This window comes from Mirounga angustirostris, unplaced genomic scaffold, assembly GCF_029215605.1.
Source record: "Mirounga angustirostris isolate CCGP_5_RB_7025 unplaced genomic scaffold, mMirAng1.0.hap1 SCAF_15, whole genome shotgun sequence".
Taxonomy (NCBI): Eukaryota; Metazoa; Chordata; class Mammalia; order Carnivora; family Phocidae; genus Mirounga; species Mirounga angustirostris.
In genome coordinates this window covers 89,109,525-89,371,198 of record NW_026991723.1, presented here as the reverse complement: position 1 = coordinate 89,371,198, position 261,674 = coordinate 89,109,525, and the positions used below count along the sequence as shown (strand labels likewise).

At 50.7% G+C, this 261,674-nt stretch overlaps 2 protein-coding genes across 5 annotated transcripts; one reads left to right on the top strand and one right to left on the bottom strand.

Moving 5' to 3' along the window:
* Window positions 1–83,633: 83,633 nt before the first annotated feature.
* On the top strand, window positions 83,634–224,633 carry RAPGEF1 (Rap guanine nucleotide exchange factor 1). 4 transcript variants are annotated; one of them, XM_045883395.3, is made up of 27 exons: window positions 83,634–83,817; window positions 151,658–151,797; window positions 152,383–152,496; window positions 157,152–157,330; window positions 161,416–161,572; window positions 173,252–173,340; window positions 174,025–174,177; window positions 174,651–174,774; window positions 175,213–175,396; window positions 176,483–176,989; window positions 182,188–182,387; window positions 184,558–184,713; window positions 198,579–198,851; window positions 199,714–199,806; window positions 201,668–201,753; window positions 204,684–204,795; window positions 206,475–206,550; window positions 208,768–208,852; window positions 210,482–210,574; window positions 211,443–211,628; window positions 212,348–212,432; window positions 212,573–212,667; window positions 214,002–214,080; window positions 214,173–214,274; window positions 215,481–215,578; window positions 216,387–216,515; window positions 216,804–224,633. In XM_045883395.3, exons 1-27 carry the CDS (start codon window positions 83,757–83,759, stop codon window positions 216,952–216,954), a joined length of 3,807 nt encoding a protein of 1,268 aa, XP_045739351.2. In that variant the 5' UTR covers window positions 83,634–83,756; the 3' UTR covers window positions 216,955–224,633. The 4 variants fall into 4 exon arrangements, with proteins under 4 accessions (XP_045739351.2, XP_045739356.2, XP_045739359.2 ...); XM_045883400.3 differs by lacking the exon at window positions 152,383–152,496 and having other exon boundaries at window positions 184,555–184,713; XM_045883403.3 differs by lacking the exons at window positions 184,558–184,713; window positions 198,579–198,851; window positions 199,714–199,806 and having other exon boundaries at window positions 83,638–83,817.
* Window positions 224,634–236,872: 12,239 nt separating this feature from the next.
* On the bottom strand, window positions 236,873–257,221 carry PRRT1B (proline rich transmembrane protein 1B). The gene is made up of 4 exons (XM_045881887.1): window positions 257,212–257,221; window positions 239,717–240,162; window positions 238,729–238,872; window positions 236,873–237,626 (listed from the first exon to the last, which is right to left on the bottom strand). Exons 1-4 carry the CDS (start codon window positions 257,219–257,221, stop codon window positions 237,477–237,479), a joined length of 750 nt encoding a protein of 249 aa, XP_045737843.1. The 3' UTR covers window positions 236,873–237,476.
* Window positions 257,222–261,674: the final 4,453 nt, after the last annotated feature.

Below are 261,674 nucleotides of genomic sequence, written 5' to 3'. Positions count from 1 at the left end.
AAGTCACTGAGATTTAAGGTGGTGGTTGTTTTTTTTAGTAACTGCTAGTTTTATTTACCCCAAACACCATCTAAATACACTGGAAACAGGCTGTAGATAGTAAGTATTGGATCAATGGCAGAGGTTACTGTTTCTACTGCTACTGTATTTATTAGCTTGAGTCCAAATCCTCTCCACTTGGCAAAGAAGAGGACCACCTAAAATGTCACCTCAGCCTTGCAGTCTCGCTCCGCTGGGAAGAGCCACCCTATCAGACAGGCCCTTGACCGTTCGCTATGGAAGTGTGCACGTCCCCATCCCTTCCTGTCCCCTCCCTCAGTTCGTCAGAGCACCCCTGGCCTTGGACGTGAGCTGTGTATCTTGTCATTCGCACCCCCCCACGAGAGTGTCAGGAGGGCGAGGACTGGGTCTGTCTCGGGCACTGCTCTGTCCCCTGGCATAGCGTGGGCGCTCGGTAATCTCTGCCAGACACTGACGAGAGGAAGAAAGCCAGGCCCAGGAGTCTGCTCTGCTCCTAAACAAGTGACCCTGGGCCAGTCACTTGATCCCTCCGAGTCTGGATTCTTCCTCGGGGAATTGAGCCAGTGAGTTTGGCCTTGCAGGTACAGAAGTCTTGCGAGTGACCGCACCAGATGGGTATTGTGCGCCTACTGGGTGTACCTACTGGGTACAAGGGATAGTTTACATGTCAATTGGGAGAGGGCCAGACGGTGCAGGCGGCCTTGTCAGTGAATCCCTTGCAGGCATGAGCGCGGATGCTGTGGTGAAGTCGTCCATGCGGGGCCTGTTCCGTCTCCTGCCATGCCTTTGTGACTCCCGCCCGTCTCTCCTTATCATTAAAGAAAAGCCTCAGAGAAGAATCCAGAAGTAGGACGGCAGTGCCAGGGGATAGCCTGCCCCCTGCAGACACGGCAGAGCAGCCTCAGCTGGGCATGGAGACCATCTCTTAAGCACAAGAGATTGAAGACACATTTAGAAAGTGCAAGTGTTCGGAAGAGAATATCTGAATCCCAGGCCACCACCCCACTTCCCAATCCTATCTGCATTTCTGTGACTGTGCCATCCCTCCCTGCCTTGATTAGAACAGGGTCCCTTTTTTTGCCATGGCCTTTTGATATTTGACTTTGCACTCAATGCCCCTAAAGCTAATAGGCGCTGGCCTTTCATTTCCAAAGGGTAGTTGGTCAAATTAATGATCGCCAAAAGGCCATAGTTAATTTGCTGTCCTTCCAGTTTCTTTCCATTAGTTTGCAAACCACCAAAGTTTAAGAAAACTCCTGAGCATAAAAGAGTAGGGATCTAATTAGGAAGCAGGCAGGTAATTCTAAACTTTTTCAAAAACTTAGGGGCTATAGCCAAGGGAGGGCTGGGAAACCGTGCCAGCAAGAGAAAACCAGTTCACTGCGTGGCCAAGTCCTAGCCATGGGTCTGATGCACAGAGGCCTGGACAACCTTCAAGTGGTTGAGCGTGCAACGCCGTGTAACTTGTCCTTGGTGAGGGATCACAGCCTGGACCATCTGCCCAGGCTCCAGGGTACCTTGCTCAGTCTACAGGGGAAAAGGGCTGAAGGCCCTGGGGAACAAGAGCAGTCCTCCAGGCTGCCTCCTTCCTCAGAATATTAATACCGATGACCTGAAGCAAGTGGGGTGAGGTTAAAGTAGTTTGCACTTGTCCGAAGTGAACCGCACCTCACTGCATAAAGGCTATGGGTCTTCACGAGCCTCAGCCTGATGACAACTCTGTGCCCCGAGGCCGCCAGGCGCACATCAGTGATGCCGTCCTACCACGAGCCATGGTTGTGACTGGCACCTGCCCCCTGGGAGCACATGATTTACAAGAATCCAGACCCCATGGTGGTGTTACCCCATCTTGGGATTAAATAAAACCTCGCCTTGCCTTTGGGAAACTCCCCTTGCCCCCTCATCAGTCCACGTGCTTCCATTAGATTGGCTCCATCACTCACCCCTTTCCACCCCTCACTCCAGAGGAAGGAAATCCCAGTCTCAGTCCCAGACCCCACTCCACACACATGCGCATGCGCGCAAAAACACACACACTTGCCGTGATTGGTTCAGGGATAGCATGCTATCTACCCAAGCCACAGACACACTATTATGTCTTCCTGGGGAGCTAAGAGGAAAGTGGCCACTAATTTCCACTGAGCTTGAGCGGAGGGAATTGAGATAAGAGTTGGAGTAGCCTCCCTCTGCAGGAACCTAACTCACCCCTGCATGGCTCCAGCCAGGGTGGAGAAGGGGAACATGCCTTTTCTTGCAACGTCTGTTGTCAGTGCTTAACATCACACCAGTGAGCAGAGAAAAAAACATTTAAAGGGCCCCAATCCATCTTCTGGATCAGGCAGCGACGGATGAATTTGGAACCGAAAGGCCATCAGTTGGCAGCTGGATGAAGGAGGCACTGTGTTGGATACCTCTGAGGTATTACCAAGGATCGTCCATTCCTATCCTGGATTCGATGGCTGGGGATGAGAAACAGTTTGATTTTCAAACCCGGCAAGTTATGGCTCTTTTACATTTCCTTTCAATTTACTTAACAACTGAAAAGCTTCCTTTTTAACCCGTCCTTCCCTCGTGCATTTTACTGTCAGCAGCCAGAAGAAACGAAGCGGCTTCTTCAGCCCTGTGCCTGTGAGTCTCCTTCAGAGCATATTTGAGTCCCCTGGGCAGATTTCCAGGTTTGTGCGTTATCCCAGGCCCAGCACTTGAGCTTCCCAGCACTACATACACAGCAGGGCTCCCCTTTCTCCTCCTGCCAGTGGCCTTCCCCTCGCTCCTGAGTCCCTCCGGGGGCCCCCTCGAGCCCCCTCTGGCTTCTGCCACATGGCCCCCAGCCCACTGTCTCCCAGAACAGGCCACTTTGGGGCACCACGATCTCAATTGTCACTTACTGCCACTCAACAACCCCTCCAATTTAGTGGTACATCCCCCCATTTTGAGTGTGGGCTGAACTTAGTGACCTGCTGCTAATGAAGACATGGAAAGGTGGAGAAACCCAGCAGGTGCCACCCTAACCATCAGCAAGGTCACCAGAACCAGCTGTGGTGTAGCTGGGCTCTGACAGGATGGAAATGGCACTCCACCTCTGTGGGGTTCTTCCCCAAAATCTATACCCCCATCTGATCCTGGGGAAACACTCAACAGACCCAAATTGAAGGGCATTCTACAAAATACTTGACCTCTACTCTTCAGAAAGTGTCAAGGTCGTGAAAAACAAGGGAGGACAGAGAAGCTGTCCCAGATGGAAGGAGACCAAGGACACAAGGCCGTATCCTGGATGGGGTCCTGGAACAGAAAACCAACGTTGGCAGGAAAAGAGGAGAAATCCTAATAACATCTGAGGGTTAACAACAGTACATCAACGTTAATTTCGTACTTTTGATGAACGTGGTTATTGCAAGACATTAATATCGGGGAGCTGGGTGGAGGGTACATGGGAACTCCGTCTACTGTCTTTGCAACTCTTCTGTAAATCTAAAACTATTTCTAAATAAGGTGCGGGGGCGCCTGGGTGGCTCAGTCAGTGAGGCATCCGGCTCTTGGTTTCGGCTCAGGTCATGATTTCATGGTGGTAGTTCCACGCTCAGCACAGAGTCGGCAAGTCCTTTTAAAAATAAATCAATAAAAAGGTGTGTGTGTGTGAATTGAGTGGCTCAAAATCACAACCACCACATCACTCACTGATTTCCAGTGGGGGCAGGCTCAGCTGGGAAGACTCCACCACATGGAGCTGGGTCCCGAGTATTAGCATCCCAAGAAAACCAGGTAGACACCGTATCATCTTCTACACCCTAGCCTCAGAAATTACGTAGCATCACTGTTAGTCATCCAGTCACTAACAGCCCAGAGTCAAGGGAGGGGACCCAGACCCCCACTCTCATTAAGAGGGGTGTCAAGAATGTGTGACCTTGTTTGAAAACCGGGACGGGCCCACCCTTCTCTTTTCATCCTCATGCTGTGGGATATGGAACTCCCATCTTGGAACATGAAGTGGTCTTGGGAATAGAGGCCACACATGCAGAACAAGATAGAACAGACTCGGTGTCTGATGGCCCCACAGAGCTCCATGCCGGCCCTGTCTGCCCACCTCCAGGCTCAGATGAACGAGAGGAGGAAAGTCTGTTGTGTAAGTCGCTGCTCCCTTGTCTCCGTCCCTCCTGGCCCAACCCCCTCCTGACTAACACACCCTTCTTCCTGGCATTCTTGGCCCTTACCACACTGGACATGTATCTATTCCTGTAAGTATTTGATCAGAGTCTAACTCTGCTACCTACCCCAGGAGGTTCTAAGCACATAGTAGGTGTATGTTACGAACCTAAGCTTTTTTTTTTATGGCTTGTTTCATGGTTAACTGGGGGTTATAGGAGTAATAGAAAATCCTTCCCATGCTGTGGAGCCCAGGGTCCAGACTGAGGACCTCGCAGAGTCTTAGGTGCAGTGAGACTGAAATACTAGGGTGCTGAGGGCGCACTGGACTGCACATTACTTGGATCAGTCAGGGTAGGTTTTGGTTTTCTGTCTAGATAAAGGTTAGCATTTTTACACTGTGTAGCGTGAATAGCACCATGACTGAAATGTCACAATTTACATGACTCGTTCCATGTCCTTTTAACACTCTGTCATGTTACATTTTGCCCCTTCCAGGGTGGTTCACACTCCCTGATTGTCAGTCTCCCCAGCGCTGCACTCAGGGTAGTGTGTTCTGACCTGAGCCCTCGCTTTGATTCGAACTGACTGTATTCTGACTTCAGGACATGCCAGAGTCCCCTATCTGCCTTCCCCATAGCCGCACTTCCATTCTTCCTTCTAACCGAGCTCCCCATTTGAACCTGAGACAAAGACTTCCTGTCCCAGCTCCTTTACAATTAGGAGTGGCCATTGAGATGTGACTCTAGTTATGTACAACTGCTGAGAAGTATTCCTGAGGAGGTGGTGAGAGAAGGGAGCTCATTTCTGCCCCTTCCTTCCTTCCTTCCTTCCTTCCAAGTGCAGCCCCGAGCCAATCCTGCCCTCCAGGATTGAAGTGTGGGCATGATGGCTGGCACACACGCAGCCATCATGGACCATGAGGTAGAAGCCACATCCTGAGGATGGCAGAGCAGCAAGATGGCTGTCTGGCAACTCTGACGTCCATCCCTGGTCGTCTTTTGGGTGGGAGACAAGTAGGCTACCTTGATGAAGCCACCATTGTTCTGGCTCTTGTGTCACAGCTGAATTTGATCCCAATTGATATAAGGATATCTGATGGAAGTTGGCTTTTTTAAACAGTCCTCTGTATGAGCTTGTTTTCCTGTGTCTCTTTCTTACCTTCCCGAGGAGCTAATTGAGAGTTCCAGTTAATTGCCATTGTTTTGTTCTTGTATGTGGTGTTTGTTGTATGCCCGTGTTGAGAGGTCTCCTCCTCTGGTGTGTTGTTGGCTGCCGTCCCCAAGATCATTAACGCCCTGATTCCATCAGCCTCTTTTGAGACCTGCACAATTCCGGTGTCTGCTGGTGTTTAACTCTACTAAAGGTTATTGAATCCATCTTTAGTCAAAAAAGCGATTTGATGAGCATGTTTCTGCCTCATGAAGAGAAAGTGGCTGCACGCGTGTGCTCTGAGCTGCAGTCAGCCCCGTAGCTGCCCATCTCTTCCTCGCCGATTTAATTTCTCGGCTAGCGTTGGGCAAATAGAGCAAGCTGGCTTTTTCATGTGCTCCTCCCAGGCCCCCCCGCGCCCCGGCCCCTCATGCATTTTTCATCTTGGCTCCCCACTCCCTCTGCCCTGCGAACAGTATTGATCGGCTGATTAAGCCATCAAGGCACAGCAAACACCAGGGCCCCACTCCTTCCTCCCCTGCCCTGTGTACCTCTCTCACACGTTACAACAGGCAGATGCTTCTGCAGCCCACCCACCCATGACATCTGCATCCCCCGCCCTTATTTTGTGGTGTTGGGATAATCAGCAGATGAACTTACCAGAAACCAGGTCCTCGGCACCTGTCATGTAAATAGAATATTTTGAGGCTTTATTTTTAAACCAAGCCTCTGAAGATCCCCTTGTGGGGTCCTCTTTAAAACAAAATTCAGCATTATCTATTGCTGTGTAACAAATTGCCCCAAAATTTAGTGGCTGAAGAAAAAACCTGGAATATATCGGAATATGTCACATTTTCTGTGGGTCAGGGATTCAGGAGCATCTTTGCTAAGTGGTTCTGCCTCCGAGTCCCTGGAAGTTTCCATCAAAATGGCAGATGCAGTCACTGGAAGGCTTGACTGGGGCTGGGAGATACGTCTCCACCCTCACCCACGCGGCTGTCAGCAGGAGGCCCCAGTTCCTCCCCAGTGGGCACCTCCACTGAGCTTCTAGAATGTCCTGCTGGCATGGCAGCAGGCCTCCCCTGGGGCGAGGGATCCGAGAGAACAAGCAGGACCCCACAGTGACCTGGTGTCACCTAGTGTGCCTGACACCTGCCAGTCACCTCCACCTTCAAACACACAGCTCTGGGCGTCTGCCTGACCCTCCTGGGCTCCCCCTCTCCCGGCCTGGTTGCTCCTTCCCCGCCTTGAGCCGCGGGTGCATCCTGCCCTCTGCCTTCCCCAGCCCACGGCAGTGCCTGGTAGCACAATCCGGTGTTCCCCAGATACTGAAAGGCAGGGACCGTCATCCGTGCGTCCCCCACACCTCCTCTGGGGCTGGCCTCTGGTGGGTCCATACTGACTGAAGGAGGCCTTCCTCTGGCCTCCGTGGGCACCCTGTAAAATCTACATGTGTATTCATCTGCTCCTAGTAGAGCAGGAGACAGAAACTGGTGCTGGTGTGGAGGGATCTGGACACCAGGACGAAGAGCTTATTCCTGAGTATGCTCCCCAACTCCCTGGAGGGGCCCGAAGGGGGGCCCAGTGTCTGCCTGGATTCAGGATGGAATAGGGAGGCAAGAGGTGCCGGCAGGGTTGGTCTTGGTGGGTTTCTATGGCTCCACACCCCGGGGACGGCCCAGCACAGCTCCCCGCTTCCCTCTCTGGGGACTTCCCTCTCTGAGACTCTTCTGCAAGTCCATGCTAAGGCAGGCAGCTCCTTTTCTGGACATAGAGGCGCAGAGAGGGCTGGGACTGCACTTAGGCACACTCACTGCGCTTTGCTGGGCAGCCCAGCATATTCTGGATCGCCCACATTTTCCTAAAGGGAAACACAGAAGCAGAAGAGCCTCACCATCGATTTGCCCATAATTAGTAGCTGTTTCCCAGGTTCTCAGGGGAGCCACCCCCTCCTCCCCCGAGGCGGTTCCCCACAAACCCCCTGATGGCTCCCCATCACTGCATTTCTGTATGGAGCTCACTCTCCCGCAAGTGCAGCCCCGAGCCAATCCTGCCCTCCAGCTCCCTGAGGAACCTGCGCAAGCAAGATCTTTTATGGCCAATTTCAAGGGGTTAATGGAGGACGGAGTGGAATTTACTTACAGCACCGACTCCACTAAATGCTTTCACCAGGCATTTTGCGGCAAAGTTCTTTGATTTCCCGCCCCCCGCCCCGCTCCGTGTCCTTTCCCACCATTACTAAATACCAAGAGATATTCTGGTCCGAGTTCCCACTCCCCCAAGCCCTGATTCACGCAGTTGTATGTGCTGGGGAGTATGAGACTTGTCACCCTGCCACCGTGAACTCAGATGGGCGGGTGACACCGCAGGAGTACCAGGAAAGAAGCTGGCATTTGAGCTCAGAACAACTTGGCTCTGCAGACATCACCAGTGCCCCTAACTTCAAACCCTCGGAAGCCACCCATGTGACCAATGACGTCACCTCCCATTTAAACCACTTCTTTCTCTGATCTTTTTCTTACCTCAATGTATGTGTGTTTCTAACTGCCTGGCAGGCTCCCAGGCTGAGTCTCCGCCTTTTTTAAGGGCAGATGCCCCTAAGCACCCCCGGCCCAGACAGGACTTTTTACCTGGTCTTTGGACATCTCACCTTGTTTGGGGCTCTGGTTTTTCATTTCCACCCAATTTCAAATTCACCTCCTCGTCTTCCAACCTGACATTTGAGTTGGGATAGGCTTCGTAATAGTAATGATAACATAGTCATAGTAGTAATAACGCAGTAACAGGATACTCCCGGGGGTCCTGCCGCGTGCCTGGCACCGTGAGAAGCCCCCACTGCAGGTGGGTCTCTGGAAGCAGGTGCTGACACGGGATGCAAGATGTTTATTAGCCAGCAACACCCGTGAACAGGGGAGGGTGGAAGCAGGATTGGGCAGAGGGGTGGGGGACCCGTGATGCAGGCCAGCCCCGCGCGGGAGCTCAGGGTGAGCACCCTCTGTCCAAGTGTCCCACATTGGTCCATGCCCCACATCTCAGTCTCTGGATGCCAACTCTCCTCGAAGGACATGGACTGGCTGAGGTGGGTCTCCACAGCCCAGGCCCACCCTGGAGGAGCTGAGAGCTGGAGCCCTTCTGCTGACCGCCCTCCTGCAGCCGGGTAGCAGGTCCTTCCTGAAGGGGATGGGGACAGAGCCTCTCCATGTCCATGGCAAGCCTTTCATCTCCACAGTCCAGCTTGCACCTCACAGCAGTGCCCTGAGGTGCTTTTGCAAATAAAAGAGCAGGCTTAGAGAATTTAAGTCACTCGCCCGAGGTCACACGGCTCAAGTGCTGTTGCACATCTTCCTGGCTGCAAGGTTCAAGTTCACAGCTACCACCACGCTGCCTCTCAGGCCGAATAGTGGGATTTTAAAGATGAAATGGAGATGAGTGGCCCTCCCTTATCCTAAGGAGCAGACACTATGCTCTGCTAACTTCCTGGCTCCCTTCTGGGAGAGTTTTATAGTTCTGAGTTTCCGTTTCCGCAAAGCAGGTCACGCCAGCCGGTGATACCACCTTCCTTCCCATGTCACGTCTTCATTCTACAGTGAAGCCTGAGATGCTTGGCTCCTCTGCTGCTCCCGTCGATTCTGGGAGCTTCGGGTGTCCCTCCAGTTCCCCTTTTCCTGTAGAAGATGCTGGGGTCTGTTTAGGCTGTTGCCACTAGGAGCACTAGCTATCTGAAAGCTAGAGAGGTGTGACCATGGCCAGCACCCCTGGGAAGACACTGGACACCTATACCTGCAAAGTTTTATACAGATCAGCTGCTCGAGGTAGTAAGTTCCCTGTCTGGAGAGGCAAACAAGCACAGGCTAGAAAGAGCGATACCTAGATTTTGAGCAGAGTCAACAAACACATTAGATAAAAGTTAGCTGATTGCCAGCTGTTCTTGTTTTGTTATCCCTACCGCCAGCCGGCCGTAGCTTGTGACAATACTTTGGTGTTGGTTTACAGCAAAGCGCTCACCTTGTTAGCCCAGCCCCATGTTTGGTTTCCAGGCTGAAATGGAATGTCCTTCAGAGGGAAGGAAAGGAGTGTGTTTGTCCTTGGCAAAATCAGCATCATTTTACCCAGGGATGTGGGATGATGCTCACAGGGCTGGCTCCATCCCGAACCACCTCCAGAGGAGCCCGGCTTTCAAAACATGTGGATGTTTTGGTTTTTTCACGAAGAGAAAGGGGGGGGAAATAAGAAGTGAAATACCAGATCTCTGTTTTGTCCACCGGATAATCAGTTGTCATAAGAGCCAGAATTTTTCATGAAGCTATTGTGAATGTTTTTCCCCTTTCAAGGCCGGTGTTCTTAACAAAACTGCCTTCTGTTTCTCAGCTGCGCAGGGTTGGGGGGTCTCCCTGAGGCCGTGGAGGAGGAAAAGATACAGAGACACGGGGGCCTGACCACTCCCAGGGAGGTTTCATCACTGGGAAGCACCATTCATGGGGAACTATAAGCAGGCAGCAGGCGCCCCAAAGCTGTGCCAGGCCTTCCTCCCCAAGCTCAGCTCTGGCCTGGGTCGGCGCAGGACACAGGGCTCGGCCGACACCAGCTTAAGGCCTGCCTGCCCCCTGGGGCCTGCAAGCTACTGAACAGGCCAGAACCTTGGACTCCTTCCTCCCTCCCACCCAGTCCTGGCATGTCCTCCACCCCCACCCTGGTACCCACAGCCCTCCCTGAATCCGGGTCCTTCTGGCCTGCAGCCCAGCAGGGTCGGCCGGCTTTCCCTCTGCATCTCTAGGGAAACCTTCCCCTTGCCCACAGTCTCACGGCCCACAGACAGATACAAGACCAGTGCTCTAACCACTGAGCTATGGAGCCTACCCTCCCACAGACAAAGAACTTGCCTCAGGTCACAAGCTACAAAGTAGAGAAGGTGGGGTTCCACCACAGGGCCATGTGCCCCCAAAGCTATGCTGCTTCTGGCGTGGGGCCTTCTTCAGGATGCATCTGGTCCAGTGGGGTCACAAGGCCCCCAGAGAGGAACAGATAGCAGCCCTCAAGGAGGGCTTCCTGGAGGTGATGGCATTTGAAATGAGCCTGGAAGGACAGATGGGGTTTGAGCAAGAGAGCTGGGGGATATGAGCATCCGTGGGAAACCCGCAGGCTGGTCCAGGAAGTTGTGAAGAGAGCGGCCAGGGCTGAGTGCCCTGCCCTTCATGCCTGGCACACCCCCCACCTCCCAGCAGAGGCCAGGGTGTCTAGGATGGAGAGGAGGCAGGGTAGCAAAGAAGCCCTGTGTCTTCTTTGAGGCGCCCCTCAGAGTAGGGAGGCCATCCGAACTGGGGCCCTGGGCCCCAAGGGTCTCCTCCAGCTCCGGGGCTCTGTGGCAGGCAACCTGGCATCATCGACAAATCTGTGAGATGTGGGGGAGGGTCTGCAGCCTGCATCGAAGGGATCCACGGCCCAGAAGTTTCCACAGCCCTGGGGTGAGAGAAGGGTCCAGACACTAGATGGGCTGTGACTAAGGGGAGAAGGGTTCTATACTTCGAGCCGCTGAAGGTCGGGAATCTCACCACCGCACATTCTCGCTTCTTCAGAAGCTCTGGGAGGGGAGCCGCCCCCAGCCAGACGATGGCTTTTCCAGCCTTTCTGGGGTTCCTTCCCCTCTTTCCGGAGGGGCCTCGGCCGTGATCAATGATGGGCCTCTCAGGCCTGACACAGCCTCTCTTCTGATAAAGTTTGCAGCTAAAAATAGCTTCGGTTTTCCTGCCTCTCCCCCCAGAGACGGAGTTGCTCTCCAGAGCTTCCTCCCAGAGGCCCGTGGCTGTGCCGACCTTCCTGTCAACGGTGACACCTTCTGTCTGCCCCCCAGGACCCCTGCACATCTTTAGGTGGCCAAAGGCTGCTCATGCCTGTGAGGGGGACAGTGAGGTGGTGGCCAGCAGGAGCCCAGGGGGAGAGGTGAGCTGCCAGGCCCAGGGGCCTGGGGAGCTGGGAGCTGCACCCAGGGCCCAGGCAGAGGACCCACAGCTCACCTCCCCAGTGGGACGAGAACTCACAATGTAGAAGAATGGACAACAAACAAAATACCCAAGATGGGAGATCCTTGTCACACAAGGACTAGAGTGTTAAGAGCAGGTCCTGAGGCATCTGGGTGGCTTAGTCGGTTAAGCGTCCAACTCTTGGTTTCGGCTCAGGTCATGATCTCATCAGTCATGGGATTGAGCCCTGCGTCGGGCTCCACGCTCAGCGGGAATTCTGCTTGAAAGATTCTCTCCCTCTACCCCTCCCCCCACTCTCTCTCTCTCCAATAAATTAATAAATCTTTAAAAAAAAAAAAAAAGCAGGTCCTGATTCCTCCCCTCCCCATGACGGTGCTGTGTGTCCTCACCCTCGCCTGCCTCACAGTGGGCACAGTCCACTTCTCCGCCCTTTGTTTTTTGTTTTTGTTTTTTTTAAGATTTTATTTTTTTATTTATTCATTTGAGAGAGCGAGAATGAGAGAGAGAGAGAGCACATGAGAGAGGGGAGGGTCAGAGGGAGAAGCAGACTCCCTGCTGAGCAGGGAGCCCGATGCGGGACTCGATCCCGGGACTCCAGGATCATGACCTGAGCCGAAGGCAGTCACTTAACCAACTGAGCCACCCAGGCGCCCAACTTCTCTGCCCTTTGATTCGGGCGTGGCCACGGGACTGGCTTGGGCTGGGGGATGTTAGAGGACCCTGAGCACCGGCTTGAAGTGTGTTTGCACAGCGGGGCTTGCCTTCTGCACTCAGGTGATCCACCTTGAAAGGAGCTGCCCCAGAACACAGATCAGACCTGGATCTACCCAGCAGTCAGGCCCAGCCAGATGAACAGGAGCACTCGGCCGCTGAGCCAGCCCCATCAGACCTCCTGGAATAGATTCCTCACTGTGCCACTTACCACCTATCTGTCAGCTTGGGGGAGCTACTTGGACATCCTGTACCTCACCTGTAATACGGGCCTAATCAGCATCTCCCAAATTACCTAAGGTAACCAAACTCCAAAATATTCATGCCATAATACAATAGAAATGTATTTCTCATTCACGTTCTGGTTATCTACTGATTTTTTTTTTTTTAAGCTACTTTGAAAACCAACTTAAAACAACAACCGTTTTATTAAATCTCACAATTTTGTAGATGAGGGATTCAGGCAGAGCTTGGCTGGATGATCTTGTGTTCCGTGTGGCTTTGGCTGAGACCATTCACGGTATTCAGCTGGTGGCTGAACTTGTCTGGAGGATTCAAGACGGCTTTACTCGCCAGCCTGGTGCCTTGGCATAGCTGCCCGGAGGGCCGGCCTCTGCTCGCCCTCTCCCTCTCGGAGGTCTCTGGGCCTCTCTTTGTGCTCACAGGGTCTCTCCTTGTAGTTGTATGGCCTGTCTCTGTGGTCTCTCCAGCAGGGTGGACACTCTGCACAGGACAGCTCAGTCCCAAGAGATGGGAAGTTTAGTGGGCCCAGAAATGGACAGTGTCATTTCCACCGTATTCTATTGGTCGAAGCAGTAACAAGGCCATTGGAGGGGAGGGAATTTAGACCCCTCCTTTCAGAGGGAGAAGTCACAGATTTTGTGACCCATCTTTAATCTACCACACACATGAAAAGTACAGTCAGCACCCCAGAGGGGCTCTGCTCCACACGGTGACTCAGAGACCCAGGCGAACAGGCACTCTGACGTTTTCTGCGTGTCGCTTCCAAGCTTGTCCTGGTGTCGGCATCCAGCTGGCAGATACTGGGAAAGAGAAAGCAAGCATTCCCACAGGGCGGTCTGTGAGCCAGGCCTGGAAGAGGCGTTTATCACTTGCACACACATTCTGTGGCCAGAACTCAGCGCATGGTCTCACCAGACTGCAAGGCAGACTGGGAAATGTGTCTGGCCACAAGCCGGGAGGAAAGGGAGACAGGCTCGGCCCGTCCACCCATTTCCCCTCTTGAGGTATGTGAGGAGTAAATGGCTCAGTACGTGGAAAGGATGGCTGGCACGCCATCAGCAGCCCTGCGTAGCCCTCCTCCCCTCTTCCGAGTGCATCTGGATGTGTTCAGGCATGCATCACACATCTGCATCACTTCACGGTTTGCTTGAACGTGTTGGTACCTGCCAACACCCCAGCATCTTCAAAGGGAAGCATGTCCCTGTGGGTGGACAGCCATGGGTGTCCATACCGAGTATCTCATGGCTCCCGCCTTGGCCACAGCTGAGGGGACCAAGAGTGGCCAGGCCCTCGCTGGTCACTGGCCCACAGAGGGCCCTGGTGTAAGAAGCTTTGCCTGGATAGGCTGGACCAACCCGACAGACATGAGCTGAAAAGAAGCAGAGAGAAAGTCATGAGGTGGAGTGTGGGGTGCGAAGGGCCAGGAGTGGCTAGAGTGATGCGGAACCAGAAACTGTGAGGAAGCAGAGACTGAGAGCTACAGAGGAAAGCTCTAGAGAAGAAGGTAAAGAGGTGGGTTGGTAGCAGGAGTTTTGACAAGATGCAGAGTGAGAAGCGGAGACAAAAGACAGCTGAGGCGTGCTCATGGCAGCTCCAGAAACACGAAGACCTGGCTCTGTCTCTGCGAAGCCGTCTTACATCCTGCCCTGGGCACAAGCCCCACAAGATGTCTTGGTCAGGGGTCAGCAAACTTCCTGTAAAGAGCTGGATTGTCGGTATTTACAGCTCTGCACATTTCTGTCGAAATTGCTCAACTCTGCCATTGTCGTGCAAAAGCAACGATATGCAAACAAATGAACATGGCTGTGTACCAATAAAACTATATGGACACAGGGCGCCTGGGTGGCTCAGTTGGTTAGGCGACTGCCTTCGGCTCAGGTCATGATCCTGGAGTCCCGGGATCGAGTCCCGCATCAGGCTCCCTGCTCGGCGGGGAGTCTGCCTCTCCCTCTGACCCTCCCCCCTCTCATGCTCTCTATCTCATTCTCTCTCTCAAATAAATAAATAAAATCTTTAAAAAAAAAAAACTATATGGACACAAATTTTCATTTCATAAAATTTTCACATATCCAGAAATAGTTTTAATCTTTTGGTTTTTTTTTTTTTTTTTTTTTTTTACTGTATTTAAAAATGTAAAAGCATTCTTAGCTCATGGACGGTACAAAAACAGGCATTTGGTGAAATTTAGCCCATGGGCCATAGTTTTCTGACTCCTGCTCTTAGTTCATAAGAGCTGAAGGGTGCCATTTTGTTTGGTCACCAGCACCCAAACCCCCTTTCTGGGTCAGCAGACAGCTTCCCCTAATGAGGCAGAGCCCACCTTCTACTGTCAGAGCTGAACACACAGAGGTGCCCCAGACCCAACCCTACCCATCTGCCCCGACCTCCATCAGAGGCGAGTGGTGAGAAGGAGAGACCTTGCAGGATGGGTCCCGGGGACGGGCAGTGACCTTCCAAAGATGGGTCCTGGTGACGTGCAGTGACCTTCCAAAGATGGGTCCCAGGGACGGGCAGTGACCTTCCAAAGATGGGTCCTGGTGACGGGCAGTGACCTTCCAAAGCAGGCGTGGCAGTGCCTGTGAGTCACCCACAGCATCTCACCCCAGTGGCACTGGTGACCTTGTCAATGAACTGGTCCTGCTGGCTTCAGTTCTCCGGGCTCCGAGCCAGGTCCTCAGGCCCTATCCGGTGAGGCTGTGAGCCCCAGCGCCCTTGTGATGAATCCAGTAGATGAATCTACTTAAATCAGCTAGCAGCTACTCCCTTTGCTGACGAATAAGAACCCCAGTGGTTGTGGGAATTTCTCATCATGGTTTTCTCTGGTGAGGTCCCAGGACGGTAAAATGTGCTGTAAAGATCTTTTCTAACAAGTTATTTTTTAGAAGTTATCACATCAACATTACATGTTCATTTTTTTTTTAGTATTTTATTTATTTATTTATTTGACAGAGAGAGACCTAGCGAGAGCAGGAACACAAGCAGGGGGAGTGGGAGAGGGAGAAGCAGGCTTCCCGCAGAGCAGGGAGCCCGACTTGGGGCTCGATCCCAGGACCCTGGGATCATGACCTGAGCCGAAGGCAGACGCTTAACGACTGAGCCACCCAGGCGCCCCTACATGTTCATTATTTTAGAAGGGAAGAAATAAAAAATGCCACAGAGGAGAAATAAAAACTCCTCATGATCACAACACATGGAAAGAAGCACAATTAGTCTTTGATGCAAACCCTTGCAGATAGAGATCCAGATTTTCCTCTTCACTCGCCGGCATCTTGGAAGAGTCGTGAATTGCTAGTAAGCATCAAGAATTGCTAGTAAGCATGCGTTTCCATCTCTTTATAAATAACTGCCTGATGCGCCATCAGATCCATGTATCTGATGTGTCCACCAGTCCCCCACTAGTGGGCACGTGGGCTGTTTCTAGGTTTCATTGCTAGAGATAATGCTTGGATAGGAGAATGCCGTGGACTGCCGTGCGCCCCTCCCTCCCAATTCAGATGGTGACATCCTAACCCCCAGGACCTCAGAATGTGCCAATTTGGAGATGGGCCTCTAAAGAGGTAATTAAGGTAAAATGAAGCCATATGGATGGGCCCTCATCCAATATGACAGGTGTCCTTATAAGGAGGATATGGGGACACACGTGACACAGACTGATGGGAGACCGTGGGAGGCCACGGCAAGAAAGTGGCCGTCTGCAAGCCAAGGAAAGAGGCCTCAGAAGATACCAACCCTGCCTCCACCTTGATCTCAGAGACTGTGAGAAAATAAATTTCTGTTGTTAAAGCCACATAGACTGTGTGCTTTGTGATGGAACCCTAGGAAACAGATACACTGTCCTTTTAACTCAGCCTTTGAGTACCTTTCCTGAGGCTAGAATCACAAAACAGCAATTACGAAATCAAAGGGTATACATGTTTTAAAGACTTTGTATTTTGAAATCATGATAGACTCACGGGAAGTAGCACAAAGGATACAGAGCCTGTGGGGACATCTTACGGAACTAGAGTACAGGATCCAAACCAGGAAATTGGCGTTGATGTGAAGCTGTTGCATGGTCCACAAGCTCCATTCGATCTAGTGGTCCTGTATACTCTTCCATAGATTGATGCCCCAGCCTTTCATCTTTGTATGCCATTGCAAATGTTATTTTCTGTTTCATTTCCTTTTCCTGTGTTCCTGTAAGAAGGAAACTGAATGATTGGTCTTGCTTCTGCCATCTTGCTAAATTTGCTTATTAATCCTGGTAGTTCGCTGTAGATTCTACTGGAATCTTAACGTATGTGATGATACTGTCTATAACTAATGGCAGTTGCTCTCCCTTCGATCCTTATACTTCTTTCCTTGCTTATCGCATTGGTGAGGAATCCAGGATGACATGGTATGAAAACGATGATGGTGGGAAATCTCGTTCACTTCTGGTCTTGGCTGGGGGAGGGGAGGCTCTATAACCGGCTCTCAAGTGTGATGTCTGCTGTAGATTTCCATATCTATATTTTGTCAAGTGATGGATGCTCCCCCCTGCTCTAGTTTCTCAGAGCTTCCTTTTTCATGGATGGTACTGAGATTCATCAAATAATTTTTCTGCATCGATGGAGATTATTTTTCTTCTGGTTTTTATTATGATTGGTTTTTGAATGTTAAGCCAGCCTTGCATTCCTGAAACAAATCCCACTTGGTTGTAACATTGTTTTATTTGACTTGCTAACATTTTGTCAAGTATTTTAATGTCTGTTTTCACGAGGACAGTTGATCCATAGTGTTCCTTTGTTGTGATGTCCTTATCGGGATTTACCACGAAGGTTATGATAGCCTAATAAAAATGACTTGGGAAGTAACTCTTCTTTCTGTATTCTCCGGAAGATCTTGTGTAATATTGGGGGGTTATTTCTTTTTTAAATGTTTAGTAGAATTCACCGGTAAAGCCATCTGAAAATTTCTTTGTCAGATAGTTTTAATTTTGGATTCAATTTCTTTAATAGATAAGGTTTTTTTTTCTTACAGCAGTTTTGATAAGATTTGTTTTTAAAGTATTTTTTTCTACTACATTTAATTTTCAAATTTATCAGCATAAAGCTGTTCCTGATATCTTCTCCAAGGCAGCATAAACGTTAAACCTCCATATTATTATGGTACACTTCTGTGTGATTACCAATATTACTCCATAACACCTCCATCATAGCACTCAATGACTTACATCGGCATGTTGTGTGCATGTGTCTGTTTTGGTCACACACACACACATGCCCTTCCCGCATCCCTGAGCAGTCGCCAGATGGAGCTCATTGCCCAGAGAGACACATCACAGACAGTGCTGAGCCGGGGCCACAGTGGGCAGCTGCCCCCCAAGATCCCAAAGCGACCAAAATGACTGACTGCTACTGAGTGTCTCAGATCTCTTTGAAATGAAGCTTCCAGATGCAGTATGCACTGAAATGTCTATGGGTTCCCCAAGTCCACCCAGCCAGAGAAAGTCATTGATAGATTAGTTTGAATGAAGATTAATCAATAATTTATGCTGATGTTTCTCCTCATGCAGCAGGGAGACCCATTTTGAGGGGATTTGACAGGGTCAGGCACACCTCGGTTTAATTAAACCTGATACAGAAAATTAAAAGGGAAAAAAAAGTGCCCACCAACCCTCTGGCGATTGGTTACACAAGATGGACTCAATCTACAATCGATGAAGAGGGATTGAGGAGCAGATGGGGATGTGGCAGGAAAGTCCAGATTCAGCAGATGCTTCTGCGTGGCCGCCCTGATGGAGCACAGCAAATGTAAATACACTTATTGGCATCTCATAACGTGGCCTTTAGGAGGCAGTCCCTTTGCACGAGATGATGGATGGTTCTGCTGGCCGGAGTGTACGCCATATCTGGAAATCAGCACTGCTTAGGCCTCTCTTAGAGGAGCCAGAATGCCAAAACTCACATCCCCAGAGTGGCCATCGAAAGGAGCAAGTAGAAATTAATGAGCATCGGTCTTCCCGACAAACAGGAGATAGTCTCGGGACCTGGTGGAGAATCAGCATCAGGGTGAGCCTCTTGGTGGGACCCTCCATGTTTTCTGCCCGCCCCCCCCAAGGTTCTCAGCAGGATCTCCCTCCTTTTTGTTGTATTCTGTTAGAGAGATCCCAGCCAAATCTCATCCGAACACTTGGGATCTTTCTGAGCTAATGGAACTGCTCTGACAGTTTTCATTCATAGCCTCCCTGTCCTCTGGATGTGGGTGTAAATCTTTGAGGAGTTAGGCCTAGGGTAAACTCAAGTAACTGTCCAATTCAGAATGGTATCTTTGCCCCGGGCCACTGAGACTTGCTGAGTCAGGCTAGTCACCTAATGTCCCCTCCCAGAGGACTTCTCACCCAGGGGATCCTCAATCCCACCCAACAAGTCTGCTGGAGGTGGCCAGATATGTCTGAGCCAGACATGGATAAGCCCCAGGTGACAAGTGAGTAGCACACAGACCTCTCTCCGCACTGCTGTGTCCATGGCAGACATTGCTAATCGATCCCTGCATGTTCTCCTGGTGCTAGGAAGTAGGAAGCCCAAAGCTCAGCCTTCCCTGCCCATGCAAAGTAGCCGAAGTTCTCGTTCCAAACTGGACAGGGAGGGGCAAAAGGTGAAAAGAGACAGAGGAGAGGTAGGAGGTGAGCATGTGTATCCCCATGCCTCCTCTCCAGACTTTGGCCCGGAGGGATGCTGCTTTGGATAGGTCAAAAGGAAAGTTGGGAGCAGGAAGCTTTCTGTTCAGATTCACATTTGGAACTCTGGAAGGAGATCACCTCCCAGGCAGCACCCCGCCAATCCAGAAACCCAGTCAGGGGAAACTCAACAGCATGGTGAAGGGTCCAGTGAGCTTTCTCAGACACCTAAAGCTCCCCCAAGGCCTGAATGGGCTGCAGAGGCCCCCACATGCCTGGAGGCAGTGGAGAGTCTGTGGGACACGCTGACAAAGGGGATGAGGACCCTGCAGCGGAGGCTGTGCTGGTTGGTAGAGACCAGGGGTCACATGGAGGACATGGGGGAGACACAGAGGGGAAGGAGGGCTGAGCCAGCCAAAGAGCATCCCAGGGCCCAGGCAAGGAGGACCCACTGGGATGTTACCTACAGCCACACCAACAGTAGGGTCTCAGTCCTGGAGCCTCCTGGGCAGCCACGGCCAGCAGACAGCGGCCAGGATGAGGCCACCATGTGCCTGCAGACACCCTTCCCCTCAGCCACCACGCATCACCTGCACTGCAAGCTGCCATGTTGGGGAGGAGCAGGGGGGAAGGGAATGGCCTGGGAATGGGAAAGATCCTTTGCCCAAAGCAGCTATTTAATAGTTGGATCAGATTGGGTTTAGGAGACTGGAATTCCATCTCATCCATGCCATGCCAGCCAGACATTATTCCCTGGCATGTCGACCCCTGAGCTGAGTGACCCAAGGGTTGAACATCTGGAGCAGCTTCTCCCCCACTCAGGCCCGCCAGGCCCCCACAGCCGCCTGCAACCTGTCTCATCCACCACTGGCTTCTTCACCTTGGCTTTTTTTTTTATGTGGCAACGTAGACATAAGATTCACCATTTTAACGATTTTTAAGTATGCACTTCAGTGGTACTACGTACCTTCACACTGTTGTGCAAGCTCACCCCCATCTGTCCCCAGAACTCTTCATCTCCCCAAACTGGAGCTCAGCCCCCAGTGTGCACTGACGCCCCAGCCCCTGGCACCCACCGCCCTCCTTTCTCTCTCTGGGAACATGATGTTCTGGGTGCTTCACATCAGAGGAGTCATACAGCATTTGCCCTTTGGTGTCTGGCTCAGCTTACTTACCTAATGTCCTCCAGGCTCATCCCTGTTGCAGCCCACATCAGGATCTCAGAATCGCCTTCCTTGTTAAGGCTGAATTTTGAAGACTGAATCCATTGTACGGGTACACCACCTTTTGTTTATCCATCATGTTTATCCACTCACCGATGGACGCTCGGGTCGTTTCCACCTCTTGGCTGCTGTGAATAGTGCCGCTGTGAACATGGGTGCACAGATACCTAGCTGTCCAAATCCTTGCTTTCGACACTTTGCGGTAAACACCCAAAAGTAAGGTTGCTGGGTCCAATGGCAAGTCTGTGTCTCCTTTTCGAGGAGCCGTCGTGCTGTGTTCCTCAGCGGCTGCACCATCCTCCGTGCTCACCAGCAAAGCACAAGGGCTCCAACGTCTCCACGTCCTCACCGACACTGGTTACTTTCTGGTTTTTTGATGATAACCCTCCTAGTGGGTGTGAGGTGCCTACTGTCACTTTTAAATCTGTGAGCCCCGTTTCCTTTCGCAAACCCTTCCGTGTTCTTCCTGCTATGAGCCAGAGTTGCATTCTGGAACCTGACCGATCCAGGAGGGGAGACTGCACGTGCGTCAGAGCCACAGGGCCGTGGGGAGTCCGCAGGAGTGGGCACTGTCCTGGCACGTGTAGCCCCGGCTGTGTGCAGGGCCCCGGGGGGGGGGGGCAAGGGAAGGGGCCATGCGCTTGCGCAGAGGATGCCCCTGCTGCAAAGGAACACAAGACTGTTTGGAGGATCAGCTGTGTGCCAGGAAAGTAACTCAGCCCGTATTTGGTGAACACTGGGTTCTTGCCAGGCACTGGGTTATAAGGGTGCTAATTTAGAACTGGTCTGTGGTATAGGAGGTGACCCACCCACGAGACACTGTCCTGCCTGTACTTCCTTCTTGTTGTTGTTGTTTTTAAAGATATTATTAATTTGAGAGAAAGAGAGAGCACAAGCAGGGGGAGAGGGAGAGGGAGAAGAAGACTCCCTGCTGAACAGGGAGCCCGACTCAGTGCTCGATCCCAGGACCCCAGGATCATGACCTGAGCTGAAGGCAGGTGCCTAACGGACTGAGCCATCCAAGCACCCATGCCCTTCCTTGTTATTAGAGCCTACATCCCGAACTAGAGGCTAAAAATGCCCAAATATCTGCCTCCCAAAACTTCCTTACATGTAGGCATGGGCAGGTGGCCCAGTTCTGTCATTTGGGACCTGGGGTCTGTTGGGGGCCTCTGGGAAAGTTTTGAATCCCTAACAGGAATAGTAGGGAGCATTTTTTTCTCCTTCCCTACAGACCTTATTGTGGAAAGATGTGATGTTTGGAGCTGCAGCAGCTATCTTGTCACCATGAGGTAAAGTCCTGTCCTCATGCTGGGAAAGTGGGAAAATAGGAAGATGCTAGGTCCTTGCTGCTATCACTGAGCTCCTGAACCAATGTCAATTCTCTAATTGTGTGAGAACAATAAGCCCCTATTGTTAAAGCCACTTCTCACTGAATATTCTATTACTTGTGGCCCAGGGCATTCTATCTGATACAAAGAGGCTGACTAAAACAAAGAGTCATATATACAAATGAAAAATTCTAGCTGAGCTGCATCCACTGAAGGAGCCGTACATGGTGCATTTAATAGGAAGTGAAGACCCTGTCAGAGAGGTCAGGATAGCCTCCCCAAGGAAGTGACCACTGAACAGAGGTCCAGATGAAAACCAGTAGATTTTAGGCAAAAGGAGCAGCCTATGCAGAGGAATCATGGGAAGTCCCTAGGCATGCATTGGGGTCACTTAGGGAGCTTTTAACAGTTACAACATCCCCCCCCATTCAAATTAACTGAATTTCCAGGGTTGGGAATCCAAATGCACAGCAGGCTTGAGAACCGTAGACTAAGGGGTGGGGATGGCTGGCCTGCAGGGTGTGCACGAGGGAGCGACGGAGGAGGCTGGGGGTGGGGACAGCTAAAAGCATCACAGACTGTGCTCCACCACATGACGGATTCCTGAGGGGCCAGAGCACAGCCAGGGAGCCTGGCACAAGAGAAGGTGATCTCGGAGTCACAGCGACGCTCGCTGATCTTCACCCAGCCGGCCACTCCCTGGCATGGGACCCACTGAATTTCACATTCCCGATCTGCTCATTGGGGACCACAACATCCCGTCCAACCCGGAGCAACTGGAACCTGGGGACGGTGGCCTGCATCAGGGAGCCAAGCAGGTAGTGGTTCCTGGAGGTTCCCTTTCGGGGTCTTGGGACTCTGTCCCCAGTGGGGCTTTGGACCCAGCTGTGCCCTGGAAGGAGGAGGTCACAGCAGCCATGAGACTGGGCAGCCCTGTCCCTATTGTCCCTTGTGCTGCTGTGTTTCGCGCTGAAGTGAGTTGAACGGTGACCCCCAAAAGATGTGGCCACCCAGAACCTCAGAACCAACCTTATTTGGAACAAGGGTCTTTGCAGATGTAATTAAGATAAGGCTCTCGAGATCACCTTGAATTAGGGCGGGCCCTAAATCCGAGGACATGTGTCCTTATAAAAAGAGAGGAGCCACAGATACGGAAACACAAGGACAGAACACCAAGCGAGGACAGAGGAAGAGACCAGAGCAATGCGTCTACAAACCGAGGGATGCCTCGGATTGCCTAGCCTCCAGAAGCTAGGAGAGAGGCACAGATCGGATTCTCCCTCAGAGCCTCCAGAAGGAACCCCTCCGCCGACACTGGGGACCCTGGCCTCCTGAACTGTGAGAGAAGACGTTTCTGTTGTCCTCAGCCATGCAGCTTGTGGTCATTTGTCAGGACAGCCCTGGACCCTCCTCCACCAACCTCCCGGGTCCCTCTCCCCTCCTCTGCCCTGCCGTCCCCCCCACCCATCAGTGTTGGGGCCTGGACAGAGCGAAGCAGAGCATCCTGGTTGAGCCAGACCGCCAGCTTGCCTGGCACCGGGATGGTGGCCCGGGCAAGGAGGGGCCGGCTCGTCAGCTCCACGGGAAGCTTGTGATGCTGTGGCTGAGACCGCCCCCACCCAAGGTGACCTTCTCACGACAAACCCGGCGCTGGAATCAATTATTCAGTGGAGCATCTTAGAAGGTGCTCCAAACATACGGGCCTGGGCTTTTTGTGGTCACCCTCCCCCCCCCGCCTTTAAAGACATTTGTCAAATCCGCGCCTGGCAGCGAAACAGAGAGCCGGGGCATCAGGGAGGGGCAGGGAGCTCGGCGCCCGTGGGGCCCTGCCAGCTCGCCAGCAAAGGGCTCTCAGCGGCGGCCCCACGGCGGGCCTTGGAAGCTCGTGTCTCCTCGCGGACAGAGCTGTCGCCGGCCGCCGGGGCCTTTGATTCCGCCCTGACAGGGCGCTGACAGATTGATCTGGCGCCCGTACATAATTCATGAGCCCCCGAGCAGCTGTGAATTCTGAGCAGGCCTTTTCCGCGGTGCAGACAGAGCCGGCCGGAGAGCAGGGCTGGGGAGTGGGGCGCAGGGGGTGGGGTCGCCATAGGAGGAGCTTCATCAGGAGGTGAAGAGCTAAAGGGATGCTCTGGGGCTGGGGGAAAGCAGTCCCCTCGGACGTGACAGCCACCTGTCCATGATCTGCCGTCTCAGGAGCAAGGGCTTCGGGGCACATGCCCCATGCTCCCCTCTGTGGTGGCCTGAGCACACCCATCCGGGTGGCCTACAGGGTAGGGGCTGCAGCGCCTGAGGGGCCCACCGTCCTGCAGACACAACTAGCTGGGTGACCTTGGGCAGGTCACTCAGCCTGCCCGGGCCAAGCCCCGTCCCCGTGGAGGCACGGTGATAACATGCTGTAGGCAAAAGGCGCTGTCCCCCCGCATCAGAGCGTGTGGGGTGGTCACTGTTAGAGGCGAATCTTCTAGCACATCGTGCCGGTCTTCCACTGGCCTCCCTGGGGGTGATGGCCCCACTTCCCGGAGCGTGGCTACAGGCGGGCCCTCAGAACCTGGTTCACACTTGGACTGGATATACAGAGCAGGATCCCAACAAAACAGGAAGAAAGCCAGCAGCAGGTGGAGAAAGGCTTTTCAAACGCAGTTTCTCAGAACCCGGGGATATGGGCTCCCAAGAACCACCTAGGGCTTTAACAGGGCAGCACCTGGGCCTCCCCGGGGACTCCAGCTCGGGGGTGCAGGCGGCCAGGAGTCCATCAGTCCTCCGGATCCTCACCCAGAAGAGGCCCTGGGACCGCTGCAGAGTATTTTCCAGTTGGAGCATGGCTTGAGGTGTTTTTGCAAAACAATTAGGTTGTCCTTGTTTTCCCAATATTTCTGTTTGGTTGAGGACATTGATTCCCCCCCCCCATAGTATTTATTGTTGATGGATTTTTTTTTGTCCAATTGCAAAAGTAATACTTATGTAGATGTTTGTTCTCTTTTTTTCATGCTTTTCTGTAACTTTTTTAGCGTGGAAAAAAAGCAATATATATCTCATGCCAAAAGACATGGAAAATAGAGAAGCAGGAAGAGATCAAAATCTCCCACAATCCCTCCCTCCAGAGATGATGGCCACACTGTGCGTGTTGGTCTGGGCCTTCCCAGGACTCTGCCGATGTGAACACAGAGACATCCTATTTTATTGTAATTTTTTTATTGTGCTAAAATATACATTAACACAAAGTTTACCACTCTAGCCGTTTTTAAGTACCCAGTTCGGTGGCATGAAGTACATTCCATCACCGTCATCCGTCTCCAGAACCTTGTAATGTTCCCCAGACTGAAACTCTGTCCCCATTAAGCCCTGATCCCCATTTGTCTCCCCCACCCCCACTCCCCGGTCCCTGACAACCACCATTCCACTTTCTGTCTCTACGACTTTGATTATTCCAGGTACCTCCCATGTGTGGGATCACACGGAATTCGTCCTCACGTAGCATAATGTCCTCCAGGTTCATCCATGGTGTGGCAGGTGACAGAATCTCCTTCCTTTTCAAGGCCGAGAGAGATACCCTGTGTGTGAACTAAAATTATCCCACGTGGTACAGAAAGCTCTGCACCCACTAGTTTTTCATACAACATTAGATTGAAAACATTCTCCCATCAGAAACTGACACATAGCTTCTTCCACTTCTCCCACCAGTTACACCCTCCCGGAAGCAGCCTTGGGTTGGGAGCAGGAAGCCTGGGGCCCCTGTGGGGGGCAGGGAGGGGTCCCTAAGACCGCCCCCAGGATCGGTGATTCGCTAGAAAGGATGACAGGAATCAACGTATAGTTGTACCTCAGCAGAAGGATATGAGGCAAAATCAGCAAAGGGAAGAGGCACTGGGACGAATCCCAGAGGAAGCCAGGCATGAGCTTCCCAGAGTCCTCTCCCAATGCAGTCACACAGGACATGCTCAGCCTTCTCCCCAGCGTGTTGAGACAACACATGTGAGGTGCTGTCTGCCAGGGAAGCTCTTCATCACAGGCTGGTCACCTAGGCACCCTCTGCCTGACACATGCCAAACATCCAGACTCCTTGAAGGAAAGCAGGAGCTCGGCATAAACCACGAGGTTTGCACCAACAACAGAGAGCCATTCTTAGCAGTTAGGGAATGGTGGGAGCTCTCCCGAAATCCAGGTTCCCAGATGCCAGTCCAAAGCCCACCTTGCAGGCAGGCCTTTCAAAGGAGAGCTGTCTCAAGCCTCCTGTGTTAACTCTTTTCTGGGTGTATACCACCAAAGTCCAGGATTTTTTTTTTTAAGATTTTATTTATTTACTTGACAGAGAGCAAAAGAGCACAAGCAGGTGGGGAGGGGTAGAGGGAGAAGCAGACTCCCCACTGAGCAGGGAGCCCAATTCGGGGCTCAATCCCAGGACCCTGGGATCATGACCTGAGCTGAAGGCAGATGTTTAACTGACTGAGCCACCCAGGCACCCTAAAGTCCAGGATTTTGAAGGCCCAAGATTTAAAACAAAAATGCAAAACATCTGGTCACCATGGGCCTCTCATTCACAGGCCTGCTCAGCTGGGGCAGAACAGCCACATCTTTAAGGCAAGAGGTAGGGGCTACAATTGGTCATCGTTCTAATCTTGTAAAGTAGCTGTAGGTTTCAGAGTAGGAAGAAGTCTGATGAAGACATGCAGGACCTCCATGCTGAAAACTACAAAACATTAGAGAAATTAGCAAGGGTCTAAACAAATAGAAGAATAGACCATGTTCATGGGTTGGAAAACTATAATACAGTAAACCATGTTCTTTCCCCCTGATTAGTATCTAAACTCAGTGTAATCTCAGTCAAAATCACAGTAGGTTTATTTTTGGTGGAAACTGAGAAGCTGATATAAAATTTATATGAAAAGGCAAAGGGCCAAGGAATAGCCAAGAAGATCATAAAAACAAAGAGCAAGGCTGGCAGACTTGTGCTACCAGATATCAGACCCATGATAAAGCCACAGTAATTAGGACACCACAGGATTGGCACAAAGATAGACAAACTGACCCATGGAGCAGAGTTTCCAGAAGCAGAAGCCCCTACCCACAACACAGTCAACAGGGCCAGCCCTGGACAGTGAGGATAGAAGGGTCCTCTCAAAAACATGCCTCACAATTTATTTAAAAAAACTACATTCCAGATGGACTGCGTATCTACATGTGAAAGGCAAAGCAGTAAAACGTTTAGAGGAGACATCTTTGTGACCCCCAAAGAGACAAAGATGTTTTAAATAGGGTTCAAAATGTACTATCTGTGCATGAAGAAAATTAATAGATTGGACTAGCGTAAGCATGTCCACTCAGCAGAGATGCCTACTGAGAGAAGGAAAAGGTAATCCACAGAGTCAAAGTTATTTGCTATATAAGGACTTGTGTTCAAAACACTCCTACAAACCAGTAAGAAAAAGACAGACATCCTGGGAGAAAAATAGGCCTGAACAGCTACTTCACAGAGGGGTTAACAGCCTTCTCAAATGGCCAAGAAGCATATAACAAGAGGCTCAACATTGGCCATTGGGGAAATGCAAGGGCAAGCCACAATGTGATGCCACTACCCCACCCCCCCACCAGAACAGCCAAAATGAAAAAGGTGGAGAATACTAAGAGTTGACAAGGATGTGGAGCAACTCGAGCCCTCCTCCACTGCAGCAGGATGGGGATCACAACACCACTTTGGAAGACTGTGTGCCAATCTCTAATAACATATACATACCCAATGGCCCAGCAAGTCTGCTCCAACCAGAAATGTACAAGCACGCTCAGGAGATGACATGCACCAGCATGTTCGTCCCATCGCCGTGTATACCTACCCAGAAACCCAACGACAGGAGAATGGGTGAAGTGTGGGATTCCCAGCCAAAGGAATACTATACAGCAATGCGACGTACCCATCTGCCACTGTGGGCGGCAACATGGGTGAGTCCTCTCAAACATGATGGCGCAGGCTGGAAACCAGGCACAGGGACCACGCGCTGTGTAATTCCACTTACACAAAGTGCAACCAGAGACGTGAGGGGACTTCTGAGTGATACAATCAAAGAAATGTTCAACTTTTAATGTCTGTGGGCACAGCTCCTGGATTCCCAGGGAAGCTATACTTGAACATTTACCAAGGTCAAAATGATCTGGCACAACCTCAATGCATGGGCTCTATTTCTGCCCCGAGCACACATTGTACATCTGCTTCATTTAAAAAATAACCAAAAAGCATTCCAAACATAAAGATAAGAAAAAGGAAAGAAACCTCCCTAATCCCCATAAGGTTAAAGTCATACAGCCCTGCATGAACTAGAAACTTAAGATCGGCAACTTTCTGAAATGTCCTCTGATTTGTAACTTTTTTATATAAAGCATGTATACAACCCTGCACCAAAGTTCCTTCTCTGGAGCATCTTTTGTGAAGATTGTATATCCCAGGCAGCTGTCCCAACTTGGGCTCGAATGAAACTCTCTCACTTTCTTTTAAAGATTCTAAAAGGTTCTAATGCTTTTGTTCAATTTGGATTGACATGAGGTGCTGGTTACATGGGTGTTCAGTTTGTGAAAATTCATATGCTCATGGGCACTAACTCATATACTCCTGTATCCTCATGGGCCCTTTATTAGGTGTGATCTCCTTAAGAGTAAACAAAAATTTGGGGAAAGAAAAGGTGGGGCATGGCCCTGGTTTACCATACCCCACCAGGGCGCTTCTTCCTCATTTGGCATTGTGACCCCTAACCTGGGTGACTTCTAAGGTTCCTCTACCCTGCCCCATGAGGCCTCCAATAGAGTGTATTTGTTCTCAACTGCAACCCAGAATCATGCCAATAAGCCAGTCAATACCATGTTACCAGTGGATCCAAGTGCCATTGTTATTTGCTAAATTATAAAGGTTCTAGCAATTCAGAAAGTCTAAAATCTCCTGGGTGAGACCCAGCCCTGGCTCAGGGTCCAGGTCCAAGACCAGGAGTCCAAGAAGTACCAAGGGAAGGGATTGGGAAGCCCATGCCCATGCCTCCCCTGGGGTAGGTGCCCCAGCCCCCTTCCTGACCTGACCAGGGCCTGGTACTGTGGCCTCCACACACCAAAGCCATGGCAGCCCAATCCCACCACGGATGGGTCGGAAGCAGAACGGCACTAATCCCAGCTCTGACTCTTACTGACTGCATGAGCCTCTCTGGACCTCCATTCCCTCATCTGCAGTGTGGGACCAATAGCACTCTTTGGTGGGGTTGTTGCAGAAATTAATTGGAATCACTTAGCACAGACCCTGGCACAAGGCCAGCCCCTGGCAGGTGGCACCTGCCATTGTTACTGTCGTTAACCATCGTTGTTGTCTTTCTTACTCTTCTGTTCATTTCCACTTTAGATGTCATCATTCTGGATGAGGACTGTGCACTCCCCTTCCTTCCCTCAGACCCAGAAGGTAATACAAACTGTTAACCTACAAAATAAAACCACCAGTTACTTTACCGATAAAATGGGTTTAGTTGGGAATAGCAGAGAATTGCAGTTCGGGACATGCAAGCTATGGCAAAACCACAGGCAAGTCCAACAAAGAAAGGAGAGGAGAGTGATTTTATGGAGAAGGTAGAGGACATTGAGAGGGGCTGTCCCAAACCGAAGTCCACTGGAGAAAGGCAGGAGTTCAGGGCGAGGGTGGATCCTCACTGGCTGAGTTGCTGGGGTCGTGGATTTCTCGTTGGAGAAGCAGCGTCCGTCCTTCCCTGTTGGGTCTGTAGTCATGATTCCCTCCTGTGGCGGGGGCCTCTGCTGGGGTCTCTAAGTGATGGTTCTTCCTGTAATTGACATCTGGTGATACCGCATGAGAACTCTCCTTTCTGGCCTCCTAACTTCATTTTAGTGAGCTTTTCCTTTATTAAGTTTCACCAAACAAGGGTAGAAAACCAATTTCTCAGATGAACTAATTTTTAAGCAACCTGATCCACACAGCTAACCGGGTACAACACGCTTTTTGCTCACTCACTCCTTTCTTTCTCCAGCACACACCCAGTCCACACTCACTATTACCAGGGCCTGGGCTGCTCCTAGCACCCACAGCAGGTTGATGAGAAGCACCTCTGCAGGCTCCGCGGAGGAAAATTTATTTTTGCAGCTTTGAGATGCAGAAGCAGCCAAGGTCATGGGAGCCAAAGGCTGCTGGAGCTTGCATTTCATTTGGCTTTTATGAAAGTGGTGCACCACATTCCAAAGGCCCTCTTCATATCCACATCCCAGGGGAGTTCTTCTACAATAATATAGACCAGCTCCAAAAGGTGTTCTCTGGAAAGGTTTATTAAAAACCCCAGCAATCTCCCTGTTGTGGGCTCCATCCAAAATCCAAAATGCATAAAGCCTTGAGCATTGGGGCATCACTGCGAATGCCCAGGGGACGTACCAGCTAGGTCCTCACAGTGCCTTGGGCCCCTCTGTGAAGCCCCCAGACTGCAGCTCTAGGACCAATGAGCCTGTAAGGCCTCAGGGAAATCAAATGGACTTTTCAACTTCTAGGGCAGGAAGGCACCTACCAGCTCAGGGCCAGTAGGGCATAGTCATACGAGGCAACAGGTAGCAGGCAGGCTGTTGCTCCCCCACCCATACCCATGGCAGACATTGCTAATCGATCCCAGTGCCCTTTCCCACTGAGCCCAAGCAAGGCTTCTGAATTCTTCTTAGCGCAGGGCTCCCTGTCTGCCAGACAGACTCATGGGAGCTAACCAGTGGAATGTCTGCCATCCCCAGCTGGTGGGAAGGAACCCCGGCTCTAGCCCCAGTTCTGCCCAGTCACCATGATACCTTGAGGTGGTCGTTGAGCTCACTGGGCTCCATTTTCTGGCCTATGAGGTGGAGAGAAAAGCTCTCTCTCATTCATGCCGCTCAGTCAGCCTACAACAAAGACCCTAAGCCCCTGCCTTCCCCTCCAGCCCCTCCCTGCCCCCTACATGTCAGATGCGTGCAGAAGAAAGGCTAGTCCCATCAGTGATGCTGACCGGGAGCTTGGGAAGCTTCTCGAACACAGGCCCTCAGACCTGGCTCACTGTGAAGGGCTGGCTGTTCTGTAGATGTAAAATGACCCACCACACTCATTGGGGCTGGGAGAAATCCAGGAAGGCTTCCTGGAGGAGGAGGGAGAGACATGGCCAGGGGATGGGGGAACATGGTCAGAGGAGCATGACAGTGGCCAGTTGCTCACCTCATTACTTCTCCCACCAGGATGATGGCAAACCCCAGAAAGAAATGGTTTCAAGGGAGGGGAGAGGAGACATTGGCCATTTCATGGGAAAAGATCTGCTCCCTGGCCATGGCAGCATGGGATGCCACCCATGGGGGCATAGCCAGGCCCCCTCCCTCACTCATACTTAATGGCCACGGTGGAGTTCCCCCCACCTCCTGTCTCTCCTTCCTTCTTTCCCCTCTCCATCCCTGCTGCTTTCCCTCCTCGTCTTGTTCTGCTTGCCTGTGGGCATGGGAGATGGGGTGCAGAGACACTTTCTCACCCAGCTCTGCTCTTGTGGTCCCCTTCCAGCCCAGGCCCTGCTCAGCCTGCCCCCTCCACCTGTGGGCAGTGGCTGGCTCCCTCCCACTGGATATCAGCCCAGTGCCCCCAACGCTGCTGCCCCCAGACTAGGAACCAGGGGAGCCTGGGCTGGCTTCCAGTGCCCTCTGTCTAAAAGCATTTGGAAGCTGCCTCTGGGTCAGCGCCAGAAGCTTCCACACAGACTGGCAGTTTGGCCAGGGTCGCCGCTCCTGCTGGGAGGTCCTGGAAAATTCCAGCCCTCCCTGGCCTCAAGTGCTAGCTATCCCGAGAGGCCTCCCACCCCCACTCTCCACCCCGGCTGGCCTGTTCCCTGCTGCAGTCTCAGCTCACATTGTCCTCACTGGCCGGGCCCTCGGGAATGCCAGGGCGGCCCTGGGAGGAGGCAGCTTGGCTTATGGGGGGACCAGGGGTTGTGGAACACAGTGACCTTGCCCAAGTCCCTTGGCCTCACGGGCCTCCACTCCGTCTGGAAGCCAGTCCATCTGTGGACATGGTGAGCCAGTCCAAGGGCAAAAAATTATGTATGTTTTCAAAGGAATCAGGTTGGTAGCAGTCTGGAAATGCCTGCCGGTCCCCAAGCTGCAAACTGTATTCCCTCAGCCTTGCTGTTCGGGGAGACAAGGGCTTGAGGCTTATGAATTTGTCGAACACACGGCCAGCTCCTGGTAATGAAAATAAGAACATCGCGGTGGTGACTAAGAGGAACAGAGCTCATGCCACGTGCCGGGCACTGCGCTAAAGCCTTCCCGTGCAGAGCCCTCACGGGCCTCGGCGCACCCCTGTGGGGTGGGAGTCCGCACTCCTCCTCACCCACGTCTTACAGAGGAGGAGACTCAGAGAGGTCGAGAGACTGGTCCAAGGTCACGCAGCCCGAGAGTGGAGAGGCTGGGAGTTCGCGCCTCATCTTGAGGGGACAGCGGCTCTTCCTCTCCTGCCTCCCACCAACTCGTTCTTCACCAAAGCCCTTGCCTCACGGGCAGAGCAGCCTCAGCCTGAAAATCTCCTGCGACAAATGCCAGTCCTGAAATGTCACCATTGTCCCTCAGTTCCCTGGGCTGATGGTTTCTCTTTCACCAATGCTGCCTGCTCCCTCTGTGCCTTCGCTCTGCCCTCACAAGGGGACTGGAATTCTTTCCTAAGCCTGGAGAGGAGGCTTCGGCTGCTAGAATGTGGGTGATGGGGTGGGAACCCCCCAGGGGGAAAGTGCAGGGGAGCTGGGCGCAGAGACAAGGGAGCTAGGACTGTTTGGGATCCATTTCACGCCAGGCAGTTTCACGAACATCTCATTGTGCCCGGTAGGGATCACGACCCCAGTTTACAGATGCGGAAACTGAGTCTCCAGCAAGTAAGTGAGCCACTTGAGTTTGTGCTGTTGATGGGTGAGCCAGCCGGGTGTCTCATGGGGTCGGATGAGGGGAGGAGAGCACCTGTGGGGAAGCCCCGGGGTCCCCGGGAAGAGCTCCCGGCAGGTGTAGGCAGCCGGCGCACAGGGAGGGCTTGGTGTCCTGCAAGAAGCCCAGTCCCCCTGGTTTCTCCTGAAGGCTCTGCTGGTCGTGGGGGTGATGGCAGTGCCTCATAGAGTCACGGGGCCAGAGTGGAGCCGCTGCCGCCAGCTATGTCTGCAGCCCGATGCCTTCCAGACCTTGGCAGGGCCCCGTCAGCCCTGCCAGCTCAGGGCAACTGCTGCTTTGGACGTCTCGGGGCCAGCCAGAGAAGATTCCCCCTGCCCCCGTCCTGGGGCAAGGGTGAGTGGCCTCCCGGCCTGGAGAACACAGGACTGGCAGGATGGCTGGCCCCCTGCCTACCGAGCCCACCCTGTGCCGGCCTCTGCACCTAGGGCTCCCTGTCCCGATGTCCTCTTGCTGACTCCTCCCTGTACAAGGAACAGGTGACAACACCTGCCCAGAGAGGGTATGTCCGCTTCCTCAAGGCCACCACTAAGCCAATCAATGACGGAATGGAAATTCGAACCCAGGGCTGGATCTAGAAACCCTCCAGATGATTGAATCCCCTTGTCAGGCGTTCTGGCCACTCCACATAGCCCTGGTTCTTGTTCTGATAAGCATCCTGAACTATCTGGACTCATTCTTTCCTTTGAGCGAGGGTTCGTGAGCACCTCTATGAGCCAAGCCCCATGCCGGCGTCTGGCGATGAACCAGCGACCAAGCAAGACAACAGCTCTGCTTCCGGGCCTCCTGCGGTCAGGCGGGGCAGTCCCAGGAACTAATGTGGCAGTTCAAGCTGGGAGTCGATGAGAACCAGGACACGGGGCCTCGGGCCGGCCTGGGGGTCAGGGAAGGCCGGAAAGGAAGCCTAGGGTTGACATCTGGTCAGCGGGCATAAGAAGAGAGAGGTCAGCAGCTGGGGGGAGAGCAGGGAGAGCCCTGGGGCAGAAGGAACCGTGTGTGGTGATGGGGGCAGGGCACGGAGGAGTTGGGGAGCCACAGGCCAGGGTGGCCAGGGGCAGAGGGAGATGGAGACGGGTAGGGCCAGTCTCTGATCGATCGAGAACGGTGAGGGTCCTGAGAACAGTGGTGGGTGCTTGTCAGAGTAGGTTGGGGTGCACAACGTGACGAGGGCATTGGTTGACAACTGAGCGGTCTGCTAGGCGGTTCCCCTGCATAAATGACCCCCAAATGGTCCTCTGCCCACTTCCTTTGTGAACAGCTGTTGTCTCTGTGCCCAGGGGCCGCACCTAATAGGAGCCGACGCCTTCTCAGTAGCTCCTCTGCTCCACTGTGGGCAGGACGCAGACCCTGCATGTCTGCTGATCGCTGTAGTAGTCCACCTGAGCAAAGCACCCGGACTTCGGGGCCGCTCTGCTGACCCCCTGAGGGGTTTTGCTTGCTCTTTGCTGAAGTCTGGCCTCTGGGTGCCCGCCCCCATGAACTTCTCATCTTCACACACACCCCGTCCCTCGGAGAGGGAGGTGTCCGGCCAGCAGCAAGCATGCCCCTCTGCACCCCCTCCGGCAGCAGCCTGCGTGAAGCCTGGGGCGCTGTCCAGTGCTGCCTGTCAGCTGAGGGACAGACGCCCTCCCGGAGCCCCACCGAGAGGCTGCAAACCCACGGGGGACCAGTTCTGCCAATGCCCCAGCACCCCTGGCCCACTGGGCACTATTGGGTCATTCCAGTTATTAATGACCTGTGTCTGGCACTGTCCTTGCGGGGTGGAGTCCCCACAGGGAGACGTCCAGGCAAAGCAAGGCTCACCCCACAATGAGCCAAGGGCTAAGACTGCTGCGGGTCCTCCCTTCCTGCCTGAGCACCTTGGTGAAAAACGCCTCCCGTACATTCAGCTCATCTCCTCCATCTCCTTGTCACTTGCCACCTCCTATGACTAATTCAGACGCTATCCAGGCTCCTTGGCTGCAGGATTCTAGATTCATCCTGGAGGCAGGACCCAACCCAGAAGGGCAGTCAAGAGGCCTCTCTTCCACTGAGGGAAAACAGAACATTCACCAAAACTCGGCGTTGAGCAGATTCATACTAAGCTAGTTTGGTGTTTTCAATTGGCCAGGGGCCTAGAATCCGACTGGCAGGGATGGAGAGGACAGATGGGATCCTATATGAAGCTACTGACTCATTCAACTTCGAAAGAGAAGAAAACCTTATTAGTCAATGTTTCAAAGGACTGTGGTTTCACAGGAAGCTTCTCTGGCCCAGCCCAGCTGGGGCGGCCTCCCTCACTGGCACCCCTGGCTTTGCCTGGTCCCGCTGGAGGCCCCCGGCCCCCCCCAAGCCAGGCGCCCGCCAGCCCGTTCTCGTCCCCAGAGCTGCTGCTTCCTTTCCCAGGGGCACCGGCCGCATCCCCGCTCTGAGCTCAGAGTGACCTGTTCTGGGTTGAAATGTGGCCCCTCCAAATTCATATGTTGTCATTCTAACTCCAAGCACCTCAGAATGTCACCGTATTTGGAGACAGGGTCTCGACGAAGGTAACTGAATTATAGTGGGGTCTTTGGGGTGGGCCCTAATTCAACGTGTTGTCCTTCCAAAAAGAGGAGACTTGCACACAGAGATACGCACAATGAGAAGACAAAGGGAAGAGACACAAGGAGAAGGGGCCCATGTGCAAGCTCAGGAGAGAGGCTGCACCGGGTCCTCACTGCCCTCCGAAGGAGCCAGCCCTGCCAGCACCTGGATCTCAAGCTCTTGGCCTCCAGAACTGAGAGACAATAAATGTCTATTGGTTAGGCCACTGGGTTTGTAGTACTTTGTCACAACAGCCCCAGCAAACTCTACGTGACCTCACCCCGGAGGCTGCCGATGCCGCAGTGAGCACGGACATCTGCCCAGCCCAGCCTGCCGCTCACCAGGCCTGCTGTCCTGCCTGGCCCCCTCCGTGGCCCCCACGACCATCCACCGCTCCACGGATCTCCCTTCCGAGGAGCTGGAGCGGGTGGTCGAGGCTTGATTTTGTTCAGCCATGTCATCTTCTGAGAACGCTGGTCACAGAGTGTCAGCATCCTAGACTGAGCCCAGGGGCAGCTCAAGGCTGAATGCGTCCCCTCGCCCAACATCTGCATACCTGCTATGTCCTGGGCTTTGTGCGCACCATCGATGATCCCAGGATGCAGGTGATGTGTTCCCTGTGGTTACAGAACTATCAATAATCCTTTACACTGGTTTTCAAAGCGTGTGCTTTCAGGAGTTCGGTAAGGAAACCACAGGACGAAGCATATATAACTGCGTGGCCCACCGCTCCCTGCTCCAGGCCCCCTGGGCCAGTGATCTCATGGGAGCCTTTCAAGGATCCTTTTAGGATAGACCACATCATCCCATTTCAGGGATGAAGGGGCGTGAGCTTGCAGAGGGTGACAAAGCTGCTAAGTGACCAAGCAGGATGCTGGGACCACCAGGCACACTCTGTCTCCAGACCCAGCCCACATGCCCCGCACAGGGTTGTTCTGAGGACCAGCAGGGACCCTGTCCAGGCTGGGCGACTCCCCCCTGCCCGGGGCGGGGCTGGGGCTCTGGGGGTGTCCCTCCCAACCTCTCCCAGAGTGCTTCTGGGTTTTGCTTTATGAAAAAGTTGCGATTTTTACTGCTGCCGAGCATGTAGAACTATGGCTTCATTTTATGGTGTATGGAGCTAGTTTTATGTACTCTTGACAGTTTCAAATTCGCTTTCCTCTGAGGGTTGGGGGGTGGATATGTAGCCCTTACCTCGCTGCGACCCCACTACTCCACACTTGTGCCGAGCCTCCGATGTAGAAAGGAGACAGCCATCCTAGTCCCAAGTCCTGAGGTGAGCAGGTGGTTGCTTGCTTCTATGGGACAATGAGGGCGAAAGTACTTTGGAAGTGAGAGTCCTCAGGAAGGAGAGAGCTCAGCTTAAGGGGGCTTCCAGTCCAGGCAGACAGGGGCTGAGAGGGTGGGGAGACGATGAAGGCTTTGGGGAGGCAAGGGCCCCCCCCTTCTGACTCCAGCAAAGCTTTCTTAGGAAGCATTGCATCCAGTCTCCCCATTTAGAAGAGAGGAAAAACCGAGGTCCACTGGTCCCAGTGGAAGGTTCTGGGCCAAGTGAGGCGAGGGGGCCTCTGGGCCCCTACTCTCCCTCCTGCCACCCCCTCCCCTACCTGACATTGGGAAGCCTCCCCGCCCCTGCCCCTCACCTAGCCCCTCCTCTCACTGGGTTCCCATTTCCCATCTTGCTCACTGATCCATTCAGGTCAGAGCAGAGGCCAAGCAGAGGGGTCATCGCTAACTATAGGCTAATGACAGCAGGGACCAATCAATCTCCCCCTTAATCAGGCAATCAATGTGCACTGCAGGTGTGTCCGATCCTGGCCTGGGGGTGGGGTGGGGTGGAGCGCCAGCGGAGGGAAAGGAGGAGAGGGGAGGGGAGCCAGAAAGGAAGGGGAGGGAGGGGCAGCGCCCAGGCCCCAGCCCTGACCCCAGCACGTGGGGGCCCTGAGCTCGGGGCCCTGCCTCCTCCCCACCCCGGAGAGCCAGCTGCAAATTGAAATCACTGCTCGGGTAGGAACCAAGAGGGAAGGAAAAAAGGGGGGGAAAAGACAGCATCTTTTTAATCAAGGCTCAGAGCTATAGCCACTAATGAATTCAAGGCTGTCGGGAAGCCCAGGGCAAGTCTGGGTGGAGAGAAGCCAAACGACTTCTCCCTCCCCTGCACTCCCGCCTCGCAGCTCCCCGTCCCCAGAGGCGAGGGTTGGGGTCAGGCTGGGAGGGAGGGCTTTTAAACCTTCCCCCCAGAGGACCTCAGGTCTCTGGTCCTGCCTTTTAGAGATGGAAAGGCCGGCCAAGGTCACAGGCAGGGCAGAGGCTTTTTCATCAGCCCTCACGCCCACTACAGCTCCCATGCAGGCTCCCTCTCAGCCTTGGTTTAGGAGGGGCTGTTCTGATAAGAGATGCACATGGCCGTTTCCTGGTCCTTTCTCTGAACAGCCCTCCTGTGCCCCCACTGGAACTACCGTTCTTTACCCGATTGTGCACCAGCTTTAGATACAGTAGCACCCTGGATTCTCACAACACCTTAGTTGTTATGATTATGCCCATTTTATAGGCAAGAAAACTAAGGCTCAGTCAGGATCATGGAATCTGCCAACATTTCAGCCAAGTTGGGAGCGGGGAGACACAGCCTCTTGGCCTCCAAACTCTCTTCCGGGGAACCCCACGGTGGTTCCTGCTTCAAGGTCCTGGTTAGGGCCAGCCCCACCCTGTCCCTACCCCTCCCCACCCTCCTCCCGCTCTGGGGTGCCCTGATGCTGCCCCTATCTCTGCAATTCCTCAACCCCCATCACCCGCTGCAGCTTTTTACCGGTTACAGGTCAGCTTTGGATCCAGATCCTGTTTTCAGAGTGTGAAGGCGCCAGGTTATGGCAGGTTGGAATTTAGCCTTTTGTCCCTTACTGGCTGTGTAATGCTAAGTGAATTGTTGGCTGTCTCTGGCCATGTGTGGCATGACCCAGGCCATGTGTGGCATGACCCAGCTACTCTCCCCTCGCCCCCTGTAAGGCCCTTCCTGTGGCTCACGTGCCTTTCTCGACAGATGAGTCAACTGAGGCCCAGAGGGGTTAACTCACTTGCCCAGGTCACCCAGCAAACATGGCAGGGCACTTGAGCACATGGCTCTGCCCCAGCATGCCCCGCACCCTGCAAACCCTGAGAGCCCCCCTCCGCTCCCCCTCGCTCTTTGCCACCTCCAAAGAATCCCGACGGAGAAGCAGAATGAAAGGCTGGTCTGAGGAGGAACAGGGTAAATGATGCTGGTTAAGGAATTCATGGCCTGGGAAGCATATTCCCAGAACAGCTCGTTTTGGAAGTTCTGCTGTTAGGAGCTCTGTGTGGTGGGAACTGTGGGCGGAAACTGAGGTTCAAGGCCACACCCACGGAGGAGAAAACAGGGGCCTCATCTGCTTCTCCCGCATGGCCTGCCTTCCGGCTTGGCGCTGGGTCCCACTGCAGGTGCAGCCCCGGGCGCCAAGCTGGGCGGGACCTGGGCCCTGAAGCTCCAGGTTTCTGGAGAAACCCCACTCGGGGTGGCTTCCATCAGAGGGCGTGGGCTAGGAAAGGTGAGAGAGCCCCCCTGCAGCCGAGGCCTGGAGGGGTTGGCGGCAAAGCTCTAGAACTGCCAAGACAAGGGCCACTGGCCATATTTGAATTAAAAGTAATGAAATACATGTGAATCAAATTTAAACCCATGTCAAGTAACTGAAGTGCAAAATCCCGATCCTCCATCGCCCTTGAAGGGCTCAGTAGCCACCTGTTGGGAACCAAGGCTGCAGCCCAGGGACCTGCCGTCCGCCCCAGCAGGCAGGTACAGACGCAGAACCTCAGAAGGTTCAACTTCACAGGTGTCTTCCAGGGACATTGGGTTTTCCTTTCCGTGGGTTGGATCCTCCCGTCTGCGCCTCTGGTGCGTGGCCCAGCGCGGCCACCCACAGCATTTCCGTCCTCGCAGAATCCCGAGAGAGCAGCCACAGGGGGCTCAGCCCAGTCTGCAGATGAGCCCTGGGTCCCTTGTGCAGCTGTGCCCAGGGCATCGGGGCTGTGGGCTGGGGGTTTCCTCGGAGGGGACATGTTTCCAGGAGCCAGAGCCGGGACAATGAGAGCCAGAGAGAGGTAACATTATGTAAGTGCCTCTCTGCTGGAGCCTTCCTGTCGCCAGCAACCCTAGGCTGGAGGTTCTGTTCTATAGATAAGACTACTGAAGCTTGGAGAGAGGGTCAAGTAACTTATCTAGGATTGTGCAGCCAGTGATTGACAAACCCTCAAGATCAAGTTTCCTAAGATGACTATCCTGAGAGCAAGGCTGTCTCTCCAAGGCCAGCAGGCTGGCACCAGTGTGGGCCACCCGTGGGCTCCCCTTTCCCTACCACCAGCTCCCCTACTCCTTCATCACCCCCTCAGGAGAGAAGGGCCCCCACCGCTCCGTAAAAGTAACACCCAGATCACTGCTGGAGGTCACAGGGTCTGAGTGACTGTGGTCCCGCATGGACCCTGCCCGGGAGACAGGCCTGCTTCCTGGGGTGTGCAGGGCACAGAGTGAGGAAATGGACTGGCAGCCATGTTTCTGCTGGTCCCAGAATCATAGCTCCTTGTGCAGTGTATACTCAGGGCAGATAGACTGCAATAGCAAAGAGCCCCCAGGTCTGAGTGACTCAACAGAATGAAGGTGTCCGCTCATGTCACAGTCCAGTGGAGCTTATTGCAAAGGGGGAGACTGTGCTCCATGGAGTCATCCAGGGACCCAGGCTCCCTCCAACTAGTGGCTCCACCATCCCCCAGAGCAGGGGCCAGCAAGCTTCTATCTGTAAAGGGCTAAATAGTAAATATTTTAACATCGTAGGCCATGCAGTGGCAGCTACTCGATTCTGCCATCCCAAAACCTGTGTGGTTTTTTTTTGCTTTTTAAGCTCCTTTATTGCCCCTCACATGAAGTAGGAGCTGGGCTAAGGGCCTCACGTCCTTCGTAGATTATCTCCTGGGAGGAAGTCTGTGATAGATCATAAAAATGGAACTAAGGCTTCCCCCTCTCCCTGCATCCACATCTTTTGCCATGCAACCTGGCAGTTCTCCACACTCACCCTGAAATCTCCAAGAGGCTGTCTCTTGCCCAAAGGGATTTTAGCAAACTGATGCAAGCAGAGCTCCAAAATCTCTCATGTAATGGGGTCTGCACTCACTCTGGCACTCTGCCATTGCACTCTGAACATGCATGGGCTAGCCTGGCGGAGAATGAAAGCCACATAAGACAGAGCCAAGCCTCCCGAACCACCCCAGCTGCCAGTCCCCTGAGCCCCAGACATGAGAGTGAGCCCAGCTGAAGCCTGCGGAGCTGCAAGACCTGTGGCCCACCAGCTGACTCCAGGGGTGTGAGAAATAAGTGCTTATTGTTGCATGCCACTGAGATTTGGGGGTTATTTGTTGTGGGGCATCACTGCAGCACTAGATAACTGATACACTCTTGTTCCTTCCATTCTGAAGATGGAAAACTGAGGCTAGGAGATGTTAGGTAATTTTCTCAAGGTTCAGCATTTGGTAAGTGGCAGAGCCTGGGTTTGCCCCTGTATCTGTCTAACCATTGCTCTTGCTGCTAGAGCAAATAGCTCCATGAAAGCCAAGGCTTTTGTCTAAAGATTTAACAACTGCTTGATCCTCTCAACGATAATGGTGTCTGGCACATAGTAGGTGCCAAGATTTGTCCAGTGAGTGAACAAATTCTTTTGAGTGGGAGCAACCGAGAGGCCCTTCTTGTTCTCAGGAAACACATGAGGGCATTGACTCTTCTACAGCAGGGAGAGAAGGAAGCCATTGAACCAGCAATCAAAATCTTCCATCAACAGGAGCCTGAAATCAAGGCCAACACTAGGGATACGTTACCACTCAATCATGCACTTTGTTCTCTAGAAGGCCCAGGAAACCAGGGCAGAATCAAAGGGTAAGGAGAGAAAGGTTCTTTAAAAAGCACTGGGCTTTTGACATGATGAGAGCCCCTTTGGGAAAGAGGTAGGGAAGAGGGTGCAGGATGTAGCTCGAGGGGTAGGCTCGGATCAGGGAAGTTGCTGCTTGGTACAAGCCAGGATGTGACAAATTGAGGCCAAGGCAGTGCCCAGAGGAACATCTTGGGGGATGGTGGGGAAGAGAGTCTTGATCAGGCCCCTTCACAAGCATCCTACTTGCCCCTGTGCACCCCAGCCTTGCAACTCCAGGAGCTCCCCAGAGAGCCCCTACTCTGCCCACCATCAGCTCTGAGGGCAAGGGAAGCAACAGTTTTTTTTCACTGGCTGGGGTTTAACACACACAAACGCATACACACACACACACAGGAAAATCGATTTTCACTTATCTTATTTCCCCCATCGTGCACCCATGCTCCAATAACCTTATGAGTTCATCATGTTCCTGCTCCTGTTGTTTGTCAGCATTGATATGTCTCTAATTGAAAATAAAAATGCAGGAGTGCATAGGCATGCATGTGCACCCATCACCACACAAACACATACATGCACACACAGAAAATCATCCTCGTGGACCAGCTTGGCTCTCTGGATGGTCTGATGTTATCCAATAGCCTGACAAAGCAAAGCAGCCACCAGATAAGGCATGTCTTTGGTTCGCTGTCTCTTGAAAACTCTAGAGATCCAGCCTCAAATGTCCTTCTTTTCTCCCTTGGAGCCCATGCAATTTTCAGACTATGACAGGGTCTTTTTAAAAGCATAGAAGCTGGTGTCACCTATTGATTGGGCCCCCAGAAGAGAGACAGGGCTGGGCCACTGTATCCTTTTCTAGTTCTTTCTCTAAAAGTTTTAATCACAGGGTGACAGTGTCAGCTTGCATTATATTATGACTGTCTATCCCGGTGCTCATTGTAATGCATGCTGCATGGCATGCAGTGGGTGCTCAATAAATGTTTGTAGAAATGAATGTCATTTCTAAGTGATGAGAATGTTCTTAGAATAAGGAGGAAGATTGCAGTGCTCTCTGCTCCAGTCCATTAAAAAAAAACAAAAAAAAACAAAAACACCTTGCCGTCTCTGACTCTTCTAGTACTGGTTCTTTTGGAAGTTTCACCATAGCAAGCAGCAGAGCTGGGCTTGTTTCAGTTACGGGTCATTGCTATGAATCAGTTAGACTGGCAGTTAAGAGCTGGACTCTGAGGCCAGACAGACCTTTGCTTGAACCCTGGCTCTGGCGTATGTATGGCTTCAGGCAGGCTACTCAATCCCACTGAGCCTCCTATTATAAATGATAATAATAATATGACCTGCTTCAAAGATTTATTGTGTTCTCAGTGAGACAAAGCATGAAAAGGATCAACACAGCTCTAGCACAGCATTAGTGCTTCTTCATGGTGGTGGTGCTAATGCTGATGTCGATGTTCATGCATAGTCCAGGCTTGGCTCTGCTGAATAGAGATGAGAAAAAGCAAGAGCCATGTCCCCTGTGGGCCCACAGTTGGGTGGGGAGACAGAGAAAGCGTGTGAAGAACTAGAGAAGCATTGCTTGCTAAACTTGGCTCTAAGTTTGGTAGGAGGTTGGAGGAGTGAGAGGGAAGAGTGGGCGGAAATGGTCAAGAGAGGCTTCCTGGAGGAGAAGATATGGGGATGAGCCTTGAAGCATGTGAGGGGTGGATCAGATGATGAGCTGATGGGGAGAGGGGCAAAAGGCCTGGGGCTAAAAGGAAGGGAATGTGTGCAATGCCTGCAAAGAGCTGCTGGACAAGAGGAAGGGGTGTGAGCACAGATCATAGGTCTGGAGACATGTGGTGAGTTTGGCTTTCACCATAAAAGTGGCATCAGCAGCACAGTTTGTGTGGGAGAGGTGCCCATGCTTCCCACTGGGGGAGTTATTGCCTGGTGACTGCAATAATGTGAAAACAAAAGTCTCTCCTTCCAGTAGTCTGGCAATGGTTGTGTCTGACCAGAAGCCTTTGTTTGGTGTCACTTCACACTCTCTGCCCCATCTCCACTGCTTCTTTTCTTCCCTGGCTCAGAATCCCTGAAAGAAGATGGCCAGGATTCACTGAGCGCAGGCAGAAGTGAGACGGCTGGGCTCCCAGCCAGCAATGGTTGATTCAGCACCATGGACAGCGCCACGGGCCACCGCCGCACCTTCAGCCTCAAAAGGCCTGTGATTTTCCATGTTCCCATAAAAACCCTCCTCTCCTCTGGGTAGCAATTACTGCTCTTCTGCTGTGCCCATTCTCAGATCTCCACTCCTGCCTATTTTTTTTTTTGTACCTCATATTCTTTTTTTTTTTTTAAGATTTTATTTATTTATTTGAGACAGAGAGAATGAGAGAGAGAGAGCACATGAGAGGGGGGAGGGTCAGAGGCAGAAGCAGGCACCCTGCCGAGCAGGGAGCCCGATGCGGGACTCGATCCAGGGACTCCAGGATCATGACCTGAGCCGAAGGCAGTCGCTTAACCAACTGAGCCACCCAGGCGCCCTGTACCTCATATTCTTAAAGCCTAGTTCTATCTTCCAAGAGGTCAGCTGATACATGTGCCTCATTCATCCCATAAGCCTTTCCCAGTGTCCTGTCTGGGCCAGTCTCTGTACTGACATAACATCTAGGCTCATCTCCGATGGGAGTGGGGGCCGGTGAGGGCCTCTCTGCTATCAACTAATGTGCACTTCCCTAAGATCTCCTGAGGCCCCTGAGTACCTTCACCAGAGGCACAACTTCAAAGAAGTGAATGCTGGGCACCAGTCAGAGGACAGTTGCACCCTCCCAGTGCCCCATGAGTTATTAGTCAATGTGGAAGCAGCTGCTGTTGAGAGTGCACTGTTACTGCCCTGGCCACTAAGGTAGGCACAGCTGCATAGAAACCATATGCCCTCCCTGCAAGGTGGCATCCTGATTACCTACACTTGACAAGTGTACCCAGAAAGTTGGGTCACTCTCCCCATGCCACACAGCTAACAAGGGGCAGAGCAGGATGGGACACCAGTTTCCGGCTCCAAAGTTTGGCTCTTTCCTCTCTTCCCTCTCTATAGGAGCAACTTCAGATGGTCCTATTGAGTTGAAATGCCCATCATTCATTCTTATGGGTCAAGAAATGGCTGAATATCAGAAATATCACCTTAATTTTTTCCCATTGAGGACATCCCTCCCCCTGCCAAGTGTCTGCTTCCTCCCAGCAGCACACTTCCCCTCTGTGGGCAGGCTGGGTAGAGCTTTTCCTCCAGGGCAACTCTCTGCTCAGAGGTGGCCCCACTGAACCAGCCAGACTGCATGACCCTTGCAGCAGCTAATGAACACAGGTCACAAAGAGAAAAGCAGCTTTGTGAAATAATCCTTGATCTGGGAGCCTGCTTGGTGTGAGCACGCAGCTTCATCAGAACATTTCTGGAGGGGAATTAATCATGAAGCTCAGTGGCATCGCCGGAGGTGGGAAGGGGTGAGGAAGGTGGTAGGGTTTGGGGGTACGGAGGATATTTCATGCCAGCAATCAACGCTGGAAAAAGTTCTGTGAATATCAATGGTCCGAACACAGTCTGGAGGCTGGGCGAGGACACCAGAAAGCAGGAAAAGCCAGGCTGAGAGAGAATTGCATGAATGAGAAATCACCTATCTGCCTTTGCAGCTGGAGAAAAAAAGGATTGGTGGCATTTGTTCATTCATTCAACCTTTTGTTCAATCAGTCGGTATTCGCAGAGGTCCTCCGTGTGCTGGCAACCTGTGCTGTGGGCTGGGACTGGTACTATAGTGACAGGACAGATGTGGCCCTGCCTTCACGGACTTGCAGAGACATTCAGAATTAGGGGTTCTGCACTTATTTCCAGAGTTCCCCCCACTCTTCTGACCTCTATTGTGTAAGATCATTAATACTGAGCCTTTGTCATGTGCCAGGCACAATGCTATGCTCTCAAAAAATCCCGACGGTATGTGGGGCGCCCGGGTGGCTCAGTCGTTAAGCGTCTGCCTTCGGCTCAGGTCATGATCCCTGGGTCCTGGGATCGAGCCCCGCATCGGGCTCCCTGCTCAGCGGGAAGCCTGCTTCTCCCTCTCCCACTCCCCCTGCTTGTGTTCCTTCTCTCGCTGTGTCTCTCTCTTTCAAATAAATAAATGAAATCTTTAAAAAAAAAAAATCCTGACGGTACGTTGTGGAAATGGGTGCTATTTTCTGGTATTACAGATGGGGGATGAGGCTCAGAGGGGATACAGAATTCACCCAAAGTCCCTGAGTCAGTGGGTGGTGATCTGGGTTTCAAACCCAGGCCAGTCTGAGTTCAGAGCTCACTCTCTTAGCCACTTCTGTTTCTCTAAGGAAACAACTTTGCCCAGACTCCAGTTCCCTCGGCCTCCACATCCCCACATCCTCACCTCTCCAAGCTCAAAGCCTTGATGCAAGGTCCTCTTGGCCCTCCTTAATCTTTCGTGTCCTCTCACTTGCTGTGAGGCTGGAGGATCATTAAGCAAAGTGAAAAATTTAAAGGAAAACTGAAGGTCTTTGAAGACACCAAGAGGAAACCTCTGATGGCTAAGGACGTGGGAGTGCCTGCCCTGGCTGAACACCGTGGAGGCAGCAGGAATAGCCTGATCCAGTCCTTGCTCTCACAGACCTGAAAGTCTGACCAAAAACACAGACACCCGACAGATCATGACAACCAATAACTGCTCATTTCCAATTTTGATGGATTCTTTGCAGACCGGCTATGGGTTGAGTAGCATCCCCCAAAGTTTGTGTCTACCTGGAACCTCAGAATGCAACCTTATTGGGCATCAGCGTCTTTGAAGATGTAATTAGGGTAAGCGTCTTGAGATGAGAGCATCCTGGACCAGGGTGGGCCCTAAATCCAATGACAGTGTCTGGAGGGGACTGAGAAGGAGAGAGACACACACAGAGGAGAAGGTGATAGAGGACGGAGGCAAAGGCTGGAGGGAAGGCATTACTAGTAGCCACCAGAAGCTGGGAGAACAGTACAGAATGGATTAGCTCTGAGTCTGCAGCCCAGCCCTGCCAACACCTTGATTTCGGATTGCTGGCCTCCAGAACCGGGAGAGAATACATTTCTGTTGTTTTAAACCACCCAGTTTGCGGCAGTTTGTCATGGCAGCCTAAGGAAACTAAGACAATGTCTGAGGCTCTGTTCTGATCTAGGGAGTCAAGGACCGTCCCTTGAGGAAGTGACATTTGATCAGAGACCTGAAAGGTGTATAGGAGTTGGCGGGAGAGTGTGTTCCAGGCAGAAGGACCAACAGGTACAAAGCCCTGAGCCAGGAAGGAGGACCCGAGAAAGGACCGAGAGGGCTGGTGCTCTGGGAAGAGAGGAGGTGATGCCAGCTGTGTCTGGAGAAGTGGGCAGAGGAAACCCCAGTGGAGTGTGGACTTCTTGCTGAGAGAAGCAGGGTGCTGCTTCCGGCTGGGAGCCCAACAGACCTCAGCCCTATGGCATCCGAGCTGTGCTGGTCTCCGCCCTGCAACACAGGAGGTGCTGGGGGGATATTAGTTCATGGGTTCTGGGGGGTGTGTGTGTTTGGGGAGTGCAGTTGGCCATGAGTGCGTCTGTCGTATACATGCCGCCTCCCGGGACAGCATGTTGCACCCGCTCCCAAGCCCTTGCTTCTCCCTGCAGGCTGCTGCTTTATTTTGCCCTTCCAGACACGTTGTCTGGAAGCCCCCTCCCCATCCCTGCCTGCATCCTGGGTCCTTTGTCCATGTGAGACAACCCCCCAGGTTCCCGTCACCCGCCCCCCCGCAAATGCCTGTCTGCCACGCTCGTCATGTTAACAGGGCACTTTCTCTCCTTTGGTCACCCTCAGCCTGAACTAAAATAGCATTACCACGGAGCCATGTCTGATGTGCCCAAGGAATTCCGAGTCTCCGGTGACTTCATTAGCTCCAGCGCCTTGAGTCATTTGACCACGGTGCTTTCTGGTCCTGAGCGCCCCACCCCACCCCTGCAGAGAGGTCCTCATTAGCTGGGAAATATGAACCACTTAGTAGTTCCATTAACTTGGTGCTTCTAACATGTTCCATCTCTGCCTTTCTTCCCCCTCTGCCCCTTCACCTGTGATTCTCTGCCTCTCCACTCATTAGCCAGAGGCGCCTCCTGTCTCTCCACCCCTTCCTCCGCACAGTGTCAGGACACCAGCCCAGCCTACCTGGCTCCCCACGTCTCTGGGAGTTGCTGAAGTGGGCATCACGCGTGCTCTACACCTGTCTGTTAGCTGTGGCCACCACGGGGCATCTTGTGCCGCCCCCCCACCCCAGCTGTCCCGGCTTCTGCTTATCTACGTCCCCTGCCCACACACCTGCCTGGAAACCCCTCAGCCTTGCAGCCTCGCCTGGAAGAACAGCAGGGTTCCTGCCAAGGGGTGGGGGGGCCACTCCTGGGGACTTCCAGATCTCCCGTCCCCCAGAGCACAAGATGATCCTAGTGTCCCCTGACCCCACAGCAGCGTGGCTGGAGTGCAGCCTGCCCCAAAGGCCACCTGCACTTGAAGTTTAGCGTGATGGAACAGTGGGTCTGGGTCAAAAAGGCCCGGGTTCACAGCTTGTTTCTGCCACTTACAGGCTTGTGACCTCAGGCAAATCGCTCCACACTTGGGACCTCAGTTTTGTCATCTGTAAAATGGGGGTCCTGAATGAGTCCTCTCACTTCATTCTTCCAACAATGGGGTGGGTGCTATTATTACCCGCCGTCACAGTGGTATACGTGCGAAGTGGGGGTAGCTGTGGACATGAAGGGGGGGTAACTTTCTGACTGGCATTTGAGCTGAGCTTCTGAGGGCCTGGAAGCTTCCATCAGGTGAGAAGCATTTGTGTCCCAAGCTCACAGATCAGTTGGGTAGGGTTGGCAGGTCTGAGCATGGCGGCCTGAGTGTTCCCTCCTCTGTTATGCATTTGTTGAGTTCCTGCTGCGTCCGGAGACCAGGGCTGCAGAGGGGAAGCGCGCTCCCTGGGGTTGTGTCACACCCCCCCGCCCCGGGCTGTGCTGGCTCGGCGCAGGGCAGACCAGCCCCTGACTCATGGAAAGCTGAGGCTGTGTGCAGGAAGGAGGTAGGAGAGCCGGGACAGAGACTGAGCCGGGACTCAGCCTGGACTCACAGCTTCCCCGACACTCATTTCCTGAGAGTGGGCACCGCCCCCCTCCCAGCATCCCTGCAGCTTCCTTGCCTCTCCCTGGAGAGATGGTTGTTCTTCTTGTGTTTTGGTTGTGTCCCCGCAGATCAGGGAAGTAATGAGCAAGCTTGTCCTCCCCTCACTTAGCTCAGGGCTCTTCAAGGCCAATTAAACTGCGTGCTAATCACCTACACAGGGGAGAGCAGAACCAGGGTCGATTGAAGCAAAAATATCTCTGTGCTCCATCGTGGAGAGGGGAGCTGTCACCCCAAATCCAGCTCACACGCTCGTGCAGAAACACAGGCAGCTGAACTTCACAGGGGTCGTGGTATTGCTGCAGAGGGCAAGCAAGCATCCAGCCAGCTGGCCAGCCAGCAAATGCAGATGAGGGCTCTTCTGTACCGGGCGTGGGGGACACAGCCCCGCCTCAAGGGCTCACTTCTAGTTGGGGAGGAAGGCATCAATAAGTCAGTGAACCTCAGAAGGTGATTCGCCCCAGGGAGAAGACTAAAGAAGGGCCAGGGGGAGGTCAGGAGTGTGGGGTTTTGTGGTGTTGAGATTCTAGCAAAGTCTCGAAGGAGGCAAGGGAGTGGGCTGGTAGGCTCCACAAATGGGGTAGCTTGATACAACAGAAAATGATTCCCAGTCCAGAGGGCCAGAGCCCAAAACCAAGGTGTAGACAGGATCAGTTCGTCCAGGAGGACCTGAAGAACGATCTGATCTGGGCCTCCCTCCTGGTTTCTGGCAGCTCCAGACGCTCTGGTCTGTGGACACATCACTCCCAATGCTGCCTCCACGCCACATGGCCTTCTGTGTGTTCCTGTGTCTTTGCTTCTTCATATAAGGACACCAGTCACTGGATTTAGGGCCCACCCGGATCCAGCGTGACCTCTCCTAAGCTAATTATATCTGCAAAGGCCCTATTTCCAAATAAGATCACATCCACAAGTTCTCGGGAGTTACAACCTAAACATACACTCGGGGCAGAGGGGTGACAGTTAACCCACAGCACTTTGGTTTTCTTGAATGTGGCTTCAGCCTGAGACTGGCCTTGGGCAAGCTGGTCACCCTTCCGGTTATGAGGCACTGATGAGGATAACCAAGTCCCCGTTCCCAGCCCCCTCTCTCTGGGCCAGGCCCTGTGCGAAGCTGCCCACATGGACTCACTCAGGGGGAGGCAGAGCATGGGTGCCCCCCAGTAACCCTGTTCCTGGATCTATAGAGCTCAGCAGACCCCAGCCTCCCTCTCCCTGACCCCATGCCTGGTGCAAAGGAGGCAGGAGGTGCAGGGAAGCCGTGGTTACTGTTATTATCAGCTCTGGTTCTGTTTCATCCATATGTGTTTTAGTTCCTGGGCACCATGACGGAAGGGATCTGAATTGTTCTCCCCTGAGTCCCAGGGCCCAGAAACCTTTATTGTATTCTTAAACATTCTGGGCCCTCGGAAACATTCATTATTCCCTACAGTGCTTTCACGGGACTGCCCGGATTGTGAGCACCTTGAGAGCAGGGCCCTGATTCTAACCTCTGCGGTCTCCCAGGGGGCCCAAGACAGTGCAGGGTCCAAAGAGCTCGAGCCTATTAGCCTGAGAGCAGCACCACATGGGACAGGAGATGCCGGAGTGGGTGCTGCAGAGCTCCCCACCCCCGTCACTGCCTCTTTTATAAATGGGGTTCCTGTCTCTGCCTTGCCTCTCCTTCCCCTGGCAAAGCCAAATGAGCCCAAACCACTGGGCTGCATTGGGGTCCTCCATGTGGGAGGGAGACACATAAGGTGCACCCTGAGGACCCCCCCCCCAGGTCACAGCCTGTGGCCTGGCTGGCCACAAGGCCCTCCTGGGTGCTGACCACATGTCCCGACCACCCACCACTCCCCGCATCCAGTGCCCATCCCGTGTTTCTTGCCCCCCATGCCTGGAATGCCCTCTTCCCAGCCCCTCTGTATCTCCCAGGTAACTCCAAGTCGTGCTTTATGACTCTGTTCAGCACCCACTGGGTGGCCCAAATCCCAAAGGTTGACAACACCAAATGTTGGCAGGGAGATGGAGCAACAGGAACTTGGCTTATGTTCTCGACGGGGTGTAAGATGGAAAACCACTTGGAGGACTGACTGGCTGTTTTCTGTCAGGTTCGCCATCCACCTGCCCTCTGGCCCGTAATTCCGCTCCTGGGTCTTTACCCAAGAGAAATGAAAACATGTTCACGGAAAGACTTGCTGAGAAATGTTCATAGCAGCTTTAGTTATAGTGGACAGAAACAGGAAGCAACCCCAACTGTCCACCCGTAGGTGCATGTTTAGGCAAATTACAGTCCATCCTTCTGGTGAGATGCTGCCGAGCCATGGAATGACCTGCTTGCTGCCTCACAAAGCAGCATGGAGGACTCCAGAGATGGGCTCAGTGAGTGTCCGTGTTCGTTTAAATGAAATCCTAGAACCAGCAAAAATAGATCTAGGTGTTTAAAAATCAGAACAGCAGAGGAGCGCAGTTGGCTAGAAGGGGTATTGGGAACAGTTTCTAGCGTATTCTGGATGGTGGTTACATGGGTGAGTAAAACATATTGAAGTGAATATATAAGATCTGGGCACTTGATTGTACCTTGAATATACCTCAATTACATACGTGTGTATATGTGTCTACGTGTGCGTGCATGTACCCCGGCCTTCCCCCCCGCCAGGACCCCTTCCCCAGGTCCACCCACACTCAGCCCAGCGGAGCCAGGAGCACCTTCCTCCCAGTCCAGTCGGCATCTCTGTCCCGCATTTGCTGCAGGGCAACCACCTATCCGGTTGCTCGGCACCCCCCGGCCTTCAGGGCGCCCCTGTGGATCCTTTACTCCTGTGTGTGTCTCCCTGAGCCCAGCATCGCTCCTCATGCCTCTGGGGTATTTACAGATGTGTGCTGAACAAATGAGGAAATGATCACTGGGTCTTTGTTTATGGTTGTAGCTACAGTCTAGACCCAGGTTTGCATCCACAAACCCCACTTCTACCTCCTCTGTACATCGATCTCCATTAAACCCATATCGATCCATAAACTCAATTTCTAGTGCGTCTGTATCACTAACTCTCTCTATGAACCTCCCGAGCTCCTGGGGAGGTGTAAGCAGGGGCCCCCGCAGGCTGACAGCTCGGCCGCCTCTGCCAGTGCCTCCCCAAAAGCTTGCCCGCTCCCAGAGACCCTCTGCGGCCTCGTCCTTCTGGCCCAGCTTTCCTTTCCCAGTGTGTGCTCTGCTTCTATTCTGAAAGACTGCAGAGAGCTCAGGGAGTCCAAGGTCAGGCTCTGATCTGGACACAGCTGGGTTTGGTTTCTGGTACTGCTCTGCGACCTTGAGCAAGTCACTTCTCTCCAGCCTTGGTTTACTCATCTGTGAAATGGGATAATATTAGCGCCTGCTTCATAGGACTGTCAGGGAGACCCGGTGAGGTTTTGTGTATAAAGCACTAGCTGGGTGCTTGAGGGAACTGGGCAGCCAGGCAGCCCCTTGTGTCCCCCAGGGCTGTGCAAGGTGAGTGGGTCACCCAGCCAAAGACCGAGTGATTCCAATCCTACCATCCCTGCACCCGGGCGGCCTCCAGTGGGCCTTCTCAGCTCAAAGGGCATTTTCAGCTCAGGGGTGTCTGGCTGGCTCAGTCAGAAGAGCATGCGGCTCTTGATCTCAGGGTTGTGAGTTCGAGCCCCACGTTGGGCATGGAGATTACTTAAAATAAATAAATAATTAACATTTTTTAAATGGCATTTTCAGCTCAGACCAAATAGCCCTAGGCTAATTTAAAAATGAGATTCTTGGTGGAACCCCAAATACCAGGGAGGGGAGGCGAGGCAGGGCAGATGCCAGCCACAGAGGAGAGGGGTGAGTGGGGAGATGTTAGTCAAGGGCACACATTTCCAGTTAGGAGACAAATATAGTCTGGGAAATCCAATGTACAGCATGGTGACTATAGTTTATGATTGCCTGTATTATATACCTGGAAGTTGCTAAGAGAATAGTCTTAAACATCCTCACCAAGGAAAAGAAATGTAGCTGTGATGTGATGGAGGTGTTTACCAACTGTGTGGTGGGGAGCATTTTGCAACATAGAAGTTTCTCAGGCCACCAAGTTGTAGACCCTAAACTTACACAATGATACATGTTAATCATATTTCAATAAAGCTGAAGTGGAAAAAAACATTTTAGTACAAAAAATTAGAAGGGCATAATTTTTTTAAAGATTTATTTTATTTTATTCACTTGAGAGAGATATACAGAGAGGGAGAACATGAGCAGGGGGAGAGGCAGAAGGAGAGGGAGAAGCAGGCTCCCTGCTGAGCCAAGAGCCTAATGTGGGTCTCGATTCCAGGACCCCAGGATCATGACCTAAGCCGAAGGCAGATGCTTAACCATCTGAGCCACCCAGGTGCCCCTAGAAGGGCATAGTTTTTAATGAAAGGCAGTTATTTAAATTTTAAAAAGCAATTTACGTTTCAAAAAGAAAAGCAGATTAGAGATTACAGAAACTGCCCTGACTGCAGGAAAAAGGAAGAAATGAGAACTTTGCAAAAGCAAAAGAAGGACAGTCCCAGCTGGACTGTGTTCTGTGCTGACAGAGTGGGGAAACTGAGGCACAGAAGTGCTGACGGTGACTCCGGTCATAAGAGGGACACGGAGACGCAATGCTAGATTTCACCCCACATGCTCGAGGCAGGGACCCTGTGGGCATTAGTCCTCTCTGTCCTGTGGACCCTCCAAAGCTTCTTCACATGCAAGTCAGTTTACTCGCCTATTAATCGCACAAGAAATACATGTTCAGAAGAAATTAGGAAAACACAAAGAAAGGAGAAAAACCACTCCAAGTCCCAGCACCCCACACCGACATGGGGAAGGCACTGACCTGTGTGAGCCTCACTTTCCCCTTCTGTAAAATGAGTTTAGTAACAATATGGGCCTCGGGCCACGGCGAGCATTTCCAGGGGCTGTCCCTATAAACCACTTAGTTCAGGTCCAGTGCCTGGTAAGGACTAGATAAATGCTAGATGCTGATACTCTCCGTGGCCCGGAATCCCTATCTGGGAGGATCCTGGAGGACAGGCTCAGCGGGGCTGTGGAGGTCTCACCAAGACACCCCAGCCCTGCCCCCCTGCCCCTGGCCATCAAAGGCCCGTGACGAGCTCATCTCCTCTTGAGGGGAGGACCCTGGTGGCTCAGGGAGGAGGGAGAACAGCAGACACAGCGGGATCAATACATTATTTAATAGCAAGAATGCAGATGAGGAAAAATTAATGAAGGGGCTCCCTCTGCCCCCACTCCCCCCAGCCCCCACTCTTCCTTGACTCCACGATTGCTGACAAATTCTCCAGAAAATATCAAAACAGCCTCCGGCTGGAACCTGCCACAGCGATGCACCATTATCTATTATTGATGTAAACCTTGACAAGTTCTCTTTTTAAGGAAGGTGAACAGGGGAGAGAGCTGCTAATCTGTGTTTAAAGGGATAGATTCTCAATCCCCCCTCCCTGGGGCTGCAGCCAGAGGAGCACCTGCAAACCACAGCCCCTCCATCTGCCCCCCTACCCTAGCCGTGCGGGGAAAGGAGGATAGAGACCTGGAGAGCTAGAGGTCGGGAGGGGCTGGTGCATCTCACCAACTTGCCCCGGGGGGTGCCTCAGTTTCCCTTTGTGTGCATTTTCCAGGCCAGCAATTATGGCATGGCTTGGGGAAGGCAGGGCAGGGCGGGGAGGATGATAGGAAGCCAGAGAGCTCAGACTCGTGCCTCGGGCGGTGGAGGAGAGGCATGCCTGAGGCAGGGGGCCATCCACCTTGAAGCAATCTCTCACCACGCCAGGACCCTAAGATCCATTCTGCAAAACGGAGCGAGTTCAAAGCTGGTGATTTTAAATTATTAATACTGGAAATACCTCAGTCATCTAGAAATCACTTGATGAACAACTTGAGTCATCCAGAATATTGACAAGAAGAAAAAAAAAATGCAAGCTAAAAAATTTTCAGAAGGAGTCATTTCAAGCTTGCAAAACCCAAGCATCGAAGATCATGCACTTCACCCACAGGGGAGTCCTTGGGTCCCATGACTCTTGTTCGAGAAGGTTTCTAATCAGCACAGCCTGTTCTTTTCTCTTCCTCAGGCAGGTGTGAAATGGTGATACTTGGAGAGGGTGAAGGGGAGGTAAGACTTTGTCAAAGCACCACTGGGCAGCAGGTAGCCAGACAGGAAGGGGGGGGTGAATGGGGTGGAACGTGAAGAGGCAAGAAGTGAAGAAGCAGAGCCATCTGGGGCCATTTAGTGTGGGGGCAAGTGCCCTTGTGGGGCTTCCAGTTCGGCAACGAGTTAGACAGGAGTCTAACTTGCTTACATTTAAAGCAGTTCTAAAAAGCGCTTCAGGGAAATGGCATCTCTGAGAAATGCAAGATCACACGCTCCTTGCTGTGTTCATGGACGATCACAGTGGGCAAAGATCGAGAATCCGAGAACATAGCAGCCAGAGGGTCACATACTTGAATGTTTTCATGGGAGCAGCCGGGCCATATAAATGAGAGACACAGGAGGGGGTGCGGTCACTGTGGCAAACAGGAGACCACAGCCTGAGTCTGCAAAGGATGCTCTGGCCCCCTGGCAACAGAGGAAGTGGGTCCACTTTTCAAGAGAAGGCAGAAATAGAATTTTAAGATGAGATGACCCAGGGTTCCGATGTGAAGTTGGGGAGATCCATCCTAGGACTCGACCATAAAAGGGAAATTGGGGGGGGGCAAGTACAAAGCGGGAGAGTTATCATATCCGTTTCCTGATGCTGCTCTAACAAATTACCCCAAACCTGGGGGCTTAGAACAGCCACATTTGTTATCTCACAGTTCTGGAGGTCAGAAGTCCTAAAATCCGGTGTCAGCAGGGCTGGCTCCTTCCAGAGGCTCCGGGAGAGAATCTGTTCCTGGCCTCCTCCAGCTCCTGGAGGCCATCTGCCCACCTTGGCTCCCGGCCCCTCCCTCTGTCTTCAGAGCCATTTCCCCCATCTCTGACCTCTGCTGGGGCTCTGACCTCGCCTCCTGGCCCTCCCGCCTCCCTCTTATAAGGATCTTTGTGATTACACTGGGCCCACCCAGGTAACCCAGGGTCGTCTATAAATTCATCTCATCTGCGGTGTCCCTTTGCCATATCAAGTCACGTACTCCCAGGTCGCAGGGACCCAGACATGGGCATCTTCAGGGAGCACTGTTCTATCCCCCATAGCGGTCCACACTGCAAAGGCCATTTGTCCTCACCAAGTGGAGGGGTGGCGAGGAGATCAACAGCAGAGGGTTCTTTAGAGAGCACTGACTTCAGGTTGAGGGCAGGCAGGTCCCACTGAGAGGCTGGAAAAGCCTGTGCAGGAAGCCAATTGCTGAAGACCTCTAGGAGCAGCTCAGTAAAAGCTGGATGGGGAGCTGGTACCCCGCATCCTGCTGACCCCACCTCCGAGGTTGGAATGATAGTTCTCCAGTGTCAGGGCCAGGCCTTTATCGACTACATACCCCCTGCCAACCCTGAGGGTTCACTTCCTGGGAGAGGGGCTGGGGCCTGGAACCCGGCACTCCCTGTCCCTACACCCCCCACCCCTGGGCTGGAGACCTCATCTGAGTCTGACTCACTGGCCCCCGACAGTGCCGAGGACTCTGGGGTTGGGCAGGGGGCACGCATCTGCCCCCCAGCCCGTGCGTCAATGGTGGAGTACCATTCCCTGCTTCCTTCAAGACATATTGATCAAGTCCCACTCTGGGCCAGGCCCCACGCCATGCCCTAGGGCACAGCTGTAAGCCTGGCAGATGGGGCCCACGCCCAGGGGAGAGCTGGTGGTTTGGCAGGAGAGATGGGGATGAAGCACATAATCATTTGATTGCAGATATGAAAAAGTGCTTTGGGGACATGGACTATTTGAGAAATGAGAGGCCTCGTAGGGTGCATTTTCTGGAGAACTGAAGGTTCCTCCTTGAAGGGATGCTCTAAGGAGGTGGAGGAGGAAGGGGAGAGGGAGAAGGAGAAGTGACGTCCCCCCCCAGTACACCTGTCAGCACTGTGGTCCGACCTTTGACCTCTGATGCTCCTGGGCTGTTGCAGACTCCCTTCTTTTGGGTTCTCTCCGGTTTTGGGGTTCCACATCTCTTTCCCCTCCACCTGACCATGGGTACTGCTTCTCCCCGGGGGAGAGGGCCTGGCTCCTGGAGCAGCACCCACCCCCCTGCTTTGCTGTACATCTGGGGCTGATGCCCAGGAGGTGGGGGGGAACCTCCAGGTGAGTCCCTCCAGGCTAGGGGAGAGCAGGGGAGCCCAGGGTCCTGGAAGTTATCCCGGGCCGCACCCTTTGAAACCTGACACCCATGTCCCGTACCTGATGGTGGACAGTGGCCCTGGGCAAGCCCCACCCCATGTCTGAGCCCTGGGCTCTCCACCTGGAAAGGAGCAGAACGGATCACTGTGTCTAAGGCCCCTCGCCGCTCTGCCTTGTAGGGCTCTTCCTTGATTTCTTAAAGGGGTCTCGTGGTTCTCACACTGTCTTCCTGGACCGGATTGCTGGCACTCTGGGCTCAGAGCGGATGCCCCACAGGAATACTGGCATGAACAGCCCTCAAGCTGCCGCAGGGAGCGCAGGCCTCACCGACGTTCTCAAATGATGCTCGCAGTAAGGCTGGCACCAACCCCGTGGCTGTGGCCCAAGGCTGCAGGCACCCCGTGGGGATGCGCCATTCTGCCACTCTGTGGGGGAAGCGCGGACACTCTGTCCTTGTCCAGGGCCAGGCAAGAGCAGAGGCCGGTGGGGGAGTCCCAGGGTGTGCTCGCTGAGTTCCTACGGGGTTCTCATCCCCCTGGAGAGCGAGCTGAGTGGGGCAACCTTCAAAGCGTGCACCTGGGAACCTAACAGCTCTGTGTTCAAGTCCTACTCTCTGGCTTGCTAGCCAGCGACCTTGGGTGAGTGGCATGAGCCATAGACTCCGTTTTTCTCATCTGCATGAAGGGGGCACCCACCACCCAGGGTCACTGTGAGGCTAAATGAGATCACCACATCCGGCAGTGTGTTTGGCGTGTTGTAAGTGCTTGGTAAATAAATGGTGCTTAATGAAATGATTAAATTGACCAGTCAGTCTCCTAGTCAAGGTCGGCACTAGGAACTCACTGGCAGCCTTGGGGTAGGCCCTCTCCCTTAAGAAGAGGGAGGGGCAGCGGTCCCAAGGGTCTCTCGAGTTCCTCTGAGTTCGGTGGTCTGTGCTAGCAGGTACTCTCCCGTCCCTTCTCTTTGTGGTGCTAGATTGTGGCCTTCTGGAAGGTGGGACCATCCTGCCCCCCTGCCCAGCCAACAGTCCACCCCTGTACGGACCGGTGGGCAGAAGCAGGTGCAGCTGCAGGTGGGGAGGTGAGCGAGGCTTGGCTGGGACAGGAGAGATGGCCAGTGCCACCATAGTGAGGGCAGGTCCCAGAACAGAGGTGATTCTTGCCCCCAGGCCAGCGGTCATTCCTCTGAACGTCTGGGCCCAACGTTCAGATAAGCCAGAAAAGCTCCCTGGATTTAAGAGCTTATGGAGGGTTTAATTAGAGAACCTCATTGTTACTTTTGAAAAAAAAAAAAAAAATCCCTCTGCCTGCATTGATCGTCCTTTGAAAGATGTTTGCTCCAACAGATATTCAGGCTGAGAGGGAGGAAGAGGCCTCACAAAAGGGCCACAAAAGGACATGCTTGGGCAAGAGGCCCAGCTGCCTAGATCTGTGGTCTGGTGACCAAGCCCTGACACTTGGGAGGGGTCGGCCTCCTGGAAAGATGACTGAATTCAGAGAGGGCTGAGGGCCTCCCTGGCCGGTCCCCGGGGCCCAGCTGGCCGGCCGGCCTTCTCCTGGCTGTCATTCTGTCTGTCATCTCTCTCCAGGAGAGGCTGGGGTGGCCACGGTGACAAAGCAGACAGCCTGGGCCCTGGGCGAGAAGCCCGGGACAGTGAGCTCTGTCTGCTGCTGGGAGTCTCCTGAGCCATCACAGATGGCCCAGCGGACCTCGGCATGGTGGGAGTGCTGAACCGTGAGGCTGGGCTCCCACACAACACCACTGCACCCCAGAGTTATTGCGGCATGGGGCCAGACTGCTACTCCCAGCCCCCCGCCTGACTCCTCCCTCAACACCCCTTCCATCAACGCCACCCGGGCTGCCCTGGGGCCCCCCAAGCCCTGGGGTTGCCATTTGACCTCTCTGTGTCTCAGGAGATGGAGTCATCTGTAAAATGGGGGTTTTCGTGAAGTCATAGGGAGAGGAAGTGGGGCACCGGGGGTACCAGGTCAAAAGCGGCAACCCTCAGGCACAGGGGGACAGTGGAAGATGTGGGTGTCTCTGGGAAATCCAGGCTCTGGACAGGGCAGCATCTAAGATCTGGAAACCAGGCCACAGGCCCCTGGCCCCCTCCTTCCCTGAGAAGGAACCCTCAGCTCACTAACCCCAAATGGACCCAGTGCCCTTTTTGGTCCTGCCCCCAATCTCCTGGTAGGGCGAATTGACTCAGTCCTTATGCCTGCCCTGTCCAATCAGCCCGGAACAAAGGCTGAACTCTTGGCCGGGAACACGTCCCTGAGATGAGGAGAGTGGGGTTCCCAGAGGCTTTCCTCAAGCAGGAAGTCACTCCCAAGGAGTCCCTGACAGGTGGCCTCTGTCTCTGGTCTGTGGTCAGGAGTCTGGAAGAACAGGCACCGGGGGGGGGGGGGGGGGGGGGGGGGGGTGGAAATCTAGCCCAGTTCAGCACCTTGGACAAGACCCCCAGTTTCTGATTCGGCAAAAGGGCATCATAATACCACTTGCCTTGCTGTTTTGCCTTCCTCACAGCAAGGCCAGCAAGGGGACACCAAATGGCCAGAAGTGGGACTCACATCCTCGGACTCCTTGCCAAGAGCAGGCTATCGGCTGTCTACCCCGGGCGGGGACAGAAGCAGGCATTCACAGATGAAGGTGCTCTAAAATGCAGGTTTTCTTTATATTCAGGTATGGTGAGGCCAACAGATCAGGAGACAAGCGCTGAAAAGCTAGTTTGTAATACTCCCAGATCCCAAGAGGAGGGAGGCACACACCATGCAGGGCCAGGCGGGGAAGCGCCAGGAGGGGGCAGGAGGCAGAGAGAGTGAGGGAGAAGCACGGGCAGGAGACTTCATGGTGGTTTCTGTGGGAAAGGCAAGGCAAGGCAGGGTAAGCAGGTTTAGGATTGACTCGTTTGAATCATTTCAGCACGCTACGGGGCACAGGGGGCTATGGGGCTGCCCCTAGTTATCTGGTACCTGGCCCTGGAGCGATGAGGGCAGGCGGAGAGTGACCCAGAGCACGAGAGCTGGATATGCGAGGCTGAGGATGGGGGCTTGGGACCAGGTTTGCACAGGAAGAACATGATCACATCCTTTACTGTTCTAAGACTTGGCTAACCCTGGGAGGGGCAGTCCCCTCCAGGGTCAGCAAGACCCCGAGATGATAGCAACAACAATACAGAAAATTAAAGGGGATGATTAATACAGAAGGATGGAAGTCTGGGCAGAGAAGCCCCAGGGCCCAAGCTCCTGGGCAGCAACTGACCCCTCAGAGGGTCCCATCTGCCCTGCTGAGGAAGGATTGAGGTGCCCTGAGGAAGGATGCTGGCATGGGATAAGTCAGCCCATCCCAAGGCCCCCTCCATCAGCCCGACGTGCTCTCATTCAGCTCTGCACAGCCCTGGCCTCCGTCTCCCCCTCCAGAGTGGCCTCATCTGGTAGTACCCAGGCCAGTGGGGTGTGGAAGTTGGCGAGGGCAGCTGCCTGACATGCTTCCTGTAACCCACCGGTGACAGCATGGGCTCGGGAGTCAGACCTGGCCCTGAGACGAAGCTTCATAGCTGGGGCACCTGACGTGAATTACCTAATCTCTTTAGACCTCGGTTTCCCCATCTGCAAAATGGGATGACTGAGAGCACCGTCTTCTAGGGTTGTGCTGTGGGTGAGATGAGATGGTACTTGCAAAACTCAGCACAGGATGCAGCACAGAGGCTGTGCTCAGTAAGAGGTAGCTAATAACAGGATTATTTTAAAGGCATTTTATGATCTGCCCGCTCATCCTGCCCTCCATCCTGGACCTTCCATGGCTTCTCCATGCTCTACGCTGTCATTTACCTCCAGACCTTTGCACCTGCCATTCCCTTTGCCCAGGATGCTCTTCCCTGCTCTTCTCTCCCTGACTCCTTCCCCGGCTAACTCCCACTCTAGCTCAGATGTTCTCTCCATCAGGATGTCTTCTCTGCCCCCGACCCCTCTCCTGGGGAAGTGTCCTCCTCACAGGTACCCAGCACACCCTGTCTCCTCCAACAGGGCACTGACCACACTGGATTGTAACCTCCTGCTTTCCCTGAGAGCCAACTAGACTGAGAGTTCCTGTCTTTGTATTAATTTCCGGTGGCGGCGATAACAAGTTACTCCAGACTGGGCACCTAAAAACAACAGAATATGTATGCTTTCACGGTTCTGAAACCCAGAAGTTCAAGGTCAGTCTCACTGGGTCAAAATCAAGGTGTCAGCTGTGCTCCCTCCTCCCTCTGGGGGAGAATCTGCTCCCTGCTTCTTTGGTTTCTGGTGGCCAGCTCCGAGAGCACCCCATCACCTTCGGTCTCTCTTACAAAGACACGATGACATGTAGCGCCCACCCGGATGACCCAGGATGATCTCATCCTGGGATCCTTAACTTAATCACATTTATGAAGACCCTTTTTATGATGTCATTCAGTCATTTGCCTTATAAGATAATACAGGTCCTGGGGATCGGGATGTGGATACAGGTTATCTCTAGCTTTTCCAAAGTTCACATTGTGCCCCTTCACTTCTACCAAAAAAAAAAAACAAACCTATATTCATACCTGGTTTCATTAACTGAAAGAAATCCAAAAAGAATTTTTGCTTTTTTTTTTTTTAAGATTTTATTTATTTATTTGAGAGAGAGAATGAGAGACAGAGAGCATGAGAGGGGGGAGGGTCAGAGGGAGAAGCAGACTCCCTGCTGAGCAGGGAGCCGGATGCGGGACTCGATCCCGGGACTTCAGGATCATGACCTGAGCCGAAGGCAGTTGCTCAACCAACTGAGCCACCCAGGCGCCCAAGAATTTTTGCTTTTAAAAAAAATTTTAAAAAGGCAAAAGAGCGCTCAGCGTAGGTTTTTCGGTGAGCGGTTATTGGGGGCAGCGCACACCCAGCAGCGAGAGGGGCCCCACCAAGCTCCTTCCCTGGGAACGACACTCGGCAGCCCAGCAGCAAGCCGCCATAGCTTTGAACTGTGCCAGTGAGCATCTGGGCTTTCTCTCCATCCATATCACACATCCATTAGCAAGATATATCTTAAGGTTATCAGAAAAGCCTGAGAGATTATTTTGGGGGGTCTGGGAATTCTCACAAAATTTTCCGTATAGGGGCGCCTGGGTGGCTCAGTCGTTAAGCGTCTGCCTTCGGCTCAGGTCATGATCCCAGGATCCTGGGATCGAGCCCCGCATCGGGCTCCCTGCTCCGCGGGGAGCCTGCTTCTCCCTCTCCCACTCCCCCTGCTTGTGTTCCCTCTCTCGCTGTGTCTCTCTCTGTCAAATAAATAAATAAAATCTTTAAAAAAAAATTTTTTTTCCGTATAAACTGATGGTAATTGTTTCTTTACCTTACACCACTGAGGCTTATGAAGGGTCTCAGAGGAGCATGCCACTTGGGCACGGTGCTGGGCACACAGTGCTCACTGCGCACCTGTCACCAGACCGGGTTGAGGCCGGTCGGGCGGGGCAGCCAAGTCTCTCCCCTCGGCCAGGCTGGATGGTCAAGCATCACAGCCTCATAAAGCTGGAAAGAGCATTTGCTTCAACCCCCTCATTCTCTTCTTTTGAAGCGCAGACAGATAGACGGGCCCAGGCTGACAAGCTCGTCTGTGGCCCCGGTACCAGAGAGCGGGTTTCTGGGCCAGGGCCCCATGTCTCACAATTTTGCCGGCCAGAGGCAACACAGGCCAGTCCGTCACCCCCCACGGGCAGCAGAAAACAGGTGAGCAGAGCCTTCCCCTGCCACTCTCACTGGCCTCCCTGCAGCTGCTGGTTTCCGAACCCCATTTTTGTGACTTCGCTTTGGAATATTGACCGTATTCCCTGCTGGCCTTCCTATTTGTTACTCAGGCTTTTGTTCAGACGAGCCGTCCCTGAGGCAGCCTGGGTCACCTTCACACCCTGCCGGCCCTGCCAGAGGGTCTCCTGGCCACAGAGAAAGGCAGGGAAGAAAGGCAGGACCCTGGGGAGACCTCAGTCGATAAGGGCGTTTCTTCCGGCCCAGCGGCAGCCCAGCAGCAGCCCCGGGCTTCTGGGCAGAGGTGGGGAGGGGCCCCAACACCTTTGTGCAGCTGTGGCTCTTCAGGCCAAGGGGGAAAAGAGCTGGACCCCGCAGAGGAGCAGAGCATTGCCCTGGAAGCTTCAGTGCTGGCCAGGTGGGAGGGGCACCCCCGCCCCAGACCGGGGCCTGAAGGCTGGGCATGCCAGCCTCAAAGGCTCTGCCCTTGCTGCCCGGTGCCCTTGGGGCTCCATGGAGGCTATGAGCTCTGGAGTCAGGCGGGCCTGGAGCACAATATGGGGCAAGCTGCTCCTCCACCCCTGGTCTCAGTTACCACGTCTGTAGAATGGGGCTAATAACAGTGCTTCCTCCTAGGCTGCAGGAGGAAGGAATCAAATGATAAGGTCCTCGGCTCACCATGAGATCCACTGAGTTGTTACTACGGCAAGAATAACATCTCTGACTTCCCTGTTCGTTCCTGCAACACACTCCCCACTCTGGCCCTGAACTTCCCTCTGCTCCTGGAAGCTTCCATGCCCTCTCACTCTTCCAGGCTTATGCACGTGCCGTGGAATTCTCTCCCTGCTCCTCTTACCCAGCCTCTAGGTCTCAATGTCACCTGCTCCAGGAAGCTCTCCTGGGTTAGGCGCTCTTGCTTTCTGCCCCACCATGCGCCCTGCAGCGCCTGCGATTCCTGCATCTCAGCACTTCTCACGGTGGATGGATCGGTTGGCCATCAGTTGATTGTCTGTCTCTCCCACAAGGCTGTGAGCTTCCCACGGGTGGGAGCATCTGTCTTGCACGCCCCTGTATCTCTGGCACCAGGTGCTGGAATGAATGACATTGCGGATCACCAACGAATAAGCTTGGCAAACTGGAGCTCCATCCCAAGTGTCAGGGCTGATTATGACCAAGGAGGGGCTGACAAAAGTCCCTGGTGCCTTGGAGAGGGGGTTGGCAATGACAGCTTATTTGCTTGGAGTTTTCAGGGGAAGGTAAACTATTTCCTGGGAGAGAAGGTTGTTTCCCATGAGGTTCAAGAGGCTGCATTGCCCCCAGAGAAGGTGAGAGGTCTGAGCCCAGCAAACCGGGAGTCAAGTCCCAACTCCCTCACCTCCTCCCTCAAGGTGGATGGGCTCCCCTTTGATAAATAGTACTTGCCATGGAGGACTTTTGAGGGAATTAACTGTGATGCTCCAGTTCCTAGCACAGGGTTTGGCTTGGAGCAGGTGATCAATTTTTTAAAAGCAACAATTGTTAATTTTTTGAAAGACACTGTAAATCAAAACCATGCTTTGCATCTTCTCCTCCAACTTTTTTTAGCCGACCCCCAATATACAGGTCATAATTCCTTCCCCATGACATTATCTTCAAAATAATGTGTTCAATTTATAATTTATTGAGAGTTTCTTTCCCCCGGGACAGACATCTGCAAGTTTTGATCTAAAGAATACAATCAACAAAATTAATATTTAAATCCAGAAAACTCCAACTTTGGTGACTGATCTCAGGGATTTGAATCGACAGCAAGATTTTTAGACCTTCTAGGTTCTGCATGAGGCACTTCATTTTATATGAATCTCCTGGGCCAAGGAGGACAGGGAACTGCCCCTCCCCACTGCCCCCGGCCAGAGTGCTTGACAAGGAAAGGTGCAATTAATAATTACTCAAAGATGACAGCCTTGAGCCAGGATGGTGGTGGGCAAATGGGGAGCTCTGGTTCCCCTCCTGACAGCTGTCATCAGTGAAGAGTCCAGCCTTCTCCCCATGGAGCCCCACCGGCCTCAGAACCCTCTCTCACCCCAGGCAACCTGTCTTGATTCATCTTCCAGACCCACGAGACAGGATGCTCCATGTGGTCTGCAGTTCTGCCCGTGTTGTTCGAAGCATATCCCCAGAACGTGACCTAGAATGGTGCCTGGCCCATGGTCATGCTCAATGAATGTATGCTGAATAAATGAATGAATCGAAGTTGACTTGCAAGATGAAGCCTTATGCCAAGCCTGCCAAAAATGGTGAGTTTTGTTTTAAAGTCATCACTTCTGGGGATGCCTGGGTGGCTCAGTTGGTTGAGCGTCCAACTCTTGGTTTCAGCTCAGGTGGTGATCTCAGGGTCATGGGATCGAGCCCCGCGTTGGGCTCTGTGCTGAGTGCAGAGTCTGCTTCTCTCCCTCTGCCCCTTCTCTTGCTCTCTTGCTCTCTCTCTCTCTCTAAAATAACCAAATCTTAAAAAAAAAAAATGAAAAACCTAAACTCATCATTACTTCTAATACACATGGTATTTCATCTCTTTGGGGTTTTCCTACATGTACCTTCAAACATATTTATGAAAACTGAGGTTAAAAAAAAAAAACTCAGCAGCCAAGACGTCCTTCCGTGGATGCGTGGATAAACAGACTGTGGTCCGTCCAGCCAGTGGAGCGTGACTCTGAGCCACGGGGTCGTGAAAGTTGCGTCCACGTTACTAAGTGAAAGAAGCCAATCTGGGAAGAGTACATACGATCTGACTCCAGCCATATGACATTCTGGAAAGATAGCACTCTGCAGAGAGTGAAAAGACTCTCCTGGTTGCCAGGGGTGAGGGAGGCGGGAGGGATGAATTAGGGCAGAGAGACGACTCTGGATGATGTTATCAGGGTGGATTCATGTCACTACACATTTGTCCAGAGTCACAGAATGTACAACAGCGAGAGCGATCCCTGTTGTAGAGTATGGACTCTGGGTGATAATGACGTGTCACTGTAGGTTCGTCAGTGGTCACAAATGTACCTACTGCTCCAGAGGGGGATGTCCATGGTGGGGGAGGCATGCATGCGTGTGTGTGTGTGTGTGTGTGAGAGAGAGACGGGGTATATGGGAAATCTCTGTACTTCCTGCTCAGTTTGGCTGTGAACCTAAAACCACTCTAAAAAAAATAAATAAGTGAAGTCTGGGGTTTTTTTTAAACCCAGTTCTTACTCTTATTTTCTAGCCAAAATTGGAATGAGTGTAAGAACTCATAAGCCCCGCAGCTGTCCCCTTTCCCTCTTTTAAAATGCGTCTCCCCATTCAAAATATGAAACATTTTGGCTTCTTTCCAGCTCTGCGCGGTGGGTCTCCTCCCCCCTCACAGCACAGATATTCGTCTAAGTGTGATATGTTTGTTTACTTGTTTTTCTAACAGCTTTGTTGAGGGATAATTGACATACACATCCTTAAAGTGTTCCATTTGATACTTTCTACGCCTGTGAAAACATCGCTGCCATCAAGATAGTGAACATACCTGTTACGGGCTGAACTGTGTTCGTCCGAAAATTCCTATGTTTTAGAGTCCGAACCCCCAGGACCTGAGAATGTGACCATGTTTGGAGACAGGGTCTTTATAGAGGTGATTACATTAAAATGAGGTCACTAGGGTGGGTCCTAACCCAACACGACTGGTGTCTCCATAAGGAGAGGAGCTCAGGACATAGACACACACTGAGGGATGACTGTGCGAAGACGCAGGGAGAGGGCACCGCCTGCACGCCCAGGGGAGGGACCTCGGGAGGAACACGGCGTTTCTCAGCCGTGTCCGGAGTTGAGGCCGTGTCTCTCTCCGGCCAGGACTCACTTCTGCGTGTTGGAACCTTTGATTTCCTTACACCTCCTGTGTCCCCAAAGCACCCACCACTACGTGGCCCGCGTGGGGCAGATAATGGACACTTCTGGATTGAAGGGTTGCTGATGCGGATTGATCATCTCATTCTTTTTTTTTTTTTTAAGATTTTATTTATTTATTTGACAGAGAGAGACAGCTAGAGAGGGAACACAAGCAGGGGGAGTGGGAGAGGGAGAAGCAGGCTTCCCACCGAGCAGGGAGCCCGATGCGGGGCTTGATCCCAGGACCCTGGGATCATGACCTGAGCTGAAGACAGACGCTTAACGACTGAGCCACCCAGGCGCCCCGATCAACTCATTCTTATGCAGGGGAAGGGGAGACATCGTCAGGAAGGGCACTGCGTCCTTCGGGGACCGTGGCCTCTGAAGAAGTTCCCACAGAGAGAATGAGACTCTCCTTCAGAGCTGGGCTGGCAGAGAGTTTACTTACAGGCAAAGTGGTATTTCTCGCCACCCCACTCTCTCCCCAGTGGAATAGGGGCTATTCAAAATGTTCCTGGTGTGCGAGGGTCCAAATTCACCCTCTGTCTCATACACCTTGAGAACGGCTTAAAATGTGGAATTTATTCCAATAACTGGGTTTATCTCTGCATTCAAAGGAGAGGGTTGGAAGCATAGACCAGAAAAGGGTAATGAAAACAACGTGCATGTCTCTATGATGCTCGTTTTCCTTTTTGTCATAGGAGTGGCTCCTTCCTGTCTTGCTTGTTAATAACACATTCTCTCCTAGCAGACCCCGGTGCCCTGTCCCCGAAATGCCACATGGTCACCTCGTTGCTGTGTACTTTAAGAAATACCACAGCTCTGGGCTAGGGAAGGGATCAATAATGTCACAGGGTGATCATGTGGGCCACCCCAGAGGGAAGGGTAAGGCTGCCACTCCAGAGTGAGAAGAGACTTCATAGAGGACTTGGCAACGCCAGACCTGGATATGGGGGTGGGGAATGCCTGAGACTTAAGATTAAAAGCAACAACAACAAAATCTGCACCCAATAGGGAAGAGGTAAATTGAACTTACCAGCTAAAAATATAAATAGGCTCAAAAAACGTTTTCATAAAATATTTAAAACTAAAAGGGACTTCAGGAATTATGTAGTCTAGTGGTTTTAAACATTCGTTTGGTTAATTTTAGCATCAAACCTCTTTTTTCAGAATAAAATACACGAAGCCTATTGGAGCTACTTTGGCAGGCATGGGGTAAGAGGGCTTGAGACCACGGGACCCTGCGCCTGCTGACCCTGACCCCCAAGACCGGCAAGCACTGATGTTCTTCTATTCCCTCCCACGACAGGGAAGCAGAGGTTGGGGGAGTGAAGGGACCCCCCCCCCAGGATGCCGTGGACATCGCTGCCCTCCAGCTTGGTGATAGCAGGTACAGATGGCACCTGGGGGTGACAGCCACGTGTGGAGGAGGGGCCTGCTGCTTCCAAGTGGCCACTGAGCATTGCCCTGCGACTCTGAGGCCAGACTGCCTGAGGTAGAGTAGGGGAACCCCAGCCTGGCTCCTGCAACTTGGATGGGTTGTCTTGCCCCTCGGTTTCCTCGTCTGTCTAGGGGGAATAATGACAGTACCTATCGTGGTGGGTGATGTTATGAAGGAAGGGCTCAGTGCACTGGAGCGAAGAGCAGGACACCCAGCCCGTGCCAATCCACCTCGCTGCCCGTCCTTGCCCTCTTCGGCTTCTCGGGGGGCAGCTGTGAGGATTGTATAGGAGAGAAAGCTTTGGAAGCACCTGCCCGGTGTCCGGCACAATGTACCACAGTATCGTTAGTGTTAACACTGCTTATGTCATTACTAGAATTAAGGCTCTCCGGTGACCCACAAACTGGGTGAGGCATTATTGCCATTGTATAGGTGTGGAAACTGAGGCACAGGGGGTTGAATGATTTTCCCCAAGTCTCAAAGGTAGTGAGTGAAAGAAGCCAAGGGGCCCTTGGACTTCCTCCCCAGGACTCAGCCCGCCACAACCAGGGTCTGAGGTGGGGGAAGAGCGGGCTCCGGACAGTGAGAATGGAGATGGGCGGGGCCCTGTCCGCTCCCGTCCCTGGGCACCGCGGTGGGACCCGCCGCGCTGTCCTTCTGCGGGACCGTGCTGCCCTCTAGTGGCTGGCGCGCACGACTCTGGCCAGCAGTCGGGCGGTCCAGAGGGGTGCTGGTCCCTGCCCGTCTCGTCCCAGGGCTGTGGGCTTGTCACCCAGTGCTGCGGGGGAAGGACCAGACAAAGACCCCCGCTCGGGACCGATGTCAACCAGTGTGCAGGCTACAAGAGCTTAGATGCGGGGGAGAGGGTGTGACTAGAAATCGGGCTGGGTCAAGGAGCATCATGGACTCCTTGTTTAGGTGCCTGAGCTCAGGTGCGTGTGTGTGCGTGTGTGCATGTGCGTTTGCATGTGTGTGCCATGTCATGACAGCCTAAATAGGTGGGAAGGAAAACAGACGGAATTCCAGCACATACCATGTCCCTCGTCACCTGCCAATCGGAAGCAGCACTGCAGTGGAGTTTAGGGAAACACTGGCACTCCTTCTAGGTGTACATCTTGCAGCCGCCTGCTCATCACACGTTCCGAAAGCCAAGAGACAGGCAGGAGTGTACCTTGATACGACGACTTGGGGGACATGTTTGAAAGTAGCTATTGTCGCTCATAGGCACATACCCTAAGCCCCAGCCATCCCTCCGTGTGCACCTGGGAGGCTGGAGACACACTCACTTGTGTCCACTGAAAGACAGGCACAGGGATGTTCACGACTGCTTTCGTGGTGCTAGCCCAAAGCTGGAAGCACCCCACCGGTCTGTCAACCGCCGAATGGATGAGCAAGCTGTGGTCGTACACCTTTCATACGGTGAAGTCCTACCCAGCAGTGAAGAAGAACTACGCGCAGAGCATAAGTGAATCTCGCAGACATAACGTGGAGTGATGGAAAGACCCAAACTTTCCATTTCTATCAAGTTCAAAGCCAGGCTAAGTGAGTCTGTAGTGGTGGAGGTCAAAATAGTGACTACCCCAGGGGGCAAGAGGTTCTGGTTAGAAGAGACACAAGGGGGTCTCACGGGGGCGGGGCGGGGTTTCACTGAAAATGTTCTAGATTTTGTTCCAGACGATGGCTATGCAGCATACACAAATGGAAAATTTCATCCCGCTGTATACTTAAGATTATCCTGCTTTATTCCATGTCTGTTAAACCTTAAAAACAATCTGGAAATAAAATAAAGCCACGATATTGTGAGGGACAAGAAAGGGGGCAGGCTTGCTGGTGGTGACCGGGACGCCAAGGACAGGCGGACCTGGGGATCGCCGTGGGGCCTCGCTGAGATGATTTGTGTGCCGCCCAGGCACAGAGAAGGTCCCAAGCATGCTGGCTTTTATTTGTTGTTTTCAAAACCCCAGAGGATTCTCTGAGATGTCTTCTTTTCTCAAAATGTACTTAGCTCCTAGTTCAGAGCTGTAGGATAAAACTATGGCTCCTTTGCCTGTCCCCCCTTTTTTTTGCTTATCTGTATTTTTACATTTCTTTCTACAATGAAAGTGTTATAGTATATTTTGTAATATGAAAAAGAGCAATACAAGCTATTTTAATTAGAGGAAAAAAGCTGTGAGTGCAGATTCTAGTTTGTGGATTTTGCAGAAAGGCACATTTGGTAGCAAAGCCAGACTCTGAGAGCATTACAGTCGTGGGGGCGGGGGTGGGGGGAGGTGGCGACTTGGAGTCTTTTGTCCAGAACTGCCCTTGCCTGTTTGGTCTGTCTAGAAGGCAGCAACCTTTTTATTGATACACATGCAAAACCATAGCACGACTTCATGAATCACCATGCTATGTCATTCCTCAGGTGCTTCCTCAACCAAGTGACTTTCCCTCCCTTGGCTTTATAACAAGTTAGAAAGCTCAGAGCGGCTTCGGCGACAGTGGCTTAGATGGCCACAGGGGGGGAGTCGGGAGCTCTGTCTTCCGGTCCTGGCCTTTCCTTTGACCAGGTGGTACTCTGCGAATCCACCTCCCTTGCTTCGGCTTCCCTTTGTCTGGCCTTTCCTGCGAAGGCATTGAACTAGAGTATAAATATTTTCTCCCTGTCTTGTGCGAGCAGTAACTATTATTATACTGATTTTACATTCAAGGACACAGGTGTAAAGCATTTAAATAACTTGACCGAGACCATCCAACCCGTACGTGACAACATAGGGAGTCAGTGGCCAGAACTAAGTTCTCTGCCATCTAGCTGATGCTCCCTCTGGCACTAACTGTAGGGGTCCCCTTATTCTGCTGTTTTGGGTGTGGGAGACCGGGGGCAGGGTGGATAATTTTTCCCTTCTAGGAAACGAGGGATTCCATAGTTTATTTTTCAGAGCAGCAAATCAGAGCATAGAAAGGATTCAAGAAAGCTTCTCAGGTAAAGATGAAAGGAAATGTCATATCAAAACTAGGAATGGCTGATCTTTTTTTAAGTCTAAAGCATTGTCTTTTTGTTCTAAAAAAAAAAAAAGCAGTCTAAGTGATGAGTTGATGTATTTGCCTTTCAGGAATTTGGTAAATAAGGAAGGCATGCCTTTGTTTCTCATTCTGACATCCTGGATAGTATGTAATATAGAGGTTAAGTTTATCCAGGATTGTTACTGGCCGTACCCTTTCTTAATTTAAAGTGTGGATTAGTGAGGAGAGAAACGGATTGTTAGAGCCAGAGGTTGAACCTGTCAGGGAAAGCGTAAATTGATACACTCTTTCTAGAGAACAATATGGCAACATGTATCAACATTTCACAAATGCGTATTTCCTGACCCAGAAATGTCACTTCTGACGAAGGTATATACACAAGGATGCTCATAATAACATGGCTTGTAACGATGACAATTAGAAATGGTGTAAACTCTGACAATATGGAATTGGTCCAATGAAATATGGCACATCCACCCAGTGAAATACAGCACACCTTTTATGAACAAAGATGTGGGAACTAATAACAGTGGTTGCTCCCAGGGAGAGTGGAAAACCTACTATTCGTGGGTCTAAATACTTTAGTGATTAAAAAAAAAAGTTTTATTTTGAGATCATTGTAGATTCACATGCAGTTGTAAGAAAAAATACTAAGAGATGCCAGGTATCCTTTACCCAATGGTAACATCTTGAAAAACTATATTGTTTTGCAACATCTCAACTCCGATATTGACATTGACACAGTCAAGATACAGAACATTCCTATTGAGGCAACTATGGGTTGTTTGTTCTTTTGCTACTGTTGAGTGTGGAGAATACTGTGTATATTCTAGATACTAGTCCTGTGCGGGATATGTGGTTTGTGAATATTTCCTCTCAGTCTGTAGCTTGTCTTTTCCATCTCTTAAAAGAGCCTTTATAGCCAACGGCTTTTTTCCCTATTTCCCCTAAAAGTTTTATACTTTTACATTTTACATTTAAGTCTGATCTGTTGTAAGCTCATTTTTGTATAAGATATGAGACTTAAGGCGATGTTCATATTTTTGCCTGTGGGTGACCAGTTGCTCCAAGACCTTTGTTAAAGGGGCTCTTTCCTTCTCTGAATTCTTCCTGTGCTTTTGTCAAACATGGGTTGGGCGTACTCGTGGGGATCTGTATCTGGGTTCTTTATTCATATGTGTTATCTATCAAAAATTAATTTTAAAACTGCATTGATTATATAGCTCTATACTTATCAATATGGGGAAATGTCTATAATACATAGAGTAGAAAAAAATCTATTTAGTAGAATCTGATTTTTTGTAAAACTTTAAGAAGATGTGCATTTGTGCATATGCATGAGGCCAATTCATAGGAGAAACCCTGAAATAGCGTTTTCCAAACTGTGTTCCTGGGGGTACCTCTGAAGGGCTGTAAGGGGGAGACTGAGTTAAAACAAAGCTGAATTTGGCACCTTTACTCTGCTAATGAGCTATGATCTGTGGTAAGCAAAATGCAGCTCTTCTCGGGGACTTTTGACTATGGAATCCCCATTTGCTCCATAGGGCTCATGTGCAAAGTGTTTTCCTTTGGGAAACTGGTCTAAAAGGCTTTCTGCCAGAATATTAACAGTGGTCATCACAGAATTGCAGGATTTAAGGTGGTTTTTCCTTTTTCCTTTCTCCTTCTAACTTCTGTTCACTGAAAAAAAAATTTTTTTTTGCAAGCAACAGGTGTTCATTTTATGAATGAAAAAGGTAATAAAGATGTTTGGGCGGGGGGGGGAGGGCGGGAACAACCAAGTGCCAGAGGACTAGAATGGAGAGGCTAGAAGCAGGAAAGAAAGCGGGAATTCCTGGACAGCAGCGCCAGTTCACCGACAGGAGCGAAGGAGAAAAAGATGGGAACCGGAATTCCCACGGGCCTCAACAGTGCTGCTTGGTGATGGCGGGCTTCGTCTGCCTCACACTCCCAGCGTGTCCTTGGGAAGACCTTGCTGTGCAGACAAGAGAGGAGCAGGTGCTGCTGGGAAGAGCAGATCCTGATGCCACCCACTTGGGGGAGGGGGCGAGAGTACGAAGGCATGTGGAAGGCTGAGGGCTGTTACATCTCTGAGACTTTGTAGAATACTATTTTGATTAAGTCAGCTTGGAGAAGAGACTCCGGCTAATTATATCCACAGACAATTCTTTTTTCAATTTTTTCATTTATTTATTTATACCCTGCCTTGTTCTGGGAAGAAAAAAAAAAAAACCCCGATTAAGAATGGCTCACGGGTTTCACAAAATAAGACAAGATAGCAGAAAATTAAACACAGATGGAAGAAGAGAGGAGAGCAAGGATGGGTGCCAAGTAGAGCCAGCAACAGGCTTATTCTTGGCTCACTCCTCATTATCCGGCGGAACAAGATGACCCCATGGAATTCCTTTCATGAACTGGGGTAGCCAGGGACCACCATGCATCCAGGTCCAATCCTGCAAGACATATCACTGAGTGAATTTGTGTTTGACATTGAAACATCAAAACTGCTTCAGGTTTGCATTGGTGACTCTCAGGTTGTGGAATCGCTGTGGGGACAGAGCTGAGATTTCCCAGCACTGAGATATGTATGGCTTAGAGACCAGGGTTCTCTCAGGAGGAGAGTTTAGAGAGGGATAAAGCCAATCCTCGGAAAGTGACTTTCCTTCACACCCAATAAAATGGCTATTATTAAAAAAATAATAATAAGGGGCACCTGGGTGGCTCAGTTGGTTAAGCGACTGCCTTCGGCTCAGGTCATGATCCTGGAGTCCCAGGATCGAGTCCCGCATCGGACTCCCTGCTCAGCAGGGAGTCTGCTTCTCCCTCTGATCCTCCCCCCTCTCATGCTCTGTCTCATTCTCTCTCTCAAATAAATAAATAAAATCTTTAAAAAAAAATAAAAAAAAAATAATAATAACCAGCGTTGGCCATGATGTGGAGAAATTGGAGCCCTTGCTCACTGCAGTGGGTATGGAAAATGGTCCAGCCACTGTGGAAGACAGTATGGCAGCTCCTCAAACAAGTGCACATAGAATTTCCATGTGATTCAGGATTCCACTTCTGGGTATACAGGTCTTCCTCCCCTTACGATGGGGTCATGTGCCCACAAATGCATCATTAAGTTGAAAACACTGTAAGTCGAAAATGCATGTAATACACCTCACCTACCAAACATCATAGCTTAGCCTGGCCTGCCTTGAACGTGCTCCGAACGCTTACATGAGCCTACAGTTGGGCAAAATCATCTAACGCAGAGCCTATTTTATAGTAAAATGTTGACTATTTCATGTAATTTATTGAAAAGCATACTGAAAGTGAAAAGCAGAACGGTTGTGTGGGTACAGAATGGTGGTCCGTGTTATTGGCTGTTGACTCTCGTGGTTTCGGAGCTGCCGCTGCCCAGCATCACGATGAGCAAATATCATGCTGCATATCACTAGCCCAGGAAAAGATCAAAATTCAAAATTCACAGCATGGTTTTCTACTGAATGTGCCTTGTTTTCACAGCACAGTAAAGTCAAAAAACAGTAAGTCAAACCGTCATAAGTAGGGGACCATCTGTATACCCCAAAGAATCAGAAGCAGGGTCTTGAAGAGATATTTGTATATCCGTGTTCATAGCAGCACTATTCACAATATCCGAAAAGTGGAAGTAACCCACGTGTCCAAAGAATGGATGGATATGCAAAACGGGAGATACACACATGCACACACACTAGAATATTATTCAACCCTAAAAGGAGGGAAATTGGGGCGCCTGGGTGGCTCGGTTGTTTAAGTGTCTGACTTCAGCTCAGGTCAAGCCCACATCCGGCTCCCTGCTCAGTGGGGAGTCTGCTTCTCCCTCTTCCTCCAACCCTCCTCCCCCTACCTCACCCCCCCGCCCGCTCATGCTCTCGCTCTCTCTCTTTCCCTCTCTCAAATAAATAAATAAGTAAATTTAAAAAAAAAAAAAAAGGAGGGAAATTTCTGACACCTGCTATAATGTGGATGAATCTTGAGGACATTTTGTTGAGTGAAATAAGCCAGGCACAAAAGGACAAGTACTATATGATTTCCAGTGCTTGAAGCATGGAGTAGTTAAATTCATAGAACTAGAAAGTAGACTGCTGGGTGCCAGGGGCTGGGGGGAGGATGGGGATGGGGAGTTAGTGTTTAATGGGCATGTTTCAGCTTTGCAAGATGAAAGAGTTCTGGAGAGGGATGGTGCTGATGGCGGCCCAGCAACGTGAATAGGCTTCACGCCGTTGAACCGGGCACTTAAAAGTAGTTAAGATGGTCAATTTTACATCGTGTGGATTTACCACAATTTTTAAAATTTGAAGGAAAGAGAAGTAACTTGACTTCCAAAAGGAATCTGTGCACTGGGAAATGTGAGACCACCTGCTGTCCAGGAATGAGATGGGGAGCCTAGGGTGCCAGAGAGGGCAGGTGGTAGCTAGACCCCCTAAAACAGAGGTATCCCAGAAGATAATTTTGTGCCAGCAAGCTCCCTGCTATTTTGGCTGGCTATAGAGAATCAAGAGCTCCCTGATCCAAATAGCTCCTGCCCCAGAGACACTCCTGAAGGCCGTAATGTGTATTGGTTTACTCAACAAGTATTCACTGAGCACCTATCACGGGCCAGGCCTTGGGCACAGTGTGGATGTACCCGAGACACTCTCCCTGTGTGTCTGACATGCTTGTCCCAAAAGCAAACAAGAAATTATAAACTTGAGATAGGACCAGAAAGTACACACCATATGATTCCATTATATAACATTCCAGAAAAGGGGCGCCTGGGTGGCTCAGTCGGTTAAGTGTCCGACTCTTGGTTTCGACTCAGGTCATGATCTCAGGGTCTTGGGATCGAGCCCGGGACCAGGGTCTGCGCTCAGCTCAGATTCTGCATGTCCCTTTCCCTCTGCTCCTCCTCCGCTCTCTCTCTCTCTCCCTCTCCCTATCTCTAAAATAAATAAATAAAATCTTAAAAAATAAAACATTCCAGAAAATGCAGAGGAATCTAGGGTGACAGGAAGCAGAATCGTGGTTGCCTGGGGCTTGTGGTGGATGAACAGACCCACTGCCAAGGACACGAGGAAACTTTTGGAAGTGATGGAAATGTGAAAATGTTCTGTATCTTGACTGTTGGTGATTTCACGGGTGTGTACATCTGTCAAAACTCATCACATTGTGCACTTCAAAGGGATGCAGTTTACTGTGCACAAATTCTATTTTGTTTGATAAAATACTGTTTTAGCTGAGTGACAAGCTACAAAGTGGTGGATTTCTCAGAGGTCACATTTCAAGTGAGACCTGAGGGATGAGAAGAACCACGTCGACAAGGATGGAGGCAGGGGAGGATGGGGGGAAGAGTGTCCTCGACAAAGGGAACAGAATGTGCAAAGGTCCAGTGATAGCAGGAGAGCCCAGCACGTCAGGAGAACCCAAGTGGCTGAGGATGCCCAGAAGGTCCCGCACGTGCCTGGTGGCTTGGTGAAGGAGAGCAGAGGTTGAAGATGAGAGCAGGTGGTTCTGCTTTGTGCCAAGGGGGAGGGGGAGCCCTTCACTGGCCCCATAACTTCTGCTTACAGGCTCTCAGAGGCCAGCTGCCATGTTTGTAGGGTATCTTCCAGAAGACCCCATGCCATGAGCAACCCAAGCCACGTGGAGAAGCCCTGGAGAGTGAGATGCCCCCTGGAAACAGAGAAGTGGCTACAGGAGAAAGAGAGAGGCCAAGGAGCACCGAGGCCCCCAACACGTGCCAGAAAAACCCACCTGCAAGTGACGTCCCCAGCTCTACCCTGGCTGGTACTGCCAGGAGCAGACGTGGGCCACCCAGGAGAACTCCTCCTGGCCCATGAAAGCTGCACAGGTTTACACCACAAAGTTAGAAGGTACTTTGTTATTCAGCAATGTAGACGGTGTAGACAACAGCAAGTGGGCTCATTTTGGGAAGCAGGTGGAGGAATGGCGGGTCCACGCTCTGCTCTGAGAATAATCCCAGAGCCCGCAGAGGAGCATTCTGGGGTACGAGGGGTCAACAGCATTGCCTCGTCTTCATTCTTACCCCACTCTTTCCTTTTTTTTTTTAAAGATTTTTTTTTATTTATTTATTTGAGAGAGAGAGAGTGAGAGAGGGGAGGGTCAGAGGGAGAAGCAGACTCCCCACTGAGCAGGGAGCCCGATACAGGACTCGATCCCAGGACCCCGGGATCATGACCTGAGCTGAAGGCAGATGCTTAACGACTGAGCCACCCAGGTGCCCCCCTATTTTTTTATCCCTATTTTATCATCCCCGTTTTACAGATGGCAACATCAGTATAAGGCAGGCACTAGTGTTACCCCCATTCCACAGATGAGTAAACTGAGGTCTAGAGAGGTTAAGTGACTTGTATAAGGTTGCTTAGCAAGTAGCAGGACCAGAACTTGGACCTGGTTCTTTCTTTCTCCACAGATCTTAAACAATACTCTATTATCGCTCCAAATGCATGCCATAACCAAATATAATTTTTCCAGATCTTTCTCCACTGCCCAGGTTGTTGTGTTTCTGGGTCCTTATCAAAAATGATAGGAAATAAGAGCCTGCCCTCCAGAAATACTGGCATGAATGCACACAAGAAATACCAGCCTTGATATTTATTACAGCTTATAAGTTTTAAAAATTGGAAACAACATAAGTGCCCATCAAGAAGGGAATGATTAAATACGTTTTGATACATCCATAAAATTGAATGTTATACAACTGTTAAAAAGTATCAGATTGAGTGGGGAGCGCCTGGGTGGCTCAGTAAGTTAGGCTTCTGACTCTTGATTTCAGCTCAGGTCATGATCTCAGGGTCGTGAGCTCAAGCCCCACGTTGGGCTCCATGCTGGGTGTGGAAAAGTATCTGATAGATTCATATGTATTGGCATGAAAGGCGTTCAGTATATCTGTATGTATATAATTTAATGAAAAATGCAAGTCATGGACTGCATGGCACAGGGTAGGCTCACTGCTAGGGCACATTCCGTTCAGCTTTAACTCTGGCTCTTGTCACAATCCTACAATCCTACGCAGGTCCATGGGCAGGGGCAACACTGTGCAGCAGGCAGCCATTTCATTATCAACATATCATCACAGCAGAAAGAGAAGAAAGAGCGGAGGATCAGGTGTGGGAGATTTTTATGGGCCGGGCATGGCAGTGGAGATATATTATTCCATTGTCTGGAGTTTGGACATGAGGCTACCCCTACCTGAACGGGAGGCTGGGAGAGCTCGTGGGACTGTGTGCCCAGCAAATGAGCCCGGCGAGCATTTAGCTAGCCCCTGTCACGCACACTGAGATGTACCATGTAACCCCATTCGCGTAAAAAACCACAAATGTGTGCGTGGATGTATTTTTAAAAGGGACAAGTCTGGAAGAATATACATGAAAACTGTTACCTCTCCTGAGTGAAAGGGAGACTTCTGCTTTTATTTTATTTATCTCTGTTATTTTTTTTTAAGATTTTATTTATTTCTTCGACAGACAGAGACACAGCAAGAGAGGGAACACAAGCAGGGGGAGTGGGAGAGGGAGAAGCAGGCTTCCCGCGGAGCAGGGAGCCCGATGTGGGGCTTGATCCCAGGACCCTGGGATCATGACCTGAGCCGAAGGCAGACGTTTAACGACTGAGCCACCCAGGCGCCCCTGTCTGTGTTATTTTTTAAATGATGACACATAACTTTCTGTGATAACATTTAAAGACTCGTAAAATGATAGTACATTGCTTTTTTTTTTTTTTAAATGACTTTAAGGCAATAGAGTGTAGAATTCTAAATGTTCACTAGGGGGCAGGAGAGATGCATGTGAGTGTGTGCATGCCCGCGTGCGTGTGCCTGGGCTCTTTGCTAGTAACCGTTTACTACATTTCTTACACAATTTCCTCGTTCAACAGGCCATCTGTAACATTTACCAGATTGTCTAAGGAAATGACAGCCACCAGACCTCACCCTGGCAGGCTTCAGCTGTGGGCTCAACCGTCTCATTTTAACCTGATTCTCAAGGCTATGTGTCCTTAGAGAAATTCATCCGTTTCATACCAGCTTTTGAGCACTCAGAGCAAGAATTCTGTTAACTGGCCCGAATCCCCGCGGGTGAGAGAAAAGGCCAAAGGTACCACAAAGCCAATCTGTTACCTGCTCTGCCAGGGGTCAACCTGGGAGATGCCCCGTTTAGATTGTGGAGTGATGATCAGACATCTGTCCCCACCTTTTTGAGGATGTCTGCGGACATTTCCCCAGTTCCCTGAGCTCTGGCACCAGATCAGGATTAAACTATTTGCAGGCCTGGGGCATGAGGGAACGTGGGGCCCTCATGCTCACATGAACAAATAATGAGAAAATCTCAAGGAAAACAAAATCACTGATGCTTTTAAAGTCACTAAAGTATTTGTCTCCTCCTTTTGAATTTTCCTAGAGCTCCAAATTGACATGAATACTCCCACACCCAGACAGCATGGTGGGCACTGCCTGCTGGAACATTCTTCATAGTCAGTCTCACGGGAGAGCTGGCTGGGACCTGAGAGACCCCCAACTCCCTTGAAGCTCCTAAAGACCAGAGCCCCAGTCTTGATCATCTTTGTTTTCCTCATGAGGCCCAGTGCACGGAGGACATACACTCTACAAGGATGGCATGGCATGGCATGGCATAGGGCAGCATGGAATCAGATGGGATGAAAAGGGATGGGATAGATGGCATGGGATGGCATGGGATGGGATGACATGGCATCAGATGGGATGGGAAGGATGGTATGGCATGGGATGTGATAGATGGCATGGGATGTGATAGGGTGGCATGGCATGGGATGGCATGGGATGGGATGGCATGGCATGGCATCAGATGGGATGAGAAGGATGGTATGCATGGGGTGGGATGACATGGCATCAGATAGGATGGGAAGGACGGTATGGCATGGGATGGCATGGGATGGGAGGGGACCGAACAAAGACAGAGCACCACGTGAAATGCTGTTGGGCACATATGGGTAAACTGGGTTAGGGAGGTTGTAGCACAGTGGTGAAAACAAGAGTTGGAGCAGACTGACGACTTACTAGAAATGGGTCTTTGTGTGACCCACTCAGCCGAGGGGGGGTTAATAATCATCGTAGAAGACAGAGAACTGGACCCACAAAGGTAGACCCTAGCAGGTGTTTGTACTGTGGAAGCCCACCAGCCTGGCCATCCTGACTGGACCTGGGGTGGGCCCCTGACTGGAGCCAGGTCTGGTCCGCGGGCTGAGGAGGGAGAGGAAGGGATGAGGGTTGGGGGTGGTGTGGATGAGTGACTAGGGGAGCAGTTCAGGGGCTGCGGATGTAGGGCACTTCCTGCCCGTCATTTCCACCCATGAGACCCCCCTTCTGTGCTTTTCAGTAAATTCCTCTGTCTGCCAAGCCATGATTAGATTGGTATCTGTAACGTGTGACCAAACAGCCCTTGCTACCATCACTCTCCTGTCCTGCGCTCCACCTCTTCCCCTGACCTGCAGTCAAGATGCAGTGAAGCGATCGTCTCCGTCCTCGGCACCTCTGAGCTGATTGCCAACCATCCAAGCTGAGCCCTGGAGTCACCCCACTTGCCTGTTTTCTGCCTCAGCCTCACTGACTTCCTGTTGTCCCAGTGGCCGAAGGTAGTCTGCAATTGCCAAGACAAGAAAGTGACCCTTTCAGAAAGGGCTCCGCCTCCGCGAGGCTCTCGGGCAGCCTCCTGGCCACCTGCCTGGCCGTCCCTCCCACGGCGGAGCCGAAGAGATGCACAGTGGTCATCTGGCTTGTCCCTCCCGGAATGTTGGGAGAAGGCCCTGCGGCGCTCATGCCCAGGCTGGCCCAGCTCCTTCTCTCTGCTGGAGATGGTGTTGCAGCAAATGAGCCAGATATGGTCCCTGTACCAGCAACGTCTTTCATTTTCTTTGTCTTATGTTTTGACATCTCAAAAATCTGCTGGCCTGGGAGAGACTGCCCTCCCAGGGCTGGTCAGTTCTCAGGGGTGGGAAAGGGAGCACGCCTTTCTGCACCTCTCACACACCCAGTCAGGATTTTCCCCTGCCCTGAATCATCCCAGGGGCAGGCAGCTGGAGACCACCCCCATTTCCCAGAGCCCACTGGGATTTTTCGCACAAGTCAACCCTAAACTGTTCACTCGACCCTGCCTTGCCTTTCCTGAAGAAAGCCCAATAAAGGCTCTGGCCTAAGCTCCCCCCCCCCAACCGCCCCCCGCTGCTTCTGCCCCCTGACCACCCGGCTGCCCCACGCGGCCCTGCCTGGGGTGCTAGGCCCCTTCTCTCGGGAAACACAAGGAATACATTCTTCCAGTGGCATCGAGTCACCTCCATGAATTAAAATCCTGTGGGTACTAATGAGCCCTGAAGGAGACAGACATTAAGCAGATCTAAGAAACTAGAGAACTCCAGGGAGGCACAGGGTGTGGGAGAGAAACACGAGGTGCCACGAGCCTCTCAGCCATCTGAGACGGGGAGATGGTCACCTGCGGGCTTTGCCCCATCAGCGTGTTTCCCCCGCAGTACTGCTTTGAGCACCCATCCTTCCCCCTCTCCCAGATGCTGGGTCTATAGCATCCAGTAGGAGCTTTATTGCACTTGGAGCTGTTCCCAGGCCTGGCTAATTTCCATATTCTACCCCCTCCCCTGCAGTCACTGGCCCAGGATGGACGTGTGACCCAGGCTAGGCTAATGAGTCTGTGGGTGCCCAACTCGGCCACTGTGTGGAGAGAGACTACCCCACCGGCGAAGAGAGCCAACCCAGAGGCGTGATGCCGTGGTCTCAGAGCCTAGAGGTAGCTGTGTGGGTCCTGCCTGTTTCTCCGCTTTGCTAGCTCTGACGTCCAGCAAACTCCCTTTTGCTCCAGCCAAGCTGAGCTGGGTTTCCAATCCTGGAATCAAGCATCCTCACCAGTGTAGGGAGCTGGCCCTGCTGGGAGTGGCAAAAAGCAGTCTCCGTGGAAGTGACAGATGGAGAAGTGAAAGATGACTAGGAAGCAGCCAGGCGAAGAGGAGGAGAAAGAACGCGGCAGACAGGAAGGGCAGCGTGAGAGAAGGCCCCCAGGTGGGAAGAACTGGGCTTCGGGAATTTGTTTGCTTCATGACCCTGTGTGTCTTCTGTCATAGCTACACACACCTCTGATGAATAACCTTTGTTAAGTAAGGTCCATTCGTAAAGTAATCTATTGTTTTAAAAATCCCCCTTGCCATTGGATATGTCATGATTTATTAAATAGATTTGGTTTTACTCTCATGAACTCCTGACCGGGCCTACTTATTTATTCAGTCTAGTTTTCTACTTTGCACCTAGGATTTGGGGCCTGAAATCCTGGCCCGTCTCAGCGCAGAAGCCTAGAAGGATTGGGGCGGCTCTGGGAGTGTCGGGAGTTGGGTGTGGAGCCAAGGGCCAGTTTTGCCTGGCGATGCAGCCAAGAGAGCTGAGCGGGGCCACTCTGGCTCAGAGCAGCCATTCATCAGCTCGAACAGAGAAATGAATTTGTCAGTCTTTGGCTTCGCCTTTGACCCCCCGAAGGCCAAAACTGACAACTCTAGAAACATGGCTGCCTCCAGTGACAGAATCAGTAAGCCCACCAGAGTATGCAGGGAGATGGAAATAGGAATCTCTTACAACGTCAGTCACCCCCTCCTTCTCCCTGCACCTCTTCCAAATCCTGTCCCCATCACCAGATTATTTAATTTACCTATACCAGGGGAAACAGGAGGGAAAACTAACTGAGCTGGTGTTGTGTTCCTTCTTTGTGTTCCACCTCGGGCCAAGGACAGTGAGCTGGGGGAAGGAGATTGTCCCACCTGTGAAGATCCAATGTATTACTAACATTTGTTACTAAGATGTATACTGCATTATATGATTTAACTTTGACTCCCCAAGTTTGATTTCTTTGGAGGAAAGAATCGATCATGCACATTTTCATAGGACACAGAGCACCCAACACAATGCCTAGCCCTACTAGGATCCCTGATTCTTGAATCAATGACTTTTACTTAATTTAAAATCACCACGAGAAAAAATGTCCACACCTGAGCTCCAGACTGGATGATGCATCAGAAGTCCCTACCTGGGGATCAAATGGGTAGGGCAGGCAGGGGTCACTTATCCTAATGGTTTGGGCCCAAGCCTTGGCATGGATGGAGACTCTGAGCCTTTGGGGACACTGAGCCCTAGGCCGTGTCAGGCCCAGACCTGGCCAGGTGGCTCCTGCCCTCAGGCTGTGCTGAGTGTCAGATGGGGGAGAGCAGGGAAAGTAAGGTCAGTCCAAGGCCTGGAGCTCCTGGGATGGCAGGGAGCACCGAGTCTGGAGTGGGTCAAGCCTAGGCCTGGCCAGGTGAGCTGCTGAGACCCAGGGGATGCCGGGGGGCGGGGATTGGTCTTATGACTTGGCAGGGACTGTGCGCCAGCATGGGGCTCTGAATCCCGGGTGGGGTCAATCATAGGTCCTGGCATGGGGGCTAGAGTTTGGAAAGGGGCAGTGTGTCAGGGGGGCGTGCCAGGCTCTGGGCAAGGGAGGACACTGCACTCTGGGTTGGGGATGTCAGCCCCCCACCCTGACTTGGAGATTCCAGGCCAGCAGGGAATGCTGTATCTCTGGTAGGAGGGTCAGGTGCTGAGAGGGTGCTGAGACCTGGCTGGGGGCGTCCTTCCCAGGCTCCGGTGAGGAGATTCTGGCCTACAGAGGCCTCTGAGTCCCACATGATGGGGGCAGGGCTGTTAGTCCCAGGCCCCGGCTTGGACACTCTGGGTCGGCAGGGAGCGCTGTGCCTCCGGTGAGAAGGTCAGGTCCTGCGGGCAGGGCCACCGACTCCTGGCTGGGGTCCGTCTCAGGCCTCGGTGTGGAGTGGAGTCGAGTCCGGTGGCGGCGCAGGCCGCGTGGCTGGCAGGGCTGCTGGCGCGGCTCGGCCCCTCGCCCTGGCGTGGAGACTCCGGACCGGCAGGGGGCGCTGCGTCCCAGACCGGGGGTGGGCCCCGGCCGGCTCCGGGCCGGCAGGGGGCGCTGGGCTCGCGGCGGCGTGGCGGGCGCCCGGCAGGTGGCGCTCTGGCCGCGGCCGAGGCGGCCGAGGCGGGCGGCGGCGGCGGCGGCGGCGGCGGCGGCGGCGGCGCGGCGCTGCGGCCGGCTCGCGGGGCCCGGGGAAGCGGCGGCGGCGGCGGCGGCGGCGGCGGCGGCGGCGGCGGCGGAGCGGCGGCGGCTGGCGGCGGGAGCGGCGGCCCCGGGCGGGCGGGCGGGCGGGAGCGCCGCTGGCCGAGCGCACAGGCCGCGGCGCGCGGAGCCCGCCATGCCCGCGCGGGTCTGAGGCGCGGCGAGCCAGGGCCGAGGCGAGCGGCGGCCGCGCCGGCCTGTGGCCCCGCGGCGGCCGGGCCCGGGCCCCATGAGCGGCGGCCTCGGCCTCCGGCGCAGCCCGGAGATGTCCGGCAAGCTCGAGAAAGCAGGTGAGCGCGGCGCGGACCGCGGGCGGGGCGGGCCTGCGGGCGCGCGGGCGGCGGGGCGAGCCGCCGCCCAGGCCCGGGGCGCGCCGGCCTGCTGGCGCTCCGGGGCGGCGGGGCGCGGGGCGCGGGCTCGGTCCCGCGGGGCGGCGGGCGCGGGCGGCTGCCGTGCGCCGTGGACGGCGCGGAGCCCCCCAGGGTGTCACTTGTGCGGCGCCCCGACCGTAAGCGGAACCGGGAGGAGCCGCTCGGCCGGCTGCGGACGAGGCGGGCAGGACGTGTCTGGGCGCCCTCGGGGCTCGCTCGCTCTCCGCCCCGGCGTCGAGCCGAGCTCCGGCGGCAGGGCCCCGGGGAGCCTGTGGCCTTGGGGGCGAGGATAACCCCGTCCCTTTGTGTTCTAGACTCCGCGGAGAGCCGCGTTCCCGTTGCCGGGCTTTGAAAGCGCGTGCTGGGAAGGGAGTCCCCGCAGACTCCGTTAGGGCCGATGCCTCCGGCGGGGCCCCGGCGTCTGCAGCCGGCGGCACCCTGCGGGGCGACGCCCTGGGGCCCAGCGAGACGGGCGGGCGGGCCAGGGCTCCTGCGCAGGGGGGCGCCGTGGGTTGTCACAGCCTGGGTGCCAGCCTAGCTCGGCGCCGACCTGTGCAAGGCAGGCTTTTAGGGGCTGCAGGGGGGCAGGTGGCGTGGGTTGGGGAAGTTGCTCGCCTCCCAGGTGGAACCAGGACACTCTTCTGAGAGCGGCCTCCGGAGTGGCCTCAGAAGGCGGGGGGACTTGCAGCCTGTGGTTAAAGCACAGGAAGGAAATTTTCCGTTGCCTTTATTGAGGCTTTTCTGTACGTCCGGCGCTGTGCTGAGCACCTGCCATGTGACGCTTGGTAAATCCTTGCAGGTTCTCCGTAAGAGAGGACTTGACCCTGGATTTACAGGCTCCAGCCGGGCAGTGAGTTCCTTCAGGCCACCCAGCGGGAAGGCAGCGGGCCGAGGGACTGGGAGCCTGGCTCCGATCCTCGGGGGAGGGCCCTGGGCTTCAGGGCTGTTTCCTGGGTATTTTTCTCAGGTTTTCAGTCAGGGCCATGCCCGGTGACCACGAGCTGCTCCTCTGCCCACGTGCCAGCCCAGAAATATCTTGGGTTAACTTGGACAGCATTTCTCAGAAACTCCGAGAATAGCATCTCCGCACAGTACTGTGGGGGAAGTTGGATTATTTATTTTACGTATAACGTTCATGGGGGTTTTCTTTGATTATGAAGATACGTTCGTTGTCAAAGACGTGAAAGTTGTGGCAAAGTAAAAAGCGAGCTGAAAAGCACCTGTCATCCGGTGAGCTGCGTCCCACAGCTCAGACGGCTCCGACGAGATGAGTCTTTGTGTTCTGCGTTACCTCGAGCAGGGAGGCCTGAGGCCCGTTCACGTCGGCATGGGTTCTCCCTTGGCCCTCTCTGGGCACCTCCTCCTGCTGGGGGCTGCAGCAGATGCAAACGCCAGCAAGTGCCTGCTTCAGAGAGGCTTGTCTGAGGCTGGAAGAGCCGGGCCTGGGCACAGGCACGGGGGGCTTCATCGACGAGGCAGTGGGGGAGGCCCTTTGTGCTAGGCCCCAAGGAGAGGGTAGGGGGTCCCCGGGTGGAGTGGAGACGGGGGAGAGGGCAGACTAGAAGGGGCTGACCAGGGGCTGTGGGAAACTCCGGAGGCAAACGCGTTGGGTGGGAGGCAGCTAAGCAGGCAAGCTCTGAGGTTGGCAAGAGCAGCTGGCGCTTCGTGTGGAGCGAGCAAGAAGTCCATCCTCGCGGTATAAGGCCTTTGGCTGTGACTCACACACCGTCATCAGGGGAGATTAGGACACTCCCGGAATGAAGGGTGCATCTTCCTGGTGGTTCCTGCTGATCATTGTAGGTGGACTTCCCTTTGCGTTTCCACGAGATCTCTGTTGGAGTCTTCTGAACGGACCTCCTCCTCTTAAGTCGCCAGCAGGGTGTTTCATTCAAAGGAAAGGTCCTTGGGCGAAGCAGGGCCTCCTGTTAGCAAGTGAACAGGCTGGTAAGTTTTAGACCCTGGTACCCAGCACGCAGTCACTGTCAGCCTCTGGGGGAGATCTTGAGTCTGTTCTGCTGCTCCTCAGTGTACTTACTTACTCATTCATCAGTGCCTGGCTGTGGGAGGGGTCTTGCACCCTGCCTTCCCCTGAGAGCCTACTAGGGGACACGGAAAGGCAACCCTCAGTTCGTGCTGTCCCTGGTCATCTCTGCTCCAGGCCCCATGCAGGATCGAGACAGTTGGGGTTCCAGACAGTGGCGGAGGGTCAACTTGCTGGCTGGTGGGGGCCCGTCCAGTGAGGCTTGGTGGAGGAGGGTTGAAAGTGGAGGACCCAGGAAGAAGGCTAGGGTCGAGGCTGATGTGGATCAGGGAGCTCCCTGGGGTGAGCTTGTGGGCAGGCCTAGCAAAGAGAAGAGGCTCTTCCCTAGGAGCCAAGAGGGACCTGTTTTGAAAGACCACACTGGCAGGAGATGGGCGTAGGTGCTCCAAGGCCACTTCGGAGGAACCAGTGAACGTGGGTTCCTGCAACGCTCCGTGGGCGGGGGCCCCACCACTCCCGCTGCCGGCCTCGGTTCTGATTCCTGTTTCCCACTTGGGCTGTTGACATTTGAGTCTGCATCCCCTTCCTTGGAGAAACCATTTGTGTTTGTTTGCTTTTCCACTGGACTTTGAAATCTTCGCCCCATTCCTTCATTGATTCATTCCTCAGTCCCTCCGCTCAGCACTGATTTTGCACCAGCTCTGTCAGGCTCCGCACCAGGCCCTGGGGATGTAGCGTTGAACTCAGCAGACATCACAGTGTAGCCCAGGCACCGGCTCTCGCAGTGTGGGGAGCCCTGGGGAACTTAGGAGGGGTCCCATCAGACTTACGGTGGGGGTGGAGTCAGGGAGCCAGCCCTGTGAGGAATTGAGATTCAAGGTGAGACTCGGAGGGTAAGTCAAGTCAGCGGGGCACAGCGGAGGGATGGGGAAGAAAGTGGCTTCAGTTCTCCTCACCGTGCTCATCAGAATCTCTCTTGCTCCTTCGTGCATTCATTCCTTCGTCAAATAGTTTATCCAGCATCTCCTCAGGGCCTGGACCTGTTCTGGTCCTTGGAATACAACAAAGATCACTGCCTCCTGAGCCTGACCGCCTTCTAACTGGGGCAGACGATCAAAATAGACATCACGAGGGCGCCTGGGTGGCTCAGTTGGTTAAGCGACTGCCTTCGGCTCAGGTCATGATCCTGGAGTCCCTGGATCGAGTCCCGCATCGGGCTCCCTGCTCGGAGGGGGGTCTGCTTCTCCCTCTGACCCTCCCCCCTCTCATGTGCTCTCTCTCTCTCTCTCAAATAAATAAATAAAATCTTAAAAAAAAAAAAATAGACATCACGAAGATGTAAATTGTGCAGGTTTTTGTTGTTGTTGTTTGTTTTTTAAATTCGCTTTCCCTGGCCTGTGTTCCCAGCAGGCCCACCCGTCTAGGAGGTTTATCACTCACCGAGCCCCTGGCCAGTTCTGTAGGCTCCCCGTGACCCCGAGCTGTCACTGGGGCTGATGTGGTGGCATTCTGACCCGTGCACCACCTGAGGAACAGAATAACTTTGGGGTCTCTGACTCAAATGTGTGAAGAGGCTTTTAGTAAAAAGAAGATTGCTTGCTGACTGCATTCACGGTAACGTTCTGTCGTTACGTATTTTGTCAGAACAGAGGAAAAATTCAAGTCCTGTCACATGAGGCAGTAGACTTTTTCGGCCGAGGAAAGAGTCCTTGTAGATCAGCGGTCAGTGTATTTTGATCAATTTTAAATTTCTTTCAAATTTCACACTTCCGTTTTTCCCCACAATTAACAGTCTCTGTGGTCAAAATGAATCCAGCCAACAAATACAACATTTTTATGGCCCCCGGGAGCCCTTCATTCACTCACACATTCGACACTTACTGAGTCCCTCCTTGTTGGCAAACACTGTGACGCATCACAGGGCACAGAGTCCGCAGGAGACCGGCCCTTCCAGGGTCACAGTCCGGAATAACATCAGAATGGTCTTGGACGTTTCTGCAGTGTCCTGTGGTTTTGGGAATGCATTGAGAGCCTGCCTCATTTCACTCCTTCCTCAGGGCCGGCCCCAGAGGCAGGAGCAGGACTGGTCATGTCCATTTTGCACCTGAGGGCAACTAAGATCCGGGGAGGTTTGGCCACTTGCGCGGGGCTGCAGCTTCATTGCGGGGAAGTGGGGAACCGACCCCGGGGGTCTCCAGCCACCTTTCTGCCTTCACAGAGCACCGCTTAGGGCCTCCATGGTGCTGGACACACAGCAGCTTTCCATCTTGATTCTTTTTTTTTTTTTTTTTTAAGATTTTATTTATTTATTTGACAGAGAGAGACAGTGAGAGAGGGGACACAAGCAGGGGGAGCAGGAGAGGGAGAAGCAGGGAGCCCGATGAGGGGCTCGATCCCAGGACCCCGGGACCAAGACCCGAGCTGAAGACAGACGCTTAACGACTGAGCCACCCAGGCGCCCCTCCATCTTGCTTCTTGTTCATGTTTCTACATTTCTTTTCTGATCTTAACCAAAGTGGGGGGCGCTTCAGTTAAATGAAGGTAAGCCCAATGCAGTCTTTAGGCTGCACATGAGACTAATGATACCGCTAACATTAGCAGTCCTGTAAGGAGATGAATGGCATGAATGCAGGTGATGTTTCACAAAATTAGCCACAGCAGCCCCAAAGGTTTCCTGGTCTCCTGAGCAGCTCTGGGCAGAGGTGGTTTGAATGGGATTCCTTGTAGCCGACAGACCTGATGGGAGGCCTAGAAAGATGAGTCATGTGTGAGCTTGCAGAAAAATCATTTCCCAAATTAGCCCGGGTTGGAGAATGCCTTGAGCATGGGGCTGTGTCTTACCTCAGGCCAGCTGGATGTGTTCCCCGTTGCCATAATAAGATGACGCACTGGAAAGAGCAGTGGAGCCCGGGAAGCATCCGAGCAACTGGGCGCCGTGCTGCTGGGACAGGTGTTCCTCTACTTCGGCACCCACCTTGCCCCAGAGCCTCTTTTATGATTAAAAAAACAAACCCCACAGTTTGCGAGTTATTAAGGGATCTGTCATCTTAGTTTCTGGCTATTTGTTTCAGGCCCTTTGACTAAAAATCTGAGGCCCGCTATCATGACCTTGGGCAGCTCTTTCCCTTTTCTGGGTGTCATTTTCTCGGTCAGTGCTCTGAGGGGGCAGACTCTCAAATTAGTGCTTCCCTGTTTTGCTTGAAAGCAGCAGGTCCTTTTCTGTACGTGAGAGGGCCATTGGATAATGGGCAATGGGGAGCCACTTTGAGGACAGTGAAGCCTGTGCTCAGCTGTGGCCCCCGAGGATCCTGCTTGGGCCCTCCACCAAACAGTGTGGAAACCCACTCCCTGCATGTGCTCGGCCTGCTCTGCCAAAACCAGCTTCCTCCGGACTCCTCGTGCCTTCTCTTCCTCCAGCAGATAACGAATTCCACGGGAGGCCCCAAGTAAACACCTGGGTAGAATGGTATTGTTTAGCTCATTCAGAAACCAGAGCTTCGCTTTCCTTCCTGAAAGTTAAAAATCAACAAATAGAGTCTTGACTAGATCGTTAGCTTCTTGAGGGAGTGTGCCTGTCTGGCCCCGACCGACTGGCCATCGCTGTGCCGAGTGTGTGGAGAAGGTGCTCAGTAACTACTTGCTGGGAGAACGAATGAATTTAGTTGATACGATCATAGAGTGAACTTAGGTCTCTGATTCCAAGTCTCAGAATTATCTTTTTTTTTTAAGATTTTATTTTTAAATCATCTCTACGCCCACTGTGGGGCTCGAACTCACAACCCCAAGATCAAGAGTCACACACTCCATTGACTGAGCCAGCCCAGTGCCCCCAAAATTACCTTTAAATGGAGCTTATTCTGGGTTTTGAGTTGCCAGTTAGGTTGTTTCTTGGTGAATTAGTAGGACCAATAATCTTGACCGGGATCTGCAGATAGTTGGGGCTTTGTGTTAACCATATACGTTGATGGCTGTTTCAGTGTAGTTTCCTGAGAGTTCTCATGGTGAAGCTGAGATGAGAGTCCCAGAACACTGTACTGAGAAAGCTCTAGGACGCGGGGAGAGACTGAGCCACACTCAGCTCTGACGCTGTGACAGTCCGGCAGCTGCTGATCGTGCGGACGGTGCGGATCTGTGACTCCGCCTTTCATTTACCGACCACTGGTATATGCCGGTCCTGCTCAGCCTGCTGCCCACAACGAGGCCACGATTAGAGTCCCTTTGCCTGCTTGTTATTTTTTTCAGTTGGCCTCTGAGTGTTATTTAGGACACGCCGCCTGCACCATCAGGTCTGTTTATGGTACACGCTCCCCGAGGGGGTAGGAGAGGTGGACTGGCGGGGTTCTCCTGCACCCCCCCCCTTCTTCTTTGTCAAGGAGCTTAGGCAGAGGCTCTCATGTCATATCCTCCTCCTCTGTGGGTGAAGGTGTAGTGGAGAGGTTTACTGACTGGACTGAAAGTCTGCATCTGATAGCCACCTTTTTTTTTTTTTTTTTTTTTAAGATTTTATTTATTTATCAGAGAGAGAGAGACAGAGGCAGGCAGAGGGAGAAGCAGGCTCCTTGCTCAGCAAGGAGCCGGATGTGGGACTCGATCCCAGGACCCTGGGATCATGACCTGAGCTGAAGGGAGACGCTTAACCAACTGAGCCACCCAGGCGCCCCTGATGGCCACCTTTTTCTTCCGGGCTGTGGTTCAGAAGACCCATGATGGTTCTCTGAACCAGAGTCCTGACCTGCAATCCGGACTGCGTCTTCCTAAAATATGGTGACTGTCTCTCAACAGCTTAGACCCTCTGTTCTCAGTAGTTCCTTACAGGTGACCTTTCTCTTTTCTTCTCACTGGCTTGTTGGCCCCCACCATCATTTCACTGCAAATTAAGTTTTGTGATCAGGAAACTGTCCCACTCTTGGAGCATAGAAGACATGGAGCTGTCGAGCACAGGGTGCGTGTGGTGCTTCCCAGGCTGCGAGACTAAAGTGCAGCGTTCGGGCATCTGCTTTCTGGCCTTTCAAAAATGTGTGCCATCGGCGTGGTCTGGACAGGTGTGGCTCCCAGCCGCATGCCGTGCTGTTGAGAATGGCAGCCCGCCCGTGGCCTCCCTGAGCGCGGGCGGGTGACGGTGGCTGCCTTGGGGAGAAGGTGGGTGCGGACGTGCAACGAAGGAGAGACAGCCGAAGTCCGCTGGAATGGGATGGGTCCAGACTGCCATGTAGTTGGCCCAAAACAAGCAAACAAAAAATCAGAACTTCTGTTTGGAAACAAGGGTTGTGTTTATTTGCTGGTTATGGATAATCACATGTGCCCCTCTCCTTCATGCGACTGCTCGTGAATAAATAGAGGGCTGATTGTGCGTGGGTCATGGAACTGGCGACTCCCAGCTCCCCCTCTCAGTAATAAACGCAAATAGTAGCGGCTCACTTTCGTTGACCACTTACCACGTTACCCGTAGCAGGCTCTGTGCGCCTGTGTCACACATGGTCTCATTTACTACTTACAGAGGAGCTTCTCATTCTGCAGAGCAGGACATGGAGACACACAGCTTTTGTTTTGTGCGTCGGGTCCTGAGATCGAGAATAGCTGAGGTTTGCCTGTGGTCACATGCCGAATGGGGGCCAAGTCGGGACCTCAGCCCATAGGACTACTTCCCATTTATCTGTATTTTCATTGGCTGTGAGGACATGAATTTCTCGACTGTTGTGACTTGGGTCGAAATGAGCCTCCACGTCTCCAGGGACCCCTGTGCCACTGAGGCAGCCGCCGTGCTGGCAGGGCCGCTAGATGAGGCTGGAGGGGATGTCGGAGGAGACAGTGGTGCAGGCTCTCCTGCCCCAGTTCGCGAGGGGCCGGGAAGCCCGGCTTTATGCTGGGGGACCTGGGGCAAATGGCGTAATCTTTCCGAGCTTCTGGCTCCCCTGTTGTAACCTGATGGGGTGGACAAACCCATCTCAGAAGGCTTTCTAATGCTGGTTCCTTGTGAGCCCCGTCTGCAGTATAAAGGGGGAGTTGGATGTATTGGGTTGTTTGTTGGTTTTTAATGACAGTGATATTTCGGGACACTTGACTGTCATCACAGTAAAACTTACATAATCCTTTATAGCTTTCAAAACACTTTTGTAGACATGGGGTGTTTGTTTGTTTTTGCTGTTGTTACGGGTTTTGTTCTTTGGTTATGATAAGCTTTTGGATCACGGTGTTTTTTCTCTGTGGAAGAGGACAACAGCTCACAGTTGCTGGGTACTTCTGTGTGCCAGGCGCAGTGCGAGGAGCTTTACCTTTAGAGAGTGTATGGTTTTATTAGTTCTGTTCTTATAAAGAGTGAAATGGCAGGTATTGTGCCCATGTGACAGTTGAAGAAAGGGAGGCGGCAGGGCGAGAAGTGACTTGCTGAAGTCACCTGCTGAGTGAGAGGCAGAGCCAGTTGGGGACCGTGGGTTTCTCTCATTGCTTCTCTTCCCCTCTTCCTCTGCATGTGTTCCACGGACCCAGGGTCTAGTGCTGGTCCTCTACAGAGCCACCAGGAGGCTGGCGTGGAGCCACCCTCAGTGTCTTTTGTTTGGGGTCCCCTGGGGCTTTCCAGCCTCTCTGAGGACCGTGAAGGTGTGTCCGCGTCTGTCTGCAGGGTTTTGAAGCCGCTTCTGGTTTCTCGGAGGTGACTTAAAAAGCGAATTTGCTAAAAATACCGTACGGGAATCTGCTTTGGATGTGCACAGTGCGGAGAAGCCCTTACTTAAAATAGCTCCATCCACCCACCTCCCCACCCACCCGCCGTCCACCCATCTATGTATCAATGGCGCAGTGCTCACTGAGTGCCAGGTTGTCTGCTGGGGCAGTGAAGGGTACCGAGAAGATCAGAGGCATCTGTGCCCTTAGGGAGTTGACAGTTTGGCCACCACCTGTGTTATGTGCAGGAGACTTTTGATTTAGGCTTTCATACTTTCTTGACACTCATCCGTGTCGGAAGCAGTGTGGGCCTGGGCTGGAGGTTAGGAGACCTGCCTCCTGGGCCCTGGCTCTGCATGCAAGCACCGGATCGGTGCATCTCTGAGCCCTCAGGCTCCCCATCTTCGAAAAGAGAGGCTGGACTCCTATGGAACAGTGATGGAGGCATGGGCCTCCCAGTCCTACACCTGCAGATTTGGATCCAGCTCTCCCATAGGGTGGTTGTGGGATCTTGGATGAGTCGCTTTGCCTGTGTAAGTCTCCGTTCCGTTATCTGTAAAATGAAGAAAATCATCACCATGCCTACCTTTCGGTCTTGAGGGAGGATTAAATGAGATGATGCACATAAAGCATATTAACAGAGTCTTGACACATAAGTGCTCATAAACACTAGCTTTTGTTCTTCCCTAATATCCCCTTCTGCTCTAAAATGACAGTTTCTTTAAAAAAGGTCATATGTAAGTGAAATTCAGACCTCCATGTTCACAGAAGAAGGGGATGTCTCTGGCTTTTGAGGTATTTCCTCCCAGGGTCTCTCTCTCTTTTTTTTACATTTGAGAAAGCCAAATTCCAGGGAATAGATTTTTATAACTAAGTAATAAACCTCCAAAAAGATCATTTAAGGAGGAATAGATGGGGTTTCATTTCAGCTACACGTGGCCACAGCACATGTGGGTAGATTGAGGAAAGTCCTGATTATATTCTTTTTTTTTTTTTTTAAAGATTTTTTTATTTTTATTAGAGAGAGTACAAGCTGGGGGAGCGGCAGGGAGAGGGAGAGGGAGAAGCAGGCTCCCCGCTCAGCAGGGAGCCTGATGTGGGACTCGATCCCAGGACCCTGGAATCACGACCTGGGCCGAAGGCAGCGGCTTAATCGACTCAGCCACCCAGGCGCCCCTGTCCTGATTATATTCTTAAGTCTATGTAGAAGGAACAGGCCCATCCTCATGGGTGGCAGCTTATCTCAGGGTCAGAGCAGGGCTGATTACCTGCAGGTGTATCTTTGCTTCATCCCAAGAGACGCTGCCTCAGTTTCTCCTAGCAGGGATGACGCTCAGGATTCATTAAACCATCTTTGTTCAGCTCTGAAGGTGAAACGGTCACGGTATGGTGCGTTTGTCTTGTGACAGTTAAAATGCCACATGCCGTTCGAGGTCCTCTTGTACAAGTCACTTACAAATTGTGCCGAATGCCGCAAGCAGGTCATACCCTTATTTTTCCTCCTTGATAAATTTTTACAATGAGGATAAATTGAGAAATCCTAGTGTATTTTTCTGAGTCCTCCCTCCCCTGTGCCTCCCTGGGCATCTGTGACAGGTGAGAGGAAATGTGCGTAGTCTCTGTGCGGGTTTCTCAGCATAGCTCGCTCCGAGTACAGGGCTGTTTGCAGAGAGCCCAGAGACCAGTCAGCCCTTTTCACTTTCTTTAATCGCTGGGTCCTGGAGCTACAGAACCTCTCACTTAATTAGCATAACCACACTAATTTGTGCTCCTGCCTCAGCTTGTCAGGAGTGCCTTACAAATATTAATTCTCTGAGCTCATCAGAAAACCAAAGGCACAGGTCAAAAGCATGCTTTCCTGCATGATCCGTCCTTGTTTTTTCTGTTCATCGGGAGCTGTCTCTGTTAATTACCTTAAATGTGCAAGGTTGTAGAATGCGGTCTTTATATTTGACCAAGATAAGAATTGGGCTAGGGACCTGGCCCACATTTCAGCCCTATGTCGCAGGGAAGCCCAGAGTTCCCCGGTTCCAGTTTGGCAGGAGAAATGCACCTACCAGTGAGGAAATTGTGTGGACTGAAATCACGGTGGGGAGCATGTCACTAGGAATGCTTGGAACTGTGGCATCTTTGGGCGATGGAGAGAGAACTGGCCTGAGTGTCTGGCATTGCCACAGGCCTCCTGTGCCCTGTGGGGCAAGCCACCATCCCTCCCTGGACCTTGGAACTGGAGCAGTGATTCCCGAGTTTTTTAAGATCATTAAGTCCTACTAAGGATCTGGTGGGAGCTCTGTAGACCCAGTCCCCAGGGAGAAAGATTCATTTATGTGCGGACATAGTTCTACCCACTCTAAATTCGTGCTACTATAGGAGAAATAATAATTAGCAAATACTCCACGTCTTGGAAAGCTTAGAATGGAATCTCAGGTATCCAAAATAATCAGGACTTAGTTTCTCCTAGTGCAGTCAGACCTGGGTTCAAATAACAGTTAATAATTACGTATTCCTGGAGTTTTGTGAGGGTTCCATGAGATATGCTTCAGCATAATGTCTATGTGCATAAGAGGAGAAACCCTTTTGCCTTCTGCATGAAAACTTTTTTTAATTTACATGCAGTGAAACGACCTTCTTTTAAAGGGTGTACTATTCTCTTGAGTTTTACCTCATCTCTACATCTGTGTAACCACCACCACAGTCAGGGTTGAGACCAGTTCCATCTTGCTCTCCCTCTCTGGTCAGACCCTTCCCCCACTCCGCCAAGCAGGGAGCCCGATGTGGGGCTTGAGCCCAGGACCCCAGGACAATGACCTGAGCTGAAGGCAGCTGCCCAACCGACTGAGCCACCCAGGCGCCTCATCCAGCCCTGTAGTTTTGCCTTTTCCAAAAATATCACATAGTATGTAACTTTGGAGATCGACTTCTTTTACTCAGTGTAGTGTCTTTGAGATTCATAAAGTTGTTTTCATCAGTTTATTCCTTTTTATAGCTGAGTAGTATTCCGTTGTATGCATATAGTCAGTGTTTACTTAGAATTTGACCTTGGTTAACTAGCTCTGTTTTCTGGAAATAGATAAAGATGGCATTTGACCCACAAAAATCAAGCAACCCAACTAAAAAACTTGAGTAGACATCTCCAGAGAAGATACACAAATGGCCAATAAGCACATGAAAAGGTGCTCAGCATCATCAATCATTAGGGAGATGTAGATCAAAACCACAGATACTACCTTATACCCATTTAACATGACTGCTTTCAAAAGAAAAAAAAATACAGGAAATAACAAGTGTTGGTGAGGATGTGTAGAAACTGGAGCCGTTCGTGCGGGCCGCCATCCTTCCACATGCACAGCTCCGGAGGCGGACCTCTGACCCTGGCTCTCGCTCGCTGAGCCTCCTGCCTCGGGTCCAGGGCACCCTGGCACTCTAGCTTTTGCCCTTCGTGTGGCGTGGTGGCCACAGAGATGACATGCAGAGACCACACGGGGACGGGAAGGCCCTGAGACGACACGGAGGAAAAGAAGGGACCCAGTTACCATCAAGAACCTGGTGAACCCATCCCAGCGGAGGGGACAGTCATTGAGGAAAGAAGCCATCTAGCTTGTTCCATCCATCTGAGCGGTTCCTCATTACCTAGAGTAGAGTTTTTATCATACATCTCTCTGTAACTCCAGATCCTCTCAGGCTCACCTGTCCTCTAATCCAGCCATTGCTGCCACAGTCAGTTCTGCATAGGCTCCAACCAGTTGCGCACAGGGGTCGTGTGGCTCCTCTCCCGGGCTCCTCTTTAATGCTGCAGTGTGGGAGACTGTAGAAATCTGCTTGGCGAGCGCAACCCAGAAGTACCAGCGACTTAAAACTCTTTGAGGCAAGCTTGGACCAGTGGAGGTGAGCACCGGTGGACAATTGCCTTCTCTTCCATCCTCAGATCAACAGTCTGAAGACAGAGTACCTGCAACTTCTCAGAAGGTCTGTGGGATTAAGGAACAGATCTTTTTTTTTTTTTTTTTTTTAAGTGGAGGCCACCGAGGTTGGAGGGGGCTTGAACTCACGACCCCGAGATTAAGACCTGAGTTGAGATCAAGAGTCAGATGCTTAACTGACTGAGGCACCCCAAGAACAGATCTTTTATCATGCCTCCTTATGCTTCCCTGTGCCTCATTCCTGCCCTGAGATCACACACTTCCACTCTTCAATAGTCTTTGCACATTAAAAAAAGAAAGAAAGAAATCGGAACCATTGTGGACTGTTGGTGGGAATGTAAAATGGTACAGTTGCTATGGAAAACAGTATTGCAGTTCCTCGAGAAATTAAAAATAGAATTATCATATGATCCAGCAATTCTTCTGAGTATGTAGCCAAAAGAAATAAAAGCAGTATCTCAAAAAGATATTTGTACACCCAGGTTCATAGCAGCATTGTTCACAGTAGCTGAAAGTTGGAAGCAACGCAAGTGTCCACTGATGGATGAATAGTTAAAGTGTGGTGTATACATACAACGCAACATTATCCAGCCTTAAAAAGGAAGGAAATTCTGACACATGCCTCATCTGGATGAACCTTGAGGACATTATGGCCAGATGAAATATGCCAGTCACAAAAGGACAAATACTGTAGGATTCCACTAGTACAAGATAAGAGTAATCAAAATCATAGAAACAGGAAGTAAGTAGAATGGTGGTTGCAGGGCCTGGGGGAAGGGAGAATGGGGAATTATTGGTTAACAATTAATGTTTAAGTTCAGTTTTGTAAGACAAGAAGAATCATGTGGCTGGATGGTGGTGATAGTATGCAGCAGTGTGATTATACTTACCATCGTTGAACTGTGCACTTAAAAATGGTTAAGATGGGGCGCCTGGGTGGCTCAGATGGTTAAACGTCTGCCTTCGGCTCAGGTCATGATCTCAGGGTCCTGGGATCGAGTCCCACATCAGGCTCCCTGCTCCTTGGGAGCCTGCTTCTCCCGCTGCCTTTCTCTCTCGCTCTGTCTCTCACGAATAAATAAATAAAATCTTAAAAAAAAAAAAAATGGTTAAGATGCAGGCGCCTGGGTGGCTCAGTTGTTAAGCCTCCGGCTCAGGTCATGATCCCAGGGTCCTGGGATCGAGTCCTGCATCGGGCTCCCTGCTCAGAGAGCCTGCTTCTCCCTCTGCCTGCCGCTCCCCCTGCTGTGCTCTCTCTGTCAAATAAATAAATAAAATCTTTAAAAAAAAATGATTAAGATGGTAAATTTTATGTTACATGTAATTTTGCCACAATTTATAAAAAATTACTATGGTTAACATATTTCTCCGTATTTATTTACGTAATCATTTAATCCTGAATGTCTTTATAAATTATATTAAGACGTTAAAACCACTATGGCGTATGACAGCTGTATTCCTGGGCAACAGTGCTCTGGTAAAAATGACTTCTGGTTTAATTAATCGCATCTGAGCTGGGAGGAACTAGAAATAGTCTGTAAACACTGGTGGGACACCATACTTTGGGCTTCCCCGAGTACAGCGACTCCTGTAATTGGGCATGTCCCTTGAGGAGACCTGTGTGATTATGAGATGTTGGTTCCTGTGGGGCAGGCAGCTTTTAAACCAGGGTGGATCCTGTACCCACCGAATGTGGATCTTGTCGCTTTGGACCCGAGTCTTTCAGCTGCGTTAGGCTCCTTCAAGGACCCTCACAGAGGGTGCTGTCCAGCGCTGCCCCCTGGCAACCTTTCGTTCCCACCCTGTATGTATCTGAGTAGACTGGTGCCGAGAGTGGCCAGTGGAAGTCGAGGGAGCCTGAACATCTGGTTGAGCCCCGGAGCCTGGTGGGTGTTGTAGACTGGCACATGGTGCGTGCTTAGGGCACGTCAGCTCTTAATAAAGACTCTCACGCCCCCCCGTGGCTTCCATCTGAGACTCCTAGATAGCATTGTCGGCACTTCCTCTGAATTGACAACACAGGCGGCATTTACTCCAGCACCGTGTGGCAGGATTCCAGGCTATTGGCCCCATTCGTGAGAAGGTATCACTGACCTGGGGAGGGGGGAATGATCTATGGAGAAGCAAGGTCAGGGCTTTCTCCAAGAATTTTCAGGCCAGGCAGACTCTGTTAGATGAAATGGTACTTCCATTTGGGAGCTGCTACCTTGAGTTGCCATGACTCTGGTCCCGTGAGTATCATGAACATGTCTCTTTGAATCTGGGTTGATGGGCCGTTACTGTGTTGTTTTGCTCCCCTGCACCAACACATGTAAGACAGATTATTTCATAACAGTTCTCGGGAAGCAAAGAAAAAATACATCAGCAAGAAAGATGATAAAAGAGCACACCCTGATTTCAAAAGTTAAATTGTGAAGAAATACACATCTTAGATTCAGGGAAATACAATGTGAAGCATTGATTCACTCTTTCAGCTGGTTTCTTGAGCACCTACAGTCTGTAGTTCACGGCAGTAGCTGCTGGGGACATGGTGATACGTAAGCCAAGGCTCCTGCTCTCATGGAGCTCACTGCCCCTGGTTCAGCCTCTCCCCTCCAGTCAACACCTAGCCTTTGATCGAGGAGTCAGACTCGGGAGCTTATAAATGCAGCTCTATTCTCGTCTCACAGTTAGGTGTCTGGACACCAGAGGAAAATTGCTTTGAGGATCACTGTGCTCATGTCGACTGTGACAGATGGGGTGATGATCACGCATTCCGGCTTACACCTGCTGTCCTGGCGTAGTTATTAATAGCACCCTCCCTATCACTCTCAGAAGTGTCCTGGTTTGGATGGGAAAACACTGAGGGAGGCATCATTTACAACTGCTGAGTTCCACATTTGTGTTGGAGAAGGTCTTGGTTTGCAGTGAGAGAACTATTTCAAAACTAGGGTCTGTTCCAACACAGGATCAAGCCCAGAGAAGCCACAGGAGGGTCAGCTGAATTTGGCTTGGGTCCCATTCTCCTTGTGGGCATCTGCCACTTCGTATGTTCCAGTCACTCAACTCATGGAAGCATCAAAATCTGGGACAATTTGGTTTAAAAAACAATAAAAAACAATATAAAGACATTAAAAGACATTTTGGTTAAAAAAATACAACAGTCAGAATGTGTTTTTCTTATAAAAATTAGGTTAAGCAGATCTAAATTCATATTCTTTGGAATGGCTAGAAAGGATATTAGTATTTGTGTCAAGCCTTACAGGGAAGGTTGGAAAAATAATTATATGGCAAAACTAGGTTAAGTTGGGGGATTTTGTTTTCTGTGTTGCTATAGAAAGGAGTATGGGGATTGAATTTTTATAAGAAGCCTGATTTTTATTCAAGTGATATATTTGACGTTTAAGGAAGATAGCTGGAAAGACGGGAAGCTTTGCGTTCATAATAAATCGGTAACTTGCAGCCTGTTACGTTAGCAGGTATTGATGACAGGATCCTCTGGGGCCAGGTGGTCCCTGTCCTGAGGACGTAGGGGTCTCCCAAAATGCTGCCCACCTTTCATAGTGGGTCTGAGGCTTCAGCACCTGGAGGTGCTGGGCTCCAACCCCCGGTTTCTGATTCACTAGGTCTGGCGTTGGGCTGAGAATTGGCATTTCTAACACGCGCCCCGGTGATGCTGCTGCTGCCCGTAGGGTGGATGAGCGGGGACACCCTCTGGAATCACTGCTTACAGTCAAGTGTGGAGAGGACAGGAGGGGTCTCAGGAATTTGGCCTAAAATGTCGTCCTCAGAATAGTAGGGGAGTGGGGAGCTGAGAGAGAACTTCCAGGCACTGATGCCGCGAACTGCGCCGCACCCCCGTTTAACCGCCTCGACAGCACTGCTGGGAGGTGGTCGTGGCCTCACTATACAGACGGGAAAGTGAGGCCCAGGAAGGTGTGTATGGGACTTGCCCAGCTGGTCTGTGGGAGAGCTGGGCTGAAGCCGCTGCTCGGTCCCGAAACCCTTACAAAATGAGGAGGCGCCAAAGGCGTCAGAGAGTGAAGATGATTCTAGTAATACAAGCGCGAGTGAATGGCACGAGAAGGACCGTGTTGATACCACTTCTCCTTGGCAGTCCGTGCTTTTGTCCGCAGTATTAGGAGGTAAACAGCGGCGGTCTAATTAGCTCTGATAAGATGGCCAGAAGATCGGCAGTGATGAAGAAACTCTTTGATGAGTCTCACACCAAATGGATATTGTGCCTCGGAATATTAGCTAATTAATTAGGTTGATATATTAGTCATCATTAGCAAGACATTTTAGAACTATGCATCTGGAACTTGAAGACCAAACACAAAAATTTAAATGAAGTTTGAAGTCACCCAGTGTTCACTGTAGGCCTTTAAACACATGGTGGTAAATGTTCCCAAGCTTCTCGTGAGCTGCCTCACTGTATGCGTGTGCCCTAGTGACATGAAGACACAGCCATCTCAGCCCTCCTTTTCTGGAGCCTCTCTTCCAAATTCAATTTGGAACGTTCTAGGGCGGAGTCCTCGGATTTCTTCCTCAGCAGTCTTAGGCCCATGTCTTTTAAGTGCCATCTAAATACTGGTCATTTCCAAAATGTCTATTTCCAGCCCCAAACTCTCCCCTGAATACAGACTGCCCACCTACTGTCCCCTCGGATGTCTCGAAAGCTCAGAGCTCATGGTTCTCCCCTTCACTCCCTGTCTAACTGGCACCCCTGGGGTGCCCATGACAGTAAATAATGCCATTTTTGACCTATTTGTTCAGGCTCAGAAATCCTGGAGTCGTCCCTGACTCCTCTCCCAGCCCATGTCCCTAAGTCCCCTCGGTTGCTTTTGATGTACCTGCCTTCTCCCTGCCACTTGTTCCAGGCCACCGCCGTCTCTCCTGGACCGCAGATGCCCCTCCTAACTGGCTTCTTAGTTTCCACTCCTGCCTCACCATCGTCCAGTCTTTATTCAACTGCCAGAGCGTTCAGTAGATCGAATCAGGCCTATTCACAGTCGTTGAATAGCTTCCTCTCACGTTGGGGGGTCAGGCCGCAGTGCTTACCAGGGCCGCTGGCACCCTATCCTCTGGCCCCCTTGCAGCCTTTTGAGCTTTTCTTTCAAGTGTTCCTGGAATATACCAAGTTTACTCCTGCCTCGGGGCCTTTGCACTCACTGTTCATTTCCCCGGCTGATGCGGTGTGCCTCCCGAGAGCCTGTGGTCGGCGGCCGTGTCCAAAGGCGGCGTCTGTCGTTCGCTGGCTGTGTGCCTTGGAGAGTTCTCAGCCCTCCTCCTCTTAAAATCTGATTTCTCATTAGAGAAGTGGAGCCAGCGTTTGGGTCGATGTGCCTTCCTGACGGGAAGCACTGAGACCCTAAGTGCCCACGAACCCAGGGCTGCTGTTCTGTGTGTGTTTGTGCCCTGACTCCTTCCGGCTCTTGTTTTCCTGTCACTCAGAGGGGCCTCTCCGACCCCAGGGGCTGAGGTAGCTCTCCTGGCCCTGTCCCCTCACTGGCCCCTCAGCCCAGCCTTTCTTCTCCTTTCTTTTAACGTTGCATTTGTTTGCTGCTTTTTTGGTGATCTTTTCCCTCATTAGGAGGGAAGCTCCTGTCAGGTGCTGTTTCTCCAGAGCCCAGAGGGTGCCTGGCCTGTAGCTGAAGCTCATTTTTCAGCTGATTTTTGTTGAATGAGTGGTTAAAGGCACATGTTGGATGTGGGCTTAGCCTCTTAACTGGACAGGGGTGTGCTTCTCGAAGAGCGTAACGAGGGCTGACTCCCCTGTGCCCATCCAGCTCAGGGTAGAGGCTGTAGCGAGTCCGTTGCTTAGTCAGGTTGGGTGACTCTGTCTCTGGAAGTCAGGAGCTGTTGAGGGCAGGAGGCAACAGATCCTGGAGGGCTGGTGGAGGGGGCGGGAGCCGTTCCGCAGTGAGGGCTTTGCCTCGACTGCCGCTGTCATGGTGCGAGCAAAGCAGAGGCTGTGGGACCCTGTTATGGTTGCCCTCTGAGAGTCCACTGGACGTTGACTATTTGGTTTCCGTGGCTTAGCTGGAAAGGAAGGAGGCGAGGCACAGGGCTGGCAAGCCGGAGTGGGTTTGGGCATGATATTGAGTCCTTGGCCAAAGTAAAGGCCCCAGAGTGGGGAATGTGGGACACTAAGATGGGAAAGGTCATTTGGGGGCCAGACTCCACAAGGCGTCGAATGCCAGTCCAGGCACTTGAGAATTCCTCCTGTAGGTATTCTGGGAAGCGTCAAAAGTTTCGGAAGTGTTCTCCACACATATTTAGACTTTTCCTGAGTATTCTAAATATCATGAAATAAGTGGCAGAGAGGAAAATGACTATTGTTCACTTAAAAAAATAGTTTGTCTCCTTTCCCAGTGGAATTATATAATTAGGGGTGTAGGCTTTCTTCCTTTCATGTCCTGTGGGCTAGATTTTATTCCCGGACCAATCCTGACTTTGAAGAACAACAAATGAACAGCTTCTTGAGAAGGCCGGGTGTTGGTTTAGCAGTGAGGGGCCTGCTGTGATGGCCCTCTCTCTACTGACCCAGCAGGCCTCACTAAGGTCCCCAGCACCCACATGGCCGTCTCATGAGGATGCCTTGGAACCAGAGGCTCTGATCCCCTGTATTTGGCAGGTTCGGTTAGACCCGAAGAAAGATGGTGCAGCTGACTTTACAATTCATGTCTGTGGAGTGTCTCTTCTAGGCCTGCCCGAACAGAAACAAAGCAGCCTTGTTTTGGTACAGTATCAATATTCAGTGAGGTTTAGTACTTTGTTGTTGTTGACACACCCCTGCCAGAAATAAGGCAGTGGCTAGATGTGGAAAAACACCAGACTGGGAGTCTGTGATTTGGGCTCTCTGCCTGTCTGTGAAACCTTGGGGAAATGTCTCCCTCTGTGGATCTCAGTTTCCTCATTTTGGAATGTGAGGGTTGGACTGACTTTGTGCTTCTTAACCTTTGGAACTCTTTTTGTTTTTGTTTTTGAGAGACAGAGATCACGAGCGGGGGGGTGGGGGGGTGGGGGGTGGCGGAGGGCGGGGGGAGCAGGGCAGAGGGAGAGGAAGAGAGAATCCCAAGCAGACTCCTGCTGAGCATAGAGCCCGAAGCAGGGCTCCATCTCAAGACCCTGAGATCACGACCTGAGCCAAAACCAAGTCTTACACCTAACCGACTCCACCACCCAAGCGCCCCTTAACCTTTGGGACTCTTTGAGACTTTGATGAAATCCATGGACTTTTCTTCCCCCAAATTGAACACTCGTGGTTTGGCCAACACTTTAGGAACCCCTGAAGCTCGTGAGATGACCTATAAGGCCCTGCTCCAGCTCTACCTCCCCACATTTGTGTACCTCCACCTACAGCAGGGCCTTTGCACGTGCTGCCCTGCACAAAACACTCTTCACCCCTTTGCTTGGTCAACTTTTGCTCATCCTCTGAGTCTCACCCTTCCCTGACCTCCCAGATTAGATTAGGTTGCCCGGCTAGACATGTTTCCCTTACCCTGAACTTCTCAGCACTGATCACAGTGGTAACTAAGTGAGCCCTAGCACATGTCATCTGGCTCTCCCTACACTCGGTGTTGGTATTTACTGGGTGACTCCCTCAGGTCCCTCCGGCCGTGACATTCTGTGACTGATCTCTGAATATGTGAGTGTGTTGTAAGAAAATACCAATCGGTGCTTCTTGTGACACACAGCACAAGATGTGCCTTTGCCTTGGATGAGTTCCTCTGGGGCTGAGCAGGGAAGTCACTTCAAAGCGGGACCTAGAGGGCTCAGAAGACTGGCTCCCAGACTTTCTGCCTTAGTGCTCTACTGGGCCTGACCTCCAGGCTGGTCATTCCCCTTTGTTTATGTCCTGGACTGAGCTGGAACTCCCACTTGGAGCCTTCCCACAGTGCTTGGCGCTTCCTCATATTGTTGTATTTTTCTCCAGAGGGGAAGTGACCAACATCAGACTTTCCTCCTGGCAGACAAAGTCCATGTACGAAGCCTCGGGTCAGCTGTTGGGCACCTGTCTCTGTCTCCTTGCCTCTGGGGGAGGTGAATGTGCACAGTACAGCAATCACTTGCTTTTCCCATGATTTCTCTCTTAATTTCCCTCAAGAAGTGATCGGTGCCCTGCAGGACTCCTGACTCACGTTCCTTCTGAATCCAGTAGTGTCTTGTATGGAGGGGAGGGTTCTCTGTAAAATGTTTCATTCAAAACTTCGGTCGTTACATATTACCTCCCTGGTTTAGGTCACTTTCCACAATCGAAATGTGATTCTGATGGTCAGATGTTGTAAATGAAACTTTATTTGCACTAAAGGAATGAGTTGTTTACCAGAATATTGCAGCAGATCTTACTCTGATATGGGGGAAGAAAAATCTCTTGTGAGAGTAGATAATTTTTCTTTAATATATCTAGAGCTGGATGTTTACAGATAATGAAATAATAAAAACAGTAAGAGTAGCTGTTCTTTAAGAGGGTCTGCTGTGTGCCAGGCACTTCTTCAATATCATATTTAACCTTTAAACTGCCCTGTGAAGTAGGCAGCATGATTTTACACATGTTGCATAAGTGCAAAAAATCAGGTCCAGAGAGGTTAAGTTCTTGTCCCAAAGGTGCCCAGCTGGGAAATGCCCACAGAGATTCGGATCAGGCCAGCTTCCCTCCAGGGCCAGCACCTTCCCCCGCTCTCCTACCTTCTCCAGTCATGAGGAAATGGGTGGTGGCTTTCCTAGCCAAGGATAGAAATGGAGCTGGATCCAGCCGTCTCACCAGCTCTGTAGCCTTGATCCACTCCTGGTCCCATCTGTGGAACAGGGGAGGAGTTTGGTGGGCCTTGCCCTTCTGTGAGTGATTTGGGCTTGTGGTAGTGATACCTCAAGGAGTAACTGATAACGTGTAGCCAAGTAGGATGTGATTCGAAGCAGTACCTACGTCCACGGCATCCTTGAAGCATTAGTGCGAAACATGGACCACATCATACTGGCCGTGCAGGGAGCGTTCTACTTCTGGTAGCGTTTCACTGTTGATTCATCTCATCTGTTAGAGTCCCACGTTGCCTCCCTAACGTGTGGACTGGAGATGGGTCCCTTGCCACATAACCTAACCTAACCTAACAGTGAAAATGCATCTCAATTTAGAAACAGTTGATTTACTGATGAACCTTACAAATGAACTAGAAATTTCCTTGAGGGAACAGCGCTGAAATGAGGACCTTGTGGTTCAGCTGCTTCTCAACTAATCATGGCCTCCCCAAATGATTCAAATGTAAACTTTCTGGGGGTAGGTAAAGATAAATAGAACAGCCTGTTCTTCAGAATTCCTGGCTAAATCTCAGCTTGGAAAATGTTTCTCATGGCACACCCCAAATTGGTCCATTTCTAGCTTTCAGCTCTCTGACCACCTGATTCCCCACTCCTCCCCCAAGGAAAGGCAGCATTGAAAGTGTTTGGAAATGCAGTTCACTCTGAGGCCGCTGCTGTGCCGATGAGTAATAGAGTGTCAAAGGAAGGCCAAGGAAGAGCTTCCTAATATAGACGGACGGACGGATGGGGACGGAGACCCACCCGTAGGTCGATAACAAGCCTTTTCTTCTAGCTTCCTCCCTGGGAGTGAAGGGAGTTTGAAAGGCAGGAGGCAAGGACGTCTCTGAGCAGAATTCAGGCTTTTCTTGGAAGGGTTTGCCAGGGCTTGCTGCTGCTGGGTGATTGGGATGTGGGAGAGATGAAGCCCCTTTCAGCCGGTGCCTCGGTCCTTACTCACTATTCAGTGAAGACACCTAGGCTTGGAAGGGCCCTGTGAGCCCCTTACTTTAGCATGGGCAATGCTGCTGAGAAACAGAAGCCCCGGAAACGAAGCCGTCTGTGCCCCTGGAAGCAAGGTAAGCAGGCCCTGGGCTTCGTCTCCTGAAGGAAGGAGGCAGCTTTGCACTGGGATATTTTGGCTCAGAACCAAAGCTAGAACTGCTCGGGAAACACCTTCCACGCCAGAAAGCTCTGCAGGTCAGCACAGTTTAAAGAAAATGAACAGACAGCTCTCCCAAGGAATAAAATGATTCATATCTCAATGTGATATCACAGCTTGGCTGAGAATGAAGTTCGGTTTGAGGTTTGTGTTCAGTGCAGCATGTGTCCGTTGATTGAACATTTTCAGCTTTAAAAAATATCCCAAATAAAAATTTTGATATCCAGGGATGCCTGGGTGGCTCAGTCGTTGGGCGTCTGCCTTCGGCTCAGGTCATGATCCCAGGGTCCTGGGATCGAGCCCCGCATCGGGCTCCCTGCTCCGCGGGAAGCCTGCTTCTCCCTCTCCCACTCCCCCTGCTTGTGTTCTCTCTCTCGCTGTGTCTCTCTCTGTCAAATAAAAAAAAAAATTTTTTTTTTTTAAATTTTGATATCCAGGAGTTTGAATCTTTTGTAACAGTTTGGTGAGAGAATGTTATTAATAGCTTTTAAATATATAGCATCTTTCTTCCAAAGAATTCAGAGTGTTTTCTGTAAGAAATCTCATGTTTACCCATCCTAGACGCCCATGGTGCTGGCCAGCATCCACCGACACCCACTCTGTGTCTCTTAGGGCTTATGTTAGTGTCAGCTCCGGGGAGGAGGAAGCCAGTGGGACCACAGGCATTGCCACGGTGCGCTTGAAACTGGGGGCCCATGTAACCGTGTCCCAGGGCAATTTGGCCTTCCAGCCGCCCCCGGCTGCCTTTTTCACTGTCATTAACCCCGCAGGCCAGCCCTTGGTCTTCCGGACTCCAGGTCTTGGCTCTTACACCTCCACTTGTCACCTTTAAAAGCAGAGCCAGCACTCAACCCACAGCAAGACAGTTTGACTGCAACTGTACGTATGGGTGTGTGTTTACGCAGAAAATATAACCTGGAAGAGAACATAGGGAAATGTTAACAGCAGTTGTCTTTTGTGGTCCGGTTATGGGTGGTTTGTCTTTTTAAAAGGGAAAAGTAGGTAGGCTGCTAATTTTATGTCAAGTTCCTGTGCCTCTGACTTTCCATCACTCATTCTTTGTCTCCCATGTTACCGTGAAACAAATATTCCCCAGCGGTCTTTGGGTCCTGGTTTGAACAAAACAGTGATAAAGACATTTGGGGGACCGTTCAGGAAATTTGATATGAACTGGGTTGTAGATGATATCTGGGGACTGTTGCTTCTTTTATTATGTCCGATAATGGTAATGAGTCATACAGGAGAATATCTTTCTTCGGGTAGTCATGCTGAAGTATTTAGGGGGAAGGGTTATACTGTTTGTAATTTTACTCCAAAATGGTTCAGGTGAATGAGTGCATACATACATACAGAGAAGCAAAATAGGGTAAGTTTAAGACACGTCAGAATCCAGGTAATGGATATATGAGATTTGTTATACTTTCTTTAATGTATTTTTACTAATGGGGGGGACCTATTAAAAAAATGGTTGCTGGTCGCATCATAGTACTGTATCCTTCAGAAGAATGAATCTTAGCAGACATGTTCTTTACGGAGGTGGGTCAGGATCCAGCACTCTTACTCAGTGCCACGTGAGCTGGTATCTCTAGCCACCAATAAGAAAATCGTCATAAAAATCTGGTAACTCAGAAGCACCACTTATTATAACAGGAATTTAATATATTTACTTTCAGATAGTCTCTGGTTTTCCTTAGAAAAATGTATAAGAGTTAAAACTTCTTGGAATTTCCATTGGAAGCAGCTGAGTTTACAGACAAAATTAAAGCCAGCCTCTGTGTTTTATTCTGCAGTTTGTGCATTTGTGTTCAGTAGTTCCAGCAGAGGAGTTGTGGGAGCACGGTGAGTGAGAGCAGTCATTGCAGGGTCCACGGTAAGTTGGGGTAAAAGAAGGAGCAGCTCCCTGCCCTGATTTCTAAGTCTGCATGGATCCCCTTGACCAGGAGTATGTCTTGGCCAGTGTCAGGATTTGTTTGTTTGTGCAGATTAGACCCTGGGATAGCAGTTTGTCTCCCTAATCCAGAGTCCAGTGAAGCCCTGCCAAGGACTCAAAGTAGCAAGGGCGTGGAGGGGTCTTTCCTAGTTTATCTCTGTCTTTAAGGGTTGTTGATGTTTTGGAAATAGGATTTTAGAGCAGTATTTAGGAACCAAATTTAGTGAATCCCAGACACCACTGTGACCCTGATCTGGGTATGTTTTCCGTAGTCCACACTCAACATGACTGTGAAATCTCAGTGTGTGACTGATGACTCCAGGCTCCAAGGCAAAACAACATGGTGTCAGTGTCTGCTTTGGGGGCAAGTGAACGGTAAACACATCTTTGTGTGCATTTGATACGAACAGCCCAGGCTGCCCCTGACTTCTCCATCCTGTCTGTTGCCATGTAGTGGGAGGGGCTCCTGGGAATACAGACTTTAACCAGAGTCAGATATTTGTGATTGGGAAGGTCAAGCCCAGAATACATTCCGAAAGCAAATTTAAAGGAAATCGTTATCTGCGCTTTAGGTCATTTACATTTCTGTTTCCAGGATGTGCGCCTGGAAAGTTGAAAAATTAAAGTGACAGAATACTAGTTAAAAAACGTAAATCGTACCACCTCTGCCGGCTGTCCCCCTAAGGAGCATTTTATACCTGGCAGAGAAATGTCTCTGTAATGATTTTAAACAGTGTGCGGTGTGCACCCTTTGAGGGGACTCACATTATGCTCTTTCTTACTGTTTTTCTCATAGCTCTCAGAACCCAAAACATAAGGAGAAAGCGGTACTGCTCTTTTTGGTTTTACAACACCGGGTGCTTGCAGTGGCTGATAAATGTGAGTCATCTGTAATTGCACAGTGAGTTCTAGCCGACCCCATGCCAAAAAAAAAAAAAAAAAAGAAAGAAAAGAATGGGAGGTAGGAGAAGGCAGTGGCTTCCAGCATGATCCTGGGAAGCCAGCCGGCCAGAGCTCTGCCCCACACTTGCTGTCCGACCTTGAGCACTCGGGTTTTGTAATCCCAGATCACCTCATTCCCTAACGGCACCCACCTCCCACGGCTTCTCCAAATGACTGTGTTTTCCTGTGTGAGTTCCTTATAGCCCTCACCACAGGTATTTTTTTTATTGATCTGTTTATATACTACCTGATTGTAAACCGCCTGAGGGCTGTCTGTCGTGGTCGTTGCTTGTTACCGGGTGCCCTCCGTGAGTGCACTCGGTGACGAAATGTGCTCCCTGGCTGTGTTACCACGGCTGTAAGTGAGGTACGAACGGGGAGCCTGGTTCCTGGTGTGTGGTAGGTGCTCAGTAAATGCCAGCTACCAGTGCTGGTGGGCGTATGGTGGTTACGTGGACCTGGAAATGCTCATTCATTGTCTTTCTCGGCTCAAAGAGGAGACATGGGGGTTGAAAATAGGTACACCTTCCTCTATTCCACAGCAGTTCTGAATTTACCAAGAGTGAAGCTATTGATGGTTTTTCACATTTGCAAAAGATTGCTTTACAAAAAGCACTTAAATCATAGTGAACATTTAGTTGCTGATTCATTGAACCAGGCACCTGGTGAGACCTTCCATTTAGGGCTAAATTGAACTCCAAAGTACACCTATAATCCTGCCCTCTCAGAAGACTTGTTCATGGTTCTTGAGAATTAATTTGAAGGGTTGCTTACAATGGTCGTTTTGGCTCCTGGGAGTATAACACAGGCAGAAGTTTCCTGGGGAATTAAAAATTGCAGCAGTAATTGCAAATTGAATTGTTATCTCCTTCAGAAATCCCGGCAGCTTGGGGCCATACCAGCCTGGTAAATGGAAATGTTGATGATTTACATGTTTGTACACAGTTGGGCGTGAGCGAATAAAATTAACACCCTCAGTGGAAGAGCTGGGAGGAAAAGTGTCTTTCCCCAGGGCTGACTGGGGGCTGACTGAGGGGGAAGGAGATTGGCTGGCTGGGGTGGGGGTGGGGGTGGGGGTAAGGAGTCCGGGATTTGCATGAATTCCTCTCGATCCCTGGTCCCTCTGCTGGGGCAAAGACAGCATTGTTTGGATTCCAGTCAGCAGTGGTGTTGAGACTTGCCACTGCAAGCTAGGTAGTGAAGAAGCATCCGGGGCCTCTGGATGCCAGGTGATTAATACTGATGGCTTTTCTGGCCAAAGCTGAAGCCGGCCCACCTCCCACCATCCACTTTCTGGTCTTTTTTCCATTGCTTTGGGGCCACAGTGGTGTCTGGTGTCGGCCTCTCAGCCAGGACACCAGAAAGCACAAGGGCTGGGTGCTGCCCTCGGGCCACCCAGCTCAGTGCCTTCTAGGTGAGTGAGGCGGGCCATGTGACTTCACGTTTCCAAGCCCATTTCCTGGTCTCTACGTGAGATTAACAAGAACGTGTGCCTCGAAGGGCTGTTGAGAGAATTAGATGAGATAATACAGCCCTTAGTGGACAGCAAGCACTTAATGAATGATAGTAATTCTTGTTACTGTACATCCACACATGTGGATCATGGGCCTGGCTCTGTTGCAGCCCCAACTAGCCGTGTGACTTTGCCTAATTCTGCCTGTTTCCTTCTCTCAGTGTAAGAGAGCGCAGGTCAGCTGATCACAGAGATGCTTGGGAGGTCTGAGTCAGTGACCATCTGCACTGGCCACTGCCGTTCCTGTCTGCAAGCTCTCTGGGGGTTCAGTGTCTGGAGTAGGCATCCGTTATGCCGAGCACTGTGGGCACAGGGATTTTTATGGCGTTGAAGTTCTCTGAAAATGGTTATTGCAGGACCCACCGCAATCGAACCGTTCCTACTTAAGTAGGGTATTAAACTAATCAGGACTGTCCGTTTTCCTGTTCTAGTACTGTGGTGTTGAAATGTTTTTTTTATAATGACATTGTTACTAGGAGCTTGGACTCTGGAGCCTGGATGCCGGGGTCGAATATTTGCTCCTCCACTTGCTAGTTGGCTGATCTTGCATGAGTTGGTTAACTTCCAGACCTCATTTTTCTCATCTGTAAATAGTACCTGTAAAGTGCTTAGGACAACTCCTGGCACATAGTAAGTGCCCCATAAGTGTTTATTATTGGTGTTATTTTTAAGTTAAATACAGAGGAATTAACCTTTTAATTGAAAAGATGGTACTTTATTAAAGGTTAGAAAAAATGGGCAGATGCAAAAAAGAAAATGCATGTTGCATGTGTCTAAATCTAAAGGGCCTGAAACATAGTGAGCAGAAGAGTGAGCTGTTACTATTAATCTTTTCCAGAGCTGCTGCACATGCATGTGCATTTTTCAGAGTTGTGATCATGTGCAAGTCATTTTTTTATTTCATGCTTTTGTGTGGTCTTCATAGCTACTGTAATGACTGTAACATTTCCATTATGTCAATATTCCATAACTTATTAAGTCATTTACCTGCTGCTGACTATTGAAATTATTTCCCCTTTTTGCTGTTCTAAGCGAGGCAACGATAAGTAGCTTCATTCATATATATTTGTGATTCTGTTGCATGATTTCCTTAGGATAAGACCCCAGTGTAAAATTCCCAAGCCAGGAATGTGGGAATAGCTTGCAGGCTCTAGGGGATGTACCTGTCAGCGTCTTCATGAGTGATCAGTTTATCTGTTAGCCGCAAGCACCTCAGCACTGAGTGTTACCATTTTGAAATTGTTTCTCTTGTAAAACTTATATTTACTAATGCCATAATGATGAGTTACCTAATGGCATGGGGCTCAGAGATGGGCATGGGAAGTTCAAAACCCATTATCAGTGTTAAGAATCTGGTTTTGGGGGCGCCCTGGTGGCTCAGTCCTTAAGTGTCTGCCTTCGGCTCAGGTCATGATCCCAGGGTCCTGGGATGGAGCCCTGCATCGGGCTCCCTGCTCCGCGGGAAGCCTGCTTCTCCCTCTCCCGCTCCTCCCCCTGCCTGTGTTCCCTCTCTCGCTGTCTCTCTGTCAAATAAATAAATAAAATCTTAAAAAAAAAAAAAAAGAATCTGGTTTTGTTTTAAGATTGTTTTTCTCATAGTCCTTTGCATGGAACTTGGCTCATCCTCTTTCAAGTGCTGAGTTTCATAGAAAAGAGGCGTGAGATTTTATTTAAGAATAGCCATTTACCATCACAACTTTTTGTCTCCTGCCTCCCAGGGAGCAGTGAGTATTAAATAGTTCGGTTAACTCATGTGAAAGGGACAGAGTGAGCCCACGAGAGTTGTTAACATTGTTAGTGTAATGATTACCGTTAGGCAGTGTGGCTAATGACCCAGCTCTTCTTCCTCTCCGCTTCTGTAGGGCTCACTCCCCTACCATTTTCTCCCAACTGCTTGCCTAGGATGGGCCACCAACTCAATTGTTGTTAAAATCGGCATACTGCTATTAAACGGCATGTTGCCAAGGTGGTTTGAATCAGCAGGCATCGGGGTGTTAGAGTAAATACAGCGGACAAAGGTGATGTCTGAGCCTGTTCATCGGTGAGGCTCTAAGCCATGGTTGGATGGGACCATAAATGGGGTGGTAGAAAAAGAGTTTTGGAAGCCGCGTTTATTTACCATGCTAGTGGAATCACAGATGCCTTGAGCTAGAAGAGAATGATAAAAAAAATTTCTAAAATGATTCCCTCGTTTAACCAATGAAGAAATTGAAGCTTAGAGAAATGAGGTAACTTGTCTCAAGTCCTGCGGCTAGTTTGTGGCTTGTCCCTCCTGTGTTAGGATAGTGACATACCAGTGGTGTAATAATATGTGTAGTAAAGGTACAGAACAGCACAACATATTGTGTATATTACGATTGTGTATTTTATGTCTAATATATTTTCATGCTATAGAATTTATGTTCAATACATTGTATATATGATACATTACTATATCATATGGATGGCGTACAGCATGATACAGTAACGTATGTAGTAATAATCCAATAGTAATATGTTGGGATATAATGTTACAGTAACACTGACGGCTTCGTGTATGCCAGGTGTGGTCCTAAAAGATCTGTATTCATAATGGACTTCCATAAATCGGTTTTTTGTTAAGTGAAAGATCAGATGTAGGAAATGGAAACATAAGTGTGAGGAATTTTTCTCGTGAGAAGTGTGGGGTGTTGTTTTGGGTGGGGTAAGAAAAGGGAAGGAAACTTCGCTTTGTCGTCAGATATTTCCAAATTTAGAACAATATCTATCCCTAGCCTTTGGCTTTAGGGTATGCTTCACCCTGGGAACATGCATACAATACGTTTCCGTGTTCGACTACTTTTCCAGCTGTGGGCAGGGTGTCACCATTACCTTAGATCATAGCAGTGGCCAGGGGCCACTTCATATCTAATTACATTTTGGCAAGTGCCTCTAGGGCACTTGATTTCAGAAGTCACTTCATGCTGAAATACCAGATGACTGTTTCTGGAGACTTTGTGGACCACAGCTGAGTGTGTGTGGGGGGGGTCATCGAGGTCAGGGACCGGTCAGTTTCGTAAAGGGCCAGATAGTGACTGTTGTCGACCTTGCAGGGCCAAGAGGCACAATCAAGACGATTACGTAGGTACTTACATAACCAGCAAAAAATGAAACCATCTCCAAGTGTGGAAACCATTCTTTACTTCGCAGGCTGTAAACAAGCAGCCCGCACCAACAAGCAGGAGGCTGGTGGGCTTCAGGCTACCGGCAGAAGTTGGCCAGTCCCTCCTCTGTGGGGTCATTTTCCATCTGGGTGCCCTCTGCTGTCCTCGTTATGACTCTGGAGCTCTGAAACTGGTCATTCATTGGTTACCAAAAAAAAAAAATCTTTGAATTTTCAGGCCAGAAGAAGACTTAAATAGCATCTTCCAGCTGTCTCATTTTTATAATCGGGATTACTTAGCTGAGCCTTTTGGCTTCTAGTCTTCCACACACACATTCAGGTCTTTATTGATAAAAATAGTCGTCCTCATCACCACAGGGATGAGAAGATAGATGACGGAGGTTTGAAGAACCTGGCGCTATTGAATATAGACGCCTTAAGTAGGCTTCCTTTACCGTTAAATGGGACACTGTACTAAAAACAACTCCATTTTCTATAGTCATTCATTCATTGATTGATGGGTGTTCATTCACTCAACAAATATTTATTGAATGGGGCCTGTGTCAGACACTGTTTTAGACACAGGGGAATGCCGAATGAAAAAGTGGGACCTCACTGCCCTCTGGATTTTACAGTGTATATAAACAGGTAAAATATGCAGTCTGTTGGATGACAGGCATTGTATGGAGAAGGCAGGGAAGGGGGTCGGCAGTCCAGGGCTGTGGGAGTGGTTGTCCGCTTAGGAGGATGGAGGCGAGGGGTGGGGGCTGCTCAGCAGTAAGACTGGAAGCTGCAGCTGAGCAGGAACACTCTAGGAGAAGGCGTAGCGCGTGCAGAGGGCCTGAGGAAGACCACAGGCCAGCGCGGCCGGAGTAGAGTTGCCTCAGAGAGAGTGGTAAGAGATGAGGTCAGGGAGTAGCAAACCACGTAGGGTGGGACTTGCTGCAGGCCTGAGCGTTCTGTGTGTTACGAACACAAGAGTGCCAGTGGAGCATATGGGGATCGGGGGCGGAGACCAGGAGCTGTGTGTAGAACAGTTTGGGATGAGTTTGAGTTGAGTTTGGGATGTCTTTTAGAGAACTAAAAAAAAGGAGATGGCTGTTAAGCAGTCGAGTGTTACGCATCTGGAGTTCAGAAAAGCCTAGGCTTTGAGTCTTTGACCTAAAGATGGTATTTAAAGCTATGAGACTGGATGAGATTACCAAGGAAGTGAGTAAGAGAAGAGAAGGGGCCATGGACTGGAGAGCCCTGGAGTACTCCAGCATTAGGAGGGCGAGGAGATGAGAAAGACCCTCGGGTAAGGTAGGAGGAAACACTGGAGCCTCTGGTGGCCCAGGAGCCAAGGGTGGGAAGTATGATAGGGAGGATGGAGCAAGGGGGACAGGTCATGCTGATTAGAGTCAAATCACATGAGGACTGAGATGGACCGTGGTGGTCACTGGGAACCTTGACATGAGGCTTCAGTGCCTTGTTGGGAGCAAGGAGGCTTAGAAGAGAATGGGCAGAGAGGAATTAGACATGGAGCATGGCCGATTCTTTGAGGGGTTTTGCTGCAAGAGGGAACCAAGGCAAGGTGGTAGTTGTCGAACATAGTGGGGCCAAGGGAAAGCTTTTTTTTTTTTTTTTTTTTTAAGATTTTATTTATTGGGTGCCTGGGTGGCTCAGTTGGTTGGGCGCCTGCCTTCGGCTCAGGTCATGATCCTGGAGTCCCTGGATCGAGTCCCGCATAGGGCTCCCTGCTCGGCAGGGAGTCTGCTTTGTCCTCTGACCCTATCCCCTCTCATGTGTTCTCTCTCTCTCAAATAAATAAATAAAATCTTTAAAAAAAAAAAAAGATTTTATTTATTTATTTGAAACAGAGAATGAGAGCACGAGCAGGGGGCGGGGCAGAGGGAGAGGCAGGCTCTCCAGCAAGGATCCCAATGCAGGACTCGATCCTAGGAGCCTGGGGTCATGACCTGAGCCGAAGGCAGATGCTTCACCGAGTGAGCCACCCAGGTGCCCCCAAGGGAAAGCTTTTTAAAAAGGGAAGAATAATGGCATGATTAAATGTTGGCAGGAAAGACCCAGTAGAGAAGGAAAGCCTGATGGATTGGGGGGGAATTGCTAGACAAGAGAGTGTCATAACTGTCACGGCTACTTTTTATCGAGCACTGCTCCTGCAGGTGGTCAGCACTAACACATCCCGCCAGTATTTAGTGAGTAAAAACAACAACTGGTTATTTAGTTCAGGCTTCTGCAGATGGCAGTTTAGGCTGGGGTTCCTCCTGGGAACCGTCAGCTCTGGGAGAGCTCATTTCCGGCAGGCTAGGCCGGGTCACTCACCTGGCACCCGGCAGGTTTCCTAGGAGGGAGGTGCGCAAGGCCTCTTGAGGACCAGGATCAGAACTGGCCCAGTGTCACCACCAGCTCCTGTCATCGGTGGAAGCAAGCCCTAAGGCCAGTCCAGACTCAAGGAGAAGGGAGAGGGTCCCCACTTCTTGATGGGAGGTGCCTCAAGTCACGTTGCAAAGAGGTGTGGATACCAGGCGGGGAGTACTTTGGCCATTGTTTTCAAACAGTCTCCTCCAGCCATCTGCGAGCTGAGCACGTGCATTTGATCCTCACTGGATTTCTGTGTGGAGGGTGGGATTCTCTTCATTTCACAGATGGGGAAATGGCTTCGGTAACTTGTTCAGGATCACACAGCTACTGAGTGGCAGAGTTGGGACCCAAACCTTTGTCCTTGGTCTCCCTGATGGCAAAGCCCCTTCTTTGTCCTGCCTTCCTGACAGTGTTGGTTTACAAGAGCAGACTAGAGTGTCGAGTCTTCTCTTTTCTTGTTTGGCAAGGGAATATTTTTGTAAATGATTATTATCTCAGAATGTACTGAGGGAGGTGGTTATCTTGTGTGGTTTACGTGTTTACTGTGTGGGAACTAGACAACTGTATTTATTAGAATCCCATTGAGGACACAGTGGTGTGCGTAATTAGGTCTTTCGTTGACAGAAATTCATGTCCCCTCTCTCAGCTGGACCCTCCAGGCCCTTTGACAGTCTTTCCTCTTGTCCTTGGTTCTCTGACCCTCCTGTTCCTCGTAGCAGCCTCTCGAGATAGTCACGACTGCGTGCACGACCTCCTTCAAACCCCTTTGCCGCCAGGCCTTCTGACTTTATATCTGCTGTCATCCCTGACTCTTTCTGTCTTTGGCATTGGGACCCCTGCCTCTAGTCCAGGGTTAGCCCCCTCTGCTCAGGTCCTCCTCCCTCCAGAACACGCTATAATCAACATCAGTCTCCTCCTCAGCCAGCTGGACTTCCAAGTTCTCCCAAGAGCGGACTCCAAAAAGCAGAAAAAATAGCATCGGCCTCAGGGAACTTTGCCTCTGTCACTGGTCGTGTAGCCTTGGGCAAGTCATTTTCCCTCAGGTTCACGAATCTGAGAAGAACAGACCACTCAGGGAGAACAGGGTTTACTCGTGTCCACACAGGAAACTCTCGGCCTAGAGCGCAGTTCTGTGCGCAGTGGCTTCCTGTGTGTCCTGGGTCCTGACCGTGTGTGTGTGTGTGTGTGTGTGTGTGTGTGTGTGTGTGTGTCTCTGTCTCTCTCTCAGCCATGCAGCCTGCGGCCGCCCTCATCACTCCAGCATCAGAACTTAGTGGGCTGCGTGGCTAGAGCGGCCGCCCTCTGCGTCGTGCACTGGGAAAGCAGCTGGAGACGGGGCTGTTCTGAGTGCTGATTGTACAATCTCGGAAAAGACGGTATTTGGTTTGAAAGCAAAAACCACAGTGAAGATATATTTTTTAAAGCTCTCTTGGGTAAAGGGAGCAGATAAGTGAGTTGTTAGATGAAACCAAGCATTTCCAGTCTCTCTAACCTTGCTGATGGGGAGCCTGGGAGCTTTGCCCTTCTTTAAAGTCCCTGGTTCGGATCCCATCGAGTTGAGGGGGAGGCAGGGCTTCTGTCTGTCTGCTGAGCTTTCCGCAAGCTCGTGCACGGGCTTGAGATTCCGGATGCAGCATTGGTCTTTATTCTGATATACTTTGCTGTAAGATAAATAGTCCTGCTACTTATTTATCATGTAACCTTGGGGAAGTTACTTAATTTCTGTCAGCTTCTTCGATCTGCTTGTCTGTAAAAGGAAGGCAGTTAATGACACCTGCCTGAGAATGTGAGGAGTGAGTAAGGGAGGATTTGGCAGACAGCTAGCCCTCGGTACAGCTCAGCTGTGACTGCAGTTATTATGTAAGAGTCCCGTCTTGTTTATGTTGTAAATCATTTGTAAAAGATTTTTCATACTTCCATGATTACTCTCTACTTTCAAGATGTGTCCTTATAGTTCTTACTCATTTAGTCATTCATTCACTGAGCTTGTGTTTATCAAGCACCTTCTTAGGGCAGGGTACTGTAGATCATTTTCCTCCTGCTCAGGTTCATTTCTTAGTGGTTGACATTATAATAGCCAGAGCTGTGGTTTGCTGAGCACCCATGTCAGTAGAATTGTTTACCTAGGTGTTGGCTTCTAAAATCAGGGTATAAGGGGAACATTGCGTATAGTCAAAATTACCCTTGAAACCCCTTAAATCTGTAATACATCTGGGGGTGATCAGACCTTTTCTCTACGGAGCCATGTACTAAATACTGGCTTTGCAGGCTACATACCGTCTCTCACATATTCTTCATTTTCTGTGCCTTCCAGAAACAAGCCTTGGTCTGTGTGAACAGCCTGTGGTCGGCAGCCTCCAAGACAGCCCAGAGTTCCCTGCCTCTTGGTATCCACAGCCCAGACGTAGTCCCCTCCCGTTTTGTCTTGGGTTGATCTTGTGACTGGGTGACTACCGCAGAAGCAGCGCATGGTGTGTGATTTCTGACTGTGGGTGGGTTCTGCCTCGCTGCCTTGGATCCTCTGCTCTGGGGAAGGGCAGCTGCCAGGTCGAAAGGAGAGGCCCAGGAGGTGAGGAGCTGAGGCTCCCTGCCAACAGCATGGGGGTGGGCGGTGAGCTTGGAAACAGCTCCTCCGGCCCTGGGTAAGTCTCGGGTGACGCAGCCTGGTCAAGACCTGAGCCAGGACCTCCAGCTCATTGAAACCATCCTGTCTGTGGGTGATTATCAAATCCTCAACAGTGAAAGGAAACAGTGAGGAATTTTATTTTTATTTTTTTTTAAAGATTTTATTTATTTATTTGAGACAGAGAGAATGAGAGGCAGAGAGCATGAGAGGGGGAGGATCAGAGGGAGAAGCAGACTCCCTGCCGAGCAGGGAGCCCGATGCGGGACTCGATCCCGGGACTCCAGGATCACGACCTGAGCCGAAGGCAGTCGCTTAACCAACTGAGCCACCCAGGCGCCCTCAGTGAGGAATTTTAAAGAACGCCTGTTTGCCCGCAAAGTTCAGTCAGTTCCTCTGATACTAAGTTTCACCATGTCACCAAGTCTGTTTATGGATAGTTACGTGACCTGAGAGTCAGATGCAGCTCTTCCGGGTGGGCCAGTCATTGAAGACCACCACTTAATAGCCACAACTCCCGCCAAGGTCCGTACCGGCAGCTAAGCGTCTGGTTTGATCTGCCGTGCTCCAAAGCCCTTCTAGGCTTTCACTGGTCCTCATCCTGGCCCTGAGCTGGAATACAGCAGTGCACTCGTCGTCTGTGGAGAGCTTGTGCTACCGCACTGAATGGCTCCAGATGGCCTTGCTCTTTTTCAGTTTCACCCAGACGACCTTATGTACTTAATGGCTCTTCCCCGGGCAGCTGGCCATTGACCTATGTCCTGTGGCCTGTCTTGGAAAGATGAGCTGGGTCAACTGGTTCTGGCTCAGGAATTTGATCCAGGAGTTAGACTGTGTGATCACTGGTGGGCACTTGAGCTAAAGAGGCTTACAGAATTGGAGGCAGGCAGCCATGCTGTAGTCCCAAATTGTGAGGGAGTGGTAGTTCAGAAGAAGTGTCTTGTGCATGTATTTAACAGATACTGATTTGAGCACCTGTTGTGTGCTGGGCATTGTTTCAGTCACTTAGATTACAGGCCTCCATCCTCGGGGCACTTAGGTTTCTAGTAGGGGGAAATGGACAAGGGATAATACACACTATACGTGAGTGGGTTACAAAGAACGTGAGGAGGGGAGAAGTGCCGTGGGAAGCAGAATGAGGGGCATCAGGAGTTCCCAGGCCTGAGGGGTTAGACTGCAGAGTTAACTAGGGCAGACGGGGGCGGCCTCGTTGGGAAAGTGAGATGTGTGTCAAGTCTTGGAGGAGGAGAGGATGTTGGCCAAGCAGACATCTGAGGGACAAGCCTTCCAGGCAGGGCGATCAGGTAGGTGTGTTCAAGGAATAGTGAAGAAGAAGTAGGACCAGAACAGAGAGCAACATCTCATCAGGCCTGGAGGACCATTGTAAGGGCTTCGACTTTAATGTGAGAGAAGTGGGGAGCTCTTGCAGAGTTGTGAGCAGAACAGTGAGATAATGAGACTTACATGTTCCTGTGATCACGCTATTATGTGTGTAGGGGAATACAGGGGAGCTAGGGCAGAGGCGGGGAGCCCAGCTGGCAGCTGGTACAGTAATCCAGGCCACAGCAGTGCAGGGGTGGAAAGTGGTTGGATCTGAACGTATTTTCAGGACTAGAGCCAAAGGATTTTCTGACTGCTTGGATGAGGGTTGTAGGAGAGAAAGAGGAGTCAAGGACAACCCCAAGGGTTTTGGCTTGAGCAGCTAACTATAAGGATGGAGTTGCTATCAGGTCATTCAAGGGGGAAGGCTGCAGGGGCACCTGGGTGGCTCAGTTGGTTGAGCGTCTGCCTTTGTCTCAGGTCGTGATCTCGAGGTCCTGGGATGGAGCCCCGCATTGAGCTCTCCGCACAGCAGCGAGTCTGCTTCTCTCTCTGCCTCTGCTTCTCCCTCTTCCTCTGTGATCACTTTCACTCTCTCTAAAATAAATAAAAATCTTTAAAAAGGGGGGGGAGGAGGCTGTGGAGGAAGATTGGAGGTCAGTTAGAAGTGCCTTCTAGATACCCGAGTGGAGATACTGAGTGCATAGCTAGGCAAAGAATTCTTGAAAGGAGGAAGATCCGTACTAGAGGTACTTGGCATAAAGATTGTCTTTATTTATTTATTTTTAAAGATTTTATTTATTTATTTGACAGAGAGAGAGACACAGTGAGAGAGGGAACACAAGCAGGGGGAGTGGGAGAGGGAGAAGCGGGCTTCCCACTGAGCAGAGAGCCCCACGTGGGGCTCGGTCCCAGGATCCTGGGATCATGACCTGAGCCAAAGGCAGACACTTAATGCCTCAGCCACTCAGGTGCCCCTAAAGATTGTCTGAGGGAGTGAGCCTCAGTGGAGAATAGAGGCAGGGACGGAGAGATGGATAGAGGCAAGAGATGAAGAGTGCTGGTTCTCAGGACCTCCGCCTTCTTCATTCTTGGCCTTCCTGACAGCTGGATGTTTAGCTGTCCTTGGATTCCCAGGAGTCTCCGTGCATTCTTATTTATCATAAACCTTCCTTTTTACTTGAACATGTTCATTGGATTTCTGTTCCTTGCTACCAAAGAGCTGTGGACAAAATGGTGGCATCATCCCCATTTACAGGTAGGAAACGGGTTTAGGGGTTAAACTTACTCAAGGTTATTCCAAGTGGCCTAGCTGGAACTCGCATCCACCCCCCCTCTGGCTTGTGCACAGTGCACAAAGCTTGTGCGGAGTACTGGGATCCCATTGTTCTGAGCTGTGGGTGACTGTTGTGCGGTGTGTGGTGTTTAGTATCATTGGAATGGTTTCAAGTGTCTCGCGCAGATGAGGAGCTGGGGGCTGCAGTGCCCAGCCTGAGAGATCATTGGGTTGAGCTTGAAATTTCAGGGGTCCCAATGCAGTGCAAGGAATTGAAGCATTGAGTGGGTAGCTCATTGACAACAATTTCAGCATCTCCGTGTAAGATACCGTTAGGCACAAATCTTTCTGAACCGGAGTTCCTCATCTGAACCACAGAACACAGAATTGTTTGAGTGACTGTTCTCTCAGGTCTTCCAGGGATGGCACACAGCTGGTGTCATTCCAGTTGCAGCAGAGAGAATTGATTCATTACATCCAGTAGATGCCTTAGGATCTTAGGCTTTGTTCCCCCCTGTTACCGTCCTTAGTTGAGAAAGGCAGAAGCCCAGATAGCCCCCAGGTTGGTTCATAATTGCAGACCAGGAACCACCATGAAAGGTCAGAGCTGAGATCTGAAGAGTTAAGTCAGGGTTAACCAGGTGAAGTGAGGTGGACCTGTGTGTGTGTGGTTGGGGGGGAGGGGGGAGGATATTGTCTAGATGAGGAAACCATGTGTAAAGGTCCTGAGGCCAAGGGGTGGGGGGGGAGGGGAAGATGTTGTGGAGCCTTCTTGACAAGCTGAAAAGCCATCAAGTGTTTTGTTTTTTTTAAGAGTATACTTTATTATTATTATTATTTTTTAAGATTTTTATTTGAGAGAGAGCACAAGAGTGGGGTGAGGGGCAGAGGGAGAAGCAGACTCCCCACTGAGCAGGGAGCCCGATGTGGGACTCAATCCCAGGACCCTGGGATCATGACCTGAGCAGAAGGCAGAGGCCTAACCGACTGAGCCACCCAGGCGCCCACCATCAAGTGTTTTAAGTGGGGTGTGTGTGTGTGTTTGTGAAAGATTGAGAATGGACATCAGATTTGTGCTCGGACAAGATGACCCCAGCTTCAGTGGGAGAATGCACTGGGGCAGCAGGAGGGGACCTGGGGGCTGAGTGAGCCGTCCCAGTAGGTGATGCGGTGTGGATGGGGCGGCGGCAGTGGACAGATTCACTGGTTTGGAGGGTGAATGGGCAGGACTTGCTAACGATGGGATCTGAAGGATAACAGGAAGTGAAGTGGGTCAGGGAAGACAGCCAGATTTCTGGCTTGTGTTAACGGGTGCTCACTGTCCATTGGTCCATTGAGATAAGAAGTATGGGAGGAAACCCCGTTGTTTATTTGGTTTAAATATAAACAGTGAATTATGGTTCCTTTAGGGCTTTTTCTTTTTCTTTCTTTTTTTTTTTAAGATTTTTATTATTTATCTGACAGAGAGAGACACAGTGAGAGAGGGAACACAAGCAGGGGTAGTGGGAGAGGGAGAAGCAGGCTCCCGGCCAAGCAAGGAGCCCGATGCGGGGCTCGATCCCAGGACCCTGGGATCATGACCCGAGCCGAAGGCAGACGCTTAACGACTGAGCCACCCAGGCGCCCCCCTTTAGGGCTTTTTCTATTTTTGTTAACCACAGGAGCAAAAAGTGTTTGTTGCAGGTGTTTGCAGGTTAGTTCTCCTTGAAGTTCCTAACTTGTGGGATTTGAGGGGCTGCTAAAGTGAGCGATTTGGAGGGATGGTGCTCCAAGTCCATGTTGAGAGGTCCTCCCTTTGCCTGGCACGACATCTCTAGTGCAGCCCATCTACGGAGCTCTGCCCAGGGAGATAACTGGGCATATCCTGACCTTGAGAAGGGGCAAGAGACCTGGCCGTGGCTCATTTTTATTTCTTTGCATGGACAATTGGGCTCCTAATGAGAATGTTTTCCATTAGGCGGTCCCAGGAAGCCTCCATTCACGAGTGACTCACATGATTTATCGGCAGAACTGCTGTGTCACATGTGCTCCTGTGGGTAGCTAACACTTGCTGCAGGCAGCCACCAGGGTGTTGCCATCCAGTGAATGGGACCCGTGGTGATGGAGCATCAAGGTTGACAAGTTGATCTTTCTGTTTAGCTTTTAAGGCATGAGGGTGGAGACCCTTGGATGGATGGTGGGAAGGGAGGATCCAAGACAGGATCTCTGACTTGGCATTAAGTATTTGCCAACTACATTTAAACTTGTCATCCTTGGCGTTGTCCCAGGAGCTGGGCACACTCTGAGTTCTAAAAAGGGTCACTGGAAGCTGGTTGTACAAATGGGCTGATGTCCTTCCATGTGTCCCCTTTGCTTCTTCCAATTAGGAAAGCTGAGGACCACCTTACACTTTACTCTTGAGACTTTTTTTTTTAAAGATTGATTGATTCGTCAGAGAATGAGAGGAGAGAGCGCGGGCAGAAGCGCAAGCACGGGGAGCGGCAGGCAGAGGGAGAGACAGGCTCCCCGCTGAGCAGGGAGCCCGATGCGGTACTCGATCCCAAGACCCAGAGATCATGAACCTGAGCCAAAGGCAGGTGTTTAACCAACTGAGCCACCCAGGTGTCCTGAGACATATTTTAAAAAATGAAATCTAAGGGGAACATACTCAGCTGAGAACAGGTGTGAGGGGAGGGTGAAGAGAATTCCCTGTTGTAGGTTACTTGATTGGCCACTAAAAAATTGATTATTAATTGAATCCATTGCTTGGGCTTGCCTTCTCAGATTTTCCAGTCTTGCTGAGAAGCCAGTGGCTAACAGTTTGATTTAATGTGTTGAACAAAATCCAACTGAGTAAATGAAGATCTGATTGGCTTTACTGAATATTCATGAAATGGGCAGCATCCCATCTAGCAAGTAGAAAGGAGCTCCAGGGAGCTGTATGAAATGGAAGGCCTTTATAGGCAGAAGTAGGACGGGACAAGGATGCTATTAGTAAAAGAAAAGAAAGGATTGTTTCAGGCTAGGTCATCTTCCTTTGGGGGGAGGGTGGGAGTCTGTCATGCAGATTACCTTTCCAGGGTGGATCAGGAAATTCCAGATTGAGTGGTTAATGGTCACATTCCTGATGTCACATCTTGGTTTGCCGTCTCGGGGGTCAGTGACTCCGTTTGGGGCCTGTTCTTTCTTTCTTTCTTTCTTTCTTTCTTTTTTTTAAATAAACATAACTGATACTGTGGTAATTTTATTATTTTTGTATGGTTTTGAACCTCAGCAGTTGAAATGTTCGGCTTCTTTTGTATCTTCCTTTTTACCAGAGCCCCACTCGTAGTTTCACTCAATAATTACAGTCTGCCAGTGCAGTTACATTTAAGTGCCGAGAATAGAGTTCCTGAGAAAGCATGTGATGGGACCCAGTCTTTTACTTCATTCAGCAAATGTTAATGAGGACTTTCTATGTATCTAGCATTATCCTGGGCACTGGGAATACAGCAGTGAGCAAGATAGACAAAGCCACGCCTCACTGCCCAGTGGAAAAGAGAGGCCATCAACTTAACCAGCAGCACAGTGGGGTGGTCACAGGATCTCTGACCTAGTTACCTAACCCAGGAGGTCAAGAAAGGTGTCCGAGATGAAACCGTTGCTTAAGCAGAAGGAGCTGAGCATATTCTAGATGGTCTGGATGGCAGCTTTACATTGATTCCAGGGCTGATTTGACAGCTCTTTGTGTCGATGTCCAGTTGTGTAGTGGAGTTGTACTTGGTAATAGGCAGAGGGGTTGGGTATGAATAAAAGTACATACGCGAATCATGGAACACTACATCAAAAACTAATGATGTAATGGCTGGTGATTAACATAACATAATTAAATTTTAAAAAAAGTACACAAGGCGATAATAGTGTATAGGCATAATTACTCTTGAAAATCCCAGTTGAAGACTGACAAAGTCAGTTATCCCTTTAAAATTAAAACAGGATGCTATTTCTTTAGAGCAGGGGTCAGCACCCCTTCCCCCCTCCATCAGGGCCAAATCCACTGGGCTCCCTGCTTTTGTAAATAAAGTTTTATTGGAACACAGCCATGCCCATTTATTTACAAATCATCTGCGCTGCTTTCCCACTAAAATGTCAGAGTCAAGTAGTTTAACAAAGATTCTGTGCCCCACAAAGCTGAAAATATTTACTCTCTTGCCCTTTAAAGAAAACATTTGCTGACTCCTCCTTTGAGCAAATGTAGGAATTCGTTTTATATTTAGGCACCATGTTCTAAAAAGAAAACTGTTATCTTTAAACACTGGAATCCTATGAGTGAGGTGAGATGTTCACAGCACAGAAGGCAAGAAGGAATGGAGGGAATCAGTCTCTGCGCCTCTCTTGCCTACTGTCACCTGGGGTCATATGCTTATTAACGGAAGAGAGAGTGATTTGCCTAAAATATTTATCCTTCTCCCTCTCCCTTCCTTCCTCCACTTTCTGCCTGTCTCTCTGTTTTTTCAAGTGCACATAATTAGGTTGATCTGAGGTCAATGGAATCCATTATATACTCTTTGTACTTCAAATGTGGTGAACTGGTGAAGAAAAGAACAGCAAGACTTAAGACTTGATTTGCAGATGATGTGGTTCCACTACCCGGAAGGTAAAATGTGTCCTAGTGATTTCAGGAGAGAAAAGTGGTAAAGAACAAGAACCCAAAACACTGTCCTGCAGCTCTCACACTGTGTTCACGTTGTGCCCGGTGATGCGGTCTCAAGAAACCGTTGTCCATACGCTCAATCAGTATTGTTCATCTCAGTGTTGGGAAGGTTTTAGTTTTATTTGCTTTGAATTATAAATGTGATTTGATTTGATAGTTGTAAAGAAACTAATGTGGCTGACGGACTTTCAGGTGGCTTCATCATAGCTGTCTCCTCATGTTCACACCTTTGATCCTTGAGTGTGGATGGACCCATGAATAGGTCCAACCAATAGAGTATGGTAAAGGTGATGGGATGTCACTCCCCTAATTATGTTGTGTTATATGTGACTCTTGCTAGTGGACACACTTGCGTTGGAGAAGTAAGAGGTTCCGTGTCGCAAGGAACTGAGAGCAGCCTCCAGTCTCCAACCAGCAAGGAGCCTCCAACCTTACAGCTGCAAGGAAGTTAATTCTGCCAGCTGCCTGAGGGAGCTGGGACACAGGCCCTTCCCTGGTTAATCCCCCACATGAGACCTCAGCCCTGCCAACACCTTGACCGCAGCCTTGCAGAGGACCCATCCAAATGCACATCATCAGACCCTGACCCACAGAGAGTGTGACATAATAAATGTACATGTTTTTTGTTACACAGCAATAGAAAATTAATACAAAGCATAAAGAGTTTACCCCAGTTGTTATTGGTTCGTATTGAACATTATAAAAATCCAAGCTAATTCCAGGAATCTGCAGTAGGTTTGGCCTCCCCTCCCCACTCCCCGAAAGTTGTCCTTAAATTATTGGGTCACTTGACCAAACTGGAAAATGAATGGTAGCTTAGATAATAGTATTATATCAATGTTTAATGGTATTGACAACTGCACTGCAGTGATAGAATATCCATATTCGTAGGAAGTACTCACTGAAGAATTTAAGGGAACACACTGTGGTATGTGAAATTTACTCTCACATGGTTCAGAAAAATATATACATGTAAGTATGTCTGCGTGTGTGTGTGTGTGTGGTGGTGAAGCCCCTGCTTTTTAAAAGTTCAATCAGAGAAGGTCTAGGTCTTTCCTCGTAGGGTAAAGCATTTTACCTTTTACTTTTCCTCTGTATACCTCCTGAAGCAAAGTGGGGTGCTAAAAATATCACTTGGTGTTCGTTACCTCGTGCTGAAGCAGGGCAGGCTAGCAGATGTAGGACCCCTATCTGCTGTGGTTACTCTTGTAAAAAAGCTTAATTCTCAGGTAAATGTTTTCTCATTTGCTACTCACAACAGCCCTTTGTTGTGGGTGCTGTTTGTCTCCATTTTGCTGGTCGAGGGTGTTACTAATTGTCCAAGTTTTCTGAGCGAGTCAGCGGCAGAGCCAGGCCTGACTGCAAGCGGGACCCCCGGTCCTGTCCCTGACTGGTTACCACGGACCTTCGCTGCAAGAGCGCTGTTCCTGTGTTCCCCTTCAAAGAAGGTGGCCCCCGAGAAGAGGCCGAACTACTGGCGTGACGCCGAGCCCACAACCCGCCTTCCGCTGGGAGCTCTGGTCACAGCCCTGGTGAGCCTGTAGTCCCTCGTTAGTCCGTGTCTCGGCTCACCGGCAAATCCACAGGTGGCTCCTGCAGCCATTTCCGTGGCACCGACTAGGGATCGCTGACGAGACACGGCCGATGCCCTGCTCGTGGCCACAGGGAAGGGGTGGGCGCGCCACACCAGCCAGCCCAGCGTTCTTTTATGAAGCACACGTGGAGGACGGGGCCTGCCCTTGTGCTTGTCCCCCCAGAAATCAGCCTCAGCTGCCGAGCTCACCATCCCTCCTTCATGCAGCTGCCCACCTGCCCCCTTCTTGTCCACACCGAGTTCCCATTTGGGGCCTTCTTCACTGGAGCTTCAAAGCAGGGGCCGGGGGTCCTTCTTCCAGCACTTGGGGGCCGTAGGGACAGTGGCATTCTCATTCACTCTGTTCTGCCCGTGACGCTCCTCCCAGCTGAAGAATTCCTGACCTCGTGGTTTGTCTTGAGCCTGCTGGCCTGTTTGGCTGGCTGCTGCCCTTCCAGGCCTTATCCAGTTTTCCTCATACGCTGGGGAAAACGGTACAACCACACCTCTGCAGTCTCCCTCTGTAATCCTGGCTGCCTGACTGAACGTTGGGGTCTTTGAAGGAAGAATCTCTGAGGGGGAAGCGGGCTCCTGGTTCTACTGCCCCAGTCCCCCACCTTCCCCAGCCGTGAGGGCTGGCCTCCAGAGGAGCTGTCCAGTTGGGCTTGCTTCTGCACCCTGAGGTTCTGCTGATACCCAGAGTGCGCTCCGTCCCTGTGGGCACAGGCCACATTGGGCCTTAGTCATCAGTGCTTTGACCACACTGAGTTTGGGCCTCAGAACTCTGTCGATGTGACTGACACCTCAAGTCTGCCAGAAATAGGTAGGGAAAACCCCTGTTTCCATTAGCTCTTTAAGGGTGGTTTCTATATTAACTCAGGGCTCCTGGAAACAACAGGGTCATATTAATAATTGAGATTAAACATAGAAATGTATTCACAGATATAAAGTTCTTGAGCTATTGATTCTTTTTAATAGAGAACACATATTAAGTGGCTACTTGAAGAACGTTGTAGATTGTGTAAAACCAAGATTGAAGACCCAATTCACAGTGTTACTTTATATCCTCCCCGAAATTTCTTGTGGAATGTCGTACCAGGAAAAGTTCCCCTCTTCTGCTGAGTTCATATATTTTCTTTGGATGGTCAAATTAATCCCTCTTGTTTACCTTTTTACCTTCGCTACTAGGAAACTCAGAGCCAACCGGCCATGGCTCAGTTGCAGTAAATCTTGTGTTCCAAGCTTCTGATTCTGTTCTCTTTTAAACCCTCTTACTTGTTTTGTGGTTCATGTTGCCTAAAGAAATACCTACAGTTGGGGGGAGAATTGCTTTGTCACTTTGTGCGTTAGTTCTGTGGTTTGCTTTGACCCCCGCTTCTGGGTAGAAGCAGCTGTGTGTTATGTCAATGATTAGGTACGTGTTTTAACCCATGTAGACAAGAGCTTGTTGACCTGTGTACTGGGGGAGAGCTCTGATGTCCGCGTCTCCTCTAAGGAGTCCAGTCCCATGGCACAGTAATGACTGAGGAGAATTTTGTTCTGACTGAGACTGAATGTGGGACTGGTACCGACCGAAGACTCTCTGCAGGGTGTGTTAACGACTGATGGTTGTAGCTGCGCCACTCGTTTGCCTTCTGGCCATGTTTCCTTTGCCCTCCTTGGTCGCTGGACAGAGGGGAGAGGAGGACAATTCTTGGCAGATGCTTTTAGCAGGACCCTGAGGCGTGACGGACGAAGCTAATCTTAGTTCCATTTTTAATGTTAAGGTAGTTTGGTTGCGTCTTTCCTCTTAGGGTAGAGCATTTGAGCTTTTGTTTTTGCTTTTGCATTTCCTGTGTATACCTCCCAAAGCAAAATGGCCTGCTAAAAATGTCACTTAGTGTTTTATTTTGTGCCTAGAATAACATTCAAGACTTGTGAACACTGTGAGTCACTAAAATAGTTTTAGGAGAAAAGAAATGTTATCTGTGTTAGTCTGTATTTCCGTCTAGAAATTTTCCAGTTGATTTTGTGCGCTTATTTAATTGGACAAACATAAACTATTTCTTTCATCAATAGCAATATAATAACGTTTTATTTGCTGGCACCATGCATCTCTCCTTGTAAGCTGCACAGCTTATTTTTAAAAGTACAGTAAGTTTTATAGGAAGGCCACAGTTAAAGAGGAAAGTAGCTGGAAAACAGGCCGTGTGCACGTCCATCGTCATTAGAGCTCACACATGTGCCTGTCGCGACGTGGGCTCGGGCTTGTGCCCCAGGAATCCCTGGCTTCTGGCACAGTGTAGACGCTCTGTCAGTACTTGTGGGATGAATGAAGTCAGTAGCAGTACAGGCAGGGAAGGGTTGAAGAAGGATGGTTTTCTAAAACGAAGTAGGGAAATCAGCCAGGCCAGTGCGTCTCAGACTTAGGGTGTGTCAGAATCACCTGGAGGGCTGGTGAAAGCGGATCTCTGGGCCGCACCCCCGGAGTTTCTGATCCAGTGGGTATGGTGGGGGGCCCAAGAGATTCCGTTGCTAACCATTCCATGGGTGAGGCCGCTGTTGCTGCTGCTGTTTCAGGGCCATACTTTGAGAACCACCGATCAAGGCTTATTGGCCTTTTCCAGATGAGAAAAGAGCCTAAGAGGAAGTGTGCTTTGCCCTAACTGACCAAACCAGTTCGTGGCAGAACGTACATGAAAAGCCAGCCTCCCACTTCCTAACTTCCAGGGGAGAGAAATGTGTCCTGATGTCCTTAAATTGGCCAACTGCTAAGGTGACCCCATGCCCTAGTTTCTTTCTTGGGATTGAATCCCAAGTAACTGACAACTTTGGGACAGGACAAGAGGAGAAGAGGTGTTGTTCCAGATGTTCATTAGTTAATCCTGCACACGTGCCGGGTACCAGCTGCCCATTTGTGACCAGACGACATCCGACACCCATCAAAGGAAGTGGTTTGTTTGGAGGTCGATTAAAGTCTTCTCACTGTGGCCAGTGGTGTTCCTGCAGTGTCTTGCCCGTCTTGGAGATCTTAGCACAACCCTCAAGCTTGGTCAGCTGTGGGTGGGACACAGTGCGTCCGGGCCACGTCAGCCGCCCACACGGGTCATTTCCCCACAGCATGGGAGGCCCCGAAGTTGGGGTGGGAGGTGTGCTCTCGACAGACCCCTGGGCTTCTGAGGCTCTTTTCCTCCTGGCCCTTCTCTCTTTCCCCTGGGTGAGATGCTAAGAATCTCTGGTGGGCAGGGAGCCTTGGAGCAGAAGCTGTTCGGTCTGGGCAGGAGGTAGCTGTAGGCATTTCCTGCCCATACTTTCCTCTTTCGTTTCCCATCCATCATGTGTACTGTTGGCACCCCTCACGCTAGCACCACCGTCCTCTGACCGACGCACGCACTGGTGGCACTTAAGGAGGACATGTGAATGTCATGAGGAAGAGGGCGAGCTGTAGTCACGGTGAGCGGAGTCTGAGTGCAGGCCGTTTCCAAGCACGGTGTAACTCTGCGCCTGGTTACTCGCTCTGAGCCTTGGGTTCTTCATCTGTGAAATGGCCCCTGAGATACTGCCTGCCTGTCAGAGCTGACATAGTAAGTACTCAGTAAACTGTGGGCTGTTTTACGGAGAACATGGTGTGCCATAGGGTGGAGTATAGGCAGTACTTGACTAACACTTGCCTTAAATTGCTCTTTCCCCTCCCTTCCTGTGGCCTCTGTCAGTGTAAGCACCAAGCCTGCCCGTTTGGATTTCGCCTTGTGGCAGCTTGCTGTTAAGACAAGGCTGGGGGAGTTCATTTTGTCTAAACATCACCCACACACTGGGGAAAGGATCTTGTTGAAAGGAAGATGACTTCAGGGTGGCTGCCTTCTCACCCTGCGGGTAGCATGCTTAGATTTCTTTCTCATGGCAGGTGAAGGAGGTGTGTGTTGAACGCTGTGCTCTCTCACCCTCTCTAGAACGCACTTCCCAGCACCACTGGGAGGCAGGCAGGCTCCTGGATCCAGCAGGACTCACCTGCCTGGCCCAGGCTGGCCCCGTTCCCTCTCCCCACTCCCTCCCTCTGCCATACTGAGTAGGTCTCCTGATTCACCTTGACCCTCCTGGCCCAGGGCCTTCCAAACATGCTCTTCCCTCTGCCAGAAACTTTTCCTCAGTCCACATCCCCCCTACCCCCTCAAGAAAATGAAAATCTGGCCAACTGCTGTGAATCTTTCAGGCTTTGGTTTAAATCAGGTTTTTTTTGCAGGGTTAAGGGTGGTTGCCCGGGTGGAAGATGGCTTTAGAGCACCCTTTCCTGCCTTACTCTCCCCTCCCCCCGCCCCCATCAGTGTTCCTGCACTTCCACGTCAGCTGCTTGTGCTAGAGCCCTGGCTCCACCAAGGTCCAGGCCTGCAGCACTTGATCTCCGTTGGGTAAGGGGGCCTCGGGCCACTTGCAATGGTGTGTTTCGGGTCCCTTCCCTGTTCCTCCCAAGCATTGGTGTCCTGTCTGCCTGACTCGCTGTTGCACCCCGGGCACCGAGCATTAGGGGCTTGAAAAATGCACTGGGCCATATTACCTCGTACAGTCATCCTCCACAGGGTTCCCTTCTGTCCGAAGAGGAGAGCGGGAATGTGACAGGATCCTCCTTGGCACACAGCCAGCTCAGACTGGGCTTTGCTTATCAGGAGGCTTCCTCACTTGGGGCCGTGTGGAAGCCATCGTCATCCAGGCAGGTGGGGGCAGTGCTGGGGACACTGACATGACTGAACATCATCAAAGGGCTCACGCTTCTCCAAGCTCTGCCATCCCTGAGCCAGCAGGGTTACATCGCTGCCATGTGCCGTTCGTGGCCACAGCCCTGGAAGGGAAAATCCCATAGGAGGAAAAATGTGTCAAAGAAAGTTGGAACCAAAAACACTTTAAAAGGTGACCTTCAAACACGTGCTGAACTTCCTGCAGAGGGTAGACCCGTTTATAGATTCAATCCACTGATTTTCATGCATTTTTCAAACATATCCACTAGCTTTCTGGCAGCTGCATATTTTTATTATTAAGGCGCCCTTTGTTCTGAGGACATTGGGGCCGGCAGAACAAAAACTGTCTTTAGGAGATTTAAGTCAGGGTGAGTACACGATGGGCCCAGACGTCCTGGAAGAAAATGAAGTGACATGGTTTTCTCCATGGTCATTTGGTAGCTCCTAGACATTTTTGGTTGAACATCATGGGACTTTCCCCTGTCATTCCTCCTCCTTCCTAAGGAAGGGTTTCACAGACCCCACACAGCTCACATAATAGGAACCTGTGCTTGGGGATGCAGGATCCTCGGCAGACTGCTTTCCTTCCCAGTTGGCTTTGTTTTCCTGTCCAGAAAATTCAGCGTTTTCCATTTTAAATATAAAAATGTGGTTATCAATTTAGAATGTGTTCTAAGGACTTTGAAGATACTTTTGTTTTCCACTAAGAAAACCTTACTTCGTGGATTGGGGTCAGCATGGAACAAGGAGCCAACCCATTAAGGACCCAGCAGAGTTCAGGCCAGGCCCCTAGGCCAGGCAATGGTAGCTTTTCAGCCAACCCTCATCTTGGACACTCTGACACCTCAACCCCTCCCCTTTTAGCTTCTGTGCATTTTGTCCAGGTTTGCTTTCTTCTCCTTCTCCTTCTTCTGAGAGAGAAAGAGAGAGGTGTGAGCTGGGGGTTGTGAGGGAGAGGGAGAGAGAGAATCTTAAACAGGCTCTACGCCCAGCGTGGAGCCTGACCTCACGACCCTGAGATCATGTCCTGAGCTGAAATCAAGAGTCGGATGCTTAACCTACTGAGCCACCCAGGCGCCCCAGGTTTGCTTTCTTCTGATTGCAAATATGAACTTGTGTATGCTTTTGACGGACACCTTTTTGTTGACCCACTTCTCTACCCTTGTGAGAATCAATCACTGCCTTAGAGCAATGACTTGAGGACAAAAACCATTTTTTTCCAGCACAAAGTAGATGCTAAACAAATATTGCAGCCAGATATAAACAAATATAGCATAAAGCAGAAGGAAGAGCAGTGATTGATCACTTTGGTCCACCACTTCTGGGTGAAATTTGTTGTCCGAAGCACTCATGCACACAGTAGGTCTTCAGAAATATTTACCGGCTTACTTGTGCTCTGAGCCTTGTATTAAAGAGACTTGTTTCAGCCAAATGTCTTTGCTTGGGGTGGCTGGTTAGTTAGAACTTGGTGACTGGGACTAGTAGTCACCCCTTCCCTCCAAGCCCCAGGGCTGTGCTCATGCAGGCCTGTTTTAGGCACAGTGTTTACAAATCCGTCTCCCCATCAGAAGGGGCTTGTCCCGAGGAATGTTTTGATGTGAGATTTGAATTTCCCTGTTAGAGTCCAAGGATGCACCTGCCTGTCACTTTGTGTGTGTGCTAGGCTCTGCTGAGCTTCCCCATCTCCCACTCAAGATTTGGAATTTCTTAACAGTTTCTCTCTTTCCCCCCAGACCTTTGTTCCCCTGGAGGACTAATTAAAGCCCAGGTTCCTGGTTCCCTCCCCCAGAGATCTTGATTCATTAGGTCTGGGTCTGTGTTGGGGGTTGGGGTGGAGAACTGGTATCCTGACCAGCTCCAGCTCATGTTGATGCTTCTCTTCATGACCCAGACCCTTCCCTGCCCTTTACTCTCAGTTGGGAAAAGGATCAAGACACTGTCAGAGAACTAATTCATAGGATTGCAAAGTGAAATTGAACTTAAGTCTTTTAGATTTTTGATACACTTTGTGTACATGATCACAGTATTTCTTACTGTGGGTTGTGGTCAAAAAAGGCCGGAAAGCTACCGTTTGCCTCCACCTTGGAAATGGCCCACCTGCTGACGCTCCGCCTGTGCATGACCCTTAGTTCCAGACCCAGAGCAGCAAGGCAGTCAGGGTCCTGCTGACTCTGGGAAGGGACTGGATTTGCAGTCTTGATCACCCCTACAGGCCCCCTGACCAGGAGGATGTGCAGCGTTCTCACTAGGACATGAGGTGTCCTAGTGAGAAAATCCTCCATTCCACACTCCCCAAGGAGAAGGGTCTTCAGCATTTCAAGTTAGTTATGATGGAAATAAATTTCATGAAGTGATATTTAGCCTTACTGCCTTAGTGCCCTCTGATCGTTTCTATTCTGTTTCATGTTTAATCCACGGAATTGGTTTGGGGACTTGCTAATGGGTTGTGACTTGGAGTAAATGTGAACAGGAGAAATAGACCACACATCTCCCCACCTGCGCAGCCAGTGCCCTTCTGCTGACGCTCACTCCGTTCCATCTCTCAGAGATGCCTCTCTTACCCAAGGCGACCCTATCTCTTCACGTGTTTCATGGTCATATCCCATAATGTCTGCTCGGCTTACAGCCTTAGGGCTTTCTTCATGAACTTTTCCTGTATCTTTCCGGAAGGAAACCCTTTATTTCTTCAGCATTTGACTTGCTCTGCTGTGTGTTGGAGCTCTGGGTGTATGGTTTTATTTCTCTGTCAGCTTATAAACCACGTGAGGGCAGGGCCCGTATTCCCGTTCAACTGTGGACCGGACCAGATCTTCTGTGGCACCAATTGCCCAGATGGGGCCGGTGGGAGGAGCTCAGCCAAGTTGTGCTCCATTGTGTCAGTGGCATCGGGGCCCAAATTCGGTTTCTAACCTTGTTTCGCTGGGGAAGTGTATTCTGATTCCAAGCAACTGACTTTGAGCAGACGAGTCTCTGCCTCCCTCCTTCTCCCCTGTGTGGCCTGTGCTTGTTCTTCCTCCTTGGCGTGCTGAGACAGAGGCCTCCTCCTGTGGAAAGTTTTGGTCCTTTACAAAGAACTTCAATTCTGGTCGATGTAAAGGATACATCTGCTCAGAGAGAACAAGGGAAAACGAGATTCCTTCTCGAAAAATGCACATAGTGTCCTGCTCTGAGGATTCTAGAATGAAGCAACTGGATTTTTCCTAAAGGCATTCTTTGGGATGGGGTGGGTTTTTGGAGAGTTCTGAACAAGAGAAAGACTTTGGAGAGAGTTAAAGGAATGTTAATTAGCTGAGTCTAAGACCCAAGAAGGGAGATGGCCAACCAACGAAGAACTGTCTTTTAAAAGCACACATTGTGGGCGCCTGGGTGGCTCAGTTGGTTAAGCGACTGCCTTCGGCTCAGGTCATGATCCTGGAGTCCTGGGATCGAGTCCCGCATCGGGCTCCCTGCTCGGCAGGGAGTCTGCTTCTCCCTTGACTTTCCCGACCCTCCCCCCTCTCATGCTCTCTCTCTCTCAAATAAATAAATAAAATCTTTTTTTTTTTTAAAGATTTTATTTATTTATTTGAGACAGAGAGACTGAGAGACAGAGAGCATGAGAGGGAGGAGGGTCAGAGGGAGAAGCAGACTCCCTGCTGAGCAGGGAGCCCGATGCGGGACTCGATCCCGGGACTCCAGGATCATGACCTGAGCCGAAGGCAGTCGCTTAACCAACTGAGCCACCCAGGCGCCCTAAATAAATAAAATCTTTAAAAAAATAAAAAATAAAAGCACACATTGTGACGCCATTTTGTTATTAATCACAGACTGGAAAGGTATAAATTCATGAGAACTGGGAGGCCTTTTTGACTTTGGAAAGTCCCTTTCTAATGCTTCCTAGCCAAACGGCAACTCCAGCCATCACTCAAATACATATTCTTCCGCAACCCATTGTTTTTGGAATTGTTTAAAAATAGAGTCTTGGGTTCCATCTATAATCCCGCCTCCCAAGGTGAGAGAGCTGGTGCTGTAACCTTAGCCTCTCCCCCATGGGCTAAGAGACTGCCTGAGATTTCACCAGCAGGAGTATTTTTAGACCGGGAGCTAGCACAGCAAGGAGGTCTTTGATGTGCTACTGCCGTGAGTGAGCCATCTTGCTCTTGGACTTTTCCAGAAGGGTGTGATTCACTTTTATAAGCAGTACTGGCCTGAAAGTCTTGTCTTCTACTCTTGTGGTGACTTGCTTACCTGGGCATCAAAGTTGTGAACACATCTAATAAACAGTGTATTTGCTAGGCTTTAGTTTTGGTTAGAGGAAGAGCTTATGCTGAGATGTGCCATCTGAGTCGGAGGCCGGGGGCAGGGACGGGGTGGTGGTGCACACAGCCAAACGCAGAGCCCGGTACCTTGTAGGTGCTGGTTTGTTAGAAGTGGAACACTGACTGGAGACAATAGACTATTCGTTCAGGGGACAAAAGAGTACATGAGTCCTTCTCCCAAGCCTGTATTCTGCTCTGTTTGAGCCCTCTTCAGGGTACTTATTCACTTCTCCCTCCCACATTAGGAGACTGGCTGATGTCACTGGGCTCAAATCCAGAGTCTCTCACCTCAGCCTCAGTGTCCCTACCGTGGAGGGTCACTGTGGGGATTAAATGAGAGAGGCCCGTGAGGCGCCCGGGGTGGCGCTAGACTCATGGTCCCGGCTGTTGCTGTGTGGTTCCTCAGTACCTAAGGCCTTCTGCACGCAGAACTGATACATCGGACTGGAGATGAATTGGTTTGGATGTCAGGCTCTAAGCTGATGAAATTCTGGCTTTGACTAAACCAGCGTGTCTCCCGATTTTAGTCCCAGGATGTCGAGGGCCCTCACAGGCTCTGGTGGGTGGTGAGACTGCCTGCAGCTGTGTTTCGTGGAGAATAGCTGGGTGTCACCAGTACCCGAGTGGGCTGGCTTTTTTCCTGGCCCTCTACATGTGTTTACTTATGACTCTGAAGTTGTCTCGTGAGGAGGAGAAATGTCTGGGAGGCCTGGTTGCTACTTTATCAGCCATTACTGAGGAAGGAGCCCTGGACTGGCGTGGTTCAGGATGCCTGAGTCCTGGGCTGGGGGCACATCCGATCCCAGGGCCTCCGCTTCCTCTGCAGGCGGACTTAGGATCCTTTCGAGTTCTCACACCGCATGGAAGCCGAGAGCCCCACCACTCACTTGGCACTTGGCCATTGCTGTGGAGGGATTGGGATTGATCAGCACTTGCTTCTGAATGTGTAGAGCAGAGTAGGGTTGGTTTTTTTCCCTCTATGTATGTCTGGACTGCCATACATAATATTTCCGCCAGAACAGGCCCCCCGGCCACAAACATATTTGAGAGACAGGAACAGAGGGTCAGGGTCCAGGAAGAAACATTCATCGAAGAACAGCTGAGAAGACCCTTTGCTCATTTTGTTCCAGAGAAAAATCTGCTGCCGCTGGTTTGGTGAGACTAAAGCCTACCTCTCCTTCACCCCCACCCCTTACTGCCCTCCACCCACGTGCCTGGGAAGCCAGAAGGATGCCTTTGGAGAAGTGGTCATTTTCAGATCCCTCTGTGGTCCTCAGAGACTTCTGTAGCCTTTTCCAAGCCAGCACCTGTTTGCTGACTCCGATGCTTTTTGTGGGTCCCCGTGTGAAATGAAGCCTGGAGCTGTTCTTGTAAGCCAAGCCCTTCCTCCTGCCCTGAGGAGCAGGCTGGGTTTTCTTTCAAGGACCCTGGGCCTCAGAGTACTTCCATGGGCACCTAGAGCCGTCCTCCTCCCGAACAGGGCTGTGAACAACTGAAAAGCCCCTGCCTTTGCTGGTCACGTCTCCATCCTGGGACTCCTCACTCTGTCCTGACGGAGGACTTTTCCCAGCTCTCCCCGATGGGATTAGGAGGCGCTCCATGGAGGGAGGAGCTGTCTTGCTCTTTCTGGACCCTAGCGCTTTGCAGATGTTTGGCATGTAAAGATAAATGGAATGAATGGATGAGTGAGTGAATGTGGATGCCCTGCAAGGCCTGCTCTGTGTTATCTGGTGCACCCTGTTTCCCCAGGTGATAGGCAAGGGGAAGGACTCTCCAGGTGACCCTTGTCCTTTCACTTTCTTCCTTCTCTGCCCAGTGAGCGCCTTCTGTAGTATCCCAAGCTGCTGGGGCTTGTGGCTCTCCTCTCCTTCCCCTGTTGCCCGGGAAATAAATAAATATGTACTCGCTGACAAATGAAAATGTTTCTCCCAGAAGGTAGCCTGACAGATAATGAGCTCTCGGGGTCCCTGAGCAGGGCGCGGGCTGCCAAGGCTGACAGAGCCCCGGTGTGTCACAGCCTCCAGTGTTGCTGAGCGCCTGCCTGGGCCCCGTCACTGTGGCCTGGCCCCAAATAAACAGGCCTTCCTGCCCCCAACTTGGGCGGCTTTGCTGGTGACATGATGTTAAAAAAATATGCTCTGAGGCCCTTGAGGAGCATTGTTTGAATTCTAAGCTGGCATCAGTCCTAACGTGCAAGTTCCTCCGAGGGACAGGCAGCTCCAAACAACTCCACCTAAGGGACAAAGGTCAGGGCGGACTCTGCTTCCTGTTGTAGCCAGGATCCTGGATGATGTGGTGCGCTTCGGCCCTGCTTGCTTTCTGCCCAGGGCAGTGGTATGTTTACTCAGAATAAACTGTTATTCCCCCTTGTCTCATTCCCTCCCCCCTCCCTTCTCTCTCAGTCTCTCATCTCTAGAAATAAAACTCTGGAGAAAATGACTAATTCACATCTCTGGATGTCTGTGAAGTCTGTGGCTTTAAGACTCTCTAGGCCATTTCCAAACGGTGATGAGAAAAAATACTTCCTTGGGAGGAGGCCACCCTGGGACGGGCTGACCTTGAATGCTCACAGCACATGTCAGGGCTCCAGTTGCCTTGTCTGTGGGTGTGTGTGTGTGTGTGTGTGTGTGTGTGTGTGTGTGTGATGTATGGGTTGGGAGATGGTGCTGGCGCCCTGTGACTTGGTTTCCTCGTATGTCTAAGGGTAATGAAGACACTCCTTCCAGTGTTAGTGTGAGGGTAGGGGTAACCTAGAGCTCCCTGCACAGTGCCCATTATGGGATGTTTAAAACTGGAGCTGCTGATTTAGCCATTTGATTAGACTCCAGGAGAGAAGCAGCTCTCAAGCCTGGAGGCTCCCCTTTCATCTCCTCTTGGGATATCTGTCCGATATTTGATGCATGTTTGATAAAAGGACTAAGTCTTGGGGAAAACTCTTTGTGTGGATTTATTCAGAGCCCTCTCTGACCGTGTGTGTGAGGGGCTGTGGACCTCTGAAGGGCTTTGCTTTTTTCTCTGAGTGAGAAGAGATGCCACAGGAGGGTTTTGAGCAGAGGGGCAGTGTAACAGGACTAACCTTTTACAAGGATCACTCTGGTTACTGGGCTGAAAAGACTTAGAAGGGCAAGGAGCAGGGGACTATTGGACAGGTAGGTCGTGGTTTAGGCATGAAGTGGTTATGGTTTGGGTCAGGGCATCAGTGGTGCTAGTGCTTATAGGGGTGAGATTCTGAATATACCACTAAGGTGCGATGCACAGACTTTGCTGAAGGATTGGATGGTGGGTGTGAGCAAAAGAACAGAGTGAAAAATTTTGGCCTGAGTCCCTGGAAGGGTAAAGTTTCCTGTTTACCAAGATGAGGTGACAGCAGGTTTGGGAGGGAGTATCAGAAGAGTTTTGTGCTTGCGCTGCCTGATCTAGACATCCAGGGCAATGACCAGGAGCTTGTGTGTGGAAAAAGACCACTCAGCAGTTCAGCAGTGCAGACCTCTTCTCTGTCTGCACAGGTCCCTGGGATTCTCATCTGGTGTCTCGACTTCCTGTGTCATCTTTATGCTACCAGTACTCACATGTATACCTCCAGCCTCCATCTGCCTCCTTACCGCAGACTCATCGATCCAGCCACCTAATTCAGGTTCCCCTGGATATCTGCAGAGGAGGCTTCCTCTGTTGCGTTACAGGGCCTGGCATGGATGAGATGCTCAAGTATTTGTTGAGCATGAATATTGTTATTTCTTAGACTGACCTCATGAATAGGTATTTTTATTATTATACAAAAGTACATTGATTCAGTCTTGGTTAAAAACAAAAGTTATAGGATACAAATGTATTTATATTAAGTTCTTTAAATTTTCCATACAACAAGGGAAAGGAAATTAGAAAACAGTTAATTTACTGGTGATTTAAGATCATAAAAATATTTATATAGGTTCTTTCATTATTTTTACAAAGATGAAACAAAAACTTCCTAAGATATCCACAGATTCTTCCTGAGACACTCAGTGGTGAGTTATTTGGGAAGACACTCATTCTGGACTGTTCATGGTTAAACACATTTGTTTGTTTCAGGGACTAGGATTTCCTTGAATTGTAAATGATCTGTTAATCTGACCCATGTAAAAGTCAAGTGGACTCTTTTAGAAGAACTTTTCCCTTGTGTCTACTTTATTCCAACTTTTTATTGATGTATACCATGAATTAGAAAAGTACATCTGACTTTAAGTGTGCAGCTTGGAGAACTTTAACAAATTGAACACAAGAGTGTAACCAGCTCCAATCAAGAAATAGACTGGAATGCCTGGGTGGCTCAGTAGGTTAAGCATCCGACTTTTGGTTTCAGCTCAGGTCATGATCTCAGGGTTGTTAGATTGAGCTCTGTGTCAGGTTCCACGCTCAGCGCGGAGTCTGCTTGAGATTCTCTCTCTCCCTCTTCCTTCCTCATGCACATGCACTCTCTCTCTAAAATAAATAAATGAATCTTTAAAAAACAAAAAGAGAAATAGACCATAGCTCCCTCCTGTCCCCTGCAGCTTACTCCCCCCCACCCCAAGCATAACTGCTATCTTCACTCGTAAAATCATAGATTAATTTTGCTTGTTTTTGTGTTTGTATAAATGGAATCATACAAAATGTACTTTTGTGTGTGTGCCTTCTTTCTACGTTTGTAAGATGCATCCATATTTTTGTGTGTAGGTGTAGGTTATATGTTCTTACTGCTGCATAGTGTTCCACACATGCAGGTGTCTCAGTGTATCCATTCTCCTGTCAGCAGGCATTTGGGTAGCGCTGCTTTGAATATTCTGGTGTCTGTCGTCCTGTGATTTTCTGTAGGCATTTCTCCAGAGTACACACCTGGGAGTGGGATTACAGGCCCCCGGGGAAACTTGTGTCAGCTGTCATCCCAATTCACCCTCTCCACAGTGGCGGGCGGACACTGCCCATTGCTCTTCATCCTCCTTAGTGCTTAGTGTTTCCTATTTTCTCTTTTTAGCCATTCAAGTATGTATGTAATGGTATCACGTTGTGGTTTTAATTGATTGTTTCCTGGTGACTATTGGAGTTGAGCACCTTGTCATCTGTTGGCCGTTTGGATATCATCTTTTATGAAGTGTCTGTTAAATCCTGAATGTATTTTTAATCATTACCAGTTATGCAAAGAGAACCAAAATGGTGGCTCTATCAGATTTGAGCCCAAATCCAAGGTGAAGCTTGGTTTCTTCTGTAGGTAGTAGGCCTAGCCTCACTCTTCACCCAACCCCTTCTGCCTCTGCCCCGAGCCTCACTCTTTGGCTCAGTCCCTGCTGGTCTGCATCCAGCTCAGGCCTCTGTATGGTATCTTACCTTTGACCTAACAATTCCATTTCTAGGGGCCTGTCTCATTATTACAGGTCTAGAAAGGTAAATATGAGAGTGTTCATCAATTCAGCATGGTTTAAAGAGCAAAAGTTAAAAACCATCATCCAGGTGACTGGTTAAATAGGTTTCAGCAGAACATTATTCCTCCATTAGCTGTGCTCATGTGAAACAATGCCCACAACATATTGTTAAGTTGAAAAATATTTCAGCTCTGCCATATGTACAGTTATGAGGGATTTTTCACTTTCTATGTTACATATTTTTGCAGGGCTTGGATTTTTATAACAAGGTGGTTTTACTATTGTTGCTGGGAAAAAAAATTATATACTACTTCCAGCAGCACCCACAGCAGCTCAGTTACCCGTAGACTGCCTGAACACATGGGTGGTACGAACAGACTTTCATGTCAGAAGCAGCTTAGGTGTTGCAAAACTCCAAATAGTATTTTCCCTCTGTTTTAACATGAAGAGTTCTATATTAAGTAAGACAGAGGATCTTTTAATATGGAAATTGTTGGGAAAAATGAAACATCAGATTGCTTTCCGTTCTACTAGGCTGCGGTTATTTTTAGCTAAGTGTTGGCAGAGGCCTGGCGATGTTATCAGATAACAGTAATGGCCTCCATTTATTGAGCATTTGCTATAGATCACGTCCTTGGCTAAATGCTTGACACACAGGATCATGTTTAATCCCAAGGTTATGCTTTTCTATAGGTGAGGAACCTGCAGCTCAGAGAGGTACACAGTTTGCCCGTGTCTACGCCTGAGCTTGGGTTAGAACAGAGACTGCCTGACTCCAAAGCCCACTCAGCCCGAACTCTTGTCTTTATCTTTACATTAGTCTGTAACATTTTAAGTAAGTAACAGTCTGAAATCCTAGCTTTAAAAAAGTTCTTCCTGGGGCACCTGGCTGGCTCAGTCCATAGAACACACAACTTTTGATCTCCGGCTTGTGAGTTCGAGCCCCATGTTGGGTGTAGAGATTACTTTAAAAAAAAAAAATCTTTAAAAAGTTCTTCCTAATGTCCTCAAGCCACTTCTCCGCTATAGTTGTCCTTTTTACACATTTGGAAAATGGGGGAGTGTGGATTGGTAGGTAGCTTCACATGGAACTCATGTAAGTGGACGAATGGAGGTCCTTCCCGGTTGTGCCACAGTTCTGTACCCTCTACACTGTGGCTAACAAGAAATTGACAGCCATGGTGTTTCTCAGCATAATTCTGGAACTGCCTCAAAGTGTTATCCACCATGACCCTGACATTGTGGTCCCTTGTGTGGCTGATATTTAGAGACTGCCCTTATCCAGAGCGAAATTAAGCCCTGACAGAAACCACTGCTAAGTTGGGATCCCAGCTGCTGCTACAAGTGACATTTGAAAGGCCAGTTGATATGTACATTTGTCAGCCCGGGCAGAGACCGTTGTTAGGCTTGACTGAGGGTCAAGCTGAAAATCTAGGAATGAAATATTGGTCCCGGCAAATGTCTCAGGAAAAAATTGGTGTGACTTTTGGGGCTTGGGGGTTCTGTTGAGATTTGATTCTGTGAGCAGGCTATGTGCCTGTCTTCCAGCCTGTCCTTCCTCTGACATTCATCAGACAGCTGGGTCTGTGTCCTGTCATGGTTGCCCAAGAAAGTGCCTGCCCTTAGTAACACCGTGGCCATTTATACAGAAGCCGTGAGGCTACGTAAGCCACCCTTCCTCTGGAAGAAATGACTAGCAGGTTAGTCATGGGAAGTTCCTGACCTTCCATGGTGTAAATGCCACCCTGAGCAATGGTCTGAGGCTTTTCTTTTTTTTTTTTCTTTTAAGATTTTATTTATTTGAGAGAGAATGAGTGAGAGAGAGCACGCACATGAGAGAGGGGAGGGTCAGAGGGAGAAGCAGACTCCCTGCTCAGCAAGGAGCCGGATGTGGGACTTGATCCCAGGACTCCAGGTCATGACCTGTGCCGAAGGCAGTCGCTTAACCAACTGAGCCACCCAGGCGTCCCTGAGGCTTTGTTTTCTTAAGTTCTCTCGATGACCTTTGATGTTGCTCTCACAGGTTTGGTAAATTAGGATAAAATAGCAGCTTATGGCATTTCCTTCTTATGTGAAGGAGGGTTTTTGTTTCCTTTGGTGAGGTATGGCCATAAAGAAAGTGGACCAGTCTGGCAATCCCAGCTGTTGGTGGGGATATGGAGCAACTGGGACCTTGATAGTGGAATTGCAAAGTGGCACAGCCATTTTGGAAAATCATTTGGCAAAATCCACAAAATTAAATGTAGTATATACTCTATAGATAAGCGGTTCTGTTCACGGCAAGCTCTTGCCCTGTGTTGCAGGAGACATGTGTGAGAATGTTCATAGCAGTATTGTTTATAGAAGCTGCAAACAGCCCAGCGTCCACTGAAAGTGAAAGCACTTATATATACTTGAGCATGGTTAAATGTCCGACCTACCACTGAGTGAAAAAGCAAAAACATGAGAATATTTACAATATATTTCCATTTATGTAAAGTTCACAAAGCTGTAAGTTAAACTATACTTATAAACTGTCAAAAAGGGCGCCTGGGTGGCTCAGTTGGTTGAGCGACTGCCTTCGGCTCAGGTCATGATCCTGGAGTCCCGGGATCAAGTCCCATATCGGGCTCCTTGATCAGCAGGGGGTCTGCTTCTCCCTCTGACCCTCCCCCCTCTCATGTGCTCTCTCTCTCTCTCTCATTCTCTCTCTCAAATAAATAAATAAATAAATCTTTAAAAAAAAATAAACTGTCAAAAAAAGTAAGGGATGATAAGTACAAAACCAGAATCATGGGGGTGGGGGGAGGCACGCCTGGGTGGCTCGGTTGGTTGAGCCACCAGCTCTTGGTTTCAGCTCAGGTCATGATCTCAGGGTCGTGGGATTGAGCCCCGCGTTGGGCTCCACGCTTATGGCGGAGTCTGCTTGGGACTCTCTCTCTCCCTCTAAAGTGAATAAGTAGATTTTTTAAAAAAAAATCAATCACAGTTACCGGTTGTTGGGAAGAGAGGTATGATCACGAAAGGGCATGTGGTGGCATCTGTGGACTTGATAACTTCCTGCTTCTAGAGCTTTGTTGTCTGATATGGCAGCCACCAGCCGCATTTCAAGTACTCGTGGACACAAGGGCTGTCATGTGGGACGGTGCAGATATAGAATATTTCCATCATTGCTCAAAGTTCTATTTGATAGGCTAGGTTGGTGGATGCATGCGTTTAATTCTAAGTCGTATGTGTGTGTGTATGGAATTTTTCAAAATTCTGTTTTAATTTCAGTATCTCTAAAAACACACACATACAAAATCTGAAGTACAACTTTCTAAGTGCAAAGTCGGGGAATAATAAGAGAGTGGTTGATAACGCTGCCTGAGGCTCCAGTAGGGTGGGAGCATCTCTTTGGCATTGGCCTCTACTCCAGATGATTGATACACTTGAGGGACTCAGGAAGGGGGCAAGAAGTGTGTGCATACATGTGCGTGTTGGTGCCGTTGGCAAGACTTACCTGACAGTCATGCCACCTGTTACTTCCTTCCACCCTGCTGTCACCGGTCGCTGTAGTTTAACTGGCACTCAGATGCATAGTTTGGGTGACCTTGCGTGTCACCTGAAATCTGTGTTGTCAACCAGTTGTTCCAAGGAAAAGATGACAAGCAGCCTCCAAATCAAAATCTGTCCTATTTCCAGAGTTGAGGAGGTTCATTACCATTACAAAGAACCTGCTTTCTCCACTTGATTTGATACCTTGTGTGCTAAAGGTAGCTGTTTTTAGGCTACTAAATACTCCCAGGAGGGAGATTTACTGGTAGATGCAGTTCTTTCTTTAAATGATGATAGGGATTCCCAGCTGTGCCCCAAAACAGACTAGACTTTCAGGCTGAGGTAGAGAGAGTGCTGTAAGACACTTCCTTCCTTCAGTTTGTTCTCAGATGGAGGTGCCCTTACTTGGCCCTTGGGTCATGATCAGGGCTGGCCCTGTAAGTGCAGGAACCTGAGAGGCTTTGGGGGGGCCCATCGTGCCTTGCTTGCATACCCCAGTTCTGCCCTGGTCATGATGGCAGGGATGTGAATCTGGCCTGTCCGGACAGCAGCTCAGAGTTGCAGACGGGCAAAAGTGGAAGTTGAATCGCCCAGCCCAGGTCTCTGGAGGTCCGTGACCACCAGAGAAACCGTGCATCCTGCCTAGACTTCCCCATTTGTGTCTGCTTTTCTGGCTCTGCTTTCAATCTTAGTTGCTCTGGTGGAAGTCACACAGATTAGTACATTACTCTAACATCCCATCTGGCTGGGGAACCTGCCTGGTCAGTGCTGTGATTGTAGGGACACTGAGGCAGGCAGCAGTATAGGCAAGGCAGAAGAGACGTGCAACCACAGAGGGGAATAGATCGAGACTTCTGGTCCGTGCTAGAGGAAGAGGAGGATGGCATTTGTAAGGCCCTCAGTTACTTAGGGTCATAACTTAAAAAAAGTTCAGTGCTGCACAATAGCCTGATTCAGATCTGTAAGCAGATGGGAGATGAAAATTCAGAGTTTGACCAACCTTGCTACCCATCCAACTCGTCTAGTTTGGTTAGCTCCCAGTATGGAGGCAGCATGTGCCCGGCACTTGGATAAGAACCTCACTGCGTTATCCACAGGCAGCGCTTCATTTATTCCACATCACGTCGGCCATCTCAAGAACAGTGTCATCAGCCCCGTTTTCCAGACAAAGAAACCTTGTTTCTTTCTCAACGACTTGGAGAGGTGACTTTGAAGTATTTTAACCCAAACGGTCTGACTACAGAGCTCACCCTTTTAACCGCCGTGTGTATGATTAGACTGGTCACATCATTTTGAAGTATAAAGAAGGAAGTATAAACTGTATAGGGGACCCACCCTGCTTGGGTGGAGAAGAAGAGGCAAGGTAGAGGGAAGATGGAGAAACTGCACCATGCCAGTTTACCTGCTTTGAATCCCAGGGATGACCGTGGCATGTAAGGGCAGGTGCTGAGAGCCCCTCCTTACCCTGTTCTGTGTGAGGAGAGAGGTGCATCAGCTTCCTGTGGATTCCTGTACACCTTTGGGGTCCAAGAGGGGCTTCCTGCTGGCAGGCAGACAGCTGCAAAACCATGTTTGGTTTGACTCTGCATGTGAACGAAGGTCAGGCTCTGACTTTTCTCTTTGGTCTGGAGTGCAGTGGGCTTCTACGTAGTTTGCAGAGAGCAGATAGTTTATCTGATCCTGCCTGCCACCTGGAAGGTCTTGACAAAGGAATTGAACCTTGTCCCTATGAAGTCACATGGGATAATAATAGACACGTGACAGGCCTGTAGCACAGGGTGCTATGTCATCTGTTTGGAAGGGTGTTTTAGTAGTAAATAGCTGGAAAAATTGAAAGGGGGTGACTTGTAGTTTTAGAACTACGAAGTATTTATTTTTCTTTTGCATGGGATCATGTTCTGTTCCCTAATTGTCAACCACTTTCAAGTATTTTCTGTGAATTTCAGTATCAAAAGAAGCAGTCCAGTTTGTGGGGTATTCCCTGATTGGTTGATGGTTCATCTGTTGAGTGACTGTTTACTGAGCATCTTCTATGGGCCAGGTACCATGTCAGCATGGGGGGTGCAGGCGTGAACAGGACAGGTGTGGTCCTCGGTGAGTTTGCACATAAATAAATCACTTAATAAGATCGTTTCAGACACTGGAAAGCACTGAAGTAAATGGTGAGAGGAAGTAATTCCTCCGTGGGCTTTTGCTTTTTTTAAAAAACAGCTTCATTGATACAGACAGACACACTTGACTCATTTAAAGTGTAGAATTCAGTGTGTGTGTGTGTGTGTGTGTGTGTGTGTGTGTGTGTAGCAATTCGCTGGGTTTCGGTGCATCCATCACGAGATTCTCATTTTAGAACATTTATGTCCCCCCACCAAAAGAAACCTCATACTCCTTAGCAACCCATCTCCTTCCCTCTCCCATTCCCTCTTTCTTAGCCACTAATCTACTTTCTGTCCCTATAAATTTGCCTATCCTGGACATTTCCAATAAATGGAAGGTACAATAAGTGGTCTTTGTACTGGCTTCTTTCACTTAGCATAATTTTATCAAGATTCATCCATGTTGTAGGGGGTGTCAGGACGTCATTTCTTTTTATTGTCAGGCAATATTCTGTTGTATGGGTATGCCACATTTTATTTATCTGTTCCTGGACATTTGAGTTATTTCCACCTATCGATTCTTACGAATAATGCTGCTGTGAACGTTTGTGTACAAATCATATGGATGTATGTTTTCATTTCTCTTGGGTATATGCCTAGGAATAGAATTGCTGGGTCGTCCGGTAACTGTTTGACCTTGTGAGGAACTGCCAGATATTTTCCACAAGCCGCTGCACTATTTTACATTTTAGCAGCAGTGTAGGAGGGTTCCAGTTCCCCAACTGTCAGCAACACTTGGTTATTACGTGTCTTTTTTTATTATACATAGTGGGTTTGAAGTAATAACTTATGTTGGTTTTGGCATTTCCCTGATGACTAATGATGTTGAGCATCTTTTCATATGTTTATAGCTCATTTGCGTATCTTATTTGGAGAAATGCTTATTGAAATCCCTTGGTCATTTTTAATTGGATTATTTGTCTTTTGTTGTTGAATTATAAGAGTTATTTATGTTTTCTGTATGCAGATCCTTATCAGGTGTATGACTTGCAAATATTTTTTCCCGTTCTGCAGTTTGTCTTTTCATTTTCTTGGTGGTATCATTTGCAGCACAGACATTTTAACTGATAGATAATATCATGTTAGGTTCAGATGTACAACATAATGATTTGATATTTGTAGGTATTGCAAAATGATGACCACAGTAAGTCTAGTTTAAAATTTCACATTTTTTTTAAAGATTTTATTTATTTATTTGAGAGAGAGAGAGAGAATGAGAGACAGAGAGCACGAGAGGGAGGAGGGTCAGAGGGAGAAGCAGACCCCCCGCCGAGCAGGGAGCCCGATGCGGGACTTGATCCCGGGACTCCGGGATCGTGACCTGAGCCGAAGGCAGTCGCTTAACCGACTGAGCCACCCAGGCGCCCCCAACAAATGTAATTTTATCTTTTTTTTTAAAGATTTTATTTATTTATTTTAGAGACAGAGCACAAGAGCGGGGAGCGGGAGAGGGAGAAGCAGACTCCCTGCTGAGCAGGGAGCCCGATGTGGGACTCAATCCAGGGACTCCAGGATCATGACCTGAGCCGAAGGCAGTCACTTAACCAACTGAGCCACCCAGGCGCCCTAAAATTTCACATTTTGATGAAGGTCAATTCATCTGATTTTTCCGTTGTCACTTGTGCTTTTGGCATTCTGAGAAACCATTACCAAACCAAGGTCACAAAAATTTTATCCCTATGTTTTGTTCTAAAAGTTTATAGTTTTAACTCTTACATTCAGGTCTTTGATCCGTTTTGAATTAATTTTTGTATATGGTGTGAGGTAAGGGCCCAGATTCATTCTCGTTCTTTTGTATGTGAAATATCCAGTCATACCAGCACTATCTGTTGAAAAGAAATTCATTCCTCCATTGAATGGCCTGACATCCTTGTTAAGAGTTGATTGGCCGGGGACGCCTGGGTGGCTCAGTTGGTTAGGTGTCTGCCTTTGGCTCAGGTCATGATCCCAGGGTCCTGGGATCGAGTCCTGCCTTGGGCTCCTTGCTCAGTGGGGAGCCTGCTTCTCCCACTGCCTGCTCTGCCTGCTGCTCCCCCTGCTTGTGATCTCTCTGACAAATAAGTAAATAAAATCTTCAAAAAAAAAAAATTGATTGGCCATAGACACATGGCCAATTTATTCTGGACTCTCAGTTCCATTCCATTGTTCTATATGCCTATCCTTATGCCAGTACCATGCTGTCTTGATTACTGTAACTTTTTAATAGTAAGTTTTAAAGTCAGGAAGCATGAGTCTTCTAATTTTATTCTTATTTTCCACATTGTTTTGGCTATTCTGTGTCCCTTATATTTCCATGCTTATTTTAGGATTAGATTATCAATTTCTGCAAAAAAGCCAGCTGGGATTCTCATAGGGATTACATTGAATTTGTAGATCAGTTTGGGGACTATTGACATTTAATATGAATCTGAATTCATGAACATGGTATTATGCCTTTGCATTTATTTAGATTGTCTCAATTTCTTTCAACAATGCTTTGTAGTTTTTAGTATTTCTCTTGTACTTTCTGTGTTAAATTTATGCCTAATTATTTTATTCTTTTTGATGATATTGTCAGTGGAAGCTTTTTGTTTGTTTTTGTTTTGTTTTTATTGAAGTGTAGTTGATATGCAATGTTTTATTAGTTTCAGGTGTACAACATAGTAAATGTTATGCTGTGCTCACCACAAGTGTAGCTACCATCTGTCACCATACAGCGCTATTACAGTATCATTGACTATATTCCCTATGCTGTACTTTTAATTCCAATGGCTTATTCATTCCATAACTGGAAGCCTGTGTCTCCCACTCCCTATCCCCCATTTTGCCCATCTTCTCATCCCCCTTCCCTCTGGCAGCCACCATCAGTTCCCTGTAGTGTAAATGGAAGTTGTTTTTTGTTTTTTTTTTTTTTAAGATCTTATTTATTTATTTTAGAGAGAGAGGAAGAAAGAGAATCCCAAGCAGACTCTGTGCTGAGCACGGAGCCCTACACAGAGCTCTGTCTCACGACCCTGAGATCATGACCAGAGCCAAAATCAATGGTTGGACACTTAACCAACTGAGCCACCCAGGTGCCCTAAATGAAAGCTTGTTAAAATTTCATTTTGGAACATTCATTTCTACTGTATAGAAATCCAACAGAGTTTTGTATATTGATCTTGTATCCTGTGACTTTACTGAATTGGTTTATTAGTGCTAATAGTTTTTTAGTGAATTGCTTAGGATTTTCCATATACGAGTTCATCTACAAATAGAGTTTTATGTCTTCCTTCCCAGGCCAGATGACTTTTGTTAGGGTATTGGGAGTTTAGTATTGAATAGGAATGGTGAGATTGGACACACTGGGCTTGTTCCTGATCTTGAAGAGAAACCATCCAGTCTTTCACTATGTTCCAGAGGATTTTGAACACCTTAGTGCTATTTCAGTCTCCAGTGCCAACTCTGAGGCCTTGCCCATGATGCTTGTTGCTGTCCCCTAAACTAACAAAAATGAGGAGGTTGATTCAAAAGGGCCTTCCTTTCCAGTTCATACATCCTACACTTTTGTGATTCTGCTTTGATGTTCTTGATTCTTAGCCAGTTCCCTTAGACTTCAGTTAGCTCATCATATAGACTCTATAGAGAGGACACTGGAAATATTTGCAAATTCTTTTTCCATAGCCATTTTGACTACCTTTGACTTCCACAATTCTGAACAGCCTAATTTAGATGGAAATTGCAGGAATTAAAACATGTAAGCAGAAGGTTTCAATAGATCCATCTTTCCTTTCCTTTGTAACTAAACAGCCAGGGAAGAAGATTTGTTTAGGGATGACACTCATTTTCACAAAAGGTCAGCGGAGCACGACTCCTTCCTCCCCTGCTTCTAACCATTAGTACCCTCCTTGTTTTCAGACTCTCAGCGTTCTCATCTCTCCTCCTTCACCATGAAGCTGATGGACAAATTCCACTCGCCCAAAATCAAGAGAACGCCATCAAAGAAGGGAAAACCAGCTGAGGTGTCTGTGAAAAATCCGGAGAAGCCTGTGAGCAAAGTAAGCCGACTCTCTCTAGGTGTTCCTCCTGGCCTTCGCCTACTTCAAGCAGTATGAGTTTGTGCTGTTTTTAAGTTCATTCCCTGGGGATTCAGCTTTCAGTGCAGAACACCTCCTCCATAGCATTCCATGCTTCCAGGCAGGGGCCTTCAGCGTCCTTGTGAAATATGAGCCTTTAGGATGGTGAGTGTTTCTCCTCTTAATCAGAGTCGAGTTCATTCGGCTAGAACAGTTCTCCTTTTCCAGATGTGTCATCCTCTGGGCATGTAAAACAGCTCAGTGCACCATGTTTATACCTCACAATGCTGCCTCCCTGCCCCAGACAGCCCCGTGTTGCCCTGGCACGCACACACTTAGAGGGAGGTTTGTTACGTCCAGAACATCCTTCATTTGGCTTTAGGGCCCATGCTCTGAGACATGCCAAATCCTTGAAACCCGGCCAAGGATGTCCTCAAGCGCAAGTAACCTCAGCAGGGCCAGTCAAGCCAGATATGTCGACACAGCAGCAGATATTCACCAGCCCCTCCCTTCAGCCTCGAACGGCCATTCCAAGCTCTGTAGGAATCCAGGTTTCCTCTCTTCCAGGAGGCAACAGACAGATTTCTACCAGAGGGCTGCCCCCTCCCCTTGGATCTGGAGCAGCAGACAGTAGAGTTTATGTCCACCAGTGCTGTGGCTTCCAGGTCTCAGAGGCAGAAGGTCAGTGTGACGCTAAGAACAATTGGGTTTGCCTTGCCTTCTACTGCAGAATCCTGGGCCATGGTTTTGGGGATGGAAAGAAAAATCTGTTACAATATCCTTGTGTTCGGTTGGGTGGCGACTGTGGGCTTCACTGTTCAGGAAACAGTCCAAGGGGCCTTGGGTAAAAGTAAGAGTTTATCCAAGCCTCTGTGGTCTTTGGAGAGAGCGCAGCACTCCATGACGGAAGCTTGGGGGTCCTTTCTGGGGTTGGTTTGGGTGTGCCGCTTGGGTCCATTGGGTTCTGGGGGAAGTGGGTGAGTCTCATCTCTCAAGACCAGCTCTTCATTCCTTGAGTTGCTCCGGCGATCTGAATAGTTAGGACAGGGAGGAGTATCTGCAGTAGAAGGTGCTGTGTTAGACATCTAGCAGGACTCGGGGTGGTGAGAGTGCACAGAACCAAGTACTCAGAACCAGGGACGCCTTTTGTGCTGCTAACATTTATCCAGACTTTCCTTAGCCTCGTGCGTGCTCAGTGCTTTGCGCTTACTTACTCTCTTACTGAACACTCATAACAGCCCTGGGAGGTGGAAACTTATTTTGCAGAAGCGGAAACTGAGGCTGTAGAGGTAGGAAGCATTAGCTACCGTCACGCAGGAAGAGGCAGTGAAGCTGACTTGAGCTCAGGCCGTCTGACACCCAAGTCAGTACCCTCGGGACGCTACATTTCCTCTTTATGAAAGCCAGAATTTATGTTGGAATGTCCCACAAATCCAAGTGGTAACTCTCACACAACAAACCAGAAAAACAAAATTAACCTTAACAATGTAAAATAAAAAGAAGCCTGTAGAGAAATACATCCTAATGCTCCAGGGATTGTCCACAGCATGGTCTTGTCACGGCCACCAAGTGACCGCCACCGGCAAACACTGCCCTGTTACATAAGCGCAGAATTCTTGAATTTTGCAGTGTACCTCTGTTTTTGTTTTTATTTTGACCAGAATATCCTAAAATTCTAGTTAAAAGTGGAGAACATTAAAGTCTGAAGTCCAAAAGTCTTTTGTTGAATAACCCTTTTCCCTCCCATCCAAGTACTAACCAGGCCTGCCTCATCTCTTAGCAAAAAGAGGCTGAAGAAGAAGAGTAAAAATGTTCAGTGTTTGCCAGATTGATGAAATCCCAGACTGCAGAGTAGGAAAGTAGAAGATTTGGTGTGCACCATAGTTACTTTCTGGTTCAGTCTGTTTAACAATCTCTTGGAGCTGAGTTTGGTTAAAAAAAACAAAACAAAAACCCCAAGCAGAGGGTCCGTGGCCATGTAGCGCAGTGCAGACGGCCCAGAGTAAAGCGACTTAGAACAGCCGTGTTCTGCTAGTTAGTGCTGTAAGAGACTGTCTCAGCCACTCAGTGCTTGGAGCTTTCCCCCTTTCTTCATCACTCCCAAGAGAGGTCGTGGGGGGACATTCAGTGCGAAAGTGTCCTTCACTCAGTGTGGGTTCCTGCAAATTCCAGGGGACGTTGGCAATGTCTGGAGACATTTTTGGTTGTCACCACTAGGAAGGTGAAGCAGGTGCTACTGGATCTGGTGGGTAGAAGCCGGGGATGCTGGTGAACAGCCTACACAGGACAGCCCTCCCTACACCAGAGAATTATCCACCCCAAGATGACAGTAGAGCCGCAGCTGAGAACCCGTGGTGTAGCAGGGGAGTGTAGGTATAGTCTTTACCAGGAAAGAATGTTACTCCGGTTGTTGGTTGTCACCCTTTAAGGGTTGAATTACTCTGCTCTGCCCCAAGTCAGCTGCCCGAGACCATGTGAGTACAAACGTCCTGTTTAGTGAAAGCCCACAGGCAGAACTGGAAATCTTGGGGAATCTGCCAACACATGTGAACTTAGAAGATGCTGTCGGAGAAATCTGAAAATACGTCTGTCATTTGCTCTCATCATTATTGATTACTTATTAGCTCTCTTACCTCTTAGAGAATATTTCCATATATGTTCTCATTTTAATCCCAGTTTATATGCATGGCATTCCCTGTTTTGTTTTGTTTTGTTTTTTATTTATTTTTAAGTAGGTTCCACATCCAACATGGGGCTTGAACTCATGACCCTGAGATCACGAGTCACGTGCTCTAACTGCCCGGGCCAGCCAGGCGTCCCAGCATTCCCTGTTTAAATACAGGGGAAACTGCAGCTCAGTAGATCACAGATTCAAATTGATCTACAGCTTCCTGAAGGTCTCTCTTTGGCCAGGCCCTGTCCTAGGTGATTGCACATGCTGTCCTATTTACTCCTCACCATAACTGCGTGCAAAAGCTTTTTATTATTCCTCATATACAGAGTTTGGGCTCTGGCCCAAGTTTTCTCCATCAAAATCTGGTTTTATTTTATGAACTACTTCCATGTGCTTTCTCATTCACTTCCCCACATCAGGCTCTTTCGATTACCCAGGTTAGGTATTAGCCTCCCCATTTTTGCAGATGAGGAGCGTGAAGCCAGTGGTCCCCGAGCCCCGCAGTGGCTTTGGGTCTAGGCCCTGCCCCAGCACCGCGACCCTCAGGTAGTTTCCGGGTTTGTGGACGGCAGGAGGGGATGCCCCAGTACAGCCGGGCAACTTCAGCAGAGCTAAGGCTTTGGGCTCCCAGTTCTAGCATGTGCTCCATCTAGATGTCTCTCTCTAAACTCTCCGACTGCTGGCTGCACTTGCAAGATGCCAGAGTTGAACAGCCAAAGCTGTTCTGGAGTAGAGGGACTGTGAACGGACAGTTGATTCTGGGAGTGCAGTTTGCTGGAGGGTTAATGGATGAAACCTGACGCTGCTAAGTTGTCAGCTCCTTTAGTAGGAGCCCAGGGCAGCCTGGCTCTCCAGTGGCTTGTTTGATCTCTCTGCAAATGACAGGAAGATTCTTTGTGCTCAGAAGTACCTTCCTGCCCCTTTTGGGTGCCCCCCATCTCCAGGTCAGCCCCCTTCTTCCTAGCAAACCTGATGACACATTTTCTTACAATGTTTCCTGGTTCTTCCCCATCTTTCATCATCCCTGGCTCCAGACACATCCTGATGTGCTGAGATGGCAGGGCTGTGGTCAGGGTCCTCTAGCCAGACTGGCCAGCTGGGGTTTCAGTCACATTGATGTCTGGGTATGATTCCTTCATAGTCACGTTCTTCCTGGCCCCGGCAGAAAGCTCTTGTCCATGAGATGGGAAAGAAGAGCCTGGCTTCTTGGAAAAAGTAAATAAATGTGTCTGGTCGTAAAAAACAGAGAAAAGGTAAAGCGGCCAGTGATGGGGGTGGGGAAGGGGTGCTCCCCCACTTAGAGAACCTCATATTTGGGGTCTGTAGACCACCTTTGGGGAAGTACCCCATTGAGAGAAAGTGAATCGGGTCTTCAGAAGTTGCCTGACCAAAGAAGCTATTTCCTTCTTGATCCCATTTGTATATTTGTCTTTTGATATTCCCACGCATTAAACATGCAATTTAAATAAATTTAAATCGACATTTCCCCATCGTTTAAGAAGAAAAGAGCTAGTGTTCAGAATCATAATCACTTCTTATTACATACCATTTATCTATTTACAGATTATTGTTGAAATCAACTTTTTCTAGAATGTTCTTCTTGCCCTTGGTCGCTGTATTCACTGGACCCCAAAGAGCCCACAGGTGGCAGTTTTCCTCATATACAGGGATCTTAATTTGCACTGGACATGTAATCAGTTTCATTTGGGTAGGGTATCTGTTTTATAGGTCGTCCTTGATCTCCCTTCCCTGCCAGCCAGCTGGGACCCAGGTCGCTGACATTAGGGCCAATAGAGAGAGAGGTTGGGGAAGGGAACTGAGGGGTGTATGTGCCCACTGACTGTGGATTCGAGGTATCCTGTAGTCACAGAGAAAAGATTTGGGCATGAGAATTTGAATGCTGGTAAGTGTAGGGCTCTGTATGTTATTTTCCTCCTAGCTGGGCTTTCTTCGGGAGCAGAAGGACTGTGAATGCTGTTTGCATTTGGTGCATGAGTAGTGATTGAACCATTACCACCTGCTCCAGCTTCTTTGCCTTTTCACCTCCGAGCATCCGCCCCTTCTAACCCTGGGGTTTCCAGACCCTTTGAGAGAGCCATGTCATTTCATTGAGAGGGGGCTGCATCTTTGGGTTGAATGTGGGAATCTAGTGAGGGGTCCTGGAAAAATGGGTTTTGAACACAAATGCCTCTGCCTATCTTATACAGTCCCTCAGATCTTTGAAAGGCCTGGGATCTCTTGATTTGATTTACTGGATAGATACGCACGATGATGAGACCTAACTGTTGGTTCTCTAAGCTTCCTACAGCCATCAGCAAATTAGTCCTCCCTAGGCTTCATGAGATTAGCGGTGCTATCTCAGTGTGGTAGAGGAAGAGAAGCAATTTTCAAGACCTCAGGCCACATCAGTCTGTACGAGGAAGGGAATTCAGGAGTATCTCAGTGAACTTTCCTGGTCCAAGCTCCCTTCTCCTTCCTTCAAGCCTAGCCTCTGTATCCTGATTGCAATCCTTAGAAAGTAATTTGGCTTGGTTTCTGCAGCAAGAAGCTTTTTCTGTTTGCATCAGTCTCAAGCTAGTTTATAGCAAATCGTACTTTATTTTTTTCAAAATAGCTCCCGTTAATCTCTCTCCTCCCTCCTATGCTTAACATTTCCTTTCAGAACCTGAGCTGGCTGGAAGAGAAAGAAAAGGAAGTTGTTAGTGCCTTGCGCTACTTTAAGACCATTGTGGACAAAATGGCTATTGATAAGAAGGTGCTGGAGATGCTTCCAGGGTCAGCCAGCAAGGTGCTGGAGGCCATCTTACCCCTGGTGCAGAGCGATCCTCGAATTCAACACAGGTGAGTTGCCCTGAAGTCCTTGGCTGTATCAGAGCAAGGGAGGCCTACGGGCATCTTGGTTTGGGGCACTTCAAACTCAGGGCTTCTAGGAATAGGGGAGAGTGTTGGGAGGGAAAGGAGCCCCATAGCTATGACTTGATGCTCTCCCAAGGTTGAGGTTGATGTTGCTCATGAGGCCTTGACACTGAGGGAGATCTCTCCCCTTGCTAGCGATGGAGCCACAGGGTAAGTCTGTGACTGTTTCTTTGCCTTAGGTCATTGGCAATAATCACATTAAGATTTGGACACGTATCTCACACCCTTTCTTGGGTTTATTGCAGCATTAAATCTTATTAATATCTAATCTGGTAGAGACCTTGACTGCTTAGCTGATTAGGCCAAAAGAGGTAGAAAAGAATCCCATTAGAGCATGGATTCATGAGACATTTAACCGTGTCAAGCCAGGATCTCCCAGACAGCGCCTCGAGTCACTGGAAGCCAGGTATGTGGGGTGGAGTCCGTCTTCGTCCCAGAGAGCTTTTGTGGAGGAACGATTTTAATGCTAGAGTGCATTTTCCCCCTAAAGGTTGGGAGCAGCTTGCGCCCATATCTATTGTTAAGTACAGAAAGGAAAGGAATATTAAATGTAATCTTAAGTGAGAGCCTAGCAGGCGCTTTTCCTTTGAGAGGCTGTCAGATGCCTGCTGGCTTTGTGTTTCTTTTCCGGTACCTGCTCAGGATAAACACATCTCTGTTTTCAGTTCCTTGAGGTGGTTTAATGTTCATACAGCCCCGTGAGACTGAGCTTTTATGAACCGCTTTCAGAACTTGGCAGCAAAGTGCGTAGTTTTCTTCTTCTGGGAGATAGTGCAAACAGCATCTTTATTTCCAAGAAGCTCTCTGCCCTGGGACTTCTGCCCTGGAGTCTCAGCTGACCCCTGCAGATTGTGCTCTTTGGGCCAGTTGGTGGCGGAGGATAAAACAGTGGTATGGCTGTGCCCTGCTACTGTCTTCACTTGTCCGAGCCATGCTGCTGTCCCAGAGGAGGACTACATCTCCCTGGTAGTTAGCCCTGAGCCCAGCTCGTAGAAGGCCCAGCGCTGTTCTCCTTTGAGGGACTGTGCCTCACAGGATGCTAGGGTCAGATGTGTAGACAGCTTTTTATGCACTATTCTCCTGTACCACTACTCGTGAGATGGTCCCTACCACAGGAGAATTAGAATCTAGTAGAAAAAATCAACTTCCCCACGTGTGATAAGGCACAATTTTATGGTACCGAATGGAAGCTCTGTTGGGATTTGAAGGAGGGAGAGTTAGAGGAGAGCCCTATGGCCCAGTTAAACTTCCCGGAGCAGGAGATGCTGGGGCGGGGCGTGAAGGAAGGGTAGGAATTGGACCGGCTGTCGGGGCAGGGGAGAAGGAAAGCCAAGGAAGGGCCTTAGGCCGGCAGGGCACAGGGTGCTCCCAAAGGGAGGAGACGGTGATGGCCACTCTGGGGCATGGACCGAGGGGCCGCGGGGAGTCGGGGCTCAGGCACTGAGCTTCTTGGGGGGAGTCGAGAATGGATCAAGCCATAGCAGTGGTTTGGGGGCATTTTTTGTCTATGAGGATGTTTTATAGCTATTTTGTAGTTGACACACTAGCAATAAAATGTCTAGAACAATTTCCTAGAGGGAAGCAAACACCTGGTGGATGTGGCCATAAGGCACGGTGACTCTTTCCCCTGGTAGTCCTTTGGCTAATACCACTTCCAGGACTTTTCCTCCTGAAATTCTTGTAAAGCCAACTGATATTTTTCTTGGTCACCCTGGTATCTCCTCCTCGAAGTTTCCTCTTCGATTCCTTCCATCCTCTCATCCCTCCCAGTGCAGTTTGTAAGCTGGGAAGGTGTTTTCCTGTCTTCTGCTCAGAGCTTTCTCTGTGGGTTGGGTCCTAGCTGGAGGGGTCTTGGTCGCCCTCCCCTAGGGTGCTGGGACAGTGGAGGGCTGGCCTTAGAACAAGCAGCTGGGCTGCTGAGTGTGAGCAGTATGGGGAGGCTTCTCCCACACGGTGGAATGTCCAGAGACGTTTGAGAACAGGATCTGTGCTTGCCTTCAGTGTTGATGGCTTCACTCCGTTTCAGAAACAGACCAGCCACTGGTCCACTGGACACTGTCACAGTCCAGGACCCTCCTTTCTTTCTTAATGTCTTAGCCCCTGATACAGGAATATTCTGCTTCCAAGCTAATACTGTGAAGGGTGGCCACAGTTGCCGGCTTCTTCGGGTGCTTTCAGGGAAGCGTTACCATTCAGTGTAGGTAGAAATTAAGTATTACCGAGAAATGTCTCCCCCCACCCCTCCTTTTCAGCTGATCCTTGCCAGTAATTCAACAGTGTGATTGGCACTTTGGTGGAATCCCCCATGGGCGCTTTGGCAGAAGGCGGCAGTCTTTGTTCACAGAGGCCTCATCTGGCCCTGCCTGAAGGGGGTGGTGGGGGTGCTAGCAATGCACCCCCACCCCCGCAGGATGGCACCACCTCCCATCCGGCCCCCAGGGAAGACTGAGTTCTTGTCTCCCTCCCTCGACCCTCCTTCCAAGAGAGTGGGTCCAACACCAAGTACTTGTCACTCCTGTTACTCCATGAGGCAGCCAAGCCCTGGCTCTCTCGGGGCCCCTTTGGTAAACTGTTCTTGTATCTAATGGGACTCGAGGAGTTGGCTTTCATTCTTTTGGACTGTTCTATTTCTCCTGTTGGAACATGCACAGAGCGGAATGACTGGCTACATGGAAACTGTAGACGTCCTGGAAAAGTTTTTTCCTCCTTACCTGATTTTGAAGAACTTCTCACCAGAGCATTGTTTGGTTCAGGTTTTTATTTTAAATAGGTTTGTTTTTAGAACCTGGTTTTTTTTTTTTTTTTTTTTAAGATTTTATTTATTTGTTTATTTGAGAGAGTGTGTAAGCACAAGGCGGGGAGGTGGGGTGGTGGGCAGAGGAGAGAGGGAGAAACAGGCTTCCCAACTGAGCAGGGAGTCTGATGCAGGGCTCGATCCCAGGACCCTGGGATCATGACCTGAGCCGAAGGCAGATGCTTAACCGACTGAGCCACCCAGGTGCCCTTTTAGAACCTGTTTTAAGGATATTTTACAATATTATATCTTTTTCTCAAAATTCTGTCTTTGGCTCCTAAATGTCTACCTCATTCTTTTTCTCCCCCCACTTTTTTTTTGAGTGGAGGAAGGGGCATCCCCCAAATTTTCCATAATTTTGCTCTTCTTTTATAATCAATAATATTTAAAATGGAAAAATAATCCTTTCCATAATTCCTAGAGATAATTATCTCTAGTTACTTAAAAATGTGTAGGAGATCTAAAAGGTCTACATTTGGGCCTCCCCTCCCCAGTCACTGAGGCATCCAGAAGTCTCCAGGCCTTGGGCTCTGCGTGTGTGGGCATCGTGGTGGGCAGTCGACGCCTCCCCCGCCACAGGCCTCCTTTCCTCTCAGCTGTCATCTTGAAATGCTCTTCATCAGTGCACTGCTCCATGAAGTTAGTGCAGAGGCTGATGAAGCTGAGCCCGTGTTAGAAGGACTTCTAGTCAGTTATAGATCTGTCAGAGCTCGTGTTTAGAGGCTGTTTCGCTAAAGGATCCTGCCTGCTAAAATTCTGCAAACCCATTGGCTCCTTGTGACACATTTACCATGTTAGTCTGATCGAAAACAAGAAGTGTACGGTGCTTTGACCAATGATGAGTGGCAAGGAGGAGTGGAAGATGGGCCATTCCTTGACAGAGGCCAGAATCTTGCAGGGGGTGTGAGGTTTGAAGGAGTATAAAAACTATGATGGAATTTTTATATGTTCTATTTGGGAAATGAAAAAAAAATTTAGAACAGACTAGGATATAAAGCTCTATACAGTGTTTGTGGGATGTAAGGACATAGGTTCGGGTGGTGGGGGGTTGTGTTATCAGAAAGGGAGGGGGTGTGGCGCTTACAGAAAGATTGAGAAACATGCCCTCATCACCGAGAAGCTGGTTCTGTACTAAACAGTTGCTTCATAATGTAAAATTCCATTATGGTCGTGCTGTAGATGTTTAACTTTCTTTACAAACTCTTCTCTCCCCCAGCTCAGCCCTCTCCTCCTGCTATAACCGAGTGTACCAAAGTCTCGCCAACCTCATCCGTTGGTCTGACCAAGTGATGCTAGAAGGTGTGAACTCAGAAGATAAAGAGACGGTGACAACAGTGAAGGGGGTCATCAAGGCTGTGTTGGACGGAGTGAAGGTAGGATGCAGGTGCCAGGCAGCCTCCCTGCTGGGCGTCTGTCACACAAGACCTTGTTCGCGAACCGGACACATTAGAGTGAATGTCTTCCAGCATCTCTGGTGTGGGTGCGCTGCTCTGTCCCATAGCCATTTATTTCTCTCTGGTACAGATGGCTCTTATAGCAGTAGAAGCCTTGGGAGTGCTCATCTCCATAGCTGGAAAAGCTGCCAGAAGCAGTCAGCCTTTATTGAGCACGTATTAAATCAGTGAGTCTTTATATTACAGCCTTGGCTGTGTGTGCTCCTCCGACAAAATGCGGAGGAGACTGTGCACGGACTTAGCAAAATTCTCAGCAAGTCAGTCTCTACCTTTTCATGTTACAAGAACTTCTGGGATTCTCGGTAGAGAAGCGGGATTGAAGTGAGTAAGAAATGAAACTGTCTGGATTTGAAATCCTTGACACAGTCTGTGACTTTACTAGCCAGGGAAGTTGGAAACAACATGATGGGAAATTGTGAATCATAGTTAAGGTAGGAGGCGAAGGCCATAGAGGGTCTGGAATTGGGGTCCATGGGACAAACTCTGATTTAGAGACAGTAAGTCCTAGTGGGTGAAGAGCAAGGCAGAATATAAGCAATATAAGCAATGGAAGTGGGTGAGGGCCTTTGGGTCAGGATTAGGGCTGTGAGCAGTGGGAAAGTAGAGACCCTGCTATTGTGTGAGGCTGTATTATGTAGTGGAAAGAGGGCTAGTCTGAGGCCTGGCTGGGTTTGAATCCTAGGTTCACTACTTACTAGTCTGTGAACTTGAGCAATTTGCTCAATCAAAGGCTCTGTGCCTTAATTAACTCATCTATAAAATGGGTATAATAATAGTGCCATATATCCTAGGGTTGTGGGAAGTATTAGTTTCTACATATAACGCTTTTAGAACAAAGCCAGCCACATTGTAAGCACTCAGACTTTAGCTGCTGTTTTTTACTAATTTTGTGGTGCTAGGTATATGCTTTAGAAACTACTCTCTTGGCTTGGGGGAATTAAAACAAAACAAAAACAGCTGTGTCATCCTCCTTTCTACCCCCTTCAGTCCAAAACTGTAGCTGAGGTACGTAAAAAATTCCTTCTCCACTCAACCATGCTGTCAGATTCCTAAAAGCTGCCTCCTTGGATTGCCATCCCCCGGAAGTTCTGGAGAGTATTATGTAGACTAAGGACCCCCTACATGGTAAAAACTACAGGGGGAAGGGCTAAGAAAGCATTGCTTAACGTTATGAATTGCTCCAGAATGAATTGTGTCAGTTGGGGAAGTCTTGGCGGCTCCCTGCCTCCCGCACCAGGTCAGTAGCTGCCGCGTCTGCTGAGGGCCTCGTGGAGTTCATTTAGAGGGAGGCGTGGCCAGGTGGCACCAAGTCTCCTCTGATGGCTCAGGTTCTCTTCATTCCCCAAAATTTATTCGGTCCTCTATCCTCTGTTTTCGCCAGTGAGACTTAAGGGTATAGCCCAGAGTGGCTGTCATGCAAGACCTTTGTCACTTTCCGGATTTTGGAGTGCAGTCATACACATTATCCCATTCGATCTTCCCTGCAGCTCTTCGGGGTCGGCAGGGCAGAATGAGACGTGACCTGGGTCCACACTTCATCAGCAGAGTGTGTAGAGTTGTGGCTCACCCACCCCTGGCTCTTCCTGCCCAGGCTTCTGGAAATGTTGTTATTGAAAATTGTTATTCTGCAGGTGACATTGTTCAGGTTTCCTTCTGCCAGATTGTAATGAGATGTTCGAAACAAGTTAGAATGCCCAAAACAGACGAGATGGAGTTTCTATGTGTAGAGCTTTGTCACGTTCCCAAGCCAGTTTCCATTATGGAATCATTAAAGCACCATGGTGTCCATTGAAAGACATGTCTGAAAGAAATATTTCTCTGATTTTTCAAATTGACCAGTGAGAGAGAGGGGGAGAGAGAGAAACTGACAGATTATGAACCCATCCGTGTCTGGAAACCAATAATTTTTCCTCAATTATTTTTAAAATACTTGACCCGGAACGAAGACTTCCTAGGTGATGAGCTCTGTGAATTCAGTTCCGTTTCATTTACTCAGGAAGCATTTATGGAGACCCGCCTGTGTGCCAGACAGTGTGATGGCATTGGGAATATAGTGGTAAAGCTCATACTGTCCCAGACCCGATGCAGCTTATAATTGAAAGAGGGAAAAGGACAACAGAGTTTGTAATCTGTAATTATACCTGGGTCGAGGGTTATAAAAGAAAAATGGCACGTGGTCTTCCTTGGCTGTTTGGGTGACCTTCCCTTTTCAGGGTGGTCCGAGACTCTTCCCTGAGAGAGAGACAGGCCAAAGCCAGAGGGGTGTGCAGGAGTTGGCCTATTCTTGGAAGCTTTTAGTAGTTGGAATCAGTCCAGACACTGGGCTGTTGGGCCCTCATAGTAACAATAGCTGACACTTCTTCCCTCTTCTTGCCCGTAACAGCTCTGAAGGTGGGCGCAGTTGCCCCTTCACAGGTGTGGGAACAGGCTCGGGCAGACAGTCATCAGGGGCAAGGTGGTGCCTTGCACCCAGGCCTGCTGGACCCCAGGCCCTGTGCTCTCCCCGTCACCCTCAGCCGCCTCGCCTCCCACGTGAGGGGCCGACCGTGCGCCTGCCTCCACGCTGGCTGGCCTCCAGCTGCTCTCCCGGTGTCCCCATCAGGCTGAGCACACCTTATAAGCCTGTGTCCTGGTGCTGTGCGAGCCTCAGTTGGCTGGGAGGGACAGGGCCATACAGAAGTAAAATAGATTTGTGAGGATGTCGTCATCCCATTTGTAGGAGAAATGTTGGCATGTTCCTTTAAACTGAGTCACCGTCTTTCAAGTAACTCAGTTGGTAAATGGAATTCTTTCTTTTGAAACGTTGAACAAGTGTTTTAAAACCGGATTACTTTATTTAGTACCTTTTATTATTTAAAGGTCTGCATAAATGTCACTTGTTAGCTCTGTAACCTTGGGCAAGTTACTTCTGTGAGTTTCAAGTAGGTTTTACAATATTTACTCTGAAGAAATGAAGAAAGATTAAGTAAGATAATATATATAAAGTACCTGGTAAGTGCGAGGTGCCCAGTAAACTGTGGGTAAGTACTGTTAACCATGGAAATGTTCATACCCAGGATGGCTCACATTTAGCAATTCTTGACGGTGGTTGTGGCTCTTCTCCACTCATCTCATGTCAAAAAACAGACCTGTTATTATCTGATCTGGCCCAGGCAGGTGCTCTACTCACGGCCCTAAAGTTCAGAGAGGGTGGTGACTCCCCAAGGAAGGAATGTGAAGGCCCTAACTTTCCCGAGCACCTGGCTATTGGGAGCCAGGCTCCTCAGGCTCCAGCGGGTAACCCGGGTTGTCCTTTTGCAACCAGCGCCCCAGCTGTCCCCACCTTTGCCATCTAAATGTCAGCCTCTCTTCTTACCTCAGTTGCACAGTCTCTTACCCACCTCCCTGGGCTCCGCTTTGCCCTCTTTGCAGACCTTCCAGGGATGTTGGTTCTCAGACCTAGAGCCTCTTCCCCTGACCTCCAGCTCCTCCCCCCCCCCCAAAAAAAACAATTTACACTCACACTTTTATTTTTTAAACATTCTCATGCAGACAGCCTTGGGGGAAAATGTGGAATACCTGCAGTTCTGTCATTTAACCATTACCACCCAAAATTGGGCTTGTGTACCATGCCAGACTCCCTTTGTACATGTTAACCTAAAAAATAAAACAGCCAGTTATTTTACCAGCAAAATGGGTTTATTTGGGAATAGCAGAGACTTGGGACATGCAAGCTATGGCAAAACCACAGGCAAGTCCAACAAAGAAAGGAGAGGAGAGTGGTTTTATGGAGAAGGCAGAAGAGGTTGGGAGGGGCTGTCCTAAACCGAAGTCCACTGGAGAAAAGCAGGAGTTCAGGGCGAGGGTGGGTCCTCACTGGCTGAGTTGCTGGGGTCGTGGATTTCTCGTTGGAGAAGCAGCGTCCGTCCTTCCCTGTTGGGTCTGTAGTCATGATTCCCTCCTGTGGCGGGGGCCTCTGCTGGGGTCTCTAAGTGATGGTTCTTCCTGGGATTGATGGTAGTAGTGTGGTTCCCCTTTCTGGCCTCCCAGCTCCACTTTAGTGGGGTTTCCCTTTATCAGTTTTCACTTACAACAGGAATATTTTGAAAGAAATATTTTTCTGACTCAGTTAGGATTAGGTTTGACTATAAGAAAATCCAAAATAATACTGGTTTTTAAAAGATAAAACTTTATTTCTACTTTATTTCTCCTTCATGTACAAGAAGTTCATAGATAGGCAGTCTGAGGCTAATGACATTTTCATACAGTGGTCAGGGATGTGGTGTTCTCCCCTCTTGCTTTCCTGCCATCCTTAGCACATGAATTCCACCTCACTGTCCAGAATGACTGCTCAGTCTCCCATGACTACATTCCAGCCACGAGGAGGAAGAGAGAGTAAGAGGGTGTGCCTTCTCCGTTTAAGGATGCTTCCTCAAAGGCCTCTCAAAACTCACTCACATTTTATTGACCAGACTTTGGTCACATGCCCAGCTGAAATTCTATTAATAAGGGAGAACAGGTAGTGTGGGGCAACTAGCGGTCTCTGCCACACTGACATCTCAAATAAGCCATCTCTTTTATTCCTCATTCAGCCTATTTTACATTTTTTGATGAAAAACTTCAAACATTTGCAAAGAAAAGAACAGTACAGTGAAGCCCCGTCAGAGAGCTTCCACAGGTGTCTGCTCATGGCCAGTCTTCTTCTCTACATCTGCCCCCTCCCCTGCGCCATGGGAAGCAAACCCCAGACGTCTGTCCTTTCATCTGTAAATGCCTTAGTGCATAGCTCTAGGACAAGGCAAGCTTTTTCTGTGAGGGGCCAGGTAGTAAATATTTGAAGTCTCTCAGGCTACAGGTGATTTCTGCTGCATATTGGTCTCTGTTGCATATTCTTAGTTGTTTGTTTGATTATTTTAATTTTTAAAAGATTTTATTTATTTGAGAGAGAATGAGTGGGGGGAGGGGCAGAGGGAGGAGGCCAGAAGCAGACTCCCTGCCTGCCGAGCACAGAGCCTGAAGGGGGTCCGGGGGGCTTGATCCAGGATCCTGAGATCATGACCTGAGCCGAAATCAAGAGCCGGACCCTTAACCAGCTGAGCCACTCTGGTGCCCCCTTAACAAAGCATTCTTACCTTGAGGGCCTTCCAGAAAGCAAGCCCTGGGCTGGGCCTGGCCTGCACACAGTGTGTAGTTTTCTGCCTAATAAAGTTCATACACTTGGGGCGCCTGGGTGGCTCAGGTGGTTAAGCGTCTGCCTTTGGCTTGGGTCATAATCTCAGGGTCCTGGGATCAAGTCCCAAGTCAGGCTCTCTGCTCAGTGGGGAGTGTGCTCCTTCCTCTCCCTCTGTGCTCTCCCATCTCTCTCTCTCTCAAATAAATAAAGTGAAAAAAAAAAATAAAGCTCATACCCTTACTAGTTCATCAGTTGTGTCTAAAGATCCCTTTTCTCTGTGTTTTTGTCCTTGCAGCTTAATTTGTTTTTTTTAGAAGGGGTTGGTTACTGCTGCTGAAAGTCTCCCACATTCTGGATTATGCTGATGACCTCTGTGCCGTGTTGTTCAGTATGTTCCTCTGTCCCTTGAATTTCCTGTAAAACTAGAGGCTGCATCAGATTCGGGTTTTCATGTTTTGGATCCTCCCTAGGTGCCGCCCCTCACCTCCATCAAGAGGCATCTTTCCCTTTTTGATGTTAGTAGCCACTGATGATTATTGCCGAGATCCATTAATTGATTAGGGGTTGCAAAATGATGCCATTCTAATTCTTTGTGCCATTCTTTCATCATTACTCAGCTGGGATGCACTTAAATGGCAGACTTGCCGTGTCAATTTGTGGTTATCCTGAGTTCTAATTCTTGGACAAAAGGCAGGATCAGTGCTTAATTCCATCCCTTATTTACCAGTTATCGAAATAGTGTTTCCTAACATCCTTTAACATGACCAGCGAAGTGAGCTTTTTCAGATATGATTTTGTACCCATGGCTGTGACCGGGCCGGTCATGTTCCCGTCCACTGCGGCTGTCACTCTTCCTGAGGACCAGGCCCCATCTTGGGCCACTGAAGACATCTTCAGGCTGTTTCCTGAGTTCCCTGTGACATGACCCTAGAGGTCTTTGGTAGTTCTCTTACCTTTTGGTATGAAAAGATATTCCAGGCCCCTCTGATGCTTACTTTCCTTGGACGTGGTGGTGGTGGCGGTGGTGGGAAACAGCTTTATTGAGATCTGATTCCCACACCATAGAATTCGCTCACTTACAATGTACAATATAGTGATTTTTTTTTTTAGTGTATTCACAGATTGTACAGCCATCACCACAGTCAATTTTAGAACATTTTCATCACCTCAGGTAACCTCATATCGTTTGTGTTCTCCCCATACGCTCTCCCCTCCATTTTTTTCCATCCCCCCGGCCACTGGTGTACTTTCTGTCTTATAGATTCGCCTGTTCTGGACGTTTCATCTAAATGGAATCGTATCCTCTGTGGCCTCTTGTGAGCAGCTCCTGTCAGTGTAATGGTTTCAGACTTCACCCATGTTAGAGCATGTATTCTTTTTATTGCCAAATAATATTCCACTGTGTGGTATGCCACGTATTGTTTATTCGTGGACATCTGGATGTCTGAGTAGTTTCCACCTTTTGGCAAAATAGGAGTAATGCTGCCGTGAGCACTTCTCCCACACACGGCTTCGTGCGGACGTGTATCTTCCTCTCTGTTGGTTGTGTACCTAGGAGCGCGGGTGCCGGGCCCTACAGTACCTCTGCGTTCGAGCTTGTGTTTTCTAAAGCAGCTGCGTCATCTAACATCCCCACCAGCAGCGTCTGCAGGTTCCAGCTGCTCTAGCTCCTCCACCTCCTCGCAGCTCCCACGTGCCTCTTCAATGCAGCCACCTCAGGGGGCATGAAGTGGGGTCTCACGGTGGTTTGGATCTGCACTTCCCTGAGGGCTAATGATGTCGAGTCTCTTCGTGTGCTTCTTGGCCATTTATATATCTCTTTGGAGGAATGTCTGTTCGAATCCTTTGCCCAGTTTTTAATTGGGTTGTCTTTTTATTATTGAGTTATACGGCATCTTGTCCATTTCTTACCATGGAACTGGAATCAGCCATTCCTTAAAGGAGCCCTGGTTCCCTTTGCTGGGAAATGGTGTTTAGAGACCCCACTGAGGGCCGACATTCTCGTCGCTACTGCTTGGTCACACAGTTTCTCTAAGACGAAACACATCTGGAGTTTTTACTAGTACTTCCAACTCACATTCGGGACCACCGGGGTTTTCACTTAACCTCCTCAGACCTGTCTTTTTTTTTTGAAGATTTTATTTATTTATTTGACAGAGCAAGAGAGCACAAGCAGGGGGAAAAGTAGAGGAAGAGAGAGAGGCAGGCTCCCCACCGAGCAGGGAGCCCGATGCGGGGCTCGATCCCAGGACCCCAGGATCACGACCTGAGCTGAAGGCAGATGCTTAACCATCTGAGCCACCCAGGCACCCCTCATCAAACCTGTGTCTTAATTTTTTTCCTCCCACACTGAATTTGAGGTCCCCTCTGGCTGCCTTGTCTTTAGACCGCTGGGGGCATGCCCGTCAGGGCCCTGTGGCTGGACCGAACCGCCGAGAGCTGACTTCAGGAGTCACTCACCACCTTGCCTATGGAGCACTGCCTGTTCCTGACTGCGGGAGAAGGCGGACACTTCCTCTGCTCTCTTGCTGCCTCATGCCCCTCACACTTTGGATGTGGGTGGGAAGGTCCCTTTCTGTCACCATAAAAAAGCTGGACAGCCCTGTGATTTCATTCCGCTGCTTCAGTACAGGGAAGTCCCCACTGGTGGCCACATTCAGTGTACTTAGTGAAGGGGACTTGTCTTCGAGCAAGCTCATCGGTAGAGGGACCATGTCATGGCCTGAACCCAGAATTCTCGCGGGGCCAAAGAGTGACAGAGGATAGCGAGGAGACAGGATGAGGTGGGGGCTGGCGCGGCAGGCCCTCGGTTGTAGGATGGTCCGCATTTCAGTTACAGTGCGTGGGAACCTGGAGGACATCGGCCATGGTGTGGTGTCCTTGTGGTGGGGGCAGCATGGCAGTGAGTCTTACGACGTGAGTGCCCAAGGGCACATCTCATAAGGAGCCCTTTCTTGTGCCGCCCGTGTCTTCCCTGCCAGACGGGAGCTCTGTCTTAGAGCCAAGGAGAAGCCGGGAGCAGATGGGACAGTTCTTCTCCCACTTGAGCACCACAGCTCATACTTTGACTTGATGAAGGTCATTTAAGATGGAAACATCCCTGTGATCATTTTCAGTGTGAATAAAATGAGCACCGAAATAAGTGTGATGCACTTAGATACCTTTCCAAATACCTTTTGGCTTTTGAAACTGCTTTTCAGTGACCTGGCAGCTGGGTCTGGCTTACAGTCACCGACGTGGACACAGTCAGGTGCCACCTTGCCCAGTCCTTTCAAAGCCTGTGCCTCACAAGGACTGCAGAGTCTGACGTGCCCGTTAGCAGGAGGATCCGGGCTCCTGCCAAGTTACAGACGGTCAGCTTTGAAAGAGATTAGGGTCGCTGGCACAAGAGCCAGGTATGTGCACCTTCTTAGGGTTCTCTTCCGTCTCACTGTTCGGCCTGGAAGGCCGGTGGGGGTAGAAAGCCGCCTGCCCCTTTTACACCCTCTGCAGGCCAAGGCCAGCGCTCCAGTGCAAGGGGGTTACTGCAGTCGTGTCGTCGTCTTGGAATTCGGGCACACGCCTGCACATATGTGCCTGTCATTCCGTGACTCTTGGGCCATTGCTCACTAGTTGAGTTCACACAGCTGCCTCTCCAGAAAGATGACATTCTAATTATAATTGCTCGTGAATCAGTGAAGAATTAGTGGAATTTTTTTCCTACGTCAGCAGATGCAAATATGCACACTTCTCTCTGTTCTTTGGTCCCGCTTGTAGAGAAGAGGGAGCATGGATGCGCGCCTTCCAGGACACTCTGGTCTGGCCCTCTGACCCTCTGATTCTGTGATGCTCTTCCGTGCAGCCGGCTGACGAGCTGCCTCCCCCACCCTCCCACTATCTGCTGTCTTTCCTCAGCACTTTGTCTCCCGTCTTTCTGTCTTAGCCTGTCCGTAATCACCAGCTAGGTAGCTAGTCTTTAACTCTCCATGAGATCCCATTTAACTTCTAAATTGTGGTAACAGGAACATATGAACATTCTCCTTTCTTCTTCTAGCACTTGACTCTTAGAGATCTTACTTCTCTCTGTTTCTCCAAGAAAGGCATTGGCTGTCACAGGGTGGGGGGGTGGCACTGATTCCGACTGTACTGTGTATGCCTTTGGTTGTATTTTCTTTTTAATTAGCATTTCAGAAGTAATACGTGTTCACTGTAGAACATTCACAAGAGGGGCGCCTGGGTGGCTCAGTCGTTAAGTGTCTGCCTTCGGCTCAGGTCATGATCCCGGTGTCCTGGGATCGAGCCCCGCATCAGGCTCCCTGCTCCACGGGAAGCCTGCTTCTCCCTCTCCCACTCCCCCTGCTTGTGTTCCCTTTCTGTCAAATAAATAAATAAAATCTTTAAAAAAAAAAATTCACAAGAAAATAAGGGGTGTTTTATAGCCGTAGTTTTTTTCTAGGCATGTATTCTTGGTTCCCTTTCATTTCCAGAACATACTACACGCACACACACACACACACAGAGAGACACACACACACACACGCCAGTGTACCACCTGGGGCTATGTTTCTCACTCACATTGTATTATGTTGTCTTTCCATGCTATCATATGTTCTCATGAGTTTGTTTTTTATTGGCAATGTAATGGTCTGTTGTTTGGTTCTATCACAATTTACATAATCAGTTCCTGGTATTAACTGTTCAATTATGGAGTCCTGAGTAGTCTAATTTTATCTATTACATATAATGCCGTGATGACCATCCTTTGTAGCTTATTTTTTGCATACGTCTGTGACCTTTTCCCTGGACTAAATTATTATAAAAAGACAGATATTTAACTTGGACACATACTGACAAATCATCCAAAAAGGCTGTTCAAAGCATTACTCCCACCCACTGTGTCTGGAAGGTTCTGTCTTATCACCATCAAAGCTGGAGAGCCTCTGATTACTGAGCACTGGTGTGTACATTTGTGAGTTTCCTCTTAGTTTTAGTTTTGGTGTGTTCATCCTTTTTCTAGTTTTCGTGTTTCTGAAAGAATCCTTGCTCTAGGGAGGATGTTAACTCTGTTGTTACTCTCTACGTTGTGATTCCTGCGTGTGGCATTTTGAGTTTGGAGAGGCTTTGTTTGCAGTCTGATTTAGGGACATGTTGCTGTTGCTCATTTATGCCCATTGCTGCCTCCTCTGCAACTTTAGAAATAGTCTTGCTGGCAGCTGAAACCACCCCTCTCCCCTACACAAGTAGGTCCTATCCAGATGCCCATCAACGGATAAGAGAATGGATAAGGAAAGGGAGGTTTGTCCATGTGTTGGAATACAGCTCAGCAATGAAAAGGAGCAAACTGCTCGTGGTCTGTCACCTCGTGGTGACACCAGGATCATGCACACAAAAACATGAATTGTCATACTGAGCAAAAGAGGGTGAACAGAATGGTGACAGCGAGTGGGGCTGTGGAGGCTGGGGGAAGTGAGAGGGACTGGTAACGGGGATGGTTTCTTTTGTAGGGGAGGCAGAGCTGTAAAAGCAGCTGCGCTGGTGTGGCTCAACTCCTGAGCAGACAAAAGCCATCGGGCTGTCCACAGTCAGTGGCTGGATTTTGTGGCATGGGAAGTAGATGTCCATAACGCTATTCAGAGAAAGATGGGTGCAGAAGAGTGCATACTGCAGTGGTCCCATTTATATCGAGTTCTAGGCAAAAGTCATCTAAGAAATACAAGTGAAACAATACTGGGGTGGGCAGGTGGACCAGAGAGCGATGGAAATGTTCAGTATTTTTTGAGTGGTGCGTACACGGGGATTTGTGATCATCAGAACCCATCCAACTGGGGGAAAATGCATTCTAATTGGGGAAAAAAAGTAGGTCCTGATCTTTTTTCTTTTTTTTCTATATAAAAAAATGTATTTTCGTAAGTCATGTCTCTGCTGAGTGATATGCCGTTAACTTTCTGTCTGTTGACAAAGATGCCAACCAGTCATCCCCGTATGCCAGCTGCCGCCACACCCAGCACCAGCTCACTGGAAAACCACCTTCCCCACGCCAGAGGTTTGCTCGTTAGCATAGGCAGCGTTCCTGCACATTATAGAACGCAGTGGCTTTTAAGAACTAAAGAGGAGTTCTCCCCTCCACCCCAAACTGGGAATCGGTTCCACTGGAACTTAATTTGTATATTGAACTTAGTCATTTTGAGACTGTGGGGTTCGTCATTTCCCCTTCCAAGAGGAAGTGCCATTTTGCATTTGAAACTGCTCAACATGCTATGAAGCCATCTTTGGAGGGTAGGGGACATTTTGAGAAGTCATGCAGCTCATCTAAGTCAAATAATACTTGCATTTCTGGTGTGCGGAAAATGTGTAGGCACAAAAAGAGATGAGGTGGTGGGGAGAAACAAGTGACCTACCTTGTGGTGAAAACCAAGCAGCAAGGAGCTTTCTTAGCACCTCTGACTTCTCTCTTGTGTGGGGTCTAGGAGCTGGTCAGACTAACCATCGAGAAGCAGGGGCATCCGTCTCCAACCAGCCCAGTGAAACCCAATTCCCCAGCCTGCAAACCCGATGGGTGAGTTCTGACTAAACCCTCCAGTCACTGGAGAGAGAATGGGAGCCAAGCAGGGAGGCTGTTTAAGGCCTGCATTCCTTTCTCAGTGACTTCTGGGCGAGTACCTGTATTACTTTAAAGTGTGTATAGCTCACCCACGTTTTGAAGTGTTGCCTGATCTCAAGGTTAACAGTCAGTGTGACTCTCAGGATACCATGTGAGCGTTCACGTGACCCACACCTGCACTTCTCCAGAGCAACTGCCTTTCATCATTGGAAAGAACTTTGAAGGGTTGGGTTTGGGGGATTTGGCTTGAGAGCTTTGAGCTTTATCAAGAAAGTAAACTGAGGGCAATGTGGACAGTTCTAAGGCCTTGCAACAAGTTCTACTGCAAGCCCCTAGACAAAATATGAAACATAAATTTGGAGCATTTAGAGAGCCTTTAGATCATGTAGTCTGAAGTTTCCTCTTACAGACAAGGAAACTGAGATGCGGTCGGGGGACTTGGCCAGGCTCCCGCTGTGTGTTGGTGATCAGTCCAGACTTGAAACCCCATCCCTGCCCGTGGAGCTCCAGGCATAGTGTCCAGGGCTCCTGCTTCTTAGCCTGGTGCCCCCCATCATTCCCATGCCCTGGTGCCCTTCTGCCCCTCCCAGGACCTGTGTGTGCTCTGTAACCTGTAATCCCAAGTTTTTCTCTCTCCAGCCAGTCTGAGCTCCCCCTGACAGATCGAGAGATGGAGATTCTAAACAAGACAACTGGCCTTTCCCAGTCAGCCGAGCTTCTCCCAGACTCTACAGATGAGGAGGTCGCACCCCCCAAGCCCCCCTTACCTGGCATTCGGGTGGTTGATAACAGGTAATTTTTATTTTTCTGGCACCCTCTTCTACTTAAGATATAATCTGATGAAAGGATGGTAGATGAACCAAAGTGAAGATGGTGCCATTAGGGTAAGAACTTCAAACCCAGCCCCCTCGCTCTTTGGAAGGCTTGCAGTCTTGATCTTCCTTGGGCAGGGCATCTCTGGAGGATGTGAGCCTGGCCCCAGTAACTTCCCTTGCCACACGCTCCGAGAACTCCCAGTGGAGAGCCTTTTAGGCTCAGTACAATTTATGATATGGAAGGAAAAAAAAGGATTTTTCTGATTTTTGGTTTTTTGGCATTGGTAGGTTTTATTTTGGCAGCGGTGGAGTGGGACAGGAGTTGAAAGTGTGAAAAGTAGGTGTGAAGTGTCTGATAATGAAAGAATCCCACATTCTATACCCTAATACCTTTTTAAAAAGCTTTTGTTTGGGTCATTCGGTTTGATAGGATTTCTTGATCTATTTCAGTCCTCCACCAGCATTGCCACCGAAGAAAAGACAGTCAGCTCCATCCCCGACCCGAGTGGCTGTCGTTGCCCCCATGAGTCGAGCCACCAGTGGCTCCAGTTTGCCCGTTGGAATTAATAGGCAGGTAATGTAGCCCCATCCGGCAAGGCAGAGGAAGGCTTTGGGTTTGGGAACTTTAATCGTGAAGCTAAAAGAAACCCAGTGGTCTTCAGCCGCTGGCAATGAGAGGATCATTCCTTCTCTGGACAGGACTAGAGGACCTGGCAGAAGTTCCCACATGGGGGAGGCGGCAGGGGTTGAGAGGCTGGAGCTGAGGAGTGTCTCCTGAGGACATCTGAGCCTGGCCCCAGGGCCCTCGCTTTTCACAGTCCCAGCACTCGGAAAGGCTTCTTTCTCGGAAGTCACAGACTTGGCTTTTTATTGCTTACATCAAAGATGGGCCTTTCCAACCAGTTTCTGAGCTTCGCAGTCTCCTCTAAGTCAACGCACTGATCCCTCTCCCCTGGGCTCTGCCACTGTTTCTCAGAAGTGACTTGGGCTTGTTTTTATTTTTCCACCCGAGGATTTTGACGTGGACTGTTACACACAAAGGCGACTCTCAGGAGGCAGCCACTCGTATGGCGGAGAGTCGCCCCGCCTGTCCCCCTGCAGCAGCATAGGCAAGCTCAGCAAGTCAGACGAGCAGCTGTCCTCTCTGGACAGGGACAGCGGCCAGTGCTCCCGGAACACAAGCTGTGAAACACTAGGTGAGCGCCGGGCATCTTGGTCACACCTCCTGTCTCATCCTTTCTTGGTGGCTGCTTTGGGGTCACACAGGGAGGCCAGTCACCGGTCATTCGGCCCTGGCCAAGTCATTCAGAGTCTGTTTCGTCATCTGTAGAGTGAGGGGACCAATATCCACCTCTCTCAAGGAGGTCGCAAGTTTGAGTGAAATAACCATGTGCATCCACATAGGAGATGCTCAGATGGCAGCTGTTGTTACGGTTAATCTGTCAGTTTGCAGTTTGACTCCCTTGGCCAACAGGAAGAGCCATCTGTGCTCAGAGCTGTAGGTGAAGGAGAGAGCCCCTGACAGAGGGTGAAGGCAAGCGAGCAGTGCGTGCTGACCTCCTGGTTGGCGCGGGATGCGTGCCGTGGGGGCCGGAGGGAAGTCTGAAAGGTAGCTTGGCAGGAAGTCTCAAGAGCATTAAGCTGTTCCTGTCCCGTGAGCTAGACATTCCATTCGAGACTTTATCTTAATCAGAAATTTATAGCAGGATTTCTATACAAGGACGTTAATCTCAGCATCACTGGGAGTCGTGGTAAACTGGAGACTCAGTGGTAGGAAATCTGAGGAGTTGTACATCCGCTTGGTGGAATAACGTCAGTCACGATACATTGATCAATGGACGAAATCCAAGACCCCTGACATAGTATTTTTCTCAGTTGGGTTTTTAAAAAAAAAAGAATCCTAAGGGGAAAAAAGACTTTTATGGAAATACATTAAAATGTAAACCAATTATAGTTAAATTATGGGATTGTGGATGATTTTTATTTTCTTGATTTTTTTTTTTGGCCACATTTTCTACAGTGGTCACACATTTTTCTTTTTTAAAAAATAAGAAATTCAAAAAATACAGGAAGATACAAAGAACAGGGTAGCAAACAGCCCTTTTCCCACTTACTTTTGCGTTTTCGAGCAGGGAGAAGAATGAGGCATATAAAATACAGCATAGAGATGAGACAGGAATCACGTTTGTGTCACACTCGAATGAATGGGATTGGGTAGGATTGCTGCTTCCTGCGGGGCCTTGTGGCTAACGGGTCATGTTTTTTTCCTGTCGTGAGTGCAGATCACTATGATCCTGACTATGAATTCCTTCAGCAAGACCTCTCTAACACAGACCAGATACCTCAGCCAGTGGCCTGTCACCTCAGCCCGTTGCCGGAGTCCTTGGGAGAGTCTGGGTCTCCGTTTCTCGGCTGCCCTTTCCAGTTGCCTCCAGCACCCAGCAGCTGTCCCCAGCCAGATGGGCCGTTGGCCCCAGGACAGCAGGTGGACACGCCCCCTGCTCTCCCCGAGAAGAAGCGCAGGAGCGCGGCCTCCCAGACCACGGACAGCTCGGGCTGCAGGGTGTCCTACGAGCGGCACCCCTCGCAGTATGACAACATCTCCGAGGATGACCTGCAGAACCCAGCCTCGGGCCCGTCCGTCCCCTTCACGCCCTTTGCTGCTATTCTCCCCTTTCAGCAAGGAGGGTCCTCAGCCTCTGTCGAATTTGTGGGTGATTTCGCTGTTCCTGAATCAACGGGTGACCCGGAAAAACCACCTCCTCTACCAGAGAAGAAAAACAAACACAGTAAGCTTTTGTCGAGCTGTTGTCAGGAAGCACGTTCTGTAACCTAACATGGGGGTGTGTTTTATCTGGGCATCTAAGCATTGGGCCAGAGTCACGCCAGTGGCCTCGTAATTTCATAAAAGACGGGGCCCGTGGTACGTGGACACTTCGGGGAGCCTTGTTTTGTCGGTACTGGTAATGGTTTGTAGAGCTTGATAAGCCGACCTGTCCTTGTGGCCTCTCTCAGCTCTCAGGCCAGGCCCCGCAGAGCCCGAGTGTTTGGCCTGAACACCCAGTGACAAAGAGAAGTGAGTGTCACAGCTTCAGGACAGCATTCCAGCAATATCCGGGTAAAGCGGGATGGACTTTTGAATTCAGTTAGAACTCACCGCATCCACAGAGGGGTTTTCTGAGGATCCCTGAGAGCGTGCAGGTTGCTGTTTAGAGAGGTCCCTGGTACCCCTCGTCTTCTGTTTGCGGACATGAACTGTCACGGAATGACTTAGAACGTGAGCTTGCCTGGTTGGAGCTGCCGAGGACATTTCTTAGACCACATATTTTTAATACAGGATGTTATTAGGGTCCAGGGGTGGCGCTGAAATTTTAGGTATTTGTAGTTGGAGTATTTCTGGACTGTCACTTTGCCATCAGATTCCTAAGTAGAGTCCTGCTAGAGATGGTTTTTCTGCTGGATCCCTTCACGGCTCCCTGTCGCAGGCTTTCTCCGCTGCGCCCCCTCCCCTGATCCACTCGCGCACTTCTGCTCCATCTGTCTTTGGTGGACTGGCCATCACCATTTGCGTATGTGTGTGGTCACCTGGGCCACACAGCCCCAGGGCTCCCTGGCCTCAGTTGCAGCATCCAGCAGAGAACTTCCACCAACTAGGAATTGACTCTCCATTCCAAATTCCCAAATGAGAGCATCTGATTGGCCCCAGCTAGCACGGGGCCCACCCTCCAAGAAGGGGAGAGTGGTTAAATGCAGCAAGGGTGGCCCCGAGGGCAAGTGGGTGGGCCTTGTCCCCCAGCTCCTTGCTGGGTGTCGCCCAGGCTGCATCCTAGCCTAGGGTGGTCTCTTCCCCCAGCTGGAGGGAGAACCGGCTCTGAAGGGCTGATGAGGTCATCCCCATCTGTCGTTCACTCGTGAGAAGCAGGGTGCTACTAGAGGGGATTGCCAACAGCAGCGCCGGGGACATTTCCCTCTGTGCCTCTCCCTCTGCACCAGCAAGTGTCTAGAGAGCTGTTGGCCTTTCCTCTCCACCCACCTTACTTGACTGTGCCGCTCTGGGCTCACACCCTTTCCTCTTTTCCTTTCCTTGGAAGTCTCCGAACCCAGAGCACAGGGTAGGAACCACAACAGATGTGTGGTGTTGCCTGGCCATGGAGCCAGGGGCCTCGCCTCCGCTTTTTAGAGCAGGGCGGGCCATGGCCCTTACGTGGGGCTGCAGAGAGGAGGAAGGGAGGCATCCGCTGTTCCCTTTCCAACAGCCTCACGTCTCCAGTGGCTAAAAATATTTTCTATTAGACTCTATTTTTAGGCTTTATCTTTCCATCAGTGTCTGTAGTACTTGTGTCTGCAAACCTTGAAAAATGACGAAGAGCTTAAGGTGTGGCATGCCCTGGGCCAAAGCTTCACACGCCATCGTATCTAGTCTTTACACTCTGGCCCCGGGCAGCGATGATAGCACGGTTTATAGAAGAAGAAACCGGAGTGCGAAGGACCTGAGCCTTGCCAGGGTCAGCTGGCAAGTGGGTAGCAGATCTGGGCTTTGGAGCGGGCCTGTGTTTTCCCAGCACGCTAAGGAGGCAGGGATCTGGCCCTCCTTTGTGGAGACTGTATGGGTTTCAGTAGTGACCGCCAGGCAGCAGGGAGTCTTTTTTTTTATGCCCCGTGAAAGGACCCCTGAACTTGAGGCCTGGTCCTAGTCTCCAGTCCACTCTTCCCTTGGGGAGTTCCAGTCTTTGACCTGGTGGAAAACTTGCAAAGTTGCTTTGCGAGAAAGGAGGGAGATAATCATCATCCCTTGTATTTGGCTAATACTGGACAGAGCTCATACGTACACAGTCCTGCTATCATAGAGTGTCCTTCTCCTTTGGGTTGCGCTAATGTCTTGAGTCTTGAGGGTCGTCGGCCCGTCTTGCTGAGGGCAGCCCTCCAAGCCCCTTGTGCCCAACGAGCTTCCTAATCACTGCCCGCAGTCCTGGGTGCCCGCTGGAGCACCGCCTGCCGAGATTCCCGGTGATGCTGGCTGCTCCCTTCTCTGAGCTCCTGTGCTGGGCTGCCTTTGAAACGGACCCAGTCTTCCTTATTTCTCGAAGGTCCTGAACCTCACTACTGTCTCTGTGTTTGGTGAGCAGGTCTCTGCAAGGACTTCAACATCTGGAAGGCCAGTTCTTACTGAAGCTTCCTGTTTTAGGCAAAGATGCTTGTGTTCAGTCTTTTAGGGAGCACTTGGTAGGCATTTGGGATCCCCTTCAAAGGCTTGCCTCTTCCTCTAGAACCTCGTGGTGTTGGTGGTGCGGCGTGGAAGAATGGCGTCGTGGGGCTTGAGGGGGTGGTGGGCTGCACTTGCTTTCCGGCAGCAGAGCCCTCGTGGGCAAGACTGCCTTTACCTACCCGCCTGTTATGGCCAAGCTCTGCTCAGTGCTTGCTGGAGCGAAGACATTCTTATTGATTCTTTTAAATAGAGGAGATGGCTTTGAACCCCCTCCTTCAGTGAAGGGCATCAGAAAGACAGCCCTAGAGAAAGGCATTGCTTATCTACCTTGACCCCAGTTGAGGGGGTCTCCAGTTAAGCCCCCAACTTTGAGGCTGTGTGAAAATACAGAATGAAGCCCTGCAAAATTGTCCTGGCCACTTTTGCTTGGTATCTAGCAGGTGCTTCAGGAGGACAGCACCCAACTCCAGATGGTACCTTCGACCTCTGCCATACATGCACCTAAGTTCCTTTGCTTCCAAACCTGGGACCCTTTTTCTTGCTAGCTCCCTCCTAGTGCGTGTGCAGCAGCCCTGTGAGTAAACTCATCAGCCCTCGTTCCTAAGGGTCCAGGGGCGGCATTCCTAACTCATGAATCAAGGGGGCATGACAGCGTTTCCCCTGCAAACGTGGACACGTTTGTGTTTATAGGGAATTCCCTAACTCTCGGGAGCTTCCTGCACCCCTGAGAGAATGGGAAGGGTGGTACTGCATTTCAGGCCAGCCTTGACCTAGACTTTGCTGTGGGGAGTGTCCAGTGTGGGTTCCAGTCCCACAGAGAGACGGAGATTGGAGAAGGGCCTACTCCCACCCAGCCTCCCAGCTTTGTAAGGCTGCCAGAAGGCCGGACAGTCAGCTCCAAGCTGTCACTTGCCCCGAACCCGTGGAGTCTTCAGAAGGGCCTGGCTCTGGAGTCAGGGCTCCAATCGCTAACCCCAGCTGGGAGTAAGGTGCAAGGGCTGAGGGCTCCGCGCCTGCCTCAGGACAGGGTGCCTGTGAGGATGGGCCCCTAAGGTGTTGCGCCTCCCCAGGTGGGCGAGGCCCCTGCTGGCTGCGAGGGCTCACGGCTCAGGCAGGGAGCCTGCCCCTGGGCGGCCTCAAAGCTACAGGTAGTGTCACCCAGAGGGAGCAGCATGGCGTCAGGTGGCGGGGTGGCAAGGGCCGGGCTTTCTGAAACAGGTTTAGGGAGGAGAGGGTGCACGTGTTTGAATTCAAGCATGTCTTTCCTCGCCGCCTGTCGCTCCCCTGAGGATGTAGCCTCTCGGCTGGAAGGGGAGAATGGAGTTTAGTGGCTGTTACTTCTTGTTTACCCGGTGGGTGCTTTATAAGACCCACCCAGGGCCGTCGCCTGGTTTAGCAAGTCCCTTGGTCGGGTTAGGTGACGTGTGTTTCACTCATTCGTTCTACAAATATCGGTGGAACCTGCTGTGTGTCAGGACTGATGGTGGGGCGGCAGACATGGTCCCTGTCCCCCGGGAGCTTCAATTCTCCAGTGACAGACAGTAGATCCTGTTGCATCGGCCTTGAAAATATATCCTGAATCAGATCAATCTCACCACCTCCACCCACACCACCATCTGTCACCTAAACAACCACAGCGGCCCCAGAGTTGTTTCCTCGAGACAAAGCAGCTTCAGGCAGGCCCGGAGGGGAACCCTTCGTGGGATCCCACCAGCCTGGCAGCGGGCCGGCCTCCTTGCCCTGTTCCCACAGCCTCTCATGACCTCACAAATGACTGCCTCACTCCTTCCAGCCTCCCCTTGCTGGCTGTGCTCTGCTCACCAGACCCCTGGCCCGACCTTAGCCTTTGCCCAGCCTGTAGCCTCGGTGTGGAAGGCGTCATGTAGCTTATCCATATTCTGGAGAAGCCCCCACCACCGGCCCACTTCACTGTCAGTCCCCAGCATTCACACCTGGTCTGTTTTCTGTCTCCTGGGAGGGTGTGAGCCTCACATGGCCAGAAGACTTGCTTGCTGGCCCCTGAGCTGGTGCCCAACACGTAGGTGCTCAGTAAAGTCACATACGTGGGACAGTCCCACAGGTGGCTCATGCTGTGGGCAGGGCTAAGAGGACTCCATGGAGGGACAAGGAGGGGCTGCTGGGCGGACAGCTCGTGCCGAGCCACAGGCAGGGGAGAGCCTGCTCAGCAGGACTGAGGGGAACAGCATGTGCCCATTTCCCTGCATGCTCCAGAGAGGGGAGGAAGACCACGTGCCTGGGGTCAGAGGAGTGGGAAGTGGCACCTAGTCTCCGCCATGGCCATGGGGTGCCAGGAAACCCCCAGGGCTTTTCAGCGGAGGGGGGTGGTTGCTCCCCATATGCATTTTTTAAAAAGAGACTATTTTTTAGAGTGGTTAAAGACTATTTTTTTAGAGTGGTTTTAGGTTCACGGCAACACTGAGCGGAAAGTACAGGGAGTTCCCGCAGGTCCCGGCCTCCCCCACTGTCACCTCTCCGCCAGAGTGCTGTGTGTTAGTCACCCAGCCTGCACGGGCATGTCCCTGCCGGCCAGAGCCACAGCCTGCGTAGGGCTCACCCTTGCTGTGTGTCCATAGGTTTTGGCCTGTGGGCGACATGGTGTCCATGGTGTGGCGTTGGCAGGGGCTTGTGTGGGCCTGGGCCTGGGCCTGGCCATGCCAGGGGAGCAGGGAGGGGCCCGCTCGGGGGTGGGGGGAGCAACCGTGGGCCGCGCAGCCGCCCCCCAGTAACGCCGGGCCGCCCCCCACCCCGTCTGCCCCGCAGTGCTAGCCTACATGCAGCTGCTGGAGGACTACTCAGAACCGCAGCCGTCCATGTTCTACCAGACGCCGCAGAACGAGCACATCTACCAGCAGAAGAACAAGATGCTCATGGAGGTATACGGCTTCAATGACTCGTTCAGCACCGAGGCCTCGCAGGAGCTGGCGCCGCCCCCCGCCCTGCCCCCCAAGCAGCGGCAGCTGGTAAGCCGCCCCCCGCCCCGCCGCCGCGACCCTCTGCTGCCGGGACCATGCGGCTTCCCACACGGGTGCTCCCACTTCCTCCCGACAAGCTCCCCCGTCTCCCCTCCCTGGGGGTGGCAGCGTCTTTCTCTTCCAGAGCAGCCCCACGCAGCTGGGCCTGGCTTGTACTCAGAATGTCTCCTCTCTCTGCTGACAGTCTCTTGTATTTTTCCTCTCTTCTTGGGCTCCAATATAGACCTTCCAGAAAGGAGGGACTCAATCAAGGCACAGGGCCTGGTCTGTGTACGGCCATCTGTGGACTTGATTTACATAATGGCCCAACTACACAGAGTGACTGACACCCCACCCTGGCCAGCGATGGCCCCGTGCAAACAAGCTCTATTGAAGCACGATGGCCTTACACAGAGCCGTCTGTGTTCCCGGCATGGCACCCTGTCTCCTCTGAAAAGCGAGTGAGGAGTCCCTGTAGGTACCGAAGCCCAAGTCAGCACAGAAGGCAGGCTGTCCTGCATGGGACCAGGCAGGTGGGCAGGTCGGCCGTGCCTGCTGCGCGCCGGAACCCTGTTCCTGCGGCTCCCCGCTTACCAACCAAGTGGACCGTGGTCGGGTGGTGGAGTCCAAGCATCTCGCCAGGAAGAGTGCACCTCAGAAAGGGATTCTTGACCTGTTCAGAGCTGCATATGCTGTGTTGCTCATAGGCTGACGAGTCTGGTAGTGTTTTCACCGCAGAGGGGCCTGACCATCTTCCTTCCTTCGTGAGAGGACGTGAAGGTGCTGGCCTGCCTTTTCTGGGAGGCAGCTGCCGACTGGACAGCCAAGACCCCGGGTTACTCCTCGAGCCCCCGCCCTGCCCCAGGGGCCCCTGTGCCTTCCTGCATTCAGGAAGCTCAGGGGCTGACCAGGCAGAGCCCAGGACTAGCTGTGTCTCACGACTTACACTCAGGGCCTCAGTTCTTCACCCACCCTGCCCACCCCAGGAACCCCTGAATATGCCCCAATATGAATCTAAATGGCTCTGAAAATGTTTCATAAAGGGATCTTTACCATGGAAATGGAAATGCCTGCCCCAGGGAGCCCTGACCTAAAATGTTTGGTTCAGCGGCTGAACTGGATTTCGTTGAGATCTGAAACAGTCTCAGCCCCTCCTGCCAGTGTCCACAGGTGCCCATCGGTCATCCTTGGGCATCTTCTCTGCACCGTGGAGCCCACAGGCTTCACAGAGGTCCCTAGGGAGCGCTCTCGGACTCGGAGCCTGTGTGGGAGAGCCCACCGAGCGCTCCGCATGCTGTCCGGGCAGTAGCGAGGGGCCCAGGAGTGAGGCAGACACCCTGCTGAGCACTGCGGCTTGGTTTGGCTTCACGTGATCCTCCCCACAGCCTCTGTCACCCCCATGTTAAGTCAACTGAGGCTGAGGAAGCCAGAGACTTCATTGGAGCCCATGCAGCGCTGGAAGTAGAAGATGGGGGACCAAGCCCAACTCTGGCTGAAGCCCGGCACGGCTCGTGACATGCCCTGCGCCTGCCGCGTGGCTGCCCTCTCAGACGCAGATGCAGGAAGGCTTGTACTCCATTTTACCAGCAAAAGTAGTAGTCGTAATTGTGCCTGTTGGCCCCCATACAGTGCGGCAGGCGCAGTTCTGAGTGTTTTATGCACAGACGGTCCTAGACAGGTGTCCCCATTTTACAGATCAAGAACCTGAGGCACAGGGACCTTTAAATAATGCTTGAGGCCAAACAGGTCCCAAATGGTGAGGCCCAGGTTCAAAGCCAGGCGGCCTGGCTCTAGGAGCGCACTCTGTGGAAGCATGGATAAGTGCAGGGTCTGCTCCCCAGGGGAGGAATGTGAGGCCCTATGTCAGCGCATGCCAGGCCTGCGGGGCCCCGAGCCCGCTTGGCCTCCTTCCACCTTGCCACCGCTTCTAGTGGACACAACGTGTATGAACGTTAACTTCTTAAATCGCTCACAAGGAGGTGAAGGAGGGCACCGTCTTGTCCGGGTGGACTCTGGCAGGCATCTGTGATTCCTCAGCTGAGCCAAGAAGCCATCCCTCTCCAGAATGTCCAAGCAGAATTAGGTAGCAGCCTATGGAGCCTTCATGTGCACCTGCCTGACTGTTCTCTGCTTTTCTCCCTCCTTCCCTGTCCTCTCTCTCGTCCCTTCTGTCCAGCAGGCCTCCTATGCTGCTTCTTCCTTCTCCTCTGTCTCCTACTGTGTCCAGCAAACTAAAGTGGCCTTCACCCCCGAGGACGGCAGTGCCGCTCAGGGCATCAGTGTGTCCGTCTCTAACTCCTTTCTCAGCCGGCACGGCAACTTGCCTGTGCCCTCGGTGAGTCGCTCCCTGCTGCTCTTTGCTTGGAAACGTGAGTGCGAGCTTTCATTTGTCGCCTGTGCCTCCCGACCTGCGTGTTGCTGCCCAGCCCTGACTCTGTCCTCTTGCAGACCCTGCCCTAGACAGGAAGGGGCATGCACGGTTGGTTCTCTGTGGCCCGAGGACTGTGTGAAGGGGCGGGGTGGGTGGGGTGGCGGCGGGGACCGGGAAATGTTAGTGGCCACGCTCTCGGCATCACCACTCAGAAGTAAACTGGCAGAAGTGTTTTGGCTTTTTATTCTGGTCTCCCGTTGGGCCGTGGGTCAGCCCTGTAAGTGTTCTGTATTTAAAAAGAAGTCTTCCTCCCATAGGAAGCAAGGCCAGGGAGAGCAGGCCTTAGCAGGACATGAGAGTTTGAGTCTGAGGGCCTTGTCGGCTAACTTCTGCTGTGTAGCAAACCACTTCAAAACTCAGTGGCTTAAAACGACAGTAACCCTTTGTCATTGCTTAGGACATGGGTTGGTAGGGTGACGGCCCATCTGATTGTGGCTGGCCCCACCAGCACCTCTGGAACCTCGGCTGGGACAGCGGGCCGCTGTGGCAGTGCTCCTCCTGACCCTTAGCCTCTGTGAGGCCAGCCCGGGCTTGCTCCCGCGGCAGCCGGCGGGGTGCCTGGGGAGCTGATGGGAGCAGACAAGGTATCTTCAGGCCTAGGCTCAGAACCGGCCCACTGTCTGTCACTTCCTGGCATTCTCTCCGTTGAGTCACGAGGCCAGCCTGGGATTCCAGGAGTAGGGAGCTGGACTCCGCCTCTTGCAGGGCTGCCACCAGATCACCTTGCCGAGGGACGTGGCCACAGGAAGGGCATGGGTACAGCCAATTTTGTAAATAGTTTACTTCTGAAACTTAGGGGACACTAACACTTTGGGAGGCATAGTACTGGTCTGTTACCTTTTGCTGAAATCTGCATCTGTCCAGGAACCTAAAGGGCTACCATTCTTCCTTTAATCTGTTAAGATGAGACTGAGCAGCAGGGGAAGAGCTTGGATGGGGCCATGTTTGGGTTCTGCTTAAAATCAGTTTTGCCTTTGGGTAGTTTATTTATCCCTCCTGGTCTCCGCTTCTTTCCTTCGAGATTACACTTGTCTCTTATTTTGTGGTTGTGAGGATTAAGTAAAATCAGGTAGGAAAGTTGATTATTACAGCTCTTGGTCTCAGAGTCCGGGGTTCTAGGCTCGGCTCCGTCCTCATTCTGCACGTGACAGCTTGGACAAATGGCTTCACCTACCTGGACTTCCTTTTCCCTCTACGACCTGGTGACTGGTTGACCAGGTGACTCACAGAGACCTAGCCAAGCTCAGGCTCCCTGTGTTGTTTTGTCTGGTTTCTGTCTTTGAGAATCATCCATGTGGGGCCCAGGTTAAGACAGTCCTGCCTGCGTGAGGAATGCACTGTTCCTTTCGCTGCTAGGGCCTAACTTCTTAGAGCGCTCAGCAACCCTGTGCTTGCTGTAGGAAGGCTGAACGCCCCTCCCTCCCCACTCCCGGCCCTGCCCTGGCACACAGACACCCTGTCTCCTCAGCAGGCACTTCTGGCAAGCTCCTTTCACAAATTGTGCAAAACTTGGCCTTTACATAATCCAGCTCTTGACTGTTTTTTCCCCTCTATGAACAGAAAGTAAGTGTGAGTTATCCTAAAAAAGTGTCTACAATGTCCCTTTTGAACAGTGTGGGGTTAGAGGGCTTGTCAGTGAGCAGAACTGTTTGCTACAGAGTTGATGAAAGTTTGAGGGCATTCCAATGAAGTTTGGGCATGAGTGTGTCATGGTTTTTATCCCTTGGGACGCAGGGGAGTCTCAAGGCACCTTGCATTGGAAAGACCACATTCTCTGTACCAATGCCACGGTGCAGCCCAAGGGAGTGAGCTACTAAAGGGGCTTTATTTCTTAAAAGGAAAGTCCCCCCAGCCTCCAGAGCTGTTAGTAGTGGCCTGAATGTTTGGAACATTTGACATCTGATGTGCTGAAACCCCGGAGAGATGGTTTAGTGCAATGCCACCATATTCTTCATGTGTTCTCTGCTTGCATTCTGAGATGAGCCCCAGATAAAGGGCTTTGGATTGCTCTTAGAGCAGCCCTTTATTCCTGAATCTCATCATTCTGTCGTTCCTGGGCCTGTGTCATCCTTCCAATATGGAATTCTGAAGGGGTACCCCTTAGGAATACAGCATCGGTCAAATGTGAAGACACCTCACTCTCTCAGTGACCTGTTACTTCTGACGGGGAAGATTCTAACCATTAAAAACCTCTTGGGGCACCTGGTGGCTCAGTCAGTTAAGTGTCCAACTCTTGATTTCAGCTTAGGTCATGATCTCAGGGTCGTGAGCTCAAGCCTCGCATCAGGCTCTGTGCTGAGCGTGGGGCCTGCTTAAGAATCTCTCTCTCCTCTGCCCCTCCCCCCACTCATGCACGCAGTCGCACGCGTTCTCTTTCTAAAAAAAAAAAAAACCTCTTGAGTTAGAGCAGGAAAGCTGCATTGACCAAGCTTAATTGAAGTAGAGGCTCAAAAAGCATCTTGTTCAGTCTTCTCGGTGTTCCAGGTTGAGTATGATACAGCAAGCACAGGGATTCTCCCTGTGCCCGTCATGCAGCAGGAAGGATCCTGAGGCAGGGTGTGAATAAGGCCAGGAGAGTCACAGGCCGTCAGCGGGAACCCCCTGGGCTGTGGAGGCAGGACAAGGTCAGGCAGAGCTCCATGGGGGGAGGTGGCATTTGAACTGTGGCCTGAAGAACAGTTAGGATTTCAGGGAGATAAGGAGTAAAGGTCAGGGAGAGCGAGTCCGAGATATTCCACACAAAAGGACCTACCTGGAGGATGGGGGCTAGAAAGCCTAATGTGCATTCTGGAAGGTGGCCTCCAGTGTAAGTGCTCAGGGATCAAGGTTATGGGGGAGCTGGCTGAAGGCTGGTGCCCGTAGTCAGCCCTTCCGTGTGTCCCTAGGGTCAGCACACCTTAACTGAAACCGACTGCTTCCCCAGCTGCTCCCTCCTGAGCATGGCCCTTGGGGGTCAGGCCAGGGGGTGCGCCCCCCCGCCCCCTCGGCATCTTCCACCCCATCTGCTCAGCTCTCTCATCCCACAGAAGTGTTCACTTGCAGTCCACGGACTTCCTGTCCTGCCCAGCTCGTGCTGCATCCTAGGAAACTGGAGCATCTGTGCAGACAGGCATCCAGACCTGATGTGTGGCCTCTGGGCCGTTACGCAGGCTTCAGTAGAGGAATGTGTTTTGGGAAACTAGGACTGAGAGGCAAGAAAGATGTAGAGAGCCATGGGCAGCCTCCGCAAGGCCCAGGGAGGCCTGGCCCCTGTTTCTGGTCTGATCCCACTGGGCCTTGGCAATGTGCCTGCCCCATGGGGGCGCTGGGAGGTGTTGCAGTGATGTGCCTTCCTACAGACGGCTTTCTGACAGGATGCTGGGGTCCTCCCTTTCTGTCCCCAGACTGTCTCTTGGTTACTGGTAACCCTGGGGCTGCCTGCCATGTTCTCACTGCAGCCCCACCACGTTGGCTGCCTTCCGCCTCCACTCCAGCTCTGGTCGCTGCGGCGTCAGCCCTTCCCCTCCGCACTGAATTCCCATGTGCTGTCTCCTTTTCCTGGCCCTTCTCTGGTTTGCATTGGCTCTGGTTCTGAACCCTGGTCTTGTGAATCTAAAAAGAATCTTAAAAGTTGGATGGGGTCTACGTTCACTTTACTCTTGACCAAGGTAGTGAAAATCTCTCATGGGGCGCCTGGCTGGCTTAGTCAGTGAAGCATCTGCCTTCAGCTCAGATCATGATCTCAGGATCCTGGGATTGAGCCCCACATCGGGCTCCCTGCTCAGCAGGGAGTCTGTTTCTCCCTCTGCCCCTCCCCACCTCTCTCTCTCTCAAATAAAATCTTTTTTTAAAAATTTTTTTAAAAAGAAAAAAGAAAATCAGTAACCATTAGGGTTGCCAGTGCTTTTCAGGTATGGAAACGTTGATGTCGGAGAAATGACCTTCCCGCACCCCCAAACTGTCTTCTGGTGCATCCTTTCTTTGCTGACTGCAAGGTGCTGGTTTTTACTGTCACCAGGAGGTCTGTTCAGGTGCTAGGAATCTGTGGAAATACTTCTTTACCATCTTGGCTTCCAGAAGATTCTGAGTAAGTAAAACTGCCAGAAGACCCAGATTTTGTGAAGAACTTGAGAAGTATCCATAGGAACGGTCATTTGTTTAAAAGAAAAAAACTCTTCAGGGCAGGAAGTCACGTCTGTATCATCTTGAGGACGTCAGTTACAAAGGGCAGGGTGGGGGTTTTCTGGAGCCACCAGTGTCCCGTTCTGGGCAGATGGTGATTGAGTGTGGAACTTGGGTTTCTGGACATCAGCACACATGCTCTCACCAGAGGGCCTGCTTCACAAACTCTCTCTCCGCTGTGCCGTCCCCCAACAGTGCAGCAGCGAGGGCCCACTCCCTGAGACATGTGGCGCCTCCTGAAGGCCCACTGCCGCATCTGTCGCTCGCCTTTTCTGCCCTGAGCAGTACCCAGCAGCTGCCACGGAGACTGTGGGCTGAAAGACCGGTCTAACGGGCACATGGGAAGGGAAAGAGTAAAGGAGAGATGGTGGAGCGGGGCAAAGGGAAGAGAATCACCCGGAGAGAAGCAGACAGAGTCCACGGGCTCGGCTTGCTTGGCACAACACACTGTGTGTCTTCTGCTGGAAAAAAATAAGCCCCTGCCTCCCTCGCCTCTGTTCCTTACTTCTTCCTGAGGTCACCTTATCTTTATGGCTTCCTGACCTGCTTAGAGCTCACTCACTCTGAGAGATGAGAGCAGGGGAGTGTCCACGGACAGCACTTGCAGCCCAGGGATGGGGAGTATTTCTCCAAGCTCCATCTCTCCTGGGGGTGCTTTGTTCCATTGGCCTGTCAGACGTGCCAGGGGTTTCCTTCGGAGTGGCCCGGCACTGTCGGCCCAGGGAGAGTGAGGGCCGTGCTGCATGCGAGGCTCGGGAGCTGGTGGGTGTTTCAGATCCTGCAACTTGGAGACTCTTGTACTCTACCCCATTCTTGGGGGCCTTACCACGGAGTATAGTCTACAGCCGCAAGTGCAGGCATCCTGCTAGACCTTGGACTTGCTGGGATAGGGAATTAGACCCCACACAACTAATGGATGACAGGAGCAGCCAAACCCTTCTGCTTCCATCCTTGTTATTTCTTCTTTTTTTTTTTTTTTAAGATTTTATTTATTTTTATTTGAGAGAGAATGAGAGAAAGAGCATGAGAGTGGGCAGGGTCAGAGGGAGAAGCAGACTCCCCACTGAGCAGGGAGCCCGATGCGGGACTCGATCCCGGGTCTCCAGGATCATGACCCGAGCTGAAGGCAGTCACTTAACTAACTGAGCCACCCAGGCACCCCTTCTTTTTCTTCTTCTTCTTCTTTCTTCTTCCTTTTTCTTTCTTCTTCTTCGATTTATTATATAGAGAACACACATGTAAGCAGTGGCGGGGAGAGGGAGAATCTCAAGCAGACCCCCCTCCCAGTGGAGCACCCTATGTGGGGCTTGATCCCACAACCCTGAGATCACAACCTGAGCCAGCCAGGCGCCCTGCATCCTTGTTATTTCTGTGAATGTTTCCACTATCCACTGAGTTGCCCGGGCAAGGAAATGAGGTATTGTCTCTCCCCCACCTCCCCCGACCGCCACACACATGAACACACACAGCACATTTACATGTGACATGCACGCCCACTCACCAAGCCCTGCTGCACTTCCTAGCATATGCCCTGAGCTGGTCCTCTTCTCCAGCCTTGTCACCGCTCCCCTGCTCCCCGCCCCCAGTGTCACCTCTGTGGCCTCCCTGCTGACCTTCCTGCCACCACGTCCCCTTCTCAGCACTAGCCAGATTCCCGTGTCCCCTCAGCACTGCGGAGCCTTCTGTGGCCTCACCAGCTACTTCTGCTCACCTGTCTCCATGCCCGGGCCCTCCATACCCCCCACTTTCTCCTGGCACCAACTCCTCAGCTCTCCCACACATACTTGCTTCTGTCGTCTGTTCCACCCTTCCTGATGTCTTCCGTCCCCTTCCGCACCATATTTTTCCTTACTTGCTGTGTGGACCTGAGCATGCTGTCCCCAAATCAGTAGACCTCCATTTCCTGTCCAGTGATGAGAGCCTGGAATTGTCCTGACGTAAAGCATAGTGTAAGGCACACAAGTGGTGTTTAATAAGAAGGGAGGCATTATAATATTTATTTTCGCACTGGGAAAGTGTTTCTTTCTTTTGTAATGCTCAAGTTCTTTTTTCCCAAGGTCGTAAATCCTCTGAGGGTAAGGACGGGGCTTATGATGTGCTTCCGGCCTCAGTATGTCGCTCAGGGCCGAGCCAGCAAGTGGCAGGTGCTCTGATGCCGAACTGACTGGAAGGATCTTAATTCACCCAAAAGCAGTTAGCAGGGACCAAGGAGGCATCTAGCTCTCTTCCTCTACCCGTCACCACTTCCCCACATTTCATTACAACATGATGCTGACTCATCCACTTCCATGCATCAGACATACTGGTTCCAGACTGTGGCTGAAAACCCAATTTCTTTCTCATTTTCCTTCTCTGCTAACCCATAAGGCTCTGGCTGCTGGCTGTCCCCAGAGCTTGGAGACCCTTGGCCTTGGAGACTTGCCGAAGCAGCCACTGTGACTCAGCCATTTCTGCCCCTCATTTTGAAGACTTCTTGCTGCTTTTTTGCTGGTGCTCATGGCGTTTTAGACGGTCATTGTTCTTGGACCAGCTTCAGACCCAGGAAATAGCTGTAGCCCCTTGGCAGACGTGCTTCTGACTCCATCGGTGACAGTCCAGCTGGTCTGGCACCAAAAGGACCCCCTTGGTCCTTGTGAAGGTCCTGTGGTGACATGAACCCTAAGGGTGCCGTCCACACACATAGACTCGCCTGTACCTTCACATTTCAGGCTGCTTGTCACTGCTCTGTGATGGAGAGCTTACTCCACTCTAGAGATGGGGAAACCGGAATAGAGAAGCTGAACCGTGTCATTTATTCAGTCTTAGTTAGAGCTAAAGTTTTAGGAATCCAGATCTCCACTATGAAGAACAGTGTCCATTTGACATTTATGAACTGCTTAATTGCCAGTAAATAATGGAGACCTGGTAAGGCTACATAAAAAGAAAAGCCCGTATGTAGGCTGGACATCAAGAAGAGGGTTTTTGTCCTTCATGTTCTGACACATTACAGAGTGTAGCTACAGCTCTAAATAGAGTTCTAAGAATAAGTATAAATTAGAGTCCCTGGCATGCTGTTTAAATCCAAACTGAGTAAAAATAGTTCAGTCAGATTTCTAGAACCGAATTCAAATCATTTTTTAATCCATACTAAATCTTTCTATAAAGAGTCAATGCTCTTAAAGTCAATATTTAGTGAATATACAGAGCATGCTAAAACGTGTTGGAGGTTTTTGCAAGAATATTATTAGCCATGAAACCATTAGCCCAGAATCTGTTGTTTTCAAGGAGGATCTTGTGATTCGGGTTGCAAAAATATGTTACATGAGAAGAAATGCAATACATTTCCACTTTCACCTATCTTACTACCTAAAATTCTCCCAGGCAAAACATTTTTGGGGTTTTTGTTTGTTTGTTTGTTTTTACATCCTTTGTTAATTAGAATGTTCAAATGTGTTTTTGTTTTTGTTTTTTTAAGATTTTATTTATTTATCTGACAGAGACAACGAGAGAGGGAACACACGCAGGGGGAGTGGGAGAGGGAGAAGCAGGCTTCCCGCTGAGCAGGGAGCCCGATGCGGGGCTCAATCCCAGGACCCTGGGATCATGACCTGAGCTGAAGGCAGACGCTTAATGACTGAGCCACCCAGGCGCCCCAGTTCAAATGGTTTTTAAAAATAGATTCCACCGGGGCGCCTGGGTGGCTCAGTTGGTTGGGCAACTGCCTTCGGCTCGGGTCATGATCCTGGCGTCCCGGGATCGAGTCCCGCATCGGGCTCCCTGCTCAGCAGGGAGTCTGCTTCTCCCTCTGACCGTTCTCCCTCTCATGCTCTCTGTATCTCATTTTCTCTGTCTCAAATAAATAAATAAAATCTTAAAAAAAAATAAAAATAAAAATAGATTCCACCAAGAAGTTTATTCAAAAAGAGAGGAGGTATTTTTTGGATCCAGGATGATGCTGATGTTGCCTTTCTTTGATGAGTACTGTCCTATCACTCCTACACCCGGGAGTGGCTCTCCTTGCCAGGAGCAGAGAGAGGTCCCCGGGGCAGGGGCTCGTGGCATGGGCCTCAGAATCTGCTGCTTGGCTTTGGAAACTTACCCTTTGACATTATGTAAAACATAGTTGTTATAAATTAACACAAAGGCATCGAAGAAGGAAGTTGCTTCTGGGCCTAAGGGGGCCCCCCCGAAGGAAGGCTTTGGTAAAGAGTAGTTGACTGAGACCAGGAAGGAGAGAGGAGACACATCGAGCAGACTTCCTCCCAGTCGTGCCGCACAGAGTGACGAGGAATGTTATCAAGGGTCCTTCCTGGTGACTTTCCTTCTCTTAAGAGCCAAACCAGGCCTGCTTCTCTCCAGGAGACCCATCCCCCAGAGATGGTGGAGGGTGTTGTGCAGTGGCTGAAAGCTTGACTTCCTTCCAAGAGAAATCACTTAGCCCCATGTTGTATTGACACTTGCAGTCTCTGGTTTAAGGAAAGTGTGAGCCCAGGACCAGTGCTGAGTGAGCTGCGGTTCCCAGTGCTTCTCTGTACGGGAAGGAAGCCCAACCCACACTAAAGCTGCCGTTGCCCTTGGGTGTGTTTTCTCACAAATGATGGAGACGAATGTAAGTCTGAAAGCCAGCCGTCCAACAGCTTCTCTGTGTTGGTAAGCAGCATCCAGAAACACTGAAGTCATAAGTCTTGCTTGAGCCAAGAGTATGCAGTAATGACCCATCTCTGGCAACTTCTGTGCTTCCCAGACACTTTACGACAGTAAAGTCCATTCACTCAGATGATGGCATCGCCGGGTAATTGGGAGGGTTGAAAGTTCCTCAAAGCTCGGAGCCCCAGTCACCGCGACCGCAGAGCCGGCAGGGTCACCGGCCTGTGGCTCTGGCCACGGCTGCTGGCGCACGCTGCCCCCTTGGACACCCCCGTTCGTCCCGACTGTCACAGGAATTAAATGGATGTCTGTTAAAGTGAGGAATCAATTTTGCATTTAAAGATCTCTATTCCTGCTTTCTTGCCAGCACAGGGCTCATCCCTAGTCATCTTTCATGCCAAGACTAGAGTGGAGACAAAGTATCCTTGAAAACTGACACCTGGCCAGCTTCGGGGGGCTTTGCATTCCAGCGTGTGCACGGCCACGCATCGACATATCGGCTTATCAGCCATCATTTTTCCACCCAGAAGACTCACAGCGGTTTGTTCACGTGTCTGTTTTCAAAAGAGCAGATTGCCAGTTCCTGCATCTCTCGTGAGGGCAGATGTTGTCTCTGCATCCCCGGCTTGTATGTCAAGCCTCAGCTCCCTGCCTATTGCTTGCTGGTCATCACAAAGATCTCCCAGCCAGATAGTAGGTGTATCCCACAGAGCTGTAGGATTATACGGTTGGGGCCTGTCACATGCCCAGAATGTTCGGTGAGCGGGACATCCCCCGCACCTCTCTTAGGAGCCAAGCTGTGTGTTAGGAGGTGTGTGGCCTGCACTTTCAGCCTGTTTCTTCTTCTTTGTGATAAGGATCATAGCAGCCCTTCGTGTAGATGAAATGAGATGATCCATGCAAACCCTTAGCACCTCATCTGACCAGCAGGCATCGTCCTTCCCAGATGGTCCTTGCTGGCACTTTGACTGATGGTGTGATCAAGGCTGACGATGGGGACCAGGCAACCCCTTCTAACTGCTCTCTTTCCCAGGAACTTGCTCTGGCACTCCCAGATCTTCTGCAGAAATCTGCAGTCTCCAGCCAGGCAGCCCCCCTCGTGGTATAAGATCCTCAGCCCAAACAGGCTTACTCTGGCTATAAATAAAAATTCCTGCCACAGAAAGCACAGCAGCTCTCTGTCAGAAGCACAGCCAAGCACCAGCCAGGTCCTAGAATAAACTCCAGGCAGTGATGAAGTGGTGTTTCTGCTCGGCGGCCAGCCTGCCTTTCTCCCTGCCACGATGAAGAATGTGGTCTTACAGGCTAGAAGTACTTCTGCAGAGACTGGCCTTGTGGACAATGGTGTGATGATGAGCCCCAATGCGGCCCTCCCCTCCCGAGTTGCAGGAGGGGCACTGAGGGTGCTTTGTGTGCTTAGAGAGCCGTGCCTTGCATCTCCCCACCCCCTTGAAGGTATTTTTCAAGCTTGGCTCTTGTCCCAGCAGGACTGCATAGCTGGAATACCAGGGCTGCTCACAGGCTGGGGCTGCTGAGGGAGGGAAGGGCAGGCCAGCTGGGGAGGCTTTGTCCTGGAGATGGGAGCCTCCTTGCTTTCTCCTTGGTGGCTGCCCCTCCCCTGCAGCACACGTCCTTGCGGCATCCAGAGCCTCTCCGCCCGTCCCCGGTCTCCCAGTGCGGCGGGGGAAGCTTGTCGGTTACCCTTCCCCGCTCGGAGCTGAGACATTGCTGCGAGTCGGGGTATCCTGGGCGCTTCAGTTATAATATGAGAGTCAACGCATATGTATTCCTTTGTTCGGGAAATAGGTAGTAGACCCCGTTAAGCCCCTCAGCTCTGCGGTTTGGAGTGGCTCCCCGACTGGTACTTCGGCAGGTGAGGGAGGAGAGCTGAGAGTGTTCGTCACGTGCCGCCACCCTGCTCAGGACTGCAGAGTGTCAGCTCAGTAAATCCACACAGACCCTCCGAAAGGAGTGCTGGTGTTTTCATCCCCGTTTCATTTATTTTTGTTTGTTTTTTTATTCAAGTGTAATTAACATACATTAGTACATGTTTCCATCCCCGTTTTAAAGATGAAGAAACCAGGGTGCCCGGCTGGCTCAGTCAGAGGAGCGTGCAGCTCTTGATCTCAGGGTCGTGAGTTCGAGGCCCACGCTGAGTGTAGAGATGACTTAAAAAATAAAGACGAAGAAACCGAGGCTCAGGAACTTCAGTTATTTACCCAAGTTCACACAGGTAGAAAGAGATGGCCCAGAGCCCAGTCTGTGTGACTTGAGATTGTGTCCTCAGCAGTCACCCTTGTACCATCTCCCAGAAGAGGCACCCACGGTGTGTGTGAGCCGGCCACCCGACTCAGATCAGAGCTTGTTCAGAAGGTCCCATCAGACTTGGCAGCATCGTGTGATCGTGCAGAAACCGCTTATGTAGATACGTCAGGTGCTCAGTCACTGCAGGGCCTGGTGGAGTGCTGAGTAAGCTTACGTTGGGGGGTGGGGGGGTCAACGAGGGCAGTGTCAGGACTCTTGAAAGAACTGGCATATCCCTCAGTCTGTTCAGGCTGCTCGAACCCAGTTCCACAGACTGGGTGGTAATACACAGCACGGTTCTAGAGGCGGAAGGTCCAAGGTCAGGCTGCCAACAGGGCTGGTGCCCCTTCCAGTCGCAGACTTTTTTTTTTATTAAAGATTTTATTTATTTATTTGCGAGAGAGAGAATGAGAGAGAACACATGAGAGGGGGGAGGGTCAGAGGGAGAAGCAGACCCCCCGCCGAGCAGGGAGTCCGATGCGGGACTCGATCCCGGGACTCCAGGATCATGACCTGAGCCGAAGGCAGTCGCTTAACCAACTGAACCACCCAGGCACCCAGGTCGCAGACTTTTCATTGTGTTCTCACATGATGGAAGGGCAAGGCATCTCTCTGGATCCTCTCTTATATGGCACTAATCACGTTTATGAGAGGTCTTAAGAGCCTCCCAAAGGTCCCCACCTCCTGATACCACCACCTATGGGAGTTAGGATTTCAGCATATAAATTGAGAGGTACAAACATTCAGCAACACTGATCTTAAACTAGTTGAATTCATGCGCAAGGGAGAGGCCTCTGTCAGATCTCAAGGCAGCAGCTACCCTTGGGGATGCGCAGGCAGGAGATCTGAGAACCTGGCTCCTGCGTGAGACCGTGAGACCGAAGCCACTGCCTGAAGCGGCGGTGTGGGCTTCCCTCAGGGTGGCCTCCCAGGACCAGGCCCTGCCATCTGCTGGCCAGTGCGTTCCCCCACACTGTCTGTGGCCTTTCCCGGCCAGTGAGAGCCTCACTATGGGGGGACATTTACCAGGAATGCACTGGAGAGTCCTAGAAGCCAAACACTTTACCCTACTGCCATCCCCAGCAAGGCCTAGGGTGAGTCCCCTATGCCTGGGTGGTCACTGGGAAAGGCCGGTGAAACGTGGCACCTGGCTGATGAGGGCACTGTGGATACTCCGGCGCCTCAGCCGCCAGTATGAGAGCCTCGGAGCCAGGGATCCCCTCATGCAGCTCGTTCAGAAAGAAGGTTGGGCACGGAGCTTCTTACCAAGAAGCCAAACCTTCAGTGTCTCACTCAAAACACGGATGGCACTCCCCACCGATTCGTTTGGCCACGTACAGGGTTGGTCTTGATTTTGGGAGTTAGATGGAGAAACAGAATGTGTGAGAGGGAGTAGGCACCATGGGCAGGTGTCCTGAGTCTGATGTAAACCATCCAAGCTGAAGGAAGCTTTAATCAGTCCAGCCAGGAAGGAGCCAGGGCCAGGCCAGCAGCGGGTGGGACGGAGGGGGGAGCGTGCCTGTCACTTGAGTTGTGGCCACTCTCAGTCCAGGGCAAAGTGTAACTTTGTAAAACCACCTAAGGATGTGAGTGGCTTTAACCTCCTGTTTAAAATTGTATTTCTTCTTCCTCCTTTTCCTTGTCCTGGGTTCTGAAAATCCAGTGGCAAAATGCAGAGAACGTTTGAGTGAGTGATGTGCACATTTGCGTTGAACTTGGCTCTTGCCAGATTCCAGCATCTATAGTGGGCAAGTGGGCCTGGCAAGGACTTTGGATACAGACCCTTCCACATGCCCCTCTCCCATTACCCTGTGACAGCATCAGGTTGTCAGGCCCTTTATGGGACATGGCGACATTGTCAGGTTCTGAGCCTGGTGGCCCCTGGTCCCAGAGCTCCTCTGTCCCTCCTCCTGCAGCAGAGCCCAGGCCTGGACAGTGCTCGTTGACTAAGAAGCTGTGGGCATTCACTGTCACCCCTCAGCCTGGCTCCAGGCCTCTCTCTCGATGAGAATCTGGGAGGGTGTACCCTTGCCCCTGTAAGGTGGTATCAGAAGCCTTGCAAGCCCCTTCATTTGTTAAAAAAAAAAGGGGGGAAGATTGTATAGGAAGGGGCATGAACTCAGAAATTCTTAGCATTTTGACAGCACGGTCCTTCCAACCATTTTTAAGGCCTAAACCTTCCCTTCCAAGAGCATTTCAGGTGGATTACGGTATTTAAAAGGCTGTAGTGTTTGACTTTTAAGGGATAAAACCAGAGATTCATGCAGAAGATTCAAAATGAGTAAATAGGACCCAGGCGTCTGAGTGCACATACTGAATTTAGCCACAAGTTCTGAAGGGATGAAGGCATGGGTTGGGTTTGGCGGAGCAGAAAGTGGGACCCCCTGGACAGCATGCAGGGCTGGCTCTTCTTTGGGGGTGCCCGCGTCCTACTGTTCAGACGCCGAAGAAGGGGCTGGTCGGTTCTCAGGCCCTTCTCAAGGGAGGATGTGCCCGGGTTGGGGAACCTCGGCCAGAGGAGTGCGGGGGTTGGTTTGGCCTGGTCGGTGGTCCTCATTAGAATTACTGTAAACAGCCTGCCACAGTTCAGCTGAGTTAATCTAATGACTTTTTCTCTTGTCTGTTTTCTTCTTCCCATCTTCCCGTTTTTGTGTCTGTCTTCCGCCTTGATTCTGTAGTATAAATCTGTGTTTAGGTCCTACTCCCAGGATTTCGTGCCTCACAACCAAGCTTCCGTTCAACCTTTCCTTCCGCCTACCTCCTCTTCCTCTCCACATTTCCCACCCGTCCACCAGTCTCAGAGCTCTGACTTAGCGGTGCCAGCCGTAGCCAGTCTGCCTCCCAGCACCGTGGACGGGCCTCTCTCATCTTCTCAGGAGAGCAGCTTTCATGGGAACACTGTCCGCCTTCCTTCCGAAATCTCTCTCACTGACTCGCCCCAGACGCCTTCGGTGAGAACTCAGCGCACACCCCCCTCCACGTGGGGCCGCCGGATGGCCGTTCACGAGCCCGCCGTCACCGCCTGTCACCAGTAGCCAGGCCCGTTGCCGGCACGTGCCCGTAACAGCGGGGCTAGGTCCGGGTCCCCGGAAGGTCACAAAGTGCAGTAGTACCCTGTCTCCAGAACAGAAAAGGGAACCTTCCGTACAAAGTTCCCGTCAGATGGGGAATCTGATTTTCCACCAACGGATTAGTGACCACTTAGAGACAGTCCTCATGCGCAGGAGACAGAAAATGCTCCCGGTTTTCCGTTGGGTTGTGTGTTGTTAGAGAAAGCTACCGACCCGCTGGGAAGACAGATGCAGACAGGACCCTGACAGAGGTCAGAGGTGGTGGCCTCTGGTGCCGCGTGTGCTGCTGACGGAGGGCCTGCTGCCTGTGCCGTTCCGCTCACTGAGTTCTTCATCGGGGCACGGGGCCACCACCTTGCAGGGTGCAGGGCGCAGGGCGCAGCCGCGTGTTGACTTGTCTGGTGTTGCCTCTCTCCCTCCCCGGCCCGCCCGCCCGTGGCGCTGGGAACCCCTCTGGGGAGCGCAGGGAGGAGTGCGCCTCCTCAGGGCAGTTTGAACGGCCCTCCCCCTCTTTGGGGAAGATCCAGCAGGAAAGTTACGTCCCCTGTAACACAGGCAAGAGGTGGCAAAGCAGCAGCGTCCTCTGGCCGGGGGGAAGCTTCCCAAGGAGCAGCGAGGGCCCGCCGCTGCCCCTTTTCCTCCCCACGGGAGGAGGGCCCCAGGCAGGGCCAGCCCTCTGAGCCGTGCCGGCTGCCTAGGGGGCCTGTCACATGTGCACTTGCTCTCATCCTGTCTCCCCCAGAGTGAAAACACCAGTGAGGAGGCTGGTGAGGGTGAATACATCAGTTTGTATTCCTCTGGCCAGGGCAGCGAGGAGCTGGCTCACTCTCGAGGAGTAAGTAACCTCGGGGCTGCCTCGTGCATGTGGCCTGGCCTGGCAGGGTTGGGCCCTGCTTCTGCCTGGCTGAGCCTCCCGGTCGCTAGCAGGCAGGCTGGGGCCCCGCCGCCTTGCCGAGAGCCAGCATGGCTCTGTGGGGAGAGGACGTGGCTCCTGGAGGAGGGCCTCTCTCTGCTTTCAGTGCATGTGGCACTCTTCAGGCCACAGGGGTCTTCTGGAAATCTGCAGAGGCAGCATGGTGTTGGCCTGGCCACACATCGGTTGCTCTCCGGGATTTCTTTCTGTCCTGTCTTCTGGTGTTGAGGTCCATCTTCCGTCCCCTACCCAGAGGGCAGGAGTCTTCTCTCCTACACCAAGCCTCCCGAGCCTTCGCCCCCTCGTGCTCCCCCAGCACTCTCCTTCATCCCCACAGGAGCAGCTTCCTCAGAAGCCGGGGGGGTCTGGCAGTGAGCCCGTGCTGTGTTAATGCACCTCCCTCCTGAGAGCGTAGGGAAACACCTGATGTGGCCACCTTTGGCTGACTTCTGTCCCGGCTCGATATGGCCGTCTGCTGAGCAGTCAGCTTGCCGGGCTTTGCTGCAGCAAAACATGAACAAGTTCAAAAGCTTCAAAAAACCATGAGTCCCTTGAGAGGAGGGGCCATGAGGCCTCGAGTCCTCCCTGGTGATCAGCTCCCAGGGCCAGCCCATTGAAAGTATGGTCACTCCTCGTAAGATGCACCCCCCCACCAAGGGCATCCCCACAGGATGTTAGCTGTCCACACAAGGCGAGCCCCACTTGAGGCATTAGCAAGTCCTAGAACACGAGTTTTCACCCCGGTGGGATTCGACCCTGTCCATGGAAGCTGTTCCTCTTCTGATGTTCGCTCCTCACCTGTCCGCTCTGCTGACCTGTGCCCCCGCATCATCCAGCTTGGCCTCCACACAATGGAGCCTACCCCTAGCTGGCCTTCCGTGGCTCTCCCCCCCCCCCCAACCCATGACCACGGTCAGTGCTGACTTTTCCCCAGAGCACTGTCCCTTAGGATAATCTGTGTTTCCATGCCGCCCTGCTCTCTGTTGTGGCCTCGGTGGCAGACCAGGGATGCCAGATAGCCATGTTGTCACTGAGTGGGATGGGCCCAGATGCCCAGGGCCAGGCCGCTGGAGGAGAGGGGGTTGCACTCATGCGCTCGAGCACTTAGACCCCTTGGAACTCTACTGGGAGGCAGTTGAACGTGGCAGTCCTGAGGACTTGGTTTAACTAGGAAGTCAGCAAAGGTTTGTTGCACACCGGCGGGGCACCGTGGTTAAAGACACAGGTTTTGGAGGCAGACAACCCTGGGTTTGAATGCAGGCTGCAGCCTTCTAGCTGTGTGGTCTTGGGCAGGGCCTTCAGTCGCTCCCAGCCTCTGTGTGTGTGTGTGTGTGTGTGTGTGTGAGAGAGAGAGAGAGAGAGAGAGAGAGAGAGTGAGTGAGTGGGCACAGTGATGCCAGTGAACAGACAGGGTCTTGGTCAGGGCCGGGCGAGAAGAGGTACATGAAGCCCTTAGCACCGTGCTTGGCTGAGCCTGGCCGAGTAGTGGCAACCGTGATAGTCCTTTCTCCTAGGAGGTGCTTGGGATGGCTTCATCTAGGTTGGCAGCTGACAGAGGTCCTAAGTAGGGGCACCTGTCACTGTCCATAAAGGCAAGATGCTAGTCCGAAGAGGGCCTTGCCCTTCCTGTGTCATTAACCACATTCACGGTTACCTTGTTCACATATCGGATTGCTCCATAGGAACTTGCGCTCAGAGGCCACTTGCAGGCGGGAATGCTGGGAAACAGATCCTCCCAGCATGGGGCACCTGTCACAAACCCACTACTGACTTCTCCTTTCAGGAATCACCAGCTATGAAAGACGGACATCCCAGAGATCCCTCGTCGGCCAGCAGCGCAGCCGGGAAGGAGAGCAGAGACGGTGACAGGTAGGGAGTGACCAGGTGGAGCAGGTTCCCTGAAAGCTGCAGGCCCGGCTGGGGAGGGCGGCCCCTTGCCCACAAGCACGCCAGGCCTGCGGGAGCTTGAGGTCTACACCCTTTCCTTTCTTCTGACTCGCAAAATTGTGTGTGTTCAGGGTAGAAAACATGGCAAGTACAGAAATGTGTGAGTCAACCAGATATGTCACTAATAATCCCACCCTTAAAGACCTTCATTCTGGCATGCAGTCTGCCCTACTTCCTGATTATGTGCTCACATATGATCTACTCTACAAATGACCCATGACAGTCTTAAATCCCAGGCCAACCTTCCTCGGCCTCTTCCAAGTTCAGGCGCACTAAGGGGGTGTCAAAGACGCCCAAAAAAAACTTTTTATTGTGAGTTACTAGATGTGGTGTGTATATTGTGTTGTTAAACCATTTGAAAGTAAGTTACAGACATGACATTCAGCCCCTAAATACTTCAGTGTGCCTCCTAAAATATTTTAATTTTTTAAAAAGACTTATTTATTTTAGAGAGAGAGAGAGAGCATGTGGGGGTCGGGGTGTGGGCAAGAGGGGGAGAGAGAGAGAATCTCAAGCAGATTCCCCACCCAGAACAGAGCCCGACGCAGAGCTTGATCTCACGACCCTGAGATCATGACTTGAGCTGAAATCAAGAGTTGGACGCTTAGGGCTCCTGGGTGGCCCAGTCAGTTATGCATCTGCCTTCAGCTTAGGTCATGATCCCAGGGTCTTGGGATCCAGCCCCGCATAGGGCTCCCTGCTCAGTGGGGAGTCTGCTTCTCCATCTCTCTGTACCCCTCCCCTGCCTGTGCTCACTCTCACGCTCTCTCTCAATAAAGAAATATCTTTTAAAAAAAAAAGAGTTGGATGCTTAACTGACTGAACCACCCAGGCACCCCTCCTCCTAAAATATTTTAAAAGCCTACCGTATTACAATACCATCATCACACCTAAGAAAATTAATAATATATTCCCTCATATCATCTGATATGCAAACCATCTTCCATTTCCCCAGTCCTCCCTAAAATTAACTTGTGTAGCTTATTTTTTTTAGAACCAAGACCAGTCAGGAGTCAGTACATTTAGTTGTATGTCTCTTTAATCTTCTGTAACATTTTTCAGTATTAGCACAAGTCACACCTGACCAGGTTTAGAAATATGTAGTAAATTTCTCCATGTGTAGGGCCTGCAGATCCACCTTGCCATCCGCAACTTCATGTTGACATCGCCTTCTTAGTGAACTGTTCTACAAGTTCAAGCTTTTCCTCCCTCTCCAGACCAAGGTTCAGCTACCTCTGGGGTTCTAGGCACAGAGCCAGGCAGTACCCACTTGTCAGGCCTAAGCATAAGTGGTTGAAGAGGTGGTAAAAATAAAATAGCAAGAGACAGGAATAAAAACAGAAAGCATTCATTCTGTAGGGGCCTGCTGTAGAGGGCTGCCCGCCCAGCCTGCTGGTGGCCAGTCCTAGGTGCTATCCATGTGGAGTCTGCCTGATCCGTCTGCCTGGGCTAAGATCTCCCCACAGGTTAAGCAGGGGGTGATGGGTTTTGTAGTTGAACACCTGGTAGCAAACGGTGTCTGCACCAAGCAACTTGAGCCCACGGGTTCTGCCTCCAGCCGCACTGAACGCGAGAGCACCATTTTTCAGAGTTGCAGATGGCCCTTGTTAAAAAAAAAAAAAAAAAAAACCCAAAAGGATGAGCACATTGACTGCTTAGAAGCAATTATGAAAATGTTGTCCTCTTTCCACGAAGGCCAGAGCACAGACCCGACACTGAAGGGACATGTAGCAGATGGTTCTTCCCAGGACCGTGTGTGATTTTGCTCTGGGCCATCCTTGCCTTACTGAAGGCACAAATTTTTATGTCTCACATACTCAGGGTTAAAAATGTGGCCTATGACCACAAGGCCGGCATGGTGGAAATCATCAGAATAAAATGGGGATATGGGAGAAAATGCCAGGGAAGCAAGGTGCCTGCACACCAGCGTCCGTCTGCTCCCGGAATGCCCCCTCGCTGCCCCACATTTCCCCTCTGCTGGCGGTTCTCTCCTCCTCCCCCTTCACCAGCAAACTCCTGCTCAGTGCCGCAGGTCTCCGCTCGGCTGTCCTGCCGCAGGGGCCTGCTGCCCTTCACACCGGGCTGGGCTTTCTGCTCAGGCTACTGCCCCTACTGCTCGTTTTAACATCAGTCTCTCCTGCTGCACCCAGCACCCCAAGGGCAAGGGCCAGTCCCCCTGGTTCATGCTTCTCAGTCCGACAGGTGGCCCTTGGAAAAGACTTGAGGAATGACATTAATAGCCATGCAAACTCTCCCAACCTGCTTGCCCTCTTGCTCTTCCTGTCTTTGAATACTGACTGTGCATATGGTGGCCTTGACAGAGTGACTGATCCCATCACTTATTTAAATAGCTCAATGAAACCTTCTTGATCTTTTTTTCTTCTTTCCATTTTTTTTTCTTTATTCTTTTTTTTTTTTTTTTAAAGTAGGCTCCACGCCCAGCATGGAGCCCAACGCAGGACTTGAACTCATGACCCTGAGATCAAGAACTAAGCTGAGATCAAGAGTCAGATGCTTAACCCACTGAGCCACCCAGGCTCCCCAGTCTCTTTCTTAATCCCTTCCATTGACAGAGCATCCACAGAGAGCAAGAAATGTCCCAAGGTCACAGAAGTCATCAGTAGTGGCGCTGGAAATCCAGTCCCTGCCCTGGCTTCCGGCCTCCACTCAGACCCCCTGTGCTGGGGGTGGGGAGCAGTATGGCCTTCATGTGGGAGCTGCAGTTCCAGGAGAACCTGTTAGGGGCAGTCGTAACTCGTAGTCACGCAAAGGGCCATACTGCTTCAGCCCCCTGGTGTCCCGGACCCCAGTGTCTGCTGGACCCTTGCAACATAAACCACTTCTCTCTCTAGGGCCTCAAGGTCACCAGATGGTTCAGAGTTGGCTCGATCGGAGGAGGAAGTGGATGAGCTGTCTCTCATCGACCACAATGAGATTATGGCAAGGCTGACACTCAAGCAGGAGGTGAGTACAGGCCTTGTGTGGTCTGGTCCATAAAGGGGGTGAGGGGGCTTTGAGGACAATGTAACCTTGAGGTGTCTCAAACAGAAGGACCCATGCAAGGCACCAACACATGAGGTGGCCACCCCACATTTCGTGGGCTCTGTGCACGGCATTTATCCTGACCCATGCCTGGGCCACTGGGGGTGCTGAAGGATCCTGGGCAAATGGATGGTCTCCTGGAGAAAGTGCACCGTCCCCTTCTCTGACACTTCTAGAGAGTCATCTTGGGCAAGTCACTTAACATCTCTAAGCCCCAGAGGACAGGACTCTGGAGGATATTATAACAGTGAAACCCGTGTAGGGTGCTCAGCATAGAGCCTGAGCGTGGTGAGCCCTCAGCATAAGCTGCCTTCACATTCGTATTGACCGAATAACCCACTGTAGTTTCAGTGGGAGGCACAGTCTGATTCAGAAATCCCTGGCCTACAGCCGCCTCTGTCCTGTGGCTTGTCAGGAGGGCCTTGTGCGATTCTGGAAACACAGAGGAACCTCTTAATGTGATAGCCCCGACCCAGCCCTGGGGAAGTGACTGTGTTTCTGGGCTCCGGCTCCATGGCAGCGCACACACAGACACACAGACAAGCAGGCGGATTCTGCCCTTTGCACAGTGCCAGGCTGGGCCGAGCGGAACAGGCAGGGCAGGGCAGGCGGGGACAGTGGGGCAGCCGGCTTGTCCGCAGAGAGAAGTGATGCTTCGTGACCCTTGCCAGAAAGTCCTTCTGAAAAATCAGGTCCTGGGCATAGCTACCCTCAGCCTTAGCTGGAGATCCAAGATGCTCTCGGGACTCTGGAATCCAGGGGTGAAAACACGGATGCCCTGGAGAGGCAGGTGCATTTCCAAAATTGAGGGCCGTGAACCCGTGGGGGCTCGTGAGGTTGGTTTCCTTCAGAACCAGAGGTTGGGGGTGGTGCGCTCAGGCAGGCCTGGTGCTGTGCTCCCATTCCTGGCCCTGCTGACCGCTCGCTCTGGCTTATGGGCTAAAGTTTCTGTTTGCCAACATGAAAGTAAGACTTTTTACTTAATTGGCAGAGGGCAGCTGGTATCACAGAAGCGACATCAGGCACAATTGAACGTCTTTGTGACACTTTACACTCCTCTGAGGGCTCCCTGTGGAATTTGTGAGGTTATGACAAGTGACTTCTCCTTGCACCTAGAGAAACAGATGTAAATTTAGGATGGCTTGCTGCAGTTTTAGGAACGTGACCGTACTTGGAAATAGCCCTGCTGCCTCTACAGTCTTCTTGGGAGTGGCTGGTGGCAGTCCTGCCTGCCTCCCTGTGGGTCCCACCGTCCCGGCAGGAGAACTCCCCTCCTCACCTCCCTGCCCCCTGGGTTGGTGAAGAGGGAGAGATCTAATGGGGCCATCGTCCCCCAACTCTGGAGTGACCCAGTGCAATGTGCCCTGGTGTCTGGACAGCTCCCAGGGCCGTCCACCTCCCAGAGGAGTTCTGGTCTGTCCTGTCTGCGGAGTGCAGAGCATTGCTCCTAGGTGGGGGGCGGGGGGGGGGGGCGGAGGGAAGGCGGCCCGGGCTCTCCGCAATGCAGCGGCTTGGTCATCTCGTCTCTGCCTAGAACTTTCTGATCCAACTCTCTTATGGTTGAATTCTGCTCCATGCCCTCCTTTGCTTTGTCCTTGCAGGGTGACGACGGGCCAGACGTCCGTGGCGGGTCTGGAGATATCCTACTGGTGCACGCTACTGAGACAGACAGGAAAGGTGCGGCAGTGCTCTGGGCGGGGGCCTTGGTCTCTGTCACAGCCCTTGGGGCGGGCTGGCCCCACAGCCCTCCGGGGGTCAGAACGTGGTCCTGGTGCCCGCGGCCACTGTGCGGAGAGCCCACCCTGGGGATGAGACCAGCCCTCTCAGGGTGCACCCTCCACGGTGAAGGGTCCCCAGAGGCGGCAGAGGGGAAGCTGCGAGCGCAGAACCTGGTTAGGTGCTCCGCCAGCGGCACCTCAGGTAACAACACGTAGGTAGCTGTTTCAGCGCTTCCTGAGGTCTGACCCGCTGTGTTATTCCAGACACTAGACAGGATTTCACTCGTGGCTCCACAAGCAGACCCCAGCACGTGTTCTGTCCGGAGCCCAGTCTTAGAGCAGTGGTGGCACCGTCCTAGGACGGGCTTCTGATCCAGGGGAACTGCTGTTGGGTGGACTCTGCTAGCAAAAGCGCGCTCACTCCACCTCGGGTTCTGGCAGAAAGCGGGAGAGGAGGTGCCATGACCTTGACCTCCGCCAGGACGGGGGAGGGGTGCTCCCCAGACTCCTCTCCCTCTATGTCTTTGAAAGTTATTAAAAAGGGGATGTGACAACAGTATTAAAGCCAGTTCTGGGAAGAATTAAAATGCCCCAATCCTGAAACCCTCACCCACCAACATTACTTTTATATATGACCATGTCCCTGTTTTTACAGCAGATTTCCCTGTTACACAGAATGATTCTGGGAATTTTTAAATTATGAAAGTAGTACAGAAATGGTCACATTGCAGAGAAGTTGGAGAATAGAGAAAAAGAAGAAATAACTCCAACAAACCACTGTAGCCACTGTTTTGCCTTCTGCGGTTTCTTTACCCCTGGTTTCTCTGGACTAGGGCAGAGCCCGGTCCTGGGGACTGAGTTCAAAGCCAGGCACGCCCCGGCCCGGCCCGGCCTCAGCTGACCCAGCTGTTTGAAGAGGTCCCCAGTGGACAGGGAGATGCGCGGAGCTGATGTGAGGCCGTGCTCAGGAGCAGCCCTCGCTCTGCTTCTCTGCAGCAGACCCTCCTCGACGCGAGCCTGAGCACCAGCCTCATCTGGGCGAGAGGAACAGTTTTCATTTTTATCTGAAGGACTGAGGTGGGAGCTGGCTCCATCCTCAGGTTGGAACAGTAAGCCTTGCTGTCCTGCAGCTGCAGCCAGCTGCAGCCCCTGCCAGAGGGAGCCCCGTGGACAGGGCAGTCCAGAGCCTTCCAGGTGGCCAATGGTGCCCAGGAAAGGAGGCGCTGCCACCAGCTGGGACCTCCACTTGATCTCAGTCATGGAGAGATTCTAGGGCCACAGGGAACCAAAGTCATTTGTACATGGATGGATGGTGGAGGTAGAGGCCCTGGGCCACATAGCACGTTCCTTGGGCAGTGGCTTCCTGTGGACCGGAGACCACCCCAATGCTACTATACTGGATCGCCCACGGCTTAGGGCATGCAGACTTGAATCTGTTCTTCCAGAAGCAGGCAGTGGCCTCTGCTGGGCCCATCTCTGCCTCCTCACCTAGCCCGTCTTTGAACAAAAGCCCCAGTGGGCAGTGAGCTGGTGAGTTAGGATCTAGGAAGGAGGAGTCTGAGCAGGATGCTGTTGGGCCATGCTCTGTGCTTCCAGCCAGGCCCACCCCTGCACAGACTCCAGACCCCAGATGCCAGAGCAGGTGTTGCTTTTGCTTTCGATTGTCCTGGAGGTGATTGGCCAGGGCACAGGAGCCTGCACTGCTCCTCTGGAGAAGCAGGGATCCTCTCGCTTCTTCCACCTGGCGAGCTGGGGGATGAACGAGAGAAGACAGGAGAAGGGGGTCCGTGTCCAGAGAAGAACAGCCTTATCTTAGGTCTCTCAAGATGTGGAAATTCCCAAGATTTTTGTCCAGGAACAAAAGAGCTGGGGACATCCCGTCCCATTCCCCCCACTTCTTTCAAACTGTGCCCACAGAGCCCCGCCCTGCAGCTCTGGGTCGGGCTTGCTCCTGCCATCTAAAGTATCACCTGTGATTTAGCCTCAAAATTCTGCTGATGAGTTTGAATTATTTTTTCTATGCGCACAATTACTACCCTTTGAATCATCGAGTCTTAGGACAGATAAGAAGCTCTTGATGTGTGGTCAGGGATGGCAAGTATGTGCGGCAGGCGAGCTGCCCATCTTTGTCTCCTGCCAGTGGCAGGCATCGCTCATCAGTTGTTCTTCGCTCTAGATTTGGTGTTGTACTGTGAGGCCTTCTTGACCACCTACAGGACCTTCATCACCCCGGAGGAGCTCATCAAGAAGCTGCAGTACAGATATCCTTTCCCGTAGTCCCCCAGCCCCGGCCCCACACCCCTCCCGGCATGGAGCCTTCAGAGCCAGCCAGGAGAGAGAGGGCCTTTCTTGCCTGCTCCCCCGCGCCCTAGCTTTGGGACCTCAGGCCGGGCTTCCCCTTCCAGTCTCCTTCCTTGTCTGAGTGCTGAGTGAGATGATAGGAGGTGCCAAGTCACGGGTGTGCTAACAGCTGCTGTGGTCACTAGGAAGCCCTGAAAAGGAGTTAGAAGGAACTGACCCACCGCGAGAGGGAGAATGTGCTCAGGCCCCTGCGGAGGCCCAGGTCGCTGGCACCTGCAGCTTCTGAGCCGAGCCGCAGGCCATTGAGGTGATAGGTCCCAAGCGTGCGGGGCTTGTGGGAGTCAAGACTCCCATGAACAGCCTCGGGGGAAGGCACAGCCACTCCGCCTGGTGGCAGACCCAGCAGTTGACAGAAAGACCATGTCCAGACAGCATTGGCTCCTACCCGTCACCCGTATCTGCGTCACGGGCTCACCCTTCTGAGGACGACCATGCAGTAATGGTTGAGGATGACCCCAGGCCCTAGGACCCAGCGTCATTGACTTTCTCTCAAACCTGCTCCTCCTGCGGAGGCCGACCTGAGCTGCTGTAACAGCGGGCCACCTCCCCATGCCACAGCCCACGACTGCCATCTGCTGGACAACTGCTACTGCCCGGGGCAGGAAGTCCTGAGTCCTCCAGGCTGTCCCCCTTCCCTTCCTGCGTGCCCTGAGGCTTGGCCTCTTGTCTCCTCCGGACCCCTGTGGCCCAGCCCTAGAGGACCTGGTCCCTCAAGATGGAAGTAGACAGCCCCCACTGCAGAGACTTGTTCTCTATAGCCTCACGCGTTCAGTTGCTCCCAGGCCTGGCTCAGCAAGTGATAGTAACTCACACTTGTTGAGAACTTCCTAGTGTCGGACGGGATGCTAAGCCCGTGCACGTGAAGGCTCACTTAATTATAAAACTGCTTGATATATTATTACAGTATTATAGATGCTGTTAAATTACTACCTATTACGTGATTGAGGAAACAGCCTCGGAGAGCTTAAGTGACCCACACACACTCCTGAGCTCAGGTTCCCAGCCCCTACCCTGCGTGGCGGCTACAGGCTCTGGGGACAGTCCTTGGTGCGAGGCTCCTTCCTGAGCACCCGTGGATCCCTGGAGAGCAGGAAAGACAGCCACAGCAGAGGATGTGAGAGGATGGTGAGAATCTTTGCCCCTCCAGGCGGAAACCACGACCTTGGCAAGGAGCTAGAGGTGGCCTGGTGTGTGGCTGCTGAGGGGAAGGGGCGTCTGAAGCTACGGAGAGACGGCAAGAGTGCAGGAGGCACCTATGGACCACACCGCCCCCCCCCCAGTCCCATTGAGAGAGTGTTTAGGGCATTTGGTTTTTGACCACCTTTTTCCACCTGAGGCTCAGCAGGGCAGCCTGCAACGTTTCAGTAAGTCCCATGGGAAGCTTGGGAGGACCCGACGGAAAGGCAGTGGAAGCGGGGCTCGTGTACATCATAAGCACCCTGGAAACGGCAGCTGGGAGAAGTAGCCCTCCCCTGTCCTCAGCCCACCCCTGCCTGTGTGAGAATGGCTTTCCTTAACCTACACTCCACGTACGAGAAGTTTTCTCCCTTCGCCGACACATTCAAGAAACGTGTCAGCAAGAACACGTTCTTTGTGCTGGTGCGGGTGGTGGATGAGCTGTGGTGAGTGCTTGTACCCAGGAGGTGGTAGGGACGCTGGGGCACCCCAGGGTTCCCCACCGGGGCTGCAGGCTTCCTTGCTGAGCTGGGGACATCCCGTCCCATTCCCCCCACTTCTCTCAAGCTGTGCCCACAGAGCCCCGCCCTGCAGCTCTGGGTCGGGCTTGCTCCTGCCCACCTGAACAAGACCCTTGGGGAGAATGACCCAGCCACAGGCCACACCGCTCTCCTCGTGGGGGCCGTCCCTCGCACATGCAGCATAGCCTAGTCCCCCCAGACTCAGCACTCACCGTCACCATTCATTTAACAAGCGCACGTCCAGCCGCTCAGTCTCCTAGGTCTGGAGAGCCGTGGTGAAGGAAACTGCGGGCCCTGCCTTCAAGGCACTTCCCTTCTGCGGGGAGGGTGGCCTCAGCCCGGGACAGCACTGAGACCGCCGGGCACAGAAAGCGCTGCGCAGAGGGAGTTCAGGAGCGGCCTGCAGGCGGCTGCTCTGAGGGGCTGGGGCCTCGTAGTGAATCACCACCCAGGCAGGACCAGGGGCCTCCTCTGGGACAGGATCGGAGTGGGAGTGTCTCCGTGGCCCCGGGCCCAAACGGGGGCCCTGGAGCTTGTCCAGTGCCAGCGAGCATTTACTGAGAGCGGGGCCATTCGTGTCACCAGCAGGACGGGACCTCTCCTGGCACTTTTGAGGCTCCGGGTGGCCATCCCGACACCTTTTCTTGCTCTTTTCCCTGAGGAGGTTTCCTAGCCCTGCTGGTCGGTGCCATGTGACCCTTGGGTATTCTGAGGTGGATTCTGGGCCCGATGGCAGCCGTCCTCTTCCTGGGCTGTGTCCCGGCCCCTCACTGTGTGGCCGTTGGTCCTCTAGCCTCGTGGAGTTGACAGAAGAGATCTTGAAGCTGCTGATGGAGCTGGTCTTCCGCTTGGTGTGCAACGGGGAGCTCAGCCTGGCCCGCGTGCTCCGGAAGAACATCCTGGACAAGGTGGACCAGAAGAAGCTGCTCAGGTGTGCCAACTCCGACCAGCCCCTGGCAGCCCGGGGGGTAGCCGCCAGGTGAGCCACCAGCTGTCTGCCCGTGGCTTCTCCGGCCCTCCACGGGAGTGGTGCCCGGTAGCCACCTCCCCAGCCCTAGAGCCTCTCTTCCTGGTTCTGCCCAGGCCCTGCGATGGGTTGGGGTGGTCTTGTGGACAGCCCAGTGGGTTCGCCAGGGGCTGGGCCTCTCCTCCAGGGGGTCATGATGGGTGATTTAAAAAAACGCCCCTTTTTAACCAGGAAGTGAGGAAGCAGGGCGGGGGGCACTTACTAGGACAAGGGACAGGTGAATGCATTCCGGGCTGTGGTCAGCTCTTGTCTTCCCAGCACTAACACGGTAGCTGTGAATTCTTGACCACCCCCACCCCACCCCCCGGGCCATCCTGAACATTCCTAACCTGTACAGGCTCTAGTCTGTTACCTGCGTCCTAGTCATAGATGTTGAAGCATCACTTCCTTGTCAGCGAGTTTCAGTCTTCATCCCTGGGGAGCCATCTCTGTTCCCGCTGGGCCCCTCAGGCAGTGGGACCCACCCGGCAGAGGCACCACGGTCCCCGGCAGGAATGCAGTCTGGTCCTGCCCTGCCACTGGTCAGCTCTGAAGCTGCCGTCGTCCTGCCGTGAGGCCAGGCTTGGGGCGGCTGCTCGCTCTGGCCGCCTGGCTCTGAGGCCGCAGGACGGCGCCCAGCCAGCTCCCGCTGTCCCTGTCCCCACCGCTCATCTCATGCCTCTGTCTTCTAGGCCGGGGACTTTGCATGACTTTCACAGCCATGAAATAGCCGAGCAGCTGACCCTGCTGGATGCTGAGCTCTTTTATAAAATAGAGGTATGGCGTTGAGCAGCGCTGGGAAGAAGGCTGTCCCTTGCCCCGGGGTGAGCAGCTGCTGCTGGTCCCTAAGCAGGAGAACCTGCCCATCGTCGGGAAGCCAGAGGGCTCCAGCTCCATCCGGTCTACTTCTCTTTCAGATTCCTGAGGTTTTGCTTTGGGCAAAAGAGCAGAATGAGGAGAAAAGCCCCAACTTGACCCAGTTCACGGAGCACTTCAACAATATGTCCTACTGGTAAGAAGGGGAGGCTGTGCGAAGCCCCGGTTTTCTATCGCAGCACATCTGGCTGGGTCCCTGTGCTCTCCTTCACACAAGGAGGAGGTGCCCTTTTCCTCCTAGCTCCTTCCGAGACCGTGGGCATTACTTGGGAACTGCAGGCAGCAGAGAGCACGCTGGCTGAGGAGGAGCCTGGGACGGGGAGGAGAGCCGGGATCGATTAGTAATGTCTGCCATAGGTGGTGGCAGGGGTGGTCACTGCGCCATCCTGAGCTGGTCACGGTCCAGCTTCCCACTGCCAGGCGGCCTCAGGGCTGAGCCTCACACGCATGCTGCCTGAAAGAGAACAGCAGAGGAGTGCCTTCCCGTTAATACTTGAACTAGGCCTGAATTCTTAAAGCAAAACGAAGCCCGAAGCTACACTTACCCTATAATATGTAAAGAATGGTCAGCTTTTCGAGATGTGACTTCAAGGCGCCCCCAGCCTCTCTGCGTCAAACAGAGGATGGTCAGAGCGTGGTAGCCACGAAGCCCACTGCTGCCACTGACGGAACATCCAAGATGTGTCAGACGCTCCGAGGACTGCTTGTTGGCGGGAACCTGGGTCATGTCCCACGTTGCCGGCTTTTCTGCCACCACAGGAAGTGCCGCGCTCCTCAGCAGCGTGAGCTCAGCCGTAGCAAGCCGCCACAGGAAGCAGGGGCTTGCAGGGCAGACGGAAACTGCACACGGCCCTGAGCCCAGCCTCCGACCCAGCCCCCTGCTGGGCACACGCCTCGGGGTTCCAAGGAGGAGGTACAGGGGGGCCCCTCTGAGCCATGGTCCTCAGGGTGTGCTCAGGGCAGGCACCCTTCACTGGGGCCAAAGACAAGCAGAGGCAGCACCCCATCTGAGGGGACTGGCCGTGGCCGTGTGAAGCCAGAGGGTCTCCAGGGCACGGTGAGGTCCGCGTGCAAGGCTGGCCTTGGGGTTGCTGCTCAGATTCTCAATGTGCCCTCCTAACCCACATGCTCACTCGTCTCCTGAACTAATCCTGAGGCCACATGAGGAGCATTTCCAGCCCCAGGGGTGCTCAGGTCAGCACTTGTCAGGGAATCTCTGCTTGGATGTTACAAAGCCTCCATCTGCACGCACGGCCCGAGGTCCCCATCAGGCTTTGTGACCTCTCAGCCCATCCCTGGGATGCTGTGAGCTCCTCGAGAGCAGAAATGGGGGGAGCTATGCTTGACACCTCAAAAGCCCTGGGCATGTGGTGCAGGTGTCCACATCCCTCTCTCTCCACTAGGACCACCTAGGGGTCTAGAAGGAGACCAGTCAGTTCAGCCATCTCTTTTTCCCATGGGTTCCTGCAGGGTCCGGTCAATAATCATGTTACAAGAAAAAGCCCAGGACAGGGAGCGGCTGCTGTTGAAGTTCATCAAGATCATGAAGGTAACTGTGGCTGCCCTCCCCAGAGTCTCCTCCTTCGGACCCTGCCCAGCAGCCCTGGGCCAGCCTCACGGCTGCCTCCCCTCTCTCTGCAGCACTTACGGAAGCTGAACAACTTTAACTCCTACCTGGCCATCCTCTCAGCCCTGGACTCGGCTCCCATCCGCAGGCTGGAGTGGCAGAAGCAGACCTCGGAGGTGAGTGGCGGGGAGGGAGGAGGTGGGAGGCCCGCCCAGCCCCTGGAGAGCCAGCTGTTGGGGAAGGTGCTCAGGTATCTGCTCAGCTGCCAACCACCCCCCAACCCCCACCCCTGTTTGCTGTGGCTAATCTCCAGTCTTTGGGCCTGAAGGGGCTGCGTGGTTTGTGCTGGGCTTATCCCCTCACAGGGTCCTGCTGTCTGGGCTGCAGGATCATACCTGGGTCCCTGCTTCACTGCTTTCTTCCTTTCTTCCTTGCACCCATGCTTCTGGAGGTGCTGTTCTGGGCTGCCAGCAGCATTAGTCCTTAGGAACGTACTGTACAGGACAGACCTATTGATTTCTTTAGGGTAATTGCCAAAGGGGAAAGGATGGGGTCATCTGGCCCGTTCAAGGGTCGGGGAGGTCCCCTGAGGGATGGTCAATCACACCAAGACCCAAATAGGAAGAGTTTGCTCGGAAGAAAGGGAATTCCGGTCAGAGGGGACAGAAGCGTCTAGAAACTGGCACACTCAAGCAGCAGGACGGGGGCCAGTGTGGCTGTGTCACTGGGGAGGGGACCTGCTCTGGACCAGGAGGGCTTTGCGGAGGCCTGGCAAGGAACTAGACCTTTATCCTTGTGTGGGGAGGTTCCTTGAGAAGAGAGGCAAAGCCCATAGGGGCTGGGTGTTAGCTGGGCCACCCAGGTGTTCTCTTAAGGGGTGACATAAAGAGAAAGTTGTAAGTCTGTTGTATGGAGAAGCATGGGACATTCACACTGGCTGCCACAGAAACACCTAGGAGGTCCTGAGGAGGTGACACTCCGGGTCCGAGGCAGCTAAAAGGTGAAGAGGCAAGCAGTGGGTGGGAGGGGGCAGCAGCAGCTCAGCGAGGTCACCTGCTGAGCCTAGTCAGCTCTGCCTGGAGCGCAGCGAGGATCAAAGGCAGGCTGGGAGCCAGGGATGGCACCATTCCTGGTGTGCGTGAGAAGCCTCCTTGGGCTACGGTGTGGGGTGGCACCCAGCAGGAGGCCTGGCTCCAGGCCCTCCGAGCCGTGGTTCTGCAGCAGGCATATGCGGGCCTGGGAGCCAGTTCTCCGCAGCAGGCCCGGTCTCCCTGTAGCCGAGGCAGGGCCCAGGGCTGGGCAGCGGCGGGTGGGTCAGGGAGGAGGCTGGCACTGGGGCCCCAGCATGGTCTCAGCCCTCACACACTATCCCTCCCGCCCAGGGCCTGGCCGAGTACTGTACACTGATCGACAGCTCGTCCTCCTTCCGCGCCTACCGGGCCGCCCTCTCCGAGGTGGAGCCCCCCTGCATCCCCTACCTGTGAGTAGAGCTCCCTGCAGGTTTGCCCCCCGGCTGCTCTGGGGGAGACATAGGTGTAGATACAGAAACCCTCCCTTAAAGGTTTCCAGCTCAGACGATTAGACTTCTATTTTAACTTTAAACTATGTGACAAGGAGCAGGTTTTACTTTTAAAACAGAAAGGACGGGTCCAATGTAAACGGTCCTGCTGTCCCATCTCCCAGTCCCGCTACCGTTTCCTTCCCGCATCTGCCAGGCTTCCCCCCACCAAGGGTCCTCAGACTTGGCTGCACCTTGCAGTCAGTCACCCAGGAGCCCTGAGAGCGTTTTCCCAAGTGTGAGCCATGGCATCGAGGAAATGGGGGGTTTGGGGAAAGCAGTCCTAGTCACATTAGCTGAAGGAAATAGTGGAAAAAGTCAAAGCTAGACAGGTTTCTTTGTTGTCAGAGCCCTTGCTAAGCTGGTAGATACTGGGAACCTCCATGAGGGGGGCAGAAGACTCCACAGTGGCCCGGGGTGGGGGCTGCCCTCCCAGAATGCTACCCTGCTTTCCCCTGGGGGCGGCCGGCTGGGCCCCCTCGCTCACCTTATGGCTTCACATTCTCTGTAATGAGAAGCACCTGTTAACAAAGAGGCTGTCCATGCCTCCCTCCCCCCCTTGGTTTTGGGTTATTTTTTCCTATTCATGTATTTTACAAGGCTCCCCTGCCGTACCTGAGCTGGCTTTCCCAGGGACCCACAGTTTCTAGGTCAGGAGTTCACGCAGGAAGAGACCAACACAGGCCAGACGTGCCCTCCGAAGCAGTAACTGGGCTCTCCATCCTCCCAGGGGGCTTATCCTGCAGGACCTCACCTTTGTTCACCTGGGGAACCCAGACTATATTGATGGGAAGGTGAATTTTTCCAAACGGTGGCAGCAGTTCAACATTCTGGACAGCATGCGGTGCTTCCAGCAAGCGTGAGTACCGGAGCGGGGAGGGGACGAAGGAACACTGGGGTCTGTGGAACGGGGTCTGCATCCAGAGATGGTGGCCAGCTTGTTCTCCACACAGCACATCCAGGGAGGGTGCAGGGCGTGGGCCAAGAAGTGGGGGCTCCCTGGGACAGCATGGAGAGGGGCGACCAGGCTTCTGCTGCCAGCCCTCTGCCTATGGGGAGCTCCGGTGCCGGGACCGTGCGCATGGCCCCTCCAGGAGGCCGTCGGGCTGCTGGCCCCACACCGGCCCTGACTGGAGGCCCCCCACAGGCACTACGATATCCGAAGAAATGATGACATCATAAACTTCTTCAATGACTTCAGCGACCACCTGGCGGAGGAGGCCCTGTGGGAACTTTCTCTGAAAATCAAACCTAGGAACATAACAAGGAGAAAAACAGACCGGGAGGAGAAGACCTAGAAGTAGGTGCCGTGAGTGAGGAGAACGCTCGAGAGAGGCTCCGAGGGCGGCTCCGAGACCGGGAGGGACTTTGGACCTGTCCTCAGGCAGGCTGCACGTGTCCCGGGCCCAGCCAGCCCTCCGCCGTGCGGGGCAGGAGCCCCAGTAGCTTCCTGCTGCCCTCCGCCGTGGGAGCGGACACCAGGCCCACCGTGGAGCCAGCAGGCAGGTCTCGTTCCTGATTTGTGAACCCGTGGTTTGGTTTTGGTTTTGGTTCCTGCTTTCACTTTGTATTCCTCTCTCCTCCCCCCTCCCACTCGGGAATAGCACAGGGAGATGGGCAGACCAAGGCACAGTGGGACACTCTTCATCCCTCCCTACATTCTAGGGTCCTGAACCTGCTGAAATGACAAGGGTGGAGGACCCTGAAAGGTGGGGGGCTGTACCCTGGGGACCTGGAAGCAAGGGGACTTCCAGTCGGGTGGGCAGAAAGCAGAGAAGACCGGGGAGGCTCCTTTTACTTTCCCTGCCCTGCTTTTTAAATGCAAGATGGTGTGAGCTTTTGAGGTGACCCAGAGAGGTTCACCAGGTGGCCTTTCAGTAGGCCTGGGGCTGGCGCTCCCGTCACAGTACTGGCCCCAGAACCGTCCTCTTCCCATCCCTTCATCTCCCCGACCACCTGGCGCTTTGGGGAGCTGGGAAGAAGATGGAGCAAGGGAGGACGTAGGTGTACCTGAGCCGGGGCCAGGAGTTCCGGGGTGAGTGAAGTTGGAGAGTGGAGGGGCCTTTCTGTCCTGGGGAAGGCCGGCAGACCCCTCTTCTGTCGTTTGCTGTGTGCCTTAAACTCCATCTCCTGTCCCCCCGCCCCCATGGGCTCCCCTCCTACCCTGCTCCATCCTGGTGGCGCCAGGGGGGTGCTCCTCCACCCTTTCCACCAGTGCGCAGTAAGCTCTGCCCGGGGAAGGACAGGAGGTCCCTGACGGATGGGGGCGCCTGCTGAGGCTGAGCGGCCCCGGCTCCTACCCTGCGGCGCACTTGCTCTCTCCACCTTCCTTGTTGGACACAGCGCTCGCTGGTGAGGTGGGCTGTCGGAGGCAGGTGTGCAGGGAGGTCCTGCACACGGGCCAGGCCGCTGCCCCCACACCCCTTGGGTGCTGGTTTGCGTGACTGAGTGCTTGCTTCTCCTGGGCTTGGGACTTGGTCAAGCAAATGCCAGGATCGAACTTCTTAAACAACCATGTCACTTTGAGTCCTTCCTGAGTTTTGAGCAGCTTTCTCCGCTCTTGTTTTGGGGTCCTGGACATAGAGGGGAGGACACCCGTGAACTGCCAGTGGGGTCCCCTCGTGTAGCGGGCTGGCCGCTGCAGGCCAAACGTGTCACTTTCTTATTTAAAGCGTGTGGTCTTTGTTCTTCAGCAGTGTGGGGTGGGCTTGGTGCCCACTTTGAGTCCCCTCACTGCGGTCTTGTCTCCCTTCCTGTCTTGCCCCCCGCCTGGCCCAGCTCTGCTGGATGCTGCTGCGTGCGGGGGGCCACCATGGCCCCAGTACTAACACGAAGTCTCCGCCTCACGCACCCGTCAGCAGATGGGGGGGGCTTTACTTGCCCTCCCCTCTCCTCTGGGAGCCCTGCCAGGTGGAGGGAGCAGTGTTGGGGGGATGGGGAGCCCGTGGGTCAGGGTAGCCCCTGCGTGAGAACCGCAGGGGCCGTGGGTGTTTAACTTATTGGCTGACATCCTTAAGACATCCTCCCGGCTCTGGGAGTTGCCCCACCCTGTGCCAGCCCCGCAGCCGGGCTGTGATTGGTCTTGGGGACCAGGACCGGGTGTCCCTGCAGGTGGGGCTGGAGCCAGGGAAGGGTGGGCACGCGCCAGGTCAGAAGGAACCCAACTCTTCAGAAGCGCCTCCCTCATGCCTCACCCCGTTACGTTGTAATATATATATATCCCCACTAACCTGGCTGATAGTGGCATCTTCCTGCAGACATTTCAAACCTGTATTTTATATGAAAGGAAAATAAACACAATGAAAGCTGCGTCCAAGTGACAATCCGAGCTGCCCCTGCACACGTCCCAGTTCCCACAGCCGTGTGCCACTGTTGGGGCCATTTGGGGAGGGTGGGACAGAGTCCACCGGCCCGTCTGGAATTTTCCCTCCTCACTCTTGTGCTCTGTAAGTGGATTAATGCAGAAGTCCTTCGCTGCCCTCCCCCTTCCCCAGCGTGCTGGTAAAACTGAAATTTCTAGGGTGGAATTCAGGGGGCAGAGAGGTACCTGGAGCGACTTTTCAGAGCCCCTAAAGCAGGGTCTTTGAAAGCACACCTTCTGTAAGATTCCACCCCCCCCACCCCCAAGGCAACACGCACGGGCTCGGCAATGGCCCCATAGGGTCCGGTCTTTTCTCTGTCTGACGTGGGCTACCTCTCCTCCACTCATGATGAGCCGTGGACTTAATCCCAGCCTGTGTGTCATCCCCTTCAGTGTCCTGCTCATCTCCCAGCATCCAAGAGAGAAGCAGTCAGCTGCTGAGTCCTCTACTCCCCACCAATACCAAGAACCAGCCTGGTCTGGCCCTAACCTCCCTGCAGGTGACTAGGAGGTCCCAGGCCAAGTGCGGACATCTGGGCTGAGCCTGCCACCCCCAGAGGGGACTAGGAACCTGCATGCTTAACCCAGCAACTCAGGAGGCTCAGATGACCTCAAATCCATGTCCAGCCATGGGTGGTGCAGGGCCAGTCTTCTGAGGGTGTGATGGCCCCACCCGGTTCCCTCCAGCAGGGTGAGAGGCAGAGCCTGCACATTCATTTAAACCATCACTCACTAATTTGTTTCATTCACTAGGGGTACATGATTTAGGAACCTGGTCAGGCAGGGTTTGGGTCATTCTAGTCCTGCATTTGCTGGGGACGCACTGGAGGAACTTCTAATAAGGGCTCTGGTCCTGGTTCTGCAGCTGATAGGTAAGTGGCCCCCGCTCTGTTTCCCAGTTTTTCCAGCTGCGGGTGGGGGTAATAACAGCTTCTACCTCACAGGTCTGTGAAGGCTCAGGGAGTTAATACCTAGAACAGGGTCTGGCAAGATTATTTATATGCACATACACACAGATCCTGGGTCTCAAGCAGTCTGCAGACCACTTTACTTCATTCACTCCTCTTAACCAAAAATCCCCCCACCCCAGCCCCGTGAACTATCACAGCCATGGTAAGTGCTACAGAGAAGAGGTACTTGGTTTACGTCAAGTCCAGATAGGCTTACCAGCAAGTTGTCCTGAACAAGTAGCTTCAGTCTTACACGCACGCCCCTGAGAACAAAAGGGGAAACACCTCGCAACTCGTCTTGAGTAGAATAGTCTTGACATCAAACCCAGACAACAGTCCAAGAAAAATTACAGGCAAATACTTGCACAAAATTTCTAAAATAATCTTAGCAACCCCAAACCAGCAGCATATAAAAATCAGTACTCCCTGGCTACGCTGGGCTTACTCACAAATGCAAGGATGGAATGTCAGTAAGCTGGTGAACGTTCTAGATTTCTTATGCTCAACAGCTTATTTGGGTGCCCACATCCAGAGCACCTCTCCTTCCTGGGCACAGGGGAAACTCTGCTTCCCAGCCCCCTGCAGGGAGGTCCATGAGGAGCCAGACACATGTCACTTGGGCCTGGGAACTCAGCAAGTGTGCCACCTTCATGCTCACTCTTTCCCCACCATGACACACTTACTTAGATGGCAGAGTTCCAAGTGGAGGGAGACCAGACAGGGACCACCCCCAGTGTCCTACACTAGACTATACATGAATAGAAAATGAACTTGTGCAAACTAACCTACTGAGATTTCAGGGTTTATAAATTTTCACAACATGGCCTAACTGCTCCTGAATGCACCATATTAACAAATTAAAGGAAGAACACCATATAATCACCTCAGTCGTCAGAAAGGCCTTTGTTAGAAGTGCAACACCAATAATTTTTGTTCAAAACTCTTAGAAATCAAAAACTTTCTTAATCTGGTAAAAATCTTCCAAAAATCTTATGCAAACGTTATACTTAACGTTAAAATACTCAGAGCATTTCCTTTAAAATCAACAAGTTAAGGATCCTACTTGTACTGGAGACTCTAGCCATGTGGCAGGAAAAGAAAAAAAAAATGAGATCACTAAGAAAATCTCCTGGGCTGCCTGGCTGGCTCAGACAGTAGAGCATAAGACTCTTCATCGCAGGGTTATGGCTGCAAGCCCCATGTTGGGCATAGAGCCTACTTCTAAAAAAAAATGAAATTTACGGGTGCCTGGGTGGCTTAGTCAGTTAAGCATTCGACTCTTGATTTTGGTTCAGGTCATGATCTCAGGGTCGTGAGACTGAGCCTTTCATTGGGCTCTGCACTGGGCATGGAGCCTGCTTGGGATTTTCTCTCTCTCTGTCTTCCCCCCAGCCCCACCCAACTTGTGCACTCTCTCTCTAAAAAAAAAAAAAGGGAATCTTCGAAGGTAGGTAGCTGTAGAGTCAGAAAAAAAAGTTGAATATGTTCCGATAATACAATCAACAATTAAAAACCAATTTTTTTTTAAAGATTTTATTTATTAATTTGACAGAGACACAGTGAGAGAGAGGGAACACAAGCAAGGGGAGCGGGAGAGGGAGAGAGTGAAGCAGGCTTCCCGCTGAGCAGGGAGCCCGATGCGGGACTCGATCCCAGGACACTGGGATCATGACCTGAGCCGAAGGCAGACGCTTAACGACTGAGCCACCCAGGCACCCTAAAAACCAATTCTTTTTTTTTTTTTTTCCTAAAAACCAATTCTTGAAGGCTCCCATTTATGCTGGCATCACAAGTCTTAAGTGAAACCTTTATCCTCCAAAAAAGAGGATATAGCAATTTTCAATACTTTTGTATCAACATAGGAACACCTTTATACACAGCAAATATTAATAGACCTAAAGGGGGGAAAGGACAGCAATAGAATAATAAAGGATTTAAGTATGCCATTCACATCGACAGATCATCCAAACAGAAAACCAGTAAGGAACCATCAGCCTTAAAGGACACATTAGACTAGAAGGACTTGATAGAACATTCCATCCAAAAGCAACAGAATACACATTCTCAAACGCACATGGAACATTCTCCATGGAACATAGATGTTAGGCCACAAAACAAGTCTTAATATAAGAAGATTGAAATCCTATCAAGCATCTTTTCTAACCAGAATAATATGAAACTAGAAATCAGTTACAAAAAGAAAACTGGAAAAGCGTTATGTGGAGAGTAAACAACATGCAACTGAACCACCAATTGGTCAAAGGAGAAATCAGAAAATACCTTGAACAGGGCGCCGGGGTGGCTCAGCTGGTTAAGTGACTGCCTTCAGCTCAGGTCATGATCCTGGAGTCCCAGGATCGAGTCCGCGTCGGGCTCCCAGCTCAGCGGGGAGTCTGCTTCCTCTTACCCTCCTCCCTCTCATGCTCTCTCTCTCCTGCTCTCTCTCTCTCAAATAAAATCTTGAAAAAAAAATACCTTGAACAAATGAAAATGGAAATAATATCAAACATATGGGGTGTAGCAAAAGCCGTTCTAAGGGGGAAGATGATAGGAAAAAACTAAAACAACCTGACTTACAAGCAACCTCAAGGAACTAGGAAGAGAGCAAATAAAGCCCAAAGTTAGGAGAAGGAAGGAAATAGCAAAGATCAGAAAGAGAGACTAAAAAGACAAAACTGACAAACCTTTAGCTAGACTCCCCAAGAGAGTACTCAATCAGAAATGAAAATGATGTTACAACTAAAAAGGGGAGGGGAGGTGCACCTGGCTGGCTCAATCAGTAAAGTATGGGACTCTTGATCTCAGGGTCATGAGTTCAAGCCCCACATTGGGCTTAGAGCTTACTTAAAAAAAATTGATGTTACAACAGATACCACAGAAATACAAAGGATCGTAAAGAGACTATTATGAACAATTATATGCCAATAATTTGACAATCTAGAAGAGGTCAATAAATTCCTAGAAACATACAACCTACCAAGACAGAATCATGAAAATTTAAAGAAACTGAACAGACCAACTACTAGTAAGGAGACCGAATCAGTTCTTCAAAAACCTCCCAACAAACACAAGTCCAGAACCACATGGCTTCATTGATGAACTCTACCAAACAGTCAAAGAATGAATAGCAGTCTTCCTCCAACACCTCCAAAAATAGAAGCAGAGGGAACACGCCCACACTCAGTTTACGAGGCCATTACCCTGATACCAAAACAAGACGAGGAGGCCACAAGAAGAGAAAATCACAGGCCGGGGCGCACCTGCCTTCGGCTCGGGTCATGGTCCCAGGGTCCTGGGATCGAGCCCCGCAGCGGGGAGCCTGCTTCCTCTGCCTGCTTCTCCCCCTGCATGTGTGTGCTCGCTCTCTGTCAAATAAATAAAATCTTAAGAAAAAAGAAAATCACAGGCCAGTGGCCCTGATTCACACAAATGCAAACATCCTCAATAAATGATAGCAAACCAAATTCAACAATACATTAAAAGGATCATGCACCATGACCCAAGTGGAATGGGATTCCAGGGAGCGTTCAACACACACACAAATGTGATACACTCACTACATTAACAAAATGAAGGAAAAAATCACAGGATCATCCCAATAGATGCAGAAAAAGTGACAAAAGTCAACATCGATTTATGATAAAAACTCTTCAATGAAGTGGGTATAGAGGGAACACACCTCAATATAAGAAAGGCCACCATATATGACAAGTCCACACCTAGGATCATTCTCACTGGTGAGAAGCTGAAAGCTTTTCCTCCAAGATCAGGAACAAGTCGAGGATGCCCACTCTCACCACTGTTACTCAACATATTACTGGAAGTCCTAGCCACAGCAATTAGGCACCAAAAAGAAACAGAAGGCATCCACATTGAAAAGGAAGAAATAAAACTCATAATTTGCAGATGACATGATATCATATATAGAAAGCCTACCAAAAAACTTGAATGAATTCAGTGAAGTTACAGGATACAAAATCAGAGCCAAAAATCCACTGCATTTCTAGCCACTACTAATGAACTGTGAGAAAAAGACATTAATAACACATTTACAATTGCATCAAAAGAAAATACCTAGGAATAAATTTAACCAAGAAGGTGAAAGAGACCTGTACTCTGAAAATAAGACAATATTAATAAAAGAAATTGAAGACACAAATAAATGGAAAGCTACCCCATGCTAATGGGTGGGAAGAACACGTTAAAATGTCCATTCTACCAAAGCAGTGCACAGATGCAGTGCAATCTATCAAAATCCTAATGGCATTTTCCACGGAAATAAAGTGATCCTAAAATTTGTACGGAACCACAAAAGACCCTGAATAGCCAAAGCAATCTTGAGAAAGAAGAATAAAGCATCACACTCCCTGATTTCATCCTGTATGTCAGAGAGATTGTAATTTATTTATTTAATTTATTTATTTTTAAAGATTTTTCAACAGAGAGACACAGTGAGACGGAACACAAGCAGAGGGAGTGGGAGAGGGAGAAGCAGGCCTCCCGCCGAGCAGGGAGCCCAATGCGGGACTTGATCCCAGGACTCTGGGATCATGACCCAAGCCGAAGGCAGACACTTAACAACTGAGCTACCCAGGTGCCCCGAGATTGTAATTAAAAAAAAAAAAAAACACAGGTCAATGAAACAAGGAGCCCAGAAATAAACCCATGAGTATATGGTCAATTAATTTACGGCAGAGGAGCCAAGAACAGACAATAGAGAAATGAGAGTCTCTTTAATAATGCTGGGAAAACTGAACAGCCACATCCAAAAGAATAAAACTGGACATGGGCTCTTGGGTGGCTCAGCCAGTTAAGCATCCAACTCTTGATCTCCACTCAGATCTTGATCTCAAAGTCATGAGTTCAAGCCCCACGTTGGGCTCCACACTGGGTGTGGAGGCTACTTAAAAAAGAAAGAAAAACTGGACCACTTTCTTACACCATACACAAAAATTAACTCAAAATAGATTGAAGACTTGAATTTAAGACAAACCATAAAGCTTCTAGAGGAAAACATAAGCAGAAAGCTCCCTGACATCAGTCTTGGCAATGATTTTTTTGGATTTGACACCAAAAGCAAAAGTAAAAATAAGCAAGTGGGACTACATCAAACTAAAAAGCTTCTGCACAGCAAAAGAAACCAACAAAATGAAAAGGCAACATACTGAATGTGAGAAAATATTTGCAAATATACCTGATACAGGGCTAATATCCAAACTACACAAAGCACTTCTACAACTTCATAGCAAAAACCAATCTAATGAGGCGCCTGGGTGGCAGCTGCATTTGGCTCAGGTCATGATCCCAGGGTCCTGGGATCGAGCCCCACATCGGGCTCCCTGTTCAGCAGGGAGTCTGCTTCTCCCTCTCCCTCGGCCCCGTCCCTGCCACTTGTGCTGTCTCTGTCCAATAATTTTTTTTAAAACCTTCAAAGAAAAAAAACAAAAACAAAAAACCCAATCTGACAAAAAAAATGGGCAGAAGATCCGAATAGACATTTTTCTTAAAAACGTACAAATGGTCAACAGGTGCATGAAAAGATGTTCAACATCAGTCATCATCAGGGAAATGCAAATCAAAATTGCAATGAGCTATCACCTCACACCTGTTAGGATGGCTAGTATGAGAAACAAGAAATAATCAGTGTCAGTGAGGATATGGAGAGAAAAAGGCACCCTTGTACCCAGCCGGGAATGTAAGCCCGTGTAACCACTGTGGAAAATAGCACAGAGCTTCCCAAAGATACTAAGAATAGAACTACCCTATGAGGGGTGCCTGCGTGGCTCGGTTGTTGGGCGTCTGCCTTCGGCTCAGGTCATGATCCCAGGGTCGTGGGATTGAGCCCCACATCAGGCTCCCTGCTCCTCTGGAAGCCTGCTTCTCCCTCCCCACCTCCCCCTGCTTGTGTTCCCTCTTGCTGTGTGTCTCTCTCTCTCTGTCAAATAAATAAATAAAATCTTAAAAAAAAAAAAAAAAAACTACCATATGATCCAGCGATTCCACTTACAGATACTTATCCAAAGATGACAAAAGCACTAATTCAAAAAGATACGTGCATCCCCATGTTCTCTGCGTGCCCCGGTATTTGCCAAAGGCAAGGAATGGAGAGCAGGCCAAACAGGTGAAGAGGGTCAAAAGGTACAGACCTACAAACCTCTGGGTATAAGTCACGGGGAGAGGATGTACAGCATGGTGATGTAATCAACACTGTACTGCATGTTTGAAAGTTGCTAACGGTAGATCTTAAGAGTCATCATCATCACAAGAAAAAAATTTTCTAACTTCATATAGTGACAGATGTAAACTGGACTTAACTGTGGTGATCATTTCACAGGATATACAAATGTCGGATCTTTACCTGTACACCTGAAATACGATGCTGTAGGTCAGTTATACCCCAGAATATAAATCAAAAATAAGATTTTATTTAAAAAGACTTTAATAGGTTGAGAGATAGACATCTTTTGTGGGTAGGAAGATTACCTTTCTTAAAGATGTCATTTATTCCCCAATGTATACATTCAAAAGTATTCCAGAGAAATTCCAAAAGGATGTCACATGGTCCTTGACAAGTTTCTTCTAAAAATGTTTAAGAATTTCTACTTCTGGGGGCACCTGGGTGGCCCAGTCGTTAAGCGTCGGCTTTCAGCTCAGGTCATGATCCCAGGGTCCTGGGATCGAGCCCCGCATTGGGCTCCCTGCTCAGCGGGAAGCCTGCTTCTCCCTCTCCCTCTACTCCTCCCCTGCTTGTGTTCATTCTCTCTCAAGTAAATAAATAAAACCTTTTATTTTATTAATAAAGGGCAAGGGCGGGGCGCCTGGGTGGCTCAGTCGTTAAGCGTCTGCCTTCGGCTCAGGTCGTGATCCCAGGGTCCTGGGATCGAGCCCCGCCTCGGGCTCCCTGCTCCGCGGGAAGCCTGCTTCTCCCTCTCCCACTCCCCCTGCCTGTGTTCCCTCTCTCGCTGTGTCTTTCTGTCAAATAAATAAAATCTAAAAAGAAAAAAAAAATTTACTTCTGGTAGTGGCAGACTTGGTAATTCAGACCAGCCCTCCTGCTAGGAAAGCTGTACAAAATATTTTTAACCACTGCCTGAATTCATCAGAAAGCCAGCAAATGAATGAATGATTGGCCCTCGCATCAGGAGGAGATAGAAACCCAGAGAAGTAAGCCTGACGTTTGGAACCACATGGTAAAGGCACCTGCCGATCCCAGAAGGGGTAGCCGGGAAGCTCTGCGGCACTTCCGATAAAAGGGAATTTAAAATAAGAGAGTCCAGAACTCACCATGCCTGGAATTGAGAACCCAAGGAAGCACCCTCCGGGGAGAAGGGAGACTACAAGCATACTGGCCCTCACAGGGACTGAGCCCGCTTCACATCCTCTCAATCCTGAAAGTGGACTGCTGGCGTCCCAGGCACCTGCCAGGAGCAAATAAAAACAAAGCCTCACCAGAGGAGGTGAACATCATCCTAGGCCTCAAATTAGTTCTTTAGTTTTTCACATACAGCAAAGAAATAACCAAGGACGCAAGGAGACAAGAAGCATGAACCGAAAAAGACCCACAGTGGGGCACCTGAGGGGCCCAGCTGGTTGAGCATCTGACTCTTGCGTTTCAGCTCAGGTTATGATCTCGGGTCTTGAGACTGAGCCCCACCTTGGGCTCCATGCTCAGAGCAGAGTCTGCTTGAGATTCTTTCCCCCTGCTCCTTCCTCCCCTTCTGCTCCCCCTCCTGCTCATGCGTGTGTGCTCTCATTCTGTGAAATAAATACAAATAAATAAAATCTTAAATTAAAAAATACCTACAGGGGCTGGGATTTGGAAAGCACAGTGCCTACTCTGTTCTAGGAGTAAGAGATTGAGAATTTGGGTGAATAATAGGGAAATGTAAACAGAGGACAAGTGGAAATTCCAGAACCAAAATATACGGTAACTGCTAAGAAGAACTCAGTGAGGGCGCCTGGGTGGCTCAGTTGGTTACGCGGCTACCTTCGGCTCAGGTCATGATCCTGGAGTCCAGGGATCGAGTCCCACATCGGGCTCCCTGCTCAGCAGGGAGTCTGCTTCTCCCTCTGACCCTCCCCCATCTCATGCTCTCTCTCTCATTCTCTCTCTCAAATAAATAAATAAAATCTTAAAAAAAAAAAAAAGAAGAAGAACTCAGTGAATATGCTTAACAGAATCAGTGACCTGGAGACAGAGAAGGAGCCACAGGTAGAACGAACCCCCAAGAGAGAAGAGGACGGACACCACAGGTGGGAAGAGACCTGGGCGTGCCCAAAGTGTAACTGGATCCAGAAAAGAGTACTGCACTGAACGTTAACTAAGGAAAATTTAAATATAAAAAAGAATTTTTTTAAGAAAAATAAGTAAAACTTTAAAAATAAAATAAAAAATAAAAATCCGAAGTGTAACGAGCACCAGAAGAACAGGAAGAAGGTTAGAGCACAGACAGTATACAGAGGAGCATTCTTATTCGTAACAGCCCCAAATGGAAACAATTCGAATGCCCACCAACTTGTAAAAGGATGGACAGACTATCTCCATACAACAGAGCGCTACTTAACAAGAAATGACCTGCCATCATGCTACAACATGGATGAACCTCAAAAACATGGACATGAAAGACGGCATATTCCCTGCTTCCATTTCTATGCAGTGTGCAGAGAAACGCATCTAGAGACCGAAAGCTGATAAGTGGGTGCCTGGGGGCGCAGCAGATAGACTGCACATGGGCATGAGGCAGCTTTGGGGTGATGGACTTTTTTAAAAACTGGATCATCATGATGGTAACTTCACTAAATATAACTGAATTGTGCACGCAAAAATGAGTGAGTTTTAGGATCTGTAAATTATAGCTCAATAAAGCTATTTTTAAAAAACAAAACTCCAAAACTGATCGTACCAGTTATCAGTTTGCTGCTTCTCATGCCCCAGTCTACGCTTTCATTGCATTTCCCCTTCGCAGCGTTTTGTCAGAGGGGAGCCCTGGAGGAACGCGGAGGGGAAGGGCTGTGGTTGTGGCGCTCAGCTCGCTCCTGCTCTGGCCACACAGCTGCTAGACACACGTGTGGAGAGACATCCAGTGGCATCCTGCCCAGCCACACACCCCCACCCTGCAGTCTCTCAGCAGGCTTGCAGCTCAGCCCGGGCCTGGGGACCAGCTCACTGCAGCCCCCCAGACACGGACAGTGCAAACCTCAGACTTGTGCACCGGCTGACAAGCAGGTTCCCAGCTCCACACGCATGCTCACCTACCAGAGTTGGCCCATCTGTACCTCCAAGGGATCAGTCCTGCTCATCCAGCCCTGCCCCAGCTCTGGCCCGGGCAACACAACACAGTGAGTTTCTTTACAACCACACCTTCTCCAGGGACTTCTGAATCCCAGCCTTGGGAATTGGGCCCTCCTACGTCTGCCTTCCTTAGGTATTCCCCTTCAGCTCTAGGGTAACTTTTATCATTCTCTTTCTACCTTCCTTGTTCTCTCCTGTCATAGTTCAAAATTCTATTAATCTTTCTCTGTTCAAATTACTCCACTGTTTATGTCTCCTGATTGGTCCTTGACTAAAAAATCCAAGCCCTAGATTCAAGAAGCCTTATCCCAAGCAGGATAATTAAAAAGAAATATGTATCTAAGCACAGCATGGTTAAACTTCTGAAAACCAACGACAAAAAGAACATCTTTAAGCAGACAGAGAAGCACGAAAAGGGCACATTAGCTCCAAAGGTACAACAATTAGACTCAACAGAAGCAAGGGGACAGAAGTCGATGGAATGAGATCTTCAAGTGCTGAAAGAAAACAACCCACCAAAATTCTACATCCACTCAAAATATCTTCCAAGAATGAAGGTAAAAATCAAGATACTGTCGGCCAAAAACAGAATTCGTCCTCAGACCTACACTAGGAAAAAACAAAATGTTTTCAGGAAGAAGGAAAATAATCCCAAATGGAAGGTCCGACGTGCAAGAAGGAATAAAAAACAGCCAATATGTGGATAAACCTAAATGAGCATCAACTGTATAAAACAACAACAATGTCTCAGCAGTTTAAAATATAGAGAATCAACATACACTCCACAAATACAGCCCCCCACACAATGGTGTGGGGCTCAGGAAGGAGATGCATGGAGGTATTTTTGAATTAGTTCTTGAATTGTCTAGGAAAAAGATATAAGTACTAAGAACATTTGGCTTTGAGAAGGGAATGTAAGATGTAATCTCTAGGGAACCACTAAAGATGCAAAAGGATGTCTAATTGCCAAGCTAATAGGAAGAAATGAAATAACAACAGCTGATCTAGAAGGAGGCAGGAAAGGAGAGAGACCAAAACATAATACAGGTGGAACAAGGAGAAAGCAAATAGGAGGGTGGTGGGATTCAAACCCAAACACGTTTTGTTTTAAGTAGGCTCCACACCCAGTGTGGAGCCCAACATGGGGCTTGAATTCATGACCCTGAGATTAAGACCCGAGCTGAACGGGGCGCCTGGGTGGCTCAGTCGGTTAAGCATCTGCCTTTGGCTCACGTCATGATCCCAGGGTCCTGGGATGGAGCCCCGCATCAGGCTCCCTGCTCAGCAGGGAGCCTGCTTCTCCCTCTGCCTTTGCCTGCCACTCCCCCTGCTTGTGCTCTCTGTCAAATTAAAAAAAAAAAAAGACCTGAGCTGAGATCAAGAGGCAGACGCTTAATTGACTGAGCCACCCAGGCACCCCCCCAAATGCATTTTTTTTAAGATTTACTTATTTGAGAGAGACAGCATGCATGTGCAAGTGTGGGGGGAGAGGGAGAGAATCTTCAAGCAGACTCCCCGCTGAGCATCCAACTAAGAGTTGGACGCTCAACTGACTGAGCCACGCAGACACACCAAACACATTTTTTTGTTGCTCCTGGGTGGCTCAGTCGGTTAAGTGTCTGACTCTTGGTTTCTGTTCAGGTCATGTTCTCACAGTCATGGGATCGAGCCCTGAGTTGGGCTCCACGCTCAGTGTGGAGTCTGCTTCACATTCATTTTCCCTCCCTCTCTGCGCACACTCTAAAATAAATACAATCTTTAAATAAATAAACAAACTACATTAAACAGGTTGTCTGACTGTCTCAGTCAGTGCAGCGTATGACTCTTGCTCTTGAGGTTTTGAGTCCAAGACCCACGTTGGGTGTAGAAAGGACTTTAAAAAATCTTAAAAAAAAAAAAAACCTAAATGGACTAAATTCTCCAGTTGCAAGGCCACCAGACTTTTTTTTTTTTAATGTACATGCTGTTAACAAAATGTATTTATCTAAAATGTAATGGTACAGAAAGGTTGAAAGTAAAAATTGGAAAAAGATATACTCCACAAATACAGCCCCCCAAAAAAGTTAGCTTTGCTGTTATTAATAGCAGAAGAAGTAGACTTTAAGGCCAAAGGTATTACTAGAATTATAAAGATACACTTGACAACAATATATGAAGTATATTCAACCAAAAGACTTAATTTCTAAATCTCTATGCATCTAATTACATGGTCTCAAAATATCTCAAGCAAAAGCCAACAGAACTACAAGATGAAACAGACAAATCTGTGATCCTGGTGGGAGGTTTTAACACACTTCTCTTAGGGACATGTAAGAAAGGACTGTAATCTTATACAACACTTCCCAAAAAAAGAAGAAAATGAGAAGCAGCATTTCCAAATTCTTGTGACAAGGCCAACAAAACTCTGATACCAAAACCATAACAAGAATGAAATTACAGACCATTTCACTCATGGACACAGATGCGAAACTCCTACACAAACCACTAACTGAATCTAGTGATACATAGAAAGGATAATACGTATCAAGATGGGTTTATTCTAGGAGTGAGAACTTAATGTTTGAAAATCAATGCTAATTCACAACATTAACAAAATAAATCATAAGTTTCTCAGAGGATACATGAAAGTAATTTAGTAAAATGCAATATCCATGCACGATTTTTTTTTTTAACTCTGAGCAAACTAGGAATAAAAGGGTACTTCCTTAATCTGAAAAGCTTATCTATTATTTTTAAAAGGCAGAATGTTGAAAGCCTGCCTTCTGAGACCAGGAGAAAGGTAAGGCTGACATTGTGGCATCTCTTCCCAGGACTGTTCTAGGGTCCAGGCCAATGCAGGAAGGCAAACACACACACACACACACACACACACACACAGGGCTAAGGGTTGGGAAATAAGACAACTCATTACACAGATAATGCTGTGGAAACAAAATTCAACAGAACCTACAGATAAATTATCAGAATAAGTGAATTTAGAAAGATTGCTGGATACAAAATCAACAATCAATTAATTGTAGGGGCGCCTGGGTGGCTCAGTCGTTAGGCGTCTGCCTTCGGCTCAGGTCATGATCTCAGGGTCCTGGGATCGAGCCCCGCATCGGGCTCCCTGCTCCGAGGGAAGCCTGCTTCTCCCTCTCCCACTCCCCCTGCTTGTGTTCCCTCTCTCGCTATGTCTCTCTCTGTCAAATAAATAAAATCTTAAAGAAAAAATCAGTTATATTTCTGTACACTAGCAAGTAACAAAAGAAAAATATTAAAATATTTATAATAGCATCAAATCAAATACCCAGGGATACTAACAAAATATGTACAGTATTTCTGCACAGAAAACGAAATCGGGGAAATGTTTTAAGGACCTAAACAAATAAGGAAATTCACCATTTTTGTTGGAAAAGTTAGCACTATAAAAATACCAGTTCCCAAATTAATCCATAGATTTAAAGCAATCCTAGTCAAAATCCCAATCTTTATTCTGGTGAAAATTGACAAGTTAATTCTAAAGTTCATTATAAATAGAAATGATTTTAAATGGCCAAGAGCCTTAAAGATGGTGGGAGGGCTTGACCTTCCCAGTATCAAGACTTACTATCCTCCCACAGTAATGAAGCATGACACGGAACAAGAATAGACAAATGGACCTCTGGAGTCTACTCCAGGTAGGTGACCGATCCAGATGTGAAAATACACCACCAGTAAAGTTTCTAGATCTAGAAGACAACAGAAGAGACTATGTTCATGACCTCGGAATGGGGGAATTTTTCTTAAGCCACAAAAAGCATTATCCGTAAAGAAAAAGATACATTGGTATATATTACAACTGAGAACTTGCTTTCATCAGGTGACCCCACAGAGAGTGAAAAGGGAGACTATAGGACTCATTGCCAGAATACATAAAGAACTCTCGTTTGGTAAGACGACAGTCCAGCACACAAATGGGCCCAAGTCTTGCACAGGCACATCATGAGGCGATGACAAGCATGTGTTAAGAGGCCCAGCATCACCGTCATCAGAGAGATGCAGATTAAAGCCACACTGACCCCACTACGATTCCACTACCAGCAGCCCCACAACTTAAAGACGGACAGATCCCGGGGTTGAGAAGGGGAGCCACCGCCGCCCCCTCCGTTGCTGGGGGGTGGGGAGGATGCAGAATGATACAGTCCACTTGGGGGTGCAGGTTGGCAGCATCTCCTTGCGCTTTTTAATGGACCCCAAGGTCTGCAGGAAAGCCTTCCTTTACCACGTTCTGGGCAAACACCTCGATGCCGCCCGAGAGCGACATCTGTGCAGTCAGGATGCACCCGAACCCGTTCCTCCTCGGTTCCACTCGACATTTCAGACTCGCCCAGCGCCCTCCCCCGTGGCACTCCGGCACAGCTGGAATCTACACGGTCTGACCGGAAGCTTTGGGAAAACAGACTGTCCCCCTTCACTGCTGCGAACCCTAAAACTCGACCTGCCAGGCCGAAAGCCACGCACATTTTCAGTTAGTTTTAATCACACGACACACGAGCGCAGCTCTGTTTTAAAGTGCGGCATGCAGTGTGCAAACCCTCCTCGCCCTGCTCCCTCCTCAAAGCCGGCCACTGTCAGCAGTTGAGAATGCATCCTTCTAGACTGTTCTCTGCACGTACACGCATGTGAATACGCGGGGCATTATTCAGAGAGGCCAGCTGTCTACGTAGCACAAACACCGTGGCAGCGCACGCACCAGCAATGAGAGAGTCTGAGCCGGGTCCCTCGCCAACGCTGGATATGTTCCACCAAGTTTTCTCGTCTGACAGCAGAAGCCACCTTGTGGTCCAGATCCGCATTCCCTGGACACACAGTCTTTCCGAGTGGTTTTCCAGACGTAAGCAGCCTCCCCTCTGTCCCACCCAGCACCCCGAGTTACAGACCTCCTCCACCTTCCTCTGTCTCCAGTGGAGGGCTATTTTACACTTAGCTCCTTAGCCCATCTGGAATTTAGTTTTGCGTACAATTATAGAGAATTATTTTTTCAGATAACCAGATAACCAACTCTGCGTATTATGAGCCTTCCTTGACTCTCCCAATTTAAATGCCATTTTGATACACACACTCGGAATGTTTTCTGGACTTTCTGTTTTTCACTGACCTATCTCTGTGGCAAAGTCATGCTGTCCTGATTTTTTTTTTTTTTTTTTAAGATTTTATTTATTTGAGGGATACCTGGGTGGCTCAGTTGGTGAAGCGTCTGCCTTCGGCTCAGGTCATGATCCCAGGGTCCCCTGTTCCATGTCAGGGCTCCCTGCTCAACGGGGAGTCTGCTTCTCTCTCTGCCTCTCCCCCTGCTTGTACTCTCTCCCCCTCCCTCTCTCTCTCTCTCTTTTTTTTTAAAGATTTTATTTAAGAGAGAGAACACAAATGCAGACGGAGAGGGAGAAGCAGACTCCCCTCTGAGCAGGTAGCCTGTACTTGGGGCTCGATCCCAGGACCCCAGGATCATGACCTGAGCCGGAGGCAGAGGTTTAACCCACTGAGCCACCCAGGCGCCCCATGCTGTCCTAATTATTGTAGCTTTAGAGTAAGTTTTAGCATCAGGTGCAGAAAGTTCCCCCTCATTAAACTTAAAAAAATATATATTCGCAACTGTTGTACATTTTCCTTTCATATTAATTTTAAAAACATTTTTTCCATAGTCTTAAAAGCATGGTTTCCTTGTGGGAACTTAATTAGAATCTCTAAGAAGGCTAAATATCTTTACACTATATTTTCCTATCCAGATATTTTGTCCGTTTTGGGGTTTTTTTTTGTCTTTTGGTATTTTTTTTTTTAAAATCATCCTTCATTTGGATCTAGATCTTTCTTGTTAAATCTGTTCCTAGATCTTGCTGTTTTTATACTATGGTGCATGGAATTTTTTTTTCCACTTTTAACTAATTATTGCTGTTGACTCTTTGTAGATTTTATATCCAACCACCGCCTCTTAGATATTCCAGCTAGACAATCATGGTCTCTTCCTAGTTTTTATACGACAGATTTCACTCTGTTTTCTACATTAGCTAGAACCATCCACAGCTTGGTCCTGGTTATAATGGCTTTTAATGGTAATTTAATAGGTAATTTTCCACCTAATGTGCCATTTGCTGTCGGTGCCTGTCCTGACTGCACGAGAACCCGCACGTTAACAAGATTTGCCAGGTATTTCCTACATCGTGTTCAAGGAACGCTGGTCTAGACGATTTCTTCCTATCCTGATTTTACTTAAGAGTTTAGTAATTAAAGTTGTGGCTATCTGATGCTACCAACTACTTTCTGGCATCTACTGATCCCTAAAAAAGGGATTCTTCCCTGGTGACTGTCCTGCATCCTACTGTTTGATATCCTAATTCTGGGCCAGCCCTGTGCCCTCCAACAGGAGGTCACCTCTCAACCCCCCGGCATCCTCGCTCACCATCCTCGCTCACCTTACTTCCCCATCCGTGTCTCTTCGGCTCCCCAGAGCATCTCCAGGCTGAGACGGACGTACCCCTGCTTCAGGTGGCAGGGCTGTGAGTAGCACACAGTGGGTGCTCAGATTCACTTGACTTCACTCGAGCGGTCCTTCTTGAGTGGCTCAGCTGAGGGACGGGGGGCCTTCCTCCTCTCCAAGCAGATGGGTTTTTATCTCGACTCACAGACCCCTTTGAGAATCTGGACACCTTCCCAGGAACACGCCCATGAATGGCCTTCTCTCCCTGCTGGTTGGGAAGCTCCTGGCTGTCCTTAAGCCCAGGGTAAGACCCTTGCTCCCTGCTCTCCCAAAACCTTTGGCTGTGGGATTCCCTACAGAAATCCTCACCATCCCTACGCAGCTGGTCCATTCCGAGCACTCGCCACAAGCCAGGCGCTGTGCTGAACACCCATGGGGTCTCCACCGAGTCTGCCCACAACTCCAGGGACAGGTCATACTGCCGCCACCCCATTTTACAGATGGGGAAATCTCAATTTGCTCAAGAAACCAGAAACTCCTTGAAGGCAAGGACTGTTCTTTCGGCTGGGGCCTGGCCAAGCGAGAAGGTCACTGGCTGGGGAGCCGCAGGGGGCCTCCACTCCCTGCTCCCTAAGCCCCCTTCCTCTGCAGACCGTTCTGAGTCTTGCTAACGTGGAAGGCTGTTCTCAGGACCACAGCTGACTGGACTGGGGTTCCAAGCACAATGCAGGGACACCCACGTACAACTCTATAGGCCATCCAGCAGCCTCTAGGGCAACCTGAGTGCTCCCCGGTCAGGGTGGCCCTCGCCACACAGGGACCCAGTGGATCCTCCATGGGTGGGCGATAAAGTTAGGGACAGAAGGAGGGACCAGAAAATGTGCACGGAGTGGGAGTGGGAGTGGGGCAGAGCCGAAAGACTGCAGACGGAGTAAGCAGGAGGCGGGGAGGAGGGAAGAAAGAAGTTTCTGGTAAAGCAGCCCCATGAGTAGTGGGTCACATCTCAGAGGGGCCACACAACGTGAGCAACAAACAGACCCTTGCCCGAGCTGCCTTCATGCGAACAGCGTCTCAGAGAGGGGCAGCCAGGGGAGCCCCCCGAGCCCAGCTGGGGGCAGATGCTGCCGCGCGCCCTGCAAGGGAGCCAGGAAGTAGCAACATGAAGTTCTGCCCAGGGGATTGCTTTTTGTTTATTGACCAGACACGGCGGCCTTGGTTTCTGGACACGGAGTCAGCATGAGAGCACTTGTCTCCAGGGACGGGGCAGGGGCTCAGAACGATCAGCCAGGAGCTACCAGGGAGAGAGGAGGCCACTCAGCTCCTCCACAGGGAAGACCAAACGCCAGCAGCTTTGCCCGGCAGTCACCAGGCCCGGCTGCAGGTGGGGGGAGGCCGGAGTTGGCAGTGTCCTTCCGGATGGCTCTGAGGACAAGGACAGCTCTGGTCCCTTTGATGGTCTCCCGGGCATAAGGTGGAGGCAAGGGTCCTGGGGCCCAGCCAGCACAGCCCCGGAAAGACCCTGGGAGGAAGCACAGAGGATGGGGGCTCCGGTGGGCCTGGGCCCTGGGGCCAGTTCAGGTTAGGACGCTGCCTGAGGCCACCTGGAGGGGCTGGGGCCCAGCTGCAGGTGCGCCCAGGGCGGCACATCCCACCCTCTTCCGGCCCTGGGGCCCCTCTGTAGACAACCGATGGCCCGCGGCGGGGGTCAAAGTCCACAGCAAGAGTCTGTCCAGCTTGGGGGTCCTTGTGCATCCCAGCATCCCCGAAGGAGCCAGCAGCTCTCAGGGGAGGTAGAGCGCCACGACCACATAGATGACCCAGCTGGTGGACACAAAGACCCCGAAGAGCAGGCTGAAGAGCACGAGCGAACGGGCCTTGCGGGACGCCTCCTCAGCCTGGACCAGGTCCCCCCTGCTCAGGGCGGCGCGCGTCTGCAACGAGACGGAGGCCGGGCGTGGACGCGGAGCCCCCGCGCCCCCCCATGCAGCCCGGACTGCGGGCACCCTGAGAAGCCTGCGACCTGCCCAGGCCACCGCGTGGGAAGCAGCAACAGCCGGGGAGGCCACGGCCGCCCGCTCCTGGGCACCTGCCCCGCGGGCCGGGCCCCAAGCCACAGCCTCGGCCTCCCCCGCCCCCCTCACAACCCTCCCGAGACTGGGGCCGCTGTTGCCCCCACCCTGCAGAGGAGGAAACCGAGGCTCAGTTCAGTGACCCACCTGGAGCCAGAACTCACAGGCAGGCGGCCAGTGGCCTCCAGACTCCCGCCTCCCCGCAGTCCTGAGAACTGCCTTCTCCCCACCATCCCAGCTTCATGACGGGGTGAACCTGACCGACGGGGGGACATCAGGGCCACGGCTGGGTCTGCTTTGCGCAGAAGCCCCCAGGGGCTTGCTACTCTGTTTCCTGGAACATCCTCACACGGGCATCACTGGGTCCCCAGGGACCAACCCCATGCCTGGTCAGGAATGTCAGGAGGAAGGAAGGAAGCTGTGCAGATAATGGATGGACGGACGGACAGATGGATGGATGGTGGTGGGTAGACAGGGACAGGTGGGTGGCTGAGTTAACAGATAATAGAGAGGTGAGTGGGAGAGCGTGTGGACAGATGGAGGGATGAATGGAGACTAGGGAGGTAGTAAGCAGATGGATGGGTGGGTAGACAGAGGAGTAGATGGATAGAGGGAGATGGGTAGAAATGTGTGGGTGGATGGGTGACAGTTTCTACCCCATTGAACACAAGCTCCCACTGAGGCAGGCAGTTCCTTGGGCCTTATCAATCATTCACACCTTTATTAGAAACTGGTTTAGCGGGATTTTCTAGTGCAGATCTCCCGTGGTCTGGGGCAGAGACAGGAGGGGCGGAGGTGGCCATCGAAGATGAACAAGGACGCCCGGACAACCGAGCACTTATCCCCCGGTTCCTGCCACCCTCCTGAGAAAGCTGGTGGCTGGACCAGGGGCTCCCTGCCAGCCAGGGGCTCCCTTCCAGCCACGGGCAGGGAGCGCGGCCCCGGGCTGACCACCCCCACCTACCTCGTGGGAGTAGACGATCGCGATGAGCCCCGTGAGCAGGCAGCAGAAGAGTGTCACCAGCACGGACTCCATCATGTAGTCCTTGGGGAGGGGCCTGTGGTCCACCGCCGCAGGGGCTGGTATGCCAGCCACGGGGCCGTTGTACTGCGGGGACAGAGGCCGCCACACCGCGGTGAGGACACAGCCATCCAGGGCCACCGCCCGCCCAGTGAGGCTGCAGGTCACCGAGGGGTCAGGTCCGGGCCCCCCTCTGCCTTCTAGCTCCGCAACCCCCCGCCTGTCACCAGCCCCAGGAGTCCTCTGGCTTCTGCCCTCTACAAACCGCTCAGTCCCGGGGGGGGCCATCTCCGTCTCTCCCTGCCCTGACTGCGCTCCCACCATGGGGGCCTCTAAGCTCTCCCCCACAGGCACCCCGCGGTCTCTCGGCTTTTCTAAAAATCTAATCGAGTCACCTCCCACCCAAAAGCCCTGGGGCCCTCACTAGGGTCCCACCCTCCTACCCTGTCCTCCTCACTAAGGTGAGCCGACCCCTGTCATCCCCAGGTGACTGGGGGTGGGGGACCGGCCACCCTCCAGCCCTGTGCCCAGAGAACCGCTCCTCCTCTCCACCTGAAAGCTCCTCTTCACCCCTCAGAACTCAGCTCAAACGCCCCCACCTCTGGGAAGCCTTCCAGGCTCGCCCACCCCTCCCTCTCCCCCAGGCTGCAGAATCCTTTCCCTTCCCTCATCTGGGCAGTGAAGCCCCTCTGCAGGGGTCGCGACTTTTCATCACCTACATGTGCCAACCTCTCCCCCGGCGAGGGGGGTTGGTGGTGAGTGGGGGGCAGCAAGGAGGGATTCGTGGGAAGTGCCTGTGGCGCAGGGGGCCCCGGGGTGAGTGGGAGGCGGGGGGCAGGAGATGGGGGCTGGGGGAGCTGCGTGGGAAGTAAGTGGGCGTGGCGCCGGGGGTCCCGGGGTGTGGGGGAGGCGGGGGGTCGGGCCCACTCACCACCGGGAAGGGTGCGAAGAGCGGCGGCGTGGCGGGGGGCGGCGGGTACAGGGCCTGGGGCGAGGGCCCAGGCTGGAAGAGGACCGGGCCCTGCGGGAAGGGCGGGTACAGCAGGTGCACTGCCTTGGGGTCCGGCGGCGCGTAGGGCGGGGGCTCGCCTACGAAGCCGATGTCGGGCACCCCGCCGGCTGCCACCTTGGGCCCCTGCCGGGCCTCCCCCGCAGCCTCAGCCTGGGCGGGGGCCGCGGCCACGGCCTCGGCTTGGGCGTCGGCCGAGGGATCCTCCGGGGCCGGGGGCCTGCCCCCATCGGCGGCCACTTCGTCACTGGGCCCTCCGTCCTCATCCAGGAGCTGCGGGCGGCGCGGGAGCTGCGGGAGCTGCGGGAGCGCAGGGCTCCGGGGGTCCTCAGAGGCTGCGGGGCTACCGCCCCCTTTTGCATCCCCTCCTGGAAACAAACACCAGGTGCTGTGAACCCCAAGCGCCACTGAGCCAGGTGGCACTCCTCCCCGCTCCCTGCTGCAAATCACAGCCACCCCCGGGCGGAAGTTCCAGGATGCTGCCAGTCCCCACCCTGCCCGTCTCCCGCGCTCAGGCCTCTCCTGCGGGGCGCTGGAAGGATGGACCCAAAGCGTAAGCGCGGGACGAGGGGGAAGGGGCTTGCTGGCAGTCACACGGCTGGTGCGTCACCAGGCTGGGCTAGAACCCGGGCCTCGCCCCTCCGAGCCCACTGCCCTGTTGCTGGTAGCCCGGACCAGGCAAGGGTCCGGCCAGGGCAGCGGGAGAGCGGCTCCGAGCCGAGCCGAGCCCAACAGACTCCTGGCTTGGGAGGCCGGGGAGACGGGTGCTCCCGGGTTAAGACCCTGGCTAACGGGCTGACCTCAGAGAGCCAGGAGGTCCCTAAGGGCCAAACGCTAGCTTTCTTTCTCTCGAGTAAACAAGTAAAATATTTTTAAAAACAACTTCCAAGCAGGCTTCAGAAACCTTTCTCTCCAGGTTACCAAGGGCTGGAGAAGGAGGGGGAGCCAGTGTTTACTGGAGGACGTTTCCGTCGGGGAGGATGGAAATATTCAGGAGGACGGACGGTGGTGGCGTCCGCACAACAGGGCGAACGGGCTTGATGCCCCTGAAGTGCGCACTTAAAAATGGCGAAGATGGGGGGGGGGGCGCCCCAAGAGAAAGGCTTTTTAAATACTGTGGTTAAACAAGGGCGTCCGGCTGGCGCAGAGGAGCCTGTGAATCTTGATTTTGGGGTCGTGAGTTGGAGCCCCACGTTGGGTGTAGAATTTACTTGAAAAAATAAATAAAAGCCTGTGTCTCCTGTGGCTCACATCTACAAACTCTAGACAAAATACAAAAGGAGGGACACCTGGTTGAGCGTCTGCCTTCGGCTCGGGTCATGATCCCAGGGTCCTGGGATCGAGCCCCGCATCGGGCTCCCTGCTCAGCGGGAAGCCTGCTTCTCCCTCTCCCACTCCCCCTGCTTGTGCGCTCTCTCTCTCTCTCTGAGACAAATGAATAAAACAAAATACAAAAGGAAACTACCTGGAAACACTGAAAAGAGACCAAAAGTGGACAGACGGTGGAGTGGAAACAGAGAAGGGACCCTCAAAGGTGTGGGTTCCCACATACTTTCTCTCATTTCCCTCAAACCTCCAGGTGCCACCCAGAGCAACATGATGGGGCAGGACAGGTGATTAAAACCCTCCAGAGGGGCGCCTGGGTGGCTCAGTCAATTAAGTGTCTGCCTTCGGCTCAGGTTATGATCCCAGGATCCCGGGATCGAGTCCTGCATCGGGCTCCCTGCTCATCAGGGAGTCTGCTTCTCCCTGTGGCCCTCCCCCTTCTCATGTGCTCTCTCTCTCAAATAAATGGATAAAACCTCTTAAAAAAAAAAACAAAAAACCCTCCAGAAACCCTGTCACATTCTGGCTGGAAGAAGTAAGACAGGGCCCCACAGAGTGGAAAGAGCAAGGAAATTCTTGTGTTAGGGGATGTCATGGAGGGGATGTGACCGTGGATGACCCTGCAGCTGGACCCCAGCATTCAGAGGCTCCTCAGCCCCCTCCCGGTCCTGGGAACGTGGGTCCCACTTGCCTTCCTCGCTCCCGGAGGCGGCCCCGAGGTCACAGCCTGAAGACGTGATGCTGAGACCAACCGGACAGTATCTGTGACTGAACCCAGTTAAGGCCTCTATACAGACTCGTAAGATGTGGTGGGCGGGTGCATCGGTCCTCGGACCTACCCACCTCATGGCCCCCGCGATGAGCCGAGCCTTGTCTGTGAGTCCCCTTGCTCGTTAACCCTGCCACCTGCCCACTTGGCCCCCCCTCCCTTCAGTCTCTCCCCGCCTTCCAGTGTAAGGGGGCCAGTTTCAGATCACACCCAAGAAGCTCCCAAGGAGCATACAAACCAACACCTAGAAAGGAAGGAGCTGCAGAGGGGGATCCCCTGCTTCTGTGGGTGAACTGAGGTGACCAGTGTATCTCAGTTTCCCCAGGACTTTCTCAGATTCACTACTAAAAATCTCACATCCTGCGAAAACCCTTAGTCTCAGACAAACCAGGATGATTAGTCACCCCAGACCGGATCCACGCGGGTCATGGGACTCACCCCTGAGCTGCATTTGTAGGGGACAGACCTAGAACAGCATAAAGGACCACCAAACAGGACCACCAAGCCAGCCAGAAGCAATTAACCAAATGGCAATAAGTACAAACCTATCAATAATTAAATTAAATGTCAATGCCGGGGCGCCTGGGTGGCTCAGTCGTTAAGCGGCTGCCTTCGGCTCAGGTCATGATCTCAGGGGCCTGGGATCGAGTCCCACATCGGGCTCCCTGTTCGGCGGGAAGCCTGCTTCTCCCTCTCCCGCTCCCCCTGCTTGTGTTCCCTCTCTCGCTGTGTCTCTGTCAAATAAATAAAAATCTTTAAAAAATTAAAAAAATAACTACTCAATGGGGAGCCTCCTTCTCCCTCTGCCCCTCCTCTTGCCGGCTCTCTCTCTCAAATAAAAATCTTTAAAAAAAAAAAATTAACTTAAATGTCAATGGCATAAATTCTCCAGTCAAAAGACACTGAGTGTCTAAAAGGAAAAAAAACCCATTTGTATGCTGCCTACAAGAGACTCACTTCAGATGGAAGGACACACTGACTGAAATTGAAGGGATAGAAAAAGGTACTCCGTGCGATTGCAAACCAGACAAAACCTGGCACAGCTATATTTATATCAAAGTAAACTTTAAAACAAACACTGTGGGGCCTCTGGGTGGCTCAGTTGGTTAAGGGTCTGACTCTCAGTTTCAGCTCAGGTCATGATCTCAGGGTCGTGAGACTGAGCCCTGTGTCAGGCTCAATGCTAGGCATGGAATCTGCTTAAGGTTCTCTCCCTCTCCCTCTGCCTCTCCGCCCCCCCCCCCCACGCATGCATGTGCCCACTAGCCCTTGGTCTATAAATACATACATACATAAAACAAAGACTGTAATAAGAGACAAAGAAGGGTATTACATGATACAGAGGTCCAACACGAGGGTATAGCATATAACCACGTATGCTCCCAACACGGGAGCACCTAAATATACAAGCAAATATTAACAGACCAAAAGGAAGAAACAGACACCAATATTATAATAGTAGGAAACTTCAATACCCACATATATCAATGGATGGATCATCCAGACAGAAAAATCAATACGGAAACGCCAGCCTTAAACATGTCAGGCCAGATGGACTTACAACTACACAGAACATTCCACCCAAAACCAAGGGAATAAACACCATTGCCAAGCACACCAGAAACGTTCACCAGTACAGAATATACATACGTTAGGCCACGAACAAGTCTTAATAAATTCAAGACTGAACCCTTCCAAAGATCTTCTCGAACCACAGTGGTACAAAACTAGAAAGCAATTACAGGAAGGAAACTGGAAAAGTCACAAGTATGTGGAGAATCAACACCTTGCTGCTGACCAACGACTGAGTCAAAGATGAAATCAAAAGGCAAATTAAAAAAAAAAAAACCTCGTGACAAATGAATATGGAAATACAACATCCCAAACGTACAGGATGCAGCCAAAGCAGCTCTAGGAGGGAAGTTCATGGTAATCAATGCCTAACCAAAAACAAGAAAAAAATCTCAAATTAATGACCTGACTTTACACCTCAAGAAGGTAGGGGGAAATGCACCCCAAAGATAGGAGAAGGAAGGAAATAACAAAGATGAGAGCAAAAATAAATAGAATAGAGACTAAAAAGACAAAAGATCAATGAAACTAAGAGCTAGTTCTTTGAAAAGATAAAACTGACAAACCTACAGCTAGACTCATAAAGGTTTGAAAAAGACTCAAAAATCAAAAACAAAAGATGTTACAACAGATACCACAGAAATACAAAGGATCAAAGAGACTACTATGAACAATTATATGCCAATAATTTGACAATCTAGAAGAGGTCAATAAATTCCTAGAAACATACAACCTACCAAGACAGAATCTGAAAATTTAAAAAAAACTGAACAGACCAACTACTAGTAAGGAGACCGAATCAGTTCATCAAAAACCTCCCAACAAACACAAGTCCAGAACCACATGGCTTCATTGATGAACTCTACCAAACAGTCAAAGAATGAATAGCAGTCTTCCTCCAACACCTCCAAAAATAGAAGCAGAGGGAACACGCCCACACTCAGTTTACGAGGCCATTACCCTGATACCAAAACAAGACGAGGAGGCCACAAGAAGAGAAAATCACAGGCCGGGGTGCCTGGGTGGGTCAGTTAAGCACCTGCCTTCGGCTCGGGTCATGGTCCCAGGGTCCTGGGATCAAGCCCCGCATCGGGCTCCCCGCTCGGCGGGGAGCCTGCTTCCTCTGCCTGCTTCTCCCCCTGCATGTGTGTGCTCGCTCTCTGTCAAATAAATAAAATCTTAAGAAAAAAGAAAATCACAGGCCAGTGGCCCTGATTCACACAAATGCAAACATCCTCAATAAATGATAGCAAACCAAATTCAACAATACATTAAAAGGATCATGCACCATGACCCAAGTGGAATGGGATTCCAGGGAGCGTTCAACACACACACAAATGTGATACACTCACTACATTAACAAAATGAAGGAAAAAATCATAGGATCATCCCAATAGATGCAGAAAAAGTGACAAAAGTCAACATCGATTTATGATAAAAACTCTCAATGAAGTGGGTATAGAGGGAACACACCTCAATATAAGAAAGGCCACCACATATGACAAGTCCACACCTAGGATCATTCTCACTGGTGAAAAGCTGAAAGCTTTTCCTCCAAGATCAGGAACAAGTCGAGGATGCCCACTCTCACCACTGTTACTCAACATATTACTGGAAGTCCTAGCCACAGCAATTAGGCACCAAAAAGAAACAGAAGGCATCCACATTGAAAAGGAAGAAATAAAACTCATTATTTGCAGATGAGACGATATCATATATAGAAAACCCTAAGAGCCTCACCAGAAAACTTAGAACTAATGAATGAATTCAGTGAAGCTGCAGGATACAAAATCAATACAAAAAATCTATTGCATTTCTATCCACTAGCAATGAACTATCAGAAAAAGACATTAAGAAAATAACATTTTTTAAAAAAGAAAATAAATAAAATAACACATTTAGGGGCATCTGGCTGGCTCAGCTGATGGAGCATGTGACTCTTGACCTCAGAGTTATAGGTTCGAGCCCCACTTTGGGTGTAGAGATTACTTAAAAATAAAATCTTAAAAAAAAAGAAAGAAAGAAAGAAAACAACCCATTTACAATTGCACCAAAAAGAATAAAACACACACACACACACACAAAGGAAAAAGAATAAAATACCTAGGAATAAATTTATCCTTCTTTTAAAATAAACTCTACCCTCAACATGAGGCTCGAACTCACAACCCCAAGATCAAGAGTCACATGCTCCACTGATTGAGCCAGTGAGATGCCCCTAGGAATAAATTGTTTTAAGGGGTGGGAAGGGAGAGAGAGAGGGGGAGTGAGAGAAATTAAAGCAGGCTCCATGCCCACCACATGAGTGAACCCGACACAGGGCTTGATCTCACAACCCTGAGATCATGACCAGAGCTGAAATCAAGAGTCGGACGCTTAACCAACTGAGCCACCCAGGCGCCCCCCACCCAGGAATAAATTTAACCATGAAGGTAAAAGACCTGTATACCAAAAATGAGAAGACAACATTAATGAAACAAAATGAAGAAGACACAAATAAATGGAAAGACATCCCATGCTCATGGATTGGAAGAACACTGTTAAAATGTTCATATCACCCAAAGCAACGTACAGATTCAGTGCAATCCCTATCAAAATCCCAGTGGAAGGGCCCTTGGTGGCTCAGGCGGTTAAGCCTCTGCCTTCAGCTCAGGTCATGATCCCAGGGTCCTGGGATGGAGTCCCACATCGGGCTCCCTGCTCAGTGGGGAGTCTGCTTCTCCGTCTCCCTCTGCTACTCCCCCTGCTTGTGCTCTCTCAAATAAATAAATCTTTTTTTAAAAAATCCCAATGGCATTTTCCACAGAAATGTAACAAATGATGCTAAAATTTGTATGGAACCACAAAAGACCCTGAATAGCCAAAGCAATCTCAAGAAAGAACAAAGCTGAAGGCATCACACTCCCTGATTTCACACTGTATCACAAAGAGATTGTAAAAAAAAAAAAAAAAAGACACACAGGAAACAACAGGTGTTGGCGAGGATGCAGAGAAAGGGGAACCCTCTTGCACTGTTGGTGGGAATGTAAACTGGTGCAGCCACTCTGGAAAACAGTATGGAGGTTCCTCAAGAAGTTAAAAATAGAGATACACTACAATCCAGCAATTGCACAACTAGGTATTTACCCAAAGGATATAAGAATACAGATTTGAAGGGGCACATACACCCCAATGTTCAAAGTAGCAATGTCCACAATAGCCAAACTATGGAAAGAGCCCAAATGTCCATCAACAGATGAATGGATAAAGAAGATGTGATATATATATATGATATATATATATACACACACACACACACACACACACACTAGAATATTACTCAGCCATCAAAAAATGAAATCTTGCAACAATGTAGTTGGAGCTAGAATGTATTATGCTAAACAAAATAAGTAGAGAAAGACAAATACCTTATGATCTCATTCATATGTGGAATTTAAGAAACTAAACAGATAAATATGTGGGAAGGAAAAAAAAGAGAGAAACAAACCATAAGAGACTCTGGACTAGGAGCGCCTGGGTGGCTCAGTCGGTTAAGAGTCCAACTCTTGGTTTCAGCTCAGGTTGTGATCTCAGGGTCGTGGGATTGAGCCCCACCTTGGGCTCCACACTCAGCGCTGAGACCGCTTGGGATTCTTTCCCTCTTCCTCTCCCTCCCCCTCTGCCCCTCCCCCCTGCTCCACAGGCTCTCTCTTGCTCTTAAATAAATAAATAAATAAAATCTTAAAAAAAAAAAAGACTCTTGACTCTAGAGAACAAACCAAGGGTTGCTGGAGGGGAAGTGGGCAGGGCAATGGATTAAATAAGTGATGGGTATTAAGGGGGGCAATTGTGATGAGCACTGGGTGTTGTATGTAAGTGATGAATCACTGAAGTCTACTCCTGAAACCAATATTGCACTGTATGTTAACTAGAATTTAAATGAAATTTGAAAAAAATAAAATAAAAAATAAACCAGACACATAGATCAATGAAACAGAGAGCCCAGAAATAAACCCATGTATATATGGTCAATTAATTTACGGCAGAGGAGCCAAGAGCAGACAATGGAGAAATGAGAGTCTCTTCAATAAATGGTGTTGGGAAAACAGCCACATGCAAAAGAATGAAACTGGACCACTTTCTTACACCATACAGAAAAATTAACTCAAAATGGATTGAAGACTTGAATTTAAGACCTGAAACCATAAAGTTTCTGGAGGAAAACATAGGCAGAAAGCTTCCAGACATCAGTCTTAGTGATGATTTTTTGGATTTAACACCAAAAGCAAAATGAAAGCAAGAGAAGTAAAAATAAGCAAGTGGGACTATATCAAACTAAAAGGCTTCTGCACAAAGAAACCATCGACAAAATGAAAAGGCGACATACTGAATGGGAGAAAATATTTGCAAATCATGTATCTGATAACAGGCTAATATCCAAAATATGCAAAGAATTCATACAACTTAATAGCAAAAACAGGGCGCCTGGGTGGCTCAGTTGGTTAAGCGACTGCCTTCGGCTCAGGTCATGATCCTGGAGTCCCGGGATCGAGTCCCGCATCGGGCTCCCTGCTCGGCGGGGAGCCTGCTTCTGCCTCTGACCCTCCCCCCTCTCATGTACTCTCTCTCTCTCTCGTTCTCTCTGTCTCAAATGAATAAATAAATCTTAAAAAAAAAAAATAGCAAAAACAAAAACCCCATACCATCCAAGTAAAAAATAGGCAGAAGACCTGAATAGACATTTCTCCAAACAAGACATACAGATGGCCACCAGGTGCATGGAAAGATGCTCAACATCAGTCATCACCAGGGAACTGCAAGGAGACACCACCTCACCCCTATCAGGGTGGCTATCATCAAAACCAAGAAATGACAAGTGTTGGCGAGGAGGTGGAGAAAAAGGAACCCTTGTGCACAGCTGCTGGGAATGCAAATTGGTGCAGCCACGAGGGGAAACAGTAGAGCCTCCTGAAAGAATTAAAAATAGAACCACCAAGGGGCGCCTGGGTGGTGCAGTCAGTTAGGCGTGCGACTCTTGGTTTCGGCTCAGGTCATGATCTCAGGGTCGGGAAATGGAGCCCCACAACGTGCTCCTCACTCAGCGTCGAGTCTGCTTAAGATGGTCTCTCTCCCTCTCCCCCTCCCCCCATGCATGCTCGCTCTAATAAATAAATAAAATGTTTATCTGACAGAGAGAGCAAGCGAGCACAAGCAGGGGGAGGGGGAGAGGGAGAAGCAGGCTCCCCACTGAGCAGGGAGCCCGAATGCGGGGCTCGATCCCAGGACCCCGGGATCATGACCTGAGCTGAAGGCAGACGCTTAATGACTGAGCCACCCAGGCACCCCATAAAGAAGAAAAGAGGGGAAGGGAGGGGAGGAAAAGGAAAAAAGAAGAAGAAAAAAGGAAAAAAAAAAAGAAAGAAAACTGGACCACAGCAGGACGCCCCACTCACGAAGGGGCCACAGAACTCGGGATCTGAGAGCCACGGCTGACTGCCAGCTAAAACCCAACAAATCAACATCTCCCTGGGAATTCTTTTTTTTTTTTTTTTTTAAGATTTTATTTATTTATTTAAGACAGAGAATGAGAGAGAGCACATGAGAAGGGTTAGGGTCAGAGGGAGAAGCAGACTCCCCGCCGAGCAGGGAGCCCGATGCGGGACTCGATCCCGGGACTCCAGGATCATGACCTGAGCCGAAGGCAGTCGCCCAACCAACTGAGCCACCCAGGCGCCCCCTCCCTGGGAATTCTAACGGGGCTAAGAATCTACACAACCTAATAGTCACAAGGTCTGGGACACGGTACAAGATAACATGCCACACAAAGAACCAGGAAGATGTGCCCGGTCCTCTCGGGAGGAGCCGGACAAGCAGAGGCGCGCCCGAGGGGACCGACTTGCGGGGACTACCCGCAGAGCTGCCGTCACGACTGTGCTCCAGGAGATAGATAGAAATATGCCTGAAATAAGTTCTCAACAGAGAATAGAAACAATTCTTTAAAAAGGAACCAAACAGAAATTCTCAACTAAGGCATATAATGTCAAATTAAAAATTCATCGGTTGCCCTCCATAGCAGAAGGCAGGGGACGGGGGTAAAAACGAGTCTCTGAAGGTGCGACACACCCATCAGAAGAACAGAAAGAAGAAAAGTAAAGGAGGAAAAAGGAAAAGAACCAAACCTCAGCGACCTGTGTGGTAACACAAGAAGGTCTAAATGGATGGGTCAGTGAAGTCCCAGGAGAGACTTGGGGGGAAAATATATTTGAAGTACTAACAGATCCAAACTTCACAAATTTGGTCAAAGACCAATTTATAGATGCATAAAACTTGGAAAATCCAAAGCAGGGACTCTGGGGGAAACTAAATGCATCTTCCTATAACTTCTCAAAACCAATAATAGTACTAAAGTCTTGAAAACAGAAGAAGGCAGAAGAAAATGCAAGATCTCTGTTGAAATAACTTGAACTTCCATAAACATTCGATAGACAGCTAGGTCAGAAGACAATAGATCGGGATCTTACAGTGCCGAAAGAATGGTCAACCCAGAAACTGAGACCTAAAGAAAATGTGCTTGAGGAATAAAGGTATGTATTAGTTTTCTGTCATCATCTAACAAAGTAACCACAAACACAGCTTAAAACCACCCATCCGCCTCACACCCATTATAATCACTAGAATTAAACAACAACATCAAACAAACAAAAAAACCCAGGGATGCCTGGGTGGCTCAGTCAGTTAAGGTCAGTCAGTTAAGTATTTGCGTTCGGCTCAGGTCATGATCCCAGGGTCCTGGGATCGAGCCCCACACTGGGCTCCCTGCTCTGTGGGAAGTCTGCTTCTCCCTCTCCCGACCCCCTGCTTGTGTTCCCTCTCTCACTGTGTCTCTGTCAAATAAATAAAATCTTTAAAAACACACACACACACACAAATAACCATGTCAGGAATGAAAAAGGGGTTATCATCACAGATCCTACAGACATTAAAAGAAAATTAAGGGAATACTATGAACAACGTTATGCCAACAAATCTGACAACATAGGTGAAAGACATTTCTCTTTCCAGCTCTCCAAAATTGACCCAAGAAACAGGAAACCTGAATAATTGTATATCTATTAAAGAAATTAAATTTGTTATCAAAAACAGAAAAGTTCTATGCCCAGATGGTTTCACTGTTAAAGTCTATCAAACACTCAAAGAAGAAAATAACACTAACATTACACAGGTTTTTTTTTAATAGAGGAGGTAAGATCATTGCCCAACTCATCTGATGAAGCCAGCATAAACCTGACACCAAAAGCCAAAATAGGAAAGTTATAGACCAATATCCCTCATGAATATAAGCACAAAAAAATCCTTAATAAAATAATAGCAAATTAAATCCAACAATACATAAAAATACCTCACCATCAAACAGGATTATTCAAGGTTGGTTCAACATTCAAAAAAAGCAATATAATTCACCATATTAACAGAATAAAGGAGAAAAACCATATTATCATTTCAAAGGATGTAGAGAAAATATGACAAAATCCAACACCCATTAATGGTTAACAAACAACCTTTTAACAAACTAATAATAGTAGAGAGTATCCTCAGATTGATAAAGGGCATCTGTGAAAAGCCTACAGCTAACCACACTCTTAATGGTAAAAGACCAAATTGCTTCCCTTTTCTCCCCAGGATCAGAAACAAAGTAAGGATGTCCACGTTCACCACTTCTACTTAACACTATTCTGATGGTCTTCACCATATCAATAAGGCACAAGAAATAAAAATCACAGACTGCAAAAGGAGTAAAACTCTCCTTGTTTGCAGATGATTTGCTTTTTATATAGAGAATCCAGGAAATCCACACCAATTCCTAAAATGAATAAATGGATTTAATACAGTCAAAGTTCACAAGGCTAATATACAGAATCAATTATGTTCTTATGCACTACTAGCAAATTGGAAAACAAATTAAAACTAAAATCCAGATCACAGTAGCACCAACATAACTGGAAAATAACTAAGAATAAATTGAACCAATGAATTCCAAAACATCTACACTGAAAATTACAAAGCACCGCTGATAAATTAAGGAAGTCCCAAATAAATGGAAAGGTATATACCATGTTCATTGTTCAGAACACTCAAACTGTTAACAATTTTCTCCACATTCATCTATAGATTCATTGCGATCACAATCAAAATTCCAGCAGTCTTTTTTCTCTAAGTTTTTTTTTTTTTTTTTTTTTGAGAGAAAGAGAGAGAGTGGGGCTAGGGGCAGAAGGAAAAGGAGAGAGAGAATCCCAAGTGGACTCCTCGACAAGTGTGGAGCCCAATACAGGGCTTGATCCCACAACTCCGAGACCATGACCCACGCCAAAAACCAAGAGAACGTCGCTCAACTGACTGAGCCACCCAGGTGCCCCATCCAGCAGGTTTTTTTTTTTTAAGATATAGAAAGTGACAAGCTCATTTTAAAATTTTTACAAAAATAGAAAGCACCTAGAATCACCAAAACAATTTTCAAAAGGAGGACAAAATTGGAAGAATCTACCTGATTTCAAGACTTACTGTAAATCCAAGATAAACCAGATGGTTCATTACAAATGAAATGATAGACACACACATCAATGAAGCACACATGCACACACACACACACACACACGGTCAGTTGATTTTTGCCGAAGTTTCTAAGGCAATTCAGTGAAGGAAAAAAAGCCTTTTTTTTTTTTTTTTAAGATTTTATTTATTTATTTGACAGAGAGAGACACAGCGAGAGAGGGAACACCAGCAGGGGGAGTGGGAGAGGGGGAAGCAGGCTTCCCGCAGAGCAGGGGGCCCGATGTGGGGCTCGATCCCAGGACCCTGGGATCATGACCTGAGCCTAAGGCAGACGCCCAATGACTGAGCCACCTAGGCGCCCTGAAGAAAAGCCTTTTTAATAACTGAAATAGGATCAACTGATTACCTGCATGGAAAAAAGTGAATATTGACTCTTCCTCACAACATCCACAGGAAATAATTCTGAAGGGATCATAAACCTAAATGTAATACCTGAAACTATAAAACTCCTAGATTAAACATAGAAGATCTGTGGGATCTTAGGATGGATAAAGATTTCTTATATATGACACCAAAAGTATGATCCATAAGAGAAAAAATTTGTAAACTGGACTTCAAAATTAAAAACAAACAAAAAAAACTTTTCCTCTTCAGAAGACATCACTAAGCTGCACAGCAAAGGAAACCACCAACAAAACTGAAAGAAAACCTACCGAATGGAAGATATGTGCAAATGACACACATGATAAAGGATTAGTATCCAAAATACATAAAGAACTTATACAACTCAACACACGCAAAAAAACAATCATTATCCATGTCTTCTGCCCATTTTTAGACATTTCTCCAAAGACATACAGATGACCAACAGACACACGAAAAGATGCTCATCATCATTCATCATCAGGGAAATGCAAATCAAAACCACAATGAGGGGTGCCTGGGTGGCTCAGTCATTAAGAGTCTGCCTTCGGCTCAGGTCATGGTCCCGGGGTCCTGGGATTGAGCCCCACATCGGGCTCCCTGCTCCACGGGAAGCCTGCTTCTCCCTCTCCCACTCCCCCTGCTTGTGTTCCCTCTCTCACTGTGTGTCTGTCAAATAAATAAAAAAAATCTTTAAAAAAAAAAAACAACACAATGAGATATCACATCAGTCAATCAACACCACAAGAAACAACAGGGGTTGGCAAGGATGTAGAGGAAAAAGAACCCTCTTGCACTATTGGTGGGAATGCAAACTGGTGCAGCCACTGTGGGAGACAGTATGGAGGTTCCTCAAAAAAGTAAACACAGGGACACCTGGGTGGCTCAGTTGGTTAAGCATCTGACTTGATCTCAGCTCACGTCTTGATCCCAGGATCGTTGAGTTCAAGTCCCCTGTTCAAGCTCCCTCTCCCAGCATGGAGCCTACTTAAATTTAAAAAAAAGAAGAAGAAAGAAAATAGAACTACCTTATGATCCAGTAATTCCACTACTGGGTATTTACCCAAAGATTACAAAAACACTAATTCAAAGGGATACATTCAAAGGATATCTAATTCAAAGGGTTACCTGCAGCATTATTCACAATAGTCAAGACATGGAAGCAGTCCAAGTGTCCATCAGTAGACGAATGGATAAAGAAAAGGTGGTAGAGAGAGAGAATATTATTCAGCTATGAAAAGAATGAAATCAGGGCCCCTGGGTGGCTCACTGAGTTGGGTGTCTGCCTTTGGCTCAGGTTATGATCTTGGGATCCTGATGGAGCCCCCGCAGTGGGCTCCCTGTGGGGGGTGGGGAATGGGGGAGTCTGCTTCTCCCTCTGCCCCTCAGCCCTGCTCGTGCTCTCACTCTACTCTTAAATAGGTATGAAATTTAAAAAAAAAGAAAAAAGAATGAAATCTTGCCATTTGCAATGACATGGATAGAGCTAGAGAGTATAATGCTAAGCAAAATAAATCAGAGAAAGACAAATACCCTATGATTTCACTCATATGTGGAATTTAAGAAACAAAAGAGATGAGCAAAGGGGGAAAAGAGAGAGAGGGAGACAACCCAAAAAGCAGAGTATTAACTGTAGAGAACAAACAGATGGTCAGCAGAGGGGAGGTGGAGGGGGGGAAATGGGTGAAATAGGTGGTGGGGATTAAGAGGACACTTATCTTGATGAGCACTAATTATGGAATTATTGAATCACTATATTGTACACCTGAAACTAATAACACTGTTAACAACACTGGGACTTTTTTTTAAAGCCAATATTTAAAAAAAAGAAAACCATCAGTAAGAACATACACAGGCAAATCACAGAATGGGAGAAAAATATTCATAACACATGTATCAGGCAAAGGAGTTGTATCAACAATGCATAAAAAACTCCCACAATTCAGCAGGTCAAACATCCCAGTGAGAAAATGGATGAAAGATTTGTGAACACTCCACCAAAGAGGATATTCAAATGATCGATGAGCACATAAAAAAGATGTTCGGTGTCAGCAGTCGCCAGAAACGCCATCAAAATTACAAATGCCAACTAAAACCAGGAGGTATCACTACACACCCATTAAGAGGGGCTGGGATTAACCACCACCGACAACCCTGACCCCAACACCCCAGCTCTCAGGCACAGCAGGTGAGAAAGGAAAACAGTGAAACCACGTTGGGAAACACGTCAACTGTTCCTTTTAAAAGTTAAGCATACACCTGCCGTAGGATCCAGCTACCCCACTCATAGGCATGGACCCGAGAGAAAATTATAGGACCACGTAAAGACCTGTTCACAAATATCTGTAGCAGGGGCGCCTGGATGGCTCAGTGGATTAAGTGTCTGCCGTCCTCAGCTCAGGTCATGACCCCAGGGTCCGGGGATCGAGCCCCACATCGGGCTCCCTGCTCAGTGGGGAGTCTGCTTCTCCCTCTCCCTCTGCTGCTCCCCCTCTGGTCTCTCTCTCACTCTATGTCAAATAAATAATATCTTTAAAAAAATAAGATAAAATCTTTAAAAAAATAAATACATGTAAATGCCCAAGAAGATTTAAACACACACACACACACACACACACACAAATATTTGTAGCAGTTTGAGAAACACTCCACGCTTGTTGTGTGAAGCCACTCAGTTTGGGCTAGTTTGTTACACAGCATAAGCCAACGGAGAACTGAGAGAGGAGGTTTCCTCTGGCAGCCAGAGCCGAGTGCGGGAAGTGGCCGGAACGCGAGCAGGAAGGAAGCAGTGGGGACAGAGGGACAGGTGACAGTGGCCTGAGCAGAAGGGAGGGACGTGGGCAAGTGGCCAAACCCAGGCAGGACTGAGGAGGTGCGCCGGCCTGACAGCGTGCAGAGGGGCGGCGGGAAGAGCAACATGGGGAGTGACAGGCACAGCAGACCCCCCTCATCTCCTCCGGGCTGGTGCCACTCAAGAGCTGGAGCCCAGGGACCATGCCGCCTGGGCCCCTTCACCTCCCTGTGCCTCTCAGTTTCCTCACCCTTAAAATGGGGACACCACCAACTCCTGGGGTTGCCGTTGGGATTAAATGGGGGTAAAGTGCTCCTAACACTGGCTACTGTGACCTGAGGTTAGGAAGAGACTGGAAGAGGACGACAGACACCAGTCAGACCCCAGTCCCTGTAGAGGCCTCGGGAGACGCTCTTGAGAACTCCAGGGCCCCAACCTCACTGCCGCCCCCAAGGGCTGGGGTTCTTCAACAACCAAGCCTACAACACTGGGGGATGGAGGGAAGTCCTGTCTGCTGTCTGCGGGGGAGGCTTCTTCTTACTCAAAGCCGCCACCCCTCCACACGGAGCCCCCAAACGGCCTTCTGCGTAGGTGATACACCGAGCACCCAGCCAGCCATTCGATCCCGCCCGCTCTTGTGGGGCACCCACCACGGACCAGTGCCGTGGGCTCGGAAACGCAGTTCTGTACACAAACCCTATGAAAAGATCACGATTTCAGCAGGTTCAGGCGCCCGGGGGCTGCCGAGCGCATGAAGCTGTGCAGGTAACACATCCAGGTGAAGGATAATGGCAAGACCATGAACTGCAGCGACCATGACTGAGCATCTATGAGGTGCCGGGCCCTGCACCCCGTCCCCCCGACAGTCCATCCGCATGAACGCGGACGGGGCCCAGCAAACGCGTGAAGTCTGGCTGCACCAGCTGAGGGCCCTGACGCGCGCTCCATACCTCAGGCGCCTCATCTGCGAAATGGGAAGAGTAACAATCACTTCCAAGTAAGCACCGTGAAGCTCTGGCCCGCTCTCCTCTAGTGTCTCAGGTCATGGTCAGGGGCACCTGCCCCATTTCACAGGTGCGCGAAGGGAGGCCGACGGCCGCTCCCCGGGGGCCCCGCCAGATGCAGATGCGCTCCGGAGGCCGGTCCCTCGCAGAGGCTGGTCCCTCGCAGAGGCCGGCCCGGCACAGCCGCAATTATCGTAACAAAAACCGCAGCTTCCCGGGGCCCCCGCCGGGGCAAATACCTGGCCCGATGGCGCGGAGATAGGGCTGCTGAGTAAATAAATTTGCTGGCGGGGCTGCTGGGCCCGCGGCCTCGGGTTCTCGGGTTCTCGACACCCGAGCCTCCGCGGACATTCCAGCCGCGAGGGGGGCGGAGGGCGGGCGGCGCCGGGCGCACGCCCCCCACACCCGCAGCTCCGGGCGCATCCCCACCTCGGCCCCCCGCCCCGCCAGCCTGGGGCTCCCGAGCACAGGGCCCGGTCCCGGGGTGGGGGGGGCGTCGAAGCTCCCGGAACGAGCCTCTCTCGGCCCCGCCCTTGCTGCCCATCTCTCTGCTCCGTCCCCGCACCCCGTTCCATCGCGCCGGCCTCCGCGCGGTCTCTTCCCGCCGCCGCGGCTCCCTCCCCGACCCCGTCTCGGTCCCCCTCCCCCAGCCCAGCCCAGCCCACCCCCTGCCAGGGCCCCTGCCCTCGCTCTAAGAACTTCTGCGTGGCCGGAGGGGCGGGCAAAGTCACCAGGTGGAGGACGGGGCGTGGGGGAGAAGAGGGGAAAACGCCCCCCAAGTGGCCCGGCGCGGGGCACCTGCTGCCCGCCCTTCCCCCTCCGCTCCCGCAGGGGCGCCCAGGGAGCTGGAGAGGAGCGCCGCCTAAGTCGCCAGAACTTTCCACAGCATCCTCCTGGCGTTCCGGGTTCTGGAGGAGGGGGTCCCAGGGCCAGGTTGGTCCCCGCGGGAGGAGCTCCCGGGCCCGCCCCCCGCCGCGGCGCCGGGACCCCCGGGAGCCCTCACCTGCGTCCATGGCGCGCGCCGCCCGCTGCCCGCGCCCCGCCTCCCGCCGCCGTCGGGCCGGGCTCGCCTGGCGCCGCGGGCTCGGGTTTCCTGGTGGCGGCTGCGCGGCCGGTTAATGATTGACCGCCTTGATGGCCCGCCGCTGCACCAGCAGGTGGCCCCGCGCGCGCCCAGCAGGGGGTGGGGCGGGGGGAGGGGCCGGGGTCCCTCGCGGGCGCCCCTCCCCCGCCGCGAGCGCCGGAGGCCGGGGGACCCGAGAGCGCACGGCGACACCGGCGTGGCCCACGAGCCCGGGGAATCGCGGCTGCCCGACCGGCCTTTCCATTTTCTGCAGCAAGAAAGGCCAGAAAGGAAGAGCTTCGCGTGAAATCTGAGTTTTTAAAACGTGTGCGTGTCTGCTCCGTGAAGCTTGCCGGACCGGGGACCCTGGAGCAGGGCCCCGTGCGAACACCTAGATAAGGCTGGAGGGGCTACACCGAGCGGCCAGAGGTCCTTGTAAATTCCTAGCCGAGCTCCCCAGAGCGGAAGGGAGGTCCCCGGGGACCCGAGGAGAAGCGCCCGGTGGGCTCGGGGGCGCGCGCAGCCCTGGGGGCTGGGGGTGCGCCGTGGTGGGGTGGCGGTCCTGGCGGGCAGGGCTTGAGCTGTACACCCAGATGTGGACGGGAGAGGAAGCCGTGGTGGGCGCCGGCCACAGGGGGTGCCTCGTTGGAAGAGGATTTAAAGACGCTGAAAGGGACTAGAAGTTGTCCTGCTTTTCATCACCACCGACAGTGATTCTAAACTACGTCAGGGACAAAACACTCCGCCTGAAAAAAACATTTTGTTGGTCTAAGTTCTGAACAATTGCTGTGGTTATTGCTGGCTCAGAGAAAGCTAGCGGATAGGCTTTCACCCTCCTGGCAAGGAGTAGCAGAATCCTCTCCTGGGACGATGACCAGCCCAAGAGAAAAGATACAGAAATACCAGGGTTTCCTGCATGAAAATACTCGGCCTAGCAAACGTCCCACACACTCAGAATTTCCAACCATCCGGCTAGTCCCCTGCTCTTAGATTTCATCAGGCGAGGGCCCCCCACTGTAGATCTGAAGAAAACAGGTCACGTGAGAGAGGCACAGATTAAACACATGGAAGAAATGATGAGGGGGCGCCTGGGTGGCTCAGTCGTTAAGTGTCTGCCTTCGGCTCAGGTCATGATCCCAGGGTCCTGGGATGGAGCCCCGCATTGGGCTCCCTGCTCAGCGGAGAGCCTGCTTCTCCCTCTCCTACTCCCTCTGCTTGTGTTCCCTCTCTCGCTGTGTTTCTCTCTGTCAAATAAATAAATAAAATCTTTAAAAAAAAAAAATGAGTAAACAGAGCATGCAGAGAGAAGAAAACTTTTAAAACCTCTCTTCAGGATCCTCAGAGATTCCGGAAGACATCCATGAAACAAGAACAAGACACTATAAAAAAGAACATTCATTAAACAAAACAAAAACACCCTTGAGAATTCAAAAGCTGACATCAGAAATAAACAGTGAGGGAATTGATTCAGGGAGAAGAACTAAGATGTCAGACTGAAACATGGATCCACACAAAGTGTAGAAATGGAAAACTCAGAGTACAGTAAAAAATGTCTTTAGTTTTAATTGTGCTAAAAGGTAACTGACAAACTAAGGCAAAAAAAAAGGCAATGTACTAAATGTTTCTAGCACATTTAAAGGTAAATTGTATGGGGCGCCTGTGTGGCTCAGTTAAACACCTGACTTGTGATCTCAGGTCTTGATCTCAGGGTTGTGAGTTCAAGCTCCATGCTTGGCATGGAGTCTACTTTAAAAAACAAAGTAAATTGTACAACAGTATAGTAACCGCACAAAAGATGGGAAGGAAAATAGGGGTCTACGCAGAGAAAAAGCAGACCTTACACTACACGTAAAGACTGATGTATGTAAAAAGCAGTCCTTACTATACCTGGACCCAAATCTCAGTTTCTAAATCCCAGTCTCCAATAAAAGAAACCAGGAACCCTTGGGGAAGTGCTGGATTCCAAGGCAGTGGCAGGGAAAACACAAGGTGAGCCTAGAGCATGCTGTAATACCAGAAGGTGATGAAGTGCTTTTAAAAAAAAAGATACAGGAACAAACATAAAATTGGTCCCTATGGCCAAAATTGGAATAACCTGGATAACAAAATAATCCCATCATGATATAGCCCAAGAATAAAATAAATATCCATAAGCCCATGCTGATATAAATAACTGAATAAATAAATGGGAGAGAAAAGACAGCTCTTTTTTTTTTTAATTTTTTATTGTTATATTAATCCCCATACATTACATCATTAGTTTTAGATGTAGTGTTCCATGATTCATTGTTTGTGCATAACACCAAGTGCTCCATGCAGAACGTGCCCTCCTCAATACCCATCACCAGGCTAACCCATCCTCCCACCCCCCTCCCCTCTAGAACCCTCCATTTGTTTTTCAGAGTCCATCGGAAAAGACAGCTCTCTTTTCGCAGCAGAATCTCAACAAATAGCAGAAGGAATGAGGGAAATAGAAAATCACCATTAGAACCTCATAGTAATCATTGCCACAGGCAAGACCCAACAACAGATGCTAAGCCTAGCAGGTGAAAGTTGTTTAAGCAGAAACAATACTTGGATAGTCTCGAAGTACCTCCTTCAGCATACTTTCCAAGTACAAAGGGAAGGACAGTAAGTTTACAGTGGGAACCCTAGCAGACACCCCCCGTAGCCAGGTGATCAAGATTAACATCAGTAGTGACACCTGAGGACATCACCTGTCCCTGTGATGCCCGCTCATCCTCTACTTGAGGATTCTCCCTCTCCCTCTGCCCCTCCCCCAGCTCGTGCTCGTTCTCTCAAATAAATGAATCTTTAAAAAAAAAAAAGACACTTGGTCAGCTCTTCAAGTGCTGAGTACCAGCCTGTGTTCAATAAAAGCTTAAAGACTACCTGGAATGAACGACACTTTTGCAGGTGATTGAGGCTGGCGAAGGGGGTGGGGACAGAGGGCAGCCTTGGAGAGCAGGGGGTGGGGGATGGTGAGGACAGGAGCAGAGGATCCCAGAGGGTTGTCACTGTTCACTTTTACCAGTCCTGCCTCACTTGCTTCTGAGAAACCCAGCGGCTGCTCAGCTCCGTGCCCCATTCAGCAACAACAAATGTTTACCATGTGGAGCAGAGGCTCAGCCCAGCAAGCCAGCAGGGGCCTGCCTTCATGGGGCTTCTGCTCTCCAGACAAGCATCATGCAGGAGATTGCAGAAGCCATGGCTTAACTGCAGCTGTGCCTGGGGGCTCCCAGGAGAAATGCCCAGGCCACCGAGGACCTAGACTGGCCTCGCCCAGTCCAGCTGGGGAGGGATGCTGGTAAGAGTCAGCCCTCCAAAGGGTAGGATGGGACAGTGGGGAGGAAGGGTCTAGGCCTGGGGCTTGGTGGGAGTCTGTGAGAGTCAGATAAAAAGTGGTTGGGGAGGGGCGCCTGGGTGGCTCAGTCGTTTAGCGTCTGCCTTTGGCTCAGGTCATGGTCCCAGGGTCCTGGGATCGAGCCCCGCATCGGGCGGGCTCCCTGCTCCGCGGGAAGCCTGCTTCTCCCTCTCCCACTCCCCCTGCTTGTGTTCCCTCTCTCGCGGTGTCTCTCTCTGTCAAATAAGTAAGTAAGTAAGTAAGTAAGTAAGTAAGTAAGTAAGTAAGTAAATAAATAAATAAATAAATAAAAGAAGTGGTTGGGGACTGGCTGGTTAACAGGTTCTATCTCTGAGAACTGGTTAGCCTTGCAAGGGCAGTGTCTCCCCGGGGAGCCTGGAAGGCCCCAGATGCCACAGCATCGAACAAACAAATAAATAAAAGTGAGTTAATAAAATTGGGCCTATGAGGAATGGATGTCAAAGAGACACATACAGGGTGCCTGGGTGGCTCAGTTGGTTAAGCGACTGCCTTCGGCTCAGGTCATGATCCTGGAGTCCCAGGATCGAGTCCCACATCGGGCTCCCTGCTCAGCGGGGGGTCTGCTTCTCCCTCTGACCCTCTTCCCTCTCGTGCTCTCTCTCATTCTCTCTCTCAAATAAATAAATAAAAATCTTAAAAAAAAAAAAAAAAAGAGACACATACAGAATGGAAGAGAACACAGAACAGGTACCTCCTCTGGGCCAGGCCCTGCACCAACCCCATGGTGGGCTTTCTGGCATAAAAGCAGCTTATCTAAGCCCTGCTCTTTTGGGCTGAGTTGCCCAATCTGGCCCTAGCCCAGGACGCCCAAACCACCCCACCCGCAGACCCTAACAAAGGCATGAGCCCCCGGTCCTGCCTCTCTGTCTGCACTCCGCCTTGACCTCCCTGTGTGGTCCCTCAAGACCGGACTTGTGTGTAATAAACGTCTCTATTGCAATATCTCTGTGGTCTGACTGAAACTCCGCTCGCCTTTCAGCACCCCGAGCTCCACTTAACAAATGTTCATTTTAAAAAG

Excerpts from the sequence above, each read along its gene's own strand:
- RAPGEF1 (XM_045883395.3), top strand. The coding sequence starts at position 83,757 with ATGAGCGGCGGCCTCGGCCTCCGGCGCAGCCCGGAGATGTCCGGCAAG. Across the intron at positions 152,497-157,151 it reads CCAGGTCTCAGAGGCAGAAG|AACCTGAGCTGGCTGGAAGA; the intron begins GTCAGTGTGACG and ends ATTTCCTTTCAG. Across the intron at positions 157,331-161,415 it reads GATCCTCGAATTCAACACAG|CTCAGCCCTCTCCTCCTGCT; the intron begins GTGAGTTGCCCT and ends TCTCTCCCCCAG.
- PRRT1B (XM_045881887.1), bottom strand. Across the intron at positions 238,873-239,716 it reads TCTTCGCACCCTTCCCGGTG|TACAACGGCCCCGTGGCTGG; the intron begins GTGAGTGGGCCC and ends CTGTCCCCGCAG. Across the intron at positions 237,627-238,728 it reads CGATCGTCTACTCCCACGAG|ACGCGCGCCGCCCTGAGCAG; the intron begins GTAGGTGGGGGT and ends GTCTCGTTGCAG.